The sequence below is a fragment of the Eutrema salsugineum genome, unplaced genomic scaffold, assembly GCF_000478725.1.
Source record: "Eutrema salsugineum unplaced genomic scaffold, Eutsalg1_0 scaffold_5, whole genome shotgun sequence".
In the NCBI taxonomy this organism is placed as follows: domain Eukaryota; kingdom Viridiplantae; phylum Streptophyta; class Magnoliopsida; order Brassicales; family Brassicaceae; genus Eutrema; species Eutrema salsugineum.
The window spans coordinates 12,050,754-12,307,556 of NW_006256612.1; the positions used below are offsets into that span (position 1 = coordinate 12,050,754).

General features: G+C 37.2%; 60 protein-coding genes, 1 long non-coding RNA gene and 3 other non-coding genes across 89 annotated transcripts in view; 35 read left to right on the plus strand and 29 right to left on the minus strand.

The window, feature by feature from the left end:
• The first annotated feature begins 2,991 nt into the window (after nucleotides 1-2,991).
• LOC18993811 (probable BOI-related E3 ubiquitin-protein ligase 2) lies at nucleotides 2,992-5,297 on the plus strand. Its single transcript, XM_006417377.2, has 5 exons — nucleotides 2,992-3,248; nucleotides 3,408-3,475; nucleotides 3,970-4,162; nucleotides 4,261-4,625; nucleotides 4,702-5,297. Exons 3-5 carry the CDS (start codon nucleotides 4,054-4,056, stop codon nucleotides 5,242-5,244), a joined length of 1,017 nt encoding a protein of 338 aa, XP_006417440.1. The 5' UTR covers nucleotides 2,992-3,248; nucleotides 3,408-3,475; nucleotides 3,970-4,053; the 3' UTR covers nucleotides 5,245-5,297.
• A 128-nt stretch (nucleotides 5,298-5,425) lies between these two features.
• LOC18993812 (serine/threonine-protein kinase PBS1) lies at nucleotides 5,426-10,283 on the minus strand. 5 transcript variants are annotated; one of them, XM_024152728.1, is made up of 11 exons: nucleotides 10,045-10,283; nucleotides 9,616-9,740; nucleotides 9,461-9,509; nucleotides 9,157-9,266; nucleotides 8,770-9,053; nucleotides 8,592-8,654; nucleotides 8,332-8,510; nucleotides 7,044-7,183; nucleotides 6,774-6,963; nucleotides 6,220-6,638; nucleotides 5,426-6,122 (listed from the first exon to the last, which is right to left on the minus strand). In XM_024152728.1, the coding sequence occupies exons 9-11, from the start codon at nucleotides 6,898-6,900 to the stop codon at nucleotides 5,838-5,840; spliced, it is 831 nt and encodes a 276-aa protein (XP_024008496.1). In that variant the 5' UTR covers nucleotides 6,901-6,963; nucleotides 7,044-7,183; nucleotides 8,332-8,510; nucleotides 8,592-8,654; nucleotides 8,770-9,053; nucleotides 9,157-9,266; nucleotides 9,461-9,509; nucleotides 9,616-9,740; nucleotides 10,045-10,283; the 3' UTR covers nucleotides 5,426-5,837. The 5 variants fall into 5 exon arrangements, with proteins under 5 accessions (XP_024008496.1, XP_024008498.1, XP_024008500.1 ...); XM_024152730.1 differs by having other exon boundaries at nucleotides 8,770-8,836; nucleotides 8,925-9,053; nucleotides 9,157-9,509; XM_024152732.1 differs by lacking the exon at nucleotides 9,461-9,509.
• A 6,554-nt stretch (nucleotides 10,284-16,837) lies between these two features.
• LOC18993813 (polygalacturonase At1g48100) lies at nucleotides 16,838-19,336 on the plus strand. The gene is made up of 6 exons (XM_024152704.1): nucleotides 16,838-17,331; nucleotides 17,766-17,897; nucleotides 17,988-18,209; nucleotides 18,291-18,335; nucleotides 18,416-18,623; nucleotides 18,721-19,336. Exons 1-6 carry the CDS (start codon nucleotides 16,912-16,914, stop codon nucleotides 19,305-19,307), a joined length of 1,614 nt encoding a protein of 537 aa, XP_024008472.1. The 5' UTR covers nucleotides 16,838-16,911; the 3' UTR covers nucleotides 19,308-19,336.
• Nucleotides 19,337-19,875: 539 nt separating this feature from the next.
• LOC18993814 (ADP-ribosylation factor 2-B) lies at nucleotides 19,876-21,762 on the plus strand. The gene is made up of 7 exons (XM_006417380.2): nucleotides 19,876-19,958; nucleotides 20,347-20,514; nucleotides 20,773-20,843; nucleotides 20,935-21,054; nucleotides 21,142-21,260; nucleotides 21,346-21,427; nucleotides 21,553-21,762. Exons 2-7 carry the CDS (start codon nucleotides 20,367-20,369, stop codon nucleotides 21,556-21,558), a joined length of 546 nt encoding a protein of 181 aa, XP_006417443.1. The 5' UTR covers nucleotides 19,876-19,958; nucleotides 20,347-20,366; the 3' UTR covers nucleotides 21,559-21,762.
• A 960-nt stretch (nucleotides 21,763-22,722) lies between these two features.
• Nucleotides 22,723-26,313, plus strand: LOC18993815 (putative proline-rich receptor-like protein kinase PERK11). Its single transcript, XM_006417381.1, has 8 exons — nucleotides 22,723-23,659; nucleotides 23,996-24,442; nucleotides 24,600-24,686; nucleotides 24,826-24,896; nucleotides 25,004-25,080; nucleotides 25,586-25,733; nucleotides 25,817-25,978; nucleotides 26,080-26,313. Exons 1-8 carry the CDS (start codon nucleotides 22,723-22,725, stop codon nucleotides 26,311-26,313), a joined length of 2,163 nt encoding a protein of 720 aa, XP_006417444.1.
• Nucleotides 26,314-26,399: 86 nt separating this feature from the next.
• Nucleotides 26,400-29,385, minus strand: LOC18993816 (transcription factor bHLH90). The gene is made up of 9 exons (XM_006417382.2): nucleotides 29,115-29,385; nucleotides 28,750-28,874; nucleotides 28,159-28,353; nucleotides 27,992-28,061; nucleotides 27,812-27,880; nucleotides 27,298-27,711; nucleotides 27,014-27,211; nucleotides 26,736-26,912; nucleotides 26,400-26,660 (listed from the first exon to the last, which is right to left on the minus strand). The coding sequence occupies exons 2-9, from the start codon at nucleotides 28,851-28,853 to the stop codon at nucleotides 26,553-26,555; spliced, it is 1,335 nt and encodes a 444-aa protein (XP_006417445.1). The 5' UTR covers nucleotides 28,854-28,874; nucleotides 29,115-29,385; the 3' UTR covers nucleotides 26,400-26,552.
• A 421-nt stretch (nucleotides 29,386-29,806) lies between these two features.
• Nucleotides 29,807-31,644, minus strand: LOC18993817 (AMSH-like ubiquitin thioesterase 2). 2 transcript variants are annotated; one of them, XM_024152625.1, is made up of 7 exons: nucleotides 31,348-31,644; nucleotides 31,155-31,244; nucleotides 30,880-30,942; nucleotides 30,721-30,795; nucleotides 30,561-30,623; nucleotides 30,325-30,377; nucleotides 29,807-30,225 (listed from the first exon to the last, which is right to left on the minus strand). In XM_024152625.1, exons 1-7 carry the CDS (start codon nucleotides 31,495-31,497, stop codon nucleotides 30,054-30,056), a joined length of 666 nt encoding a protein of 221 aa, XP_024008393.1. In that variant the 5' UTR covers nucleotides 31,498-31,644; the 3' UTR covers nucleotides 29,807-30,053. The 2 variants fall into 2 exon arrangements, with proteins under 2 accessions (XP_024008393.1, XP_006417447.1); XM_006417384.2 differs by having other exon boundaries at nucleotides 29,807-30,228.
• A 104-nt stretch (nucleotides 31,645-31,748) lies between these two features.
• On the plus strand, nucleotides 31,749-33,219 carry LOC18993818 (uncharacterized protein At4g28440). The gene is made up of 3 exons (XM_024152626.1): nucleotides 31,749-31,853; nucleotides 32,213-32,451; nucleotides 32,708-33,219. The coding sequence occupies exons 2-3, from the start codon at nucleotides 32,226-32,228 to the stop codon at nucleotides 32,896-32,898; spliced, it is 417 nt and encodes a 138-aa protein (XP_024008394.1). The 5' UTR covers nucleotides 31,749-31,853; nucleotides 32,213-32,225; the 3' UTR covers nucleotides 32,899-33,219.
• Nucleotides 33,220-33,845: 626 nt separating this feature from the next.
• LOC18993819 (gibberellin-regulated protein 8) lies at nucleotides 33,846-34,501 on the minus strand. Its single transcript, XM_006417386.2, has 2 exons — nucleotides 34,318-34,501; nucleotides 33,846-34,199 (listed from the first exon to the last, which is right to left on the minus strand). The coding sequence occupies exons 1-2, from the start codon at nucleotides 34,397-34,399 to the stop codon at nucleotides 34,015-34,017; spliced, it is 267 nt and encodes an 88-aa protein (XP_006417449.1). The 5' UTR covers nucleotides 34,400-34,501; the 3' UTR covers nucleotides 33,846-34,014.
• A 2,584-nt stretch (nucleotides 34,502-37,085) lies between these two features.
• LOC18993820 (transcription factor bHLH167) lies at nucleotides 37,086-38,438 on the plus strand. Its single transcript, XM_024153265.1, is given in 4 exon segments — nucleotides 37,086-37,241; nucleotides 37,923-38,181; nucleotides 38,184-38,236; nucleotides 38,370-38,438. Coding segments are annotated over 4 exon segments (516 nt in total). The 5' UTR covers nucleotides 37,086-37,106.
• A 1,046-nt stretch (nucleotides 38,439-39,484) lies between these two features.
• LOC18993821 (pre-mRNA-processing factor 17) lies at nucleotides 39,485-41,816 on the plus strand. Of its 2 annotated transcripts, XM_006417388.2 has the most exons (2): nucleotides 39,492-41,311; nucleotides 41,555-41,816. In XM_006417388.2, exons 1-2 carry the CDS (start codon nucleotides 39,603-39,605, stop codon nucleotides 41,559-41,561), a joined length of 1,716 nt encoding a protein of 571 aa, XP_006417451.1. In that variant the 5' UTR covers nucleotides 39,492-39,602; the 3' UTR covers nucleotides 41,562-41,816. The 2 variants fall into 2 exon arrangements, with proteins under 2 accessions (XP_024007871.1, XP_006417451.1); XM_024152103.1 differs by lacking the exon at nucleotides 41,555-41,816 and having other exon boundaries at nucleotides 39,485-41,315.
• A 3-nt stretch (nucleotides 41,817-41,819) lies between these two features.
• On the minus strand, nucleotides 41,820-45,323 carry LOC18993822 (ubiquitin-like-specific protease 1C). Of its 2 annotated transcripts, XM_024152102.1 has the most exons (14): nucleotides 44,943-45,323; nucleotides 44,518-44,560; nucleotides 44,313-44,425; nucleotides 43,926-44,233; nucleotides 43,767-43,815; nucleotides 43,597-43,679; nucleotides 43,486-43,515; nucleotides 43,285-43,380; nucleotides 43,099-43,201; nucleotides 42,778-42,875; nucleotides 42,512-42,634; nucleotides 42,299-42,413; nucleotides 42,101-42,208; nucleotides 41,820-42,013 (listed from the first exon to the last, which is right to left on the minus strand). In XM_024152102.1, exons 1-14 carry the CDS (start codon nucleotides 45,276-45,278, stop codon nucleotides 41,912-41,914), a joined length of 1,707 nt encoding a protein of 568 aa, XP_024007870.1. In that variant the 5' UTR covers nucleotides 45,279-45,323; the 3' UTR covers nucleotides 41,820-41,911. The 2 variants fall into 2 exon arrangements, with proteins under 2 accessions (XP_024007870.1, XP_024007869.1); XM_024152101.1 differs by having other exon boundaries at nucleotides 41,845-42,013; nucleotides 42,101-42,413.
• A 2,971-nt stretch (nucleotides 45,324-48,294) lies between these two features.
• LOC18993823 (probable xyloglucan endotransglucosylase/hydrolase protein 33) lies at nucleotides 48,295-50,396 on the plus strand. The gene is made up of 4 exons (XM_006417390.2): nucleotides 48,295-48,636; nucleotides 48,914-49,014; nucleotides 49,108-49,316; nucleotides 49,865-50,396. The coding sequence occupies exons 1-4, from the start codon at nucleotides 48,399-48,401 to the stop codon at nucleotides 50,271-50,273; spliced, it is 957 nt and encodes a 318-aa protein (XP_006417453.1). The 5' UTR covers nucleotides 48,295-48,398; the 3' UTR covers nucleotides 50,274-50,396.
• Nucleotides 50,397-51,584: 1,188 nt separating this feature from the next.
• Nucleotides 51,585-54,768, plus strand: LOC18993824 (nucleobase-ascorbate transporter 8). 2 transcript variants are annotated; one of them, XM_024152738.1, is made up of 15 exons: nucleotides 51,585-51,691; nucleotides 51,878-52,002; nucleotides 52,089-52,186; nucleotides 52,286-52,462; nucleotides 52,547-52,647; nucleotides 52,734-52,809; nucleotides 52,902-52,961; nucleotides 53,044-53,234; nucleotides 53,305-53,401; nucleotides 53,510-53,596; nucleotides 53,681-53,739; nucleotides 53,850-53,941; nucleotides 54,054-54,131; nucleotides 54,206-54,366; nucleotides 54,464-54,682. In XM_024152738.1, the coding sequence occupies exons 2-15, from the start codon at nucleotides 51,882-51,884 to the stop codon at nucleotides 54,680-54,682; spliced, it is 1,617 nt and encodes a 538-aa protein (XP_024008506.1). In that variant the 5' UTR covers nucleotides 51,585-51,691; nucleotides 51,878-51,881. The 2 variants fall into 2 exon arrangements, with proteins under 2 accessions (XP_024008506.1, XP_006417454.1); XM_006417391.2 differs by lacking the exon at nucleotides 51,585-51,691 and having other exon boundaries at nucleotides 51,882-52,002; nucleotides 54,464-54,768.
• Nucleotides 54,769-56,855: 2,087 nt separating this feature from the next.
• Nucleotides 56,856-57,636, plus strand: LOC18993825. 2 transcript variants are annotated; one of them, XM_006417392.2, is made up of 3 exons: nucleotides 56,856-57,256; nucleotides 57,336-57,439; nucleotides 57,529-57,636. In XM_006417392.2, exons 1-3 carry the CDS (start codon nucleotides 56,965-56,967, stop codon nucleotides 57,634-57,636), a joined length of 504 nt encoding a protein of 167 aa, XP_006417455.1. In that variant the 5' UTR covers nucleotides 56,856-56,964. The 2 variants fall into 2 exon arrangements, with proteins under 2 accessions (XP_006417455.1, XP_024009140.1); XM_024153372.1 differs by having other exon boundaries at nucleotides 57,336-57,433; nucleotides 57,481-57,636.
• A 491-nt stretch (nucleotides 57,637-58,127) lies between these two features.
• LOC18993826 (protein PLASTID REDOX INSENSITIVE 2, chloroplastic) lies at nucleotides 58,128-59,582 on the minus strand. Its single transcript, XM_006417393.2, has 3 exons — nucleotides 59,218-59,582; nucleotides 59,044-59,139; nucleotides 58,128-58,449 (listed from the first exon to the last, which is right to left on the minus strand). The coding sequence occupies exons 1-3, from the start codon at nucleotides 59,503-59,505 to the stop codon at nucleotides 58,261-58,263; spliced, it is 573 nt and encodes a 190-aa protein (XP_006417456.1). The 5' UTR covers nucleotides 59,506-59,582; the 3' UTR covers nucleotides 58,128-58,260.
• Nucleotides 59,583-59,720: 138 nt separating this feature from the next.
• Nucleotides 59,721-59,938, minus strand: LOC112084214. The gene has a single exon (XR_002898172.1). It is a non-coding gene; the product is annotated as a small nucleolar RNA U3 (small nucleolar RNA).
• A 234-nt stretch (nucleotides 59,939-60,172) lies between these two features.
• On the minus strand, nucleotides 60,173-64,057 carry LOC18993827 (DNA polymerase lambda). 2 transcript variants are annotated; one of them, XM_024152915.1, is made up of 14 exons: nucleotides 63,947-64,057; nucleotides 63,630-63,770; nucleotides 62,841-63,158; nucleotides 62,613-62,691; nucleotides 62,401-62,531; nucleotides 62,150-62,212; nucleotides 61,771-61,950; nucleotides 61,623-61,676; nucleotides 61,441-61,529; nucleotides 61,231-61,321; nucleotides 60,969-61,049; nucleotides 60,681-60,748; nucleotides 60,504-60,588; nucleotides 60,173-60,406 (listed from the first exon to the last, which is right to left on the minus strand). In XM_024152915.1, exons 1-14 carry the CDS (start codon nucleotides 64,010-64,012, stop codon nucleotides 60,308-60,310), a joined length of 1,545 nt encoding a protein of 514 aa, XP_024008683.1. In that variant the 5' UTR covers nucleotides 64,013-64,057; the 3' UTR covers nucleotides 60,173-60,307. The 2 variants fall into 2 exon arrangements, with proteins under 2 accessions (XP_024008683.1, XP_006417457.1); XM_006417394.2 differs by having other exon boundaries at nucleotides 63,902-64,056.
• A 266-nt stretch (nucleotides 64,058-64,323) lies between these two features.
• LOC18993828 (NLR family CARD domain-containing protein 3) lies at nucleotides 64,324-68,388 on the minus strand. Of its 2 annotated transcripts, none has more exons than XM_006417396.2 (18): nucleotides 68,197-68,388; nucleotides 67,850-68,126; nucleotides 67,519-67,737; nucleotides 67,284-67,342; nucleotides 67,046-67,183; nucleotides 66,771-66,845; nucleotides 66,580-66,663; nucleotides 66,417-66,478; nucleotides 66,255-66,324; nucleotides 66,071-66,146; nucleotides 65,830-65,960; nucleotides 65,649-65,708; nucleotides 65,481-65,555; nucleotides 65,273-65,377; nucleotides 65,068-65,163; nucleotides 64,879-64,959; nucleotides 64,688-64,789; nucleotides 64,324-64,608 (listed from the first exon to the last, which is right to left on the minus strand). In XM_006417396.2, the coding sequence occupies exons 1-18, from the start codon at nucleotides 68,242-68,244 to the stop codon at nucleotides 64,540-64,542; spliced, it is 1,827 nt and encodes a 608-aa protein (XP_006417459.1). In that variant the 5' UTR covers nucleotides 68,245-68,388; the 3' UTR covers nucleotides 64,324-64,539. The 2 variants fall into 2 exon arrangements, with proteins under 2 accessions (XP_006417459.1, XP_024008707.1); XM_024152939.1 differs by having other exon boundaries at nucleotides 67,519-67,744; nucleotides 68,197-68,370.
• Nucleotides 68,389-68,513: 125 nt separating this feature from the next.
• LOC18993829 (iron-sulfur assembly protein IscA, chloroplastic) lies at nucleotides 68,514-70,026 on the plus strand. The gene is made up of 3 exons (XM_024152392.1): nucleotides 68,514-68,799; nucleotides 69,145-69,363; nucleotides 69,737-70,026. The coding sequence occupies exons 1-3, from the start codon at nucleotides 68,628-68,630 to the stop codon at nucleotides 69,877-69,879; spliced, it is 534 nt and encodes a 177-aa protein (XP_024008160.1). The 5' UTR covers nucleotides 68,514-68,627; the 3' UTR covers nucleotides 69,880-70,026.
• On the minus strand, nucleotides 69,931-76,789 carry LOC18993830 (RNA cytidine acetyltransferase 1). 2 transcript variants are annotated; one of them, XM_006417398.2, is made up of 27 exons: nucleotides 76,711-76,789; nucleotides 76,257-76,382; nucleotides 76,055-76,146; nucleotides 75,673-75,844; nucleotides 75,469-75,591; nucleotides 75,220-75,393; nucleotides 75,011-75,121; nucleotides 74,789-74,922; nucleotides 74,606-74,699; nucleotides 74,283-74,381; nucleotides 74,068-74,204; nucleotides 73,847-73,944; nucleotides 73,212-73,335; nucleotides 73,033-73,120; nucleotides 72,850-72,949; nucleotides 72,717-72,769; nucleotides 72,311-72,487; nucleotides 72,192-72,229; nucleotides 72,014-72,107; nucleotides 71,752-71,931; nucleotides 71,555-71,663; nucleotides 71,395-71,464; nucleotides 71,126-71,273; nucleotides 70,869-70,997; nucleotides 70,620-70,745; nucleotides 70,423-70,488; nucleotides 69,931-70,336 (listed from the first exon to the last, which is right to left on the minus strand). In XM_006417398.2, exons 2-27 carry the CDS (start codon nucleotides 76,359-76,361, stop codon nucleotides 70,106-70,108), a joined length of 3,072 nt encoding a protein of 1,023 aa, XP_006417461.1. In that variant the 5' UTR covers nucleotides 76,362-76,382; nucleotides 76,711-76,789; the 3' UTR covers nucleotides 69,931-70,105. The 2 variants fall into 2 exon arrangements, with proteins under 2 accessions (XP_006417461.1, XP_024008158.1); XM_024152390.1 differs by having other exon boundaries at nucleotides 76,257-76,387.
• Nucleotides 76,790-80,392: 3,603 nt separating this feature from the next.
• LOC18993831 (zinc finger protein 5) lies at nucleotides 80,393-81,174 on the minus strand. Its single transcript, XM_006417399.2, has one exon. The coding sequence runs from the start codon at nucleotides 81,133-81,135 to the stop codon at nucleotides 80,503-80,505; it is 633 nt and encodes a 210-aa protein (XP_006417462.1). The 5' UTR covers nucleotides 81,136-81,174; the 3' UTR covers nucleotides 80,393-80,502.
• A 9,806-nt stretch (nucleotides 81,175-90,980) lies between these two features.
• LOC112084042 lies at nucleotides 90,981-91,421 on the plus strand. The gene has a single exon (XM_024152318.1). It carries the CDS (start codon nucleotides 90,981-90,983, stop codon nucleotides 91,419-91,421), a length of 441 nt encoding a protein of 146 aa, XP_024008086.1.
• Nucleotides 91,422-92,248: 827 nt separating this feature from the next.
• Nucleotides 92,249-93,716, plus strand: LOC18993832 (two-component response regulator ARR4). The gene is made up of 5 exons (XM_006417400.2): nucleotides 92,249-92,589; nucleotides 92,677-92,753; nucleotides 92,839-92,916; nucleotides 93,008-93,078; nucleotides 93,153-93,716. Exons 1-5 carry the CDS (start codon nucleotides 92,424-92,426, stop codon nucleotides 93,511-93,513), a joined length of 753 nt encoding a protein of 250 aa, XP_006417463.1. The 5' UTR covers nucleotides 92,249-92,423; the 3' UTR covers nucleotides 93,514-93,716.
• Nucleotides 93,717-96,510: 2,794 nt separating this feature from the next.
• On the minus strand, nucleotides 96,511-103,056 carry LOC18993833 (paired amphipathic helix protein Sin3-like 6). 3 transcript variants are annotated; one of them, XM_024152535.1, is made up of 19 exons: nucleotides 102,779-103,056; nucleotides 102,482-102,579; nucleotides 102,157-102,279; nucleotides 101,844-102,024; nucleotides 101,660-101,758; nucleotides 101,398-101,547; nucleotides 101,082-101,187; nucleotides 100,515-100,753; nucleotides 100,259-100,413; nucleotides 99,944-100,071; nucleotides 99,593-99,847; nucleotides 98,794-99,287; nucleotides 97,998-98,603; nucleotides 97,817-97,905; nucleotides 97,601-97,739; nucleotides 97,356-97,508; nucleotides 97,114-97,274; nucleotides 96,924-97,035; nucleotides 96,511-96,815 (listed from the first exon to the last, which is right to left on the minus strand). In XM_024152535.1, exons 2-19 carry the CDS (start codon nucleotides 102,553-102,555, stop codon nucleotides 96,648-96,650), a joined length of 3,432 nt encoding a protein of 1,143 aa, XP_024008303.1. In that variant the 5' UTR covers nucleotides 102,556-102,579; nucleotides 102,779-103,056; the 3' UTR covers nucleotides 96,511-96,647. The 3 variants fall into 3 exon arrangements, with proteins under 3 accessions (XP_024008303.1, XP_006417464.1, XP_024008302.1); XM_006417401.2 differs by having other exon boundaries at nucleotides 101,097-101,187; nucleotides 102,766-103,056; XM_024152534.1 differs by having other exon boundaries at nucleotides 102,766-103,056.
• Nucleotides 103,057-103,681: 625 nt separating this feature from the next.
• TRNAP-AGG lies at nucleotides 103,682-103,753 on the plus strand. Its single transcript has one exon. It is a non-coding gene; the product is annotated as a tRNA-Pro (tRNA).
• Nucleotides 103,754-104,182: 429 nt separating this feature from the next.
• Nucleotides 104,183-106,582, plus strand: LOC18993834 (serine/threonine-protein phosphatase PP2A-2 catalytic subunit). The gene is made up of 6 exons (XM_006417402.2): nucleotides 104,183-104,632; nucleotides 105,162-105,276; nucleotides 105,411-105,519; nucleotides 105,605-105,682; nucleotides 105,855-106,046; nucleotides 106,172-106,582. The coding sequence occupies exons 1-6, from the start codon at nucleotides 104,380-104,382 to the stop codon at nucleotides 106,343-106,345; spliced, it is 921 nt and encodes a 306-aa protein (XP_006417465.1). The 5' UTR covers nucleotides 104,183-104,379; the 3' UTR covers nucleotides 106,346-106,582.
• Nucleotides 106,583-106,709: 127 nt separating this feature from the next.
• Nucleotides 106,710-114,692, minus strand: LOC18993835 (phospholipid-transporting ATPase 3). Of its 2 annotated transcripts, none has more exons than XM_024152403.1 (27): nucleotides 114,278-114,692; nucleotides 114,045-114,110; nucleotides 113,730-113,786; nucleotides 113,512-113,593; nucleotides 113,220-113,330; nucleotides 112,926-113,003; nucleotides 112,706-112,802; nucleotides 112,410-112,516; nucleotides 112,217-112,282; nucleotides 111,934-112,055; nucleotides 111,755-111,830; nucleotides 111,600-111,677; nucleotides 111,386-111,502; nucleotides 111,088-111,237; nucleotides 110,900-111,004; nucleotides 110,253-110,395; nucleotides 109,946-110,047; nucleotides 109,798-109,861; nucleotides 109,505-109,717; nucleotides 109,154-109,319; nucleotides 108,976-109,055; nucleotides 108,649-108,888; nucleotides 108,199-108,420; nucleotides 107,959-108,126; nucleotides 107,528-107,890; nucleotides 107,316-107,422; nucleotides 106,710-107,218 (listed from the first exon to the last, which is right to left on the minus strand). In XM_024152403.1, exons 1-27 carry the CDS (start codon nucleotides 114,310-114,312, stop codon nucleotides 106,915-106,917), a joined length of 3,519 nt encoding a protein of 1,172 aa, XP_024008171.1. In that variant the 5' UTR covers nucleotides 114,313-114,692; the 3' UTR covers nucleotides 106,710-106,914. The 2 variants fall into 2 exon arrangements, with proteins under 2 accessions (XP_024008171.1, XP_006417466.1); XM_006417403.2 differs by having other exon boundaries at nucleotides 113,730-113,791.
• Nucleotides 114,693-114,959: 267 nt separating this feature from the next.
• LOC18993836 (transcription factor BPE) lies at nucleotides 114,960-117,277 on the minus strand. The gene is made up of 6 exons (XM_006417404.2): nucleotides 116,780-117,277; nucleotides 116,231-116,407; nucleotides 116,050-116,115; nucleotides 115,900-115,968; nucleotides 115,724-115,795; nucleotides 114,960-115,472 (listed from the first exon to the last, which is right to left on the minus strand). The coding sequence occupies exons 1-6, from the start codon at nucleotides 117,071-117,073 to the stop codon at nucleotides 115,344-115,346; spliced, it is 807 nt and encodes a 268-aa protein (XP_006417467.1). The 5' UTR covers nucleotides 117,074-117,277; the 3' UTR covers nucleotides 114,960-115,343.
• A 2,734-nt stretch (nucleotides 117,278-120,011) lies between these two features.
• On the plus strand, nucleotides 120,012-123,076 carry LOC18993837 (protein CROWDED NUCLEI 2). The gene is given in 13 exon segments (XM_024153056.1): nucleotides 120,012-120,106; nucleotides 120,108-120,249; nucleotides 120,328-120,426; nucleotides 120,503-120,613; nucleotides 120,787-120,961; nucleotides 121,079-121,135; nucleotides 121,401-121,537; nucleotides 121,626-121,685; nucleotides 121,770-121,847; nucleotides 121,946-122,013; nucleotides 122,165-122,238; nucleotides 122,565-122,731; nucleotides 123,017-123,076. Coding segments are annotated over 13 exon segments (1,317 nt in total). The 5' UTR covers nucleotides 120,012-120,017.
• Nucleotides 123,077-124,236: 1,160 nt separating this feature from the next.
• LOC112084150 lies at nucleotides 124,237-125,193 on the minus strand. Its single transcript, XR_002898136.1, has 3 exons — nucleotides 125,074-125,193; nucleotides 124,936-124,983; nucleotides 124,237-124,480 (listed from the first exon to the last, which is right to left on the minus strand). It is a non-coding gene; the product is annotated as an uncharacterized LOC112084150 (long non-coding RNA).
• A 4,018-nt stretch (nucleotides 125,194-129,211) lies between these two features.
• On the plus strand, nucleotides 129,212-132,149 carry LOC18993838. The gene is made up of 9 exons (XM_006417406.2): nucleotides 129,212-129,574; nucleotides 130,061-130,141; nucleotides 130,243-130,590; nucleotides 130,680-130,815; nucleotides 130,914-131,076; nucleotides 131,175-131,303; nucleotides 131,406-131,600; nucleotides 131,696-131,818; nucleotides 131,902-132,149. Exons 1-9 carry the CDS (start codon nucleotides 129,394-129,396, stop codon nucleotides 132,001-132,003), a joined length of 1,458 nt encoding a protein of 485 aa, XP_006417469.1. The 5' UTR covers nucleotides 129,212-129,393; the 3' UTR covers nucleotides 132,004-132,149.
• Nucleotides 132,150-132,526: 377 nt separating this feature from the next.
• Nucleotides 132,527-138,886, plus strand: LOC18993840 (nuclear pore complex protein NUP98A). 3 transcript variants are annotated; one of them, XM_024152016.1, is made up of 14 exons: nucleotides 132,527-132,684; nucleotides 132,786-132,908; nucleotides 133,361-133,437; nucleotides 133,560-133,853; nucleotides 134,170-134,823; nucleotides 134,910-135,140; nucleotides 135,239-135,873; nucleotides 136,051-136,138; nucleotides 136,214-136,274; nucleotides 136,408-136,546; nucleotides 137,109-137,225; nucleotides 137,323-137,494; nucleotides 137,844-137,885; nucleotides 137,983-138,886. In XM_024152016.1, exons 3-14 carry the CDS (start codon nucleotides 133,419-133,421, stop codon nucleotides 138,657-138,659), a joined length of 3,129 nt encoding a protein of 1,042 aa, XP_024007784.1. In that variant the 5' UTR covers nucleotides 132,527-132,684; nucleotides 132,786-132,908; nucleotides 133,361-133,418; the 3' UTR covers nucleotides 138,660-138,886. The 3 variants fall into 3 exon arrangements, with proteins under 3 accessions (XP_024007784.1, XP_024007785.1, XP_006417471.1); XM_024152017.1 differs by having other exon boundaries at nucleotides 132,790-132,908; XM_006417408.2 differs by having other exon boundaries at nucleotides 132,527-132,908.
• A 1,773-nt stretch (nucleotides 138,887-140,659) lies between these two features.
• On the minus strand, nucleotides 140,660-143,551 carry LOC18993841 (exocyst complex component EXO84A). Of its 2 annotated transcripts, none has more exons than XM_006417409.2 (6): nucleotides 143,393-143,551; nucleotides 143,096-143,193; nucleotides 141,984-143,022; nucleotides 141,403-141,906; nucleotides 140,986-141,311; nucleotides 140,660-140,912 (listed from the first exon to the last, which is right to left on the minus strand). In XM_006417409.2, exons 1-6 carry the CDS (start codon nucleotides 143,549-143,551, stop codon nucleotides 140,768-140,770), a joined length of 2,271 nt encoding a protein of 756 aa, XP_006417472.1. In that variant the 3' UTR covers nucleotides 140,660-140,767. The 2 variants fall into 2 exon arrangements, with proteins under 2 accessions (XP_006417472.1, XP_024008653.1); XM_024152885.1 differs by having other exon boundaries at nucleotides 143,133-143,193; nucleotides 143,393-143,455.
• An 868-nt stretch (nucleotides 143,552-144,419) lies between these two features.
• On the minus strand, nucleotides 144,420-146,642 carry LOC18993842 (wall-associated receptor kinase-like 15). Its single transcript, XM_006417410.2, has 3 exons — nucleotides 145,870-146,642; nucleotides 144,955-145,319; nucleotides 144,420-144,631 (listed from the first exon to the last, which is right to left on the minus strand). The coding sequence occupies exons 1-3, from the start codon at nucleotides 146,367-146,369 to the stop codon at nucleotides 144,561-144,563; spliced, it is 936 nt and encodes a 311-aa protein (XP_006417473.1). The 5' UTR covers nucleotides 146,370-146,642; the 3' UTR covers nucleotides 144,420-144,560.
• Nucleotides 146,643-147,725: 1,083 nt separating this feature from the next.
• LOC18993843 (glutathione S-transferase U17) lies at nucleotides 147,726-149,008 on the plus strand. The gene is made up of 2 exons (XM_006417411.2): nucleotides 147,726-148,138; nucleotides 148,465-149,008. The coding sequence occupies exons 1-2, from the start codon at nucleotides 147,818-147,820 to the stop codon at nucleotides 148,828-148,830; spliced, it is 687 nt and encodes a 228-aa protein (XP_006417474.1). The 5' UTR covers nucleotides 147,726-147,817; the 3' UTR covers nucleotides 148,831-149,008.
• A 224-nt stretch (nucleotides 149,009-149,232) lies between these two features.
• Nucleotides 149,233-150,680, plus strand: LOC18993844 (glutathione S-transferase U18). Its single transcript, XM_006417412.2, has 2 exons — nucleotides 149,233-149,640; nucleotides 150,067-150,680. Exons 1-2 carry the CDS (start codon nucleotides 149,320-149,322, stop codon nucleotides 150,427-150,429), a joined length of 684 nt encoding a protein of 227 aa, XP_006417475.1. The 5' UTR covers nucleotides 149,233-149,319; the 3' UTR covers nucleotides 150,430-150,680.
• A 419-nt stretch (nucleotides 150,681-151,099) lies between these two features.
• On the plus strand, nucleotides 151,100-152,804 carry LOC18993845 (dnaJ homolog subfamily B member 1). Its single transcript, XM_006417413.2, has 2 exons — nucleotides 151,100-151,952; nucleotides 152,152-152,804. Exons 1-2 carry the CDS (start codon nucleotides 151,330-151,332, stop codon nucleotides 152,582-152,584), a joined length of 1,056 nt encoding a protein of 351 aa, XP_006417476.1. The 5' UTR covers nucleotides 151,100-151,329; the 3' UTR covers nucleotides 152,585-152,804.
• Nucleotides 152,805-153,685: 881 nt separating this feature from the next.
• Nucleotides 153,686-155,807, plus strand: LOC18993846 (ankyrin repeat-containing protein At5g02620). Its single transcript, XM_006417414.2, has 3 exons — nucleotides 153,686-154,076; nucleotides 154,153-154,592; nucleotides 154,802-155,807. Exons 1-3 carry the CDS (start codon nucleotides 153,731-153,733, stop codon nucleotides 155,711-155,713), a joined length of 1,698 nt encoding a protein of 565 aa, XP_006417477.1. The 5' UTR covers nucleotides 153,686-153,730; the 3' UTR covers nucleotides 155,714-155,807.
• A 36-nt stretch (nucleotides 155,808-155,843) lies between these two features.
• Nucleotides 155,844-157,595, minus strand: LOC18993847 (putative pentatricopeptide repeat-containing protein At1g10330). The gene is made up of 2 exons (XM_006417415.2): nucleotides 157,547-157,595; nucleotides 155,844-157,439 (listed from the first exon to the last, which is right to left on the minus strand). The coding sequence occupies exon 2, from the start codon at nucleotides 157,412-157,414 to the stop codon at nucleotides 156,008-156,010; it is 1,407 nt and encodes a 468-aa protein (XP_006417478.1). The 5' UTR covers nucleotides 157,415-157,439; nucleotides 157,547-157,595; the 3' UTR covers nucleotides 155,844-156,007.
• Nucleotides 157,596-157,936: 341 nt separating this feature from the next.
• Nucleotides 157,937-162,564, plus strand: LOC18993848 (zinc finger CCCH domain-containing protein 5). The gene is made up of 9 exons (XM_024152461.1): nucleotides 157,937-158,449; nucleotides 158,731-158,889; nucleotides 158,973-159,104; nucleotides 159,209-159,367; nucleotides 160,135-160,227; nucleotides 160,521-160,637; nucleotides 161,285-161,359; nucleotides 161,447-161,664; nucleotides 161,775-162,564. The coding sequence occupies exons 1-9, from the start codon at nucleotides 158,045-158,047 to the stop codon at nucleotides 162,463-162,465; spliced, it is 2,049 nt and encodes a 682-aa protein (XP_024008229.1). The 5' UTR covers nucleotides 157,937-158,044; the 3' UTR covers nucleotides 162,466-162,564.
• A 112-nt stretch (nucleotides 162,565-162,676) lies between these two features.
• LOC18993849 (NADPH-dependent pterin aldehyde reductase) lies at nucleotides 162,677-165,093 on the plus strand. The gene is made up of 5 exons (XM_006417417.2): nucleotides 162,677-162,967; nucleotides 163,366-163,435; nucleotides 163,975-164,168; nucleotides 164,441-164,613; nucleotides 164,799-165,093. Exons 1-5 carry the CDS (start codon nucleotides 162,746-162,748, stop codon nucleotides 164,866-164,868), a joined length of 729 nt encoding a protein of 242 aa, XP_006417480.1. The 5' UTR covers nucleotides 162,677-162,745; the 3' UTR covers nucleotides 164,869-165,093.
• Nucleotides 165,094-165,504: 411 nt separating this feature from the next.
• Nucleotides 165,505-168,147, minus strand: LOC18993850 (nucleolar GTP-binding protein 1). The gene is given in 3 exon segments (XM_024152884.1): nucleotides 165,505-165,686; nucleotides 165,872-167,416; nucleotides 167,418-168,147. Coding segments are annotated over 2 exon segments (2,001 nt in total). The 5' UTR covers nucleotides 167,888-168,147; the 3' UTR covers nucleotides 165,505-165,686; nucleotides 165,872-165,885.
• Nucleotides 168,148-168,863: 716 nt separating this feature from the next.
• On the minus strand, nucleotides 168,864-176,826 carry LOC18993851 (dynamin-2A). Its single transcript, XM_006417419.2, has 22 exons — nucleotides 176,375-176,826; nucleotides 175,897-175,947; nucleotides 175,667-175,787; nucleotides 175,447-175,539; nucleotides 175,067-175,128; nucleotides 174,779-174,896; nucleotides 174,300-174,636; nucleotides 173,579-173,726; nucleotides 173,261-173,362; nucleotides 173,056-173,175; nucleotides 172,719-172,802; nucleotides 172,525-172,652; nucleotides 171,830-171,914; nucleotides 171,574-171,712; nucleotides 171,284-171,360; nucleotides 171,124-171,180; nucleotides 170,787-170,922; nucleotides 170,559-170,698; nucleotides 170,048-170,161; nucleotides 169,879-169,946; nucleotides 169,620-169,795; nucleotides 168,864-169,371 (listed from the first exon to the last, which is right to left on the minus strand). Exons 1-22 carry the CDS (start codon nucleotides 176,513-176,515, stop codon nucleotides 169,130-169,132), a joined length of 2,739 nt encoding a protein of 912 aa, XP_006417482.1. The 5' UTR covers nucleotides 176,516-176,826; the 3' UTR covers nucleotides 168,864-169,129.
• A 1,228-nt stretch (nucleotides 176,827-178,054) lies between these two features.
• On the plus strand, nucleotides 178,055-180,979 carry LOC18993852. Its single transcript, XM_006417420.2, has 2 exons — nucleotides 178,055-179,051; nucleotides 180,044-180,979. The coding sequence occupies exons 1-2, from the start codon at nucleotides 178,452-178,454 to the stop codon at nucleotides 180,683-180,685; spliced, it is 1,242 nt and encodes a 413-aa protein (XP_006417483.1). The 5' UTR covers nucleotides 178,055-178,451; the 3' UTR covers nucleotides 180,686-180,979.
• A 104-nt stretch (nucleotides 180,980-181,083) lies between these two features.
• LOC18993853 (pentatricopeptide repeat-containing protein At1g10270) lies at nucleotides 181,084-184,053 on the minus strand. The gene has a single exon (XM_006417421.2). The coding sequence runs from the start codon at nucleotides 183,961-183,963 to the stop codon at nucleotides 181,225-181,227; it is 2,739 nt and encodes a 912-aa protein (XP_006417484.1). The 5' UTR covers nucleotides 183,964-184,053; the 3' UTR covers nucleotides 181,084-181,224.
• A 121-nt stretch (nucleotides 184,054-184,174) lies between these two features.
• LOC18993854 (protein FAR1-RELATED SEQUENCE 11) lies at nucleotides 184,175-187,660 on the plus strand. Of its 3 annotated transcripts, none has more exons than XM_024152007.1 (4): nucleotides 184,175-184,282; nucleotides 184,969-185,992; nucleotides 186,165-186,608; nucleotides 186,862-187,479. In XM_024152007.1, exons 2-4 carry the CDS (start codon nucleotides 185,015-185,017, stop codon nucleotides 187,477-187,479), a joined length of 2,040 nt encoding a protein of 679 aa, XP_024007775.1. In that variant the 5' UTR covers nucleotides 184,175-184,282; nucleotides 184,969-185,014. The 3 variants fall into 3 exon arrangements, with proteins under 3 accessions (XP_024007775.1, XP_024007776.1, XP_006417485.1); XM_024152008.1 differs by lacking the exon at nucleotides 184,175-184,282 and adding an exon at nucleotides 184,560-184,654; XM_006417422.2 differs by lacking the exon at nucleotides 184,175-184,282 and having other exon boundaries at nucleotides 185,015-185,992; nucleotides 186,862-187,660.
• Nucleotides 187,661-188,094: 434 nt separating this feature from the next.
• On the minus strand, nucleotides 188,095-188,855 carry LOC18993855. The gene has a single exon (XM_006417423.2). The coding sequence runs from the start codon at nucleotides 188,767-188,769 to the stop codon at nucleotides 188,128-188,130; it is 642 nt and encodes a 213-aa protein (XP_006417486.1). The 5' UTR covers nucleotides 188,770-188,855; the 3' UTR covers nucleotides 188,095-188,127.
• A 2,193-nt stretch (nucleotides 188,856-191,048) lies between these two features.
• On the plus strand, nucleotides 191,049-192,610 carry LOC18993856 (LIM domain-containing protein WLIM1). Its single transcript, XM_006417424.2, has 5 exons — nucleotides 191,049-191,353; nucleotides 191,520-191,616; nucleotides 191,735-191,778; nucleotides 191,872-191,961; nucleotides 192,159-192,610. The coding sequence occupies exons 1-5, from the start codon at nucleotides 191,219-191,221 to the stop codon at nucleotides 192,360-192,362; spliced, it is 570 nt and encodes a 189-aa protein (XP_006417487.1). The 5' UTR covers nucleotides 191,049-191,218; the 3' UTR covers nucleotides 192,363-192,610.
• A 318-nt stretch (nucleotides 192,611-192,928) lies between these two features.
• TRNAS-AGA lies at nucleotides 192,929-193,010 on the plus strand. The gene has a single exon. It is a non-coding gene; the product is annotated as a tRNA-Ser (tRNA).
• A 1,512-nt stretch (nucleotides 193,011-194,522) lies between these two features.
• Nucleotides 194,523-197,894, plus strand: LOC18993857 (exocyst complex component EXO84C). Its single transcript, XM_006417425.2, has 7 exons — nucleotides 194,523-194,693; nucleotides 194,967-195,061; nucleotides 195,250-196,270; nucleotides 196,354-196,860; nucleotides 196,951-197,139; nucleotides 197,286-197,422; nucleotides 197,516-197,894. The coding sequence occupies exons 1-7, from the start codon at nucleotides 194,598-194,600 to the stop codon at nucleotides 197,772-197,774; spliced, it is 2,304 nt and encodes a 767-aa protein (XP_006417488.1). The 5' UTR covers nucleotides 194,523-194,597; the 3' UTR covers nucleotides 197,775-197,894.
• A 245-nt stretch (nucleotides 197,895-198,139) lies between these two features.
• Nucleotides 198,140-202,301, plus strand: LOC18993858 (NF-X1-type zinc finger protein NFXL1). Its single transcript, XM_006417426.2, has 2 exons — nucleotides 198,140-198,350; nucleotides 198,751-202,301. Exon 2 carries the CDS (start codon nucleotides 198,838-198,840, stop codon nucleotides 202,153-202,155), a length of 3,318 nt encoding a protein of 1,105 aa, XP_006417489.2. The 5' UTR covers nucleotides 198,140-198,350; nucleotides 198,751-198,837; the 3' UTR covers nucleotides 202,156-202,301.
• A 1,194-nt stretch (nucleotides 202,302-203,495) lies between these two features.
• Nucleotides 203,496-204,466, plus strand: LOC18993859 (protein PHLOEM PROTEIN 2-LIKE A9). Its single transcript, XM_006417427.2, has 3 exons — nucleotides 203,496-203,723; nucleotides 203,813-203,904; nucleotides 204,034-204,466. The coding sequence occupies exons 1-3, from the start codon at nucleotides 203,661-203,663 to the stop codon at nucleotides 204,431-204,433; spliced, it is 555 nt and encodes a 184-aa protein (XP_006417490.1). The 5' UTR covers nucleotides 203,496-203,660; the 3' UTR covers nucleotides 204,434-204,466.
• Nucleotides 204,467-204,512: 46 nt separating this feature from the next.
• On the minus strand, nucleotides 204,513-206,174 carry LOC18993860 (protein PHLOEM PROTEIN 2-LIKE A10). The gene has a single exon (XM_006417429.2). It carries the CDS (start codon nucleotides 205,935-205,937, stop codon nucleotides 204,696-204,698), a length of 1,242 nt encoding a protein of 413 aa, XP_006417492.1. The 5' UTR covers nucleotides 205,938-206,174; the 3' UTR covers nucleotides 204,513-204,695.
• A 2,592-nt stretch (nucleotides 206,175-208,766) lies between these two features.
• Nucleotides 208,767-209,650, plus strand: LOC112084094. The gene has a single exon (XM_024152919.1). It carries the CDS (start codon nucleotides 208,948-208,950, stop codon nucleotides 209,464-209,466), a length of 519 nt encoding a protein of 172 aa, XP_024008687.1. The 5' UTR covers nucleotides 208,767-208,947; the 3' UTR covers nucleotides 209,467-209,650.
• A 939-nt stretch (nucleotides 209,651-210,589) lies between these two features.
• On the minus strand, nucleotides 210,590-222,022 carry LOC18993861 (calcium-transporting ATPase 3, endoplasmic reticulum-type). Of its 2 annotated transcripts, none has more exons than XM_006417430.2 (34): nucleotides 221,808-222,022; nucleotides 221,610-221,660; nucleotides 221,432-221,465; nucleotides 220,954-220,971; nucleotides 220,429-220,565; nucleotides 219,966-220,040; nucleotides 219,677-219,722; nucleotides 219,229-219,288; nucleotides 219,045-219,125; nucleotides 218,714-218,799; nucleotides 218,389-218,490; nucleotides 218,051-218,104; nucleotides 217,665-217,766; nucleotides 217,174-217,232; nucleotides 216,791-216,935; nucleotides 216,327-216,434; nucleotides 215,640-215,792; nucleotides 215,414-215,518; nucleotides 215,098-215,294; nucleotides 214,831-214,939; nucleotides 214,636-214,734; nucleotides 214,410-214,555; nucleotides 214,212-214,269; nucleotides 213,931-214,023; nucleotides 213,433-213,483; nucleotides 212,851-212,982; nucleotides 212,600-212,701; nucleotides 212,328-212,382; nucleotides 212,156-212,241; nucleotides 211,821-211,969; nucleotides 211,474-211,579; nucleotides 211,341-211,394; nucleotides 211,083-211,128; nucleotides 210,590-210,902 (listed from the first exon to the last, which is right to left on the minus strand). In XM_006417430.2, the coding sequence occupies exons 1-34, from the start codon at nucleotides 221,838-221,840 to the stop codon at nucleotides 210,838-210,840; spliced, it is 2,997 nt and encodes a 998-aa protein (XP_006417493.1). In that variant the 5' UTR covers nucleotides 221,841-222,022; the 3' UTR covers nucleotides 210,590-210,837. The 2 variants fall into 2 exon arrangements, with proteins under 2 accessions (XP_006417493.1, XP_024008124.1); XM_024152356.1 differs by having other exon boundaries at nucleotides 215,586-215,792.
• A 4,635-nt stretch (nucleotides 222,023-226,657) lies between these two features.
• Nucleotides 226,658-229,261, plus strand: LOC18993862 (transcription factor bHLH74). The gene is made up of 8 exons (XM_006417432.2): nucleotides 226,658-227,724; nucleotides 227,864-228,055; nucleotides 228,163-228,228; nucleotides 228,331-228,399; nucleotides 228,501-228,572; nucleotides 228,668-228,787; nucleotides 228,876-228,960; nucleotides 229,046-229,261. The coding sequence occupies exons 1-8, from the start codon at nucleotides 227,260-227,262 to the stop codon at nucleotides 229,066-229,068; spliced, it is 1,092 nt and encodes a 363-aa protein (XP_006417495.1). The 5' UTR covers nucleotides 226,658-227,259; the 3' UTR covers nucleotides 229,069-229,261.
• Nucleotides 229,262-230,063: 802 nt separating this feature from the next.
• LOC18993863 (CSC1-like protein At1g10090) lies at nucleotides 230,064-235,852 on the plus strand. Of its 3 annotated transcripts, none has more exons than XM_006417434.2 (11): nucleotides 230,064-230,272; nucleotides 230,860-231,245; nucleotides 231,424-231,570; nucleotides 231,744-231,807; nucleotides 231,921-232,130; nucleotides 232,802-232,990; nucleotides 233,403-233,701; nucleotides 233,958-234,237; nucleotides 234,636-234,911; nucleotides 235,123-235,356; nucleotides 235,437-235,852. In XM_006417434.2, the coding sequence occupies exons 2-11, from the start codon at nucleotides 230,965-230,967 to the stop codon at nucleotides 235,749-235,751; spliced, it is 2,295 nt and encodes a 764-aa protein (XP_006417497.1). In that variant the 5' UTR covers nucleotides 230,064-230,272; nucleotides 230,860-230,964; the 3' UTR covers nucleotides 235,752-235,852. The 3 variants fall into 3 exon arrangements, with proteins under 3 accessions (XP_006417497.1, XP_024007810.1, XP_024007809.1); XM_024152042.1 differs by having other exon boundaries at nucleotides 230,905-231,245; XM_024152041.1 differs by lacking the exon at nucleotides 230,064-230,272 and adding an exon at nucleotides 230,381-230,564.
• Nucleotides 235,853-235,982: 130 nt separating this feature from the next.
• On the minus strand, nucleotides 235,983-238,397 carry LOC18993865 (branched-chain-amino-acid aminotransferase 2, chloroplastic). Its single transcript, XM_006417433.2, has 10 exons — nucleotides 238,067-238,397; nucleotides 237,870-237,943; nucleotides 237,609-237,780; nucleotides 237,325-237,501; nucleotides 237,106-237,237; nucleotides 236,906-237,004; nucleotides 236,709-236,825; nucleotides 236,534-236,629; nucleotides 236,333-236,445; nucleotides 235,983-236,234 (listed from the first exon to the last, which is right to left on the minus strand). Exons 1-10 carry the CDS (start codon nucleotides 238,130-238,132, stop codon nucleotides 236,120-236,122), a joined length of 1,161 nt encoding a protein of 386 aa, XP_006417496.1. The 5' UTR covers nucleotides 238,133-238,397; the 3' UTR covers nucleotides 235,983-236,119.
• A 1,503-nt stretch (nucleotides 238,398-239,900) lies between these two features.
• LOC18993864 (40S ribosomal protein S2-4) lies at nucleotides 239,901-241,417 on the minus strand. Its single transcript, XM_006417435.2, has 2 exons — nucleotides 240,676-241,417; nucleotides 239,901-240,212 (listed from the first exon to the last, which is right to left on the minus strand). Exons 1-2 carry the CDS (start codon nucleotides 241,345-241,347, stop codon nucleotides 240,051-240,053), a joined length of 834 nt encoding a protein of 277 aa, XP_006417498.1. The 5' UTR covers nucleotides 241,348-241,417; the 3' UTR covers nucleotides 239,901-240,050.
• Nucleotides 241,418-241,658: 241 nt separating this feature from the next.
• LOC18993866 (branched-chain-amino-acid aminotransferase 1, mitochondrial) lies at nucleotides 241,659-244,566 on the minus strand. The gene is made up of 10 exons (XM_006417436.2): nucleotides 244,324-244,566; nucleotides 244,092-244,174; nucleotides 243,422-243,596; nucleotides 243,168-243,344; nucleotides 242,951-243,082; nucleotides 242,761-242,859; nucleotides 242,516-242,632; nucleotides 242,321-242,416; nucleotides 241,950-242,062; nucleotides 241,659-241,853 (listed from the first exon to the last, which is right to left on the minus strand). Exons 1-10 carry the CDS (start codon nucleotides 244,375-244,377, stop codon nucleotides 241,742-241,744), a joined length of 1,158 nt encoding a protein of 385 aa, XP_006417499.1. The 5' UTR covers nucleotides 244,378-244,566; the 3' UTR covers nucleotides 241,659-241,741.
• Nucleotides 244,567-247,218: 2,652 nt separating this feature from the next.
• Nucleotides 247,219-251,576, minus strand: LOC18993867. 2 transcript variants are annotated; one of them, XM_006417437.2, is made up of 9 exons: nucleotides 251,400-251,576; nucleotides 250,923-251,266; nucleotides 250,679-250,838; nucleotides 250,140-250,486; nucleotides 249,897-250,056; nucleotides 249,406-249,752; nucleotides 249,146-249,323; nucleotides 248,526-249,071; nucleotides 247,219-248,442 (listed from the first exon to the last, which is right to left on the minus strand). In XM_006417437.2, exons 2-9 carry the CDS (start codon nucleotides 251,255-251,257, stop codon nucleotides 247,324-247,326), a joined length of 3,192 nt encoding a protein of 1,063 aa, XP_006417500.1. In that variant the 5' UTR covers nucleotides 251,258-251,266; nucleotides 251,400-251,576; the 3' UTR covers nucleotides 247,219-247,323. The 2 variants fall into 2 exon arrangements, with proteins under 2 accessions (XP_006417500.1, XP_024009031.1); XM_024153263.1 differs by having other exon boundaries at nucleotides 250,923-251,271; nucleotides 251,400-251,572.
• A 254-nt stretch (nucleotides 251,577-251,830) lies between these two features.
• LOC18993868 (putative lipase ROG1) lies at nucleotides 251,831-254,536 on the plus strand. Of its 2 annotated transcripts, none has more exons than XM_006417438.2 (10): nucleotides 251,831-252,300; nucleotides 252,402-252,469; nucleotides 252,705-252,775; nucleotides 252,898-253,128; nucleotides 253,258-253,418; nucleotides 253,537-253,592; nucleotides 253,707-253,759; nucleotides 253,840-253,969; nucleotides 254,055-254,152; nucleotides 254,280-254,536. In XM_006417438.2, exons 1-10 carry the CDS (start codon nucleotides 252,041-252,043, stop codon nucleotides 254,349-254,351), a joined length of 1,200 nt encoding a protein of 399 aa, XP_006417501.1. In that variant the 5' UTR covers nucleotides 251,831-252,040; the 3' UTR covers nucleotides 254,352-254,536. The 2 variants fall into 2 exon arrangements, with proteins under 2 accessions (XP_006417501.1, XP_024009032.1); XM_024153264.1 differs by having other exon boundaries at nucleotides 254,055-254,156; nucleotides 254,280-254,335.
• LOC18993869 (ergosterol biosynthetic protein 28) overlaps nucleotides 254,389-256,803 on the minus strand; it is a 2,508-nt gene continuing 93 nt past the window's right edge. Inside the window, exons 1-3 of the mRNA XM_006417439.2 lie at nucleotides 256,689-256,803; nucleotides 254,763-254,969; nucleotides 254,389-254,645 (exon numbers count right to left, since the gene is read on the minus strand). The exon at nucleotides 256,689-256,803 is cut by the window's right edge and continues 93 nt beyond it. Of these exons, the coding sequence (XP_006417502.1) occupies nucleotides 254,578-254,645; nucleotides 254,763-254,969; nucleotides 256,689-256,803 (390 nt within the window). The 3' untranslated portion in view covers nucleotides 254,389-254,577. The remainder of the gene's footprint in view (nucleotides 254,646-254,762; nucleotides 254,970-256,688) is intronic.

Here is a 256,803-nt window from a genome sequence, read left to right on the forward strand (position 1 = left end):
TTTATGTAGTCCTTTTGATCTTCATACATCACATTAGATTAGTAGTTAATTATACTGAGCTAAAACTTGAGAAGCATAGATTCAAACATTTCATAGGCCGCAAAATAGACACTTACTAAAGTTCTAATAATATGGAGATGATATATGCATGAATCTCCATACTGACGGGCACAACGAGAGTTAATATTATTCGGATTTTTGTTTACTTTCATTATGAGAGAATGATACTAGTTCCGGTCTTCAGACCAAAAAAAAAAAAAAGATACTAGTTCCGGTCTGTAGCAAGAAGAAACATCATAGTTTTAGAAAATTTTGCATCGATTTGACTCAAATATGAAATATACGCAAATTATCATCTTTTTTTCTTTTTGTCATTTGCTACCGAAATTTTTATTCAAATTAGTCTCTTAAATTAATTGAAATGTTCAAGGTATCTTACCTTCCGTTAATTTTGGTTGGTTCAAGTTCAGTTTCTTTGTTACAAGACAGGTCAACAAATGAGTTTAAAGAAACAGTCTGAATAGAGAGAATCTCTTTTAACAACTTGAAAGGAAAGCAAAGGTTATGTGCACTGGTAAACATAGTCAAAAGTTAAATCGTATAAACATAACAAATCTTCAACCAAATATTAATTGGATATCGTGTAAACGTTACAAAAGATGGTACACATCATAATAAATTGATTGCGTCGGTGTGGTTGCAACCACTAGAAAAACCTTTTGCTTTTTTCTTTTTCCAAACACACATCTAATTGATATTCCCATTTTACGAAGGTTACTAACTAGTATATCTTCTTCCATAAACGGGTCTTAACTCTCTTAACAGTTTATATATCCATCTACTAACTCCGATGGATTATGAACCTACTGATATTTATAGTAACCAGAAAACCGAAACTGAACCAAATTGAATACGAACCAAACTAAATCATAAACCAAAAATTATTCCTTTACATGTTTGAAGTTATCATCGAAAATTTTTGTATAAAATTCTCGTCAACTAACAAATAAAAACAAGCCTGTCCCACCGTTTGCTTCTTTTCCAACTAGTCTATGCTTTTTCCAGATTATTTTTTATACAAAACTTACGATTGATTATTGCAATATTGTATAGTAAGTACTAAGTAATATTTATTTTCCTCTTCAACGAAAATTCATAAGAAAACAAAAAAAATCGACAGACCTGGCGTGTGACGGTTTGGTCCGGTCCAAATTTCCAGAAAGTCATATCATATAGTAAGTAAACCAAAGAGGGCTCTCGCTTCCTTGTTCGATAATTACTTTTTTATCCCCGCCAAAAATCTACCCGCCATATTTGCCCAACGACCAAGCGCGTGGGTCCCACTTGCAATTAAAACGGCTCCTTCTCCTTCCTCTTCTTCCGTTACCCTCGCGCATGATAACATAAAAGACCAAAATACCCCTAGGGGTTAGTTGACCATCTCTTTTCTCTTCTCTGCTGTCATAATTCTCCCCACTATGGAATCCGTGTCCTGACTTTGAATTTGACGTGTAAACTATTTTTTTTTGTTTTTTTTTCCTGACAAAACGTGAAACGATTATTCATTATTATTAGTCTCTCTCTCTTCGTATACACATACATTTTGCATTATATAACTAAATCCATACAAATATCGTTTCCCATCGAGTATACGAGGGAGACATGATATTGTGAAAAGAGCTTGACAGAGTTTGATTTCTCTAGTCTTTTTTTATTCTTTTCATATTTATCTAGCAATTCGTAGCATTTGATTAATCGGTGGGATTACTTTGAATTATACTTAAATAACGTCTCTCGTGGTGGTATTGACTTCGGGAGAATTAAATTTGAAATTTCCACATGTAACATCGTCGATGCAATATAAATAGTAGAATATTAAAAGGACTCAATTCTCAATGGTACAATAAATTCATATTTTCAAACAATACATTTTTAAAAACGAGCAGTCTCTCATGGTTTTGACTAGATACATGTGAAAACATGAAATGAGGCTTTCTAATCACAAATTTTGTTGCCATATTATCAACCATGTGCACTTATAAACAGTTGTTCCTTCGACGCGATCACACAACTGCTATATGTGCATTCAACTGTATTATCTTATGAAATTAATCACATTCCATATGTTTTGTCAACAATCTTGATTTCAATATATTCCTTATTTACGTTAGTCAACAATTTCACATTTAAATGTATTGTTAAGTGTATTCTATTTAGATGTTTAAAAATGCCTCATTAATGAAGTCAATATATCAGAAAACGCAATTAAGTTAAATAACTTGAGGTAGTAAGTAATCTCATTCGGCCAATTTAATCACAGTACCTATTTATCATACGTTTACTTATCACATTTCACGTTTTGAAATAGTACTACTAACATGCCAAAAAAATATCATCAAGAAAAAGATACATCATAATCTACTAAACTTTTTTTTTTTCACAAAGTGTTATGTTTATTTCACAGAAACTTATTCAAGCTAAAAAGGTATTCGACCATTTCGTTAATTTTCCCATTTGATTTGATCAGTTATTGTAATGAATATGTTTGTTATACCATTCAAACCAATAAGGCAGTGGCGGAGCTAGGAAAAAAATTTCGGGGGCAGTTATAGTTTATAATGTACTATGAATAAATTTTACAGGGGTCATTTAAATGAATTATTATATTTTATTTTTTTTTGGATAAAAATAAGTATATATAAAAAATTTTTTTATTTCACTTGGCTATAATTTTTTCGGATTTAGCAAAAAAGAAGGAAAAGAGAGAAAGGAATAATGAAAAACTGAAAAAGTTGGCGTAACGAGGGAGAGATACACAACTCACGACGTAAGCAAAGACGAGAAAGCAGCACCACCGGTTCTTGTTTGGTGTCTACATTTACTTATCAACCATTTTTTTTTGTTTTTTTTTTTCAATTTTAAAAACTTTTTTTAATAATAATACTGTAATTTTGTTATTCAAGTAATATCGAAATTAGCACCCAACTTCCCCCACTTCTTCATCACTGTCCCGCTCCATCGCACCCGCTCAATTGCTCACATCCATCATCATTCATTTTCTTTCTTTCTTTCTTCTTCCGTTTCTTTTGCCTCTTTTCTTTTGTCTTCTTCCTTTCTTTTTTTTCTTAATATATATTGTTTAAAAGAAGGAAATTTTTTGTGGCTTTTAATTTATTGGGTCTTGTTCTTCTTTAGCCGTTTCATCTCATCAAAGGCATCTTCTTTTCTGTCAAGATCCTGAATCATCGGTTCGTCTCTCTTTATCTCTCTCGATTTCTCAACTTGTTTTTATCAGTTTTGAATAATTCTGGGCTATGTGATAAAAAAGGAAGGGATTTAAGAAAAATCAAACTTATTTTTTTAGAGTCGATGATGATGATGATTATGATTTGTTTCTTTCTTAGCAGGATCTGAAAGGAAAGTAGGGTTTGGTAAATCGGATGAATCTGAATCTGGTGGGAAATTTCTGAAAAAGGTCATTTTTTTTTTCCTCTTCTTCTGGCTCTCATTTTTGGAAAATTACAATTCTTTTATTAGGGTTTCTACTTCTGGGCTATATGAATCGTTCTTTGAACTTTTGTCATCTTTCCATGTTCCCAGAGATTTGCCTTAATTCAATAACTTCAGATATATATTTATATTGGAGCTTTGACTATTGAACATATGAATCAATCAATCAATCTGTCTCTCTTTTGTGTCCCGATTTATCAGGCACAAATTAGTTCATAAAGGTTATATTTTTTTCCTTAGATTCGGTTTAATAGAGAGACTTAACATCATATCTGTTATATGATCCAGCATTGTCCTCTTTACATTTCTCTCCTCTGTAAATCTAGTTGGTATTTGGAGACAAAATGTCAAAGTTATATAGACTGTGTTTGAAAATCTTGTTAGATTGGTAATTGGTTGCTTAAGACAGGTCGAATCTTGATTTGTCTCTGCTAATGTCTTCTTCTTTTTTAATTGCAGGCTTCATACTTGTGTTAGTAACTCTAATTCTACTCAGAGAGTCACCGTCTGTATAGTTAAATACACCATTCATTGAAGAAGAAGATGCTTAGTGGAAACAATGGAAACACTGTACCACCGGTTTTCATGAATGAGAACCAGTTGCAATACCAGACAAACACACAATCCAATCAGCTTCACTTGCTCGGAACCAGTAAGTTTCTGGTTTATCATAATTGTCCTAATCTCAAAGTAAAACATTATTCAACTCGAGAAATTGAGAATCCTGTCTTTTTTTTTGTGTGTGTGCAGTGGGAGGTGGGTGCACTGTTGATCCAGTTAACTATTTTGCTAACGATAATCTCGTTCCAATGATTCGGCCTAACAAAAGAGGAAGGGAAGCCGAAAGCATTAGTAATATACAAAGACAACAGAAGCTTCAGATATCTCTGAACTATAATCAGAACAACATTAGTTTTCCAGAAGAAGTCCCTAAGGAGAACCTAGTCTCCACTGGTCTTAGACTATCTTATGATGACGATGAACGCAACTCTTCGGTGACTTCTGCTAGTGGTAGCATTGTAGCTGCTTCTCCAATCTTTCAGTCACTTGATGATAGTCTTCGGATTGACCTCCATAGACAAAAAGATGAGCTTGACCAGTTCATCAAAATCCAGGTACTGATTAACTCTGCTTTTGCTCTGTTTTGCGCTCTAAGTTTATTCGGATTTGTAATGTATCTGTCTGGTTCAGGCAGCTCAAATGGCGAAAGGAGTGAGGGATATGAAACAGAGACAGATTGCGTCTTTTCTCAGCACAATAGAGGAAGGAGTGAGCAAGAAGCTACGAGACAAAGATCTCGAGATCGATAACATGAACAAGAAGAATAAGGAGCTCGTGGAGCGGATAAAGCAAGTGGCAATGGAAGCTCAGAATTGGCACTACAGAGCAAAGTACAACGAGTCTGTGGTTAATGCCTTGAAGACAAATCTACAACAAGCGATGTCACACAACAACAACAACAACAACAAGGTGATTGCTGCTGCAGATCAAGGCAAAGAAGGGTTTGGAGACAGCGAGATAGATGATGCAGCTTCATTATACATTGATCCAAACAACAATAACAACATGGGGACTCAGAGGATGAGATGCAAAATGTGCAATGCCAAGGAAGTATCGGTGTTACTTGTGCCGTGTAGGCACTTGAGTTTGTGTAAAGAATGTGACGTATTCACTGGCGTTTGTCCTGTATGCAAGTCTTTGAAAACTTCTAGCGTTCAGGTCTTCTTTTCCTGAATCTTGTGACAACAAAAAAATGGCACATAAGAAAAGAAGAATCCATTACATAAGTCTTTCAACTTTTCAAAAGTTGTTCTTGTTGATATTATTTTTAAAATATTTGTATATGTATCCTGCATATGTTTTTGAATTCATGAAGAACCCAGAAAATCATGGGAAATAATCTTAATGAGGAACTTTCACTTTATATAAAGTAAAACAAATTTGCAATTCATAAAATGTGGAAAAGATTAAATAATTTTGCAATTCCATAGATTTATACAAATCACACAATTTGAAAACATGCTTAGTGTATATATATTCAAAGTATTCTTTTTCTGATTCTTTTCTCACCCTCAGCTTCTCTCTTATTTGAAGAAAGTTACATAACAGAGAGAAATGAAAACAAAAGATCTCAACGTTGAGCTATTTTCAGATGGCATTGTTTCAAAAGGCCAAACCCTGATCTCGTCTCAAATCGTAGAAACAGTTGCAAAACCATCCGTTACAAATCCAAGTAGTATATAATATGTTTCTGTAAAACCCCCTAAAAAAAAGAAAGAAAGAAAGAAAGAAAGAAAAGCCTAAATCGAATCTCCTGATCAAACATGTTATATCGAATGCCTCCTCTCAATCACCGGGAGCAGCTCTGTGACTGCGTGACCTATCGAATGCCTCCTCTCGATCACCGGGATCAACTCTGTGACTGGGTAAGATGCAGCTTCACGAATCATGTTTTCCACAAACGCCATGCTAGGCCGTGCAAGTGCCTGTGCGTCTATACACATCCTCGTAGCAAAAAACAGGCTGTGTAAAGCATCCACCGGAAAATTATAACCGAGCGCAGTATCAATTACCAGAGGCAGATACTCCTTTCTTCCCCATATTGGCATCAACTGAACAACATAAGAAGAAAAAAATTAGAAACATTACTTAAGGGACACGAAACATATAAAAAGCGAAACCCTAGATACAAAAAGGTTTGAGTCATACCCAATCAGTGATGTTCATTTTCCCACGAGGTTTCGGTAGATCATAAGCTTCCCTTCCGGTGAAAAGCACAAGCAGAAAAACTCCATAGCTATAGACATCGGACTTGGTCGAAACCAACATGTGCTCCTCTGTTTCCGGTGCGACGTATCCTCGACTTCCCTTGATCAGATTGATCTCGCGCGGCGTCTCATCGCCTTCTTCATTTCTAATGATTTGCATCGCCAATCCAAAATCACTCAGCTTCGGAGCCAAATTCTCATCAAGTAAGATGTTTGCGACTTTGACGTCTCGGTGAATCTCTTTTACCCCCGTGTGTAGATGAACCAGAGCTTCTGCTACACCAACAGCAATTCCCATCCTCGTGCCCCAATCCAAGACCTGAGTTTCCTGCCGTAGACCCGGACTTGGCCTCGCGTTTGCTACCAGAAACAAAAAAAAAAAAACAGAGGAGGAGTGAACAAACTGAGAAATTGATTTACAAGTAAAACAGAGGAGGAGTGAACAAACAGAGAAATTGATTTACAAGTAAAACAGAGTCGATTAGGATATTGTACCAAAGAGGTGGTGGTGAAGAGAGCCGTTGGGCATGAATTCGTAGACTATGGCACTTTTATGTTCGCCGAAACTTTTGCCGATAAGGTTAATCACATTTGGGTGATAAGCTTCACCGAAGACTCTCATCTCTGCCAAGAACTCAATATTACCAGCTCGGTTCGCATGATCGTGAATCTTTGCAGCTCCAACCTAATTAATTTTAAAGTTGCTAAATTTAGCAATTGGGTTTCGTTTTTTAACCATAAAGGACAAGACTTTCGGGTTTATACCTGATTAATTCTTGGGAAGTCGCAGCGAAAGACTTCGCCGAATTTGCCTTTGCCGAGAGAACGTGTTTCCTCGAAGTTTTGGGTTCCGACTACGATTTCGCGCCATGGGAATGTAACTCCAGCACCCACATCCAGTACATCTGTAAATGAATAACTAACAACTAAGAAAGAAAGCTAACGAAGAACAACAATCCTAAATCCATTTCAAAAGATTGAGACTTGTTGCATAACGTGAGTGATTCACTCGCAGGAACGAGACTGTCAAAAACGATCAAAACTACTCGTAATTCAAAACAAAGGCAACTCTAGAAAAACGGATTTGCTTGTGATACAAGAAAGCAGAAACCAAGAAACTCGATTCCAAGAAATCGAAGAAGGGAAAAGAAGAAACGAAAACGGAACATGGAAATTCACGATCGTCAGGGAGTTCGATATTATCTCTATAAGCATTATCCCCTAAGTTCACCTTCGTCCTCATTATTTGCCGGTGGTTCTTCTTCCTCATTATTTGCCGGTGGTTCTTGTTCATTTACTTGACTTGAGCTTCCTCCTCGGAGACAGCAAAAGAAATCTTTCATCGGAGCCATCAACGAAGGTGTAAATCTTTCTTCAGACTTTATTTCCCCCGGGAAAATGTAATTAAGCAGACTCTCTCCGAGAAAAATAGAGCGAGAAAAAGTGGGAGAGAGAGAGAATATGATGTATTCACTGAGAGAGTCGGATGATGAACACTTAAAGATCTCGCCCAAGAAAATATATATATATATATATATATAGTATCATATGTATATACGGGAGCGTAAGCGCTCTATTTTCTCTTGAGAAATAGAAAATTAGATAATACAGAAATTAGTATCATATGAAATATTAAGAACACAGTATCAAGCTATCAAGCCATTTTTGTGTGTTAAAAACCCTAAATTTCCAGTGATATGTACATTGCAAGAATAAACTAAAAAAAACAAATGTGGAGAAAAAGATCCATGCGTTTGCGTTGTAAGAAGAATCAGCTAATCATCAAGTCTTTAACAATGGTCAAAAACTTTTTCAAAGTCACCCAAAGTCTTTGTTCGTTTGTTCATTTTTGTTTGTATCATCCAATTGATGCATTCCTATGCAGAGTAGGACCAAAAAACAACCCACTATAGTGCTCTGCTATAGTGTGTATTTATAAACTAAAATTCCTATAATACGCATACAAGTAACGGAAAGAACATCGCTTAATAACATAATAGCGATTTCTTTCACTATAACCTCGAGTTTTTAAGGTTGCTATTTTGAGGATTACCTGTGACTAGTCTTATTTTCGATGCAGCCGGGACTTCTGGAACATTTCAGGAGATGGATTCCCAGTGCTCAAGAGCGTCAGTAGCACAGTCAAGTTTGTCCGGTTGTGCTGAATTCCTCGACTGAAGAGGAAGAATCAACGACAGGAATCTTTCTGCGGCACGGTGTACACTGATAAACCTGGAGCAGATGGGTTATGTTACCATTGATAGTGATGCAATTGGGGTTTTACGACATTGAACATTAGCAAACATATCTCACTGTTTCAGCGTCACTCCTCTTCCGCTTCATGGAGATTTTTAAGAAGTCGTTGACAACGGGAACCTGGAAATGGGTTCATTTTGTTAGCTTAGAGAGTCAAACTCAAGCTTTTAGCTAATCCAAAAGAGCTCAAATACTTATAAAACTAAGGTACCAGTTTTCCATTTTTAGAACTCACGCTGAAGTTAACGAGCCCAGGTGTTTGAATGAGGTTCCACATAGCTTCCATATAGGCTCGGCAGAGGCTAAAGAAGCAATACGTACGTGTGATGCAAAATAGGACCAGCAGTGTCACAGAGTCTCGAATGTCAAAAACTAGAAAAAGAGATACACCTGCCACAGTTCTCTGTCGGTGCAGGCTCAGATGAAGAGGGAAGAGCAAAGACAACCCCAAATAGTTTGAAATCAGAAAGATAAGTAACTGCTGAAACATGGTCTGTTTCCAGATATCATCAAATCGATCTGCACCAGAGAATCAAGTTGTGTAAAAAATAAAACCTTTAACAGTGAGAGCCTGCCAGAAAAAATCAGTTAAATGCAGCATGTAAGAAGTGAACTTCCTTACTTCGTATCCGATCCGCTCTCTGCAAATCTTTCTTGCAAGAGCTACTTTTAGTTCTTCATCCAGAGTAAAGCCAAACTTTGCACCTCTTAATGGCAACTGTTTAGCCAGGACTGACAAAAGCATAACAACAGAGAGATGAAAACGAAAAACAGAAACACAAATACCGAAGCGAATCGACCGGAGAATAAGCTATCAAACACAAGACATCAGAAAAGATGTCACAATTTGCATTCAGTGATACTCATATCATTGTTACGTTATGCAACTTCTTTCACTGGACAAAGAAGAGAGTAACTATACATACTTTATAGTCCAGTCTCTCCTATAAGCGTCCTCTTCTGGGGTGCAAATTACTATGCAAAACAAGTAGGAAAAAATTAAAGAGAGAGAGTTTGTGTTTATGCATTCGAAGCAAAGTTACATCTCCAAATCACTAAGGGAATGAATAAGGAGCATTACCACTTTTCCAGGAAAACGATTATTTTCGCCGTAATCTTCTTCCTTTCTCAAATGCACAAAATCTATCCACTGGCTATAAAGTTCGCATCTTTCCTGTCTCCAGTTTTTTGGGATTCTCAGGGTTACTGACAAGGACAACAAAAAAAACTAGTCAGTTAACAGCAAGAAAGCTTGTCGGAATCAGACGCAGCAGGAAGCTTCACACTTTCCAAGACCTTTTAATAATATGGATTTCAACTTCTTCTCCCACTTTGGAAGAAAAATATTCCTTGCACGTATCAAGAAATTTGCAAGCAAAAACGAATCAAACATTAACATTCAAATAATCTTTTTCTCCACAAATTAACACTTTTTAAGAGGAATTTCCAAAGGAAAAATCCTCCCAGAGCGCATCAGTCAATGTTCACGCAATCTAGAAAAAGAGAGTACCTTGTCGCGCACCCAATCACTGGCGACGTAAAGCCGGTTATCGAGGTTATTTTCGTGGAGAGCATCGAGAAGCACGTCGAAAATTTGCCGTTCCTTGTCAGTGAGATCGATTCTTTCTCTCAACTCGACGGTCATCATAACCTTCATTGTCGTCGGACCAATAAGTAAGATTCAAAACCTTCTTCATAGTATCGGTTTCGTTTTGGTCAGGCGATAGGTTTGATTTGGTGGCTCGAAGAACGGCGAGCGGCGGAGCTCCGAAAGGTTTGGTCGCGTCGCGTTACACTTTTCTTCCCACCGGTTAATACCGGTTTTTGTAAAACAGATCATTTTCGGTTTATCACTAATACCAAGTCTGGTTTGGGATCTTGGTTAGGCTTTGTAATTTCGATTTTAACCCTTTTAACCAAAACACAAAAAAAGGAACTTTTTATAGGGTTGGGTAAATTTTCCGAATCGAAATTTGGATACATTTATGTTTTGATTCGGTTTAAGCTTTTAGCCGCTGACTGTATCTGTTTTTCAGTAGGCTCAGAACAATTAAGAAAAAAACCCGTGAGTTGAACCACTTTAACCGGAATAACGAAATCAAAACCGAAACTATATATTAAACGAAATTTTGTAAGACCAGAATTGTAGAAAACGTAACCGACATTGTATTCCGGCTTAAGTTCTTGTTCAATCAATGAACATAGTCGAAAGAATATGACATATCATCATTGGCAAGAATCAAGTATGGGGTTGCTTTATACTCGCCAGACATTCGCTGGTGAGCAAGAAGTAAGAACATCACACAAAAATAAAAGTTTCCTAGGAAAGAAGAGCCAAGAGTAGTTTGCAAATAATAATTTTTCATGCATCTGAATTCCGTAAGTGTTCTTTAGTCCTTAGTCTAGACTAATTTGCAAATAGTTCATAGCACAAGTGGTAAGAACTCCTCAACGTTTCCATTGTCCAAATTTGTGAGATTGGATTAGAAGTCTTGCAAGAACCGTTTTGCAATTTTGCTGTTATGTTACATGTTATTTCTAGAGATAGGTACTGTACCTGAGTTTCAAGAAATCTTGTATCCATCTTGCTAATACCGAAAGATCAATCTAAAGAAACTGATTTCGCATATCGAAATCAATTGACAATTAGTTGAGACTCTTATCATTTATAACTTATAATATAATACTCCCTTTCTATTTTTCAGCGTGGGATTCCATAATACGCATTTTTTCAAGATGATGGGTTTTTATCCATTTTATTTTATTTGAATTGTATTTCATTTTCGGTCTATTTGGGCTCTGATATATAAGATTATTAAAACATTCATTAGCTATGTCGGTAAGATAGTGTTTTGGTACAAACGTTTATTTTCCAGGTAATACTCGAAGATCGTCGAGAATCATTGGCTCCTTCTATTAACATAAATAATATACATGTGATCATCACTGACATTTGTATTTAATTTGATATACCGTATAATATATATGCATGTGCACAGATATTCATTTAGCATCCAAATGTTGAACGCTGATTGGATGGTGGTCTAGTGTAATGATAACAAATTGGTTTGGACAAGAGAATGGGAAAAGAGACAAAAAAAAAATCTCTATGAATTTATGAAGCAACATAACAGTAAATACCCATGACCTCTCTATTATTTCACATATATCTAGAGCATATGAATAACTATATGTACACGACGTCATGTTTACATTGCATGCCAAGCTATATTTTTACTTTTGGTTTCTAGTGAACTATACAGGTCATATTAGGATTTTATCGCATGTCAAGCTAGATTTCCCTGGGATCAATTCTAGCTGGTAAGCTTTAGAATATTGGATTAATCACAAATTATTGTTTAGCTTGTTTTTAAAATGTTAAAAGAATTAGATTACTCACCGCATACTTAAATATGTTGGAAAGTGAAAAAGAAATGGAGTATAGTTTTTCTTCAGAAGAAAAGATTAGAAAATGACCATGGAAGGGAAGGACAATTACGTAAATTCTAAGGCCGTTGCATGGAGTTCGGAGTTCACGGGCAAGTCAATAAAAGAATAAATAAAACACAAGAGAAAAAAAGGTTCACGAGCAGATATGCGCTTGGAGACGGCATATATAACTCACCTTTAAATTTCGTAAAGCCAAAAGATAAAACAAAAACAAAAGAAATTAATCCAAAATCAAAGAAACAATAGGCGTCAATAGCCACACCCACATGTAAATAATGTACTCCAACTATATATTCTTACGGTTTAAAAAGAGCTTAGAAGGTTTTCAATATGAACGTGATCTCTCCAATGCAAGAAACTAAAATATATACGATGAATCATTAATATAGAGTATACAACCGTATCAAGTCGTGGATTGACACTGGATAATCTCGCTAGGTTTAAGCGTCTGAGTATAGAGACGATGATTGAGATTAAAAAAATATATATTATAATATTTTCTTATTCAATATCATTTCCGCCTATGAACATATTTTCGTCGATTTCTCCGATTCTTCAGCATACAATATACTATACAACATAATTATTCCCACTTAGTGACTACGTGTATTACCATAATTATACTACACATAATTGTGCTTTTTTGTCAAATCCGTTAATTTAATTAAAAACGTAGAAGACAGGTAAGTTGTGATATAATATACATTTGGCGTATCAGAGAAATGGTACGGTCCACAAAATATAAGTTTCGCTTATTTACAACAAGAAAAGAGATTGGCAGTTGGCACGAGATCATAAAGAGTCGAGCTGTGAAGTCAAAGGGCATACATTTTTGTTATTATTATCCAAAATTTACAAAACTCTCGTGCACCTTACAGATTCGTCCATAAAATTTATCTATATCTAATAGTAATAGATACATAAAATAGTCGCATTGATTCTTGACTTTTTCGATGTATGAGTTGTTTGTTGTATACGTAAAAGTGGAAAATAAAACAAGATTTATAAGCATCCACGTATATAAGATTTCTTGATGATCGATCTCTTTATAGGTTTAATAAATAAAATACGTAATACATACATTAAACTTCCAAACAATTTAGAGTAAAACCAAAAATTTAAATAATTCATATTTTGCGGTATACTGCACGTTATTGAGCGACCATATGGTACTGGAACAGATTAAATTCAATTTTTTGTATAATTCACATACCACCATGACCAGTTTACCATATACTTGACTTTAACTGGTGACACGAAAACGCATTAAAAATTAACTGATTGATCAGTTTAGGATACCGTGTAAATTATTCTTTAAATTGAATTCCAAAATTTATTCTTAAAAGTTGGTAAAAATTAAGTTTAGATAGCCTTGTAATATGATTGTTTTGGTTATAATTTTTTTTTTATAAAAATATATTACAAAAAAAGGTGACAGTAATTTACGCACATACGTCTAAACTCTAAATTCTTAACATTTTATATGAACGACTGGTTAATGTGTAACGAGCTTTTAAACATTATTGTTTTTTACCGCCTGGGTAACTAACAAAGGTAGGCAACATGTTTGGTCCACCTATAAGTCTTGGATTTTATAAATGCAACGTTAGCTTTAGGCTTAGTTTTAATAAATGTTTTGTCTGACACATCTCTTGATTCTTCAGGATCCTTTCCTTAGTTTTAATAAAAGTATTGAAATAAATAAGGGTTATTTTGTACTTATTTGTCGCGTGCAGCAATGGACAGTGGCATCTTCGATAATGTTAATGAAAGAGAGGGTGATTTAGAGGCATCTATTTGGACCTATGTATCTGCTGCGTAAGTAAAACTGAAACTAACTGTAATCTCAGCAAAGAAGCCAGCAGCATTGTCTCTCTGGTTTCTGACTAGCTTCGCATATTATAATTAAAATTAACGAAAACGATTTTAACTTTCAGGCTTTCTTGTGTACCGTGACAGGATAGTAATAACACTATTGCGACTAGTATTATTGACAAATGTTGATTATCGCTAGAACATCATATATTATGATTATTTATTAGGAATCATGTTCACGCAAAATCGCCATTTGAGCAGAAGCAACACAAAGGGGCGTTCCCGTTGCGTCTGAAATGTGAGAATAAACCATAATTAACAATGTTAAAAGATTATAATTCACCAGCAAACTACGTTTAAATTTAAGTTTATAGAAAAAAATATAATGAATATCGGATTATTATTTTACTAACTATATCAAGAACTGAATTAGGACCAACGTTTCATTCATGTGATGATATTCTTGGCACAATGACATTTAAAAAAAATTTTTTTTGAAGAATCAGAAATATTAGATAGCCAACAGCTTTTTGGCTGTCAAGAAGGGGACTGTCGAATCACAAATATGTGTATTCATCTCACATGCTACATTACTATTTGCAGAATAGTAAATCAATATTTAATAAATTATCATATAGAATTATAATTCTGAAAGACTATTACAGAAATACAACATAAAAATAATAGTTGCTTATTCATCTATTTTTTTCTATTAGGACAAAACAACAACATACTTTTTTCCAGCTTGCAACAGTTGAAATGAGCAGCATTCTTTTGTATTTCTTCCTTAATTTTAGTTTTATTTGACAGATATATTGTGTGAAACTATGAGCGCCCAAAACTTTTTCGGAATCCCAAAGATGGTTTATGTCTATCCGTACATCACTGCATAATTGCGTATATTAATTCTGTACTTTTTAAAAAATCTCTACATTTGGTTCATAATATAATTATTTTTATTTGACGTATCGAAGTTCAATGAGTGACAAAGAAATTATTTATTTAAGGGAATAAAAATAAAAGGTAGTGAATAACTAACAATTATTTTTAAGTGAATAACTTAAAGTGCTAACAAAATTCGAGTAAATATATAAAACCAAATTGTTCGTCGTCCCATTTTCTTAGAACGCCAACTCTTGGATTCTTTAATTAATCATCAATATACATTTAATCTTTGTCACTCAATTCCAACAAAATAGATAACAATTACCATGTATAGCTCAATATTGCCTATCGAAGTCTTTAGCTACTTGTTATACTAAATTAATTTTTTTTATCATTCACAAACAATGCCGACAGCTCGTGAAGAAAAACAATGCCGACAGCATTTTGTTTCAAATTTTCATTATATCTAGTGTATATACAGATATGAGAAAAAAAAAAAACAAAGGAAAAGAAAATAGTGAGGACCTAAAGAAACAAGCTTCGGTTACTTTCTGTTTTCTGTTTCTGCCCTTTCCTTTAATAGCAGTCTTTTTTTTTGTTCTTGAATAATAAATGAACTTTAAGCTAGAATGGATTCACATGAAATGTAGATATCTTATTTATAGAAAAGCAATAAAAAGAGGAATAATTAAATAAGTAGTAAATAATAATTGGAGGAGTTGTGAATATAAAAGCAATGTCCGTGAAGTGGTGCATGTGAGTACCAGAAGAGATGTTATAATCAGTGCCCATTGACAACATATAGACCCACTCACGAGTTTCTTTCGTTTTATATATTCTTATCTATACATATATATATATATATATATGTTTTTATATATGGATTTATTAAGAAAACTAATGAGACAAAACAATTTCTCAACAAACTTTTATTTCTGTCCTTTTCTTATTCTTAAATCTAGTTTTGAGATTTTGATTATCCACTTTTTTTTTTGTTGAAGATTTTGATTATCCATTTGGAATCCTAATTGCGAATATGTGATGTTCTAGGTTATATATATATTGGGAGATCGATGAGATCGACCATACTGATAAGGATCCAGAAGATTATGAAAGATCTTAGTTTAGGAAATTTACTTTTATCTCTAAATATATTATTTACATTTATGTTTATTTTAAATTAGGAAAGTTAAGTTTAATTTATCTCTATATAAGAGAATATATCTTGTAATATTATTTTTATGAGAGTCTAATATAATTCTTCCTAAACACTTTTGTGTTCTTATTCTCATCAGTTTATCAACGCAATGAATGATGAATCATTTACATAATGACTAAATAATTATTTCGTAAATTTATATATAAATATCATTAAAAATGTTCATTTGTTTTTTGTTTTTCTACATGCCCTTTCGAATTTCTACACCACACTGAATGGGAAAATTATAGGACACTCTTATCATGTTAATACGACAGATCCTTCCCATGCCTATAGGCCAATGTTACATACACTCATGCTTGTATCGTTCTAATTGTATTTATTTCGAAAAAACAAAAGTAAAAGCTTAAAACTGAATGAATGAATATACATGTGTTTGAATATGTGTTATTATGTGAGGTCTTGGGGCTATCCATGTTCGCAACCAAATTAGATGAGGTCTCAACCAACCTATACTGTCCACGTGGCATACATATTGCCCCTGGCTAATATTTACTCCACAATTCAGGTTTTGGCCGTTTGGAACTTTTACCAACGGTGAAAAATAACAACTACTCCGTTTTTCAAATTCCATTTTATGCCTTTGGAATGTGTCTTTCACTCACAACTTCCAAATACTAATTCACGAGTGATAACTTTATATCACTGTCAATATCATCATTATTTTAAGATAATCCAACAAAACAAAATCGAACATTATGGTCTTATTATCATATACAGGGAACTTAGACTAAATAAGCTTACTTATTTAATTTTTGTAAATAAGATTGTCAATCAACATTCAACAATATGGAAAATAAAGGACATTATTGAGCGAATTTTGTTTTAGATGTTAAAAAAAAAATTCTATTTTGAAACCCGTGAGTCTCTCTACATTCTTGGACTGCTGCTTCCTTATTTAAATCCCTCAGAATCCTTCTCTTTCTTCAACTTAAACCAACCAAAAAAAAAAAAAACAGTGTCTTAGTCTCAACCACCACAAAACACACTTCGTCCACACAGAGAAAAATGACTATGAGAAGAAGTCTAAAGCTGAGAAGCTTCACGATGATGATATTAATGGCGGTCTTGGTCTGGTCTGTAACTCTAGAGACCTGCATTGCAAGAAGAGGGAGACATTGGAGACATAAACACCGAAGCTCCTCTTCATCATCTGACGTGTCTGGTTCCTTGTCAGGCAAGAAACCTAAGAGCCATGGGAACAGTCATCACAGCTCTCACCACAACAACAACAATCATCATCACAAGTCTAAACCGAAACCGAAACCGAAGCTGAAAATGCCGCCAAAATCTCACCACGATAACTCTCCGGTGGTTTCAGGGCCACCAAAAGTCCAACCACCGTCTCTTCCGCCGCAAAAGGGATCTCAAGTTTTCAATGTGATGGATTTTGGCGCAAAGGGTGATGGTAAATGTGATGACACTAAGGTACAAATAAAAATTAAAAGCTCATTTATTTCATTATCCGTAAAGTTCTCAATCCTAGTGGTTGTATTTGATTTAATTAGAACATTTTCTATTTCCTTTTCATGAGATTTTTTTTTTTTTTTTAAAAAAAAGACAAATTACGGTTGAGAGACATTGAGACAGAACACGAGAAAGAATAAGAGAAAAAAAAAACAGAGCTAAGAAAATAGGTTTCTCTGTCTGTAAAGTCACTTGAAAACTTTTTAAATATTTTTTCTGTCACAAATACAAAAATTGCGCCAAGAAAAGACAAACGAATATAAAGTGACAACAGAAATAACAGATTACAAATGGGACCACAATCATTCACATGCCTTAATAACCATAAGTATAATGGTGATTGAGGTTATAACTTTGGTTAATGAAATATTGACCGAGTTTTATAATGCTTGCAGGCGTTTGAAGCGACTTGGGCTGAGGCTTGCAAAATCGAAGCATCGATGATGATCGTACCGTCTGAATACATTTTCCTTGTCGGTCCCATCACATTCTCTGGTCCTTATTGTCAAGCTAACATTGTGTTTCAGGTGAGAGTTGGTCTTTTGAATTAAAAAAAATTGTAACTCTTAATTAGGTGAAAAAAATCTAAACTTTTTGTTGTTTTGTGCGGTTGCAAGCTTGAGGGTACGATTATAGCTCCAACGGATTCAAAATCATGGGGAAAAGGGTTAATGTGGTGGATCGATTTCACAAAGCTGAAAGGGATTAAAGTACAAGGGAAAGGTGTGATTGATGGAAGAGGCTCTGGTTGGTGGCAACAAGATTACCCTTTTATTGATGGTGAAACCAAGCTCATCGTTCCACTCAACAATTCTGTTCACCAAAACCCTCCAATGCCGGTATGTTCATCTTCTTCTTCAGTGTCTCTTTTGCAGCATATTCGTTCCAAGATCAAACCCTTTTTGTTTCACGTTTGACAGATAAGAAGTGAGCTTGATTGGAAAATGCCAAGCATCAAACCAACGGTGAGAGATAAAGAGTTTGGGAATGTGAAATTGTGAGCATTGGTTTGTTTACTGATGATCTGTGCTTCTGGTTAATATAGGCATTGCGATTCTCCGGGAGTACTGGCGTGGAAGTTTCGGGTATAACGATCCAAAACAGTCCACAGTGTCACCTTAAATTCGATAACTGCGTCGACGTTCTGGTACATGACATGTCCGTTTCTTCACCCGGTGACAGTCCAAACACCGATGGGATTCACCTCCAGAACACCAGAGAAGTCCTCATCCACAGCACAACACTCGCTTGCGGTATGAATCTTGATTCTTGATTCTTGAGTTCTTGAATAATCTGAATTTTCGATTAACGGTGTCTCCTCTCGACGTTTGTGTGTGTGTGTGTGTGCAGGAGATGATTGTATCTCGATCCAAACAGGTTGCTCGAATGTATACGTACACAACGTGAACTGTGGACCAGGTCACGGGATAAGCATTGGTAGTCTCGGCAAGGACAGCACAAAAGCTTGCGTCTCGAACATAACAGTGCGAGACGTGACAATGCACAACACGATGACAGGTGTCCGGATAAAGACATGGCAAGGAGGAGTGGGATCAGTGAAAGGGATACTCTTCTCAAACATTCAACTCAACGAAGTCCAGCTTCCAATAGTGATAGACCAATTCTACTGTGACCATAGCAAATGTAAGAACCAGACATCAGCAGTTGCAGTTGAAGGAGTGACTTACGAGAGGATTAAAGGCACTTACACCGTGAAACCTGTGCACCTCGCTTGCAGCGATAACTTCCCTTGTGTAGATGTGCACTTATCTGCAATTGAGCTTAAACCGGTTCAAGAACGGTATCATATGTATGATCCTTTTTGCTGGCAGACATTTGGTGAGCTCAACACTCCTACGCTTCCTCCCATTGATTGTTTACAGATTGGGAAGCCCCCGAGAAACAGAGTTCATGATTCCGATCATGATCAATGTTGATGTATCTTGCAACAACTAAAGAGTGTGAAGAAAAAAAAATGTAGATGAATGTATATCTTTCTTTAGCCTAAAAAAGCCTGCTACTATTACTACTACTTCATACGAGTTACGGTTTAGTTTGATTTGGTTACAAAATGGATGTAAGAAAGTCAAAATCCAACAAACATGTTGATTTCGTGCACATTTTGATGATAGTTATAACAAAAGAACGAGATTCAATTGGCAATAACAAAATCTTTGACTCGGATTCTTGAATGTCCTAGAAGAAAATTGTTCACTGGCAAGAGAAAAATCGAAGATATCAACGGTTGTTACAAGGAATTGGTCTAAGACTTAAAAACATTTTCTGGGCTGGGCTGGGCTGGGCTGGGCCTTTTTATTTATTTAACAGAAAATCATCGGTTGTTAAACTACAAATAAAAGATTGATTGATGGACATGATATGCACTGTGCAAATAAAAGGGGTCTTTATTTAAAGAAAAAAGTTTTCGTTTGGGTGCTTTTTTCGTAATATGCAATAGTAGGAGGGTGTTAGTGAAATTTCACATTCACAAGACCAAGAAAATCACGACGTACGTTTTTCCATCATTTCACAAAAATCGCGTCTTCTGCTAATTTTGAAGCTTCAGATCCCTTGCGATTTTTCGAAAGGTAAGCTGCTAAGCTCTCAGATCGTTCTTGATTCATTCGTTTTTCTGGATCTGCATATTCTAATTTCATGACGATTCCCTTGATGAGCTGCTCCCCAAATATCTGAATTTTGATGTTCCAGAGAAATTGAAAATTTCGTCTTTTAGTTTTCCTTTTTCCTCGTTTTACTTGCATTGGTGATCTGAGGTATAATTTTCGCCATTCCCCGTTGAACGATCGTGTATCTTGGGTATAGATTTTGCTTTGTTTCTCTATCTAATTTGGTGTTAAAAATATCCATAAAGGAATAATTTTTAGGAAGAAAGTAGAAATGTGAGTTTGATAAGATGCAAGGTGATTCAATTTTGTTATGAGTATAAAATCTGTTTTTCATCTTTTGGCATTTCAGGATCAACATTTACAAGGAAAATGGGGCTTTCATTTGCTAAGCTTTTCAGCCGGCTTTTCGCCAAGAAGGAGATGCGAATCCTAATGGTTGGTCTTGATGCTGCTGGTAAGACAACCATTTTGTACAAGCTCAAGCTTGGTGAGATTGTAACCACCATTCCCACCATTGGTAAGTCTTCCAAACAGACGCGTTAGATCGCATTGTATTTGTATTTCTCTCTTCTTGACTTTGATCAGATCAGCTGAATAGCTTAGGCTGTTGGAAAGTTAAAACTTTCCTTTAGACGTCTCTTTGAATTTGTCTTTTTCTATGTCACTTTTAGAGAAGATGTTGTTTATGGTTTTCTGAATCCCAATGTTCTAGCTGACTTAGAATGAAACATTGTTGGAAACTCATTTAACCGGTGGCTGAACCAATGTCTTACAGGGTTTAATGTGGAGACGGTTGAGTACAAAAACATCAGCTTCACTGTCTGGGATGTCGGGGGTCAGGACAAGGTTTGTACTATATTATGGTTCTCACAAAAAATCTCTTTGAAAAGATCAACAAGCAAGAGACAAACACTTATCCACTTATTCTCTCTTACAGATCCGTCCCTTGTGGAGGCACTACTTCCAAAACACTCAAGGTCTGATTTTCGTGGTTGATAGCAATGACAGAGACCGAGTTGTTGAGGCGAGAGATGAACTTCACAGGATGCTGAATGAAGTATGATAAAATTTTGGTGCTACACAAATACGATCATTTTTCGCTTGTTCCAAATGAGTTTGTGCTATTGATGCTTTGTAAATGCAGGATGAGCTTCGGGATGCAGTATTGCTTGTGTTCGCCAACAAACAAGATCTTCCAAACGCAATGAATGCTGCTGAGATAACTGATAAGCTTGGCCTTCACTCTCTCCGACAACGCCACTGGTGAGTTATAAATTTTATCCCAGCCAGGATTCGTTATTTATATTGCATACATGCTTGAAATTACATTGCTTGCTCTCTTTTTCAGGTACATCCAAAGCACATGCGCAACCACTGGTGAAGGGTTGTATGAAGGTCTGGATTGGCTCTCCAACAACATTGCTAACAAAGTAAGAGTTCTGATTTCAATAGTCTTGTTCTGTTCAGGTTGTCAACATTTTGTTACACTGTTGATAAAATGTTATTGATGTTTGTGTGCTGATTTGATTTCGGTTCTCTTTTACTCGATTCGCAGGCTTGAGGTTATCTCGACCAGATATTTTTGTGAGAGAATTGGAAGCTTCTTCTTCGGAGTGAACTTTGTTTCTTGTGTTTTAAGACCTATTATTGGAGTCACATTTGTTTAATTTCTTCAAGGGGTGAAAATGATTTGATTTCTCCTACTTGGTTACTTTTCTCGAATGTTTGGATTCTTTCAGGCTTAAAAAATGTTTTTATTTCTAAATGAGTAGAAATTTCATATCATTTATTTCTTCTGCATTGAATAAACGAAAATGCTGGCGCGAATTAACTATCGTATAGTGACTTTATAGGATTAATTATTCTAAACGCATACACAAAGACGATCTCTAAGACAAAAGAAAGATCAGATATTTTTGGAAAGGAAGAACATATACAAAAGTATATGGATTGCTTGATTGAATGTCTTTTTAGTGAGTTGGATTTTTTTTTTTTTTTTAAGTTAGATGAATAGAAAACTCTTTTAAATATATGACATATAAATTCAACTTATAGTGTATAAATTTGTCTTAATTCTGAATGCATGGAGGTTTATATTTAATGTTTGTGAGTTTTATTTTCAGAAATTTCAAGGAAAGAGCTTAAAATAATCATTTAGATCTGTTGTATATAAAAAAAAAATCATTTCGATAGAATAATTACGCGGCATTCCGACAATGAAGCTGCATGGTGGATCTTCCAGATATTGGTACTCTTATTTTCCTACAATTATTTACTGTAAAAGAAACCATAAAGTGAATTTTTAGCCAATTTTCTGAGTAATTGTTAGAATTCAATTGTTGAGATTTGGGAGACTCTCTATTTTTACACAAAAAAACGCGAAATGAGAAAAAATCATCAACCAACAAAATCCGAATCGACTTTGATCAAAAACTGTCCTCTTCCCATCTTCCTTGAGTATCAAGAAACCCTATAGCCCTGGATTTCTTTCCTCTCTCTTTCGTTAATTACGTACGACGCATCTTGGTAGTCCCATAAACACATGATCTACATTGTTTGATATTTAGATCGTGGGATCTGTGCGGAACATTAAAACTCATTTTGGTCGGATCCCAAAGTACTTAGATCATTTCTTGTATCACAAGGCACCCCTGTAAGAGCAAATTCAAATATGTAAAAAAAAAAAAAAAAAAAAAGAGAGAAGCTGGAAAAGGTGAATACAATAATGGACAAAGTCCAGGAACAAGCAGATTTGATCGGAAAGAAGATATCTCCGTTTGTAGCTTCACAGCCAACAAACGTCGGAGGATTAACTGATCAGAAAAGCACCGGCGGTTCCGAGACGACGCAACCTCCAGCTACCTCACCTCCTTCTCCTCCATCTCCGGCCAGTGGCGGCTCACAATCATCTCCGCCGCCGGTAACGGTTTCTCCTCCACCGCCGAATCAATCAACTGTTACAACTCCACCTCCAACACCTCCTTCTTCGCCTCCACCTTCTATAACTCCACCTCCGTCACCTCCTCAGCCTCAACCTCCGCCTCAACCCACCCCAGCCGCCGGAGATTCTCCGGTGGTGATTCCTTCTCCAAAGCCTCAACTTCCTCTTCCTTCTCTTCCTCCTCCGACCTTAGTTACTCAGCAACCAGAGACAAGACCTAATGAAAACGGCCTCCAACAACCAAACAACCCTGTTTCTCCTCCGTCTCCACCTTCTACTCCTTTCTCTCCGCCGTCCACGAAAGATTCCGGTAGCAAAGGGTCTCCTCCATTGTCATCTCCATCGCTTCCGGTTATTCCACTAAGCCCTAATTCCCCAAGAAACCCTTCACAGCCGTTGGATTCACCTCCTGCAGGAGGATCAAATCGTGTTCCATCGTCTTCTTCGACCTTCCCGTCTCCTCCTTCCATCTCTGGCTCCGATAACAATTCCGGAGGTTCTAACAGAAATAATGCGAATAGTAACGGAAATGGTGGTAATGGACAGCAAAACAATGAATCTAACTACACCGAGAAGACAATGATCGGTGTTGGGATCGCAGGTATCTTGGTCGTTATTTTCATTGCTGCCGTTTTCTTCGTTAGGAGGAAACAAAAGAAATCTGCTTCCCCTCGCTCTAACCAGAAGTATTTGCCATCGGCTAATGTCTCTGTTAATACAGGTAAAAAGCAAATAAAAAAATATTTACTTTCGGTGTGATCTTAAATGGTTCTTGAAATCATGTCTTTTTCTTGATCCTTAATTCCATGTTATTGACAACTGATTTCTTGTTCTTGTTTTTAATGTGATTCTTGAATGTTGGTTCTTGAAGAGGAGTCCCAGTTTTCATTTAGACTCATAAACCTTGTTCTTGATTCTAGATTCTGTGTGTTTAGTTCTTGTTCTAACCTTGTTCTTGATTCTGTGTTCTAACTCTTGTTCTTGTGTTCTTGATTATTGGTTCTTGGTCCTTGTTTTATTTATTTATTTGATAAGCCTAACCTTGATCTTGGCGCAGAGGGATTCATTCAGTACAGGCAAAAACCAGGAAACGGGAACAGCTCGACGACGCAGAACTCATCACCGGATACTAATAAAAGTTTCGGGAATCCGAAACCAGGTAGAGGAACTCCTGACTCCGCAGTAATAGGGACTTCGAAGATCCTTTTCACCTACGAGGAGCTAAGCCAGATAACAGAAGGATTTTGCAAGAAGTTTGTCATAGGAGAAGGCGGGTTCGGGTGCGTCTACAAGGGCATCCTTTGCGAGGGAAAGCCAATTGCTATCAAACAGCTAAAGTCGATCAGCGCAGAAGGATATAGAGAGTTTAAAGCTGAAGTAGAGATCATAAGTAGAGTGCATCATAGGCACTTGGTGTCTCTTGTTGGTTATTGCATATCTGAGCAACATAGATTCCTCATCTATGAGTTTGTCCCAAACAATACTTTGGATTACCACTTGCATGGTAATTGTTTTACAACCACTCCTTTTCTTTTAATCTATTCAGACTCGTTGGTCATGAGAATTGCATTGTTACTGAACTCGGATGCGGGTTGCTTAGTTATTACAATATCGAACCGGAATGAGTTTGTGGTCAAGATAATTTGTTATGTTGTTGTCAGGCAAAGACTTACCGGTTTTGGATTGGACTAGAAGAGTCAAGATTGCAATAGGCGCAGCCAAAGGACTTGCTTATCTACATGAAGATTGTGAGTTGTATTCTCCACTTACATTTTTTATTTATTTTTCTTAAAACTGTGAGTTATGGTAGAAAACTAAATAATTAACGAAGATTTAGATTCAAATGCCTAAGATAGGAGCTGATTTAGCTTTTTATCAATTTCACAGGTCACCCGAAGATTATCCATAGGGACATCAAATCGTCAAATATTCTGTTGGATGATGAATTCGAAGCTCAGGCAAAGTCAATATTTCATTTTTTTTTTTTTTTTGATAACTACATTATTTGTAGTCCCTAGAAATCATTATGATTTTCTTCACCGAGCATTTGATTAGTTCCGTACAGGTTGCAGATTTCGGACTCGCCAGACTCAACGATACTGCCCAGTCCCACATATCGACACGTGTCATGGGCACATTTGGGTACTGTTGTTTATTCCTCCTTTTTTTCATGAAAGCAAAAATAACCAACTAAAGAAAACAAGTTTTCACACTGGAAATTTTGTAGTTTAGTGACTTCCATCTAAAAAAAGTACATTGACATAATGACATATAAAAGTAAAGGATTTTGATCCCCGTTTTCCTTTTGGTGCGATAAAAATATACATACTCTGAATTGTCCAAGAAACAATTTATGATTTTCACATGTTTGTTTTCATTGGATATCTCCAAATGAACACATTCGCGTACAATGTATATCACCATAAAACATTTGAATATGAAATAAAAAATGAGCCAGCATTCCTCATTTTTTCACATACCATTCATTCATTCTTATCATGAGATTTACAATAAAATTATTTTAGTAGCTAAAAACTTGTGATGTCATCATCCATATATTGCAAATTGCTAAGATCTATTTGTGTGAATAGAAAAATCGTTATTATTGTATAAGTTAGTGATATCACATGAGATGATGTATTTGCAGGTATTTAGCGCCAGAATATGCATCAAGCGGAAAATTAACGGATAGATCAGATGTGTTTTCATTTGGAGTTGTGCTTCTCGAACTCATCACCGGTCGCAAACCTGTTGACACCTCTCAACCTCTGGGTGAAGAAAGTCTCGTTGAATGGGTACTTTTCATTCTTTTTCTTTTTTGGTTTTTTTGCGGGGGTTTTAAAAAAAAAAAGTAAATATGAGAAAATGGGCTGGGCAGGCACGTCCGCGGCTAATCGAAGCCATTGAGAAGGGTGACATCAGCGAAGTAGTGGATCCACGGCTGGAAAAACATTACGTTGAAGGCGAAGTCTATAGGATGATCGAAACGGCGGCGTCTTGTGTTCGGCATTCAGCTCTAAAACGACCTCGTATGGTTCAGGTCAGCATTATAAAAAAAACTTTATTAGTTGCTTACTCGACATTACTAAGAGACAACCTCTGACCGATCCAGAGGGTCTATGACTTACAAATATACAACAGGTCGTAAGAGCTCTGGACACGAGAGACGATTTGTCGGATCTGACCAATGGAGTGAAAGTGGGTCAAAGTACGGTCTATAACTCTGGTCAATACAGTAATGAGATTCGTATTTTCAGAAGAGCCTCTGAAGATTCCTCGGATCTCGGTACTAATAATGGCTACTACACAAGCCAAGACTTCACAAGCCATGAATCTGAGAGAGCCTTCAACACTACTCACCGGTCAAATCACTGAATCGATTCACCGGATTGATTAATCATCGGAAGTTGTGTTTTTCTTTTTTTTTTCTGGGTTCATTTTGGAACCTGTAGAATTTTTGTGAAGGTCTTAACGAACTCAAAATTCAATACCCCCCGAAGAATGTATAGTTTCAAACATGTAAAATTTGTCACCAAAAGCTTGTGAGTTTCAAATCCTAACAGTAACTTGTGTCTGAAGCAAACAAAACATTTGACTTTTGTTTTTGTTGTTGGTTATGTACTACTCTGTTTTACGGACTCTGCATTTGGATTGTTTGAAGCTATCATCCTCTTGAGCAGCAAATCTCTTAGATTTCCAGCTGAAATTCCGTCTTTGTTCGCCTAAAATCCAAACTTTTATCAGGTGTTAAGAATCTATGATTAAGTACAGGCCATGAGATGTGATTAAAGTTATACCTTGACATTGAGTACGGTCATGACCGTGAGATCGAGCCTGGTGAAATTAACGTCGATGATCTCAAGTCCACAAGAATCTACAGCTTCTATCAGCCTCTTGAATCCATCTCGTTTATGCTCCTGCGCAACCCGAATCAAGAAGTCTCGCTCACCAATCTCGTGGACTTCAAAATTCACCTGAAGGAAGCCAGAAAACAAAGGAGTTATGTGGGGGTTTTTTTTTACAGGTCAGATATAGGGATATGATCTTGAGAGGCTCTATATTCGATAGTCGATACCTCGTCGTTCACTTTCTTGTTGACCTTAGAGGAAACTTTTTCAGCTTCTGGATTAGCTATTGCAGATTCTTCCTCTGCAGCGATTTCTCTGCATTCTATCTCGTTGATTCCACTCAGCTCATCTTCAAGTTTCTGCTTCTCCACTAGCAGTTCATTGATGTAATCAACCGCATCACTGAAAATTCCAATTTTGTTCATCTGCATCGCACAAATAAAATGGAATCAAAAGGGCTATCGATCACAAGAAGAGTGATCAAGAAACCAAAAATGAGTTTTAAAAGAACCTTTGTAATTCTAGGGACTACAGCTCTTAAAGCATACATCCTCTGATTAATTCTGTCTCTTCTCTTTCTCTCTGAATGAAGATTCTTTGATTTGAAGTTTTCCTTTGGAGGCTTCTTATTATCTTTGAGGTCGATAGTGTCTTGCATCACGACATCTTCTTCCTTGTTCACTACCAAGCAAGGCAGATGTTCCCCACAACGAGCATTCTGATTTCCGAAAAGAGTCTGATTTTCACTTAAGGGATTGGAAACGCTTGATGAGCCGCCTCCCTCAAAGCTGAGATTCACACCGCTACTCATAGACTCTTCTGCTTTAGAAATGATCCTAAATTGCAGTTTTTGTTCAGGGAATGGTTCAAAGCAAGCGTTACAACGCCGTATGATCATATCGACCATGCTTTCATCAACAGGTTTCTGAAACGACCAAAATAGAGAGGACACATTAATTTTACGAAGCTACCACAAAACACTGTCACTGACTTTTATGCTACTAAATGGTAACATATTCTTTTACCATTGTGAAGGAGAAAAGCTCAACTAGACCATCACGCACAGGGATAAGAACCCGTGTGCTGAATATGTCCTGCGGAAAATCATCGAGATCAGATTGTTCTTATGATCAAACCCGAATTTTGCAGTTATGATTTAAATTAGTGAAAAAAAAGGGTGAAGCAAAGAGTTTTGTAGTTTTTACCTTTTTAGATCCTGGACCTGAATTAACCAACCATTTGGGAGATTTTGACATCACTACTTCTCCATGAATCCTGTGATTGAAAGGAAGCTTCATCTCATTTTTTTTTATAAAAAAAAAAAGTGAACTTTCAGTATCTCAAGGTTAATTGAATTGTTGAATAAACAGACCCGGGGTAGAGAGGCATGAAAAGAGGAAAATGAGTTAGAGCTTCACAAGCTAGGCTTCTAATATAATGCTTGTTGTGTTCATCTCTGCATATAGAACCCGTTTGTTTTCTCTCAATTCCTTCTTCCACCTTTTCATGCTTGATGTTCTTATCAATATGACTACCACTGCAACAGCATCCCACCCATTCAATAAACCTGCGGATTATATGGAATTAACGGCTGATTTAGGAACTAGAGAGGCCAAAAACCAAGAACAGAAAGAAAAAATGTAAAGTCGGAACCTTTGGTAGATGTCAACAGATAGATGGCACGAATAAACACCCAGAAACTTCTTTATCAAAAAAAAAAAAAAAAAAAAACACCCAGAAACCAGAAAATTTGACGGTTTTGTCAAATTTGTGTCACTAAGAACACAAAAGATTCGGAAAGCCGACACATTTGGATAAAGACCAGAGGCAGAAACTATTAGGGACTACTCTCAAACTGTAAACTTTAGAGACAAAATGATTCAGGAACCCAAGAGAAAATGAAATCAAACAACAGAGCCAAAACCAAATAAAATCTCAAAGTAAATGTTGAGTGAGTGAGTACCTAGAAGGATCATCGCCGAGTTTCCAGATAACGCAAAGGTCCCAATCCCTGGAATCGACAAAGGGTCGAAGAAACTCCTTCACTCTCTCCCCACTTTTCATCATTTCTCTCGCTCTCTCACTCTTCTGCAAAAACAAGGAAAGCCAAACAAAAAGCCTGAACTTTTGTGATCTCTTTTGTTCTTACTTATATATTTAGTGTCAGGAGAGAGAGGGAGAGATGTTTGGCATATATACACAGCAGTTACTCTGTCAAAACAAATCATAACGCAAATATACGATCGTACAAGACAATATTAACCAACTTCGCTTTTTGAATTTAAACCCAGAGAGAGAAGGAAGAGTGAATCGTCTGCGAGTTTGTACCCAAATCCGTGACAGGGATGACTGACATCTGTAGAACTCTTAGAGAGAGAAGGTTGTACTCTGACTGTACGAAGAAACTTATCATGTGCTCGAAAACGGCCATAAAGGGTTTTTGAAGCAAACAAAAGCAAAAAAAGGACTCTATGGTTTTGATAGCTACCCTTAACAACAAAAAATGATCAAGCTTTTTGATAAGATCACCCTCTGTACTATTTATGAGAAGAAACGAGCTTGAGAGCTTTAATACTTTCAAAAAAAGATTGGATCTTTGATTCTGTTTTTGGTTTTGTACTTTTGTTTCATGTGAACAAGGTATTTACAAGAAAAAAAAAACAGATTTGAAGGAAAATTTTAAAAACTTATTTTCAGGGTAAATTTCGGTATTTAATTAATGAATCAAATCAAGTAAGAACAATAAAAAAATGAAGAATGAAACCGGAATGGATAAAAGTCGTGAAAAATGAACACATTGTTTTCGAAAATGTTGAAGCCGAAGTTTCAAAAATAGTCGTTTTCAGAAGCTCAACTTTTTTTCATCAGTCAGCAATCACTAGCTTGGCAGAAAATAAATGCGAAATTGTGGTACATTATTTACATAGTTACAGTATATGGACAAAGAGAAGCAACGATATTCATTTATACTATTAATTTTTTAATACTATTTAGTTATATAGGTTTTATACACAAGTATATACGCCAGACAATCTCAATGTTTACGTGTATGGAACCAAATGATTCACTTACATTAAATAATTAACATTGCTGTAGCTTAATAGAAGGTGATCTTTGCTTATACCCCGAATCGGACAGCCTTCTCAGACTATGTATACAGTTCCGGTTAGGTTTATGGTTATGATCTGTTACTATTGACATCCTTTGCCCACAGTGGATAAAGCTTGAACCTTTTTTTACTGACAAGGCCATGGAAGGGTCTTTACCTTAGCGCAGATCAAAAATCTCGAACCTAAGGTTCGAGTTCTTGTAAACGTTTGAGCAATGTTCATAAACCGGGTTCCCATCTTCTGGTTCTTCGTGCAGGTGGAACCCAGTCTCCGAGCAGCCTCTCAATACCTCCATTCCTCCCGGGTCCGTTAGCTTAAATATCCCGTAACTCCTACCAAAATAATCAGTTTTAGAGTTCATCAGGAAATAGGTTGACTACTAATTGACTCCACGGTAACACGTGAAGATAGCTTTTGGAAACACATACCTAGAGCTATCGGTTGGAGCCACTACGACTGCAAAAGCCTCTGGCACCATTACCTAAAACGGACAAGATGGAAAACCGAGAACGAAATTGTGTCAAATCTTGTATATATGCAATACAGGGAGAAAAAAGGCATAAAAATTCTTGGATTTGTCTGCCAGATGTTCGAATATAGCACAGATGTGTCATGTGGTGAGTTAGAAAAGTTAAGGAAATTTATTATTCAGAAACTCAAATACCTGATAAGAGTAATGTGTATGCAGATCTACTGATGACATGAAACAACCTTGAGAAGGATGAGTCTGTAAAACACGCATAAACTCGTTCTAGTAAGCCAAGACAAAGCAGATCAAAAGATTAGTAACCATCTCAAAGCATGGAGGGAGAGGAGATATGTACATGAATCCATCCTACAGGATGAAGTTCTCTTTCGTTTTGTATGGAAAACACGTCCACTTCATTCATAGCTTGACACTGCCATTTTTTAGCACTGACTTAGTACCCATTCTTACATTGAACACCACGAAATGATCGAGAAAGTCTTTATAAGATACTCACTGAATTAGCAGTTGATTCTTGCTTAGGTATGATCAGAGTGGTTACATAAAAAATTCCTCTTTCCTAAAGCATGAACAGAAATAGCAAATTAATTAGCATATCAGGTCCTTAAACTCCCCAAAAAAGTAAGAATCTTGAGACAGGAAACCAGTTAAATGAACTTAGAACAATAAAGTCGGTGACTTCCAAGAATTTGTTTCAAGATACTCTTTTTCAGCGAAAATATAACTTCTATTTTTGATATCTCGAATGTGAAGAAAGCAAAATAATCTTACAAGAAAGGCAGCGAGAGTTCCACAAGTCTCGAGGTCCTTCTCAGTGTTTTCTCTCGCAAGCTCAGTGAAATCCTCCATCAACCTTTCTGACTTAGAAGAACAAACACAACAACAGTCACTCAGCTCGAAATCCGAAATCAATCCGAAAAACTACATCAAAAACCGATTTTGAAGAAAGGAGAAAAATACTTACGATATGAACATCTCTCAGTATCTTGGGCTCCGACGATTCGCCGAGATTGTTATCAGGACCAGAGATTAGGACACGAGAAACGTGAGACGATTTACATGTCCCGCTCTCTACACAAGAGATTGAGGGAGATGGAGATGAGAGCGTGACCATGATGGAAGCAGAAGCATCGGCTCTAATGGATGAGCTCGATGAGTGGAAGACGAATCCACCGAAGAACAGAAAATTTACTAACCAGTAAACCGGTTCCTGATAGACCGGTATATCGGGTTTTAATATTAGGGTGTAATTTGTATTGGTCAAAGTTTTGAGGCCAATCTTAAATATGTACAAACATATAAGGCGCTGGTTTTTTATAAAGACTTTCGAAGGACGTGACACGTGTTCAGATCACGGATCGACGGTGAATATTAATACCTGAGTTTTAGACATATAGACCGCCGCGTCTTTGTGTATATCGCCTCAACAGATCTAATCGCTAAGTCGTCTCTCTTCTCCGAAACGAAAACGTAAGTGAGCTCAAGAACCCTAAGCTTCTTGTTCTCAATTCGATCTTCCTTTGTCTTCAATTTTATCTGCTCGATCGGAGATTCCATGATTTTGTTTGATCAAAATATTACATTTTTGTGTGATTAGCTTCGGTCATCGATTTTTCTCATCTGTATATCGACTTGTGTCGATATTGCTGTTTTAATAGCTGTGTTTGGGTTTGACGAATGAAATTTTTTTGATCTCGTGCTTTTGGCTAATGTCGGAGATTGAATTTGATGGTTTGATCATCAGATTTGAAATTGTTGTTGTTGCTTGTGAATTGAATTGCTCTTAGTGCCTGATCTGAGCAAGTGTGTTCTTAATGGCTAATCTCTAGGGTTGCTCTAAAAATGACTGAGGCAACGTCTGCTTTGAGGAAGCCTGTGTTCACCAAGGTTAATGAGCTGAGACCAGGAACCAACGGTCACTCACTGAACGTGAAAGTTGTGAGCACGAAGATGGTGATGCAGAGAGGAGGTCGTCCAAGCGGTCCTCAGGCTCGTCAGATGCGGATCGCAGAATGTCTAGTTGGAGACGAGACTGGAATCATTATCTTTACTGCTAGAAACGATCAAGGTGAGAACTTGTGCTTCTGTGTCTTTACATTTACATATAAGAAAACTCCTTATGTTCTCAGTTAGCATCTTCAATGGCACTTGTCAAATTTGATAGTGTACTGCTAGACTTAAAGCCTATTTCTTGTTGCAAGTATAGAGAGGGAAAACACAGATTGTAGGTTTTGTGGAAATTCGTTAGATCTTGGCAGGTTTTTGGGTATTGATCAGGTGATTTAGAGATTTCTGATTGATGTTTATAACTCATTTTTGATCAGTGGATTTGATGAAAGAGGGAAAGATAGTGACCCTGCGTAATGCGAAGATTGATATGTACAAGGGGTCTATGAGGCTCGCTGTTGATAGATGGGGCCGCGTTGAAGTCGCTGAGGAGCCCACAGACATCACCGTGAAGGAAGATAACAATCTCTCGCTTATCGAGTATGAGCTTGTAAGTGTTGAAGCTTGATTTGCTTCTCCCACCCAAAAGAAAGCAGAGTGACTCAAAAGACCCATTCACTAGTTGGAGAAGCTGTAGCATCTATCTGCTTTGAGTTTTGCTTATCAGAATTTGCAGGTGGGTTTGTTGCTGGTTTGAGTCTTATGTATTATCAGGCTTACCTCTGATTTACCGTTCTCGTTTTGAAAATCAGTTTTTTTTTTTTTTTTTGTAGATTGATTTTCTCTTTAAATATCATTGGATCATTCTCTTGTTTTAGTTTTCGTTTTTTCTCGTTATTGTTCTTCGTTATACATCGAAGAATTATTTCATTGTGTTTCTGTTATTCTATCAATTAAGTTGTAACGTCAGAGGTGCATAGAAACAATCAACCCTTCAATTTGCACAAGACCAGGCTAGTCAGCTCAAGCATGTGATTAGACCAATAGTCGGCTCAAATAGATGATCCATCATATTCGTTGGATATGTTGGGAGTATATATCAACAATTAGATTTGACTAAGGACATTTACAATTGGTTCAAGATATACATAATTTTCTTAAGTTGATGTATATCATGAAATTCTTTAATTTATCCAAGAGTCAGGTAAGAAGAATACAAAAGCAAGGATTAGATTGAGAAGACTTTGCGCAACAGTCCATTCTACATCACCTAAAGTGATTGGTCTCAATGAAAACAAAGCTAAGAAAAAGAAACCTTGACAGGATTTATTCTTGATATATTTAACGATTAGAGATAAGTATACGTACGTAGGGGATGAACTAAAAGTTAGGTATGGTTCTGTTATGGTGAGATTTAATTAAACCTCACTCTTTTGAACGATCATGTCTCTCCTAAGCTTTTGTCGCTCCTTTGAGCGATCTTGTCTCCTCTAAAAGCTATCATAGCTCCTGTGAGCGATACTAGCTTCCATGAGCTACCTTCCCATCATAATATACGTGTGTAATAGATACTAATCAAGATATTAATTAGTTTTATTGCCAAGATCTCTCATATTTTCATATATTTAGCTTACAGCTTTTATTTCATACATCAAAACATAATTGTCATGAATATTTTTCCATACATATAGAGATGTTATATATGTAAGTGATGACGATGATCATCAAAAAATAAATATGTAAATCAAGGGCACTTGGGACCGCCTTTGGAGTTTTTCAAATCGCGGTAGCAAGGACATTCATCCTTGTTTCCAAAAGTGCCAGACGGAACACAACCATTACACTTCTCGCAACATATATTGCAATACTTGAGGCACTCTTCATGTTGTGAAGCTTTTGAGCATCTCACATCGCACTTTCCACCACATGCTGCGATTTCATTCATCATCTCACATTAAATGTTGTATAATATAATTTTGGACAAACCAGAGATCCAAATGATAAATTGTACCTAAAACTAAAACAGTTAATCAAACTATACACTTACACGAATCAGCGGTTGAAAGTTCGCAAAATGAAGATGTGAGGAGAATAAAGATTATGGATAATTGTACAACCACTAGCTTCATCTTCTGTTTTGGCTAAACTTTGAACTTTGAAGTTTGTTACCTATGAAGGATGAGGAAAAAAACAAAAGAAGTGGTGATGACTTGGGGGAAGATGAAACTGTGGGTACAGTGAGAGGATTACTTATATTGAGAAAATTTGGAGTGAAATGTTTGTTATCTGTTTCTCTACTATTAAATTAAAAATCTACAAATAATGATTATTATTTTCAGAATTCTACAGAATCTAACCATATTCATATACTTAATTTTATCAATTGTAAATTTGTTTCTTATTCTTATAGCACATATTTCTCTAACCCATAATTATAACAATATCTTCTAATTATTAAAAAAGTCTATAGATTTTTATAATTATTGGTTTCTTTTTTCAAAAGCTTACATATTTTAAATTAACAAGATATTGAACCAATGGCATATTAATTTATATATTTATAATATAGCTTATAAGTTATAACAAATAATGAAAGGGAGATTATGTAAAATAGTATCCAGTCAGCTTTTGTCACATAAGTTTTATTTTAAATTATTAAATAAATTTGATTTTTTTATATCAATTACTATCTGATAAAAGTTAATTCTTCTATATATCCTAATCTTATGATTTTTTTTTCTATAAACTAATATCTGATAAAAAAAAAGTACTTGCTTTATGATTTTTTTTCTTCAATCGTTTTGTTATAAATTTAAAAAGTAAAAAATCTTTATATGTTGAGTCGCTAAATTTGTAGATATACTATAGATAAGTCACGAAAAAGAATGTTAATTTTTACTAATAATATAGATAATCTTACTATTTATTTCCTGATATTAACTGCGGACGATATAAACTTGTCCAGGCGTACAAGTCAGATTTTCATGATGCCATGATGAAGAACCCAAATTCTTAATCATGACACATATATAGCTTGTTTAGTCGTAGTGGAAGAAGTCAAATATTTGAGGAAATAAAAAATCTTGTGGAAAATGCACCAAGAATCAAATTAAGGGTCACTTTAGCAGTGTCTACGACTACGGGTAGACGATATATATACAGTCGTTTTTCCTGAAGTAAGGTACGATTCTTCTTTGATTTTTCATTTTTTTTTTTAGTTTTGGAAACAGCCTGTTCGGCGGCAAAATGATGACTAAAATCCAGGGATGTGAAAGTGGCTTGAATTATGAAAGTTGATGACGTTGAATTTTTTTTCTTCGACGAGTTGATGACGTTGTATCGTGTATTGTAATTTGGATAATAAATATGTGCGCATTTCTATTAGTGTTATTCATTTATGGGTTTCTTAGGAATAGTTTAGTATTTTTTTTGAGAAAGAAAAAAAAGTTAAAACATTAAAAGCAAAAAAATATCTAACCAATCACAGCCTTCCACCTGGCGTAAAAGACAGTCTCTTTATCTCTTATATAAGGAGCGATCCATTAAAAGTTTGGAGAAATACCTAGGTTTTTTGTCAAAATCTGAATAAAAAACTCTAATGGAAATGCTCTAATTAGTTGAAGAAGGCTGTTTGTAATGCTCGGTCCCTTTTCAATCGGTAATAGAAAATAATTTTTCTTTATTTTTCTCGATTTGGACATTGCACACTTTCCTAAGGCATTCAATTTTCTGCTAACATATGCATTGGTTTATATCTTCTTTTACTAAGTTACGTTTGTATAAATGGTTTTTTAATTGATTTCGAGCAATTCAGTGGACCTAAACCTAGAGTTAAATAGTCCCCAAAAAAGAGAGTTTACTAACATGTAAAATTGAACCTATGAACACTGGATCTTAGCTAGTGCCAGGTAACAGTTACATGATCTTTTATCGTAATATTAGTATCTCTAAATTTACTTGTTAAGAAAAAATAACCATTATTGTACCAATTTACAAGAGTTGGATAATAGTGAACGTTTAGATCGTTCATGCAAACGTTTAAATCATCAAAGTTAAAGAGCATCTCCGGTGAATGATGTCGGCTACGGCCAAAAAGTGTTCGTGTGCTTGATATCTGTAAGGAATGGGTGTTGTCCTTTTTTTTTGTAGACTTGTTGAATATTGTTAGCTTGTTGAATATTATACTTCGTGATAATAAATATGTGCACCTAATAAATTGAACATGGAATTGGTCCCCTTTTTAAAGCGGCAATACAAAACAGTACTTCTTTTATATAACTTGTCGATCGAAAACATATATATATGGAGTAGTACTCTTTTCAGGAATTCATTTCTTTTTGTCTATCATATTATCTGACTATCTCAAGCCATTGAAATGGTCTTGATCAGAATTTCCTACAATCTTTATAGTTAATATACTTAAATGTAGTCCGATTGAAAAATAGTGTGTATATAATTATATTCTCAGGGCTAGAACCTAGAAATGAGTCCAACCATACCAACTAATCCTTTTTGTAATCTTTTGCTTCATCAAGATTTATAGTATCTCTAAGAGTGATTGAAACATAAGAAGTAAATAGAAAAAATTACTTGGTAAGAAAGAATAAACACGTGATTATCTATGAAGTAGTGTGTAAGCTCACGGACGCACACATGACTTTCTTTGAAAAACATCACTTTCCTTTAAATTACGCAGCTCTTTCTCTAAAAATTGAGATTTGTGACTCCCTAGCTGATCTCTACCTCTCTGCCTCTTTATATTTAGAGCGATGAGATGGATTTGAAAAAGATAGAAACATATATAGTAACATCAAAGCTTAAAAGAGAACAAAAATAATGGAGAGGGAGATATCAGGTGAAGGAAGCTCATTATCGTTGAGGAAACAACGTAACCTCAGAGAGAAAGACCGACGAATGCACATGAAACATCTCTTCTATTTACTCTCTTCTCATGTTTCTCCCACTCATAGGGTCCGTTTCTCTCTCTCTTTCGTCTATCTCTCCCCTTTCCTAGTTCTCTTTCTCTCTTTATATATAGTATATTTTACATTGATTTAATGTGTATATACAATAAACGTAACTACACAAGTAACACAACTTTTTGTTAGATGTACGCATTATTCAAAAAAAAAAAAACGCGCTTAGGCGACCAAAACCATTTGAGCATTTCCATTTAGTCAAACCAGTCCAAAAACTGATATCAACGTAAAATCAATGATTCTTTTTGTTTCATTTAATAAAAATATATAATTTTATTCATACAAATTACTAAATATGAAAAAAAATATAATGAATATCAAATTTTTATATTTTACATTAATTAAATGAAAATAAAAATAACGATTATCTTGAATAGTCTCGTACCAAACATCTAGCGTCTATCAAATTTCTGAACATTGAAAATGCGTGATTCAATAGTCAATGCTAGTACACTCTGGTCAGTGCAGTATTTTATTTAGCTTGGGTGTTCAGTGTATATGTATGTGTAAAAATAATGTAGGCTTTATACCAAAAAGTGATTCTTTTTTTTATACCAAAAAGTGATTCATATCGGCTTTTTACGTTTTAGTTATATATTGATCATAACCACATCCATGCAAGAAACATAAAAGTAACTAACTTGGATTTCTCTTTATGTTGGCTCTATAACAGTTACCCGTGCCTCAACTTATAGATCAAGCGACATCATATATGATCCAATTGAAAGAGAAGATCAAGTATTTAAAGGAGAAGAAAAAGGCATTGTTAGGAGAAGTCGAAAATCACTCTGAAGGGTCCTACCTTCTGCCGCAACTCACTTTTAATTCGTGGGATTCGACCATACAAATGAATCTGATTATGGATGCGAACATGAAAAGAGTAATGCTACACGAGCTTGTTAGTGTTTTCCAAGAAGAAGGTGCTCAAGTTATGACGCTAATTTTCAGACCTTTAATGATAGGATCACTTATACAATCATAGCTCAGGCATGTATCATGAACAAATCCACCGCATATGTTTTTTTTTTTAAAATGCCGCATGTGTATGTACACGCACTTGCATGCATGTGTCACTGTCACTGTGTCACGTCTTTGCTTATGTACGATTAATCGTCTGCAGGCTATCATATTTCGGATCGGCATTGATCCATCAAGGATCGAAGAGAGAGTACGGAGTATCATCTTTTGATCAACTTTTTGAGGCATTAGTAAATTCCAAATTATTATCCTGCGCTAGCGTTTAATTTATTTACTATTTTGTGGTTTTTATTAAATAACAAATGTGTTTATTAGTTCTTTAAACATGTGATTAGTATTTTAAATGCTGCCTTTGAGTTTGATATGTAATCGTTTAAGATAAATTCTTGGTTGATGATATATCAAAACCCAATGCATATTTTCATTTGACTAATTGAAAATTTCAGTCTATTTACACGGACGATTAAACAACGATATTTTATCACTATGTTAAAACGTTGATCCATCATATAATAATTTCACAACAGTCTTTAGAACAAATGTACTATCTTATATCATTGAGATATACACAACAACAAATTAATACACATGAAACAATATCTGAAAAAAATAAACACTACTACCGAATTTGAAAATTTTCCAATTTGTAGATGCGTATTATAGCAGCGTATACATACCCCACACACCCAAAAATAACACAATGCTTGACGAAATAATCGATCGGAGCTAATTCTTTTCTTGTTAAAGAGATCGGAGCTAAATCTATAGTGGTTTGTATTTGTACTATATAGTGTGGTCACCCGAAATTAAATTCGACGATGAAGTATGTAATGTAAATTATTGAAAAAAAAAAAATCAATTTTTTGTTTTGAACTTTTGAAAAATCAATGTTAAACGATCATATTGAAATCAGACATTAAAGTGGGCACGCCGCAACGATCTAGAATAAGTAGCTGTCTTAGGAAATATACGACTTTGTGATGTTATGTTTTCAACAGACGCTTTTAAAATACATGAATACGTAAAAATACCGGGTATTTTTCTTTAAGAAAAAATCTTCTCCTTCCGGTGTTATTCGGTTTGACTTGGTATGATTTAGATTGGTTGGTATGTGGAAAGCTTCTCCATGTTATTTTTAATTTAGGAAGATAATAGGATGTAAATGATAAAATAATACACTAGCGGGGGGAATGTGAAAATAAGTCAAACGTTAGGGTTTTAGGTTTTATCTTCCAACTTTTCAAGTTTTGCACAAATTGCAAAGCTTGTTGAATTTAGGAATTTCGAAACCATTCTCGAAGAGGAAAAGAGGCAAAATCTAAGTTTTAAGACTCAGAATCAGAACTCTTTGTGAAGCAAATCTGGCAATTGTGAGATGGATCTGATTCAGTCCTACGACGAGGAAGCCGTATCTTCCTCGCCGGAATCTTCGCCGCCTCGTATTTTGAAGGCGAAGTCATCGGCGCCGGAGGTAGACGATACGGCACTGGCTCTCACAGTGGCTAACGTGAATCAGTCGAAGTCGAATCCAATCAATCCAACCCAGCACGTCGTCGCGTTTAACCCTACTTATGAGCAGCTTTGGGCTCCGATTTGCGGCCCCGCGCATCCGTACGCCAAAGACGGGATCGCACAGGGGATGCGGAACCACAAGCTAGGGTTTGTGGAGGACGCCTCGATTGGCTCCTTCGTGTTCGACGAGCAGTACAACACTTTTCACAAGTACGGTTACGCGGCGGATCCGTCCGGGATGAATTACGTCGGCGACGTGGAGGCCTTGAAGCAGAACGACGGCGTTTCTGTTTATAATATACCGCAGAGCGAGCAGAAGCGGAGGAAGCTTGAGAAGAACAAAGAGGAGAGAGAAGGGGAAGAGAAAAAGGAAGAGCTTGAGCCGGAGGCTGATAATCCTGCGACGGAGGCGTGGCTTTTGAAGAATAGGAAAAGCCCCTGGTCGAGGAAGAAGGAGGTGGTTCAGGGAGAGTTGACGGAGGAGCAGAAGAAATATGCAGAGGACCACGCGAAGAAGAAGGAAGAGAAGGGACAACAAGGCGAAGCCAAAGGAGAGCATTACGCGGACAAGAGCACTTTCCATGGCAAGGAGGAGAAAGATTATCAAGGCAGGTCATGGATTGAGGCTCCTAAAGATGCAAAGGCAAACAACGATCACTGCTACATTCCAAAACGTCTGGTTCATACATGGAGTGGTCACACGAAAGGTGTTTCTGCTATTCGGTTCTTCCCCAAGCACGGGCATTTGCTTCTCTCTGCAGGTATGGATTCTAAGGTTAAGATTTGGGATGTGTACAACTCTGGTAAATGTATGAGGACTTACATGGGTCACGCCAAAGCTGTGAGGGATATTTGCTTCTCTAATGATGGGACTAAGTTCTTAACTGCTGGATATGATAAGAACATTAAGTATTGGGACACGGAAACTGGGCAAGTTATATCGACTTTCTCGACTGGGAAGATTCCGTATGTGGTTAAGCTGAATCCAGATGATGATAAGCAGAACATTTTGTTGGCTGGTATGAGTGATAAGAAGATTGTGCAGTGGGATATTAATACAGGGGAGATTACGCAAGAGTATGACCAGCACTTGGGTGCTGTTAATACAATCACATTTGTGGACAACAACAGAAGATTTGTCACATCCAGCGATGACAAGTCTCTCCGTGTGTGGGAGTTTGGGATACCAGTGGTAATCAAGTATATCAGTGAACCTCATATGCACTCTATGCCATCCATTTCAGTTCATCCGAATGGAAATTGGCTTGCGGCACAGAGTTTGGATAACCAGATTCTGATCTACAGTACCAGAGAAAGGTTTCAGCTAAATAAGAAGAAGAGGTTCGCAGGCCACATTGTTGCCGGTTATGCATGCCAAGTGAATTTCTCGCCAGATGGACGGTTTGTAATGTCAGGAGATGGTGAGGGTAAGTGCTGGTTTTGGGACTGGAAGAGTTGCAAAGTCTTTAGGACTCTTAAATGTCACAATGGAGTATGCATCGGAGCGGAATGGCATCCTTTGGAACAGAGCAAAGTGGCAACATGCGGTTGGGACGGCTTGATTAAGTACTGGTAAGCAATCTTCTCCCAATCTATTTTGTCTAATTTATTCTGCAATTATTTATAACATAACCATTATGCATATGTTAATCAAAACAAGGCACATATCATGACAACGCTAGAGTTGTCGTTTGATTAGCCTTGCATGTAGGATGCGTCTTAGATCTTTTTGAATCAGATAATCTTAGAATTCTCAAAAGGGTTAACGATATGATTTTGCCGGTTCGATGCTGATGTTTTGTTGCATATTTGCAGGGACTAAGACAAGACAGAGCCATCACCAAGAAAGCGAGAGTCGTAGACAGTCACGGCCCTGGGTCCAACGCCCAGTTTTTTTTTTTTCTGTAATGTTTCAAAATCTGATAAAAAAAGCACATGATGTATTATCTTTTTAACTATATCGTTATAAGGATAGTTTTTCAGACTGTTCACAAACTTTTTTTTCAGACTTTCATTATTTGCTTTGTCGACTGACTGTGATTATGTTATGATGGGTGATAAAGAATATTTAGAGCAATGATCAGCCAACATTAAAGAAAATGATATGTGAAAAACCACTAATTAAAACATTTATCAATGAATTGCCTTGATATGAATCTGTTATATACAGCTTTAATTTGTTTGATTACTCTCACGGAATAGCTCAATGAGTTTGTTCCAGATTTTGATCCTCAAAGCGGAGGCTTCATCGGGTTTAAACCACTTCTTATGAATCTGTATGTGGAAACAAGACAACAAATTTTTGTTAACAACATACTCTTTAGAAGATAGAAGGAAACGGAGATAGAAGAGAAAACACACCATTCCCAAATCATGCAATTTCAGCCTCTGAGGAGCGTCTTCGATGAACTGTTTTATGAAGAAGAGCACAAACAGACCACAATCGAAATCATTCTTCTGCTGTGGAACCTGTTGAGAAGGTGATGGAATAATATTCGATGGATTCTTTAATTTATCTTTCAAGTAAAATATGCAACTTAACAAGTGAAAAAGACTAGCCTGCACTTGAGCTTCATTGATCCTATCAGGAAGGTCTCTCCATATTTTTTCTGAGATTGGTAAATCCGATAAAGAAGCATCTTGGTTAAGATAATTCCATTCCTCTCTCAGAAACCTGGAACAATAAGTTGTAAACAAGGGAATCTAATTAAGATGGTCTTTAAACTGAGAAACTGTATGCATATCCTTGGTACATATATCCTCGGGTCTCACCTTTTGACATTGTTGAAGATTACTTTTCTTGGGTGAAGTCCCAATGAATCTAAGTGAAGTAGAGTCAATCCTGATTCGTCTTCCTTGTCTGGGATGCAAATTATTACTAAGCTCCAGTGTAGACTGAAATATACAAGAAAATAAACCCATTAAACAATCTAAACAATTGGTGCTGAGATGCCATAACTTTGATCTTTTTTTTAGCATAGTTTTAACAATGCAATCATTGGGATTCAATACACAACAGTCATGAAAAAATAACTTACTCTTCATGTATTGGTATAAAGATATATGATTTACGGAATATATCAAAACCCTTCCACCACCGTCTCAACTTCACAAAAAATGCATCCTTGTCGTTACCCTAATATATTGAAAGGACAAGACCAAGAGACCAATCAAATCACAAACAGAAAAGAACTAGTCTCAATTCTTGTAACAGTTGCACATGAAATATTTAGATTCAACCTTCTATAATAAAACAATGAAACTTAAAACAAATTTAGGACTTGGATATAGTTTTTTAAACGCAGACCAATGAACCATTGATTCATTTTTTTGCCAAAGGAATAAGGTGGAAAAAGCACCTTGTATGAAACAGCTTCTATGAGCTTCTTGTAGAAAAATGTGTTAAAGAAATGAGAATCAGCAGCTGTCTGATTCGCTGAAAAGACATGGTGCTGCAAGAACCTAGCCAAACAGAAGGGAAAATAATCACATATAAGCCATAACACGAGAAAAGATAAATGTGAAAAACTGTCACTCAAAGCCACCTGATGTAGAAATTTATAACTGGCGATGTAAGATATTCTCGAGGTGAAAGACATTGGAAATCTTTAAGAGACACTTGAACGAAGTCTGGGTCGTCCCTTGATCAGCAGAAAAAGTGAAAGGAAAAATAAACAAGTCATATATCATACTGAGGATCACAGTAACTAAACCTACACCAACTACATGTTAGCTTTTTTACCAACCTTGATGGGTAGCAAATATCTTCCGGTAACCTGCAGATTTCACCAAAATTAAGTTATATCCAGCGAGAGTCAATCACTTGATAAAACTAAACATAGACACTCTTTTGTTACCCTTCAGGAAGTTCAAGAACTTCCTCTACTGTTGGAGATTGAGGTTCATCTTCATCCAAATTTATCACTTTGTTATCTGATTTCTATAGCAAAAGTGTCAGAATAGGTGCTAAGCTCCTTCTATATTAATTATGCGCAACAATACAATTGTATGGCATAAGAGAACATACCTTCCTGCAGCTTGACCTATGTGATGGCGATGCTTTCAAACTCCACTCCCTGTGAGAGAAAAAGTTAATGTCAATACACTGAATGAAGGTTAGCCACGACCAGTAGTCTTGAAATTGAAAAGACAATCTTAAAGCAGTCGCAGAGAGAAAGATATGGACCTTGGATTTTCATAGCCAATGACGGTGTTGTCGTCATCATCATCATCATCATCATCGACAAGTAAGTAAGGAGAAGATTCCTTTGGTTTTCTTTCTACAGAAGCTTTATTGGGTTTTCGATTCCCTTTTGGGTCCTTCAATCCAGAATAAAAGTTATTTTCAATGATCTGACACTTGCCTAATCTTGGCAGCGAGCGCCACCCATTGCTTTGTTTTGGTGTCGTCTCTCTACCAGCCTTGCTTTTCCAGCTTTCACGTCCCAAATATTGTAGTTCTTCATCAAATAATTTCACTGGTTGAGCATCCATCTGTTAAACAATGATTATCAAGTGTGGCATCGTGAAGCAGCAAAGAATTTAAACAACAAGGGGTGTAGAAGCAGCATACTTTGGGTTTCTCACTAAAATGAGCAGCAGGTATTGACCGAGACACGTCTTTTGATCCCGTATACTCTTGTCTAGAGTTGTCTTTTGAAGCTGTCTTCGCTTGCCTAAACACATCTGAACAACTTTCTACATGTTAGAGACTCTGCACATATAAATAATAATCAATTCATAGAGAGATTAGCTGGAACAAACTACAAACTATATACCTGAGCTTTTCGAATGTGCGAGAATCTGACATCTGTCTGCATCCTGCCAAAATCAGGGAAAGTCATCACACGGCATCGTATAAGATAAATTCATTTCATCAGTTTTGAATGTTCTGTTCTACACCACGCAAAAATTGCCTAAGAGAACCTGTGACAAAAGGATTTTACAACTATAAGGAAAAAGATAACCCAAACATAACCAGAAATTATACTAAGCAAGTAACAAATGTAAAAAGAGAAGCTTTAGCAGAATCTTGGACCAATCGAAACACTCGACCACTTATACTCGCAATACTAAATTATCTTCCACACATCAAACTCTAATTCCACTGCAGAGTAAGGATAAATGTGAAAAGCTAAAGACACTTAAATTCCAAAAGCTTTCATTTTTAAGACACAATCAACTAATTCTCTTCTTCACAAACCGTTTTGGTGCGGCGAAGCATCCTTCGCTGCTTCTCGTACTCGATGTTTCCGATTCTGGTGCGGATTCTGTTGCCCTTGTCTGGCAACTTCTCACTGAAAGCAGAAAGAAGAGATCTTTGACGCTTCAGATGATCCTCGAGTTCGCTATCACTGAGGGATTGCACGCAGACGCCGGAATCATCACCGGAGAGAGTAGTCTCACGCGGTGGAGTTTTGTCTGCACTGCCGATGATCTCCAACTCCGGCACTTCTTCATCGACCAAAACATTCTCCCAATCTATGTTGAAGCCTTTCGTCTCCACACAGTCTAACTCGATTACCTTTTGCCTCTTCATCTCTCTTCATCAAATAAAAAAACCCTTTTCGGTTTGGAATCTCCTGCTTATTTATTTTTTACATCACTCTTTCTGCATTGTTATAAAAACTTTTCGTATGGTTTGCTAACTAGAACCATAACAAAAAATATATAATGTTGTAATTAATGGGTTTCCATTTTAAAACCAATTAACAATCAGCAAAAAAGCCCATGATCATTATACTAAACTTTGTTTTAAAATAATATACATTTTCATGTTTTAATTCCAAACTTAACATCATTTATTCACATTTTTAATAATACCACAAATATAAAATGATTCGAAACTATTTTTCAGTGTGGAAAAACTAAACCATATAACCCAAACATAATGGTTTAATGTTAGTTTTAAATTATTTAGGATAAGCAAGTATTTCTGCATAAATATTGTGCTATTTTCAACATTTTAAATTTGGTGTGTGGGTTTTACATAATTGAAATAAAAATTATTTGTTTGTGTGATTTTTGGGGTATTTCTCTTATACTAATGCTAAATGTTTCTATTTTCCATAAAATAAAGAAAAAAACAGTATTCGCCATAATTGATATATTCTAATTAAAAAGCTATCATTTCATAATAATTACATCTTATACCAATAAGGCAATAATATTAGAAAATCTCTTTTTTTGGCACTTTATTCAATATTCAATATTCAATAAATTGTGGAAAATATTCGATATTTTGATAGCTTCCACATCAAAACAACAACGTTTATTTTTGTTATTATAAAACGACGCCAAACTCTACCTAGTTTTATTATACCGCGCGTACATTAATACCTTTCCTATGATCCTATCACGTACATTGTATACAATGTATATGTATCCTTGCCTTTGAAAACTAGTGAATACGCCTCATTGAACTTGGCATCCATTACTAAGTTAACGTAATTTGACAAGTTTCATATGAAAGTCTTTAGAATATGAGGCAATGCTATGCCTCAGCGATTGAGGAAGACAACACTTTCTCTTCCGAGCTGATCCTTCTCTCGGCCCATCACACAAACTTGGCCATCCTCCTTGGCCCATAATCGCACCAGGATCATTTTGTCATGGCAAAGGCAAACCAACTTTTCCGACCTGGGTTTCATAAGATTTCCAATTTGCATGTATATATCCAATTTGCATGTACATAAGATTTGATTCTTCCTCCATAAACATAGTTTATTCTGTTGCAATATGATTGTTTCGGTTCAAACCTGCTTGCTTTAGTACTTATTAGAATCTGTAAGAAATCAGTAATTTAAATGTCAAATAATGAAATAGATCTCGTAATCTTTATATACATATATATTATTTAAAGAATGATTGTGTGTTGTGAAGTTAGTTAGGGTGACATGATCAAGTTGAGAGGATACGTGATGTTGCGCGATGAATTTTATCTTAGCACCAATAATAATAAGAATAAAATCAAGAAAAAAACAAAAATAATAACACACTAATATAAATGAATGCTGAGATTGCAGATTTGATTGGTTGGTTAAGGTTTGATTACGAACCATCTGTATATTGCCAGCTTTAGTGTTGCTGTATTGAATTGCATATCAACTTGTTTATGTTTACATCATACCCTCTCTTGTCTTTTCTCTCCCTCTTCTTTTATCCTGATAATTTTTATATATATTATAACGCTTTATATTCATGTATTTTATTATTTATTATCGAAATGTTTCGCAAAAGTTTTTGTTTAATATACCAGTAGAGACAACAACAACAACAAAAATTCACTTAAGAGAATTCATCATTCGGAAAATGACTAAAAGAGTAAAAATACGTACCAGTTCAGACTTCAGAGAATTAATGTCTGAAATACTAATGTTACTTAATTCAGTTTGAAATGTTTATTGAGATTTATGAAAACAAAAATAGTGGGATTTTAACTATTCATTGATTTATTAATTTATTTTGAAATAGTAACTTACATTTCAATTGTTTGACTTCTTAACACAGTATTTATACTGTTCACTTCTAATTAATGATCATCGACTTATATTTCTTAATTTTATTTATTTTTTTGATAAAAGTTTTCATTCTTTTATAAAATTTCTCAATTTTTGTGGTCGACCTATTTAGTTTCTAGAGATATATACTATTCTTACTTTAGAATACCCTATCAAATAATTCCAAAAATGTATTCGGTGTGTCAAAAATGTTCTAATGCAATTTTCATATTAACAAAGGTAAGAGTGTGAAGAGGAAATAATTATTCTCTATAGAAAAGAGGAAATAAAACCAAAAAGTGGCAAAAGAGGAAAGGAGAAGTCAAAGCATGGTATAGCAGTATCATGCCCATTTCATCTTCATCTTAAAGTCGTTGTACACGTTAATGTGCGTGTATGTATATAATAGTGATGTTTAATCTAATAATAACTCAACCAATTAGCAAAGCTTAATTGTATCAAATCAAACATAACTGCCTTATAATTCAATGAAAGTGGAAACGGAATTGGCCACATGCATATGTTTTAAGCTGTTTAAAAATTTGATAGAAGTCTAGAACCAAATGTGTATTAGTCTGACATGTGCTGTGCATCCATTAATTCGATGTCTTCTTTTTGTTTTTGTCATATGCTCCTATATATAATTTGGATTCTGAATATATGCAATCAGTGATGCGAAATAGGCAAAATTAGTTGATTCATAAGTCGTGATAAAAATATTCGAAATATTTTTGTAATGTATTTCTATTTCTATATATATTAACATTAACATTTCGGACACAAATGTTGAATAGAGATAATCGAAATAAAACACCCAAATTTACTAATCAACTAGGGGACTCTTCAACGGAGCTAACGTCGTCACATAATTTTTTTGTATATACAATTTTTTTTTTACTTATTTTTTAATATGTTAAGAGATTTGTTTACGAACATTCTTCAGTAACAAGACAAGAGATTCCATGATGGTGGATTCTTTACTAATGAAGATCACTGCAGAGGTAAAGAGCCAGCCTATGTACAACTCATTTCACAAATACCTAATTTACCCCTAACACTTTCACACACCAGCTCTCTCTATGTATATATACACACACAGAAGCACATTTTCTACATAACACACACCAAACAGTAATCGTAAGTATCAAAGAGAAGCAGAAATGGCGTCTTTGAAGAAGTATAACAGGCAGTTTTTGTGGGAAACAGGAGTTGTGTTTTGTCTCTGTTCATTGTCTTTGGTTTCTTCACACAGCAGAAAGTTCACGACACCAAACGTGACACGCCTCACGGATCAGTTCAGTAAGATCGCCATTGAAAATGGCTTCTCCAAACGTTTCGGAGCTCCCAATATTCTCGTCAATGGCTCACTTGCCAAGCTCACTCTCGACAAATCATCTGGTACTAAAGCTCTACACACCTCTGTTCTGTTTTTGTTTCCTCTGTTTTTTTTTTTCTTTTAATGTACATTTTTGATAAACTCCTAATAATATAAATGAAACATCATTAATTGTTTGGGTCACAGGACAGGTGAAGTAAATTGCTGTCCCATATACTTTTTAATGCATAGAACAATTTTTGTTACGCAGAAAACAAAAAAGATCATAAATGGTCTAGATTCACAGAGTCATATCCTCCAAAATATAGAATATTGACACCATAAATAAAATATATGCAGGAGCTGGTTTGGTGTCAAAGAACAGGTATCACTATGGTTTCTTCAGTGCAAAACTCAAGCTTCCTGCTGGATTTGCCTCTGGTGTTGTGGTTGCTTTCTATGTAAGTCTATCGTCAACAATTGACGAATGTACAAATGACGAATGTTAGAATATCAAATATAGGATTTCTGAAACGTAAATATTCGAAATGCAGTTGTCAAACGCAGAGAGTTATCCGAAAAACCATGACGAAATAGACATAGAACTGTTGGGGAGAAGTAGAAGAGACGATTGGGTGATCCAAACGAATGTGTACGCAAATGGAAGTTTGAAAACAGGAAGAGAAGAAAAGTTCTATTTTTGGTTTGATCCAACTCAAGCCTTTCACGACTATACCCTCGTTTGGAACTCCCACCATATTGTGTAAGTCACACTCTTCTTGGCTATATTTGATCTTCGTTTTCTTCTTTTTATCTATAAGAATAGTATTTATTTATTTTTATATTCGAAGTAAGAACAATAGTTATTATAGTTAATGAAAGAAAATACAAAGTTATGGGCCAAGAAAAGTCAAGACAACAACATTGTATAGATTCATGAATCCTTAGACGATGCTTCATGGGGTGACAAGAAAATCTAGAATGTCTTTTTCTGTATTATTGTTTGAGTTGTTTTTTTCGTCAATATTGTTTGAATTGTCTTATGACAATATCACTAAGTATCAAAATGAGCTTTTGTCATCTACAAAACATACAAATTAATATTTGTAGATTAATCCAACACATTTAGGTTTTTATTTTATTATTTGTTAATAATATTTCAGTTATAAATTTTGTTAGTGAATCCAGTATTTCTTTTAAATAATAATAGTATTAATTATTTAGGATTCAATAATTCATGTTTTCATAGTACTGTATGTCCACCAATGGTATATTATTTTAACCAAACAGGTGATCAATGGATTTTTACAGATTTTTTGTAGACAACATTCCGGTTAGACAATTTCCAAACCGGGGAGCCTTCATGAGCGCGTATCCGTCTAAACCGATGTCTCTATACGTCACCGTTTGGGACGGTTCAGAGTGGGCCACTCACGGCGGTAAGTACCCCGTCAACTACAAGTACGGCCCTTTCGTGGCTTCCGTTGCTGATGTAAAGTTAAGCGGCTGCTCCGTTAATAACGGTTCTTTTACCGGGTCCGGGGCATGTACCAAGTCGGGCGGGTCGATTTCGAGTCTGGACCCTGTTGACGGTCAGGATTTTGCCACGTTGTCGAAAAATCAGATCACAGCCATGGATTGGGCTAGGAGAAAGCTAATGTTCTATTCTTATTGTAGCGATAAGTCGAGATATAAAGTCATGCCTGCTGAGTGCAGCTAAAATTTTTATTTTTAATTTTGATTAAAACCAACTTTGTTATCTACTTAAGAGAATACTTATATAATAATATCATTTTACTTAGGATAATTAGCGGTTGAATTTGAAAGCAAATTTCATTTCTCTGTTTATTTTCTTCTTTCTAAAATTTCTTAAATGTTATTTATATACAATAAGCTAAATGTTCAATAAATTCAATCTCGTTAACTAAACTGTCACTGCGGTTAAAAGAGGTGTGAAGTGATCAACGAGAAATTGATGAAACTACTAAACTAAAGATTTTGGTATGTTATTTTTTAAATGCCCGTCTAATTTGGATATATAATAGTTAATAGCCTTTGGGTTTAGGGTTGTATTGTCTCCATGCAGTGAAACTTGTTCAATAGGCTAATGTAATTTTGTTTTGGAAAAGGTGACACATACCTTTTGAACAAAATTTCCAAAAAGAAAGAGAGAAAAATAATGTTGAAAGGAGAGTGGTTAACATGTTGTTACATCCAATTTCCAGTTATACTACAACCAAAATGTTTTACTCTATCTCTCACTCGTATGAACTGACTTGGCTTGTTTATTATTCATACGCTTTGACGATTAGTTGACAGAAACATGAATTAAGTAAGAGAAATCACGTGAAACCTTCCTTACTTGGTTTGTGGTTTTTTTATGCCTGTCTAATTTTGGATATAATCTAGTTAACAACATTGGTTTTAGGGTTGTATTGTCTCCATGCATTGTACTTGTTCAATAGGCTAATTCAATTTTGTTTTGATTAGTTAGAAGTGTTGTTAGGAAATTTGGGTTTCTTAGTTCAGTTATGTTCTCCAACATTTAATTAATTCCAAAAGGTTACATTTTACTTGTAACCATTTCCCTAAGAAAATGCTTATATTGCTAATGTACATCAAATTCGAAATAGGCGACCCATCACATTTCCAACAAAAATTACAAAAAAAAAAAAGAGAGAATAAAGAATGTTGGAAGGGGAGTTTTTTTTTCACATGTTGAAAGCAGAGTCGTTAACGTGTCACTTATCCAATATCCACTTAAAGAACCAAAGGTTTTCACTCTATCTCACTCGTCAGAATCGACTTGACGCTTAGTTGACAGAAACGTTAGGTAAGAGAAATAAGGTGAAACCTTTCTAACTTGGTTTTAGGCTTTAGTTATTTAAAAGTTATTCATAGATGGTATTAAAGTTTAATTTAATGTTAACAAACTAGCTTCTTTCTTTTTTCATGTAATAACATCTGTTAGTTGACTAGTGGTTATTTACCTTAGATAATTTTCAATTAGCTTAAAGCCACAAACCACTAGTCTCACGCTCTTCCTATCCCATTTCCGTTAAGCATTAATTTGGTTTTGCCATGGCGTTGGCTTCTTTTGGTTTTCTCAAGTAGATTCTTTCTTCTCCAATTCGTAACGTAAACATACAATACTCTCACTTTTTTGTTGTCTCTAAACGTTTATTACATTTTATTCTCCGTCATCTCTCTCTTTTTGTTTTCCTTACTATCATCATCAGTCATCTTCTCTCACTTTCGATTTCTTGAGCATTTCATTTTTTTTTTTCTTTTTAATCTCAAAACATTTTAATACCATTGTGATAGAAATATGGCAAGTGGTGGCGAAGAAAATGCAGCGGCGCCGCAGAAACAGGACGACCTTCAGCCACATCCGGTAAAGGATCAACTTTCCGGCATCACTTATTGCCTCGCAAGTCCTCCTCCTTGGCGTAAGCTCTTCTCTCATATTCCAGTACTAATCAAAAATCTGTGGTTTAACCACTAAATATTATAACTTTTTTCTCCCTCGGATCAGCGGAGACAATACTTTTAGGGTTTCAACACTACTTGGTGATGCTTGGAACGACTGTTCTCATTCCCACAATGTTAGTTTCAAAGATTGATGGAAGAAACGTAAGTCTTTTGCAGAAAAGACTGTTACAAGTCAAGAAATATAAGACTCACTGGTACCAAGAAAAATGTTGTCTTTTGAAATTTTTAACACAAATGCAGGAAGATAAGGTAAAGATGATTCAGACATTGCTCTTTGTGTCTGGACTCAACACGTTCTTACAAAGCTTCTTTGGAACTCGTCTTCCCGCGGTCATTGGAGCTTCTTACTCCTATGTGCCCACCACAGTTTCAATCTTCTTGGCTGCTCGGTACAGTGACATTATTGATCCTCATGAGGTTGGCAAAGAAAATAAAAATCACATCTTTTTCTGTCTTTTGTGTAAATGTGGTAGTTAATTGAACTCAGGAAAAAAAATGCAGAAATTTGAGAAGATCATGTGTGGAATACAAGGTGCTCTTATCGCTGCCTCGTTACTTCAGATCCTTGTTGGTTTCAGTGGCCTTTGGCGTAATGTAGCAAGGTTAGAAACCCATACATATATAAAACAGAGAGATTCCTCTGTTTCATGATGATGGCGTTTTAGGGTCTAAATTGTGAGTTGTTTAGGTTTTTGAGTCCTTTATCTGCGGTTCCTCTTGTGGCGTTTTCTGGATTTGGACTCTATGAGCAAGGATTCCCTTTGGTGTGTATCTACATATTTCGACCTCTAGAAACCGTTCTCTTGGATGGTTTTTTACTTTAAAAATCCTGAGTTTTGTGTTCTGCTCATTACAGCTAGCCAAATGCATTGAGATTGGACTTCCTGAGATCATACTGCTTGTCATATTCTCTCAGGTTAATGCTCTTCACTTAAATGGAAAAAAAAAAACATAATTTTTGTTACCAAAGCTGGTTTAGACCATTCTGTTGTGTGCAGTACATTCCTCAACTGAGGCAAGGAGAAAGACATTCCATCTTCTTCCACCGGTTTGCAGTGATAATCTCAGTGGTGATTGTATGGAGTTTTGCACACATTCTGACCATTTCTGGGGCATATAGTAACTCACGAACCAATACTCAAAATAGTTGCAGAACTGATCGCACTGGCCTCATTGACGCCTCTCCATGGTATAGACCAAAACTTATAACCTTTTTGTTATCAAGATTGCTTTTTTAATGCTAATTCTTGTTTGTGCAGGATTAGAGTGCCTTACCCTTTTCAATGGGGAACTCCAACTTTTAATGCAGGGGAAGTTTTCGCTATGATGGCTGCTTCTTTCGTTTCTCTTGTCGAGGTCTAACTCTAAACACATCTCGCCTTTAGTTTAAGAAACAATATTGTGAAAAAGAAAACTTGAGACATATACCAATGTGTTTGATTCTTGCTGTGATCAATGGAACAGTCCACAGGGACATACATTACTGTGTCGAGGTACGCAAGTGCAACGCCAATCCCACCTTCTGTGCTTAGCCGTGGAATCGGTTGGCAGGTAAAAATAAAATAGAAGAAACACTATGAAACTGAAAAAAGACTCAAGTCTTGTCAATGCTAAATGTGGTTCTCTGTTTTCTAGGGATTTGGAATTCTTCTCTGTGGATTCTTTGGAGCAGGAAACGCCACATCCGTATCTGTGTAAACACAGTTTTTTATCTCCAAGACTCAAAAAACAGACTAAAACTTTCTTATCCAAAAGCAACAATCTTTTTTTGTCAGATATTGAAAGCCTTTTCTTAAAATTGTAGGGAGAATGCCGGTTTGTTGGCGGTAACAAGAGTTGGTAACAGAAGGGTAGTTCAAATATCAGCAGGATTCATGATCTTCTTCTCCATTCTTGGTCATTCTCTTGCTTCTTCTATAGCTCGTTTTTTTCTTCTTCTTCTCATAATATGTATACTATTCTGAAGCTGTTACTATACTATATGTCACTTTGCTTCACATTACTTCAGGTAAATTCGGGGCCATCTTCGCTTCGATTCCAGCTCCTATCATCGCTGCTCTTCACTGTCTATTCTTTGCATACGTTGGTACGTTTCTTAAAACAGAATATAAGGAATCTTTTTTGGAACCGCAAATGAACACACAGAAAACAAAACTGCAGGTGCTGGTGGTCTTAGTCTACTCCAGTTCTGTAATCTAAACAGTTTCAGAACAAAGTTCATTCTTGGAATCTCCATCTTCATGGGCTTGTCAATACCTCAATACTTCTACCAGTACACAACTTTAGAACATTATGGACCTGTTCACACAAACGCAACATGGGTACAACACTAAAAACCGCATCTTTTTGAACACCAAGATCATTGGAGAAAGTAAACTAATGCTCAATTTGCTCTGTTTTTTCCCTTGGTGGGTGCAGTTCAACGATATTATCAACGTTCCTTTCTCGTCCAAAGCATTTGTTTCCGGAATCTTGGCCTTCTTTCTCGACATGACATTGCCTCCAAAGGACAAAACGACTAAGAAAGATCGAGGAGTAATATGGTGGAAACGATTTAGATCATTCAAATCCGATAATAGAAGCGAGGAGTTCTACTCTCTGCCTTTTAATCTCAGCTATTACTTCCCTTCTCATTGACTTCAAGTAAAAGCGCTTTTTTATCGATTCAGTGTCCTGTTTTCCGTGCTTGTTTTAGTACTGATCTCACATGTTTACTGGTTAAATCTGCACTTATGTTGTCCAAGTATAGGCGATGATCTCGTTTCAAGATGTTAAAATCGTTACTAAGCACTCCATCGGATTCGCTTATCCATGTTTTTCGTTTTTGAAAAAGTGATACTTCTTAATCTCTATCAAATTTACCATCATGCTTCTTCGACCAAGCCTTCTTTGAGTCATCAACTATAAGAACAGCCTCTTTATTTCCCATCATAACATCAAGACTTTTCTTAATTATGTCTTACCGAGTCAGGAGGTATATAAGGCGCCGGTTTCTCTATTTTCTTGCCACACACGGAACAGAGAACCCCAGAGGAAGTTTACGTAAAGTTTATATATAACTACATTCAAGAAAATTTCTAAAAAAAATATCTGATTAATATATGAACGTTGGATTAACTAACAACATACCCACATTTTTCGAAGTATTACAGTTTACAATGATCATCTATTGCTTAAATTCCGATAGTGCTGCGCAATTACGTTTATAATATTAGGACGAAAGCATACTCTGTTTCGCCTTGTTTATTGGATTCATGTTCATGCATGTGAACAAATTAAAATATCTGGGATACGAAATGTTACATATATTCATCGATTAATTATTACTTACTCGTAATTGTTAGCCTACTAACTGGGTTTGTTTGTGTTTAACGAAAAGGTGGAGCCCAGGTTAAACTTACGATGTCGTTTACCATAATCAAAGAAAAATGACGATCGATATTGACCCTAATAGAAAACCAAAGGACAAATATTAATTCACAATCTTAAAACTTGATTTGTTACGTGTTGGTTGCCGCATAACGTGATTTGTTCTGTTGCCGCATAACGTGATTTGTTACGTGTAAACTTGATGTCGTTTACCATAATCAAAGAAAAATGACGATCGATATGGACTTTTTTTTTTTTGCCAAACGTCTCTGTTGTAGACTTCTAGTAAACCAATCATCTCAAATCTATAAATAAATATCATCACGAATGAAATTCTCTATAATATTTTTTATTTGATTTTGTGAATCGACTTTCTGAATAGCATTTCACTAATATTGATGAGCACTACATTATTGGTTTAATTTGCACATTGGTAAATCATAACTATGATCATTAATATATCTAAATATAACTATTACATAATAATTACTTGAAGTTCACTTCTGTCACACCTAAAAACTTTATTATATGACTCCATGCGCAGATTTCAACGATTAAAGTGTTGCCGTTGTAAATTTTCTTCGAAATTATTTGATGTCAAGATAGAAAAAAGAGAAGAGAATAAGAGTTATTTTTTTTTCCCAGCAGAATAAGAGTTATATTCGACAAAGTAAGCAAGTAAATAAAAAAAAATTTTGTCGATCGGCAATAAAATTTGATCCAAAAACTATGGTTATTAATGTTTAAAAAAAACTAGGCTATTTTTGTTGGGTACGAATGAAGGGATTATACATCAATTAAGGGAGAGATGATATATTAACTTTTTCGTATATAAAATCAATTGATCCTCAGTGGAAATGCATCGGATCTTGCAAAAGAGAAAACAAAAGTCTTCATTACGTTTAATTGTATTATTTTATAACCTTCTTATTTTTGCCTATCAGAAGTTACTTGTTAACAAAAAAATGAATAAATTAAAAACAAACTGTATTGTAAATTTGTGTGTTGCGAAAAAGATTGTCTATTGTAAAATTTTCTGTAAAATAATTCATCTTGCTCACATATGTTATATATAATTAAATTCATTTTTTTGTTATAAAAATATGATTATTTTAGTACAATAAAATCAAATATCTATGACAGTATTAGTGATGTAACCAAAAAATTAAAAATACTACAATGACAAACTAAAATAATTGATATCTTAGTCATCTCCCTTATTCCGGTGCTGACACATGTCCATTCTAACCGCTTTTACATTTCGATTTCCGACCATCCCAAAACCAAAAAAAGGACGTTATAATAATAAAGTACCATCTGGTAATCACAAAAGCTCAAATATAAAATTCATACAACTGTATATGCTAATTGGGATTTTACATGTTTATAAGCAAAGCTAAAGTGAGAGTAGAGTGTGTGGACCTACACTCGCCGGAAAATAAACACACTTTTTCCCTCTGTTCCTTTTTCTTTCTTTTTTTGTTCACAGAGTCTCTTTCTACTCTGTTTTTTTTCTGTGTTAACTCATCAGAAAAAATACCTTTTTGGACATGGGAAATTGCCAGGCGGTGAACGCGGCAGCGCTGGTTCTACAGCATCCCGGCGGCAAAATTGACCGGTACTATGGCTCTATCTCCGTCAGCGAGATCATGGGTATGTATCCTGGCCACTACGTCTCTCTCATCATTCCTTTGACGGAGGAAGAAGAGAAAAATATTCCGGCGACGGTGAAGAGAGACGATAAGAAACAGAGGAAGGCTGTGAGGTTTACACGTGTCCAGCTTCTCCGGCCATCGGAGGATCTTGTGCTTGGTCACGCTTACCGGCTCATCACTTCACAAGGTTCGCCTTTTGTGTGTTTTCTTCTGTTTCCATCGCGTGATTTGGATTTTATGAGTAAATGGTAATTATAATTTCACAGAAGTGATGAAGGTCTTACGGGAAAAGAAATGTGCGAAGGCGAAGAGGCACCACACTGAGACGATGACGACGACGGTGAATAAGCCGTCTGAGAAGAAAGTTCCGGTATATTCATTCATAACTCTTTTTCCTCTAAGAAATTAGAGATTTTAGACAAAAGTAAAGTTAATGGCTTTGTGTGTTTTTTTTGGCAGGAGAAGAAACAAGGGAAGCAACTTCGTGTGCTGACAAGTTCGACTTCTTCCTTAAAGTCCAAAACATGGAAGCCTTCTCTTCAGAGCATCTCCGAAGCTACGAGCTGAATGTTTTGTGTTTTTTTTTTCAAGACTTCAAGGGACGAGAAACAGTATCTGGATCTGGAGAAATTGATCAGACACTGTACTGAATAAATTTTGGTTCTGTTCCTTTTTTTTTTCCTGGTTAGAACAGAGGATGAACAGATGAAGCTTAGATCAAGACAAAACAGAGAAATCGCAAGAAAGTCAACAGAACAGAGCTTTTTCTTCTTTCTTTTTCTTCTCTATCGTCGATGTATATATTTTCGCAGATAGAGAAATTGATCGAAGTTTGTAAAACAAAGTGAGGGTTTTGTTGATGTAAACTAGATTTAGAAGAAACAGAGCTTTTAAAACAAAGAACAATAAAAGAGCTTTTAATATCTTTCTGATCAAATATTATTAAGTAATCTTGAATACCTAACATATCTGAAGTACTTTCGTTTCTTACTGGTGCATTGGAAGAATCTATTCAAACATACACAAATCACCAAGAGAACAAATGATGCCAAAAACGATTATTAGAACAGACACTATAACAGACCAATATCTCAAAATTCAGAGTTTTACAACGACACTTCTATCCTCTGATACATCACTACTGAACTAAATGACTCCGACGAATTATATTTTGAGGATTCGAGGTTAATACTAATCAGTACCGGTCCATTCCTTCCAGTCCTTGTCTACATGATCCTGAGCCCATTTAATAGCTGCTCGAGCAGCTTGGGGACCTCCAGGCAATTCCCTTTCATTGAGAGTATCTGCCATGTCGATGAAGGGTATGACCAAGAGTGTTCCGGGTCCTCCATACTCACTGCGCAAGAATGTCCCGAATATCTGTCAAGAACCACAAATGGCGCAAAACAAAAACTGTCAACTACTTAGAGTTTGCCAAGAAATATAACTGACTTGAGAAGCCCAAAACTTAGAAACAAACACAAATTCACATTTCTATCTATCCCCAAGGCTCTTTAGCGGATTATTAGTAAGACCAAAATATCTTGGAAAGGTCTCGATCCGAGCTGCTAATTGGTAAAATGAAAACTCCCCCCTCTCATTCTCTAACCATACTAACTTTTTGCTGAACTTTCTACATAGGTTTAAACCGAAAAACCACCTCATTGCAAAGACCATTTCTTAACCAGGCATATTCATTTTCATACTAAAAAGTTATCAGATTTATAACTATCAACCTCAAATCTGTTAAAAGACTAGATAATGATTCACTGCCATGCCCTTTAATCTCTGTGCATTTGCTAGTCACATTTCAGAAAACAGTTCCACCAAATTTGACTTCCTTAAGTGGGTTTCGACTAGAAGGAGAGATAAAAAAACAAAAACGTGAACAGTATTATAACACCACAATTCAAGATAATCTTACATAAGACATATATAAAATGCAAGTGTGAAAAGTGAGAACATTTCAGATACCTCAGTGCAGACTCCGACGATTTCATCAACGGAGTCTTCAAAAAGATCTCTCTTGGATAGTTTCTTTAGCATATGGTCCCTAAATTTCTCAGTCTCCTGTATCACCCATCAATTAAGTTCAATTATCAATCAAAATTGAGTAAACAGAGGTAGAGGAAGAGAGAATCAGCTCACAGCTTCGGCGAATTCCGGTATGGGATCCGGAAATTTATACTCGGAAGCTCTGCAGACAAACCCTCTCCGAGACAGAGAAGAAAGAGAAAAGTCCGTCAATTTGGCTCTAGAACGCCGCCTAAGAAACTGGGTCGATTTGATTCCGCAAGAGCTCGCGGCTGGTGAAGAGAGATTAGAGAAAACTGGAAGAGCACAACGGAAGGACGAAGATGAAGAAGAAGTAGAGATAATGGAAGACGTATAGAATTGAAGCCGAGAAGAGAAAAGAGCTTCGTGTAAAGAAGCCATTAGTAACGGTTTTGCTTTCACTATCGAACCTTATCTTTATCTCTGCAAGAGCAACGTCTGTTTGGTCATACCAAGTAAGAAAGCCAAGGGTTTTAGCGAGGTTTCAATATTGGTAATGGAAAAAAAAAGTTGAGGGTGATAAGATAACAAATGAAAAGTTTGAGGATGATTTAAGGAAATAAAAAAATGAATCTGTCTGGGTGAAAAAAAAAGGGAACCTGTCAGACAACCGTGCGACCACCCTGGCTAGGTCAAGACCAGACCAGGTAGCGATCCTCTACAGCGCGGAGACTCCGAGGAGAATCGTAGCCGTCAATCACACTCAAGTCGCACGGCTATGATTCATCAACCAGGTTTTGAGGGCCTGTCTCCTTAGAAATCTAGGATACAGAGGTACGAGCCTATAGAACTGATCCTGTTCAAGTAAGGTCGTGACCATTGATGCTTTTTTCTCATATATAAACAACCTATATTTTCTCCGAGTTTCCGATGTGGGACTCTTTACTCTTTCTTTGCCACTTTATACAAGCTTTTAATGACACGTGTAATTATTTTTATCTACAAAAAGGGTTAATTAAATTGAAGTGGTCACAAAAACGTCATTAGAAAAAGCTAAAATTAAATTAAAAATTCTTCTATTTCGTAAGATAGAGAAATATGAGAAGAAGTTTTCAGTAACCTATATTACATTGCATTTATATTACAACTGTCCATAGTTATGCAATTACAAAAAGAACCGATTACTTACAGAACATATTCATAACTAGCCAACTGCAAAAGATCTGTTTTTGTAGCAAGAAGCCTAGAGATTCCTCTCGTGTGGCTCGAGCCAAGGAAACCCCAGGAAGTCGAAAACTTGTTTCTCCGTGGAGAGTTTCAGGCTTGCACTTGCTCTAGCACCCTGACAATGAATCACAGGTTCAAAATGATCACTCATTCACTTTCAAACCAAAGATGATGAAAACAAAAAATATCACTAATTCTATTTTCTCACTTACCCGGTTACCACTTGAGCTGTGAGTAGCAGGGAATAGTCCAGTGTCATCGAGTCGATATCCTTTGGATTCTGCTAGCAATCTCAGCCTGCAGGTTCCATGGTTATATATATCAATACGGTCTGTATGTGTTTTTTTCTTTACACACAATCTATTTAATGACATGCATATGGTTCATACCTTCTGTTCAGGACGTCGTTCCCTGTCCATGCTATGAGGCCGAATGCATAGATATCCCTTGGATAAACCTGTGGAAAGAGAGTAGTTATTGAATGATTTATCAGATGAATGATCCATCATTTGCAATGGTCAATAGAGAATCCATAATTAGAAGAGAGCAGCCTAGACATAGCTGAATCAATCATGATTCAAGGCAACGGATCTAAGTATGTTGTCGCTTTTTGTTTGATTAACCCAAGTTAGAGCTTTTTTTGCATTGAGCGTGAATCCGGGAGTTTTCAGCATTACTTTGAAATCGATACGGCGCCGGAGCTCTTGCCCAGGATAAGTGCAGAGACCAAAATACGTATCAACCCCTGCATCAGTACCCTGCACGATAAGAGCAATCATTGAAGAGAGCTGTAGTTGAACAAAGCATTTTGGTTACACAACATTCTGGGATAAGAGTATTTTCTCTAATACTGAAAAGAGATCAGTTTCTACGATTAATGATGTGCTTTTGATGATTTACCAACCAGATGAAGAAAAAACTTGAAATATTCAAAGTTACCTCTTCACTGTGGGTGCTGAAAATGAGATCTTCTCTCAGAAAATTGATATCCTTCAAACGCTTTACGAACTTTGTCAAGAAACCTTTGTGACTGGTCAGGACAATCAGCAATGTCTGGTGTTAGTACATTTTGCTACTGGAAACCACAAGATGCGAAAAAAGATATTTAACAACTAAAGCAGGAAGAAGAGGAAAGAAGATTGTATATACCTTTGTCCATCAGGATGTGTGACAACGATATCTAGATCTCCACAAGTAGCCTTCCCACGTCTATATGATCCTCCACATACAATATTCACCTGCAGGAAAGGTGTCCAAATGCCATTGTTAAGATTCCATCGAAATTTGCACATCCAAATATGGAGCAAATCGATAAACTGCAAAGTTCATACACCAGGCAAAATTTCCTCGCCAACTCTCTGTAGAAGTTGTTCCATCTCTTGCACCTACAACACAGAAAGTGTGAAAACATGAAGGAGAAAACTACATCAAGGATTAGAAAAGACAAACAAAATTCACGTCCAAGTCTAAGAATCACACCTCCTGTCGTGGGATCCTTGTTCTAATATCATCAAAATATTTCAATCCCAACCTCTGCGCATGCGTTAGTGAATCCTCGTTCTTCAAGTCTTCTAGTGTGCGATGTCCTTTGTCATATAGCTTGAGTGCAGTTGCAGGACCAATACCCCAAACCTCCCCAAACAAACTGATTGTACGTACCTTCAATCAAAGTAAGGCAACATTCCAAGTGGTAAACAATCAACGAAGGAAAAATATCAGACATCGTCATTTCTTATATTTTCTTAAGGAAATATAGAACAAGAAAGAATAGCAAACGGCCTCTACCTGTGAGCTTATGTTTTACTGAAAATGAAAATGGTAGAATAACTTTGAGTTTAACCGAGGACTTCAAAATTACCTTCTCATCTGTTTCAAAGTGTTCCAACTTGGACAACTTCCCTGTTGTCACGATCTCTTGAATCTGTCAAACTCAGGTAGAAGAATATAGTTACGTTCTCACAGAAATGCATAACAAAGGTTGTAGTTAGGTACTTGGAAAAGAGAATGCATCACTCTATGTAGTGCTTGCCAAAAGCTTATCAAACTAATCCACAGTGAAGCCTTCACAAAATATGCAGCGATACAGGATGAACATATTGCTTCACTCACATGATCTTTCATTGCCTTTCCAATTCCAGGGAGGTGTTGGAGCTGATCAACGCTTTCAATCTTAGTGGGGAGCTTTTCAATGACCGGGATAGCTTTGTAATAGCTAAAGGACCGCCTATCATCACCCAAAGCTTTCGATATAAAAAAGAAGTTATGTTACTTAAGATCTTGTCAAGAGCAGTATACCAAAAAAAAAACACCAGAGATCTTACCTCTATATATGTTTATTAGCTTTCCAAATATCTCGGTAATGTTTCTGTTCAAATCGGGTGGTTTGTACACTGATGTGGACTATAAATAGAAAGAAGATAAATCAGAACTTGCAGTAGCAACAACATTCCAGGTGAGAGAGCAGAAATAGCAAATAGCATCTATTCTCATATAATAAACTTCCTAAAAACCAAAAAAAAATCATCATCAAACGACTCAGCCAGGCTAACCTCTGATTGTGGACTAGTGGGAGTCTCTGCAGTGCCTTCTCCAGGATTAGCACTAGTCGATGGAACACTGCAACTTGTAGGTGAATTCGGTGATCCTTGTGTATTGGTTTGGTTTTCGACGCCTACAATATCACCAGCATCAGGGGAGTATCTAGTTCGTTTTTGTGTTGATGGTTGATCCTCACTAACACTATCTTCAGGCAAAGACTTGTTCGGCTCTTCAGTTTCTTCTGAGTCAATTTTGAGAACATACAAGTCTTCATTAGCCTTCTCTCCTGCAGTTAAGCTATCTTCTAACCATTGGTAAAGCAGAAAGTGCTGCAAGAACCAATTTATAAGAAAAAATAACTCTTCTTTTCTCTACAGTCTCTTCCATCTTGCAGATAAATACTATGCACGACCAAATGACAACAGAAATAAAAGGTAACATTAAAGGCTACAAAAGACTAAAGCAAGAAGGAAACTTTTTTATTAGACCCGGATTCAGACTAACTCATCAGAAGAAAAATGGCACAGCACTCAATAAAGAGCAACAAGGGAGAAAGAAACCAAAACCGCACACTTGAACTGTCTCAAGGAAAGATCAGAAATGATTACCAATGTTTAACATAAGCATTGAACTCTTTGCCTATAACCACTCTAATCGTCAAAACATCTCATGAGAAACACACAACAGATATAGTTATCAAACATTTGCATTGTGATGATGAAGTTCATGTTTTAGTAGTGCAAAAAGTGCAGAAAGCTCAGAAAAAAAGAAAAAAGGAGAGAAAAGAAAACCCAACTCACTCCTCTAAATTCCGACAGAGATTCTTTCCCAAATTTTTCAAGAAGGGCTTCGAGATTCAAGGCGAGAACATGAGTGACTTTCTTCGTTAACCGATTTTCCTCGATCACTGCTCCCATTTGAACCAGCTTCTGCTTCCAGATCTTCACCCAAATAGAAAGGAAATAAAAAAAAAGGCATAGCATGTAACAAGCAGAAAAATTTGTCGAAAATGATGAAGCAAAAACAAGACACTGAGCAATTCGTTTTTTTTTCTTTCTTTTCCTAGTAAAACCTCTAATCGACGACGCTGGACTCCAGTTTGCACCATAAAAACTACCATTCCGGCGAACATCCCCGCCGGGTCCGGAGACGGCGACCGGTTTCTCCCTCGCTTTGGCGCCATTTTTCTTGCTCTTTACTCGCAAACTCTCTCGGCAGTATAACCAATGCGCTACAAAACGGAACAGCGAATTTTGTGAACTGCTGTGCCGTTCGAATCAGGAGTAACTCAATTACGCTGGTTCCAACGAACCGAATAACCGGGGAAATCTGTTCTAAACCGGATTTTATTTGTTTGTGACAATGTGCCACGACAACCCGAGAACAAAACCGTAGGCTAATTGCTGGTTTAATAACGTTAATCAACTCAATTTTCTTTATTTCATTTGGGTATTGATAATCTCCAATTCAAAACCCGAGATTAACACTATTTCATGAAATTTCGATACGTAAATACTCCGAACCCTACCAACTTCGTTTCGAGGAGGTGTTCGTCTTGTTAACCTCCCGGTAAATTGGCCCGGACATGATAAAACTTTTCTCTGAAATAATATTTGAATCGTTACCGTAAAACAACAAAAAAGGAAAAAAATTTAGTGCCCCCGATTCCAACAACACATAGAGGGACAAAACTTTCACTTGAATCTCTCTCTAGAAGAAGATTTCTACTTCCTTTTCAGTCATCTCAAGAACATGGTCTCTAGCGTCAGTGAGCGCACTCTGGATAAAAACAAAGAGCAAACTCTCAGCAACCAGAATCTTTTAACAAGGGGCCTGCAAGGAGATATGTTCTTATTACCTGTCCAAACTTGGTGATGAAGTTGTTCCCAAGGTTTATAGATGTAACCGTGACATCTTCGTTGGCCTTTAGAGCTTGAGCAATGGCGAATGCCCCATCATCCTACATATTAGGCAGAGTAATAAGATCGAGCGGTTTACAACGTTTAAAACAAGACACGGTGTTGAAGAACAAAGTAGTATTCTTTTTACCCGTATTTCATTGAATCCTAGATCCACGGATGTTAGAGCTTCATTAACTACTTTTAAACTCCGAGCTAAGCAGGAAGCGCCCTGAAAATAACGTATCATATAGTACATTATGAAAAAGAACATTTGGTAGATATATTGCAAGTACCACATGATTCAAGCTGAATACTGATAAAATCTGTCTCCAGGAACCTCATCTCTAAGCCCATTTGCCCGCAAGTCCAAAACTGAGATTGTGTTGTTATATCTCAACATGTCTGCAACGTATTCAGCACCCTTAGCAGCTATCTGCAGGACATAGGAATGAAAGTGAACAATGTTAAAAACAAAACACGCAATCGTGATGAAATATTTTCTTTTCATTGATATAGAGACTAGAGTTATGGACTGGCTTTACCTGACACCAACCAAGTTTGAGCGTCTTTACATTTCCATGGAACTTGAGAATCTCGGATAATGCTTTAGCTCCGTCGGGTCCTATGGGATTATAACCAACCTCTAACTGAGGAAATAATGAGACTGGCAGTGTCATTATCTTCCAAGTTATAAGTAAACAAGGAAATAAAGATAAAAAAAAAAAGATTTTATGGCAGTATGGTACTGACCGTTGTAATAATTGCATTATCCTTCAGAGCTTGAGCTATAGCATTAACCCCCTCCGCGTGGATGTTATTTCCCCCCTATTTTACAAAACACGTTAGCATCCACAAATAGCTCGATCTGGATGCAACGTAAAACTCACGGAGATGGAGAAAAAGATGGTCACTTCTCACCATGTCAATGGTTGCAATTGAACGGTTTTGCTTAAGAGCATCTGCAACCTTTTCAGCTCCCTAGAACCATTGAAAATCATTAATATAGACAGTAGAGTATAAAGAAACATGGTTTTCCGAGATTGAAGATGCGATGCTCACGATCCAGCTCCATTGTTATGCATTGGATTTGTAATAGTACCTCATCGCCTATATCATTCATGTACAGGTTCAACCAAACCAAGCTCTTGCTTCTCTTGATGTACTCTGCTACATAGAAGGCACCCTTTGCGGTGATGGAGTTGTTACCGAGGTCTAGCAGGGCCAGTTTCCCTGCACAAAAAATTGCATCTCAGCCTAACTACAGAATTTTCCAGTAGAGGTCAGAAAGACTTAATTTTGACATATGAAGAGTGTTCTAGTGAAACTGCTAAAAGAAAAACCTTTATGGGAAGATAGACCAGCCATCAAAGCACGAATCCCTTCATCTCCAATGGAGTTTCCATGCAAATGAAGTTCCTGCACGTAGAATGGCCAAGGGCTTAAACGGATTAACTCTTGAAGACATAAATGCATCGGGATTCACCTTCAATGCATCATAGAAAGTGAAATGAGGAGTATGTGTACCCGTAAAGACTTGTTACCCTCAAGCCCTTTAGCTAAAGCATTGGCCCCCAAAGCACCACCATAGTTTCCACTGAAAGAGATTACCATTTAGAGATATGATATATACAAACCAAAAAATAAGCAACACAAAAGTAAAACATCCATGTATGATCCTAAACTCACTTGAGATGTAAATTTCGAATTGTATTGTTCTCAGCAAGAGCTCCAGCAAGACCTGTGAATCCCTACCTCCATTTCAAAAGAAAAGACACAACAGGTTCAATTCAGAAACCTGGGTGCTTAATCCGCGATATAAAGGTACACCACATGAATAGAAAACACTTACAGAATAGTCAATCATGTTATTATTCAGCTCAATAACCCTCAAGGTTGAATTTCTCTTCAACAACTCTGCAATTTCCTTCGCACCCTGCACAGAAAAATTGGAACTAGTTGAAGCATGGATTTAATTAAAAGCATTGTGGCTAACTAAGGAGATTGAAGATCATGTAAATTACAGCATCTGCTTAGACAAACCTCGTCTCCTAAGTCAGTACTGTTCAGCTGAAGTATCTCGATGCTAGAATTTTCCATCAATGTAGCACATAAAGTCTGTCAATACAAGACAAAACGAAGGGAAACTATATCTCAGAAAGAAACATACACCTCGAAAATAAGCTCCGTGTGATTTTTAGAGCTAAAGATATTGCCAGAAACCGATGTATTCTCCTCTCTTGTTTAGGTTGAGGATACTTTTACCATCAGACATCCGAAAAAGAAGTTTAATGCTAGTACATCATATTTCCACTAACCTTAGCTCCTTCATCACCGATAGGGTTTCCAGAGAGGTTAAGAACCTTCAACATAATATTAGATTGAAGAACACCATCAAAGGCTTTAACTCCTGCAGCTGTAATTCCATTTGCAGAAAAACTGACTTCCTCTACGGTCTGAAACACAATATAGGTATGGTTACTCAATCAACATAAGAAGATCAAGGCTCTTATGAGTTGGCAGATTAGAGATGTGAAAGAGAGGGGGAGATTTAACCTGATTATACCCAAGGCTTTCAGCAAGAAAGAACAGTCCTTCATCTCCAAAGTTGCATCCTGCAACATAATACTCAAAGGTGAGCTACATCCAATGTCATAAACTTCAACCATATCTCTTAATACTAAAAAACCAGTCAAAATTAGATTGCACTCTCGACTACAATTTCTACACCCAGCAAGGGTACGTTCCGTATCGAAAGAACATGATAAGGAATATAAATCACTCAATGCACCTGACATGTCAACACTTCTGAACGACCTGAGTTCTTTTGCGAATTCATTAAGCCTCTGCTTGGCCTCCCTATCAACCTTTGCAGCAAATCCCTGTAACAGATTTGTACCAGCCCCGATTGACCATTTCACTCCCTGTCCCTGAGTAGAAGTTTTGCTTTCTCCAGCAGAAGTCTTTGGAGACTTTGGCGACATGAACTTCTCAACCACTTTCCACAAAACTGTCAGCTGAATACACAAATTAGTATTGACGATTTTGGGAGAATATGATAACATAAGAAGACATTCATTTTCGATGCTCTTGATCACTAGATGCCAACACAGTGTGCGTACCGAAAGTGACGACAACAAATGAGCCCACGGGCAAGACGGAAGACGCAATCTGCTGCACTTTAGCATTGGGAAAACCACTAGCCGCCTGTGACTCCTTGTAAGCCCTACGCCTAGAGCCTCCCTCCGAGCTATTCGCCGCTCTGATCGCCGGAAGTCGCGGACTTCGGTGAAAGAACACCACCGGAGAAAGAAACAACCGGTGGCTAGAAACGGACCCACCTAACGATTCGAACCGTAGCCCACTCCTCCATTGGGGCAACCCGGAAGAAGCCTTCAACTTCAGAGAAAATAAATGGAATAAGGACCCAAAGTAATTGAATTGAAAAACGGATTACTAGTAGAATTACCTTGGGGAGAGAGTGGAGATAGAGAGAGCTGGTGGAAGAGGACGCCATGAAGAGCAGTTAAATATGCATAGAGGCGCGAAAGTCTTACTGTGAGAACCCACCTATGAAGGAGATGAAGAAGAAGAAGAAGAATGAACAGAAGATTGATGCGGCGAATTGGAGAAGACAAGAGAAAGATGAAGAAGATGAAGTTTGTTTCTTCGCGCTATGCGTGTGCCTTTAGGTTCGGGTATAACCCAACTCCCCACCGGGTCAAAAAATCGGGTTTAAAATTTTAGGACCCGATTGAGACTGGGTTCAAATAATCAATCCCTTTTATTGAAACGAATAACATGTGGACTTCAAATTATTAAGCGAAAAGAGATTTTTTTTGTGTTCTTCCTGGTCTTCTTCGAAAGGACGTTTCCTCAGCTCGGCGATTCTATTCCGGGATGATGGCGTTCACTGGAATCACGACCTCAAATCCAACTCTTCTTCAGCTTAGGATCTCCAGTACAAGTTTACGCTCTGTGATTCCTTGTAATTCGATTTCATTTCCTCGTTCATCATACGTGAAACTCAATCGGAGAAACCGCCTCTATGTTCGATCCAGTTCAGTTCCAGGTTCGAACTGATCTCGAAATTTCTCTGCTTTATCTTTCAATAAGAGATCTTTTTTTCTTTTTCATTCTGGGTTGTAATTTTTTTGATTCGCGCGTCATATATAGAAATAATCAGAAATTATCGATTAATTCTTCCTGCAAGTTTTTCGTTATGCCTTTACGATTCTAGTAAATAAAAATAGAGTTTTTTGTTTTCTTTAATCGATAACTTATTTATGTCTGAGAATTTTTCTCGGTGGAGAGGATTTTTATTTGCGTCTTTGTATATTCAGAAGTGTACTGAGCTCTGCTCTAGTTTGGTTTGTGTGTCTCACGAGAACTCAATAAGGCTTTCTGAATTTGTCAGTGGCACCTGCAATGGAGGGACTGAAACCGGCGATATCCCTGACGGATAATGCACTGAAGCATCTGAATAAGATGAGATCAGAACGCGGGGAAGATTTGTGCTTGAGAATTGGTGTCAAACAGGGAGGATGCTCGGGGATGTCTTACACGATGGACTTCGAGAACAGAGCCAACGCACGACCAGATGATTCTACCATTGAATACCAAGGATTTGCTATAGGTAACTCTTTCGGTTTCTTCCCTTGCTTTGTTTTGGATTGTCCTTCCATTCTGATGCAATAAGGTCCAAGAGTTAGCTCAGTTACTTATTTGATGATGTAGACTCGTCATGTTACTGACTTACTTATGAGCTGTTCGGTAACATTCATAAGAGAAAGCTCTTGGCTAATCTCTTTTTGAGCCTATAGTTAGACGGGGTATGGTCGGTAGATTCTTCGGATCTGCAGCTTGAATCCATTAATATATCTGCAAACTTTTCTTTTAAACTGATTCTTGTTCTCAGACTTCAAGTCTCTTTAGTCTATTGTTGTTTGCTGTCAAGTGTTTATATATCTGTAAAATGAAAGCTCGTAACACATTTCTTTTTTTTGCAGTTTGTGATCCGAAGAGCATGCTCTTCCTCTTCGGGATGCAGCTTGATTACAGCGATGCCTTAATCGGTGGAGGCTTCTCTTTCTCGAATCCTAATGCTACGCAGACCTGTGGATGTGGGAAGTCTTTTGCTGCCGAGATGTGAAACATTTTGACATATGGCAGTAATGATATATGTAGTCAGACTTATAATTGATGGAACACTTTGTATTGTGGCTGTAGAATTCCCCAGCAAAATCAGAAACACTGTAAGCAATTTCATCTATGATGATCACACCAAAATTACACTAAATAATTCAAATTTTGGTTACAAATTCAAAAGGAAAAGAATGATCAAAATTTTCTGGTCACTGTTACACATTAGCTCAAGATCAAGCTCTTCTCTTCTTGTTGGATCTGGAGGATTGCTTATCATTGCCTCTCTTTTTGGTAGATTTATCAAAACCACTTGGCTTTACCTTGTCAACAGATTTAGTGGTCTTGATACTGATGACACCACTTGAAGAGATCTTAGACTTTTGCAAAGCCTCAGCTTCTTTGTCCCCAATAGCATATTGTTCAAGCAGCTCAGGATCCAATTCTATCCTTGCCCTCATTTGTTCCTTTAAACCAAATGATCACGTGTGAATGACTATTCGACCTTATATGGAAATGAAAACAAAATATACGCATGAAGAGAAGTGAATACCTCGACTTCTTTTGCTCCTTCCCTGAGATCTTCGTCTACCGATACATTGTGAGGTTCAAGCACTCTCTGCAACCAAAAGTCAACATGAATCATATCAATCAGATATTCGTGTATTTTTTTATGCTCAAAGACAAGGATTATAATTACTGAGCAAAGGAACATAGAAGGATTTTGTTAGTTATGCTATCTGAACTTACTTCTTTCAACCGAGGGAAGGTGACTTCAATCTCCTTTGTTGCGATTCCATTCAAATATTTGTATAACTTCTTTGCAACCTTCAACAGAAGAGAGTGTATTTGCCCCCTCTCTAACTGCATTTGTCTCTGTAAGTGCAACGTAATGATACAATTTAGAACATCCAGATGTGTCTACAAGTTATGTCGGATGAGACATGACGAGAGGAGTCCAAATCATTGAAGTTATCTGAAGAGTAAAAATGTTATCACCTCGATGGTAGAGAAATCCGACTCCTGCAAGCCCAAGCATAGGATCACAGATGCTTGAACATATGAAAGCGAGACCGGGAGTTTCTCTTGGAAATAATGATGTGCTAGAGTTTTGCAGAGGTCATAAACCTTGAAAAGATAAGAAACAAATAATTACTAAACATAAAAGTTTAAAACTCAATCTATTACTTGAGAAAAATGAGTGTCCTCATGTAAATATTTCCCCCAAAAATAGAATCTGACATTTTAATACTAACCAGATTGAAGTCAACAAGATTGTCAGTGTATGCTCTGAGTCTCTCCATATCATAAGGTGAAAAGATTCCACCGAGTTTCTTCAAAAATCCGTTTGCTGAACTCTCGGGAGCATCAACCTCTGGGAAGTTGATCTTAGGGTTTAAGACACTAGACAAAAGAGTGATATGAAAATATGATCAAATCCCCCAGAAAAGGATAATGTCGTCCTAAAATAGTATTACAGATGAAGTCCAAAATGGCATAGGAAGATAAAAGGTTTAGTGCTAACCTCATTGCAAGTTTGTAATCCATTTTCTTGAATTTGTCGCTCAACAGCTTAGAGAACCTTATCCTGAAATCTGAACAGAAGAGAAGAAGTGGCCATAAACCAAGCATGACATATTTGGAAGATACAGAAAAGTTAGATTCTTGTTTAAAAATCAACAAACCTTTATAAAAGGGAGCAAAGAAGCCCAATTCATCTGACTCACTAACTTCGAACTCATTGTTGTTTAACGGTTTCAGAAGCATACATGTGTGCTCACCAGTCACAGCGCTCTGATCCAACCAAATAGAGAAATTGTGTTATTAGCTACTATAAAGCCAAGAATAAGCAAATCAGTAGAAGTATAGAGATATTCTTAACTGGTATCTGACTGATATAGAATGGTGCAAATTTATGTTTCCTCCAGAAACGGAAAAGTTCCAGAGTAAGACCAAAAGAGACACCGAGGTAGTGGAGTCTCTCAGGTCGTCGATCACGAAGAGGAACCAGCAAAGGTGGAAGATTGGCGCGAGGTTTTATTTGTTCCTCAAGCAAAGAAACCTATGGAAAAGAAATCAACTAAGAAGTTGAATGCATAATACAAACAAAATAAGGCACATGGTTAGGTGGAAGACCCACGAACCTTTTCAGCAGCTTCGGTAACTCTAACTGGTGAAGCCTCCACATCAAGTTCATCATCACCTTCTGATATTGAAGCTAGCTGGCCCTCAAAATATCTGCCCATATTAATCAATTAAGTCATAATCATTAGGCATTGATCACAACTTGATGCTTAATTATGTACATTTTCATGCATTTACCTGGTCAATAGTTCAACCGCAGCAGAGCCATATCCCATCTACATAGAATGCTGTCAAGAATTTGTTAATCGCTCACGGAACTTAGGAGATGAAAATATGAAAAGCCAAAGCAAATTCACCTTCATGGCGTTGGGATGGACTGCTATGCGTACTATACGAGCACCCGAAAGGGTTGGAAAGACAAGGTCCCGGAACTGTTCACAGAACTTCCATGGTATTTGATCTCCATGTGGTGAATGACCATCTCTTAAACTTTTGATGGCTGATTTCTCAGATATCTGTCCTTCAAGACAGACCTGCAAAGTACATCCAGAATCAGTCACAATGTTGCTTAAGAGAAGTTACGCCAGAATCAGTTACAAAAGAACGTCAAGATTAAAAAGATTCATGATTTTACCAACCAAGCAAAAAAAAAAAATTTGCTGCAAAACGAACAACTAAAGCAGAAGGATAACTCTTGTTTTATTCTTTAATAGTCCAAGTAGCAGTTTTTCTCCAAACAAAACAGAGAGTATGAGCCTATACCTGGACAACACATAGTATATCAGGAAGCTGGTTTTTGGACTCATCAACAGGACCTGTACCAAATAGAAATTTAAGGCAATTCTCTAAATCTGGTGATTGTGTCTAGCTATGAAAAGGAAGAGCAGTTATATACCGAGCAGCACAAACAAATGATGAGCAGGAGCATCCGCCAGCAATTGAAGATCATTAGGAGAATTCTTGTAGTGAGAAGAGACACAAAGTGCCATCATTCGCTGTAGAATACCGCTTAATGTCAAGTTATTATTATCAAAACAAAGCTAGAAAAAACTTAGATTGTAAAATCAACTATAGTTACCTGTAAAAACAGCTCACTGTCTTTGTGATAAGAAAATAGAGTGTCTCGGTTGACATAGTAGAGATCACACTGACTTGGCAGAGGATGGCTACGAATCACAGAAGAAACAGTCAAACCAAAAAATCGGTTTGCAAGAAAGGGAAGGAAACATTGTATTATTTTCCATGAAATCTCCATACCAGGCAGGATTTGGGAGACAGTTAGCAACATCAAGGCATAGTAACCCATTGAGCCAGGATTCAATGGGATCTCCAGAAGCGTATCTTATAGACTCATTAAGTTCTATCTTCTTGAAAAGGCAACCTGAATCCAAGAAACTTCAGACAGTCAGAATATTCCCCAAGGTAACGATTCACATCAACTAGAAAGCCAAAAACAAAAAACAATTTCTAGTACTAAATACTAAGACAATAAAGTAGGCCCTGCAAGAAAGAAACATTAGCTCTAGTAATCATGAACACCCATCAGATACAGTGATCTAAAATCACAATAGGGGTCTACTGTGCATGAAGTTTTGATAAAAAAATCTGGACACCATTTAGGCCGGACTTGACAACAAAACCTACGTTCTTGGAAAAACACACATATATACCTCAAAACTAGGCGCTGAATGATGGTTTACATGAAACATAAAAGAAAATTATTAAAAAAAATGATAGCAGCACGTTTTCCTTCTTAAACTAGTACGCAAGGGCAATGGAGCGATGCTTAAAAAAGATGAGCTTTATGTTCTTAAGGATAATATTGGGATCTCTACAAAATCTCCTGATTGTGTCACATGCCAAAAGTGGAAGCAATATGTAGCAGTAAGTACCAGAAAGAGAGCCTTCAACAGCAGTAACAGGGGCTCGGCTTTGCTCTTCTAACTGTTGGAGGAGTTTCAGGGACAAGGATCTACCAGTGCCTTCGTAGCTTTAATAAAGGAAGAGAAACGAAACGAAAATCAGTAGCCTGACTGACCCAAATTATGACCACGACACACATAAAAACTTTCGACATTATGGTAGTGTTAGCATAAAATCCTGTTTCACATACCCACTGACAGTAGATGATAAGAAAACTAGGTAAGGGCCAAGTAAAGACTTCACAACTGGCAAAGGTATAGCTGCTGCTTCATCAATAACCAACAGCTCCACTTGTGAGAGCTTCTCGTGTTCATGCGGTTGTATATACTGCATGAAAGAACAAGAAAGCAATTTAGGGAGAGTGAGTGATCGACAAGCTTATTAGAAAAGCAGGAATAAACAAACCTGGATAGTTTGCCTGTGCTGCTTGAAGATATTTATTCGTACGATTGCTTTCTTGAAGTCAGGATTTACACTTCTCACAACATCATATTCAAGATGTTCCTTCAAAAACATATAGTTGAAGATAGTGTTTAGGATATTATATGGATGTCTCAACTAACATGCCAAAAAAAAAAAACGTAACTCTTTCTTCTTGCCTCGAGATAGTGCAGATCTAATTCAAATTTATGACTATCCCAACAAACAGGTAGAACAAATTGGAAGCGCAACATTAAAAATTCCTTGAAAATGCCTTTAATAAATGATGCAGTAGAAGTTCATATTACCTTATATTCAAGACCGTCAAAACCTTTGCAGATAAACTCGAACAATGTTTTCAAGTTATCTGGGCTTGGTGCTGTTACGTAAATATTAGAATACCTAACAGCAAATAAGATCAAGTACCAATAAATTAACAAATCCTATCAGAACATTCATGAATAAAATAGTATATATAACTCCAAGCCTACCCAGCAGCAACAGCCCCGGCAACAGCTAGACCAAGTGCAGCAGATTTTCCACGCCCTCGACTAGCAATCAGAGCAACTATGCTCCGGAGGGTCTTATCCAATATTGCATCAAAAAATGTGACAACAGCTTTACCCTAAAATACAAGAAAAAGCAGGTATTCAGTCCTGATCCTATGTGCAACACTTCTTCATCCAATGTACACAAGTGACAAAACAACATACCTGATCCAATGTACAGCACTTCTTAATTAAAGGACCAACAGGAAAATCATCATTTAGTGCATCTTTCAAACTCTTTAGGTCTTGTTCTGCCTCAGAAAGTCCCTCCGGATCCTTTTATCAGAAACAGATGAAAGTATACGTTAAAGATGCTAACTGGCATGATGGAAAATAGTTTCTCTCAAGAACCTCAAATCTGCTATAAAATTTACCTCCTTTGTTGGAACTCGAGTGATAGATCTGATATGAGACGAAAGCGGCAGTATATTCAACTCATCATCCATGACAACGCATGCTTTGCAAGACGCTAATGATAACAGAAAACGTTCATTGAAACGTCCGGAAGTTTCAGAGTGCGACTCAGTTCGAAATCTATCATGCACATCCTGATATGAACAGAACCAATCATGTAACTCCAAATAAGAAGCAAACAACATAAGTACCAAAATCACGGTTCATACCATAACCATGGTGCATAGACTAGTAAGTGAAGCAAGAGACGGCAATAATAATACAACTAGCCCACCGCCTTCCACCGTCTCTATTGTTCGTGCTAGTAGATTTGGGGTTAGAGCTTCAAAATCCTGAATACACCATATATAAATTTAAAAATGAAAGTATAAGTTAGTTGCATCAATGAAATTTCTTGTATTAACCAGGCCTACCTGTAGAATGCACATGCCATAAGTGTTCCCGAGAATTCGTTCAGAATCTTTGTACAAGCAATGTGTTACTTCCCCAACATCAAGAAAAAGAGAGAAAGCGTCAAGTTTTTCAGGATCTAATTGTCCTCTCTCCTTCATCTTCTTCAATTGCTTCGACCGTTTTTTATTGTGACTGCACACAAAACCAACTTTACTATTTAATATTCAGGACCAAGCTATCGACTGTGTCCAACTTGGTTCACAAAGTAAGGATCCATCATTCTCAACTTGGAAAGACCAATAGAAAATCACGCATAAGCACGTTCTAATAACAGCATTTCAGGTAAAGTTTCTAATTTCACGAAAAAAATTGTTATCTGAACACAAGGATGATAAATCGAACCTGCTAATGTCGAGTCTGTTCTTGTAGCACCATAACACACTTGTGTTAGACTTCACCACCGATTTTGACAAAATGTGATGAAGATTAACTATCTGTTACATAACGAAGGGAAAAAGGTATTATAGTTCATCTCTGAAAACCCAAAAATAAAGCTTCTTACGATAATGCAAAGCAGTACTTCGCTTTAAGAACAAGATTTTACCTGGTCACGAGACTTGTCACCGACGATGACAAACATGGAACGGTGTCTGAGTTTTACACCATTTTCAATCAGAGTCCTAATTCGTTCGTCTACCTTCTTCCTCATTCTCACACCAATTTATGTTTCCTAACCTAAGCCCAAAAACAAAATTCAATTAAGCACAGGTTTGCGAGCTTTTTGTATAAAAATTCAAAGGCATGGTATTTCATTTCTGGAGTTTCAAAATATGACCCCGTTTGAAAACAATATTTGCTATCTAATTGAACGTTTCAATTCGAAGCAAAGTTTCAAGCTTTCTAGGAAAATTACAACTAAAGTCTCAGTTTTCAGAAAAACGGGGAAGAATCAGAGCATAATGAATGCAAAAGGCTTCGGTTCTAAGCTGTAAAAAATAAATACTTCGTCGGCGTAATCATTAGACATTAGTAATCAGGGCGCGTGACGAAGAACAAACCTGAGGATTGAAGATGGTGACGGAAACGAGCAGAGATGATGAAAAAAAAAAACAGGCTTGTGTGTACCAAAGCAGAGAAGCGCGCCCTAAGTCAACCGTGAGTCAAAACCCTAAAACCCAGAGGGTATAATCTACTTGTAACCCGAGATCCGACCGGTTTTCTCCTTTTTCACATTTTCCGGTTTGTGGTTATAGGCGGGTTTCTCCACAATTTCGCACTATTCTTTTGGAATCGCAAAATTAACAAGTTACAAATCTCTCCAAATATTATTGAATTTTCGATCAGGTCGACTTCTAACCAACTACGAATGATGTATAATGTTGTTATCTTCGTTAAACAAATAATGTATTAGGTACAAGAAAAGTACGCATTGCGACAAATATTGTTTTCTTTACTAGCAGTTCTGTAATAACATGGGAATTTATGATTCTAGTGACTTTAAGCATGACTATTGACTATTATCGGAATATACATTTTGACTCGTGGTTTCACCTATGCGGCTTCTCCATCAAATCCAAATTTAAACTTTGGTTTTATAATTAGAAGTTTTTCAGTTATAAGCCCATTGGACCAATAAAAAAACTTAGCTATATATTCTATTAAGTTTAGCTAGCTAGTGACTATGGAAATATTATTTACGTAACCGACGATCGATATTGCGTATTGGGTTCGAACTTAATTTTAAACCATATTTATAAACTTCTTATTGCATCGATCGAGCACTGAACGTAGAGTGTATGTTCTTTTCATAGAAAATTTATTAAATGTTCATATTTTAAGAGACTGATGCTGCCTGCACACGACGTGAGGAATCGAATATTTACTATTTCGGAAATAATGATGCACGCAAATAGCCAACTATATTAATGGTCGACAAAAAAAAAAAGCCAACTATATTAAATTAAGATAAATTATTTTTACTTGTCACTTAGTACACGTCTTCAGCAATCAGGGTTTATTCGATGATAATATCTGATCGATGGGCTACCAAATAATTTTTCTAAATCAACTGATTCATTTAAAACCAGCTTTAAGTTTAAAACTTACGTATAACGCCACTGAAATCATTCAAACTAATAAAGTAATCGATATTTACTCTGTCTTTTTTTGCGTAGATAAATATATTGTCTTTTGAAAGATAATAACTCCGTAAGTATACACATAAGTACATAACGAATCTTTTAAAGTGAAATTCTCCAAACAAAAGATTTATCCTTTTTCTAAAGGGTGTTTGTTGTATAATTTTGCTGCTTTTCTTTTATGTAGTATAGATTAACTTGTTTAAGCTATTCGTTCTAGGTGTAAGACAAAAGTTTTTCTTCTTTGTGCTTTGTTTCTGGCGACAGTGATGTTTGTGTAACGGCTTATGTGTTAATCTTTCCTATTTAACAATAATAAAAATTAGACGATATAAAAACCGAGTCTTTCGAACAATTACACCTCAATAATAATTGAAATATAACAATATACGTATTGCATTGTATACTAATTTTTTTAATGGTCAAATGTAACGATTAGCCACCAAACAAAAGATATCTTAAATAGACTTGCTTTTAAGAAAGTAATAATTAATCTCAATAATAATAAAATTTATAATGGGTGCATATGCCTATATGCCAATTACTTAATTGTAATCCATAATTGAAATTAGAAGGATTGGTGGTACAGATGGCGAAGTCTTGTTGAACAAATGTTTAATCAATTTGGATCAAACAAGCTAACCTTACCTGGCTTGGATCTATCTTTGTCTCCCATAACATTAGATAACATTATCTTTTCTTTCTTTTTTAAAATATAAATTCATTTAAACTTAAATATTAGTTTTTATTTTTTTTAGTAGCTATCATCCTTTATGATTTATGATTACATTTCATATGCCATGATAACATGTTGCATGTTATTATGATCATAAACACATACAACAAAAAAAACTTATTAGGCGGCCACTTTGAGTTTCAAAGGAACCTTCAAGGGCAGCTCGAAAATATGTCCTCTGGATATAAATCTTTAAATTAATTTGCATCTGCGTATATCATCGTTTACCAATATCTCTATAAACTACGCATTCTGATACTATAGTAATTCAATTGTTCAAATTATGCAGACCATAATCTTCTACTGTAGATGATTTTCAATAGATTAATTAATGAAATATATTTCCACTGATGTCGGTAGAAATAGTTAAAACAGTAAAAACATTGTTGAGACAAACAAGATTGATAACCACACTCGCATGGTGGTTTAACTGTTGAAGATTTTTCTACATGAGTTATGCTAGCTAGGGTTTAGATTTTTTTGTTCTTCGCGGTTTAGTTTATCATGATTAATTATTGGTCTGTCGATGTTTTAAATAGCAATTACATTTAGCATCTTTATATGTACAGTATTGATGACTAGTATAGTGTAGGATTCAATCTGGGAATCTTAAGTTACAAATTCCAAGTATTTAGTAACAAAATACAATTAAAAAAACAATATCTAAATTGAAATTAAATTAAAAAATCATAATATTATGTAATTTACAATTGTTTTTAGGTGAATCCCAACTTGAACAAAAAATGTATAGTTTGCTCATATACAAGTAGCGATAATCCCGAAGACCAACGTTAACAAAAACATGTACATATTACCAAAATTAGGAAACATACGAAATGGACAATAAAGGAATTTTTGTTTAAAAGAAATAAAAGATAAAAGTGTTAATGAAATGGGATAAGCATCTAAATATACACATTTAAGCATTAATATGGAGTATTGGAGTTCCGCTGGTGTCGGAAGTGACATGTGTTACACAATTAAAGGGGCCTCCAACATTGGATGTTGGATATATAAGCTTATCATTCAAATCACGCAATTGATTAAATATATAACCTGCCGACTCCATTTAATATATATTATACGCATTTCAAAGTGATAGACATATTTCAATTATTAATTAATAAACATATTTATTTAGAGACTTAATGGGAAATTTCGAATCAATCTTAAACCAAATCTATTTGAAAGAATAAAATCTAAGTCAAGAAATGTCACCACTAAAATTCACTTATTCGGTTCTTGGTAGGAGTATTTTTACAACAATTCACAGATTTCTCTCTGCAGCTCTCTCCAACAATTCACAGATTTCTAACTTCTAAGTATATAAATTCATTAGGTGTGTGTGTGTGTACGGTCTGGAAGTATGTAAACTCATTGTAATATATAAATGTACCAATAAACATATAAGAAGTACGTACGTATATAGAATTTTTTTAAAGTACGTACGTATATGGGGTTAAAAAAAAAGAAGAAGAAGAAGAAGAAGTACGTAAGGTTCCAAACAAAACAATATACGTACATATGACCATATAAATAGACGAATTATATTAATCAACAAGAAAGTGAATGTTTCAACTTGTTTTCTCCACCAATTCAGCAATGCACCATTTATAACACAGCACACAATAACTTTAATGATAAAATATTATAGAAACTTGTCAATTGGTATTCGGTTAACAAACTAAGCAATAAGGAAATGATATTGTGATGAAGTCTTGATCCAATCTCCTTTTTTTTTTAATTGGTTGACGACGATTAAAAATTTTCTATATAAGTAATCTATTTTGAGATCTTTTTCTTTGTTTTCGAATAACTCTACAACATCACTTGCTGAAATTAATATTTTTTAAAAACATACACAAACCTAAATAAATAAAATTCAAATTCCATCAAGATCAGTAATGTGTCTCGTTTGTTTCTTCTCTTTTTTCCAATAAAATATCAGCACTAGTACATATTCTTATCTTTCTTTGTCACACCGTATCTTCGGGAAAACCTAGATGAAGATCCAGCGACTTAATGTTTCTCTTCGAACCAGAATGAGAAGTCAAATCTCTTTGGAACTGAATCATGTTTTGTCGTACACCGAACAGCTTACCCTTCTCACTCTGTTCATTAAGATCTTGACACGTCTCCTTATTACCGAAGCTAATCTGCGACGACATTGGCGACCACTCCTCGTTGAACACACCCATCAGATTATTATTCACATGCATGGAAGAGAACGCGCAGTACGACGGCGTTTTATATTGCCTTTGAAACGACGTCGTGATGGGTTGTTGGTGGCTGGTGAGATAATAGCCGATGCTAGCTCGTCGAGCTTGAAGCTGAAGCCTCTTCTTCTTCAACCTCTCCTTCTTGTGAGCGTTTTGGTGACCTCCCAAGGCTTGAGAATTTGCAAACTCTTTGCCACAATATTGGCACTCGAGTCTTTTCGCTGTAAACGATGCCGTCTTGTTCGTTGAAGAGCTCACGCTATCCGCCGTCGTGACTTCCGGCGAACGATTACCGCTGATGAGATCGAATCCGAACAGTTTTATGGTCTTTTCGGAGGACGAGTCTGAGGAGCTTTCGCCTGTACGAGACATTGTCGGAAATATAGACATATATATTTGTGTATGTATGTGTTTTTTGGTGGGTTTAGTTAGCTTAGGAGATGTGTAAATGATCTTCTTTATATAGCAAAGGTTGTAGAAGGAGGATGTTTAGTTTAATAATTTGTAATTAATGATGCGTTGCATCTGTACTATAATGTATATGTGTTTTGAGGAGTTTTATATTGTTGGAAGGGTTTTAATATTAGTCATGATCAATAGGATCGACTTAATTTTTTAGGGTTTATAATATAATTAGTTGTTTGAATCTAAGGTGTGACGAGAATTGATCTTGGAAAATAATCCTTGAAAGCTTCTATTATATATACTATATAAATCTTACACTAACCACGCCTAAATATATTTCATATTTGCTGTGCTAACACGGAATAGTTTTATACAAATATTTGGATACCACGCGCATATATATATATATATATATGTGTATATATACATATATATATATAGGAACGATAAACAAAAAAATGGGATACAAAAATAGTTATACTATATTAAGACTTAACTTGTCAACTTATTTTATCTTTTGTCTTAAGCATAATGCACAATAAATTATGCACAATCGCTTAAAATTTATAAGATTTACTTTAAATCTTGCGGAAAAATACATAATTTCTGTTTAGTGCGTGAATAAAATAGTTAGATTAAGTTGAGATTTGATGAATTTTTAAATGCATATGAAAAGGCATGCAGCGATCACACCACTTGTGACAATTAATACAAAAGTTATATTCTAAGCTGAAAGGGAAGATTAAGAAGTTAATATCATATTAGAAATAAAACCAAAAGTCAAAGAAAGATAGGAAGAAATAAAGCTAATCAGTTTAACCCAAAAATATATATCATCAACCTGCAAGGTGCAGGATAATACTCTGATCCCTAATATAATATTACACTTTAATTGATATGAATATTTTTTTTTTTTTTAAAATGACATGCCTACGATATCCATCATAATTTTTAAGCGAGTAAATGTTCACTCAAGAACAAACACAAACTGATCGTCGTCCTGTGTTCTCTACTACAAAAAATAATTAGTCCATAAATTTATTAGATTAGAATTAACTATATTTATTTGATATTTTTTATAGATTTTAGAAATTTCCCATCAACTAAAGTTGCTCGTATAGAGATCTGATCACGGATATGGATTGAAGTTTATTTGCAATTTATCACCATGTCTTCCACCTAAACCAAATATTATTTGTCTAATTACCGTGAGAAAAGAAAGAAAAAGCCTATCTTGACCATGTTTAATGAATGCTAATTAATTATTACGGGGAATAGTTAGTTGCTATATGAAGGAATACAAGAAGTGGGCAATGATGCAAGCATCTATACTATACAAAGATAAAAAATCTATTCATAAGTCTAATCTTCAAAACAAAATCTTGGGCAAATCTTCATAAAGCATGAGAATACATTATTTTATACAGAGAAAACTGGCATTAAAAAAAGGCATAGACTATTCTATTTTCAGGTGAATCAAGTCATGAGATAATCTTATTTTAATTAAAATAATTATAAATAAATGGCATTTGGTTTGGACAGTTGTTCCCATTAAGACCCCACTGCTCTTTAACTTAAAAGATAGATCAAGACAATTAATTGAAAAAATAAAAAATAATCTTTATTAGGTGTTATAATAATGTTCATTCATACAACCTAAGATCTCCGATTGGTGGACTTTCTCGCCATGGTGTCGCATGCAATCAAAAGCTCTTTCCTCTCTCTCACAAGGTCCTTTATTTTATTTTAATTTTTTATTAAGAAATTGGAATACTATTAACTGAGTGAAAGAAGAATTCCAAATAAGTATGCTGTCAACAATCATCTTATATTTATCCAATAGAAGGTGGAATAATATTAGCCAATTATAGTTTTTTTGTTCGAAAGGTTCCTTTGTGGTGGCTACTAGGTGGGTGGGTTGGTTTCTATATTATTTGATGTAATAAACTTATATATTATGGTATATAATTTGACACCCCCACCCCCCCCCCCCCCTAAACAAAATAGTTTATATATAAACTATTTCTCCCTCGCTTTCCTAATGGTTTCGTTTATTTGGATTGCCATTGAACAACTTAACGTCAATGCAAAAACTACTGAAAAAGTTATAGTTAGCCTATAATGTCCGTAAAACTTCTATTTTTGCTTTATCTCAACGATTCATATATTTAAATCAGATTTAGCCAGTAAAGATATAATCAAATTTCTATTCTACTATTATTGACTAGGAAAAAAAACTAAGGTTAATTTAAATCTAGTATTAGTTAGTTCAACAAACAAAAAACTCTAGTATTAGCGTTTGTTGACTAGGAAAAGGCTAACTGTAGTATTTGTTTCTTTATAAGAAAAGTTATAATCAAGTATCACAAAATCACAAAATTTGCGTCCAAACATTTAAAGAATACTAACTAATTCTATATAACCGAAATTGTTTAGACATCCCCCATTCATTTCGATAATAAAGTACTTGCTGACAATGTGAACAATGAAACATATATATATATATATGTATACATATTGCTTAATTAGCATGTATTTGAATTTAAGAACAACGACATAAGAATTTTTTTTTTTAAAAAGAATAAAAAATGAAAGACATAACTTCTGTAAGAAAAAAACAATATAAATAACTCCATTTGTTTCTATCAAATACTAAACTATATAAAACTTACTGGCGAAAGATTCTACATATAAGATATACTAGCTAGAGTCTTAAGATCAAAATCCAGGTATAATGAATCAAATTATCATCTATGAATTTTTCACTCTACCTAATTAGGCCTGAATCAAAATTAAATAAAAATAAACGAACATTACCATTGTAGCACATGCACGTATACAAGAGAAAAAAAATTGATAGATTTAAGTTGAATTAGTAAACATTTTCCAAGTATAGGTCGGAAGAAAAATAATTAGAGTACCCTAAGGTGGTCCCCGCAGTTTGCCAATCTGATTAATAAAATCCTTGCTTCTCTTCTAGACGACTCCACGAGCACTTGAACCCCTTTTTAATTATATATCTTTATTCAGTATCTATGGAAAAAGAAATACCACCAAGAATGCCAAGAGCAAAGTTCTAAACTATTCTATATAGCTAATGGAACAATAAATGAGAAAAAACAATGATTATCGATCTAAATGACCAAGGTATCAATTTGACTATTTTGTTTTTTTGGTTTATTTAATTTGACGAAATTTAAAGACATGGTTACGTTTTGTTACTTATAACCACTATTCCAATGGAAATGCTGCTACGTATGACTCTTTTTTTTTGTTGACAGCGTTGTTACTTGCAAGTTGCAAGCATAACAGTTAGCAACTATAGGAGAAAAAAACTTTTTAAAAGCTTACAGGTTTAGAGTGCTAAGTGTGAGAAGATAGCATTATTGGAAATTCCTAGATCATGCATGTAAATAATTATTATTGAACGATGCAGATCTCCAAGCCAGCCGTGTGAATGTGATACACATAGAGACACTTTCTGTAGTTTTTTATATATAGATACATCGCCGTGGGATAGTGGTTTAACTACTAAAGCCTGGTTTCTTTGGTATAAGCAATATAGTTTCCTATAGACAGGGCAAAACATGTAGCCAAAAAAAGATATAAAATAAGGCGGAAGGTTTTGAACTCGATCCCCATCCAAGTTGGTCCCATAAAAAAGCTAGATTTGGGTTGTGATTTAATGGTTGGATAAATTCATTAGCATCATGCGGTCTTGGGGAGTTCGGTGACAAATTCGTTTGATTGATTACCCAGTAACAGTGTATTAGATTTTTGGTCTGTGATCTAGGCAGATATATACAAAACGATTTATGACAACTTTTAATTTCTTTATGTCTTCAAATTTTAGTTAAAGATATAGACATATTCGTATTAATGGTGGACATTTTGATTTCGGTCTTTAATTTGGTCTGGTTTAATATAACAACAAAATTGGTAAAGTTAAACTGAAATGACTAAGGTTTGAACCCGGTTTGACTTCGAATGAAATTTAGTAGGCAGGCTTTGGTTTGGACTATTTGTCCGACCTTAAGTGAATACAGATATGGATCGGATACAGACACTATTGGGCCTTTACTTCAGTTTCGGGCACAAATAAAAGTTTTGTTACTACTCCGATCTGCCAACCTTTTTAAATTATTTGAATTTCTTTATTTCATTCAATATTAAAATACATCAATTGGGGAGGGAAAAAAAAGCAGAAAAAGCCAAAATAGTTTAAGGCCCATGAACTTCACGTAAATTTAGTTATGATGGTGTTTTGATCTCTTTGTCTTCTGCTCTCAGTATTCTAATACAATTAGAAGGCCAAAAATAATAATAATGTCCAACCGTTTTCTTTACCGAATGCCACTACTCACTAGTCTACTGATGACTCTACCTCATGTATTAGAAAGCTCACATGTAAATATAAGGGATGAGGTAAGATAAAAGATATAAACCACTGTATTTATAGTTATCTGGTTAATGATCCAAGTAAAAACATTAATTTAGAGTCCCAACTATTATCCCAAATAGGATGATGATAGTAAAACGGAGAGAATATATAATAGTAGGAGATGTACACTTATATACAGGAGTCTTTGGTCAATCTACTAGACTACTATTTGTTAATTTAAACTAGAAGTTCATTAAAGTCAACATAATATCATAATTTGAATATATGCCGACCCAACCTAAACTAAAATCAATCCATCCATCCGGAGAAGAAATATCAAAACAAAAATATTTAATCTTACATTATTTTGGAATTTAAATAATACTTTGTATATTGTTTAGTTAGGTCAACTAATTAGTTAGTTTTATTGCTAGAATTATATTTTCGCATGCTTCTGTTTTTAGTATAGGAGGGTTTAAAAAAACCGAGAAAATACTTACGCTAACAATCATATTAAAAAGATGCTCCAGACCTCAATCAAGTACCAAAATAAAGTTTATAATGTCAATGTCTTTATTTTTAAAATTGTGATGTTCAGTGTTCCTAGAAAAAGATAAAATTTGATTTTATGTGCGACACGTCGTTCACTACTATTATAGATTTTTTTGTTCAATCCTCGATTTCTTGTTGACATCATGAAGATTTGATCCATCATTCGCTGGCCCATATCGTTTGAAAAATCAATTCACAAATCAATCCTAAATTTCGCGTAACTGTTTTCAAAAATCCATTGGAAAATATTATTTCACGCGTCACTGGGTATTTTTATTTTTAATTTGTTAGATGTTTCTGTGAACATTAGGGTTAATAATAATATACATAATATAATTAGGCAAAGACGATCAATTCCAATTAACTAAACTTTTTTTTTTGCCAATATGGTAAAACCCCGATCATCCCACTATGATCGGTTAACTTCTAAGCAACCGAAACCTGATCTTTTGTGCTGTAACTATAATTAGAAGAATGTCATTATACTGGATTTATAAAAAAGGTCATTATATTGAAATTTGTTTTCCTTTTTAATATTGATGATTTTTGTTTTTACATTCTCTTAACAATAATTTTTGTTCTTCATGTTTTAGCAAGTGAGTATATTGTTGATAATTTCAATAATACAACTCCAAATGACAAAAAATTGAAATTTAAAAGTTTTTTTTTGTTTTGAATAGAAATGTTTACGAGCAAAAGAATGAAAATGTGTTTATATTTTTTGTTCTCATTTGTCCAAAACTAACGTAGTTACCTATTTTTGTAATGGATAAAGGTTTTTAGGTTCCAAAACATTTTAGACTCGTAGTCGTATCTTATGAAAAACAGGTTTGATTAAAAAAATTAGATATTCTATATATTATTGTGAGAAAGAAAAAAAATACATTTACAAATATTTTGTTTAATTTGGGTGGGAAAGACAAAGCAAAAGCAATCTCCAAGATTTGATACGCTGTGGTGTCTAAAGAGTGAAACAGCAAATTATGTTTGGAAAAAAAAGGGAAAAGTCCAATGCCTTAAAAAAGAAATGTTCGAACAAATATTAATGGGTCCCCCCTTTAGATTTCCGTGGGTCCCGCGTATCCTATTTTTAATGTGGACGTCAATGCATTATTATTTGTCCACCTTCCTCTTGTTTCTCTCCCTTTTTTTTTAATTGAAAAATGATATTTTTCATAAATAAATCACTTTTAGTTCTTGGTTGGCTTTTGTATTAGTTTTATTATTGTAGTGGAAGTAAACGTTTGGATAACATAAATTTCTAGAGTCGTATGGATATATATACATATACTAGTAATCCGCGTCTATTAATTTTATCGTCAAACCCTATTCGGACAACAAAAAAAACTTACAGACACTATTTCTTTTGAAAATTTTAATTTTTTGTGTGGAAATTTCGGATTTCGATTCGGCCTAATTAACAATATGTAGCAATAGTATAATGTTTGTATCGTGGCTATTATGATTTATGCATCCATCGGTTTGAAAAAAAACATCATAGCGATCTGCTCTTTCTAAAATTAATGCATCAGTAATCGGCAACCAAAAATAATATAAGTTATTTCTTTATATATATGGAGAGTACAACATAAAAAAGTAATAACGATCACTCTAATTATTTTTTGGTCAACTCGATCATTCTAATTGTCTATATAGTAAAGTAGAAAAGCTAATTAATGTCGAGTTTTTCATGGAAATGTGCGTAGTTTTAACAAAACTACTAAACATACTATTATGAAAAACTGGTTGAGAAAGGGAATGTTTAAGTTTGGTTGTTTATTGGAAACAAGGGTGAAGGAAAATAAAGCGATGAGGATTGTTTCTTCAGTTTTCAAGGATTGGTCGTTTCTATCTAATTACGAGTTCAATAGACTCGGCATAATTTGGGTTATTTGGAGTCCACATGTTCGTGTTACTCCCTGTTTTAAAAACAGTCAGATGATCACGTGTTCTATCTTACTTGAGGGTGCGACGGAGGAATTCTTTTGTTCATTCGTTTATGCCCTTAACACAGCAGAGGAGAGGAAGGAGCTCTGGACTGATATAAAGAACCATCAAGACTCTCCGCTTTTTCGTAATAAACCGTGGCTCATTTTCGGTGATTTCAATGAGATTCTAGAGGAGGAGGAGCACTCAGAATTTCAAAACTCTCCATCTACTTCGCAAAGAATGCGTGATTTTCAAGACACGGTTCGTTATGGCTCTTTAGTTGACATAACTACTCATGGCCCGAGTTTCACCTGGTGTAACAAGCGTGAATAGGGGCTCATCTGCAAAAAGCTTGATCGGGTTCTCATGAGTGACTCATGGTACACCTCTTATCCTCGATCTTACTGCAATTTCGAATCTGTAGGATGCTCGGATCACCTTAGGTGTCGCATTCAAATCGAAGTGGAAAAGCAGAGAATCAGGCGTCCGTTTAAATTTACAAATGCTGTCACTAGTCATCCGGAGTTTTTACCGCTGATAAAGACTTACTGGGAGGAAACAGAGGTTATTTTCAATTCGACGTCTGCCATGTATTGATTCTCCAAAAAACTGAAATTTCTAAAGCCAAAGCTCAGAGAATTCAGTAAGAATCAACTAAGTGATCTTTCCCAGCGAACAAAAAGCGCGTTTGACAAGCTCTGTGAAGCCCAAACACGAACTCTGCAGCACCATACATCAGTAGCGATGGAAGAAGAATCCAAAGCATTTGAAAAGTGGCAGAGGCTATCGGAGCTGGAGGAGAAATTCCTTCGACAGAAGTCAAAAATCCATTGGTTAAAGGTTGGAGATGGAAACAACAGATTTTTTCATCAAGCTGCAAGGAATAGAGAGGTCCGAAACTCTATCAGGGAGATTCAAAGAAGTGATGGAACCCTGGCTGTGACTCAAAACGAAATAAAGGTGGAAGCAGAGGAATTTTTCAGCACCTTTTTATCATCGGAAACGCCTAACAGTACTGCAATGCCGGAAGCCGAGTTACGTGACCTGCTTGGTTTTCAATGCAACAAGACGGAGGTGGAGATACTAAGCAGACGTGTAACAGAAGAAGAAATCAGATTGGTTCTATTTGGGATGCCAGGAAATAAATTTCCAGGTCCTGACGGATACACTAGTGAATTCTTCAGGGAAGCTTGGCCGATTATTGGATCAGATTTTGTCATTGCAGTTCAGTCCTTCTTCGATAAAGGATTCTTGCCAAAAGGTGTCAACTCCACTATTTTAGCACTAATCCCTAAAAAGAAAGAGGCAAAGGTGATGAAAGATTACAGACCGATCTCATGCTGTAATGTTCTTTATAAGGTGGTTTCAAAGATCCTTGCAAACAGACTCAAGAAAGTTCTTCCTCTATTCATTACAAAAAACCAATCGGCGTTTGTCAAAGGTCGTTTGCTCATGGAAAATGTTCTTTTAGCTTCTGAGCTGGTTAAAAACTACCATAAGGAAACAATATCAGCCCGTTGTTCAGTCAAAATTGATATCTCCAAGGCTTTTGATACAGTACATTGGCCTTTCCTGCTTGCTACACTCAAGGCTCTGAACTTCCCACAGGTTTTCATCCATTGGATTACTCTGTGTGTTACATCTGCTTCTTTCTCTGTTCAAGTAAACGGCGAGCTCTCAGGTTATTTCCAGAGCAAGAGGGGTCTTCGTCAAGGTTGCTCCCTCTCACCTTACCTCTTTCTGATCTGTATGAATGTGTTACAAGCTTTTGGACAAGGCGGCTGCAGATAGAAAATTAGGATACCACCCGTCGTGCCAAAACCTTAAGCTCACGCATTTGTGTTTTGCTGATGATATGTTAGTGTTCTCTGATGGGAAAAAGAGTTCTATTGAAGGTGTTTTAGGCGTTTTTCAGGATTTTGCCTCCCTCTCGGGTCTAAACATAAGCCTGGAGAAATCCACTTTGTATGTAGCAGGAGTATCAGGGTCAATGCTGGACTCTATTCTGGATCAGTTCCCTTTTGAATCCGGTTCCTTACCAGTGAGGTACTTGGGTCTTCCTCTCCTCACCAAGCAGATGAAAGCTCACGATTATAGCCCTTTGTTGGAGAAAATCCGCCACCGAATCAGCACTTGGACAGCTCGGTATTTGACCTTTGCAGGTCGCCTTCAGCTTATTGGTTTCGGTTATACATAGCCTAACAAACTTCTGGATATCTGCATATCGACTTCCAAAAGCTGTATCTCGGAGATTGACAAGATGTGCTCTGCCTTCCTCTTGTCGAGTCCCGATTTGAACCCCAAGAAGGCTAAGCTTGCTTGGAAAGATGTCTGCAAGCCTCATAATGAAGGTGGTTTAGGTCTAAGATCAGTCACGGAGGCAAACAAAGTGTGCTGTCTTAAACTAATTTGGCGTCTATTTGCTTCGCAGTCATCGCTCTGGGTTGATTGGGTAAGACGACACCTTATCCGAAAAGGCTCGTTTTGGAATGTCAAGGAATCCACCTCTCTGGGTTCTTGGATGTGGAAGAAACTCCTTAAATTCTGGGAAATAGCTCGAGATTTTGTTCGTATTGACATTCGCAATGGAGAACACACGTCGTTCTGGTACGATGTTTGGTGCCCATTAGGCAGACTGATTGATCTCACAGGTCAGAGGGGATGCATCGATTTAGGGATCCCAAATCACTACACTGTTGCTGTGGTTTTGAATACTCACCGTCGCCGTCGACACCGCGTGGATATTCTTAATGACATAGAAGAGATAATCTACTCGACAAAGCAGAAAGTGAGAATCGCTGAAACTGACGTGGTCTTGTGGAAGCGTCGAAATGACAAATTCACACCAAAGTTCAGCTCTAAGGACACATTGAGCTTAATCAGAACAACATAGCCAATATGTGAGTGGGCAAAGGGGATCTGGTTCTCCCGCGCAACACCAAAGTTCACATTCATAGCTTGGTTAGCGATGCATAACCGCCTTACAACAGGGGATCGGATCGCTCAATGGAACACTGGAGCCGATACATCCTGTGTCTTCTGCAGAGCATCACTAGAAACCCGCAATCATCTCTTCTTCGAATGCAGTTTTACCGAGAGGGTGTGGAGTAACCTAGTAAGGAAGCTTCTTGCACCTGATTACACCAACAGCTGGAACGAGATTCTAAACCAGCTGCAGGAGCACCTGCGGGAGAAAACTCGGCAATGGTTATTTCGTTACACCTTCCAGACATCTCTGTATTGGATATGGAGGGAGAGAAATAACAGAAGGCATGGTGAACCGCCAACAACAGAGGGGCAAATGGCTCAATTCATCGACAAGCAGATCAGAAACAAATTATCTTCTATCAGAGCCATGGGAGATACTCGTTACGACGAAGGGATGGTGATATGGTTTTCAACACGATAACCATTTATTTTGTTTTCTGGTTTAGTTTGTATTTATAGCTTATTCACATACGTTTTCTTTTTTGAATAATTTAACATACTATTTAAAAAAAAAAAGTAAAAAAGTAGAAACTAACCACTCACATGGAACATGCAGTAATATTTTGCATTATTTATCTACATTTTTAAAAACATATATCCACTAATCCACAACATAAATTTGGTAAGCAGAACATATTACATGCAATAAAGATTATCTCGGTGTAATCTTAGATTCCGTAACCTAATGATTACAGTACATTGAAACATGGAGAACAAAAACTAAATCTTAGGTAGTAGCATGCATGCTTAATGTATATTGACCAACAAAATCTACATATATATAAAACCAATCCTAACCGAGCCGGACTACACGCACCGATTTACTTTAACCGTTACTGTGAACTGTAATGGTGACCAAACCAGCTTCTCTTCTTCAATCAATGTTTGTCTCTTAACAGTGATTCCATTTCAGTTTTTTCACTTACAGTCACGACGAGATTTTGACCAATATCTCACGGTCTGTCTATGTGGTAGTTTTTTTTTCAATTCCTTTGTACGGATTTTTCCTCTACTTATTATTTATTCGATTCAGGAATATTTTTCTCTATGATATTCGCATAGGCCCCCCACCGGGATTTTCAGAAATCTCAATGTATTAATACTATTTTTTTTCTTCAATAAAAAAGTTCAATTTTTCAACCCTAAAAGCACGGCATAAAAGAAATAAAATAGTCGTATTTGTTTCACATGAACTAAAGATATTGTTTGATTTTCCTCGCTGGGGATTAAAAAAATAAATTAAAAAAAGACAGTGATGTTAATTTTGAAGAGTGAGAAAGGAAAAAAAAAATCAGAAATATAAAAAACCGTCTTTAAGGAGGAAAAGAAGAAGAAGAGAAGAGAAACAGGTGTGAGCTCTTCCTTCTTCTCTCTTGTGCTATTTTAAACCTTTCCTCCCCTCTCAGTTACTACTAATTCGTCCATGGCCAGAGACGGTGGCGTTTCTTGTCTACGGAGGTCGGAGATGATGAAAGTCGGAATGGAATCCGCGCCGTTGGATTTAGATGAAGTTCATGTCCTGGCCGTCGATGACAGCCTCGTCGATCGTATTGTCATCGAGAGATTGCTTCGTATTACCTCCTGCAAAGGTTCGTTTTTTTAATTTTTTCTTTAAAACAATTTTCTCGCCGGAAAGTTCCTAAAACAGAAATATATCTCCGGCGGTTCTGTTTCAGTCACGGCGGTAGATAGTGGATGGCGTGCGCTGGAGTTTCTAGGGCTAGACAACGAGAAAGCCTCTGCCGAATTTGATGTAAGTCATGGAATGACTCTGCAATCATTTGTTTCTGTGAAAAATCCAGACTTTGATTTTAGCATTTATTTTTCTCGAATCACAGAGATTGAAAGTTGATCTGATCATCACCGATTACTGTATGCCTGGAATGACCGGTTACGAACTCCTCAAGAAGATCAAGGTCTGAACTTTTCCCGCCATTTCAGATGTGTTGCTGTTTTTTCAGCTCTGTCTGAACAATGTGGAATTTTTCGTTAAATTTGAAACAACAGGAATCGTCGAGTTTCCGAGAAGTTCCGGTTGTAATTATGTCATCAGAGAACGTATTGACCAGAATCGACAGGTGATTTTCGCAGATTTTGTTTTTTTTTTTTTTTGAGAAAAATTTGGATTTGATAAATTGAAACTGATTCGCAGGTGCCTTGAGGAAGGTGCGGAGGATTTTTTACTGAAACCGGTGAAACTCGCCGACGTGAAACGCCTGAGAAACTACTTGACCAAAGACGTTAAACTTTCTAACGGAAACAAACGGAAGCTTCCAGAAGATTCCGATTCCGTCCACGCTTCGCTTCCTCCTCCGCCGCCGTCGTTGACTCTCTCGCCTGATTCGTCTGACTCTTCACCGCCGTTATCTCCGGTGGAGATGTTTTCCTCCCCACTTTCATCACCAATAGACGATGAAGATGACGATGTGTTGACATCGTCGCCGGAGTCTTCGCCGTCGCCGGCTGAATCGCCGATTCGACGGCAGGAGATGAGGAGTCCCGGATTAGATTAGTGAAATTTGTTTACTTTTCTGGGATCCGTGTAATATCTATCTCCGTTAACTTTTTTACCTTTGACGGTGTTTTTAATTGCACGTTGACTTGACGCCGTCAATTTATAGATGCCCTTTAATCTCGCTCCACGTGGGCATTTTTCTGTTTCTCAAAAGCTTTTCGAATTTCCTTTTAATTATGGCGCAAAGTTATATGGTTTTGACTTCTTAAGTTTTTAATTAAGGAAAAATTGGAAGGATAATCGTTCTCCTTCGTACTATTACTACTACCTATAGTTGTACAAAAGAACAATTTCAGTTTATTAGTAACAAAAAAGAAACCATTCAGTTAATAAAACCTTTAATATTCACTATTTATTATGAATGTTTTGTAAATGTGCTAATACCTTTAATAAAACGTTTAACTATGCTAATATGTTTGTTGTAGACATCTGTTTCAAAATGACAAAGTTTTGAATTTCGTTATCATAAATTCATGGTTTCAGCATTAATGGTTAGATTGCGGAATTTTGATTAGTTTACGTACAAGTTTTTTTTTTGTTAAAGGGCTTAGTTTACGTACAAGTTTATTGACAAACTTCTTAGACCGAAATTATTCTTGCCAAAAACAGTTTGAATATATCTTCTGATTTTTTCTTTCATTTTTTGTTTTCTTTAGTTTTATGTTTTGAAGAAATGACTATTGTTTATTTTAGATCTCTTATCAACGATATGCACTAATCAGTCAGAATAAATATGGATGATAACATATCAAAAACATAGCACAACCTACTAGCACATCTTCTAAGAGCCAACCACTAGTGAAAGAAGAGGACGCAGACTATGTCATTGATCCTTATTTGTAGACTTGCATACATCTATTGAAGAAATTTTTTCGGCCTTAATAAGACTATATTCAAATAATACGCTATATAGCATTTTTTTGTGTGGATTAAAGAAAACGTTATATTTGGCACGTATTTATTCAAGTTCTGTAAAATGCCATTTCTATTATTAATAACTTAGCTGTTGTCAAAAAAATAAAAAACTTAGCTAGGCCGAAAAATTCAAGAATCAAAGAGCTAATGGTTTGTCTTCCAAAAGTAAAACAACTAATAACATCTGAATCCGATACATAAATATACAGTTGAGACTTGAGAGCTTGATATATCAATTATCAAATTTTCCCCTTAAATAATCGTATAATAGTCACGTATTAATTTACTAACTCACGTATTACACAAGCCGATTCTAATGAAATTCGAAATCTATAACTTAACTGATCAAAAACAAACTATTAAGATATAAAGAAGAGGATGCATCATTCATCATGCATGTGTAGATGTGTAGAGAGTAAGCAAGAAAAAAAAAATATAAACCGTAAAAGGGAAAGTTTGAAGGCTGGAAAAGGGCAATTCTTGTTCCCTTTCTTTAGGGCATATTTCTATGTAATTAGTCTTTATAGATCCGGTGTCTCTGCCACCCGTTTTGATGTTGTTTTCTTTGTTTGTTTTCAAAGTAGAATGTGTTTTTACAAACTCCATATGCATCCGTTCGAGTAGGATATATCTTCACATGGATGTCGATTTGCAAATTGTTATTAAGAACTATATAGAGATTCTGACCCAAAAGAAAAAACTATATACAGTAGAGACAAATTAAATCCAATATAAACAATTAACAAATCTAAGCGTGCTCCTCGATGTAGCGGTCTTTTAATTGAGCACCAATTATTACTTAATAGAGTAACTCGGTTTTGGATGTTTTAATTAACAGTCTGATTTTCACCGACCGCATATTAGTATATTCAGTAGAATTAACGACTGACCACAATAAATTAATCAATTTACTTACGATGTTAATTAGAGGATCCAAAAATAATCCCTAATAATAATTATTATAATAAATTATTTTAGTTTTCTTTTAGCTTGTAATCCAAATTAATTAAAGTCTAGGTGCTCTTTTTCTCTAAATCAAGTAATCAACCACTGATCAACATCCTATTCTTTTTTTTTTCCTTCAAAGTCTATTCACACTCGAAAAATTACTGATTAAAAGTATAAATTATTCAAAGGTTAACTCTAAAATAAAATATCGGATTAGTATAATCTCATGTAGAACTGTTAATGTGAGTGCAGCCAACCACATTAGAAGGACGGATTAAAAAAATTTCCGATGCACTGTATATACCAACAAAATCATTAATTATTGTCGACAACAAAATCATCCCAAAAGGATACTCCTCACGTTTGCCGTACTTAAAAAAAAATTTGCAATAAATTAACAAAATTTTCCTTGGGTTGCGTTTTGTCCCTTCATGTGGGGAATGAGTCTCTCTACCATCATATCTCTTTCTTTCCTTTTTTTTTTTTTGTTTCTTTTGTCATCTTTGCTTTGGGTAATGTACTGTCTTGATCGCTGCTGCATGTGTCTTTCCACGCTTTTGCCTATATTCTTGACATGTAGATTTACCTTTGTTCGATGTCTAGCTTGCTTTATTTATCGCCTAATGCTTGTTATAGAAGAAGAAAATTTGCACCTTCATTCAGAAAAAAAGAATTTGTTCGGACTGGAGGTCGTTTAAACTAGTTTCCTCGTTTTTTTTTGGTTTGCTTAAGTAGTCTTCTCCTTGTTAGTTGTTGCTTATTTGCTAATATTGAATGTCACGATCTTCAATATTCTCACTTTTTGGGTGGCTGACCATTATACATTTATACTGCTTGAGTTATAATCTTGGATTAATTTATTTTCGTTCAAATGTTGCAAGACCATCACCATATTTAATTGTGTTTTTGTCTTTTAAGCATGGACTAAAAAGACATATTTTAAGAAGTCGCTCGTTGAAAATACTATGAGTCAAAGACATCTTGTTTTGTAATTTTAGTTGAATGATTTCAAAATGCCCTTTAATGATATATAACCATATCATTTATTTATTTATTTATTTATTTACTTTTAAATTGACAAGCGCCTTCATTATAGAATCACAAAATATTAGCAATGCAAAGTTGTCTCCTAATGAAATTGAACTTTTTATAAGGTGGGATGGAACCTCCAATAGATAATCATTTTACTCATCGGTTAGAGGAATATCGTTTACTGCTATAGAATCCTATTCTGAATCCATAACATTAGACACGGCACTGGGTAAGTGTTTATAGAGGTGGCAAGGCAATAAGTTTGCAATTCAGCATAATGTGAAACCGTGATATTCTCCTCTGTTTTGAGATTTCGCTGACTCTTTTTAGCCTCTGTCCCGTTGAATTCGGTTTCCTCTGTTTGCTTCTGTACAAAAGATCTGATGTGTTTCCTACATACTTCACCTACATCAGTTAAATCATTCGGACAAAGTAAGTTTGATTCATCCACAAAATATAACATTTCAGAAGTCAAGTCTTTCCCAACACACAGAATTTCATTATATGTTGTACCTTTGAAGTACTGCAATCCATCTTACATTCGATCTCGTTAATAATGATCAATCCTTCCATTGCAGATGGCATCCCTGAAGATTTATCTAAACCAGTGAGTTTCTCCTTGTTCCTGCACAGAAATTTGCTTACACATTACTGCAGAAACCTAAAAAAAAACATATACCATAAGCTCAAATCAGTTTTTCACCTTTTCAGAAACAAACTATGATTCTCTTCATCACTGACTGATGTCAGAAATTTATTTTGCAGATAGTCCGCAAAACCAGTCTCCATCGCTGCACCCGTTGCTTCAAGATGATTGTTCCAGCTGTTCATAAGCTGAATCGAGAGACGGGTCTCTGCCGACGACTGCAATCAGTCACAACGTAATATTAATACACTACGGAATTCGAATGGACAGGACAGATGTGAAGTTCAAGAGAAACCTACATATCTGATCTGGTATATGTTTGCCTCATGGAGGAGGGCATGTGCATTGTCATGATACACAAGATCAAAGAATCTTCCAGGTTTTCTGTAGTTCTCATATGCATATAGTTCCAGAAGTTTGGTGTCTGTCTCATCAGCTGCAACCGCATGGAGCTGAAGCATATCCAAACACCCCCATGAAGAAAACAAAAAAGAGAGTGAGTGGACCCAGAGAGTCAAGAAGACAAGAAATTATTTTCTCTTACATGCTTAACAAACTTCTGAACCAGCTTTTCCAATGTGAAAAGAATATATGACTGTGCTCCAAAAATAGACCGGCATTCATCTTCAAACTTTGTAGTGTCACTAGAGCCGTCGAGTAATTTATAGAGTTCATCCATAAACCTAAAAGTTTTATGCTTCCAAAAGTCAGTAGAGAACCATTGTTCAATACAAAGCCATTAACTTGGAAGATATATCACCTGGAATAAGAATCAGGAGTTGTGTTATCTGGACCCTTCCCTTTCTTTTCTGAAAGTTTTTTTGCTGATCGTATCCTCTCGTACAACATCTGGAAAACCAGCAGAAGTACAAAGAAATTAGCACCAGAGGTGAAGATCATCATATTAAAGATTCGAGAAGCTTGGTTCAAACAGTCCTTACTTGATGAAGCCTGAACAGCACGTAATAGGAATCGTTCCCGAAAAAAACTCGAGAATCATTCTGGGACTCAGTTTCACTGGCTTTCAATGGCCAAAGCACATGCTTGGCAACAGGTTTTGCAGTTTGCAGAAACCGTTCTGAAAATGCAAAAGATCCATCTTCCCCTTCATTTCCATTAGCCACCTCTCCAGCCACACTAACACGCCCATTACAGTTCATAACTCCGTAATGCTGTTCATGGCAACCAAACTTAGCTCCTGAAACAAGCATTTTAGAGGCAGTCTCATTATCCTCTGATAACTTGTGAGAATTTTCTGTTTTGTCATCTTCAGCGCGAGCATTACTCTTTGCTCCCTTTTTATCACAATGTTGTTGGTCTTGATCTTTATCGCTTCTTACATTGTCCATCACCCTTTGTAAAGTCTTGAGGCCATCCTGTCCATTAACCTCAAAATTGCCTAGCTCACAATTGTCGGCGGGAAATAATTCACCCTCTTCTCGCTCAACCTCGTGCTTTCCGACTGATACTTCGTTGACCGTATGATTCTCTACATCCTCCATTATCTGATCGTTTCTGGGTGACATCAGTTTGGAAGACTGGATAACCTGTGGACCATGAACCAAAAATACGATTATACCTGCAAAGTCTCATAAAATATATATAATCATGACTTGTCTCTAGTGATTGCTAATCAAGGCGTCAAACTGGTAAGTAAGGATGGTAACTTTTCATTGAACTTATAAGAACTGAAATGCATTTGATTTAGTTTTAAAACAACTCCACACAAGGAGTTACCTCATTGATCATAGCTGCATCATCTTGCAGTTTATTGAGCTGAACTGTTTTCACTATATTGGAAGAGACATCTTTCCTAGGAGAGCTTCCTGGCACTGTCGGATTATCTTTGTTCAGCGGTTTCGGGGATACTGGATGTTTTGACCCAGAAGCGCTATCCTTCACTGCCACGCATGCATCATGCATTTTTTGGTTGTTGTTTTTCAACTTCGACATATCGTCCATAGCCAGGTTACCCTGAGACCTCGAAAAAATGCCAAACATGGGCTCCAAAAAGGTTGCCCACAGCTTCATTACCTTATCTGATTGTTCGGCCGCACATACTCCTTCACAGTAATACTTGATTAGCACATATAAGTCTTCGTGAATTTGAGTATCACAATAACTGAACTCCAAATCCGGGGTAAAAGAGGGCATAGTTCTGACAGCAATCGCTTGACGCAGATCTTCCTGATGCTTTTTCTCACTAATATCTTTTATCTCTGCCACTAAACCTGCATTTTAGGACACAACGAAAAAATACAATTGATACAAATAACTCGGAAATAAGTACAAAATCTGGGCTCACTCTACTCTAATCATCTGTTACTAAAAAAAATTGCACTTTCTCTCGCTTCACCATAATTCTTCAAAATCACGAGGCAGAGAAAGAAGTTGCTACATTTTTCCACGAAATTTTCAAGTGCAGCAAAAAAAAAAAACATGTGGTTTCATCAGCCTAAAGTAGGAGAAGTTTACATTTTGTGTTCAAGTGGAGATCTTAAAACTTACTAAGAATTTTTTTGAAAAGGAAGCTTACATTTTGTGCTCAAGTTCTTCGAGTCCTGCTGCTTGAAATAGAAACTACGATGATCTAGTGACTTATGGTGATTCTTAGCATAGACTTCCGCCCAAACTTTCTGGAAATCAGAGTGGCACCTTGCCCATTCTTCTTGCTTCTGCTTCAAGCGCGTCAGTATCACCGGTAAAGCGCTGTGCATATTCTTCTTCAAAAGATCCATGATATCAAGCCCATGATCACCGTACAACCGCTCAATGCATCTTAAGTTCATAGCTATTAGATACAGTCACATAGAAAGTTATTAGCACAAATAAGTGAAGAATAGACAAAATATAGCCACATTGGATTGGTTCCACACTAACGAATTACCTGATAAGTGTTTTTCGATACATATTGTAGTGTCTGTTGATATTGTGTTGTTGTTGAACTTTTCCAGAAGAATTTCCACATGTTTGATAGCTGAACTTACAGATCCTAGTAACATGTCCATTTCATACCTGAAGACACATTAGGAATGTTAAACAGGGGAATCTATTACCAACAAAAAGACCAGCATTTCTCCATATGAAAGGAGAGAAGTCCCAAAGTTATAGGAAAGTATCTATATGGATATAGAGAGAGAATACAGAACCTGTATATACCAAGTGGATTAAGGAAATATGTCATCAAACTACCAGATCATACCTGTCATCCTCACACCGAAACAAGCTTTCTTCATACTGGTTTTTGCGCATATGACTGAATGAGTAATCTTCACTCCCTGAGGTGACAGATACCAGGTGGTCATTAAGTGTCTTTTTACCAATTGTATTTCTGTATCTTGGAATTTCAACTGGATACTGCATAGACACAGACCAAACATATGATTATAAGAGAACGGAATGACGCAGTAAATTGCAGTGTAGTAGAACGATGTTATTTAGGAAAAAGAGGCCCTCACATCCTTTGGCAGGAGCCGATAACTTGGCGTACACTGAGTGCATCCAGAAAGATCAAGTTCATTTATAGGTGTTGCCACATATTTGATAGAAGCTAGTGGACATTTGGAACTTTCGATATCTTTACTGCCAGACGCTGCACATTTTTCTTTATCTGTATCTTCTCTATTTTCAAAATCTCGAATTCCCCCGTTCTCCTCTGTCTTCAAATATCCTCGCTGGCCTTCTTTAACAAGGGAGTCTGCAAAAATTAAGTACCTTATAACCAGATATAAACTACAGACCACTTAATCCGAGAACAGACACAAGGTTGGGCATGATCATAATATACAAGATGAAGATACGTAACAAGGGATTCCGCAAAAAAGTTAACATATTTGAACCTCAGAACTAGATACAAACTATTACATTAACAGAGACAAAATTGACCACGGTCACAGTAAATCTCAGACAGATATCATTTGGTTGTTTATATTGAATTCACTAGAATGAAAGACATTTTCACAATCATAAAGCTGAACTATATAGGCAATGTAGATAGAAATGTAACAGGCCATCCAAAGACTCACTTTCCAGAGAATTACCAGCAGAGCAAGCGACAAGGTTATCATCACCATCTTCTCGTTGATCAGTGTGTTCAGAATGAACTTCAAGCTTACATCGTCGTTTTATTTTCTACAGTAAATAAGAGTCAATATCAATATCTCACTATCAAGTTCCCTATACAAAATAACAATGCCAATTTGATCTTGATTTATCAGACTCTTAAAACAGTGGAGGGAAGGAAGTAATACCAAAATGCAGTTCTGCTACGATGAAGATCCATTAAAAACATTACTAACTGCGCAAAAGATACTGTCATTTACAAAGATGAATCAGAGTAACCTTATCCGAATGCATTGGATGCATGGCAGAAATTGCAGTGTCCTTACGAAGCGGTACAGCATTCCTCGCAGAAGCAGTTTTTAAACGTTGAGGTAAGAAATTAACAAACTCCGCGAGCAGATCTTCATGACCCTTGAACAGCATAGTAACCTACACAACAGACGATGATCAGAGAAGCATGATACAACTGTCGGCTGTCGCTCTAACAATAGGAGGCAGAAATTTCAAAAGTTAACCCTCCGGGCAATAACAATAAACATACCTCTTCGTAGACATCAGAGATGGACATTGTTTCCTTTCGAGACATGTCCAAGATATCCAGAAACCTTTGATACGCATATTCATCACCTTTGAGCCTCGCCTGCAAAAGTAGAAATTCAAGTAAACCTTAACTGATAGAAAGTCAATATTACTTCAGTATGTCATTTACCACATCACATACATACCTTAGTCTTGATGACAAAACCGACAGCGTCTTTGAAATCCACCGTGGTCTGAGGTTTCTCTTCCTCTGCCGGAAGGGTTATTGCATGCTCTTTGGGCAAGAAAGTATTAAAACCTAAAAGTAGGTCGTCGTAACCCTTGAACAAAGCTTTTATTCTTTGAACGACACCATCAGTAGTGACTCTGCAACCAACATGAGACAGCATGAGTAGACGCAGTTCACACTGTGACATCCACAGTACACTAGTTCCTTCTGTACCCTCATTAAGAAAGACAAATTGAAACTAAACGGGAAGAGAAGAGAAGTAGGTATACCTCTGACATTTAAAGTCCATCATGATCTCAAGGAATGTCTCATATTTTTCTACATTGTCATGAAAAATGTTCTTGACAGATATGAGATATCGTAGAGCATCACTTGTTCCAGGTTGCCTGTCTCTGCATTGCACAAACACATGTAACTTACTTTCAAACATTGAAATTGTTAGCTACAACGTTGAATAATTATAGGCCTCAAAAAGGAAACTCACAACCTACAAGTAAATAAATTCCAGGTATGAAATATTAACATCCCCAACAAAACAACATTAGCCTAAAGACAAATTAGAAAAGAAACAAATTTGGGGTTCGAGAGAGTTACGTTTCTTGTGGAGATGAAACCTGACGCCTTATTCGCCTTTGGACTTCATCTTCATCTTTTCTAACTCTCTTCATCTTTTCTTCCTCCTAGTCAAATTTCTGGAAAAAAATCAGGCTTTTAGCAAACTAAGAACCCTGAAAATAATTAAAGTCCATAGAAATAGCTCCGAATGACAAAAAAAGATATTTATTTTACCGACTAATAGGATCTCTTATCGGTAAAACGAGCAAGGAATCGGAAAAAAAGGAAAAAAAAAACTGAGCAAGAGATTTTAAATAAAAAACCGGATCACGTTACTCGAACGGTGAATGGAGCTTCTCCGTTCCTTGGTAAGAGAATGGAAGTTTCAACGAAAGCAGGGGATCGGCGAAAATGTTGGCCGCCGGAGTTTCAAAGTAGAAATATTGGACGGAGTATTCACAAGTAAAGAGCAAAACAAGCTTCCTTTTTGAGTTACCGCGAGAAATACATATAATTCATCAGTGGTGAGATTGCTTCTGGTTTCGAGCAATCTATCTCTCTCTCTTCTCTCTTTTCTCTCTCTCTCTCTCTCTCTCTCTCTCTCTCTCTCTCTCTCTCTCTCTGTGGTTTCGGTAGCGGAGGAGGGAAGAGGGTACCGCGACGAAAAGAAGAGGAGGAAGAAGAGAGGGGACTTGTTATATACTGTATACGAAAAAGAGAGGACTTGTTCAATATTGTATATAAATTTTAAGACCTTCTGACTCAACTAGAGGGTCACGAAATTAGACTTTCTAACTCCAAAGGTCGAGTTAGGGCTATAGTCCCGTTTCTTTTTTTTTTTTTTAAAAAACTCTCGCTTGTCTTACGTCATAAATCAACTAAACACAGTTTCCAGAGACTCTCAATACGGTATGTATGGTTTATTCATCGATTGTTGTGTGGTATTTGTTTCCAGATACTAAATATGTACAATGCATGGTTAATGCATCGATTGTTGTGTGGTATTTGTTTAGTAAGTAAAATATAGAATTTCCGACTTTATCTAAAAAAAAACTCGGTTAAGTTTTCTTATAAGTGATATGATACATGCATGTATGTAATGTAAGGAACAAAAAATTGGTCTATGAATTTCTCACTTAGCGGTGATTTGCGCTGCTTCGCTTCGGAAATTAAAGGTAAGAACTAAGAACTAAGAACTTAGTAGTAGTAAGCAATATAGTTTAGGAAACAAACAACAGCGGGCATTTGGTCTAGTGGTATGATTCTCGCTTAGGGTGCGAGAGGTCCCGAGTTCAATTCTCGGAATGCCCCCTTTTAAAATGATTTTAGTTTTAATCTGAACCAGCAAATGCGTTCGATTTGTCCATGATTCTTTAGGCGATGGTTGGTTCGACCATGTCGAGAAAATCTATGCTCTGGTGACATATGCGTAATTGGCGATGGGTCTGAGTTTTGACTAGTCCACAAAAGCCCATTCTCACTTAGTTTATAGGATACTTTATAGACTTAGACAAATTCAAACTAGAACTGCTCGGCTACTAGCCCCACGTGTCCCAAAGCCCAATCCAACTCCTACCCGGTTTAGCCCCAACCAAATTTCTCTCTTTGTGCTAATCTCACTTCTAACCACGATCATAATAAGAGTTGGCCGAACAAGATTTGATCTACAAAACCGAATCTAAACCGGGTTAAAAACATCTTTTGTCCTCTGTCTCTCTCTCTCTCTCGTTAGTGTTCCATTTTATTTATTTTCTCATAGTCAAAAAAATCCAAAATAAATATCCAATTCTCTCAGCCAGAGGGGAGAGAGAGAGAGAGACTGAGCAACGAAGAAGACAAAAGGCACGATTCTCTGATCTTCCGATTTCAATCATCTTAGCCTCGCCGATACAATCCCCGGCGATTCCATCAGCTGGATCGTTTGGCCTTTGGACGAGATGCCGTCGAACGGAGATCTGGACCGTCAGATCGAGCAGCTGATGGAGTGTAAACCGTTATCGGAGGCGGATGTGAGGACGCTATGCGATCAAGCTAGGGCGATCCTTGTCGAGGAATGGAACGTTCAGCCCGTGAAATGTCCTGTTACCGTCTGCGGCGATATTCACGGCCAGTTCTATGACCTCATCGAGCTCTTTCGAATCGGTGGTAACGCACCTGATACCAACTACCTCTTCATGGGTGACTATGTAGGTCTGTCTTTCTCCTTCTTTCATTCGTTTCTGATTTTCTGATTTTCTGATTTTGATTTCTTTTCCGTTTTCTCGTTTTTTTTTGTTCGTTGCCTTTTAGATCTACGTTTTGGGTGGATTCAACGGTGAATCTTGGAAAGTTAGCATTTTTTTTTTTTTTAAAAAAAATAGTATAAAGTGAGTTACTTGTGGGTTCTTTTTTTTTTGAATGAACATCTTATTTCATTCAGTTTCTGCTGTTGGAATGGTAGGTACTGAATTTCCCAATATGTTAGTTTATCCTTAATGATTTCTGGAGAGTTAAAGAACAGACTACGGATTCATCTCACTCCATTAGAGCAGCTAGATTGTAGTAATTCTACTTGTCATTTCATTTAATACATTGACATTGATTTTTTTTTCCCATTATAGCCAACCGAATACTGGTGGAGTGGGTTTTTTGTTGATATCTTTTTGACTTAATAGCCTTTACTTTCAGCTGATAGTGAATGTTTTTTTGGTGCTATTTTTCTTTCTTTCTTTATTTGCAGACCGTGGCTACTATTCAGTAGAAACAGTTTCTTTACTGGTGGCATTGAAAGTCCGATACAGGGATAGAATTACCATCTTGCGAGGGAATCACGAAAGTCGGCAGATTACTCAAGTGTAAGCTATCCTTCATAATAAGCTAACGCTTTTTGTTCCTTCTGAGTCTGATCGAGCATACTTTCTCCTTTGGTTTATTGGCTAATCAGCAAAGTATTTTCCTGTTTGATGTGTGTTCTGCTTCTCTGTTTCAGCTATGGTTTTTATGACGAATGTTTGAGGAAGTACGGAAATGCAAATGTCTGGAAGTATTTCACTGACCTTTTTGATTATCTTCCTCTTACCGCCCTCATAGAGAGTCAGGTTTGAGTTGTTCTTTTCAGTCTGTGTTTTTGAAATCATTTTCAAAAGTACAGCTTTTGACTTCAACAATTCTTATCAATTACAGGTTTTCTGTTTGCATGGAGGGCTTTCACCTTCTCTGGATACCCTTGACAATATTCGAAGCTTGGATCGGATACAGGAGGTATTACCTTCTTTTTCCTGCTAAAGTCGTTAGTTTCCGGGTCTCTTTCTCCTTTCGCTCTCTTAAGATAGAAATGCCAACTTCCAAATTAGTACTATTAGGTTGTTATCTGAAAGAGCAAAAGAAGACCTTATTGGTCATATCTTTGAACAATGTATGTTGTAATCTGTAGGTTCCACACGAAGGACCAATGTGTGATTTACTATGGTCCGATCCCGATGATCGCTGCGGATGGGGAATATCTCCACGAGGCGCTGGCTATACATTTGGACAGGATATTGCCGCTCAATTTAATCACAACAATGGACTCAGTCTCATATCAAGAGCGCATCAGCTTGTCATGGAAGGTTTTAACTGGTGTCAGGTATGTATGTGCATGGGGTCTCAGCTCTATTGCTTAAGGTTTTCAAAGGCACCTAATCAGTTGGTCAGTCTCTCGTGGAATGAATCATTGATCTCTCTTCTGTTGTTTTTTTTTTTTGGTAACAGGAAAAGAATGTGGTAACGGTGTTTAGTGCACCAAACTATTGCTATCGTTGTGGAAACATGGCAGCAATTCTAGAGATAGGAGAGAACATGGAGCAGAACTTCCTCCAGTTTGATCCAGCTCCTCGACAAGTCGAACCAGATACTACCCGTAAGACCCCTGATTATTTTTTGTGATTTGTCTGTTTTTTTTTATTTTTGTTCCCGACCATATATAATTTTTGGAATTCCGGTTTTCTCGCTTATGTATCATTGTAGATGTGCCCTTTTTCTTTCTTTCTTTTAAGTGGAGTTCGAATTTCCCTAAAAAGAAAAGAAAAAAACATCATTTTTTGGTGGTTGTTGATGTGATTGCTGTGAAGAGGTTTGTAGGAGAGGCGTCTATATATATAAAAATATTGTCTTTTCATTTATTACTACGCAGCTTTTGTCAGTTTCGTTTGTAGTAAGTTCTGCAAAACGAAATTTGTCTACTTTCCAAGAATCCTTGTAGAGAGCGAACAACCCAATGCTAATTAGGAATTAGTGAGATCGAATACAATTTGATAAACGGGAAAAATCGCATTGCCACTCCTAATGTCAACAATACCACCAGTAATGGACACTAACAAAAAAAGGCCTAATCGAGGATTTCTATATACTTCAACACAAACTAAAGGCCTAACCAAAACTTCCAGTATATCGCAGAGACTGGAAAAGTGACAGCTTAAATATACAACACAACTCATACATCCATTTTCTCTCTTTCAATTCTTCTTTGGTGCTTTGGGTCGTGACCTCATACTGGCTCTCCTAGCCACGTCCCAAGCCTTCTGTGGCGCGTATATACCCAGTTGAGACGCAAAGAACGACTCATAACCAGGTGAATCAAAGGCAAAACCAGTGTGCTTTGAGATTTCCCTAGGCAATTGGGATATCGCATAGCTTCTCGCCTCTTCTGGAGTGAGCTCGTTCGCTATCTCCAGCTGATCTGCATTGCTACTATCCGGCTCGTGCCTGTGAATCTCTTGAACGATCTGATAATCAAATGGGAAGAACCACCTCTCCGCCCTGCATCCCCAAATTCCCAAATTAGCAATCTTTTGAGATATAATTTAGGCATATTGTTGGGAGTCTTTTGGAGTGTTTATATTCAACTTTTACTTACCCTTGGTAGATGAAATCTGCCAGAAGAGCAACGACAGGAACAAGCAGCAACGTGAAGTAGAAATAAAATGTACTCATTAGGACATATATGACAAAGTAGACATTCTCCTGCATACCCAGAGAAGCAAAAAGAAATTAAAATGATCAGAAACCAGAAGATACATAGTACAAGGGAAAAAAGGAGTTTGACTAAATGGAGGAAACAAAGCTTACATTTCTATCACGTGGCGTCATAATCCCGCAGTACACAAAAGCAAAAACGAGCCATGCTAAAATGCTTCCTCCAACTGTGATATAATGCCATCTGGTAATTGAGTTGCTCATCAAAAGAATCCGGAGGTTCACAGCTATGACCAGACAGGTGAAGACCATTGTGCTCACGTCCCAAAGACCGAACATTTTGCCTGATGAATTTTTGCCATCAAAAGCTGAGGCGGTTACAAAGAGATAGCACACCAAAGATTGATACACAGCAGAAGAAGCCCAAACTGCCACAACTCTCCATTTGAAAAAGGAATTCTGTATTCCCTCTCTATACAGTTCAGGGTATCTCTTTGATAGGGATGCACTCACATCCTAGAAAATGCAAAAGTAAGTATCGAATTATCGATCCAAAAAAATAATTAAGGTTCACCTAATGGTACCTTCTCAAACAGCCCAAGGACAATCACCGGAAGAGCTGTAAAAAAAACGTTGTATAATGACTGGAACCAATCATCATAAAACCTTTGACCCGAAAAACCAGTTCGAAATGTGAACCAAAACTGAGTCAAAGTGAAGGTAAGATTCTTGTAAAAGAAATACATCACCACCTGCCAAAAACAAAAGACCGTTAGTAACAGCAACGTTGTAAAATTAAGCTTGAGGTGAGAGAGAAAATCAACCTTGCAGATCCTAAGATATGACCACCGTCCATGGACCAGAAGCAAATCCGTAAGAAACCTAAACTGAGCGATTGCAAAATCACTAGCCATCACAGCTTGCATTCCCTCCATCCCACTTATTCCTACACCAACATGAGCAGCTTGTATCATGCTAACATCGTTAGCACCATCACCAATGCTGAGTGTTATCTTTTTCGCCCCTTTTCTCACCAAGCTTGTAACCTGAAATTCACATTAGTGTGTCACTGATTACAAATAAGAAGTCGGTCACAAGAACAAATTGAGTATTAAGTATATGTTCCCCCACAAGTATTTCTATCTCGCAACAAAAATCCATAAAAAAGCAATAGTATTAACCGTTATTTCAGAGAAATATATTTCAGGACCCTTTGATTGTCTTGCCAGACTATTATGTAAGTATTAATCAAACAACAAGTCATCTGAAATTACCTGCGCTTTCTGTAAAGGAGATACGCGACAGCACACGACCGAAGTACAGTTCAAGCTCAAGCTAAGCAGAGTTATTCGTAAAGTCGGATCCAATGCATACATCAAACACTTCCCATCGATAACGAGAGCCAATTTTGGGCCAGCTACATGATGCAGATACTGTTGAGCTTCTTCAAGGCTCTTCTTCAGCTCCTTCTTTACTTCTTCCTTAATAACACGCGCAATTTCAACTTGGTCGCCCTAGATTAGATATTTATCAACTATTAGGAGGGACAGTAGTCAGTGATGATCATACACACGAAAATAAGAGGCATCTGTATGACTTACCCTTTCTTCAGCTTCCCTGATTGCATCAGTTTCAGAACTGATTATAAACTGTTTCATATCATTGTTGATCAAGTTGCAAGCTGAAACATTGAAAGAATTAAGGAGCACAAAGTTAAAATGGAAGAAGGAAAAAAAGAAAAAAAAGAAAAAAAAAAGAGAAAAAGTTTATGGCACTTACCATATGCGATATTAATTGCAGTTTCCATCTTGTCCCCTGTTAGCACCCAGATCTTAATCCCAGCTCTTGATAAGGTCTCTATGCAGGTAGGCACCCCTTCCTGAAGCTTGTCTTCAATTGCAGTTGATCCAATCAGGATAAGATCCTTCTCAATGAGTTCAGCAACCTGCACGGACCCAGATTACAACTAAAGCGGATATTGCCTGTCGTCTCAGAAAAACACCAAAGAATTACTGACTGCTATATGGTAAATACCCAGTTCAACAAGTTCTTATTCCCACTGCTAACCATTTCTTTCTTTGCATTGCCATACTCGTTGTAAGCAAAAAATATTACGAAATAGCAGTATACCTCATCTAATTTCTTCTCACGATCTCGTAAAGCAGACTTGGCCTGGATGAATTTTTCATTCCAACTATCATAGGCATCCGGATCTAAATCTTTATAGGCCAGGCAAAGGGTACGCAATCCAGACGATCCAAAATGTTCCAAGTGCTCTCCTGTCACTTTTCTAACATCATCCATACCATAAGCCAATCTTTCGAAAATTACAGTATCTGCACCCTGTAGACATTATTCCAAGTAATGGTCAAATTTGACATGGAAATACACAGGCTCATCCATCTGCCTAGAAAACTGTTTACCTTGCAGTAGAGTACAAGTCTCCCATCTGGAAAACGACACACAACAGACTGGCGCTTCCTTGTACTGTTAATGCATGGTGCAAGATTTCATTAGTATGCTTAACCATGGCAAAGAGATAACAAGCTAACATTCCGCAGCCTTATACACCTGTTGAACTCGAGAACATTAAGAATCTCATAAGACACATCTTGGATCTTTCCCATCTGCTCCGTGTGAGACTCGCGAACATACACCATGGTTGGGGTACGCCTGAAAATACATGAAAGTTTTCTCAAAGAAACTCACAGAGACTTGAGAAACAAAAGCACCTTTTCTCAGCTCATAGTGGAAGTTGATAAAAAAAGGCAGAAAACAAGTAATTATGGGTCTAGCTTACAAACTCAAAATTTATTCTTGTCAGATTGATTTCAGTTACAACTTGTCTATTGGAAAATGAAAAATAAATGAGAGTAACCTGTAAAAGAAGAATCCAAAATTCTTAGCGGCGGTAACTAGAGCAGCTTCATCTGGGGATGCAGCTTGATAAACAATCTTCTCGGGGGACTCATCACCTTCAGGAAGGACCGTGTGGCATATGGCTAGGCATCTAAAAAATTCCTACAAAGATCAAAATACAATACATTGAAGTTAGAGCCTTGGGCATGACCAAGATTAACTTAATTGGAACCTCAAGGTTAACTAAATTCTTTAAGAGGAGGTTTTTCCTCCGTCGACTTTTTTCATTGAAGGCTCTCAGAACAGAGTCCGAAGGTCTTGGTCAAAGCCAAAATACCAACTTATAGAATCATTTGAAGTTGAAATTTTGAGAACATAACAGCTATTAATCAGTTAAAGAAACTATCAGAAGGGACATCATCCATTATCCTGTCTCCACTTCCAGGAGAAGTTAACGCAGGGCAAAAAAAAATGTTCTCCATAGCATTAACAGAACACATGCATAGACATTAGCGAAGTCATATACCACCCGGAAAGGAAATAACACCTATATAATATGATGGAAAGTTGATATCTCATGGTTTCTCCCAGAAAACATAACACATCATCTAGCTATTAAAATTCTTAAACTGATTGCGAGTCAAATCAACAGGATATGAAAGACACCTTGCAAAGATCGGGATTGGGTTCGTTTCTCCAACCTCCACGCATAAGCCTTGGATCATCGAAATTAAATCCCTTTTCTCTTATAGCACCAGTCGACCTTTGTTCCTGAAAAATTTTAAGCATAAAACAATAGGATCAAATGTTCCATAATGCATGACAAAACGTCCTCATATGAGAAGGAATTGTACCTCTTGAATTTTTAGGCCATCGCGCTGAGCAATTCCTCTTTCTATTTCAGTAATACCGCATCCATAACTTATTCCTCCAATTGAACATTTAAAAAACTCCATCAAATTTCTTGTCAGGGTTCCAGTTTTATCAGAAAATATGTATTCCACCTGAAAGATGCCAATAAATTTGCAAATCTGAATGTAAGATGACGAAAAAAAGAAGCATATTCAGAAAACTAAGTTAGCACAATTTAAATGCTGGCAAAAAAAACATAACATCGAACATGTGGCGATTGGGGAGTGGATAGTAGTTTACTTGTCCAAGCTCCTCATTTAAATTTGAAGTCCTGGCGGAGGCAGGAGTATTTGTCTCAGCATGATACATGTGAAGATCTCGGTTGATAAACTGAGTTGACTGAATAAATTTGATCATCTGTGCTCCATTTGTGGAGGAAACAGAGGAAGCACTCAACTACTTAAATTTTTTGTACTGCCGATAAATGAAATTAAAATAAGAAATTGAGACATACCTCGATAGAAACGTATAAGGATATCGGTATAATTGTAGAGAAAAGAGTGACTAGAGTAAAAAAGGTGAAAAATGCTATCTGTGGCACCAAAAAGTACTATAAGCACCAGCAATCCATATATGCAAGAAATCAGTTCAACTATGCCAGGTTATTACCGTCATTCCGTTTCGGTATTCCCAATCTTTCTTATGAAGACCCAAATAATTGTGGTCACGATCTGTCACAATTGCACTGCAAAATATAACAGATTTTGTAAACCAACGCGAGTGGGTAAAAATACAATGATATATCAGCTTAGTACTGGATAAACTACAAATTTGACTAGAATCTATACCAGCCTATAGCTCCAATCAAGCACATTATGATAAGGGCACAGAAGATAGTAATAATAAGTTTGTCGAGTTTCTTTTCCAGCGTACTTCTTTTGGAAGGCGCATTCATGGCATTCATCATCACCTGCATACATTGCATACACCATAAAGTAGATCAAATTGTATACATAGCAACTCTACAAGGATGCAGAAACAGGAGAATGTCACTAAAATGACAATCCTAAATGCTTTACCATAAATTTTGCAAACCTAGTTTCTAATCAATCAAGCTTTACGGTAGCTTACCTTTGTCTCATGACCAGTAAATATCACAGCACCAACAATGTATTCTGTGTTCCTAAGACTGCATCCCTGAGAATTGGAATGCCGAAGATTTACATAACCCAAAAATATAAGGTCTCACTCTCGCATAATGAAATCCTGTAGACATAAGGCAGAAAAGGAACACACAGCTAAAAGCAGAAACAGTCGATCATACACGCAATAAAAGCTGGTCTGGAGAGAGAGGTAAAGTCTGCTTTTCTACTATAAGATTCCCGGTGAAAGTGTACAGAGAATTATTAGGTTGCTCGCACTGAATTTCACCTGCATAGTAAAAGAGAGAAACATTGGATAAAGTTGATGAATACTGCTCAACAGTTAACAGAGCTATTATACTAACAAAGAATTGCTTTTAGATATATTTTCAGAAACAAATGGATGAAAGACGATAGTACAAGCACAGATTCAGCTAATAAAATCTCTGCAAGATAATAACCAACTCCAAAGGCTAACCTTTGAATTCAGAAGCTTTCTCTGATGTCAAGTAATCCCATGTCCTTTCAAGGGCCTTTCGGATTTTTAAATTTGTTTCCCCATCTAGATTTGCAGTCTGCATTTACAAAGGGTACGCACAGTAACACTAGAGTTAAAATGTATATTCAATAATCCTGAATAGCTGCTTCTTTGCCAGACAGAAAAAATAATCAAATAATATAGCCAAAGAGCTAAGCACCTCTACGTAGCAGATACCATCAGGATTTGTGCTGGACAGGAAAAGAAGATCAGCTGGAAAAAATCCATCTTTTTTTATCTGCAAATATCAACAAAGAATGTTGACCAAGCTTATAGAATTGGAGTTTAAAGATAATTACAAGTTCTGGAACCCTCCACAAACGTTACCGTGGTAACAATCTAGAATGATGACTATAATTCGAGCAATGTAAACAACTAAACAGGTGTATCAACAATGTCTTTGAGTTTTCAGAGCAACCTTGTTCGATAACATAGTAATTTTACAAAAATATACCTTGATAATATCTCCGACCTGCAACTTCCGCCAGGGAATAGGTACCCATTGTTGATCTTGCAGGACATCCACTGTACTATTATTTATGGACATATCATTTTGAAAGCGTTTCTGCAACAGATTATTTGCCAAAAGGATTTAGAATTCGAGAAGCAGATGGGTTCTGAAACTCATAAGCATTCACTAACTAAAACCCAATATAGATATTAACTGAAGAACTCTTATTCATAACAAGGAGAGTTAAATATTTCTATAACGTTTAAACAAAAAGAACCAGGAGTCAGGGCCTCACCCAGTCTTCAAAAGCCTCTTTGATAAGAGATACGAGAAGCACCATTGACAGAGGAGCAACATTTGTTATTGGATTTACAGGGCTGCAGGAAAACAGTTTATTTAGTTTACACTTTACCGACTGAAAAACATAATAATAACAAAGGCATTCTAGGGACAACATGGCATCGAAATCTTGGGAAAAGTGAAAATTAGACAGCCGCGACGGAGTTAACATACCTTATTGGTGTCATTGATAGACATGAAATTCCAAGAAAGTAGATATTTGCTATGCGCCTAAACTGTCAGAAAGCACGTTATTTCTCAGATCAGATAAACAACATCAAAGATCTGAATTGCTTTTCATTCCCCTCAAAACCTAAAGGTGCATTCCAAACACTCCCAATATATCACAACCTTAATAAAAATTAATAGCAAGCTTACAAAATATTTTGCATTTAAAGCCAGAAGAATAATGTATTATGATGAATGTAAGAGAACAATCCATCGCTATTAGCTGCACTATTGAAGCTAATTAACAAGAAAAACACTTACTTGTTCAAACAGACCTTTCGGCAAAAAGGTGAAAACATTATACTTTGTTGTGGAAATTGAATTACCCTGCAACATTTCACACGACATTCATTACGAATTAAAAACTCAGAAATTGACTGAACGCAAAACAGCAAATTCTAATAATTCCAATGCTCATTTATGTAATCGATTAAAGAAGAGCATTAGGAGGAGCAGAAATGAACCAACCAAAAGACTAATATTCCGGCAAGTACCTTGAACCGGACGGGGAAATTAGCATCACGGTCATTGCAGTAGACGGTACGGTAAGTCGGAGCCTGAGGCTGTATACGGCCTAGCGTCACCGTCCGAGACGGTGCCCGGAGGTGATTCGTTGACGATTCAACGCTGAATCCTCCCGACCTAACCATTCGGATCCAGCAGGTCTTGAAAAATCGAAATTCAGCTTCACTATTTCCCTCCAATTTTTACCCTCTGTATTTTCCGATTAACCGAGCGCGAGATCTGTACCGACGGTAGAAACTGAGACGACCATCTTTCTCCTTTCTTTTATTTTTTTCCTTTTCCTTTTTCCCTTTTTCCTTTTTTTTCTCTTTTTGCTCTTTTTTGAGGTTCTTATTATTTCTCACTGCTCAGAAAGACGTTCTTCTTCGCGCTTGTCAAAATTTTATCGTGCTGATATTTCTCGTTATGTTTTTCTCCCATTGAGAGAGAAATTATCGATAGAAGAAAAAAGCCCACACGCTTATATACCCAAATATTGAAATTTTAATTTGAATTCCCTCTTTTGTTGTATTTTATCATCCAATGCATTTTGAGGCCGTTTTCAATAAAAATTTGGCGGTACAACTAAAACGCGGTAAAATATGACAATACGATAAAACGATGATTTTGAATGAAGAAAAAATTACTGTTAGAAAAAAAAATAGCATAGGACATCATTTTACAAGAGCTGAGGTTCATTTTCATTCCTCTTTTTTTTTAGGTCTCGCAGCTTTGGAGAACCAAACCTTCCTCAGAGAGATTACAGAATCAAACAAGCATCTGAAATCTAACATTACTAACATAATCTGAGACAAGTAGCAACAGAGGAAATCATCCTCACAGTCGATCTCCCTTTTACTTCATGTCTAAACTAGAAATCCTATAATCTTCTCGCTTCCTCCACAACAATATACTAATGTCGTATATATATATATATATATATTTTTATAAATGTTTATACGTATGCTTCTTTTCGTGACTAACATCATTGGAGATGGGAATTTTGTTTAGTGAATTTTTACTAGCTTTATTAACTAACTTTAAGTGTTTCTGTATTCACGATGTTCTTTCGAAACCACCTCCTACCTGCATATGCAACCACTCCGGTGATGCTCCTCTGCTGTATTCCCTTGTTGGTTGTGAGCCAAACTGCATCCCTGGATTCTCAAACGGCTGCTGCTCGAACTGCGATTTACCAAAATCTTAAAATTAGAAAACGGAAGTACATATCGCTCAGTGAACTATGTTAGCTTTGTGAACATGACGTATTGATGTCTTGAGGTTGGCTATATCAACTGCATTCATAGCTAACGCCTATGATCTGTTGAGTTTCATCAATAGCTTTACCCAAGAATGACATGAGAAACAGAAACAAGAAGTAAAATTTGAGACAATGGATCGTTACATAAGAGTCTGAGCTACCACAACAGGCTAACCTCTTTTGGCGGGAAAACCTCGACTCCAGGATTCATTCTTGAGTTGACCGCTTCAAGTTTCATAGATAGAAACTGAAAATAGAAGCAGTCTTATACTCTTATGAGATGAACAAGAAATAAACAGTTCAAAAAAAAGTTATCCAATAATCAATACACAAGAGGGAGTAAGGTTTCACCTCAACTTGACGCTGCAGCGATTGTATGTAATTGATTATCTCATCTAGAACAAGCGCTTTTCCGATAACCTGAGCATACAAAGATTTTAAGTGTTAGCAGCACTATACCAATTTTGTAATTGTGATAACCATGATCGCTTGATATACTACCTTGTTACAACCCGGGACAAGATCTTGCAAGATTTTCATCCGCTCGCTTATTTTTTCTCTTCTCGCCTGCCAACAAAGAAAACTCTGTTACCGAGTCTGGTCACTCTCGATACCAAGTCTTCTCATTTTTAGCTGAAAAAGCTTTTAAAAGAGTAGTATTTATAAGAAGAGTTATAAGTACTCTTTCGGCAAGACTGTGACTATCTGTCGCTTGTCCTCTTCTTGCTCGCACGTGAATATAATCTTTTGGAGGTTCAGGCAACTGCTTCTTTTGATCCGATGTTCCTGTTTCTGCTTTCCCATCACACACTTCGTCTTCACATCCCAAAGTCTTCTGCTTTTTACTGTCACCATCATTCTGCTCCACACCAAAACCAAAAAGAACTGTTAACATCAGAGTGTGTTCTTGAAAGATCCAGAAAATAATATGAAGACAATCAGTACCAATTATGAAAGATATCAATCGTTTGAACCAAGAAGGCCTAATCTGATACATTTCCTAAACACAGTAACTGAGCTCTTGATTCTGTTTCTTTATTTTCCTAAACACGTCTCTTTTGTTTTCAAACTTCTAGTTGTTTATGAATTCAAGCTTACGTAATGCTAATTAAGCATACCAAAAGAACAATACACATAAAAAAAAAAAAAAAAGGTATATGAAATCTAATGAGATTGTTTAAATAAAAAAATACCAAATTGATATATCACAGATCCGTCAATATAACCGTACCGCGTCATTGCCGTCGCTGCTAGAGACGACTTTGTCCTCCGCTGCGTCCCGTCGCTTCCTAGCACCAGAGATTCCGGCGACCACCGCCTGCGAAAGCGCGTGGCTCATACGAGCCGGATCGCCACAGTTAATCAGATTCGAGTCCGCGAACTGATGAGCCAAGTTAGGCCCACCAAACGAGACACCACTCCTCATCGACGAATGAACCGTCGTCGCGCCTCCGTTAATCGGAAACGGCCAGATCTCCGCCAGGTTATACGTCCCGGCGTCGTTCATCATCCCACCGGGATCCATCACGCAAACTCGTAGCCCGTCCTTATCGCGTACACATACAAATACACTTCTCAGCGAGTTGACTCAGCTGCTACCGATTCGAATCAGTAAGCTCCCAAAGAGAGAGAGAGATTGATGTAACTTGTTGAGAATGCGATCTCTCCTTAGACAGTGGAGTTTGATGCGCACTGTGTTTCTCTTTCGTGATTTTCTTTTTCTATATAAGTTTTTTTCCCACTTTTTCTATATAAGTTTGCATTTAATTTTTGAAACTTTATATGTATTTTATTTTTTCGTCACTGGCTTTTTCTCTTTTCACCTCGGGAGTTGCAGGCAAGTCACTTCATAGCGAGGTTTTCTTTTGTGGGACCAGCTGAAGTAATCCTGTGCGTCGCGACTATACTAGACGCTCTCTATTATCCACACGATTAAAAATACTGTCGGTGATTAGAGCTTCCACGTACGCATTCCTCTGTTAACAAACGGGGAGAAGAAGACTTTTGAAAGTAGGGTCTATATCACTTGATTTGTTTATCTAATTATCGGCTTTGATTGTGTAATCACTGAAACAAAATTATACAAACATCATTGATTATAGTGATGGTCTGATAGACAACGATGGTTCGTGGATTTAATGATGCAAAGTCTAGGTTAACAAATGAAATAATCTCACTTTATATTTGGCTCCTTTCTTTCAACCATGGATCATTACTAGATCATAATGGCTTTAATTGCTAAATTGCAAATAATAATACAATCAAAAGCTATGCTTTGGTGGTCGTGTTCATATATGGGTGTTGATGACTTGTTTTGTTGGTTGGGCCAAGAGATCAAATTCCACGATTAGTAACGATATATAGAACAAAATATTAGTATATACTATGTTATAACATTTTGCAAAATTATACACGAGTCTTATATAACACGGAGATATCAGACATTAACTAACTTTCGGTTTGTTCAAAACTAAAAGTTGTGTTTAATTTGCTAAATCCCTTAGCTGCGATCAGAAGCTCTAACTATATATAAGACCTCGTGATTAAATATGAAGCCTAACATTACGAAATTAGATACAACCACACGCAATAGAAAACTGTAAACAATACACACACAAAAAAACGGAATAGTGATGACAAAGGCATTATGGTTGAGAAAGACTTGTAGAATAGGAATAGCACTTTGTGCCAAACACTTCACTCTCTAGTTACCATTTTTGATTTCTGATGACTAATGTTCGTTAGGCACCTCACTCTCACCTTTAAAAGCTTTCTGTTTCCCTTTCCTCTTTCACATGAAAGAGAGAGAGAGAGGCTCAATCATTCCCTGACACGTGTATCCGTTATATTCCCGACAACGAATGTGAGCAAGCACCACGGAATCATCGACGTACGATGTTCCGCCTAACTCTCTTTTTTCTCGTTAAAGGAAAAAAGAAAATGCGACGGAAGTTATGTCTATACATACTAATATCCATATAGCTTCGGTATTATGGGTGCTAATGAATATCATGTTTTCTTTGTGTTATAATGATTTGTATCGTAAGCTAATTGGATTTGAGACGGAATATAAAAGTGGTTATGTTATTTATACTATTAAGGATGGTGCTTTTTATACAAATATGTTGATTGCTTATTTAGGTTTTAGACTTTATGCTATATATTCTGCATGTGCAAGACTATCATTCCCCACGGGAACCAAAGAGTTATTATCAAGTCACGGTAATTTCTTTGCAGTTATAACAACAATTTCAAATACGTAAAAGGAAATGTAGTCACGTGGAAAATACGTAACTTATTGTGAAAATTGACTCATAAATGTTAACGTCACCATTCACGAGTAGAGAGTAGTACTCCGCGTGCGTAATTTCTGTGAAAGGTAGTGTTCTCAATCCCACATTTAGCACACTTATATGGTGTATATGAAAATGTTTATTAATATTTTTAGGCTTTAGCCTTTTAGGTTAGGTGGTTGATTTAGTTGCCTAAATGCATGTCGTAAGTTCAACAATATCTTGAAATATATAAGGGTAGGTTCGCTATAAGTTAAGTTAAATAAACTATTCAAACATATATTCGAATCTGTTATTACAACAAACATGACCTTGGGTGTGATCATTTGACATTTGACAATGCAAATTTTGGAAATTTCTATGACTTTTTCTTAAAACACTAAAAGCTTTTAACTCTTCATCAAGAAATTGTTTTCAAATTGCAACTAAAAACAACAATATTAACACCAAAGAAAATCACAACAATAACTAATTTGGAAGATTTCCCTTTCCAATAGTAAGAGAAGTGGCCCACATTATAAGAGTACGGTACTCTTGAGTCCCCTTGTTCGTATTTTTTTGTATTGATGTTCATAATCTCGTGTTCTCGTTACGACGTTACCAATCAAAACTCCATAAATATCAAATTAGGAAAACATTAAGAAAACATATCTTAAAACACGTGGTTCTGTTCATTATTTTGTTTTTAAAGGTAATATATAAAATATATCTTTTTCATTAGACCTAAATATATATGTTTTTGGTACAGTGTTCTGAATTCGTATATAGGCCGGGCAAAAATAAAAATGTATGTTGTATAAATTATCATAATTGCTACACGTTCATTTAAAAAAAAAAATTGAAGTAAAAATCAAGATTACGTTTTACAACGAAATTGTCATCTTAAAATATTTTTTCAGGTCACTAATACGAGAAAAACAATTAAGTATTTGTTAAATGTTTAACGGTGATAAGTGAAATGTTAATTACAAAATATAGCGGCTAGAATGGATATAATTACGAATACTATTAAAGTCTTAAAGCCCATTCTGGATTAGGCCCATATAGAACAAAGTAGCTTCTCTGACAATTACATTTTGAGAATTCCGACGACCTAATTTTCTAGTGGACATTTTCTCTCGAATCAAAAACAGATTTTCTGGCGGTCAAAATTCAAAATCCGAGGAGAAAACGAAAATGGAGTTGCTCAAGTTGTCAAAATTCAAATTGCAGCTTCAGTCAATGATCGGAGAAGTGCGAGATCTGCGTGTAAGAAGAAAGAGGTTTATACATCTATGGATTGAGTAGTTTTCGCTCCCCCCTCCCAGTTTCTCTCTTCTTCTTCCACTTTACTACCGGCGATTTTGCAGGAAAGGGAGCGATCAGTCACAGATCACATCAATCTTGTCAATCAGGTTCTTCATTCATTGTTACCGTAAATGGCTCTTGTTTTTGTTGCGTTTATGAGTCGTGAATCGTGATCGTGGCGCTTGGTGCTTCGATACAGAAACATAAGCAAACGGAGGAAGAATACAGCAGGAAAGTGCAGGAGTTACAAGCTGATTTAGCTTCTTCTATAGAAACACAGGAGGCGCTCGAGAGGAAGGTTTGGAAGGTTCTTTTGTTCTTCGAATCTATTATAATAAGATAATGGAATTAGTGAAAGTTTGGTTGATTTGCAGGTGAGTTACCTCCAGAACGACTATAGTTTGCTGGAAATCAAGCAGAACGAATTGAAGACTACTATCCAAAACCTGCTTCAATCACGAGAAAGTTTCTTAAACTCTTACCAGGTGCTTGTCTCATAATCTCATCCTGTCAAAATTTCATACTAGATCTGGGTAATAGAAGTAGCATAGAGAATCATCTCCCTGGTGATTTTCGATAGTATGGATATGGATACTGATACACTTTTGGCTCTAGGAATCTTGTAACTTCAATTACTGAGGTGGTGATGTGTTTGCAGGAGTCTTTTTGTGAAATGAAATGTTCAATTGAAGCCAGGGATAGGAAGATTGCCATCCTACACCAGAAGATCACCTCTCATTTAGCATTGTTTGATTCAATTGAGAAAGAGGCAACGGCAATTAAATATGTCATACACGAAGTTCAGGGCCTTGTGGATCAAAAAGAAGATGTAGGCATGTACATCCCTGATCTCTTGCTAATTCTGCTAATGGATATGCTTCCAGGGTACTAATGCATTCAAGGCTTCCACCCAAGGCATTGATCATGTTTTCGCTGTTTCTTGTATCCAGTGGCTGGCTTGAAAGAGAAAATGGACCACGTCTCTACATATGAAAAAGTGTTTATCGGTGAGTTTCTCATTATATAATCTGCGATCCTGATACTTGAGAGGCTACTTATTTTTTCATGTTCTCTTTTGGTTTCTTGTTTAAAAGGGTGTTTAAATGAATGGAATTCTTGAAATCGTTCCTTTATATTGTTATTGATGGATCCTGTAGAAGTGTGTATGATGTGTGTTTATTTCTTTGGCTTTCATTTTCCATAATTACGCTATGCATTTCGACATGTCATTCTTTACGAAGACAATGATTTTTAACTTCTGTACTTATGCAGAGAAAATCAGCACTTTAGAAAAGAAAATAGAATATCAGGAAACAGAATTGCAGAGCAAGGAGAATAGAATATCAGAGCTTTCCGCTCAGCTTGAAGCAGCAAAGCTTAAAAATGAAGATCAGCTTCAAGTCGAAGAGATATCCTTATCAGAGTTTGCATGTTTTATTGTGAGATCTATCCTCTTAAAAAAGTTGCCATTTTTTTTGTTTACTTGACCAGCCTTACATTCAGAAAACTTTGAAGGTCAAAGATTCAGTTGTAGAGAACTTGATTTCTGAGAAAGAGGTAGGAAAACAGATCATTAGTTATTTAACGAGTTTGGTTCATTCTGCATTCTTACAGTCTCTAAATATTGTTTCCAATGTTTAGGCATTGAATTCTGAAGTGAGGAGTTTAGAAATGATTTTACAGCGGATTCAGGAATCTGTCACTCTTATGACCGAAGAGGTGAGAGAGAAATTCTAAATTTCGACATTCCATCCGTGGAAAATAATCTGGCATTGAAATTCAATTCAAATTTAAATTGTTGTTTGTCTTCAATTCAGGACAGAAGGGTGTTCAAATCAATATTGACATTCGAACAAGGTGCCGATGAAAGAAACAAAAATTTCAGGTCTGTAATATCACTTGAACACCTTTTTTGTTTGTTTCCGTTCTGGTCCAAGGGCGAATAGATTGCTTCAGAAAATTTCTTAATGAACATAACCTTGGGAATGACCTGAATTCCCAGATCAACGTTTAACTCTCTTTGATTGGCTAACTAGGTACAATGATACAGTTGACAAAATGGAGGAACTTGCAAGTGAAGATCCTATGATGGGTTCCCAAGAAAATTCAGGTCTGGTCTCTTCTTTTGTTGCCATTATATTTACTTTGCTTAAAATTAAATATCATCAGAATCAAAGAGAGTTTTGAAACAAGGATTTCGAAACATAAACCATAACTTCTCCTAAACCAGAACCATAACTGCTATACTAGAATCCAGAAACCTAAACAATAACTTCTTCTACAATATTGCAGTGTTTCTATGTATATAATTTTGAAAGAAGGATTTTTTTAGTAATAGAATGCAAAGAGGAGGTTATCTAGCTGACATGCTGCATAGATAGAAGAGAACTACGTTGATCAATTAGAACTTTGCACTAACCAGATTTCCTTTTGCAGTAAACGTTATATCATCAGGGTCTCCCCGGTGTCATGACCAAAACACAGACTGCAGTTTGATACAGGACCCTGATCATAAACTGGATTCTGTTCAATATCTTTATCATAACACTGACAGTGGCCATTGGCAGAGTACTAATAATAACCTCGACCACTCTGAGACCAAGGCAAGTGAAACCGCTTTCCTCTTTCTTTCTTGCTTACAATCGCTGATAGGAGTGAACGTAAACATAGAAATACTCCAGGTTCTATGTCATACCCTAGAATCCACTTCCTCACATCATGAGTCATCAGCTAGTGTACTATGCAGTGTTTCCCCAAAGAATCTTAGATTTTTGTAGTACCTTTTGCACTCAGATTCCTATGAATATCATAGCCTATTCATTTCTGTAGAGACGAAGTAATTCCACACTTTGAACCTTAAGTGATTATAGTCCGTCAGGGTTTTGCAGGACAAGTGCAAAGAGTTGATGAACCAGCCTGATTCAGAGTGCTCAACTAATCGCGTTTAAGAGTAAGAAAAGTCTAATCAGGATTTGTGATTGTTACCACTTATACTCTTATGTCGTTCTTTTGACCTCATTAACAGTTTCGCGAAAATTAATTTTAAAAAACCAAAAAAATCAGCTATTTTAAGCTCTTGCATTTCAAGTAATGTTCCACCGACTTGTATATGTTTATGAGACGTCAAATTTTGGCCAAGATGTTTAAAATAGGTTATATCAGCTGCAAAATAGGTTTCTATCTCTCTATTGGGCGCTGAAATTATTGACCACAAATGTGATTATATACATATATCAATCAATAAGCTTGAAGAAAGTTAGTTTGGTGGGGACTCGGTCATATAAACGACGAGAACACAAGTTTTCTAGTTTCACACGCAATGAATAAGGCGTAGAAAAAAATGTATTTTTCTTTACATTTTCGTAGAAATTATAAAATGGACTATATGTCTCTCAGTTTCTTCTGTTAATGAGCTTATTCCCTTTCAATACGATTTTTTATTGAGTTAATTAATTAGAAAACCATGAAGTTGGCTGATATTAGCTCGGTACTCATCTGAGGAAAGAAACCAACAATCACTGTTTGGGAGGGTGTGAGAAATTACAAAAAGAGCCTTAGATAGAGTGGGAATTAATTTAAACTCAATAATAGGGTAGTAATGATTTATTTAGGGAAGCTTAGGGTACCTAAGTGGGATATAATATCTGCGACATATTCGAAGTGGGCTGATATTTCTTTCTCCATCTTGTTTCTCTCTCTATCTTCATCATCGTGTTTTCTCTTTTTTTTTTTTTCTTTCTTAAGAACCCAGAAAATCAAAAATCAAAGATTCAGTTTCTACTCCTTATGAAAAAAAAACAAAAAAGATCCTTATGAATATCAAAGCTCCAACATAATTTCATGATGGTGTTTGTGTTTAAAGTATTAAAGGTGAAAGGAAACAAATCCAATAAAGTTCAAGTGAATCCCACTAAAGGTTTATCGGAGATACAAATAACATTAGCTAAGCTTGTAAATATTTTACTTAGTAATATAAACTAAATACAATTAATTATTGTTTTTTTTGAGATACGTTGATGGTTTGTTGGATAGGTTAATCTTTGTATTGGAAGACTAACAATTATTTTATCGAAGATATATATAAAATTACATGTCTAACTATGCACATTATTGAATAATAACATCAGAATACATCTATTGTATTCGGCGTGACATGAGATTAAAAGAAATGGGATGGGACAAATAAAATGTAATCAGCTAATTTGTATGTAAAGTTGCTACAATACAATAGTATTTTTCCTTCTTCATGCTTGATGCACTTGCAGCCGTCCCGTCCAACGATAGTATGTACTACAAGCACTACCATAATGCCAGATTCCACAAAGATTACATTATAGGGATTGTATCTGCATCTAGCATACCAAAATGTCATAAACAATAAAATAGTTCAGCTGAAAAATCCCCTGAAGCAATTAAATATGAGATCGGTAACATTATATGAAAATAGTTTAGAAAAATGTTATCGAGTAACAATCATGTTATTTTGTTAACATTGAAGTTATCTATCTATCTTATTTGTTAGTTGTATAACTTATCATTTATATATGTAAAAAATCAATATTGTCAGCAATAAAAATAATAATGTTAGCGGATAACAGTTTTGTTACTTTGTTAACATTAAGATTATCAATCCAACTGATTTGTTATACATATAATGAATTGTAATAATCATAATCAATTTTGTTAACTAATAAACTGAAACTTTATCTACATTATCATAAAATAAAAACCCAGAAAATATAAAAAAGTAGAGAGAGATAAGGCACCACAAAAGTTTCTAGATGGAGAAAATCTGAAAATAAGGTACCTGATTGGAAGAGAGAGATGATTACCTCTTATATGATTCTCGGTACACCTTGATTAAGAGAGAAAAAGAATTAGAGGAAAGAGACTAATGGAAGAAAGATGAAGAAGAGAAAAAAAGAGTAGAGAGAAGATGAGGCACCACAAAGCTTTAACCCTGAGATATGAAGTACTTGATTGGAAGAGAGAAGAGATTTTCTGTTATATGATTCTCGGTTTACTTGATTTAGAGAAAGAAAAAATAATTTGGAAGCAAGAGATTAATGAAAGAAAGATGAAGGAGAGAGAAAAAGTAGTAGACATATGTGGTATGGGTGAGTAGAGTAGGTACAGAAGCCGTAGGGACTTCTCTGTCATTAAAAAAATAGAATAGTGTAAACTACAGTGATTAGTTATTTTTACAAATATAGGTTTATCCCTTGCTATGGAGCCTAATTTCTCTTTTTTATTCTGGATGAAATGTCTAACTTTATTGAACCGCTACAAGTAGTTGTACTAATATTGTCGCCGCGTTCGTAATACGGATTTAAACTAGATATATGTTTGGATGAGTTATAGACGATAACAAAATTAACATTGATTAAAAAACAAAAGAAGCACAAGTGAAATTTAGTTAAAACTGTGTTTATAGTTACAATTTGTGACGATTATTGTAAAATAAGCACTAAACTGTTAATAACCTAGGTTTAGTAGTATAATGGTAATTTGTCAGATGCCGTTAGTAGACTAATAATTACAATCACTACATGTCATCTTTTAGAAAGAAATCCCAATTGGGGCATTAGAAACAAAACAAAAAAACAATTAAAGATTATTGGGAACAGCAAAGATACCACACATGGTCCACCATTCGAATTTCATTTGGATCCAACTATCCAACATTTATCAGTTTATGTAAAGAAATTAAATGCTGAAATAACAAAGTGAGAACAAATAAGTGGTAAGGACGTCTAGGGATTTGCTTTAAAAGGGCATCGATGAAATAGTTTAGAAGGAAACGTTACTTTCCATGTTTGAGTTAGCTTTATTTATACCCTTTTGTAAATGTGTGTATGATGACCCATCACACGTAAGTTTGGTATCGAGGAAGGTTTGAGACCTTAACCACCACCACAAGATTTAAGATCTTTTATACTAATAAGAACTTTCTCTGTTTAAGCCATAAATGAGCCGAGGGCCTTTTAAAGGTCAGCTAAGTGGTACTTCTACATTAACTGTGTTGGTCGGTAGACTTATTTTCGTTGCGGTTCACCTTCTTAACACATTCGATTCCATTAGGAAGCAATAGAGATACTGAAATAATAATCATTAGGCAAATCTTACTATTTTATGTGTTGGCTCTTGGATTGATTAAAGACACTAAAGTATTAGTATCCAATCATTTCACTTGAATTGAGTGTGAAGTTGGTGAAATTGGTGGTTCTTGTTGGGAAAGTTGTTAAGTTTCCACTCCTTTCATTTAATGCTCCGTGTCTATTTTTTCGAAAGCTCCAATTACTAAACATATTTTCTTTATTCGTTTAGTGTAAGTGCTGTAGTTAACACATACTAGTAATTGAAATTTAGCTTTTCTTTTAAAACTAGTTTGACAATCACTGCGTTCTTTTACGTTTTTGAAAGTTTAACTCAATTACGGTCAAACACACAGTGACTGCTGTTATCTGTATGAAGACGAAGCTTTGAATTCGATCGGGAGTGTTCTTTAATGTAGATAGAACGTTTCTTTAAAGCCACAAACCTAGATGGCTACATACAAAACAAACAAGGTGCAATTTTCACCAAAAAAATAAAAAAATTATCCATTGCAACTTTCATAACTTTTTTTTTATGCTTGTAACTTTTGAAATTGTTCGATCAAGTTTTCCAAAACCCTATTAAATACGTATCTCGTTTCTATAGTAAACTCTTAACCCTAGCTATCTCTCTCTTTTACTTTGACACGTGAAAAAGAACATTAATCATGCTCGGGGCAGAAGAATATCTATTGCCTTATTGACGGTAGATAATACTAGTAGTTATTCCAATATGTAATTATCGATCATTTGCAAATGTACTTATCACCAGTCTTAATTATCATATTATTATTTATATTTATATTCTACACTAAATTTGATATATCAGATTGCTATTTAATATTTGGTTGTTTATATATAAGCACAAATGGTGGGCCGTTATATGTAAGTATGTATCATATACGACTATACGTACATGTATAAACTTGTGACATTTGACAATCCCTAAGCAAGAGAAAAGCTATTCAGACTTTAGAATGGCCCCTCGTCTCTATAATGCTTGAGACTGACACGTTGTCGTTTCGCATCATTATTTGCTCGTGACTTTTTTTATAACTTGAGCAACCAGTCTTCTAGTGTAGACTGCCATTTATATTAATATAAACACATTGTTTTTAAAAAAAAATTTCTAACGTAATCAAAGTAATTAACAAAATAGAAGAAAAGCCTAATTAAGACTTATAATTGTGATAAAATTATTGATTTATATATATATATATATTTATTTTGTTTCTTTCTAAATAATCCAAAGGATTGTGGAAGTCTGTGAGGCGTGTTGGAACATGAAAGCGTCAGTTCTGAACAAATCGAAATGACAACGAGATTCTGCCAACAAACAACAACCACACGTGTGCTGTTCTTCATCATATATTCATTACTACTGTTACTTTTCTGTTTTTGTTTTTTTATTACCACATCACAACAATCCAATATTCCAATTACGTAGCTTATTATTGGTTGAAATAAAGCGAATATATATTTGATAAAAAGGTATATATAAAAAAAGGAACATGTTTCTGTCGACATAAAAAAGAAAAGAAACAAGAATGTATGTTTCTTTTTCATTTCTTAATGGACATACCGTGTTTCTAGATTACATACCATTTGTATGGTTGTTATAGAAATGAAGAAATATACGGTGGAAATCTGGAAAATTTACAAAATATATTTATAGTTAATTATTTCGCCAGTTGTTCTTCATATGTAAAACATATATTGGAGAAAATATGAAGAAAAAAAAGGTGAGATGTAGATGGAGTGAGGGTCCATGAAGAAGATGAGATTGTAACTTGTAAGATTGTCAGAGTCAAATGAAATAGGTGGACCAATCCTATTTTTTTTTTTGTTAATTTCCTGCCATTCTACCATGAAATTTCAAACTTCTATATAACCCAAAATTCAAGATTTTCTTCTCTCCCCATATATGATAATATATATAGATATTTCTTGTGTCATATATAGATATATGTATTCAATTTAGTTGTACTTATCCTTTTTTGTGTGGGGGTTTGTAGTTATCCTTCTTAAAATCTATAAATTTGGTTTTAGATTTAGATTAAGAAGTAATCTTTTTTTTTGTTGGTAACACTCTTGCTATATCAAATCAGGACCACGCGCTCCGCCACCCGCGTCGATCCAGCCTCTTAGCAGCTCGACCATTCGAAAGTTGCCACGTAACTTAACTCAGACATGACCCACACTCTCTTGCATGGCTTTCTTTTGCTAAGTAAAGAAAAGATTGTCACATCAAAACCTAACTTATTAGTACCATATTTCATGAGGCATAATTTATATTAAAAAATAGCTGGTAAGAATTCAACAAATATAAGATATTGAATTTTATTTTAATTGGTAAGATAAAATTTGTTTCTTCCAACAATATTTGTTATCTTAATCTTCGGTATTTAGCCCCATGAATAAACCACAGTCCATCAAACTAAACCAACACCTTATAGCCAATTTGAAATGATATCTGAACTTTTCTTACTGCAAGGTTTCACTATATCATTCACAGCAGCAGTGATAACAAACCAAGCACTAGAAGATCAAACTCCATATGATGATTATTAGGGTGAAGGATTAAATTATTGAAATTTAGCAAAGGTTGTGATCGGACCACTAGTCCTACCGACTAAGTTAGATCCGGTTTAAGAAGTCGGTTTACTTCAATGGTTCAAATTAAAAGAGGAAAAAAATAGGCATTTACAAAAATTGCTTGGAGATGCCTGTTAACCCACCGAAGAGATAATTAACTCTTTAACTACTTCTCCTTTGATATTTTTTTCCTTCTCATTTTATTGACTTTCCGAATCTCAAAATATCCACACACAAAAAAAGTTATATTTTTTACCATTTTTCTATTGTGTGCTTGTGCTAATACCTCTGTTTTTGTTTATTCTTCGTAAGAAAAAAAAAGGACCTTTTCTTTACCAAATAATTTGTCTCTTTCTCAAATCTTCATCTACCAAGTGCCTTTCTCCCTCTAAATTTGTGGGTTTTTCATTTATAGTGTATTCGATGATGACAGATTCTATTTAGAAGATATTGATCAGAGAGAGAGAGAGAAACGTAGCTCTCTAGATAAATTCTGGGTTTTTTGTTCCTATATCCCTTCAGAAATATCGGTGATCGTCTATGGAAAATTGGAGCTGATTCTAATTTAGAGAGAGATGGGAGGTTGCGTGTCGACGCCAAAGAGCTGTGTAGGAGCGAAGCTAAGGTCAAGTAAGCGAAGGAAGAGTCGTAAAAGACGAAAGAATCAACGGAAGAGAGCCGCCTCTTCTCGTTTCTCTGACGGATCTCTCGACAATCTCGATCATCCTCGTAACTTCCCCAATCCCAGTTTCCGAGGTCTCACTTCTTCGATCTCTGTTCGCTTCTTAGCTCTGTTTTCTTTTGGGTTTCTGTCTTCTTCCTGCATTCGATTGAGTTGCTCGAATTTGATCCTGATTTTGCGATTTACGGTAGATTCGTTTGCATATCTTAAAAAGTTTTGTTTTTTTTATTTGTTTCAATGGTCAATTGGGCTTCCCTACCTAATGTTTTAATTAATAGCGCAATTTTGTATCCGAATCTATCGGATTAGATTCCGATTATAGAATTCTTAAAAGCTACTTACAGTTGATTTTTAAAAAGTTCACTGTTTGTAGTTAAAATCTTTGTTATTGATCAAACTGTGAAGCTTTTCTCTCTTATCTCTTAAAGACCCTTTTTTAAAAAATCTTTGGTAGCTTATCAAACTTTCTCAGTAAATCTCCTCTGTTTTTATTATTTGATTGATGTTAGAGAGAAGTAACGTGTTACCTGAACCTGATCCCTATGTTTTTTTGTCAACAGCAAATGGAGAAGAATCATGGTTCGAGTCCAATGTCGCATTTGAAACAGATGGTGATGATGATTTCCACAGTGTCAATGAAGGTAAGATATATTCTATATTTCTATATTCATTCTCTAGCAGCTATGCATTTCCTCTTTTTATGGATCTTCATTTCTTGGCTTTTCTCTTTTTACAATTTCAGATACATTATCTTCAAACGGAGGTGAGCGTGTATCAGTCTCGAGTAGTGCGACCACATCATCAACACGAGACTCTGACTCAAACGAAGTGATGTCACAATCGAAATCATCAGAGGGTGACTTAAACGACACAAAGCAGCCTGATCTCATAGATTCATCAGCAGATGAAGGACTCATGGAAAACTGCAGGATCTTACCGAGTAATTGTTTGCCTTGCCTGAATCCAATAACCGTTGTTCCTTCTGCTGAGAAAAGAAGGTCACTTAGCTCTAGCCCTCCTAGTTCGAGGAAAAAATCGTCTCTTAGACTATCTTATAAATGGAGAGAAGGTCATGCTTCAGGGGCCTTGTGTGAGTATTATTACCGCACTTGATTCATTAGATATTACCTGGTTGATCTCAAATCAAGAACTCACACATTGTCTCGAAATTTTTGTCAGTTTTATCAAAATTGCAATTGAAGAGACCAGTAGCGGGTTCTCAGGTTCCATTCTGTCCAGTCGAGAAGAAAATGCTCGATTGTTGGTCAACTATTGATCCAAATAGCTTTCGGGTTCGTGGCAAAACTTATTTCAGGTAAACCATTGGAGAGACCATACTGATTTACTTATGATTTGTAACTTTTAACCATCTTAAACAAGATGCTAATATAATTTTTTTGTTTTTGGTAAAAGGGAAAAGAAGAAAGAGTTTGCACCTAACCATGCTGCGTATAATCCTTTTGGTGTCGATGTTTTCTTGTCGGAACATAAAATAAACCATGTCGCACAATATGTTAAACTCCCCGTTACTACCGCATCCACAAAACTCCCATCTATCCTTGTTGTAAATGTTCAGGTATGATCTAGTTTCTGCTGGTAGTTAAAGTCTTTTGCCTTCTTTCTTCTGGAAATAATCCGGTGATTGTTGTTTCTCTTGGTTTACGGTCGGAACAGATTCCATTGTATCCAACTGCAATCTTTCAAGGTGAATCTGATGGAGAAGGAATGAATATTGTTTTATACTTCAAACTTTCGGATAATTATGCAAAGGAACTTCCCCTCCATTTTCAAGAAAGCATTCGGGTAAATAAGAAAGCTTGAGTCAGTTAGTTTCATCTTTAATGCTCTTTGTATTGAATCAATAATGTTTTTTTTTGTTTTTGTTTTTGTGGTTTATTGGTGCAGAGATTAATAGATGATGAGGTTGAGAAAGTGAAAGGCTTCCCAATGGATACAACCGCGCCTTTCAGAGAACGGCTTAAGATATTGGGACGTGTTGCAAACGTAGATGATCTCCATTTGAGTGCTCCAGAGAAAAAGCTGATGCAGGCTTACAACGAGAAACCAGTTCTTTCGCGTCCGCAGCACGAATTCTACTCGGTGAGACTAAAACTCTTTTAGTTATTGTTTCTTGATTTTAGGATGAATAGGCTGTTTAGTAACTGACGAGCTTGGAAATTTTTGACTCTTTGTAGGGTGAAAATTACTTTGAGATCGACATCGATATGCATAGATTTGGTTATATATCCCGAAAAGGGTTTGAAGCATTCATAGATAGACTCAAGATTTGTGTTCTTGATGTTGGCCTCACAATTCAGGTTGGTTTTATTTGTTTGTTTTCGAACTAGAATATGATATGGGATTTGATCGCTTATGTTGAGGATATGTTGTGTATGAACAGGGAAACAAACCGGAGGAGCTGCCGGAGCAGATTCTGTGTTGCGTCCGGCTAAATGGCATTGATTTCATGAACTATCATCAATTAACTCAAGAACTCCTATGACTTTAACCCATCATTTTTTTCTTCTCCGTCTTTGTTTTACCTTAAACAAAGAAACACAAATGTAAAAGCATCCCTTCAGAACCAAAGAACACATAAAAAGGGTGATGATTTTCAAGTGAATATATAGAAATTTCGAATCTTTAATCCAAAGTATTGTCTTCTAATTAAATGTGGGTCTTTATTTCATATTTCTACCTTTGAGGATCGGTAGCAATGGAAGTCATAGAAAGATTCAAGTATTCTTAATGATAATTTCCTTCTAATTCAACCACAACTTATGTTCATCGAGAAGCTAATAGTGTACTTAGTAAATTAGCAAAAGTCGCTCATTCAAATATGATGTAGACTCATGTACTCTTTCTTTGCTCTCTTGTTCATTACCTTTTTACGTTGACGAAGAAAGAAAAATAATGACATCATAATTTTTTTTTGGTCTCCCTTCGTGTTTTTTTTTTTTTAATACATATCAAAATAATAATACAGTATATGCATTTATCGTATTGCGTTAAAAAAACGCTAATTAGAGTCGGAAGCAGGAAGAGGAGAGTCCTCATACCAACAAAACACAAAAGGCCGATCTTCGGCTGTCGTCGCTCTGGCAAGTTGTAACTATCGTGCTTTCGATTCCGGCGAGATTGTTCCTTCCTTCTTCGGTTTTCAGATCGAGCTCTTCGTTTTCAGGTTCCATTCCCCCTAAATCCACATTTGATTTCACGCCCAACCTATTCAGTTCTCTCCCTTGTCGACGGTTTCACGCCTGAACCCTAATTTCTTCCCTTCAGTCAGGTTAACGATCGGAGCTTTCGCTCTTTACCTCTCCGATTTTCGTTTGATATCTGTGAGGCATATTGGTCTGATCGAAGAACGTGTGACTTTATTCGTGTTTTTTAACGTCGAATTCAAAGGTACTCTTCCTTCTTTCTTTGAATTTACATTTCGATTAGTTCCTGGTTTGATTTCTACTGCTCTATATCTCGATTAGTCGATTAGTCTCTGATGTTTGCTTTGTTCATTGGTTTTGGAGTCATTAATTGCCTAGTTAATAGGTTTAGAAGCTCGTCATCTCTCAGCTATTCCAGTTTTTTTCTTGTTCTCAGCTGATAGGTGTGATGTTTAACTTGTTCCTTTGGGGTATTTGTGAACTCTTTGTAATTTCGGTTTAGTTCATATTCCTTTTCCCGACGCTAGAACCAAGTTCAGTTATTGACTCTATTTCATGGGGATGTTGAATTCTAGTATAAGTATGGATGTTCAATCTTTTGAAACCAGCTTTTACCAATATGGTGTTGCTTATCTGCTTTTAGTTCTGCTGTTATCTTTTCCTAATAGATATTTTTTCTTCTTCTTCTCTTACCAGCTACAAGATAAAATAATTTCTTTTGGCTAGGACCTGCGTTGTGAAACTCCATAGGAAGATGTTTGGCTCATCTAATCGTAAGTGATCCTATCTTATGCTTACTTGTTGGTTTCGGTAGCCTTCTAATAGTTCTATGCTATTTATTTCTCTTTGTAATACTTTGAAAGAAAACTGACCTTCTGAATTATTGTTCTAATAGCTTTTGGACAGTCATCTGGTAGCAGCCCATTTGGGTCCCAGTCTTTGTTTGGTCAGACCAGCAATTCAAGTAGTAATAATCCCTTTGCTCCAGCAACACCGTTTGGCTCGTCTGCACCTTTTGCTGCACAGACAGGGAGTTCAATTTTTGGAGGCACTTCAACCGGTGTGTTTGGTGCACCTCAAACCTCCTCTCCATTCGCCTCCACTACAACTTTTGGAGCTTCTTCATCTCCAGCATTTGGGAATTCCACTCCGGCCTTTGGAGCATCTCCAGCATCTTCACCTTTTGGTGGTAAGTACCTTATTTAATGGTTTTGACCTTTTCAAGCATTTAATTGCGCTGTTTGTTTCAGGAAACAGTATCCAAGTTCTGTGGTTTGTTACAAAATGTCACTACCTGATTTAATATTCTTGAACTTCTTTGAACTGCTACTTGTTTTTTGGATTCTCTTTCTGCTAGTTTTTCTTTCTAGATGTTGGCTCCTGATTTCGTTGTTGTTTCCTTTTCTTTAGTTCAGGTTCTCGTTAGTCCTTGGGTTTTCAGTTTTCAGTTTTCAATTTTACAATTGCTTTTGGGGACTAAGCTAATTTATTTGTTCCTCTTTCAGGGTCTTCTGGTTTTGGGCAGAAACCTTTGGGATTTTCAACGCCTCAGTCGAATCCTTTTGGAAGCACCGCACAGCAATCACAACCTGCATTTGGAAACAGCACTTTTGGTTCATCTACACCTTTTGGTGCCACTAGCACGCCTGCCTTCGGTGCATCAAGCACGCCTTCCTTTGGTGCCACAAGCACACCCTCGTTTGGTGCATCGAGCACGCCTGCCTTTGGTGCCACAAGTACTCCTGCCTTTGGCGCCTCAAACCAACCTTCCTTTGGCGTCACTAGCACACCTGCATTTGGCGCGTCCCCGACTCCAGCATTTGGCAACACTGGCACCACGTTTGGCAACACTGGCTTTGGTTCTGGAGGTGCATTTGGAGCTTCTAGCAGCCCTGCATTTGGTGCATCAGGCACTCCTGCTTTTGGTGCATCAGGCGCTCCTGCCTTTGGGGCATCCAGTACCCCTGCCTTTGGGGCATCCAGTACCCCTGCCTTTGGGGCATCCAGTACTCCTGCCTTTGGGGCATCCAGTACTCCTACTTTTGGTGCATCAAATACCTCCTCCTTCAGTTTTGGCTCCTCCCCAGCGTTTGGCCAGTCCACATCAGCATTTGGCAGCAGCGCATTTGGCTCTACACCATCTCCCTTTGGAGCCCAAGGTTATACATTTGAAATGTCCCTACTACTTGTTGTGTTAGTCATTTGAATAAAGAGTGACGAAATATGTTTGCGCAATTTTTTGTAGGTGCGCAGGCAACAACCCCAACATTTGGGGGTTCTGGTTTTGGTCAATCACCTTTCGGTGGTCAACAGCAAGGGGGCAGTCGAGCCGTGCCTTATGCACCGACAGTTGAGGCAGACACAGGCAGCGGTACTCAGCCTGCTGGAAAGTTGGAATCTATATCTGCCATGCCGGCCTACAAAGATAAAAGCCATGAGGAGCTGAGGTGGGAAGACTACCAGCGAGGAGATAAAGGTACACTTGGTCAAACAAATCTTGTAGTACATTTTCTCAGCTCTACATTCTTGTACTTTGTTGAACAAATATGGATTTTCTACATCTTCAATTTTCAGGTGGACCAAATCCTTCTGGCCAGTCTCCCGGAAATGCCGGATTTGGTGTATCAACTGCTCAGCCAAATCCTTTTTCTTCATCACCGCCGTTTGGTCAGACATCAGCAAATCCAACAAACCCTTTTTCGAGCGCAACATCTACCAACCCTTTTGCCCCTCAAACCCCAACAATTGCCAGTTCGGGTTTTGGAGCAGCTACCTCAAATTTTGGTTCATCGCCCTTTGGTGTAACATCTTCATCCAATCTTTTTGGGTCAACTTCATCAACCGCCACATCAGTTTTCGGTTCATCCTCCGCTTTTGGAACAACGACCTCGTCACCGCTATTTGGTTCATCAAGCACTCCTGGATTCGGCTCTTCTTCATCAATCTTTGGTTCAAATCCTGGTCAGGGTGCAACTCCAGCATTCGGCAACACTCAGTCATCTACTCTATTCAGCTCAAACCCCTCGACCGGGCAGACCGGTTCTGCATTTGGGCAGACTGGTTCTGCTTTTGGACAGTTCGGACAGAGTAGCGCTCCTGCATTTGGCCAAACAAACATTTTCAATAAACCTTCCACTGGATTTGGCAACATGTTTTCAAGTTCTTCAACATTAACTACGTCAAGCAGCTCTCCTTTTGGACAAACAATGGTGATCTTTTTTCTTTTATTACCCAAACACTTAGTTATTTTTTTTCATTTCCTTTGGTGATGCCTGTTCTCTACACAGTTAGTAGTTCTTTTGCTTCTCTTGATTGACACCCGCACCCACACCCACACTTCCCTTCTGATCTAATTTAGGCCTTCTAATCTTGGATTATTTCTGTAGCCTGCTGGTATGACACCCTTTCAATCAGCTCAGCCAGGTCAAGCATCAAATGGTTTTGGTTTCAACAACTTTGGTCAAACGCAAGCAGGTACCTCGGTCGACCTAGTCAATTACGTTATCATCTTACTTCTAGATTCTAACTCTTTTATATTTATGGTCTAAGCTAATGCATCTGGAAATGCTGGTGGACTGGGATTTTTTGGTCAAGGCAACTTCGGGCAAACGTATGGTCTCTCTGACATCAGTGCTTACAAGACTTCTGTTTTCGCTCCTTTTGGATAGTTTATATACCTGCAATGAGTTTCTTTTTGTGGAAGTTGTGCTATTGGAGTTTCATTTTCATTTTTCTTTTGACAGGCCTGCTCCGCTGAGCTCTGTTGTTTTGCAACCGGTTGCTGTTACAAATCCGTTTGGAACACTTCCTGCGATGCCTCAGATTTCAATAAACCAAAGTGGAAACTCACCTTCGATTCAATATGGAATCTCCAGCATGCCTGTAAGCCTACTATTCCTTCTTAACACCCAGATCGTGCATTTTTCCTTTTGACTCTTTCCAGAATGTAACCAGATAGTCTACGTATAGCTGTTTTGATGTTCCCTCTAGTAAAACCCTCGTCTTAGACTTTCAGTTTGTTATTAATCATAAGAAATGGAACTGGTTGATAATTCCTTGGTTCTTCATTTTGGCATCCAACTGGTGACCAAATTTGAGGAAAGGAATGAGGAATATCAATCCTACACAATTCTGAACGGTTCCTCATCAAATTGAGGAGGAATTAAGATGAACAAAAACTTACCTTTTGGGTATTGATAAACAATTTAAAAAACTGTGTTAATGATAAGATTACATTTTGTGTATTTTTGATAAAATACCATATTAAATTAATATTATGATTCTAAAGTTAAATTGATTTTGTATGCTTCCACTATAATAATTGATTTTGTTCATTCTCTGCATATTGTCATTCATTCTTCAAAATTTCTCTATTCAGTTTCTCCTTGTTCATCTCCATTGATTTTACTCTTTGCCCCTATTGTTTTGTTTTTACTCCTGTCAGGTTGTTGACAAGCCTGCTCCTGTCAGAATATCATCTCTCCTTACTTCCCGACACCTTTTACAAAGGCGGGTCAAGTTGCCAGCAAGAAAGTACCGTCCTGGCGACAATGGTCCAAAGGCATGCTTCTGTCTTGTGAATTTTTACTCACGATATATTTTACGCAATCTTTACTTTTGGTGCTGTGCATGTTTAAATCTTAATTTGGTATTTGTAGGTTCCTTTTTTCACTGATGACGAGGAGACCTCAAGTACACCAAAGGCGGATGCTCTTTTCATTCCAAGGGAGAACCCCAGAGCTCTAGTTATACGTCCAATTCAACAGTGGTCCTCTAGGGACAAATCAACAATTCCAAAAGACCGCCCGACTGCTCCACTACATGACAATGGTAACCTTCCTTTTTGGCTGTTTCTTCGCTTATTGCATAGCTTGGAGTCCTCCTTTAAAGTTTTCGATAGAGATAAAGCTTTTTGAGACTCCGCTTCAATTTGTTCCCACAGAGATGGCAGCATTCAAATCTTAGACTAGCACTTTTAAGTTGGAACTTCAATGCCTACCCTTTTGCACTCTCATCATATAGCACGTTTCCTTGTTCATGCGTTGTTATTCTTTTTAAACTTTATTGCTCTGCCTGTGGGGAGAAGTATTACACACAAAAATTACCCTAAAATCTCAACAAAAAGTACTGAGTTGAATGATTCCTGGCTCTTTTTGACAATATTACCCGTAATTTTCAGGTAAGAGTCCAGACATAGCTACTGATGCAGCAAACCATGACAGTGAGTTTATAAAAATATGCATATGTAAAAAAAAAGTTCCATTACGTTTTGCTATTTTTGGACCTTCTCTGACTGACTTGAGGGACATTATTCACAGGAAATGATAACGGAGAATCTGGTTCTGCTGGAGAAAGAACTCATCCATCAGTCGATGCAAATCAGAAATCAAACGGCACAACACGCACAGATCACGCTAAAGACAAAGAGCGCCCCTACAGAACACTAGGAGGACACAGAGCCGGAGAAGCCGCAATTGTTTACGAGCACGGTGCAGATATCGAGGCACTAATGCCGAAGCTACGCCAATCCGATTACTTCACAGAGCCACGAATCCAGGAACTAGCGGCTAAGGAAAGAGCGGATCCTGGTTATTGCAGGCGGGTTAGAGACTTTGTGGTGGGAAGACACGGTTATGGGAGCATAAAGTTCATGGGAGAGACAGATGTTCGTAGGCTAGACTTGGAATCACTGGTTCAGTTCAATAACCGGGAAGTGATTGTATACATGGACGAGAGCAAGAAACCGGCGGTTGGGCAAGGTTTGAATAAACCGGCGGAGGTGACATTGCTGAATATAAAATGTGTGGATAGGAAGACGGGGAAACAGTTTACTGAAGGAGAGAGAGTGGAGAAGTATAAGATGATGCTTAAGAGGAAAGCTGAGGCACAAGGAGCTGAGTTTGTGTCATTTGATCCAGTGAAAGGCGAGTGGAAGTTCCGGGTCGATCATTTTAGTTCATATAAGCTCGGCGATGAAGACGAAGATGAAGGTTAGGGTAGGGTCTCATCTCAGTGTTACACTGTTGGAATTGCTCTGTTTCGTGTAGGGACTGTTGGAACGGTGCATTAGGAAATAGTGCCCAACTCCGTTTGGTGTGTGTTTTCTATACCTTTTGCTTACAATTTTTGTTATTGTTTTTCTTTTTGGGATGGGTTTGTGTTTTGTTATCTGTGTTACTTATATGTGAAATGATTTTGATATTGTTTTCTGTTACATACTCACTGGGATTTAAAAGGTGAAACTTGCCCTAGCTCTGTTACCTGGAATCCAAGTAACTGAATATCCCTAAAGTAAGAAGCTAATATTTTGTTCTATTCAAGTGGCGATAACAACAATAGCTTCCACTTCCGCATTTGATTTGAAAAATGAATTATATAAGATTTCTTTATCGCTCATTTATTGGTTTAGACCTCTACGGTCAAGAGTTTTTTTTTTTTTTTTTTTTTTTTGTTAACGATAGTGTATCGTCTACATTTTATTGGTTTTATGTCTCATTTTCACTAAACTTTTTAGAATCAAAATGTGAACCACTTTAATCTAACAAATTTTTATGATTTTGGAAACATTTACCAACCTAATAAAAAACCTGTAGATACACTACAACCTCATGTTCTAGTTGCACTTTAAATCTTTTGTAGTTGAATTATATTTGCCTAATGAAAATCATCCTAATAATTCCATTCGATGATTATTTTCTAATGAGTTGAAACTTATAACATTGATATAGACCATGATCTTAACTTAGTTAATACTATAAGATGTCATTCTCTCCAGCAAAATTTGGAATTTCAAGATGTTGTGATTGAGTTTTATCTGCTGGTAAATACTTTATATTCTGTTGACAGTGTGTCAATGGGTATTGTAAGGTTAGTTTCCATAATCTTGATTGTTTTTATTTTGAAAGTTGTGTCGTGTAATTTCTCTCATATACATCTATTTTTATTTTTGATTTTTAGAGTTTTTTTAATCGGAAATTGATGCTTGCAAAATTCAGAGTTTCAAGTGTTTTGCAATTTTTGTGCATAATTTTTCTCATATGCTGTTTTTTTTTAACAAGTTTTGTTGATCTGACATTGATAGTGTTGTAAAAGTCATCAAGCAAAAAAAGTGGAAACAGATATCAGATGACCTTTAAAACTCTCCTATCTATGCTAATTGTTATTTTTGGTTGAGGTTAGTTCCAAATTCTAAATCTCTACCTGTTGATTGTCTGGGATAATAAGTGTCTTGCTTTAATCTAGTGTTTTACAACCACTGTAGCACTTTATTATAACCAATTGTCTTGCTCACTCTCGGATATGTTTCTCCGCCGTGGAATAAACATTTGTCGCTCGAGTATGGCCTTATATGTTTCTCCGCTGTGGAATAAGCATTTGTCGCTCGAGTAAGATAATTCGGAGAAAGAGTACATTAAGTGGAAAAGATTGCTTAGGAAAGAATTCTCTCTCACAAGTCGCTGCCATCATCTCACCTTCTGTGGTGAATCTCAAGACATTAGTTAAAGAATTCTCAGTGTTTATGTGACTGGTGGTAAAGTTCTGTTGATCAGACATTGGATAAGGAAGGCCAACGGATGCAATATTTGCACAAATTGTGTTCTTAATGAGGTAGTTAGCTTTCATATATTTTTATATACACTTATCATATATCTCTGTTTGACTTTTTATTCTTTTTAGGTTAACTCTGGAGGGCCAGTGGTGAACCTGAAAGTTGAAGTCATTGGCATCAACTCCATGAAGTGGTATTATGGACCTGGGATTTCTTTTGCAATCCCTAATGATATGGTTGTAAAAGTCATGAAGCAAAGAAGGTGGATATAGAGATTATAAGACCTTTAAACTCTCTTATTGTTATAAAATTTGAGGAGAAGAAGAAGACAGGGAACAGTTTACTGACGGAGAAAGAGTGGAGAAGTATAAGATGATGCTTATGCACAAGGAGCTCTGTTACTTGTGATCCAAGTAACTAAATACCATAACGTAAGAAGCTAATATTTTGTTATTTTGATGTATTTAAGCGGGGATAGGAACAACGACAATACCATCACCTTTTGCTTTTTTTAACGTCAACAACATTGACTAATTGTTGAATAATTAGATAAGTCAATTACTGGTGTAAGATTTAGCAGAGGAAACAGAGGGGCTAGTGACGTCACGCTCTCCGTGGCCACCGAAATTGGCTTTTCCGGTCAACATCTTTATCGCTATCTGAGCTACTTCCGCAAACCACTCTTCCTCCGGCAACGTCCTGTTTCATCATCATCCATTAATCATCAACCAATCATTACATACATGTTTTTTCTGTATGTTGAAACACATACCTATAAGGATCGAGTCCAGTGGCTGAAACTGCTTCGATGGCTCGAGCTATGATGTTCTTGATCACTTGATGAAGGTTTCTCGACAAGTACCTTCCTTGCGAGGCAAAGATCATGACAAACTCCATGTCTAGATAAAACTGTTGAAGACCAAGTGGACCCAATGGTTTAGCTCCTGTCTCCATCTCTTCCCAGAAACTCTGATCATCAGAGATCCAAAGGATCACTGTCTCCGTCAGTCTCATCAGCAATATCGTCGCGAATCTCTCTCTTCCAACAAACATATCGCTCGCAATCGTCGCTATTCTCGTCAACTTCGCAAACAGTTCCTGGAAGAAGCAGAGCATTTTTGGTTTTATCTCATTTCTCAATTCTATGTTTCAGTATTTTCTAGATGATGTTTTGTTTTTTATAGTTAACCTGGAAAATTGGAGAAGGAAACCATTCAGGCTCTTCAGTGGTTTCGTCCATGAGTATATAAATCTCAGAGCTGAGACGAACTTCTCCTTCTTCAGTGAAGATGAGTTCAAGAGCATGTTGTCTACAGAAGCTATCTCTTAACCGGTCAACGGATCTTTGAAGCTTTCTCTTCCACTCTCTTTGCTCTGGCCGGTTCTGTCTATCCGAGGAAACTCCTCTCCTTGGAGTGGCTTGGTTCGTAGCTTGTGGCAAAATCCTCGAAGCAGAACGAGGGATTAGCTCGTCTGCTAACAGAAGTGCATTGACTAACAAAGCCGTTTGTTGAGACTCAGTTTCAGCTACTTTAACTATTCTGTGAACTGGATTCTCTTCGTTTTCAGCTGAACCGGGCAATGCGTTGATCAAGAGGTCAACATACGAGTTAAACACCTGCAAAACACCGTCTAGTGCAACCCCGTCTAACTGTAATGCTTCGTCTAGCGGTCCAGCATCCTCCAGAAACTCCTAATAAAATCCACAAGAAAAATATATAGCCAAAGAGCAAGAAGATTGTGTGTATCTTGAGAAAATGGTTGATTTACCTGAACCATGGAGTTGAATCTTTGAGCGCTAATAGAAAGCTTAAGATGCGGTGCAATGGGAGTAGTCGAGGAGGCGCGTGAGCCTGTCGGTGTGTAAGAGAGAGACCAATCATCCGAAGCAGCTAAAGCGGCGCTGCTCTGTTCAATCCTCTTGAGATTTCCAGTCAATGCTTGTTCCACGCCAGGCCTAAAGTGTTTCAACAAAACAGGAGAAAGAGCTAAACCTCGAGACTCTAGTGAAGAGCAGTGAGATGCACAGAGTTGGATGCATTCTGCTGTTACCCTTAAGCTTCCTGCAGCAGCAGAGGAAGCCAAAGTATGTCTTTTCAGTAACAGAGCAAACGACTCTGCTTGTTTAACCGCCCAGGTCACAAGCTCTGATGAATAAGACGGATCCTTGCCAACCACTGCTTGAGAGTCGCTCGAGGCTTGAGCAATGGTTGAGAAAACAAGCTGAGAGAGAGCAGCAGCGAAGGCTACACCGTAGGAAGTGTTTGAAGCTCTTAGGCTTTGAATGTTGCCTTGTAGCCTCCTCTCGTAAGACCTTAGAAGCAACGTGTGTGCTCGAGAACCGTCACCGAGTTTCTTGAGAGCCAAGACAGCCGATCTAAGCTCGCCGGCTCTTGTAAAAGGCTGGCTTATAGCTTCAGCCAATTGGTCAGCTAGCTCCTGTCTCTTTTCTTTGATCTCATTGTTGAGAGAAAGAAGAGTGTTGGCGCTGAGTGTGCGTTTCTCTTGTGCTTCTATCGCCACACGACGACCTTCTTCAAGTGCAGCCATGGATTCATCAACTCTCTTCTCAGCTAAGAGAACTTCAAGCCTGTCAAAGAACTCGACAACCCAAGTCTCGATTTTGGAAATATGTTTGTTGTTGTCCATATCATAGAGGTCTTGGTCTGTCAAGTCATCGGCGTCATCAGCGCAAAGAGAAGTAATGTGAACGCCATCAGCCAAGCCGTGAACAAGAGCTGCCTGAGCAGAGAGAAGGTTTCTCATGGAAAGTAGCTGTCCTTCAAGTGCTGATATCTCCTTAGATGTCCTGATAATCAAGAACCATACATTAGCAACAAAAATGTAAAATATTATCTAATAATGATGTTGGGATACAAGACCGTATAAAGGCGGCGTAGTTTGCGTAGACGCTCTTACGCATCTCTTCCGCAGAAGCCTTCTTCAGTTCAACGAGGTAAGAAGTCAAATGTCTCGTCTCCTGTAAGAGCAAAAACACACATCATCATCGTCAAATACAGAATTAAGATGAAATCTCCTCTCACCACAATGCCTCTAATTAATCTGGTCTCAATATATATATGAGGAGGATCTTAATTCTTAATCGAATAACAATTACAAAAATATCACAATGAATCTATAACGATCTTGATTGATGATGTTGGAGAGGAAAAGTAAACCTTTTCGTTCATGTGCTGGCATTTGGAGGTGACGTAAGCGTCGGGATCGAAAGTGGAGCCCTTGAAAACCTTAAGACGATCGCCTAGTGTCAGATTCGCTTCCAGTTCTGCGGAATTGCCGATGCTCGACGACATTGATCCTCTTGCTCTGCTTTCCATTTTTGCGACCTAACAGAGAAACAAAACTGAGGAGGAATGTTGTTTTTTTTTTGTCTAAGGAGAAAGAGAGATAGAGAATGATAGATATGTCTTTTGTCAAGGAAAGGGAGGCGGCAAATTTGGGTTCCCTTTGACTCTGTTAAGCGCGTGGGACTCACTCCCACACGTCCTTGGCATTAACTTTCACTACTAATTACTACTTTTGCTTGCTTATTGGAGGGATCCTTCTTTTATGCAAACCTGTTGTAATGGATTTTACTAATTTATGAGAGATATATTTTGCATTATATAGGATCGAGTTTTTGTTTTAATTTTTGAACAAGTAAAGGGGGCTCTGGGCTCATGCCGTTGTGGTATGGTATTCAGCAGATTACAAAAACTAATTACTCCTACATAATAGGGTGAATAGATATAAAAGAATAATAGCATAATTTTTTTTAACAAAAAAAAGAATAGTATACCAATAATATAATGATCGATATCATGGAAGGAATATGAAAATTTTAGAGTTAGAGAATATGGAAATTTTAAAATATGTTAAAACAAAAATGAGTGAGAAATTTCATAGTTAGCTAAGTCAAGATCTCAGTTTGATCAAATTTCACCCAATCTAAAACGGCAAAGCTCTGTTATCGTATCTGTAATCCATATGAAAGTAATTATGATTCTCAGTTTTTTTAAAAAAATATTAAATACTAAAGTATAAGTATAAAATCCCTGCGAGTTGATGACTAATACAATCATATAATCATATATTATCATTCTTTGCAAGTGTTTAGCACTACAGTATGTTGATTCCTTATGAGCTGGAAAGTGGAGAAAAAGCAAATAAGATAAATGGACTTATGGTTATGGCAAAGAGAGAACCAATTAATAGAGAATCTTATACCATGATATATATCACAAAGTTCTAGAAAGAAGAAGCAAATATTCGATCTGTATTAAGCTTTCTCTTCAAACCACTCCATCCATTGATGCTCCCAAATTGAATTGACTAACGCGAGAACCTTTAACTTCTTTGAGGCAGACTCATCACTGTCCAAATAACAACCCATGACAAAGGGTACATCACCCATTCTCCTGCTTAATTTGAAGAAAATTATGTAAGGCAAAAATATTTAGCTTAATATTCCAAATTTTTAAGTGAAATAAAGTTATGGTGAAGCAAAGCTGCTAGCTAGATCAGAATATTTCGCTACCTATGAATGGTCTCACGAGACCCATTTACACAAAACGAATTTTGGTAAAATTAATATTTCCTTAATCTTTGCAATCAAGTTTTTGTTTAATTACTGAAGGAAACATTAATTACCTAGTTTTTGTTATGTAACGAATTTGGTAAATTAACTTGACTAATAACTGATAAGATAAGACTATAAGAAGAGTATGAAAGTGGAGCTTACTTGAGAACCAAGGAAGAAGAATAGAAGCGGAGTTATAAAGAAAGAAGCAATCGGACGTCGTGTTGATCCCGCCGGGACAATTACAAACGAATGAGCTAGTCTGAGTGTTGTAGCCACAAGCACCGTTACTACGCTCGCAGCCACCGCACACGACAGGGTACTCATCGAAGACGTTGAACTTGTATTTGAGTGCGATTCCGTAGTTCCAGTTCTCCGGGTGAGGTTCTTGGCCCGGACCAAGATTGTAGAAACCCGAGTACGACGAGCACCGAAGTTTCCGTAGATCCATTTCGAACGATGGTCCGAGATCTAACGGTACGTAGACGCAACACGTTGACACTTGGAGGTTTATTAGACTTATTGCCCTACAAATTCGGAAAGGTAAACCGGGTTTTCATTAATAAACAAGTTTCAGATGACACTCAAAACCAATAGTAAACCGGGTTCATTACAATTCAAATCGGTGTTGTCATACCATTTTCTGTGGAAAATATCTAATATACCTTTATTCTATCACTAGCTAGTTAATCACAAAAGTTCAGTTATAAGTTAGTTAAAAAAAGTTAGTTTAACTCTAAAAAAAAGAAGTTAGTTTAATTCTTAAGAAAAAAGTTAGTTTAACTCTATATAAACCCTCTAGCCAATGGGGAATCATTTTAAAATAATGTAAAATTTTACCATAGAAGATACAAACAGCAAAAAAAATTGTATATTTTTAACATCCAAAACTTCCTGGTGGGAGTGTAAGTTATTATTTATCAGAATTTAACAAATAAGAAATTTGGGGGTTTCATGACATTTCCTTTGTGATATCTCCAGGGAAAATTGGGAAATTGGTTCGGCTCTTTATTTCGGTTTAGATAGAACTAGTAGTCTTGTTGAATTTATATCGGTTAAAGGGATATCCCGGGTTACCTGCAATTGGAGTACAAGAAGGTGCAAATGGAGGAGCTTTGACGGTCACAGAGGGAGACACGTCCGGTACCGTTACTTAACGGCGTGAAAACAGGGGATTCGTCAACAGAACAGTCAAGGAGCGTGAAAACGGTGTCGTCGTGGAAAGAAAACGGAGCATCCCAATCCAACCCGAATCCGCGACTGGGTCGGGTACATGCACACGTGGACATTGACGGGTCGGTGACGTAGATGACTTGCTTGGCGTAGTCGACCGAAGTGATAGGGTAACAGCCTGTGTGGGTGGTTAGCGTCAAAGTCTGTTGGTCTGGGTCGCACTTGATGTAACGCGTGAAACGTGGGTCACCGCAACCCGACCCGGTTCCAAGCGGGTATTTGATGGGTATTTGGCCGCATGTTTTTTGACAGGCTTGTGAGGAGACATGAGAAGCAAAGAAGAAGAACAAAAATAGAAGGAAAAAGAAGGAAGAAGAAGAAAAAGAAGAAGGCTTGAAACTCATTTTGCTAGACGTTTCAGAGAAAGAGGGAGGGAGAAATGTGAATCAAGCACATATGAATTGAGTGTGTGAATGTAATTAACCTAGTAATATAGATGCATGGGAAGAGGAAAATAGGCAATTGTTTTAACAATCTTGTTTATATTTAAGAAAATATGTTATTTAGAAAAAATATCCCAAGTGTCCCAAACCCACCAGAAAATAAGGCATATATAGAAGACATAAATTTATAATCGCAAAAAACATCATTAGTGTCAAGAGCCCACTCTCACTAAAGCTCCCAACCCAGGCCAACCAAGGAAAAGGGCAGGCATATATAGCGGAATATATTCAAGAGAATATAGTAAAGAAACCTAAAGGCTAAGTTAAAGTTTCTTAAAAAAAAATTCTCAACTTTAGTTTGTTTTAAATTCATTGTACGATAATGTATTTGTAGTTATAACTATAGTGAAGATAGAATGCATCTTGCAAAGGCATTATTCTACTCAAGGATTGTTATGGAAGCCCATCAATTTTTTATTTTATTTTATTTTCTTAAAATTATCTCTAAAATTATCGTCGGTGTAAGCAATCACAAAAAACGGGGAAAAAGAGTTACTAACCTCTAACTTAAATTTGACGATAGTTATTATTCTAGTAGAGTATAATCATTTAGAGCCATTTTTTTTTTTTTTTGAAGTACCTAATTCTTTCTTGAAATATAAACTATTTCGTATAATTTTTTCCGTATAAGTTATAATGTCATATACTCATATGCCATTGGATAATGTATTCAGTATTCAATACAAATGTAGAAAGCATGACTAGCCAAAACAATGAAAAGATATACGCAGTGCACAGAAGAACTAAAAAACAACGATATAATTAGAATGTCGAAAGAATGAAAAATACATGAGAATATGAAATGTTTGTTTTCATAAGTGAATTTACTCGAATGGTAGATTTGTATTTGTAACTATTCAGTAGAATCCTTAATATATAGTTTCAGATGTTATGTTTAATACTTTGAAAGTGTAAACCGTTGAAAGTTGAAACGAAGATATTGACGTATTTTTACCAAAAAAAAGATATTGACGTATTTCTAGCAGCATAAAAAATCTTTAATTGAATAACATTAATGAAAAGCTATCGATACACGAAATACAAATGTGAACACGAGAAGTTGAATTGCCGGAGTTTTCAACGGTTTCAGATGTTGCCACGTACATAAATGGGCGTCTCGGCGTCCCTAATTAAGAGTTTGGACCAAACATTTCAACGTTCTCCCAACCATTTATAACACGTGTCAAACTTTTAATTGGCGTTATTAACTATCTTTCACCTCCATCAGATGTTGAAACCTACCCCGCTCTTCGATTCCATATAATGCCATATATACCGATCTAACATAAAAGCTTCAACGTGTCATACCATTTAAGTCCTCATCTAGTATTTTGGATCTTGAGAAGAAAATGGCGAGTGATGAAGTGAAGCTGATCGGTGCATGGGCGAGTCCCTTTGCGATGAGGCCAAGGATTGCTCTAAACCTCAAATCTGTTCCCTACGAGTTCCTCCAGGAAACGTTTGGTTCCAAGAGCGAGTTGCTTCTTAAATCAAATCCGGTTCACAAGAAGATTCCGGTTCTGCTACACGCTGACAAACCGGTCTGTGAGTCCAATATCATCGTCGAGTATATCGATGAGACTTGGAGCTCATCTGGACCATCCATTCTCCCTTCTCATCCGTATGACAGAGCCATCGCTCGGTTCTGGGCTGCTTACATCGACGAAAAGGTTCCCTTTACTTTTACTTGCTCTACAAGATTTTTATTTAAATATTTTTTAGGGTTTGTTCACAAGAAAGAAAAACTTTATCTACTTGATGCGGAATTGTTGCAATGCAAATATTTGTGTTTACTAGTTAAAATATGATATCTTACATTCAGTCAAAACATAACTTTTTCCTCGAGAACTTGCTAGTTTAAAATGTGAATGTGAACGCAAAGGCAAAAATAAACGAGGAAATACAAAGTATTCATTAATTCAAGGAATTGATATTGAAAGAAGGTATTAAGACATAAGCTGATCTTTAATGTGTTTCCTATATTATATGTCCGAAGTGGTTTGATTCTCTAAGAAGTATCCTAAAAGCTGAAGGAGAAGAGGAGAAGAAAGCGGTGCTAGCTCGAGTGGAAGAAGGGAACGCGATTCTCGAGAAGGCCTTTAAAGATTGCAGCAAAGGAAAATCTTTCTTCAACGGTGACCAAATCGGTTACCTCGACATTGCATTCGGATGCTTCTTGGGTTGGTTGAGAGTCACCGAGTTGGCAGCTGGTCATAAACTTGTTGATGACGTCAAGACTCCTTCTCTGTCCAAATGGGCTGAGCGGTTCTGTAATGATCCCGCTGTGAAACCTGTCATGCCCGACACTGCAAAGCTCGCTGAATTCGCTCAGAAGATCTTTGCCAAGCCTCCACAGGCTTAATTTCATTTGGTTGTGGATTATTTGTAGGCTGAGCCTGAGTTCTCGCGAGAATAAACTAATTAAGAGTGCTACTTTATTTATAGTTGTTTTTATTTTATTTTTTTGGTGTGTGTTTTGGGTATTTTGAACGTTAATTTTGTATCAGGCTTGGTGAATGAAGTTGTTTTGTTTATGGGTATTTTTCCGTGTTTAATTAATACCTTAGGTATTGCATATTTGCATTCTTACTCGTCATTTCCTAGAGGAGTCCATAATAAACACGTGAAAGGAAAAAAGGTCCCAACAAGGGGATTTAATGGTTTCAATGTTGCCACGCATTGCATACATTGTCACACGTCAATTTTTTTCACTCCTTTGTTTTATATGTTCTTCATTATCAATCACCATCACCTAAACCCTGTAAGCTTTTTTATCCGATCTAAACCGTAACCTTCTCTCTCTCTCTCGCACATAGGGTTCTTCTTCTCGGTTCTTAATCTCCGGGATAAAATGACGACCGGCGACGTGAAGCTGATCGGCTCATGGGCGAGTGTCTTCGTCATGAGGGCGAGGATTGCTCTCAACCTCAAATCTATTAGCTACGAATTCCTTCAGGAGACGTTCGGTTCTAAGAGCGAATTGCTTCTCAAATCTAACCCGGTTTACAAGAAGATGCCGGTTCTAATTCACGCTGACAAACCGGTGTGCGAGTCCAACATCATCGTCCAGTACATCGACGAGACTTGGAGCTCATCTGAACCGTCCATTCTCCCGTCCCATCCTTACGACCGTGCCATCGCTCGGCTCTGGGCTGCCTACATTGACGATAAGGTTAGTATTAGCTCTTCAATTGCTCTTGTGGGTTTTAATGTTATAATCATTGGTGTGTTCAGTTAGAAACCCGATATGAATCATATTAACGAATGTGTTGGGAATGAATTTAACTTGATTATTTCTGCTTGTTGTTGGTTTAATCCGGTAAAGATTCTGTAAAGAACACGATTTAACCGATGTAAACCGGGTTGGACTTGGATCAGTCCAGCTTCAACTAACTTCTACGGTTCTACCTATATAGTACAATATCAGGAAGTTAACGTTTAAGTTTTAACAACTTGATAGTTTTTCTTAAAGATTTTTTATATCTTTATTATAACTTAATAAGGGTTTTAAAATTTCAAGAAACGTAGTGCTGAAAAGACATTTGATCCTGTATCTTCTATGTTCTGACTTAATTCAATATGAATGGAACTATGGAAGTGGTTTATTGCTCTGAGAAGTATCCTAACAGCTCAAGGAGAAGAAAAGAAGAAAGCAGGCATAGCTCAAGTGGAAGAAGGGACTGACATTTTGGAGAAAGCATTCAACGATTGCAGCAAAGGAAAACCGTTCTTCAACGGTGACCATATCGGTTACCTCGACATTGCCCTCGGGAGCTTCTTGGGTTGGTGGAGAGTCGTCGAGTTAGACGCCAATCATAAACTCCTTGACGAGACCAAGACTCCTTCTCTGTTCAAATGGGCTGAGCGGTTCTGTAATGATCCCGCTGTGAAGCCTCTCATGCCCGAGACTGCAAAGCTCGCTGAATACGCCAAGAAACTCTTTCCCAATCTGCAGGCTTAGAGCCAAGGATATTGATCGATCCTCTTAAATATATTTTGTTGGAAATGGAAATTGCAACATTATATTAGCTGCATGCAGGAATATCTATTGGTTAATTAGTTTGAAGTTTGATACTGGTTTACTAAGGATGTTGTAAGTTATTGTTCCACTCCAATGTATCCAAATCTAAGATTAAGCAATGATTATATTCGTAATTCTTCAATTCAGCAAATTCTTGTCTGAAATGAATCAGCAAATTGAGTGTTACACTACATTAAACATTATTATCACACGGTCTCTTTTATTTCTCTGAATTCTAATGTTTTTTCTTTTTCTCGTGGTTGAAGTGGTTTGGTCCGGTTTAATTATTGTTGCTTTAGAAATTAGAATAAAGAGAATAATAACTGTTTCTGGTTTAACTAGGATAAACGAAACCATAAATGTCAGTTTCTGTTGAGCTGTTTTATTGATTGTCTCAGTATTTAATTTCCTTTTTCTGTGTAATAAAAAGGGGAAGGACGGAAGTGATCAACTTTTTACCATTTTTGATAATCAATCACCATAATAAGATGAATGAATAAAGATAAGTCAGACTGTAAATGCCACGTGGCTCCATTTAAAATATTTCTCATTCTCCTTTGTCTTGTTCTTCTTCTACTTTACACGCACTCCACTCTTCCTGTTTTTTTTTTTTTTCCTCTATCTCTCACGCCTTCTTCTCTTCCCATTTCAGATTTTACTGTAAACAAAAATCTCGAATCCGATTCCTTTTCTCCTCCTGCAATCTCTTTGAAATCCAAATTTCTCCATACGATTTCGATTTCATCATCTTCCTCTGGTATACTCTCGATTGGCGCATCGTTTATTTTGGGTGGGTTTGACTTTTTTCTTTTTGTTTTTTTGGGTGAGAGAATCGGATCAATGGGGGTCGATTACTACAATGTGCTGAAGGTGAGTCGAAACGCTAACGAAGATGATCTCAAGAAGTCTTATCGGAGAATGGCGATGAAATGGCATCCTGACAAAAACCCCACGAGCAAGAAAGAAGCCGAAGCCAAGTTCAAGCAGATCTCCGAAGCTTATGACGTCCTCAGCGATCCTCAGAGACGCCAGATCTACGATCAGTACGGAGAAGAAGGTCTTAAGTCCGCCGATTTACCTACCGCGGCGGAGACGGCGGCGCAGCAGCAGCGGAGTTACTCGTCTCGTAACTCCGACTTTCGGTATTATCCTCGTGATGCCGAAGATATCTTTGCTGAGTTTTTCGGCGCATCTGGGGATACATTTGGCGGAGGGAGTAGCGGAAGGACATCTGGAGATGGTGTCGGCGGCGGCGGCGGCGGCGGCGGCGGCGGGAGGAGGTTTAAAAGTGCTGAAGCAGGAAGCCATGCGAACAAAAAGACGCCGCCGGCGACTAGGAAGACGCCGTCGGCGAATAGGAAGGCGCCTGATATCGAGAGCAAATTGGCCTGCACATTGGAGGAGCTGTACAAAGGTGGGAAGAAGAAGATGCGAATTTCTCGCGTTGTTCCCGATGAGTTCGGGTTAGTTCTCTCTTAATCTTTTTCCTCCTCGTTTCGTCAAATGCCATTGATTTCTGTGAAATGATTGATCCAATTGATGATGTCTTCATAATAAGATTGCGTTGATACTAAGAACTGATTTTCTCTGTGACTGATGATATTATGGTGAAACACTAAAAGCTTCAATTTTTTGCCATCTGATGATATATCTTTATTACAGAAAGCCAAAGACAGTCCAAGAGATATTGAAGATAGACTTAAAACCAGGTTGGAAGAAAGGCACAAAGATAACATTCCCAGAGAAAGGCAACCAAGAACCAGGAGTCACTCCTGCAGATCTCACATTCGTTGTAGACGAGAAACCGCATCCAGTATACACAAGAGACGGTAACGATCTCATTGTCGAGAAGAAAGTCTCTCTTATAGAAGCTTTAACCGGTCTCACCATTAGCCTAACAACTCTGGACGGGAGGAATCTAACAGTCCCGGTTCTGGATATTGTAAAACCTGGTCAGGAGATTGTGATCCCGAACGAAGGAATGCCTACTAAAGACCCTTTGAAGAGAGGAGACCTCAGGGTCAGCTTTGAGATCTTGTTCCCGTCAAGGCTAACATCGGAACAGAAGAATGACCTCAAGAGAGTTCTTGGTTGAAGCTGATGAGCTGACATTTAGTTTTCGAGTAAGCTCTTGATCTTCTTTAACAACGGATGCTACAAGAAGCTGCTAGTCAATTCAGTGTACATACATTTGAGGTTTTCCTTTTGTAAACTCTTGTTTTATAAGAAAAAAACAAGAAAACCTGAACGAATAAGGGTGTGGATGTTCGAGATCTAATAATGGATGTTCAATGACAGAACAGATTGTTTTTGAAGTAAACTTGGCCTATTTGACTGTTGTTAATGTTGAAAGAGGAACTGAGAGATTAAAGCTGGAAGCTTTCTTGGTGTGGTAGGTAGGGATGCTCCGATCTTAAAATCGATTTGCACAGTTCTGATTTTAGTAAGCTCTGTTTGCATCATTGAAGTATGTCATGTGTTGATCTAGTCTTTTTTTTGGTAATAACGGCGTAGCCTTGTAAGGAGAGACATTAAGATTCCTGTTTTGTTCATAAAATCTACGAGTGGAATGTCTCGCTTGCTTTATCCTATTGTTCAGCTCTTGAGAATGTTGCGAATGGAGACGCAAGAGATACAACACAAGTAAATTAGATCGAAATTTACCGACACAACATTAATGCCCGCACATACCGTGAGCCAATCATTGTTTAGCCTTTGAGCTATGTAACTCTTGGATTTATGATATATCCACTGCTTTGTATTTGCCAAAGCTTTTTTAGTTTTAGTCCTGTCATGTCTTTATGAGTACGTCACCTCTTATCTTAAAATGTATGAAGATGAGTTCACATAATTTTGCTAATGAAATGTAAAGTATCTTGTCGTGGAAAAGCTATGGAAATGCGCGTTAAGAAAGAGAGAGGAACCTGTGTCATGGCCCGGCCAGCATTGACTTTTTGTTTTTAAGTAATTTAACGCGTTTTATATAGTTTGTAACCATATGGCTGGTGATCCAAAAAAAAAAAAAAAATTTGTAAGCTTATGGCTGTTGTCTAAAGTCTTCTGGCGACGAAGTCAAGATAAATAAATAAAATACCCACTACTAGTGATAGTGATAGTGATAGATATGTCAAGATACTAATTGAAAACCTCTTATGGTCTTAAGTCATCATAAATAAATATAACCAGGTGGCTCCAGAGTCGGAACTTTTCATACTTTTAGCTCTAGATTTCTTGAGAGAAGATGCAGCCGATATTCCAAGCGATCCATCAAAATGACCTTCCAGCATTCCTGGGTTTGGTTGAAGAGAGAGAATCATCACTAGAGGAGAGAAACGTGGAAGAAGGCCTGAACAACGTATTCGGAAACACACCTTTGCATCTTGCTGCTATCCTTGGAGACGTGAACATAGTTGTGCAGATGTTAGAGACTGGATTGGATGTGTGTTCTGCAAGAAATGTTATCAGCCACACACCTCTTCACTTAGCTATTCACAGCAATTCCATGGAGGCTGCCAGACTCATTGCAGAAAAGACACAATCATTCGGCCTCGATGAACTCATTCTCGCCACATCAAGTGGATCCACTAGTAAGTTTCTAGTACGTACGCTCAATATTTTTCGTGTATAACTCAGTATATTAATTGTGTTCGGATTCTTGATCAGGTATTGCAAAAATTATACTGGACAGATTCCCAGACCTAGCTAGGGAAGAAGCTTGGGTGGTTGAAGACGGGTTACAATCAACGCTATTGCATTATGCGTGTGATAAAGGAGACTTTGAACTGACAAGAGTCCTGTTAGGGCTCGATCAAAGACTAGAAGAAGCACTTAACACCAGCGGTTTATCACCTCTGCATCTGGCGGTTCTCAGTGGCTCGGTGGTAATCTTGGAAGAGTTCTTGGACAAGGCTCCTTTGTCTTTCAGCTCTCTCACGCCGTCAAAAGAGACAGTCTTTCATCTCGCTGCTCGAAACAAAAATATGGATGCCTTCGTTTTCATGGCAGAGAGTTTGGGAATCAACAGTCAGATTCTTCTACAGCAAACAGATGAAAACGGCAACACTGTCTTACATATTGCTGCCTCCGTCGCTTGTGATGCTCCGGTGAGTAGCTAGTTTTCTTAATCTGTCGCTCTCTCCTTTGACTTGCCATATACTCTTTGTTATCAATACATTAACCTAAGATGGTACATAACCTAATGTATAAGAAATATTGACAGAGCTCGTATGTGATATGATTCAGTTTTGATTTGGGGTTCTTGTGCCAATTTGTGTTTTTCTTCTCTCACAAATTCCTAGTGAATAAATTGCAGCTTATACGTTACATTGTTGGTAAGAAGATAGTAGATCATACGTACAAGAATAAGATGGGTTTTGAAGCTTTTCAACTTCTCCCTCGAGAAGCCCAAGACTTTGAGTTGTTATCAAGGTGGCTGAGATTTGGCACCGTGACTTCAGAGGAGCTGGATTTATCTGAGAAGAATGAAGAACTCGAAAGCCACTCTAATACATCCGATAATAAACAACTTCTTGGACGCCTTGGATCTTCAAACTCTCATGAGGACGAGGTAATACAGTTGCTTAGGCTAATCGGAGTAAACACATCAGAGATGGCAGAGAGAAAGACACGCAAGGAACATCAAGTGGAAAGAGGTCGTGAGAGCTTGGAATACGAGATGCATATAGAAGCATTGCAAAATGCAAGAAACACGATCGCGATAGTGGCAGTCTTAATCGCTTCAGTTGCTTATGCCGGCGGGATAAACCCTCCGGGCGGCGTTTACCAAGACGGACCATGGAGAGGGAAATCGATCGTGGGAAAAACGACAGCGTTTAAGGTCTTTGCCATATGCAACAACATTGCACTCTTCACGTCCCTGTGCATCGTTATTCTCCTCGTTAGCATCATACCTTACAAGAGGAAACCCTTGAAGAGGTTACTTGTGGCCACGCACAGAATGATGTGGGTTTCTGTAGGGTTCATGGCAACGGCTTATGTTGCAGCATCTTGGGTGACCATACCGCATTACCACGGAACACGATGGTTATTTCCGGCCATTATCGCCGTTGCTGGTGGAGCCTTGGCAGTCCTCTTTTCCTATCTCGGAGTTGTGACCATTGGTCATTGGTTTAAGAAGAGGAATCGTGTAGGAGATATGCCTTCCTTTGCAAGAACCTGTTCAGATTTGGCCATCTCCGGAAAATCAGGCTATTTCACCTATTAAGAACAAAATGTTTCTTCAATTTGCGTCTAAATTAATGATCACCACCCACCTGTGTATACCAGTGTATGTCTATGTGTTAGGAGACATTGAGATTCCTGTTTTGTTCTTCAAATTAGCGAGTGAAATGTCTCTCTTGCTTTCTCCAGTTTTTCAACGCATGAGAGAATATTGCAAATCCTAACCAATTTAGATCAATTTTACTGACACAACATGAACTGAAATGAATATAGTAGAAAAGAACAGAGACTACATAGTTACTCTTGCCTGAAACAATCTATTCTCACTTCTCAAGCCTTAAGACAGTATGGTATAAGCAGGGATTTTCCGAATTCCAGCTTCTATCATAGCTTTCCTCATCTGTTCTGCTTCTTCCCAATTGCTATCCAGAGCATTTAACGTTGACAATGCCACGTACTGGCCACAGTGTTGAGGTTGCAATTCAATAAGCGTTTTGCCTACTTTGTTTCCTAATTCAACATCCTCATGAATCTTGCAAGCGCTAAAAAGAGCTCCGAGAACAGAAGCATCGGGCTCGAATGGCAAATTCTTTATAAAGTTAACTGCATCAACCAATAATCCAGCTCTGCCAATGAGATCAACCATGCAACCGTAATGCTCTGGTGTTGGAGTGATCTTGTACTCACTACATACGGAAGTGAACAGCTGGATACCTAAGTCCACAAGTTTAGATCGAGCACAAGCCGTGAGTACTGCAAGTAAAGTGATCCCATTCGGATGCACATTCTTCGATTTCATCATCTCAAACATCTCTAGCGCTTTCTTAGGCTTACCATTGGAAGCAAGAGCTGATATTATCGCATTCCAAGCACAAACCTTTTTATCACGAATTTGATAAAAAGTAGTCAAAGCCATACCCAAATGACCGGCTTTTCCATACATATCGAGCAAAGCAGTACCCAAAGTAGTAGTGAGGATGATCTCTTTCCTCAGAACATATCCATGAATCTGCTTCCCCAATTGAACACCTCCGTGATCCAAATTAGCACACGAAGAAAGTACACAAACGAAGGTAGCCTCATTCGGTGTTATTCGTACCACACGCTCGTTCTCTATCATCTCACCGAAAAGCATTACAGCTTTGGTGTGTAACCCGTTCTTACCAAACCCGCTGATTACGGTCGTCCAAGAGATCACATTAGTTACAGGCATTCTCTGAAACAACTGGAAAGCAGAATCCATCTCTCCGTTTCTTCCACAGGCATCAAGCATACAGTTGCAAGCTGTAACACAAGGGTGTACAATTTCATCAAACATCTTCCTCGAGCTTCTCAAATCACCAACTTCACCATAGAATCGAACAAAAGAAGTCTGAACAAATGGGTCCCATAGAACACCCCGTTTAAGAGCTTGGCCATGTAAGGCAACACCATAGGAAACAGAGAAGGAAGAGCAAGCTGCTTTTATCAGAGAAGGGAAAGTGAGATTGATTGGTTGGACTCGGTTTGCAAGCATATGGTTGAAGAGAGCCAGAGAAGTCTTGTAGTGTTCTGTAGTGAGATAGGATCGAATGAGAGTGTTGTAGACGTGTTTCGTCTTCCATCTTGAAGCGACCAATGCGTTGCTGGTAAAGAGGACGCTGTGAATCTGCTTAACCTGGTTTGAGGATTTTAAGAAACGTTGGAGAAGATGAAGTGCGTCCTCAAGAGACAAACTGAAACTCGAGAAGGAAGCACAACGCATGCGATTTTTACAAAGATGAATCAATCTACAAAGCAAACAAAAAAACGCCGACTTTAGATTGCAAATTCAAAGAGGATATGAAACCCACACATATAAAAAAAAAGAGACGAGCAATTACGCAGTGTTACTCACTAAGGAATGAGCGAAGCACTCGTTGTAGAAGATGGAGATAAATTCGCAATTTTAGTAGAACGATTCAATTCAAAGGTGTGAAATTTTCGATCGGCTTGAGACCAGAGACGACGAAAGTTTTCTAATTTCAATCAGTCTATCCGACCAGCAACGTTGGAGTCTTCGGTTTGGTATGGTTTGATCCAATTTTATGTCGATTTCTATGTATTATAATTTGGTAAACCAACTAGGGTTCTTCGGTTTGGTATGGTTTGGTCCAATTGTATGTCGATTTCGATTCTCGGTTACATTGTTCGGTTTCGGTTCAGTATCACCGAAATTAAAACCCGCTAAAATGTATGTATATATTAAGGACATATATTAAATGAACAAAAAAAAAATGAAGCGAGTTACACGACGAGTCGCGACTCAGAGGGTTTCTTCTTTCTGTTTTCCGTCTATTGGAATTTTCTAGGCGGACAGTGTTAGCCAAGCGAGAGGTTAACGCTTTCGGAAAATATGGAGCAGCAGAACGATAAGGAAGAAGGAGAGCGACCCGAAGAAGCGGCGGGAGGGAAGGAAGGGTTTGAAGAGAATAAAGAGAAAGCGGCGGAGATGAGCCGTAAGGAGAAGCGAAAAGCGATGAAGAAATTGAAGAGGAAGCAGGTGAGGAAGGAGATAGCGGCGAAGGAGAGAGAGGAGGCGGAGGCCAAGTTAAACGATCCGGCGGAACAGGAGAGACTAAAGGCGATTGAGGAAGAGGAGGCACGGATGAGAGAAAAGGAGCTCAAGGAGTTCGAGGAGAGCGAGAGAGCTTGGAGAGAGGCTATGGAGATTAAGAGGAAGAAAGAGGAGGAAGAAGAAGCGAAGCGGGAAGAGGAAGAGAGGCGTTGGAAGGATCTAGACGAGTTGAGAAAGCTCGAGGTAGTGCTTTGTTTGTTGTCAATCTCTTCATTCAAGGTCGTGGTTGTTTACTGTGGAACTGTGAGGGTATGAAGAATGTGGATCGAAATTCTAGATCCCGAAACTAGAATACAAAAAGGGTTGTGAATCGACCAGCATTTATTTATTAGGGTTTTCAGATCATATGGATACTGTACTGAGCTCACTTTGGTTACTGCTGAATTCATGGAAGAGATATTCAGTTTGAATTGGATTTGAATCTGTGACTTTTTATTTACATACCCTTTTGTTTCTTTTGGCAGGCAAGTGGGAATGATGAATGTGGCGAGGATAGGGATGGTGAATCTCAATACATCGAAGAAGGGCCTCCAGAAATTATATTCCAAGGAAATGAAATCATTCTCAAAAAGAACAAAGTGAGGGTTCCTAAGAAATCGATACCTCAGGTGGATGGGAATAAGGTATTTGACCATCATCTAGGTGAACAGACCATCTGCTTTATCAGAAATTTTCCTAGAGTTCCAATGTAGAATTTGTTTTGCAGATTGCTGACAGGCCTACATCAAATCCTCTATTTCCGGGATCAGAAGCTTTTCCCATTGTTCATAATGTTAGTTCTGCTCAACAGATTCTGGATAATGTTGCACAAGAAGTACCTAACTTTGGAACTGAGCAGGTGCTTGTTGTGTCCCTTTGTTGAGATGGTATTACTTTTTACGTATCATTCTTATGTTCCTTTGTGTAAATCTGCTTCGTTTTTCTTGTTCTCGCAATGATCAGGATAAAGCTCATTGTCCTTTCCATTTAAAGACTGGAGCTTGTCGGTTCGGCCCGCGGTGCAGCAGAGTTCATTTTTACCCTGATAAATCGTGCACTCTACTTATGAAGAACATGTATAATGGTCCTGGCACTGCTTGGGAACAGGATGAGGGGCTTGAGGTCTGTAAGCGTTGTCATCTCGAGATGCTTGTATCCTGATAATAATTAGTTCTGCTCTACTGCTCGCGGCTTTCATTTCCTAAATCAAAATTACCACAGTTTCTCTGCCTTTATTTTATTGTTTGTTTTGTTTTACTGTGTGCTCTGGATTTACGAATTATGCTGTTTGTCTCTATATTAGTGTTACCAACTTACCATCTTCTTTAACTTACATCAGACATTGATGGAATCCCTTCAGTGGAGGTGCATGATTATAACCTTGGCCGAGTTGAAGCCACGGTTCACTTCGTTGTATCCTACTTGATTGATAGATTAGCTGTTATGTGCTTGTCATCTTGCTCACACATGCTGTTGTCCTGTATTAGTACCACTCTCTTGCCTAAAAACCAGTACTATAGACAAACTTACTTTAACTAGATGTCTCGTATGTTTGTAGGTACTGATTTTATGATTGTTTTGTTAATCTCCCTATTGTGTTTCATTTCTCGTGCTTTTAGTGTCTTTCTAATTCCACGTGGGAATGAGTGATATCCCTCGGAAATGCTTGGCTATCCTTAATTAAGAACATACAGTGTCCTTCATGCGGGCTGGCTGCTTTGGGCTAGTACTGTCTGAAACTAATGCTGTTATAGTTTTGTACGGCTGTAGATATCCTGGTTTGCTTGATATCAAAACTACTGGACCTCACATGCATTCGCCTGGTTTCCTTGCTATTAGTCGCGTACTATAGTTTACTCTCTCCCTCTTTTTTCCCGTCTTCCTTGCAGTATACAGATGAGGAGGCTGAACGTTGTTACGAAGAATTTTATGAAGATGTTCATACAGAGTTCCTGAAGTATGGAGAACTTATTAATTTCAAGGTCTGTCAATTCTCTTCTGAGCTCTCAGTTTACTTTCCTCTCTTCTTCCCTGCCTATTTCTCTGTATACTTTTCGATATCAGCCTTCATTTTATCTTCATGTTAGTTTCTGAACCTGCAAGCCACATTTGGCTATCCATTGCGAAAACTAGTGGTACATGCATCTCTTATCATTATCAAATGAGCAACTGAAACATCCCATGTTTGAGAATAAAACTTGATGATAGATATGTCCTGTCTTGACCTTTTATCCTATCCTTTCGATTCTCAAAATTAAAATTATGTCCATCTCAGGTGTGTAGAAATGGCTCATTCCACTTGAAGGGCAATGTATATGTGCAGTACAGATCACTGGAATCAGCTATTCTTGCCTACGAGTCCGTAAATGGTCGATACTTTGCTAAAAACCAGGTAAACTGTTTTTCTTGGAGACTTTACCCACTTCCTTCCATTGAATTTTTTTTTGCTCAACCATTTGGTCTAGTGGATCGTTTCCTGTGCAATTTGGTGGCATGTATCTAAGTTTCTTCCTCAGTGTTTGTATATTTGTGGCATAATATCTGAGACCCATATTTAGGTTTTCCAGCCTTTGTGTATGATATTTTGTCAGAGGTCTCATTTGTTCGATCTGTGGCAGTGTTTGTTCGTTCATATCCTCATAAAAAATTTCATACTGTCCTGAAACAAATGAAGGAATATAAGGTCACATAGTATGTCGTCACTGTTCATCTGTTTTAAAGTGGTAATTTTCTGTCATATTTCTCCTTTTAAACGAATTTGCAAGAAAGCTACTGGTTGAATACCGTCGTCGTATAATGTTAAATGCCGGAACGATTGAAGGCTTGTAGCATTTAGTTCTGCTGATTAAATGAGTTAAGATTGGCATCCATTTTGTATCTTTCTTTTCTTTTTTTCTTGTAAGGCTTTTGAATAACGTCGATTAAAAAAATAATTTGGTTGTATGGTAAGAAATAATTAATATGAAACTTTGTTGAGGCGTGATTTCTGATTTCAGCTTGCTGACATTCTTATCCGTAATAATTGCACATCCTCATTAGGTGAAATGCGAGTTTGTCAACATCTCAAGATGGAAAGTCGCCATATGTGGGGAGTACATGAAATCCAGGCTTAAAGTATGACTCTTCGTCTGGCGTATACCCTAGGATTCCATTTTCTGGCTTTATCTCTAGTTCATGATTTTTTTTCTTGTAAATTTGCAGACTTGTTCTCGTGGATCTGCTTGCAATTTTATCCACTGTTTCCGAAACCCGGGTGGAGACTATGAGTGGGCCGACCATGACAAACCACCTCCAGGATTCTGGATTCAGAAAATGACCGCTTTATTTGGTTATTCAGATGAATACTTGAAGCACATGGAGCGTGAATATTCAGGGTCGTTACATGATTTTAGATCAGATCAACCAACAGATTCACATAGGTTGGAGATCTGGCTTTTAAGTATCCTGCTCTTTGAATAACTATCTCACTATATTCCCTGCTTAATATGGTGATGAGGCGTCATACTCATGTGATTCGTTTCCATGTCAGGCAACCTTCAAGAAGATCTAGATCGAGGGATTCTTATAGGAGCCATAAGAATCACGGTGATACTCGGGACAGTACTCGTGGATACAAACTTGGTAGGCATGACGAGAACTGTCATGGTGGAGATTACAGTCCAAGCAGTACCAGAGGCGGTAGTTTAGAGAGGGAGAAGTATAGAGAGCGAAGGTATGCTAAGGAGACATCGCGTCATGAAAGCAAATGGTCTGAATACTCTCCTGGACATCGGGTGATTAGGAAAAGAATCCATGGCAGATATTCCGATGATGATTCTCCTGATGGAGATGATGACTATAGCAGGATGGAGTTTGGTCGAAAACGAAAAGCTAGAAGAGGCACTGATTCAGAAGTTCGAGAAGAGATGGACGATGAAAAGAACATACAGACCCACAGGAGTTCAAGAAAACACAAAAAGGAAGGATCATCAACTGATCCTGATTCTGATCGAAGCAGGAGAGGAAAACGACGTCGAAGAAGCTCGAGAAATGGCATCGGTAATGGAAAGAGAGAGAATGAATCAAGTGATGAGGAGAGTTCAGATAGAGAAGAAACACACAGAGAGAGACGTCATCGCCATGAAAGAAGAAGGTCACGACACTCACACGACCAGACTCCTAAGGTATCAGAGGAAATCGAAGGCTCCGAGTATGAGCGTTGGAGACCAAGTGTGATCTAAACAAGATATCATCATTTCTCCATTGTAAATAGGGAATATAAATATTGTAGTTTAATTTACTTGCGAGTTTTTTGTTAGCGTTTTTTTTTTTGGTCAACAGTTTTTTCTTAGCGTATAATTTGGTTATGTCGCAAAAAGAAGAAAAAATAATATAAAAATTTTCAAGGTAAACAAACATGAATTATGTATAGATCAAAATAATGTGCATATATGTACATTCTTCGCGGCATATTTCGCACCGAAGAAGGAAAGAGAAACAAAATCGGCCACTGGCTGCACGATGACGATAGCGACGCCTTTCAGTGGAGCTGCGAATTCGATTGCTGCGGCGAGGACAGTTCTGATAACGGGAGTGAGCAAAGGTCTGGGAAGAGCCCTAGCTCTCGAGCTTGCGAAGAGAGGTCACACTGTGATAGGATGCGCCCGTTCTCAGGAGAAGCTCACCGCTCTTCGATCGGAGCTCTCCTCCCCGGATAATCATCTCCTCCTCCCCGCCGATGTGGTAATTGCCGCTCTTTGGACTCGCGTATCTAGTTTCTTTCGCGTTTTTGTGTGAATACAGTCGGCGTTTTCGGTCGTAATTGTTGTAGAAATTAGATTGGTAATTACCGGAAACGAAGACGTTTTCTGGATACTGATGGAGACTTGTTCATTGATGCTGATAATTTGTTGCTTCTTGTTTCTCTTTTATCACGTGGCCTTGCAAGATCTTTATCCATAAAGATGTATTTATCCACTAAAATTTGGAATTCCGTGAAGCGTTGTTTTCCTGATGATATTTTTCATCAGCACTGGTTTGATTTTGCGATCGCCCGATGAACTCTTGTGATCTATAATGTGCCTTCTGCTGCTGAGTTAGCGCTTTTGAACTTGGTAAGATTTTATGGTCTATGTTTGCAGAAATCAAACAGCAGCGTCGAAGAGATGGCTCACACAATTGTGGAGAAGAAGGGTGTCCCAGATATCATAGGTTTGTTTAAAACCTTTTTTTTTTGGACACACTGCGTTTACAGACTTCGGTTTTTCTCTGAAGACAAGAGCATCAAAGTTGAAGTCATGGTATTTTTTAGTGGTATTTGAATAGAGAAATAATTAGATTGTCCCTAATGTGTTTAGTAGCCTCTCATAGTAACGATATCATCTTTCCTTTAGGTTAATTTTTTCTTAGGTACATCAATCAACTTGCTTAAAAAGAAGATGGGAAAATAATGGTTATCTTATCGTGAAAACTATGGTCAGATGATGTCTGCTCTTGAGTTCTTCATGTGCTCTTTTTTCCTATGGTTAAATCTGTACTGGCATGTAATTTTGGTTATCTGCGATCGTATTCATTGTTGGCATGCAATAATTCATTCCTTTTTTCTTAAGGGTGATGTCTGTAGAAATGTCGATTTGATGGTTACATGATCATCATTTCCTGCACGTTTTATAATTATTGAGCACAGTGTCTAGCATCATTTTTTACTGTAACTTTTTCTAGTCTTAGATGTTGGTAAATGCGCGTTGCAGTTAACAATGCCGGTACTATCAATAAGAACAGCAAGATTTGGGAAGTCTCTGCAGAAGATTTTGACAATGTTATGGATACAAACGTTAAAGGAGTAGCAAACGTGCTGCGCCATTTTATCCCTTTGATGCTCCCACGGAAGCAAGGCATTATTGTGAATATGTCTTCTGGATGGGGAAGATCTGGTGCTGCCCTGGTGAGTCTCAATCATCACTTGCTTGTATCATGACCTGTTACCGTATGTTTTTCATTTAGCCACAGAAAGAGCAAAGTTTGATAACTTAGATGGTAGGGAGAGACCATAGCTTCACCTGACAGATCTAAGTAAATTACTTGGTTGGTCTCTTTTTCCCAACTGTTATTCTGATATGCTCCTTGTGTACCCTGCAATTCTGCACTAATATGATTTGGGTATATCAAACCTGAACCCAGTGAGGTTAACTTTTGAAACCAAACATGTATCTGCAGGTTGCACCTTACTGTGCATCGAAATGGGCGATTGAGGGTTTAAGCCGAGCAGTGGCAAAGGAAGTAGGTGAAGGAATGGCAGTGGTTGCATTAAATCCAGGCGTGATCAACACAGAATTGCTCACTTCCTGCTTTGGAAATTCAGCTTCCTTGTATCAAGCTCCTGATGCTTGGTAAGCAACACCCCAACCTTCTCAGAACTTTTACGCTTCATTATTAGCTAGAAATCAGTTTATAAGGTTACTCGTAACTCCAAATCATAATCATGCGCTGTATGTCTCTCTGGTGATATTTTGTTTTTTAATGGATTGATTGCCTGAAACATTAAACCATTGCTGTGGGATGGAAAATGTAACAGGGCTGTGAAGGCTGCAACTATGATTCTGAACCTTTCAGCGGGTGATAATGGCGGTTCTCTTACGGTCTAACAACTAAAGCTACAATTTTCTTTTCCAACTTCAGTGATATGGATAAAGGAGCTTCTTCAGCAGAGGGTTATACAAAAATCTTTGATTTGAGGCTTTGATTCATGTAACCAGAAACTTCAGCGTGGTTACTACTTTCTTAAGGTTTAGATATTTTCACAGTTTTAGATAAATAAGTAGTTAGGACGATGTAACTGTCACAAGGTTTGATGTTCACCAAAGTTTCTGAGATTTCCTATAATCCTAACCCTAAACCAACTGTTCCATAAGCTTTAGAAAAAAAAAAAAAAAATTCTCTGCATAAGTTTCTGCTTCTGTCTCTATTTTTATCAAACAAGATTGACTTCCCCATACCGATATCAATTTTTCATTAAATTGTTTACTACTACTCCCGTAATACATACTTTTTTCTTGGCATAACGTAGACGAATTATACTGTACTTCTTCATTTTACAAGCACATTAGTCAATTATGTGACATAAAATGACCGGGTTTATTTTGGATCATTTCTGTTCAAGATTATTTACTCCGTTGATTAATCACACATGACGTTTTAGTTGTCTAGAGTCAAATCTTCCACCAACGATAACATATAACCATTGCAAGTATGAAAAATAAAAAATCATCTAAAACCCTACCAATGATCACTCATAGCTGTCTCAACGAGATCGACTCTCTGCTAAGCATTTCGTCTCGCGTCATCAAACTTGAATCACAAATGTCGAGAAAAGTAACATAATAGTAAACGAAAACGGTATATAAAGCTAAAAAGTCCAAAACTTGATAGATAATCTTCAATCCATTCATCATCTGCGTATTCCCTGCAAGAATCAAATACCATATTATTATTGTCTATTCTTATCCACCTTGCAATCCACAGATCAAATTTTACAATTATGATCCAATTGGCAAGAATATTTACAAAACAGAACAAAGGAAGGACATTTGAGAGAGGTGCATGACTTATATCAATTAGCCATTGTTTACAAAAGAATTAGTAATGTACCTTGATGAATTGTTTCAACGCCTATGGGTTTTACCTATGCCTCTTTTCCCTGAAAACAAGTGTTTCGGTTTAAGAGTTGGTATAACTCTGTCAGCTTCTCCACGACGTGCAGCTTTGTCCCTCTTTCTGTCAGATTTATTACCAATCTTAATTGCCTTTATCTTCTGGGAAAAGTCGTTGAAGCCCTCACCAGGCAAAACCTCATATGGAGGCCGTGACACTGATCTCTCTCTTGACAAAGATCTTGATTTCGATCTCAGACAAAGCTTCTTCTTCATCTGTTGCTCATCATTCATATCCACATCCATTGCATCTTTACCCCAATCATCAAATCTCTCCCTTTTTCTCCCTCTAGACTTGCTTCTTGCACGGTTCATCGCAGAAGAAGGATCAATACCAAGAGATGATAACTCTCTACCCAATCTCTCCCTTGTGAACTTCTTATCCTTGTCAAACTTTCTTGGAACGGTTGCTCTGTTTTGTGCATTGCGCTTCTTGAGTCTATGCTTTTGAATGAGCAAAGATTTCTCCTTACGAATAGCAGCCAACTGATTCTTCTCCTCCTCGGTTAGTTCTTCTCCGTCTATCTCAAAATCATCCTCTTCATCCTCAGCCTGCCTGATGTCTTCTTCTCTTGTCAACTCCTCAAGCCTATTCAAAATGTCTGGATCAACAAAATCAGCAACATTATGACCATCACAAATCTCAGGTATTATGTCATCCTTCCATTTTTCATCAGCCAAGATGTAGTTCTTCTTTAGACTAGCCGAATAAACCCCAGCTCCACCATTCTCATCTTCCAAATCCCTCTCGGTCTTTCGCTTCTCCTTTTCACCAGCTTCCTCAGCTACCTGAGGTATAAAAGGGAGCCTTTCTTTGTCATCACGAGGCTTAGGCATCGCCACATGGAACCTGTTCAAGTGCTCATTAATGTTTCTCGATTTCATCTTTGCCTCTACCCTTTGATCTAATAGCCTCTGACACGCAGCATTTCTCACTGACATCACACCTTCTTCTGTCAGAGTACTCATATTCAAAAACACTGCTTCTTCATTTGCTCCCATTGCAGTCTTCATAGCCTCAGCTTTCATCTCTTCAATCAGTTTCAGATCTTCATCAGAGAGGCTTTCCATGGACACCAAATCAGTCTTGTTGCAGACAATTACCAACGGTTTGTTCACGAACGAAGGCTTTAAGCTGTGGAAAAGAGCAGCCTGCTGAGCAATGCTGTAACCACAAGAACCCGAAATATCCAGGAAGAACAAAACAGCAGCTCGAAGATGAGACAACGCAGTGATACTACACATTTCAATGATGTTACGGTCTTGAATCGGCCTATCCAAAATTCCCGGTGTATCAATAACCTGATACCTCAAACACTTGTAATCAGTATGACCAACAAAGAGCGATTTCGTGGTGAAAGCATATGGCTGAACATCCACATCAGCTCTTGTAACTTTGTTTATAAAAGAACTTTTTCCCACGTTAGGACATCCACAGATCAGCAGAGTTCGAGTGTTAGGATCAATGGAAGGAAGCCTCGCCATGTTGCCTAACCTGCTCAAGATAAGCCAAACTAGGACCGATTCTTTTCATAACAGTACACATACGCCCAAGAGCAGAAACTTTCAAGGACTTGCATCGGTACAGAGAATCACCATACTTGACCAGCTTCACATAATCATTGGAGATTTTGATAATCAGCTTCTTGGCAGTGTTGAGCTGACCAAGAGCGAGCTTGTAGTGATCTTTATCGTAGAGCACATGAAGAAGATCGCCATAAAAGGGATGAATCTGATCTAGGCGAGGAAACTCGTCGATAATGGTAGAGAGCTTCTCAACAAAGTTTGATTGTGTGAACTTAACTTTCCTCATGTAGAAGCTACGGAGATTGCTAATCTTGTTACTCTTGTGGATAACAGTTGGTGTCTGGCGTTGAGTGCGGGAAAGAATGATATCAACGAACTCTTTTCCATTTGGAACAATGGTTATCTTCTTGAAATTATATTTCACCATCGTTTTTGCTTATATCTAATCTGCACAAATTAAGGATTAAAATCAACATGAGAACCATTACATAACAGAGAAATATAAAAGAAGAAAAAAAAGTATAAGAATCATTTATGCACTGAGATTTTCGTGGAAAAAATCCGAAACTTTATGATCGCAATCTCCCAGAACTTTATAAGAGACAAAAATCTCCGTGATAGAACATTTCAAATCCAGATTAAAACAACAATATAGTAGATTATCAATGAAGGAGCACAAAAGGATGCAAAAAGTGTATGATTAGAAACATTAGTTAGAGAATAAGACACCGAAAACAGAGGTTGTAGACTATACTATAAATAAAAAGAAAAAAACTTGAAGACAAACAGAAACAAACGAAAACCTAAAACGAAAAAGATAAAGTGTCATGAGAATATATACCAAAGAGAATTAACTGAGAAATTAAACCCTATATTTTAATACTCTTTTATTCTCTCAAAAGTCCAAACCGGCCAAATGAAATAGGTCAAACATTCTGGGTGATTTGGAAGGCTCCTTTTGTAGCAAGTTAATACCGGGTTTCCCGGGTTTACAGTTAGCGAATTAGCATTCGACCCGGTCCTGGGTCGCCAATTTACTGGTAAGTAACTTAACAAATGTACACCGATATTTGATTATCGAAAAGATCATTCCAATTTCTAACGGTGTCGTTTTATCAACATTGAATTTTGATGACATGGGTCTTTACAAAAGTATTTTATTTGAAATAAACCCATAATTACTTTATTAATTAATATTATCCCCAAACTTTAGTGAATTAGGTGAGTATCCAAAGCAAAACAAAAACACTCCCTTAATCAGTGGCATTGTAACAACAAATTCCAATTATATCAGTTCTGGATTTCACCCAGAAGGTTCTGATTCAGATTCATTGGAATCTCGAAGACAAAATTCATTCAACAACTGCAGTATAAAAGTAGCTAAAAAATAGAAAGGTGCACACTTTCCCCCTTAACAGTAGATGCCAAAAAAAAATAGGAACAAAAAATAGTCAAACAGACATCGACTCATGAAACAAACTCTTTAGCTCTTTGTTTGACATCAATGTGTGAAAAAAAATCTATCTACAAAGGAAGACAAAACAGTAGTACAATCATCGAATCACTTTCTTAAACTAGAAAAAATAAGAGTAACTTAGTCCCAGAAAACGGGACCCAAACCCCAGAAAAAGAATCAGTCTCCAGGCCCTTTTTTTGTATCTTCCAGGTTCTAGTACCTGTAAGATGAACTCGTCTGTGGTGGTGCTGGTGGCAGCCGATTCGGGGTGGTGCGGCGGTTACTACCAGAGCCTGGTGACGCTGCATCTCCGTTCTGAGCAGGATCGCTGTAGCGGCGGCTATGACCACCTGATCCGTACCTTGACAATGAATCTGACTGTCCATTAGCAGCTGCGTTGAAGGCATTCATCCAGTCATCCCCTGAAGAACCTCCATTGGTTCTTGGACTACTTTCTGCGGGTCACGAGATAACAAAATGATATGAATACTTGGTAGATGTAACGTAGCCCACAATAGCTCAATAAGCTTCATTTTTTTTATTCGAACAAATCCTACAAATCTTTTTTATGAAGCTGAATCCAAAACAATATCCTGAATTGTATTTTGGTTTCCAGTCTATTTCATTAAACAAAAAATAATTAAAAAAATTGTGACCCGAAGGGAGACTCTACTACACCAAAGAAAAAGGCGGATGAATTTACCAGTGGCACCATTGTCGGACCAACTTGAAGCAGCAGCAGCAGCTCGGTTGTCATGAATGCTAAGCTGCCTCGTGAGCTTAGAGAGAAGAGAGGATTGTTTCTGGTAACGCTCTCTTCGTCTTTTGACGTTCTGATCCTCTTGAATCAATGACTCAATCCTCTCATTGCCTATTGCACTAGAGATCAAATACAAGATAACGCAGATAAGCAAACCGCAACTGAAATGAAATTCTCCACAGGAGAGGGAAAGATATTGAACCTGATAGAACTGTATAGTTGATTCAGCATGTCTTCTTTTGCTTTCTCCACTTGACAAAGAACAACAGCCTGTTGAATTCACGTCGCTTAGTATCACTACCGAGGAATATTTTTAAAAGAAAAAAGAGATGGGCAAGGAAGCTTGGAGCTATCGACTAAGAATAGTCCACCTTTGGAACATTGGCTGCAAGACTATTAAGGACAGCTTCAACGTAACCCCGTACTTCTTGGGACATCCACCGGAGTTCCTCTTCTGGATCGATGGGTTTCCTAACCATCTTATCCTAAAATACAGACAAGATAACATCATAAGTAACCACTATCAGTTAGGGATATAAAGGATAAAGGCATAGTATGCCAAAAACATAACTTGTAAATAAAGAATTATGTCTACCCATAGACCCTTATATAGCGAAAAGTTCTCACAATAAACAACTCAAAAACTATCTCCATGTTCACTAATACATCATTAACTTACACTCTTCCTAACAATACTTGTTTTAATTCTTTAACATAATTTCATAGTGTTTCAAGCCACATAGAAACCCTTTTTAACATAGACTTGGAAGTTCGTCATACTAAGAATTGGTGTCGCATAGGACCAGTGAACATATCTACCGTATGTAAGGGAAACATGAATGATATAATATTAAGCATAAAAGTTGGCCTTGTGTGACTCACAAGTGAACCTTCTGAAAGACTCTGTCTCATGGAAACATTGCCTACTTGGCCTCCTCGAGCCTGAATAACCTTTTGCAACTTATTAATCCACTCGTTCTTATCGACTACACTCTCAGCCTTAAGCACAAGGGCATTGTGAGCTGTGTGACATAACAGTTTTGAGGAAAAACTCATAAAAGAGCGCATAAAGGATTAATTTTGAAATCTGATAATGATTGGTTCACGTACCTTTTAGTACAGTCTTATAGGGAACCTTGCAGGTTATTTTAAATACAAGACCAGGTCCTTTTGAGTCAGCCTTCTTGTCCTTCGAGCTCTTTGACTTTTCTACTTCTTCCTCAGGAATTTCTTCAATAGTGCATTCCTGCGTGGATTACCAAAGTTTATGAGAAAGTAAAATTAGAAAAACATGGATAGGAAAATGTAACTTGTATAATTGTCATTCTCCATGAAAGAACTAGCGTGGGAGAAAATAACAAGGTGAATATGAAACCATGTTATTAGTCATCTCTAGTTATAGTTCCCTCTTGACAGGAGAAAAGAAAGCATGGTAATAGAATGGTACCTCCAACGTAATAGTGCCCCGGAAGTTTCTTTCTTCTTGTTTTTTGGTATAGCCCAGCTAGAAAAAGGTAAATGGTTCAGTACGTGATTACAGTGCTTCCTCTTTTGCAGATATTTGGACTAACACCGAAAGGATATACACTCTAAAACCTAATACTAACCTTTCCGGTTTTCTCATTCAGAACAAACCATCGCCTACTCCATCCATTAGTTTTGGCACTTTTCTTCATTAAGTACCCTACATGAAAGAGTAATTATTTGTTATCAACCTTGGAAGTTGGTTTTATCAAGGCTCAAGTGATAAAGACGAAAAAGACAAAGAAACCATGCACTTGGACTAAGAGCAAAGCTTTGCAGCAATTAAATCACGCTACACAAGGAAAATAGATAGGGGAAGAATGAATTTTTTTAAGAGAGCAACTGGGTAAACGTATATTAGAAAAACAACAACCTGCTGTTATCTCCCCCTCAGGTCCAGCAGTTTTCAGACCAGAGACTTCCGGCGTCTCTTTATCTTGCGGACTAGGTTTGTCTTTCATTGATTTCATGCTACCACCAGCTATTGGCCCATCTGACTGAGGACTTGAAGCCTGCGAAGGTATGAGAATTTCTAATTAAGTAGTTTCATGTATAATAATGTAAACTCATAAAAAGCATTTTCCACTAATTAAGTAGTGCATCCAAATTGATTAAGAATGAAGACACACCCTGCTTAAAAGGGACTGTTCTGCATCTTGTCCCTTCTTAGAAGATCGTCCTTTCAGCTCTTCCTCGCGACGTTGTCTTTCCATTCTGATGAAGTCAATACAGTCCATCATCAGAAAGGGAGATATATTTTTCAGCCATGAACCATGAAAACAGCATGCATGTAAAATTACAATTTTTAGGACTTTCTCAAAAATGTGCAGCTTCAGAACTATGACGACTTGGATACAAAAGTGCAGCCATAGATCTACATAGAGGTTGTAAAGAAGCATTTTAAGTAACCTGAAATACCCCATCCAGCCAGGTTAACAAGCATATAGAAGCTCTCCATCAGAAAGCATGGTAGCTTTACCGTTAAAGGTATTAGCTCACATGAAAGGATAAACATACAAAGCCATAAAAGATTATTCTGACAAAAGAAGCATAAAAACTTGATGAAAAATATTAATGTCAAAGATGGCCTCAGCAAATAGTTCTACAGAGAGGTACAAAATCTTCTTGTAATAAAAGCATTACAACCGAAATGCTCAATTCACAAAACAAACACGCAAAGAAAAAAAGCTAAAGAAATTATGGGCTTCAACAATGATCGATCCAAAATGTTTTAAAAGAAAAATAGGATGAGGGATCAATAAGTCTGAGTAGACAACCATTACAAATACAAAATAAAAATGCAAAGAAAAGCAAGATATTATACCTCCGTTGCACAAGACGGATAAAATGTTGAGGTGGCACAAAAGCGCGTTCCATATCAACTAGTGCAACCACCATTTTCTTGGCTTCATTTTTGAAACCATCAAGTGCTGCACTTGCTATAGCTACAACCTGGTTGATGTTTAGTTAGGAACAAACAGCTTTATTGAAATGATAAATGCTACAGAACATTATTACCTCTCGCTTAAAAGGAGGATATCTCCCGAGTCCAGGTGTGGCATTTGCAGAGGCTGAAACTATGTCAACAAGAACTCGGTGAACCTAATCAAAAGTGAAGACCATGTTAGCTCAACAGAGAAAGAAGACAAAACAGAACTTGGATGCAAGATTTTTAGAGTAGGAAGATTTATCAAGACTTAAGTAAATCAGATAAGCGCACTAGAACCAGACAAAACTTAACACTCTCAAAAACAGTACGAAGAATTGAAGTCTCAATGTGAGACGAGTCATGACCGCTTCACAATTGCTAAAATTCAATACCACTGCATCTAAAAAAAAAACTAAATAGGCACACCTCATCAACACAAAGACGTGCAGGATCTTTAGCCAACTCAAGAACAATCTTTATCAACGATCTCAACCCTTTCTCTGGAGATATAAGATAAGGTTGATAACCATCTGCCTCCAAAACAACCTGATAAAATCAAAAACAAAAATTGTCAAGTCCAGTCTTAAAACTTGTCTCGTGCAGAAAATTTTAGGAAAAAAGAGACACCCACCCTTTTAATATTGTTCAAGTCAAAATGCCTGTCCAATGGAAGCTGCTTGATACGGTTGGGGAAATTGCCTTCAAAACTTGCAACAACTTTCCAACCACTTCCCTGGACAAAACAAATGACTGTTAGAGGAAAACGTTCACCCAGCTCCAAAAGGACTTCAGCTCATAAACTCAAAACAGACAAGTACAAAATATGTTATTCAACCCGTCAGAGGGCTTACACATACCATTTAGATAAATATTTACACAGTTGCTCTCTTTCACGATATTCTTGAATTTTCTACTAAAATCTAGTTTACTTAAGTAGGAAAGTACTTACTTCACCACCAGCCAAGTGGAGAAGAAATTTGTCTTCAAACTCACGGCAAAGCTCCAAAGCTATAGCCCTTGTACCTTCAGCACTGTTAACTAGTTGTTCACCAAGCCTCGCTAGCTCATCCTGCACTATTTGAGATTTACCCTGGAGCCTGTGCAAAGAATTTGAATAATTAAAACAAAAAGATATTACGGACATTCCACACTGGGAGAGGTAATGAGCATCTACAAGTGAACTTGCAAGATAGACTTATCTTTATCAGAAATTAAGTATTGACCTACAACGAGGTTGGCAATTTATCCAATCAAACTCTCAACTACTTCACGTATCACTTTCTTTTGAGCAATATTATTCCCTGATTTCCTTTCCTTTCCTTTCATATTCAGTATTGTTCCTTCCCATTCACAAATTCTATCTAAGGTCTGATGTACTGATTTCTAGGTACAAGTTAATCTAGCAAGTTCAGTTTATAAAGATCTTTCTTTCTATAATAAATCTAGACTCTCACAAGTTTGCTTTATGCTACCTAAAAGAACACAAGGCTTCTACACCTGATCATAAACAATTTGCTACTGTGAATGAAAGCTCGAGAATCAAGGTTATTGAGGCGAACGAATGAGATTGGTATCTTTGTCAATCTAAGAGACGAGAGCAGCTTGGGAAACTTATTAATTTGCCTGTCTGACATCATGAAGAAAAGTAAATATATGGAGAGATGCAATACCCAGACAAGATATTTGGAAGCCTGAGCTTCATTCTGCTACGAATCTGGCTAGCAAGGGTGTCCACCAAAGCAATTCTGCCAAGCTTGCTTTGTGAAGCCCCAGTCAAAATGGACTTAAGACTTTCACTCTCAGCGCGCCATGCAGTTTCTAAGGAGTTCTCACCACTTCCAGACTGTGCTGATGCAATTGAAACAGATTGGCCAATAAGAGCAACCCATGGAATGTCAGTTGTTTTTGGAGGTCCCTGGTTTGAAAGAAGAGCCTGAACAGCAGCGAGGGCTTTTGAGTTCTCTGCAGCCTGGTCAATTTTGCCGATAATGCCTACGGTCCTAGTGCCTAAACCAGGGAGGAGTGATGATAGCTAATGAGTATTTTAAGCAAACTGATGAGATGATTTGCTAGTAAAACATCAGTTATTAGTAAGTATAAAATATTAACAATATAAGAAAATCCAGGTCAAAAACACTGATGTACTCACTTTCTGGATCATACTCCTTTGCAATCTTCAGGGCTCGGGATGATGAAATTTCAGATGCCTGGCTAGCAGGGACTATAACCAGCAGTATTGCGTCATTGTGTTGCGCATATTCAGCAATCTTGCAAAGACATCCAAGAAATAAAACGAAACATTTCAATAAGGACAAACATGATAATGAATTTATGTTTGCATTTCAGCAGGAAACCCATTTAAAACTGTTGAAATCGTATGTTCATGGTTGTCAGGTGGATGAAGGGCAATGAAAAGACATTGAACAGTAAGGCTCACCATTGAATCGTCCACAATTCGCTGGTCCAGTCCAGGCAAATCAACTAATTTCAATGGTGGAGCTGAGATAGAAAGGGTAAAAGTTATACGTTATGATCATCAAAAATTTAACACTGAGAGAATGCAGGTCATATGTCATTACTCATTACTCATGCTCCATTAGATATAATATTTGATACCCACCACCTTACAGCTTAGGCTCTAAACTAGTGCAGTAGATTATATATGGGATGGGGCCTGGGGGTGCAACATATTACAGTTGACCAGTTCACTTATATCAAAGATATATTTATCCACCAAACTTAAGTTAGCTACGGACGTGCTCTTTGAAGAGTAGATAGGCTTGCCACGTAAGATTGTGCAAGTAATATAGGGCTTACCTGTGCTGGTACGAAGTTTTAAATATATTTCATCACGATTCTTCCCTGACGCTCCTTTGCTAAGTCTGTCTTGAAGAGAATGTCTCAGAGCACCTACAACACACCCATGATGAACACAATGGTAATAATATGAGAAGATTGATCAAATACTATATCATACATGCAGGAAGAGCTCCACGTACCATTGCTAAATTGCATATGTTCATAGAGGGAGACTTACTTGCTGAAACTTGTTGAGACTTATTGTCGATTTGCAAGATAATTGCCTTGCTGCTCAAAGAACCCTCCCTGTTCAAGTCAATTATTATAGGAGCACGTGTAGCACCATTCTCACCCGTTGGCTGTCCATAGTAAGTGTAGCAAAGACACAGACGTCGGTATTATTTTAAGAAAAGGTATGAGCCAATAATAACCAGAATAAACTTCCATAGACTCAATGTTACTACTTACCAAAACTGGATGTCCAATGAGACTGTTTAGAACTGCAGACTTTCCAGCTCCCTGGCACAGTAGGCAAAGAGAGAGAACTTAGGTCTGAACACGGGACAGATTTTCATTTCCAAACTACCTAAATTATTACTACTTCCATGAAGCATTTTCTTCTTCAATCATTCAACAGACAACTAATTCAAGCAAATGTGTGATCATTTGAATAGAAATTAGAGGAGGATCTGACAAGCAGACCTGATCGATTTTGATCTCATGTAACGATATTTACACTAATAAAGAGAACACACTACCAAACAAGCTCCAAACGATGAATGTGTCCTAACCAAATTGATCCACGGCAATTTGAAAAAACTAATCGAGATCCAGAAGATCCACGATAACGCATCCAACACCAACACTCGAACATAGCATGAAACAAACACAAGCCTAAACACAACCAAATCGAGGAGCAGGGAGAGAGAGAGAGCAGGGAACTCACGACATTTCCTAGGGCTACGACGTTTAAGAAAGTGGCTGGGCGTCTAGAAGAAGAGGTCTCGTCGGGATCTTCGTCGGCGAGCAGAGACGCCGCCTGTTTCATCGAATCTGAGAGCTGAGACAACTCATCGATCGCCTCCATCACGACTTGCAAAAGCACTCCGCGAATCAAGATCGAGTAACCGATTCGAAGTAAGAGATCTGGAGGAAGAAGGGAGCCACTACGTTAGATCTGAGCAGAACCGAAACCGACGGCTACCGGCGGCTTTTTTCCCCGGCGAGAAGAGGGCCGGAATTTCGAATCCGGTCGTGATGGTATTAAGCAAAGATTTTTCGTCCGTCTCCGTTGGGGATTTTTCTTAGGGGAAGGCAGAAATGAGCGAAGACGAGGTCATATAAGAGAGAACGTAAGAATCAAAAAGACACGGGACAAGATTCAAATTTCAAAATAGTTACAAAAAATCCATATCTTTCTAATTTCTTTCTCATCGGACTCGAGTGTTTCTTCTTCTTTTTCTTTCCCTTTTTAACCTTTTCTATTTTGGGCACAAAAATAGAATACTATTAAGCTTCATGTTATCACTTAACTACCAAATTATTATTTGTGCAAAATGACTTGATTAGTGCGAACGTAGTTAATTTTTATAAAAATTGTTGATTCTTTGTATCTCTTTTTATAATTGTTGGATAAGATTATCTATGTATCTACATGGAGTGGAAACAAGAACAACATAAAAACTGAAAATGGTCCAACGAAGTTCTCTTTTGAAATAGAAATAGAGCATGAGAAAGAAAAAGACGAACGCTTCAATGTTTTTTTTCTTCTGAAAACTCAATGCTTCGCCTAAGAAGACTCTTGTTAGCAGAACAATGAATACGGATGGAGGAGATCTTGCCGAGGCATGTTTGGAATGGATATATAGAGAGTTTCAATTATCGTAAGTGAAGCGTTGAAATGCTTGGTTTTTGTTTACTTTATTCTAGTGCTATGTTTCTATTTCAAAATAACACATATCTAATCATGATAGGATTCACAATACCATTATATGAAAGTTTATGAAACTATCACAACCCATATGTGTTGTCTTCGTGGGTGACAAGTGTGACACTAAATTGATCCTTTTTGATGGTGGTAAAATCTTAATTTCATCATTAGTATACATACTTTAATTTTTTCGTTCTAAGTAAAGTTTTAATTTTTTTCACTAAGTAAAAATGACCCTCTTCACTCTATTACTAATTAGTTTAGCATCCATCAAACTTTCAGCATTCGTGAGGCTCTCGGACTGTGAAAATTTTTATTATTATAATAGTAATCGATTATTATTTTATTTTTTTGGTCGGAGTAATCGATATTAAAGCCTTTTTTTTTGGTGGCTCCCTTAGATTATTAAGGTTACTCTCAGAATTTTGACTACTAGATATCCAGAAATTTTTAAAAATATGAAATGTCGGACCAAAGAGTTGAGGAGCATAAAACCACGTCACAATCGAATGTGGGCCCCCTGGCCCAATTACTTAGAACCTATAAGTTCTGTCCACCTGGCAAGATCTGCGGAGTTTGAACTCGTTATGTTTTCGACGAGGAGCTTAATAAACTCAATTAATCTTATTAAATTACCCATAAAATCCACTTAATTTTGTTATACATATAAGATCAAATCAACCACACATGGGATTTCAACTAAAAACAAAAGACCAGATTTGTTGATGTTTCTTCCTCTCTGCGGAGAATTCAATTTCTGATCTGTTTCAGTCATTGTTTCTCACTTTCTTATTTTCCTCGAAATTACTACGAAGATTTCCAGAGATCCAATTCTGGTTTCTTTCTTGCAGTTCCCTTTTTTTCGTTTTTTCTCTTCCCAAAATTGTTTGATCCCTGGATTTGATCCTTTTGTTACAGATTAGGAAAACAAAAAAAAAATTGTCGGGGCTTTGATAGAAATGGATTTTTGTCTGATACAATCAGATTCTCTTTGAAGCATATGATGTTTCCCTGAAACTTTATTTTTGGGGAACAGTCGAAATCAACCCGAGAGATCATCACTGTGTTTGAGTTTCTCGAGTTTGGTATAACAATGGCGAGAGGAGGTAGAGTGGGTGAGAAAGAAGAAGGGGAAAAGCACATAGGTTTACTAAAACTGGCTCAAACGCTGTCGTTTCTGCTCATATTCATGGCCGGAATCATCATCGGCCTCGCCGCAAGCTCTCACATCGATCGCTACTTCAATTCTTTGCCGAGGATGTTCTCATCCACCGCTAATCTCCAAACGGCTCCGTTTTCGACACCTGATTACTCTAATTGCAGTGTCATCCACCGGGATTGCACAGGTAACGACGAGAACGACGACGAACGAAAAGCGGAGAAACCAAAGGATCGAGATTGCTGGAGCATAGATGGGTTTGTTCGGCCAGAGAATCTGAGCCATGGAATGAGTGACGACGAGCTGTTCTGGAGAGCGTCGATGGTTCCGGTGAAAGATGAGTATGCGTACGATAGGGTCCCGAAAGTGGCCTTCTTGTTCCTGACGAGAGGGCCGTTGCCGATGCTTCCTCTCTGGGAGAAGTTCTTCAAAGGCAACGAAAAGTACTTATCGGTCTATGTTCATACGCCTCCTGGATACGACATGAATGTCTCTCGTGATTCTCCGTTTTACGACCGGCAGATCCCGAGCCAGGTACGTGTCGATGCAATACAGTGAAATGTTGTGTCTTATGCTCTTCTGTGAGAAAAAAAATCTCATCTTCTGAAACAACTACATAGTTTCACCAGTTATTTTACCTTAGAATACAAGAACAGAGCATTGGATAAGTGAATGAGATTTTGTAGTGTCGTCTTCCATTTGGAATTGGAAACTTGGGAATTTGGTCTATCTAGTTAAAATTTCATGTGCTTTGGTCTGGAAATTCATTGGAAACGCTGGTCTGAGATTTGTGCAGGAAGCTGTACCTATTGACACATACTTTCTACGAATTCTCTTGGATCTTTTAGTTTGCTCATTTACTCAGCGAAATTATCACATCGAAGATGTAGAAATATAGCCATTCTATATCATGGAGATTCTAGATCTTTAGAGGAACCACATGTAGATCTAATCAGAATGAGAGAATTCAAGTTACATTGGGACGTGATTACATATTTCGGAGACTATTTGATATCGTTGATAGGTGCTTAGAATTTAGATATTTCAATTGTTCTTTCATCTTGAGTTGCATTTATTTCAAGGTTGTGTATAGGTGATGCTTTGTTACTCCTGCACATAGTTTGTGTTGCTCATGTGTGTCTTATGCAGCTCCAGTTGGTTACACAGCCTTTAAAGTTCGTGTGTAATTTTGCTTTTGTGTTATGATGTGAATGACTGAGAATTGCTTTATACCTAGTGTTTTGAGCGGAACTGCTTAGCTATGAACCAAGAACGAAACATGCTAGTTCACAATGTCACTTTATGTCTCTTGTGCATTATGTCGCACAAGGGTTCTTTTAGCTAGCTAGACACTGAAGTCAGTTTTGTAACTTTTGTTTGGTTCTTAAACCTGGTCAATCTCATACTCTCAGAAAACCAATGATGGATCATGGACGGTCTGCGTGATTATATGTTAGATCTCGATAATCACAGAACAAAAGAATGTCTTTGGTTTCTGATATTTTTCTGTACTTTGGTTTTTACAGAAAGTTGAATGGGGATCTCCACTATTGACAGACGCAGAGAAGCGTCTTCTGGCCAACGCATTGCTCGACTTTTCAAACGAGCGTTTTATTCTTCTCTCAGAGAGCTGTGTCCCAGTCTACAACTTCTCAACTGTCTACAGTTACCTAATAAACTCTGCTTACAGCTTCGTGGACTCGTACGACGAGCCAACCCGTTATGGCCGTGGCCGTTACAGCCGTAAGATGCTCCCAGATATCAAACTCCATCACTGGCGCAAAGGGTCTCAGTGGTTTGAAGTAAACCGTAAAATCGCCATCTACATCATCTCAGACACAAAATACTACTCACTGTTCAAGCAGTTCTGCAGACCAGCGTGTTACCCAGACGAGCATTACATCCCGACATTCTTGAACATGTTTCACGGTTCAGTGAACGCGAATAGAAGCGTGACATGGGTTGATTGGTCAATAGGCGGTCCGCATCCAGCTACATATGATGCAGCTAATATCACAGAAGGGTTTCTTCAGTCAATAAGGAAAAACGAAACGGATTGTCTTTACAATGAAGAACCAACTTCCTTGTGCTTCCTTTTTGCTCGGAAGTTCTCTCCTAGTGCCTTAGCTCCTCTTATGAACTTGAGCTCTACTGTCATGGGGTTTTGAGAAAATAACTGATTCTTTCTCTTCTTTTTTCTACTTTTATAGGGATGAGATGAGATTCTTCTACGAGAATATATACATAGGACTCTCTTTTTTCTGTTATTAGCTTCCTTTGGTCATGATCTCCTCTTTATTTGAGGTTTCAGAGAGATAAATGTAAAGGTCGAGCCTTTTGTATGTAAGAGTTTTGCTTCTGCCGGCCTGCAGAGCTAATCTAGTTATAGATTACGAACATCTTCCTGCAGAGCTAATCTAATTATAGATTACGAACATCATATTTTTTATCAACTTTGGGAAAACTGAAATTATATTTGATCAAGTTACTGATTTTAAACTCTACAGAAGCGCTACTGGAGAATTCAAAGAGCTATACATACATGTATAAAACGACGAAAGTCGAGAATCAGAAAACCGTATTAGATTATGATGTTAATCAATAAATACCAGAGTTTGCAAATAATTGCGAACCATAAAGCAAAAGGCAAAGTAAGAAAACTTATAAATGGTGATGATGGTGCTGAGGAAATGGCGAGTTTGTCGAACTAGTTGCTCAACTCAACTACCTTTTTTTCTTCTCCATCTTCCCATCCATGGGAGGACACTGGCTCATGTTGTTGAGGACGATGACCGTCCACAGAGTTTGACTGAGGTGCCTGATTAGTCATCTGTCCTGGCAAGGGATTTGACCATGACTGCTGATGGCTAGCTGTCTGATTAGACCACGGTTGCTGCTGCCCTGTCCACGCTGACTGCTGGCCACCTGTCTGATAAGACCATGGTTGCTGCTGGCCGGTTGTCTGATCAGCACACGGTTGCTGCTGGCCGGTTGACTGATTAGCCCATGGTTGCTGCTGGCCAGTGTTCTGATTAGCCCACGGTTGCTGCTGGCCGGTTGACTGATTAGCCCATGGTTGCTGCTGGCTAGTGTTCTGATTAGCCCACGGTTGCTGTTGGCCACTTGACTGGGTAGCCCATGATCGCTGATGATCGGGGTTCTGGTTACCCCACGGTTGCGGCTGGCCACTTGGCTGGTTAGCCCACGATCGCTGATGACCGGTGTTCTGGTTACCCCACGGTTGCTGCTGGCCAGTTGTCTGATTAGCCCAAGATTGCAGCTGACCTGAAGGACTTGACCACCCCTGTTGCTGAGACCAAGATTGCTGCTGCTGATATCCCGGTGCCTGATTCGACCATGATGGTGGCTGTTGCCCTGCTGTCTGATTAGACCATGATTGCTGCTGCGGGTTAATCGAAGTGTTGGACCAAGACGGACTCTGGCCATTATTAGCCTTGTAAGTTCCTCCTGCTGCTTGACCTGCAGTTCCATTGGCCAAACCAGAATCAGGATTCCCCGCCCCTTGTCTCGTCCATGGGGCCCTGTCTCTAGGCTGCTGAGGAGCTGCAAGTGTGATTCCTAACACTGCGGGTACACTAGGTGGAGTTTTACCAGATTGCCCAGGATTTCTAGTTGGACGGCTAACCGAATTCAGGATTTTCTCAATCTCTTCACGACGTCCTGCTTTCTCAAAAGTCTCGATGATAAATTCTCGCAGAACAGGAGCAACCCCGACACCGTATCCAACCATCTCACCAATAATATCCTTGGCTTGGTCAAGTGCACCACCATCACAAAGACCTCTAACCACCACATCATAAATGGAAGGATCTGGTTTGGGTTCTCTCTCTCCCATCTTAGTCAAAACCTCTGCAGATTCGGTGAGCTTACCATTCTTAATCAGCTCGCCAAAGACCCTCGTGCCAAAATCAGCAACCACCCTTAGATTCACATCCACCATCCTGTTCAACATCTTGAGAGCATCGTCGATTCTCTCTGCCTTGAGATAAGCATTGATCATTGCTCTGTGGCTCGGAGCGTCAGGAGGCAGGGATTTGGATACACCTTCCGCAAAGAACCTTTCAGCCTCTGGTAACATCCCTTGTTCACAGAATTTTGTTACTATGTTACAGTAACCTACATAATCCATCACAAATGGTTTCGAGGTCGGCTTACTCCCAACTTTCTTGAATGTATCAATCGCTTCTGTATACTGCCCCATTTTGAAACACTCATTGACCATTATACTGATCGTCTCCGAATTCACGGAAAGGATGTTGGGAGGAGTGTGATTATCCAACATCTCATTGAACAGAGCCCAAGCTTCAGTCTTCTTACCATACTTGAGAAAAACTTCCAAAAGCACATTTCCAGTCGGTGGATGCATTCTGAATTTCTTATCTAACAAAGACCTGTAAGATTCCATGGCTTCCTTATCCTTACCTTGCTCAAACCAGTACTCCATAAAGGTCGCATTCACAATCCCATCATAAACCGTACACCTTGTCTTCAATTCATCAAAGAACTCGTTGGCCTTATCTAAATCGCCAAGGTCCAAATATCCTCTTATCAGATTGTTGAACACCATCGAATCCGCAGCTTGGCCTTTGCTCAGCATCTCCCTTAATAAACTCGCAGCATCTCCGATCCTTCCAGCCTGAACCAAACCTTTTGTCAAATGTCTATAAGTAACTGACGACGGAGCAAAAGGAGCATTTGCCAATATATGACGGTATACTTCAAGGGCTTCCTCCACATGCCCTTCGTCACAATGAGCGTTGATGATCTGATTGTAGGAGACCACATTGGGGACGATGTTAGACTGCTTGAAGAAATAATCGAACAGAGAAATCGATTCAGTGTAACGCTTGGCCCGGTACATGGCGGCGATGATGGCGTTGCAAGTGAATACGGTGGGTCGGGTATTGGAAAACACAGACTGGCGAGCGAGCCGTGACGCAGCGTCGAGATCTGATGCTCTGATCAGTGACTGGACTCTGTTGTGTAGATTAAGCCGTTGGCCGACGAGTGAGGAGGTTGAGTCCGGAAGCCGTGGGGCGTTGGGATCGCGTCTCGGAGGAGGAGCTGAGGGATCTCTACGGAGAGCGTGGAGAGGAGGCTCGATACGGAGCCGGCGTTTGCGGCGGCGACGCTCGGCAGCGGCTTCCTCGGCTGATGAGAAAGCCATGGTTCGCTGCGGGATCGGCGTGGGATAGGGATTTGGAGGGATATGATTCGGAGGAATCTGGGATTGGGAAGGATCACTAGCTGGAAATGAATTAGGGTCTGTGTTCGTCTCCGGATCGTCATTATCCGGGGAAATTGAGATGTTGTAGAAGCGTTGCTGGAGTGGTGAGATCGAAATAGAGCTTCGGCTGGTGGTGGTGGTGGAGGCACAGAGACGGTGCAAGAGGGAGGAACGGCGGAAGAGTTGACAGAGAGACATGGCGGAGGAAAAAGGTTAGGGTTTTAGAGGTAGACGAAGTCGAAGTAAGACAACACTGTGGCTTAAACCCTTGAATTGAAATGAAATGGGATATTTTGACGACATTGAAAAAGAGAGGGGTCGAAGTAATTTAACTTAAAACGACGTAGTATTGTTTAGTGGGATGTTTGGTAATACGTGTAATAGTATTCGAAAGATGAGTAGAGAAGGCGTAAGATAACAAGGTGCGCAGGAGAGACAAAGGATTGTTTTCACCTCCCTGCGCAAATTAGGGCTTCTCCTTCGCAAAGACTCTGTTCGTCACTCTAAGCTTAAATCAGTACGCTCTATCTCTATCTTTGCAGCCTTTGTCTATTTTCTTGTCGCATTTGTATCAATAAAATTAAAGAAATTGGATTTCGGATCATGCGAGTTTTATTTAAAACTTATATTCTTCTGATGAATTCATCTTTTATGGAATCGAGCTTCAAATTTCTTCAGAATTTATTTTAAAAACACATCTCGTTGGTTTTCATTTATGGTGATGGCCATTGATCGGCATCCAAAATGTGCTTGAGAAATTATTCTCTTTTAAAAAATTCGTCGTTTCATAGTGAGAATTTATTGGATTCAGAATCTTATAGCTTCGTGCGCATGAGTTAAAATCAAAACTTGTTTTATCGATGTGGCAGTGGCATCGTGATTTCATATGGTATTGAATTGTGTTTCAAGACGTTCATGTTATGAGTAGACTTTTAGCTGATATGATTCTGCGAACCGATATTAATTGCTGTTCGGTCATGTATCAGCTTCCTGTACCACAAGGGGATAGCTCTATCTTGTTTATGTCAATGCTATATAAATAGATTCTTTTTTCAGTTCTGTGATAAGATAATTGGTTGCACATTGGTCCAAAGAGAGTTTTTTACACATTGCATCTTGGTAAATAGTCAAGCTGGTAGTTTTGCTGAGTCTCATAAGTAAAACGTAAGATAACATTTATCTTGATGTTTATGTGCTTGTCAGGCAATCTTTCTGACCTCGAGTGTGCTGAATATACTTAAAGAGCAATATGTCGGATGATGGTGGACCGTTGTTGCTCATCTATGAAGACCCTTCAGATCATCGATCTCTTTCTTTGGATGATGCTAGTAGCACTGAGGAATCTCCAGACGGGGACAACCTCTCTTTAGAAGCAATTAACGATGTCATTCCATATATAGGACAAAGATTCCTTACACATGATGCGGCTTACGAGTTCTACAGTACATTTGCAAAGCGATGCGGATTCTCAATACGTCGTCACAGGACAGAAGGAAAAGATGGAATTGGCAAAGGACTTACCAGGCGTTACTTTGTTTGCCATCGCGCTGGTAACACACCTGTCAAAACTTTGAGTGAAGGAAAACCACAGAGAAACAGAAGATCTTCTCGGTGTGGATGTCAAGCATACTTAAGGATTAGTAAAATTACTGAGTTAGGTTCAACAGAATGGCGTGTTACTGGTTTTGCTAACCACCACAATCACGACCTCCTAGAACCAAACCAGGTTCGTTTCCTTCCTGCATACAGGTCCATATCAGATGCAGATAAAAGCCGGATTCTGATGTTTTCGAAGACGGGAATTTCAGTTCAGCAGATGATGAGGCTCATGGAGCTTGAGAAGTGTGTCGAGCCTGGCTTTTTACCATTTACTGAAAAGGATGTCAGGAATTTGCTTCAGTCATTCAAGAAACTTGATCCCGAGGATGAGAACATCGATTTCCTCAGGATGTGCCAGAGCATAAAGGAGAAAGACCCTAACTTTAAGTTTGAGTTTACGCTAGATGCAAACGATAAATTAGAAAATATTGCCTGGTCATATGCTTCTTCCATTCAGTCTTATGAAATCTTTGGAGATGCTGTAGTTTTTGATACAACACATCGCTTAAGTGCAGTTGAGATGCCACTTGGAATATGGGTTGGAGTTAATAACTACGGTGTGCCTTGCTTCTTTGGCTGTGTTCTTCTGCGGGATGAAAATTTGAGATCGTGGTCATGGGCACTACAGGTAATAAAATGGCACTTATTTTTCCATGTACTTCTCTTTCGAATTCTTGGTAATTGTCTCTGAGTAGAAATTTGGCTTCTCCATATAATTACTTGAAAAAAGCTTCTATGTTGAAAGAAACAATCCATTTCGCTTCTATCTGATATTTGTTTATATTTGCGTCATACGGAAGGCTTTCATAGGGTTCATGAATGGGAAGGCGCCTCAAACGATACTGACAGACCACAATATGTGTCTCAAAGAAGCCATAGATGGAGAGATGCCTGCCACTAAGCACGCACTCTGCATATGGATGGTTGTTGGGAAGTTTCCATCCTGGTTTAATGCTGGTCTTGGAGAGCGTTACAACGACTGGAAAGCTGAGTTCTATCGCCTCTACCATCTGGAATCCGTCGAGGAGTTTGAGATTGGCTGGAGAGATATGGTGAACTCTTTTGGACTGCACACAAACAGACACATAAATAACTTGTATGCCTCACGTTCTTTGTGGTCTTTACCATACCTGAGAAGCCACTTTTTAGCTGGAATGACTTTGAGTGGCCGATCCAAAGCCATTAATGCCTTTATTCAGAGATTCTTGAGCGCACAAACGAGGCTAGCTCACTTTGTAGAGCAAGTATGTTTTCTTATTCTTCAACAGTGTTAATTCATTGCTGGTATAGATAAAATTTATAACTTTCTGAACTGGCACTGAATAATATGTTACTCACAGTGAGCTATGTGAAGCTCTTAGGCCTTTTCTATTCATAGTTGGTGCAACCATTTATTCCATAGGGTTTATGCATTTTATCTGATGAAATGGTTTTTTTTTTCCGTGTGTTGAGTTTTGCTATTTTGCTTATTTGAGTTAGGGTTGAATATATATGCAGGTGGCTGTTGCTGTGGATTTCAAAGACCAAGCCACAGAACAGCAAACAATGCAACAGAATCTTCAAAACATCAGCCTAAAAACCGGCGCCCCCATGGAATCTCACGCAGCCTCGGTCCTCACTCCTTTCGCATTCTCCAAGCTCCAAGAACAGCTTGTGCTTGCTGCCCACTACGCATCCTTCCAGATGGACGACGGGTATCTCGTGAGGCACCACACAAAACTCGATGGAGGAAGAAAAGTGTATTGGGTTCCTCAAGAAGGCATCATAAGTTGCAGCTGCCAACTGTTTGAGTTCTCTGGGTTTCTCTGCAGGCACGCGCTCCGTGTTCTCTCAACCGGAAACTGTTTTCAGGTCCCGGACAGGTATCTTCCTCTGAGGTGGCGTAGGATCAGTACAACTTTTAGCAAGACGTTCAGAAGTCACGCTGAGGATCATGGGGAAAGAGTTCAGTTTCTGCAGAATCTGGTTTCTACACTAGTCTCTGAATCGTCTAAATCAAAAGAGAGGCTAGAGATTGCAACAGAGCAAACCTCCATCCTCTTATCCCGCATCAGAGAACAGCCTATCTCTTCACTTGCTCTCCGAGACATTTCTTCTGTGCAGAGGAATTTTTGATACCGCAATGCGGATGCGTGTCTAACGATTGTTAGATAGGATTAGTTGCGTCTTGATTGACTGCAACTGTGCATGTAAATAAGAAATGGCTTGAGAGAAGCTTAGCTGATGTTATGAGCCAAATGTATGTTGTTTTAATTATCATCATATTAGGATCCTCAAGATTTTATCTTACAGGAAAATTATGTCTTGAATTATTATAAAATAGATGAAAAATCAACCTTCCATCTCTGTTAATGCGCAGGATAAAACCACAAGAAGGAGATTGTGTTTGTTATAACGATTTCAACAAGTGAGAGTTTGATTCATCTACTAATAACAAATAAACCCCTAAGATATAGAAAGATTAATTCTTCTTCAAAACTTGGACGCCTCTATGCGTTCCATGTGGCTCTCGTGAACAATGTTGCAGAACAAAGTTGTAGTATACGGATATAGCGCTAACGAGCATGGTAATGAACCATCCGTTACATAAATACATATCATTAGCATTAGAAAGTTAGGGAACAAAAAGAAGAAGAAGAGGTTACAGATTTTTCTGTTTCAAAATTAAACAACTATATAAGAAAAAGACCAAGGAAAATGTCAAATGAAACGAATAAAAGAACTTTCACACACACACACACACACAAAAAGTTTTAATTATCGTCACCGGGTTTTCACATGAGCAGTCAGATGCGGAAATGTATCCTTAAGAACAGTTTGGTCACGAGCCGTTCTCCGGTTAAACGATGCTCTGTTTTCGATATTCAATTCCTTCTTCTTATTATTAATCTCGTATGTTGATCCTCCGTTTCTGCTCTGTTCCTTAATCATTGGAACCAAATACCAAACGATACAAGTGCACATGATCGAGACGATTCGTCCGAAGAACACCAAGAAGATTAAGACCAATATCGCTGTCACGGGCAAGAAATGGTTCGGTCTTGAAATCTTCTTCAGATTCTCGTTCAATATACAACTCTGATTTTGCTCTGTTTCTGACTCTGTTTTCTTTGTTTCTTTTTCCTCCTCTGTTTTTGTTTCGGGTTTGACCTTGAAATCATCTTGAGCATCCTTCTTCTTACCCGCCTTCTTTGTCTTGATAATGACAGGGACGCACTCTCCGGAGCTTTTGAACACAAACCGAACAAGATGCGGCCCATCTGAGTCGAGCCTCTTTGAGTAAATGCTCTGTCTCTTCTCGTCAAGCTCAGAGAGAAGTGCTGAGAACTTGTCAAGTCCGCGATTTGAATAAGGGTTCTTGCTTTCTTTCCTTGATCTCTTCGGTGACGAAAAGGGACTCACCATTTCAATTCGATAAATGAGATCCTCTTGTTTTTTCTTTACTGGTTCTTTGTGTGTGGAGAGGTTGTGAGAATTGGAGAGATTGAATGATTTCGGATATGGAGGAGTTGTTAGGATTTTAATATTCGGACAAGAGAGACGGTTTATTGTTATCATAATGAGACTTGTGATGTCATTATAAACAAATAGATTGGATATTTGACCAGATCTCATTAAATGTGATATATTGATCAGATCACGTATTTTAGACATTTTTCTTTAATTTTCCACCCAAAGAAAACGTCATCGCAGATGTATTTTGGCTGATCTTACTGATTGACTTTCTTGCAGGAGAAGCAACAAAATTTTCCATGATGGTGTAATCGTTTTTTCTGGGTTTTTCTGGTTTTTTCTTATGTCAAACTAATAGTTTTTTTTCTTCTGTTTATCACTCATGATTGCTAATTTTGACTGAAGAAAATGATATGAATTTCATCCATAGGCATCTAGTTGGCTGTTATTTTCTTATTCAAAATTGTTTTGGGTTAAACAAATGGATTTAAATAAAATTGTAGCGAGAAAGTGGATTAACAAAGAATAAAAAAAATGAACCAATAAAAACAACAACCCATGTGTTGACAAAAAAAAAAGAAGAAGAAAGCAACTCATGTGATATATATGATGGTAGTTAATTGGTCTAGGACTTAGAAGTTTGAAGATAACATAAACTGATCAACCGTATATTAAACCCCAAAAAAAGTTCGGTAAGTTAGGTTGGGTGCAAAGGCCTAGTCCAGTAATCCTATTTGATCATATGACTGTGTATGGAGATCATATAGAGCGTTCATCAAATATTCACATAGTCTAACAAAATGAACAGATCAAAGCATATTTGTCGAAAAAATGGGCCATCTTTAAAGCATTACTAAATGTCTAAATTGAAAACAACTTGAAGGGCTTTTGAATTTTTGAGCTAGGTTTAAGTAATGAAGACTTTTGTAATACGCAAAATATCTCATATCTCAAATGAATGTACACTTTCAAATACACACAAACTCCGAGTTAAGAAGGAAGCCAACAAAGACCAGTCACAAAGAGAGGAGGCCCATGCAGGCAGAAAGGGAAGGCCCATAAAAATTTTAGCGGTGGGCAAAAATCTAAAAACTGTATGATGAAGACTTGGTTTTAGTTGCAGTATATTTAACAAATAAAATAACGTTAGGTTATTTGATTAAATAAAGATGTTAGGTATCATTATGATCACTCATTCCCTTCAACCAATTATGTCAATATTACAGCTCATCGAAAGCCTTTATGGTAAAGCATGTTTCAGATATTTTTGATACATAAACATACACACCTTATTTATATAGAAAAAGTATACTTAGAGATTTCACCCTAATTCACAATAACCAATACAGCTTTTAATCATTAACTAAAACCAGACAAAGATTCTTTCTAGTTGTTTTCCCTTTTATATTTTCTTGCTCCTCAGTAAGTAATATTCATTCCGTTTTTTATTAGTTGTCGTTTTAAAAAATTTTATTTGTTTTAAATTAATTGTCGTTTTCAATTTTCAATGTAACATTTATTAGTCTTTTATTTTTTATAATTATTTTTATTATACAATTTGTTTTATTATTGATTGAATTATATTTAAATAAATAATTAATAATATTTTTATATTGAAAAGCTAATACAATTAATATTTTCTTAATTTGTGTGCATAACTTTAAAACGACAACTAAATAAATCAGGAGGAAGTATTAATTTTACAGCGGCTTGAACAGTTATTGAGAGCATTGCTGTAAATGTTAAAGCATTGCTGCATTATTGTCAAGCCACTGCATGATGTATTTTATTTTCTAACTACCTGCTATAGAATGAAAATACTGAGTTAATATTGGAAATATCTAGGAGACAGATATTGACCGGTGCTTACTTCAAGAGTGTACAAAAATCATTAAAAGAGAAAAAATGCCGTTGAACCTTTTTTTTTAACGTAATTCATTTTATTTATTTATACATCGTTTATCTTGTTTTTGGAGACAATGACAAAAACAATGCTAGAGCTGTCAAGAAAACCCATATATTCGAATTTGAATTAGAAAACTTCCAAATTTTTGAAGTTAGTATATTTGCAGGTTGAGTTGTTATATAATTTTTGTTTAATTTGAATACAAACACTTTCTTCCAGAATTAATATTTATTCTTTTAAAAAAATGATTATTAGGTTTCAAATTATCCAACTATTTTGTTATTGTGAAATTACTTTAAAAATGAAAAAGAAGAGAGACATGTTCGTTTTCAATATATCTGGTCCCCATATTGAAAACCAAGCAACAATAATTGACAATCTCTTTCTTTCATCATCATCTTATTCCACCTCTTTATCTCTCTCAGCAACGATTGAGTTTTCTTCTTCTTCTTCTTCCGACTCTTGGTCTGATCTCTTACAAGAAACAACACACAAATGGCGTTCGCAGGGACAACCCAGAAATGCATGGCCTGTGAAAAAACCGTTTATCTCGTGGACAAGTTAACCGCAGATAACCGGGTCTACCACAAAGCCTGCTTCCGATGTCACCATTGCAAAGGAACTCTCAAGGTTTGATTTTTGTTTCTGGGTTCTCCCTCTTCTTAGTCTTTTTGTGATAATTTCTGATAAACCCCAAGAGGTAGATCTAGTAATACATAGATGTTGGAGATGATCAATCAATAAGTAGAAATCTTGAATCTGATTGGTTTTTGCTTTTTTTGATGATGAAAAACAGCTTAGCAACTACAACTCATTTGAAGGAGTTCTCTATTGCAGACCACATTTCGATCAAAATTTCAAGAGAACTGGAAGTCTTGAGAAGAGCTTCGAAGGTAATAATAAGCAAAAAAAAAAAAAAAAAAACAGATCAAAATGTGAAAGCTTTGGGGGATTCTAAAATTGTAAATATGAATCCAAAGTCTGATTCTTTTCTATTATTCGTATATATAGGGACACCAAAGATCGGAAAACCCGATAGGCCTTTGGAGGGAGAGGTACTTTCAGACAGCAAAAACAAATTCTGATCTGTTCTTGATTGTGTTTTGAGGTTCTTGAACTTTAACATTTGCTCTGAGAGATCTTAACAGAGACCTGCTGGGACCAAAGTGTCGAATATGTTTGGTGGAACACGAGAAAAATGCGTTGGCTGCGACAAAACCGTGTATCCAATTGAGAAGGTATCTAATCCAAAATCTTTCCAAATCAGAACCAACTTTTTGTCAAAGGACATTCTTAAGCTGTTTCCACAACAAGTCTGATCTGTCTCTAGCGTAAAACAGAGCTAAAACATTCTAAAATATTGTCGAACATCATATTCTTGGATATAGCTACATCGTTACATATATTGACTGCTTATGATGTGGACTTTGTGAAGGTGTCGGTGAATGGGACATTGTACCACAAGAGCTGCTTCAAGTGTACACATGGAGGCTGCACAATAAGTCCTTCGAATTACATAGCTCACGAGGGGAAGCTTTATTGCAAGCATCATCATATTCAGCTGATCAAGGAGAAAGGAAATTTAAGCCAGCTCGAAGGAGGAGATAATGCCGCTAGGGAAAAAGTCGTCGCTGCTTAAAAGAAACAGTTCAATCTCCCTGGATGATTTTGACCACCTAAGAGAACCAATAGTGTCACTACTTCTCGATCGATAACATTTATTGGTTTCGTTTCTCTTAAGTTTGTGTTCTTTCTTTTTTTTTGTTGTCTTTGATGTTGTTTCTTTTGGTAACTTTGTTGTCTCCTACGGTGATATGTTCACTCTTTGTTGCGTTTCTTGAGATGATTCAAAAAATAGAGAAATAATGGATGTTTGCTTATGGTATATATCATATATGTATCAAGTTTAAAATACCATTTTATATAATTTATTTTTCATGAAAAGCATTCTTCAGGAGAGTGATCTATTCAATTTTTGGTATAATGCAGTGACTTTTCATATGATCCCATTTACCTAAGCTACTGTTCTTTATTTCTATGATTCTAGTTTCTCTAGGACTTCATAAACAGTTGCTAAACATAACTATTTTAAAGACTTTGTTTAAAGATTAATGGAGCTTGTGTAACTGTTGGCATAATTTCGGCCAAGATCTCAAAGTTTACAAATGTGAATATAAATTACTTTTACTGACAAATAACAAAAATGTGGACGTGCCGGAGTGGTTATCGGGCATGACTAGAAATCATGTGGGCTTTGCCCGCGCAGGTTCGAATCCTGCCGTCCACGGTTTTTTATGTTCGGTTATAATTTTTAGTGATTTTTGAACTGTACTATTGGCACATCTAAATTGAGTAAAAATGTACACCTTTGATACTTGTAAACTTTACCTGTCATATTTTTTTCTTCTTTTGTTCATCAGTTGTTTATTTTTCTTTTTAATTATTTTCTGCCAACTAGTTATGAAATTGTACACAATCGTTACGCCTATTTAAAAGAATAAATAAGACGCTTACATATGCATCAAATTATAGATGTCTGATGTCATAGAAGAGTAAACTTGTAATATTCATTCAATAAATTGCTTAAACTGTGCAAAACATAATGCTTAATTTCGGTTAAATTGTACTGCTTTAGATATGTACAAGACAAAATGATATTAATATATATTCATAAAATAGGAGGTTATATATATAGCCAAGCGATTCCTAATGATGTTATCATTCCAATACTAATCAACAACTTAGGTGAATATACATACATCAAATCAAATTTTATTTCATAAAATGATATATATATATAATATACACCACCACCATATCTCTAATGAATATACACTTTCAAATAACACATTTTCCGTTTAAACGGAGCCAACAAAGACCACACGCAAAGAGTCTTTATACTTGGACTTATGCTTAGTCCAAAAAATCATGAGTTCGATCAAACTTGTAAAGCCAGAGTTCCCTTCTCATGGGAGCTAAAGCCTGGAGTTTCAAGAAAGAAGGACAAAAGTGGCCGTGATCAGCTACAATGGAAGCTTACACCGCCTCCATGCCCTCATGTCGATTATGGCGAGGAAGTGTTGCATAGTCCTCTTGTTGTCTGTCCTTTCACGCCTTCCAATGTGGTAAAGACATCGAGGTCCAATTTATCAAGTTTCAGGAAGAAAGACGTTGACCCTTTTCTTGAAGCTTACAGGAAATGTTTAGAGCATAGCCCGATTCACATCTCTTCGATGGGAAGAAACGTTCTAGCTGATCAAGATTGTTACGCCAAGGGCAAAAAAAAGTCTTTGCTTTTATGGATATGGAGTAAGTACTCTTGCAAATTTGGTACTGATGGTTGGGGTGCAATCTCTCGATTCCGTAGACCCAATTCTAATAAGAGAATTGATTCCACCAAAGTAAACATATATTGAATCTTCTAGTTACAGATGTTTCATAAATATGATTTATAATTGAAAGCAACCATATAAGTCAAATGTTCATCAGTGTTCAACAAAAACACTACGTGCTCATCGTATATATACCTTGTATCTATCAATGAAATATATGTTTCATTCAAATAAATCCTTATCCTTCAAAGGTTTTTTTTCTTCCAAGTATTTATTTGTCCATCATCATAGTTTCTTTCTTTGATATTTTTGTATATTTAATCACTCTATTAAGACAACCGAAAAAAAGAAGGAATTTCTCAACCATCGTGCCGTCTTTTGCTTTTAATGTACGATATTACACTACATGTCGTTTTATATACGAAAAAGCAGTAAACAGTAAAAATCTCGAATCTTTCTGTCTGGAGAGTCCAATCCATCACTATCGTGCTTCTTCGGCAACACTGTCTGAGACTCCGAGGAAGACTGAGAGAGCGATAGACATGGAGAGCAGCGAGGAAGAAGACGACTTCCCATCTATTGAAAGCATAACTCCTCAGTCCAAGATCGATTCCGTTCACCAGTCTCTCACCGAAAAGGTTCTTTCTTTTTTTGTTCTCTCTTCCTCTCCCTCTCTCTTTCTCTTTGTTTCGCTACATTTTTGAAGTTGTTTCTTTCCCCGAAACGTATTCACTACACTCTGAGATAGTTATCTCCATTGGGTCCTTTCGGATTTCACCGATTGATCTAGATTAGAACTCTGAAGCCCTCGATTTCAATTGAATTTGAAAGTACTTGAACATGAGATTTTTAATGAGTATGTATCCATGAGATTTCTTTGTTGGTTGATTTGGTAACTTTAAACAATGCAGGGAATTAGAAAGCTGTGCTGTGAGCTTTTGGATTTAAAGGATGCCGTTGAAAATATGTGCGGTGATATGCGTACCAAGTACCTCGCTTTCTTGAGGTAATATAACGCTACTAACTTCTCTTTGTTTTTGGTTGGCAAGTTCATCTGAAATTCCGGATTCAAAGATATGGGTTCGGAAATATCTTGTATTGTACAAGTAATGTTTGGTGTAAGATTGAGTCATGTTCCTTTGTTTCTGTTGTGCTAGTTTCTGAGATTCAAATCTGTATGTTTTGTTTGTGTAGAATATCTGAAGAAGCGGTGGAGATGGAGCACGAGTTGGTTGAGCTACGGAAACATATTTCTTCCCAGGGGATTCTTGTGCAGGATCTGATGGCTGGACTTGGCCGTGAGATGGATGAATGGAAGCGATCTGCTGGTGATGCAGATGTCTCAGATAACTCTGAAGTCGTTGATCCCTTGCCTAATGAGCTAATCGATCCAAAGTCCGAGTTCCTGGAGAATATTGACCTTCTTTTGGCTGAACATAAGGTGGATGAAGCACTTGAGGTAATGGATACCGAGGAAAGAAACAACCCGGAACTTAAAGGATCAGTTGAGATGTCCTCTTACAAGTCTGCTTTTATGGAAAGAAAAGCGGTTCTTGAGGATCAGCTCCTTAGGATCGCTAAACAACCTTCAATAAGTGTAGCTGAACTGAAGCATGCGTTAACTGGGTTGATCAGACTTGGCAAAGGGCCTTCAGCTCACCAATTGCTTCTGAAGTTTTACGCCACAAGCCTCCACAGAAGAATCGAGTCCTTTCTTCCCTCATGTTCGACCTGCCCAAACACATTTCCCGCTACACTGTCTAAGCTTGTTTTCTCTAACATCTCAGTGGCCGCCAAAGAATCGGCAGCTATGTTTGGTGATGATAATCCCGCGTATTCCAACAAAGTTGTTCAATGGGCAGAGAGGGAAGTTGAGTATCTGATGCGGTTGGTTAAAGAAAACGCAGCTCCTTCCGAAACAGTTTCTGCATTGCGTGCAGCCAGTGTATGTCTTCAAGACTGTCTTAACTATTGCAAAGTGTTGGAACCACAGGGCTTAATTTTGTCTAAGCTGTTTTTGGTGTTGTTCCGGCCTTATGTTGAAGAAGTGTTAGAGCTAAATTTTAGACGGGCTCGAAGGGTTATCTTTGACTTGACCGAAACTGACGAGGGCTTGGAATCGTCTTCTGAGTTTGTGGCGGTATTATCCGAATTTGCAATCGCTTCAGATACGACAATGACTGATTGTAGCATTCGATTCATGCAAATTGTGCAAGTAAGTTGCTTTTTGACACTGTTATTGCCATCTTCGTTGATTCTTGAAACATAAATTTATGGAAGCTTTATTTGTTCTTTCAGGACATACTTGAGCAGTTAACGCATCTAGTTGTCTTACACTTTGGCGAAAGCGTATTAACGAGGATTTTGCAACTGTATGATAAATACATCGACTTTCTGATCAAAGCCTTGCCTGGCCATGCAGACGAAGACGGTCTTCCAGAGCTTCAAGATAACACCATACTCGCTAGAGCCGAGACAGATTCAGAGCAGCTTGCTCTTCTTGGAGCGGCGTTTACAATACTCGACGAACTTTTACCAAAATCACTTGTTAAAGTTTGGAATCTCCAGATTGAAAACAGCGGAGGGGAAGGTGATAGTAGTGCTGCTCTATTCAGTAGCTCTGCACCGGAGTTGAAAGAATGGAAACGCCACATGGTTCAAGCATTCGACAAACTCAGAAACTACTTCTGTCTGCAGTTTGTCTTGAGCTTCATCTACTCTAGGGAAGGACTAACACGATTAGACGCACTCATTTATTTAACTGAAATACCAGATGACTTGCATCTGCCCTCTCTACCGTTTCAGGTCTCATCCTCATCCTTGATCTGGTTTTATAGCTTCTGGTTGATAAATTTTAAGCAAACAGAAACATCATCGGTGTCTCTTCTTATACAGGCATTGTTTTCTAAGCTACAACAGTTGGCCATAATTGCGGGGGATGTTCTGCTTGGAAAAGAGAAGCTGCAAAAGATTTTACTAGCCAGATTAACCGAGACGGTTATAATTTGGCTATCAAACGAGCAGGAGTTTTGGAGTGCATTTGAGGACGAGTCAACTCCTCTTCAGCCATTTGGGTTGCAACAGGTAACACACTCTTTTCTACTATTCTTTTGTACACCAGCTTTTCGGTCGAAGATTGAAACTTTGGAATTTAAAACTGTGGAAAATTGGAAACTTTATTTTGACAGATGATTTGGTTCAAAAGTTGAAGTTTTTGTTATGTTTTGCAGTTGATCCTCGACATGAACTTCACAGTTGAAATAGCTCGGTTCGCTGGTTATCCATTTAAAGTGGTTCAGAACCATGCTTCAGTCGTGATCAATCGAGCCATCAGCATTTTCTCCTCAAGAGGCATCAACCCACAAAGGTAAGTACAACAAAAAAAAACACTTGAAAATCTCTCTACTCTATTCTCAAATCGAATTAACTAAAAAAAAGTATCTCGTTTTTTATCTTAAAGCTCGCTCCCGAAAACCGAATGGTTCACGGAAGCTGCCAAGTCAGCTATTAACAGGCTACTAATGGGCTCTGAGGACGCATCAGAACCAGAGGAATATGACTGCGAAGAAGACGATCACATTGTCTTACCTGAGATTGGCGATGAGCACTCAGATTCCCTAGAAACTTCATCACTCTCTACAATGGATTCGTTTGAGTCATTTGCCTCTGCGAGCATGGCCGATCTCGAGAGTCCCTCCTTCACCGATTCTGAGTCCTGATCTCTTGGCTTATGATATTATTGTATTGTATCTTGTAGTTAGGGCCGTGCAAACATTCCCCTACGTCACTCAATTTGTATGTAAAAGTTAAAAATCTAATTAAAAAAAAAAATATTATTTTATATGGTCTTATGCTAAGTTTTTATTCATAAGCTTTGATCACCAATATATCTTGAAATTTCATATCTTGATTGCTAATTAGAATGTACCCGTTTGAAAGATCCAAATAGAATGTATCAGGCCCATTTTTGGCCCATTGATTTGAGACGGTTCTCGAGTGTTCGTCAAGCATAATTCAGACAGACAATCGTTGAAAAGAGAGATAAAATAGATAAAAAGAAAAGTCGTGGCCGACTCTTTCTCTCTCTCTCTATTTTCCTTTGGCTCCAAGGCGGTCGGTCTTTCACTTGCAGTCTCTCTATATATATATCTTCTTCGTCCTCGCTCTATCTCTCTCCTACAGTCGCGCTCTCTCTCTCTCTCCCTGAGAAATCGAGGGACTAATCGAAATCACCTGTAATTGATTCCGGAGATTGTTCCTTGTTTTTCCCTTCCGTATTTATTATTTTTTATCAGGTACCAATTTTTTCCCCCTTTGTTGAATATGCTTCAGTCATTTGTTTGCGTTGCCACTTGTTTTATCCTTCTTTGATGCATCGATTTTGAAGCTATATTAATATGTGTTGGTAGCTGTGTGTGGGTTCTGAAATTTCTTAGATATGATAAAAGTATAGGGCCTTCTGATTTTGCCACCCTTTCTGAGATCCCCAAGAACGATGAATAGTTTGTAACCCGATGTTGGGATTAATCGCAAGGCGTATCACTTTGGGTTTCAATTTTGGATTCGTTTAATTTCAAGTCGTTATAGATGATTGAGATTTAATCGTTACATACATTAGTTTTTTGATCGTATTCCGCTTTTGGTGAATTATCAATTGCTAGATATATTCCTCATTTGGCTTCTCTCTCTGCTCAGGAGCACTTTGTGAATAGGTCTATACCCATTGCTCCAACAGTGACGGGTACAGGGTCTGGTTCTGTATTTGTGGAGTCAGAGACGAATATGAGCTCTCAAGTCAGGAGAAATAGGCCTCGGTTCAATCCTCAGCAAACTTGGGTTCCTAGAGGTGCATCTACCTCGCCTGTGGTTGTAAATGAGCCTTCCCTTCCTCCTACGAATACAGAGAGAATTTCAGAAAGACTTGATGCTGCTCCTCCTCCTTGCCGTCCTGTTAATCTGCAAAGGCAACATAACAGCTCTGTTCGTCAGCCTTATAACCAGCACCAAAGGAGTAATGTCGTTGGTCCGCCTCCACCTAATCGACAAAGAAGGAATAATGCTCCGGGAATTCTGCCTGATAATCACCAACGAGTTGCATCTAGGACCCGGCCAGTGAATCAGGGGAAAAGGGTCGCTAAGGAGGAGAATATTGTGTTGAAAGATCCAAACTTGCCTCAACTTGTTCAAGAGTTACAGGAGAAGCTGGTGAAGAGCTCTGTTGAGTGTATGATTTGCTATGACAAGGTTGGGCGGTCTGCGAATATATGGTCCTGCTCCAGCTGTTTCTCCATTTTCCATATGCACTGTATCAAGAAATGGGCTCGAGCACCAACATCGATTGATTTGTTGGCTGAGAAAAATCAAGGTGATAATTGGAGATGTCCAGGTTGCCAGTCTGTACAGTTGACGTCGTCTAACGAGATTTGCTATCGGTGTTTCTGTGGGAAGAGAAAAGATCCACCTTCTGATCCATATCTGACACCACACTCATGCGGGGAGCCATGTGGGAAGCCGTTGGAGAAAGAGTTTGCAGCAGCTGAGACGACTAAAGAGGATCTTTGTCCTCATGTCTGTGTTTTGCAGTGTCATCCCGGTCCATGTCCTCCTTGTAAGGCGTTTGCTCCACCTCGTGGTTGTCCATGTGGTAAGAAGATGATTACTACTAGATGCTCTGAGCGGAGATCTGTTCTTGTTTGTGGTCAGCCTTGTGATAAGCTTCTCAACTGTGCGCGTCATCGATGTGAAAGGGCATGTCACGTTGGTCCTTGTGATCCTTGTCATGTACTGGTAAATGCCACATGTTTCTGCAAGAAGAAAGTGGAGACTGTCATTTGCGGAGATATGAATTTGAAGGGAGAGTTGAAAGCAGAAGATGGTGTGTATTCGTGTAGTTTTAACTGTGGGAAGCCGCTTGGATGTGGTAATCATTTCTGTTCTGAGGTTTGCCATCCTGGACCTTGCGGGGACTGTGACTTACTTCCCAGTAGAGTTAAGACGTGCTATTGTGGGAAAACGCGATTAGAAGAACAGATCAGGCGGAGTTGCTTGGACCCAATTCCTTCTTGTTCAAATATGTGCAGGAAGCTTCTTCCTTGTGGGTTACATACTTGCAACGAGGTGTGCCATGCGGGAGATTGTCCTCCTTGTTTGGTCCAAGTCAACCAGAAATGCCGGTGTGGGTCAACATCAAGGACTGTGGAATGCTACGTAACAACTTCTCTAAAGACGGACGAGTTTGTGTGCGCAAAGCCATGTGGGCGTAAGAAGAACTGTGGAAGGCATAGATGCAGCGAGCGTTGCTGCCCTCATTTGAACGCTAAGAAGAATGATCTGTCTGGCGATTGGGACCCGCACGTTTGCCAGTTACCTTGCGAGAAGAAGCTAAGGTGCGGGCAGCATTCCTGTGAATCTTTATGTCACAGTGGCCATTGCCCTCCTTGTCTCGAGATGATTTTCACTGATCTTACATGCGCATGTGGAAGAACCTCGATTCCTCCACCACTACCATGTGGAACACCTGTACCTAGCTGCCAGCTTACATGCTCGATTCCTCAGCCTTGTGGCCATTCTGCTACTCATGGATGTCATTTTGGGGATTGCCCTCCTTGTTCTGCACCCGTGGAAAAGAAATGCGTCGGTGATCATGTGGTTCTCAGAAACATACCTTGTGGGTTGAAAGACATTAGATGTAACAAGGTTTGTGGAAAGACAAGGCGTTGTGGCATGCATGCTTGTGCCAGAACTTGTCACTCGGAGCCCTGTGACAGTTACAATGAATCTGAAGCAGGTCTGCGTGCTACATGTGGACAGACGTGCGGTGCTCCTAGAAGAGATTGCAGGCACACATGTGCAGCACTCTGCCATCCTTCCGAGCCTTGCCCAGACTCAAGATGTGAATTTCCAGTCACAATTACATGTTCGTGTGGTCGCATTACCTCTACAGTCCCTTGTGATGCTGGAGGAAAGAGCGCCTACGATCTTCGTGTTGATTCTATCTATGAAGCCTCTGTTTTGCAGAAGCTTCCTACGCCTCTTCAGCCTGTTGAGCCGAGTGAAAACCGAATCCCTCTCGGGCAGAGAAAGCTTTCGTGTGATGATGAGTGTGCTAAGTTGGAGCGTAAGCGGGTTCTTCAGGATGCGTTTGATATCACTCCCCCAAATCTGGACTCTTTACATTTCAGCGAGAATTCTGCTATGACAGAGATTATTTCAGACATCTATAGGCGTGATCCGAAGTGGGTACTGGCTGTTGAAGAGCGCTTCAAGTTCCTGGTACTTGGGAAAGCTAGAGGAAACACAAGTGCCCTCAAGCTCCACGTTTTCTGTCCGATGCAGAAGGAGAAACGAGACACAGTTCGGCTTCTAGCTGAGAGGTGGAAACTTGCGGTTAGCAACGCCGGGTGGGAGCCAAAACGGTTCACAGTGGTCCACGTAACATCAAAGTCGAAACCGCCAACACGGATCATTGGAGCTAGGGCTGGTGCTGTCTCTGTAGGCGGGCCCCATCCACCGTCCTATGATCCGCTGGTGGATATGGATCCTGGTCTTGTGGTTTCTTTACTGGATCTCCCGAGGGAGGCGAATATCAGCGCCTTGGTGCTGAGATTTGGGGGTGAATGTGAGCTTGTTTGGCTGAATGACAAGAACGCTTTAGCCGTGTTCCATGACCATGCCCGAGCCGCCACTGCCATGAGGAGGCTGGACCACGGTTCTGTCTACCATGGAGCCGTGGTTATCCAAAACAGCACGTCTCCATCACTCAGTAATGCATGGGGAAAATTACCCAGCAGCTCATCAGGGAATCCATGGAAGAAAGCAGTGATCCAGGAGAGTGATGAGTCCTGGGGAGCTGAAGATTCTCCTATTGGAGGATCATCTACAGATATTAAAGCCTCTGCGTGGAGATCAGCAACGAGCAACACTCCGATCGCTACCTCGGTTAACCGCTGGAGTGTGCTGGAACCGGAGAAGCCCAACACGTCCGCTTTGGAGCCATTGACTCAGATAGAAGAGAGCAGCAGCTCAAAAGCTGCCTGTAAACAACCGGTGGAAGGCTCCAGCGAAGAAGTGGTGGATGATTGGGAGGAGGTATGCGACTGAGAATATCCCAATAACTGTGACAGTGATTTTCTACTTCTTTCCTAGTATAAAAACGGCAGGCTGTGCCAGAGGCGGACCCACTAAGAGATATAGTGGTTTATAATATTGATTCTTTTTTTTAATGTTATTGGATTTGTTGTCCCTCAGGAGTTGAAATTTATAATTAAATTGTTTTTCCAACCTAATTCGTTTATTTTGATGCCACATAACGAATTATAAATCTTAGCCCATATTGTAGTTAGGTCTTTTGTATGTCAATTAAAGTTATATAACCCAATGTTATTTATTTTCTCGATAAAGAATCTCATTAATATCAAAATAGGATTACAAAGCTAATATACAAAATTTTTGGAAAAAAAAATTATTATATACGCCATAAATTAAAAAATACAAAACATAAATAATGAATTTTATGTTTTTTAAAAATAAAATTTTATTCGCTAACAAATAACAAAATTTATTTTGGTTAACAAATCTTTGTTAAGCCTAGTAATTAAATACATCACATCATGATATAACTTAATTTTATTTATTAATTTTTTATCGTAAATTGTACAATTATCTATTAGTGAACTCTTATATCCGTGATCTTGACGTTTTAACTCTCTGTTCTTTTCTTAGAGATTATATGACGAATAGAAAAAAAAAAGAGTTTATCCTCATTTATTTTCCATAAATTTTTAAAACTAAAAATATATAGATTTTCTTTTAATATATAGATTTTCTTTTAATTTTATTCTTTATTTTATTTTTTTATTTGGGTTGCTGATTGTTATTATATAATTTATTATTGTTAATTTACTTTTTTGTTTTGGTTATTTTTATTTAATGTATAATAAAAAGAGATAAACTTTTTATAAATAAAATATATGTTTCATGAAAAATATATGTTATATGATCATGTAAACTACCGTTTCTAAATCAAAGAAATATTTTCAAAAATCGTGCACAAACAATTTTTTCTCTTACTTCTATTTTTTCAAGAAATATGTGTGTTTCTGTAAATAAATAAATTATAGATTTTTGGTATAATATTAAAATGTCCCAAATTAGCATTGGAGTTGAATACAGATCCGATAACACAAAAAACGATAGCATCTAGCCTGCTAAACTAATTTAATCGCGGTTAAGATAACCAATAAAAAATTAGTAATTATGTGATCAGTTTGATTCTGATATAAAAAGTTGAGATATAGCAAGAGAAAAAACGAGATGAACCACAAACTGAGAATATTTGCTTTAACTTTTGCGGTCCAACTGAATTATGCCTTTTACATGGCTGTTATTATCATATATGCAAAGTTTATAAGTATTCCACTAAAGTAGTAAAACTTACAACGAGAATATTGAGAAGAACATGAACAATTAGGTCCAACTTAATGAATTCTTCTTCGGTCACACTCCTTTTTGTTTCCACCCAAAATTTCCAAATCTCTATATAAAAAGCTCACCGAAGAGAAGTGTTCTTTTATAAAACAAACAAGAAAGAAAAAAGAAAGAACGAAATGTCTGCCCAAAAAGCTGTCAAGAGTTCTCATTACGAGGCAGAATCCAACATGGAACAAGATGTAATAAGTCAAATTCTTATTTTGGTTATTTTATATTTCTTGGAATATTTTATTGCAACTAATTGATAAGATCGAACTTTGATTAATAGATCGTTAGAAAAGCATGGATTTTTAAGCCAAGTGGTCTTAGTTTCATATGGGGAGGTGACTCTCGGTATTGGGTCATCCCCAACGAAGACAGGTAGGTAACCTCCTTCAGCTCTCTCTTCATATTCATAATAACCGAATTAAAACCGGTTTGATTCTGAATAAACCGGTTTTTGGGTCTTGCTGTTTAAAACTGGAGTGTCTTTCTTTGGTTGTTTACAAGGACGCCTGCTGAACTGAAGATGGTGAGTTGGTTAGAAGTAACCGGTTCTTTCGACAAGGTCGAGCCAGGCAAAACGTACCGGATCGGTTTTAAAATCTCGTTCACAGCTGATGCAACCGGATGGGAGCAAGCTCCGGTTTTTATGTCAGCAAAAATTGGGAAGAAAGGGAGGACAGTTTGGAAGAGGATCAAATCGGTGAACAATAACATTAAGAAACTCAAAGGCGGTACAGAACCGGTTAACATACCAGATGAGACGGATGGAAGATTCGAGATCTTCGTCAGTCCCACGGTTGCAATAAACCAAGAGACCAAGCTTCAATTTGGTTTGTATGAAGTGTGGACCGGTAAATGGAAGAAAGGTTTGTTAATCTATGAAGCTTTTGTTCAAGAAGTGTAAAGAGACTATGAATCACTTCTCAAGATTGCATCTCAAAACTTCAATGTCCCAAAGAACCTTCTTAATGTATGTATATATATATATATATATATATGTATTTCATCAATAAGAATCAAGTTGTGCACATATACAGACACAATCTCAACACTAATCCTCAGCTCCAACTATAACAAATATAACTAGAAGGAAGCTGATTAATATTTGCGTACCTAACCAATAGAGTTTTATATCCAACAAATCGAAATGTTCTTCATCTGAAGAACTAAAAATGCTGGCTTACGCCTATAGGAGAACTCCGAACACAGCCGCTTAAGATATGCAAGTAAAGCGCGAGGAACACAGTGGTTATAACAGAAGATTTGGCTCCAACGTATCCAACTACTTGACGTCCTTTGTCTGTAACTTCTTCATGAACCACGTTGAAACTTTTCCTGAACCCTTGAAATGTCTTCAACATTAGAAAACCGATGATTGATCTTGCCGTTTCTAGTGTTACTCTTCCTGTTACATCGAACATAAACTTCCGATTGCTAGGAACTGCCAATGTAGTCGAGATAGCCTCGGCCCACCCGCTACTCTTGTTACCGTCTACTGATTCCGACTTGCTTCTCGAGGAACCATTAGTCTTGAAATCGTCTTCTTCTTCAATCTCTTCTATAACATTATTAGACCTTGTGGAAGATGTAGTGAAGACATGGTGAGATGTTTTAACGAGAGTTTCGAGAGCACCGTTACAAACCGAAACAAGAACGTCTTTGACGCTATCCTGATGTTTCGGATTCGTCAAGCCCTCAAAGATCTGATCATAAGTGTTGATCTCCATCGTCTTGTCGAGATACACAGCGACTGCTGTGCTAGTGAATCTCTCGATGCAATCAGATAAAAGCTCTCTACTTTTGTCATCACAAAGCAAACTCACCCATTGAGGTGTCTCTGAAGAATCAGAATCACATTTCACACCATTCTCGAGCTCCTTGGAGTAAAATCCAAGAACAAGATTCTTAGCGAAGCTACCAACGATAACCGAAACGAATCCAGATCCAGCCTTTGAGAAAACCTTATCAATCACTCTATCAACAACACTTGGCTCCGATCCAATTCCTGAATCGCCAACGTTACCAGACTCGAAGTTGTAACCACGAAAGACCCCAATCGTGACAGCCTGAGAAACCCTAGAGAGCGAATCCGTGAACTCATTGGACCTGGTGATCTTGGCGATCTGCTTCAAGCTGTTAGGGATTTCATCGGAATCGGAATTGAGAAATCCCTTCAAGTCTCGCGACACGATACTCATGGTCTCCGCCGATTCAGAGATCAATTCGGCTACAGAGACGATAGCTCCGAAAATCTTCAAAAGACGTTTCCTTTTCCTCGCGACAGATGGCAAATGGTAAACCTTGTAAGCTCCATAACCAGAAACTCCGGAAATCGCCATCAAAATCAGCCATTTCCTTCTTCTCTGAGGCGAAAAGAGACCCTTTTCTCCCAGTCGAAGAAGGTCCATTCAAACAACAGAATACTGAATTGAGTCTCACAACAAGAATCCAATCACGGAAAACACGGATTTCAAGAGAAACCCAGAAATTCTAGGGTTTGAAATTCTGATCAGAAAATCAGTTTATAGGATTCAGATTCTGTTATTGACCAGCTCAACAAGAATGGAGACGAGACAGATAATTTAATTAGCAGATAAAGAAGAAGATAAGGGTATAGCGATGCATGAAAATGAAATTGGCGTGGAGGTGAGAGATAGAGAATCAATAAAGTAGGGAACTTGGAAGTTGGAAGAGAGAGAAAATCGAGGACAAGTTGGATAACAAAAACATTATGTCGGTTCGGTTTCATTGGATAATGAAACATCTACAGTAACGAACTTATGGAATCTCTCGGTCTGGTTGAAAATTGAAAATAAAAACAAACATTTTTTTTCTTTTATTTTTTTATCAAAGCTTTTTTTGACACCAGTCGGTGGTTTTAGTCACACTTTTGTATTCCTCATGTTCGAAGTTCGAATTGTTCAAACCACAATTACAGTCTTTTTTTTTATTTCTGTTTATTGCAAAAATAAAATTACTATCAACCCCATTCCGATATTAATAGGATTCGAACAAGGAAATACATAATTTTATCTCACGAAACTTTTTACTATAATTTATTATTCTTAGGAGATTTTTTAAATATTTTTTCTTTCTGTTTATTATGGCCAAAATTTTTTTATAGATAGTTTTTCAACTAGATAGAAATGAACGGATTATTGTTTTCTACGAACATTGAAACATAATTCATCATCAATACCAAGTGAAGTAATTTGATAATCTCAATTCTGTGATATTAGAAAAGTTGAATATGGTTAGAGCATGTTCAATGCAGATGCTTAGGAAGAGTGTTTAGATAATTTTTTTAAAAAATTAAATCATAAAAATAGAATAATTTGAGCATTGATGCTTAAATAAGAGTTGTAAGCAGCGATGCTTAACAGATATTAGCAGACATATGTTATAAAATGAAGATAATTTTAAATTTAATAATTAAATAATATTTAAGCACCCTTTTTAGAGTTGTTATCATTGAACATGGTCTTAGAAGAGAGTTTCTTGACGAACTATGGTGGCTTTTTTGCTAATGGTGGGTTTTACTATTACCGAAAATAAGATAAGAATAACTTTAAGAGATAAAAGAGTTGAGGGGTTCATTACTTCATTTTCCAAATTCTGGTTTGACCATGTGGGTAAATATTTTGTATCGATGAGCCATGAGGAATTAGCATAAGTTATATTGACATATGTTATATTTTGGAGGCTAAAGGAACCCCCACTTGTTACTTTGCAACGAACTGAGGAGGTAGAGTAATACATTTGTGAGAGCTTCGATGAATACCACTTGTTGACAAGAAAAGAAAAAAGAGTGAAAATAATTTTTATATTATATTAAAATATGTAGCAAATTTTATTATCTTGAGAACTTATACAGAGAAACATACGGAATCCGTCTTTTTGACATCATAAATTTACAAGAAAAAAATTACCACAAATACCTTTAGTTTTTAACATTCGCCTCTCTTGTAGTAAAATACTACATCAAATTATATATGTAAGGCCAATCAACTCGACATGACGAATCTACATGATATGCAGGTATGTTTTAGTATAATAGTTGTTTCTAGAAGGATAAATAGTTTTACATCCGACATGGCTCCACATATTTGTTCTTATCTAATTTTTATAAGAGAGCACTTTTCTAATTCGATGTGCCCATACGGCCATACCTACCTACAAAAGTCCAAACCATTCAGTGTTTCTTTGCCACGCTTCCATATTGTGTGTCCGCTCCAAGTTTCCAATTAAAATATATAAGAACTAATATAAAAATAGTGTGTATATTATTATGGAAAACCAGAAGGGTTTTTGAAGTTGGATGTTAATAATACTAACTACTAAGACCATTAGTGAACTTTTCTTAAAGGGATTCATTCTGAACTAAATTCAAAAATTAAAAAAAAATTTTTGCCCAATTACGCTTTACCATCTAAATAAAAGTTAAAATCTTCAAGTTTGTCCGGACGAATCAACTTTATTTATATTTTCTTAAATCCAAAATGCATATGAATTCGAGCATGAATCCCTACTAAACATGCTCTAAAACGTCAAAAGTTTCAGCCATAAAATATTCCTAAATGTGGCTCAGTAAGTGGTTGGGAAAATGTAAAAACAGAAACTAAAACTCCTTGATCCCCAATCAAATCTAAAGTAAAATCAATTTTCAGTAATTTTTACTGGTTTAAGGAAACTTCTAAACTGAATAAAAAAATATAGTTTACAGTTTACTCTATTTGATATAAACTGAAAAAGAAAAATTAGAAGAGATGAAATTATTTTATATTTCGACGACTTGACGACAAATCTACAACCTTTGACTAATCCGTACATTCAGGCTGTGACATTCGTATTTTTTTGACATTTTAAGTTGAACAAAGAAAAACAAAACGCGAAAGAATGAAGATAAACTGAAGCCGGCGTCATTTCTTCATACAGTCTTATGACTAATCCAATATTATGCACTTAAATTAAAAACTATCCTTTATTTTATGCAAATTTCAATATGAAATCTTGATTCATTTCTCAAATGTATTCACGTTAGTACAATAATCTATTCATTTCTATCTATAAATAATTCATATAACGTAATAGTGAAAATTAAAAACTACTATACTAGAAACTGTGATCTAAAATAGTTAATGATAGAATTTTCGATCAATGGGACGTTGTGACTCCAACACTATTTCGACAATTATTTTCCTAAACCAACTTTTTTAAATAAAAATCTAAACAAATCCTCAAAGTCACGTTTGATTCTCTCAATTATTTCTCCTTTAACACTCGTTTTAATTTAATACTTAAAAAAAAAATCAACAAATAAGACCCTTAAAAACCAGATCAGACTCCAAAAAACCAAACCTATCTTTCAACCAAACACAAAAACAAAACCATCTTTTGGAAAAAAAACCAAAACAGAGCATGAGAAACAGAGGACAAAACCAGAACAAGTTCTTGAGAATAATCTTAACCCCTCTTAGAGCTTTAGGAAAGGCACGTGATCTCTACGTGAGAAGCATCACCGGCTGCGCAGCTCGGACTCATTATTCCTCCACCGCCTCCGTCTCCGGTCCTTTTCCGAGAAGCCGGAGCTCCTCTTCCGCCGCCTTTTCCTCCTCCGCATCTTCCCGGAGAACCACCGATTTCGGGATTGACGACGATTACAGCGAGCTAGTGAGAGCCGCGTCGGTTAGGAGTTTAGGGCACAAGAATGAGATCGACATGTTCATACAAGAGAAGCTGCAACAGGAGAAGGAGCAGAAGCAGAAGAAGCAAGGAAGGTTGCCGAAGAGCTCGAGCGTGGGGATGGGGAGGATAGAGGAAGAGGAAGAAACAGAGGAAGGATCTGTGAATCCGAAGATGAAGAAGACGAAGAAAGTCTCTGATCTCTTGTATCCTCGTAGCAAATCATATGCTGTTACTGGTAGCCCCAAATTTTAGTTTTTAGTTTCTTTTTTTTTGGGTTTGATTTTAGTAAATTGTGGATTGTTTGTGATATTTTTTCAGCTCGATTTTGTGCAACATGAATAATAATAGTAGTCGATAAACTACTCTCGTTTCCAATGCAAACTTGGTTTATATTGCGAATCCAAGTTTCGGTTATATTGGAAGTTTAGCCTAATTACATATGAATTTGGGTTTCTAAGTTTAAGTTCTGACCCAAAAAAAGGTTTAAGTTCTGAGGTTTGAATATTCGTTTTAATTTTCAAGTCTTGTTTTTTTTTAATACTTTGTTTAGAGAGATTTTCAAAGAATCAATATGCATTATGTATGTCACTATCTCATCGCTACTAAAAAAAAAAACTTATAGTTTTAACTTTGAATCGAATTTATTAGTCAAGTGTATTTCTCAGAAGTTTTAGTTTTACTAATTTTCTTGCCATAATTATGACTGTTCACATTTAAATATTTATGTGGGAATTAACAGTTCTCGTACCATAATGGTTAACCCCATAAAGTGATATTTTCTGATATAAAATTTCTACTGATATTAAAGAAGTTTGTTCTACTATAAACATATCATTTTTTTTTTTTATGTATCATGTGATTGATTGAGTTCTTTTTTATTTGATATGATGATTATTGATTACTAAAGCAAGGAAAGCATTGTGCTTACCACTAATTCACGGAAAGCTTGTGAGTTGTGAGTTATCTTATTTTATAAACTTTTCCTTTGTTTTTTTTATAGTTATAATATTGTTGTTTTGTCTCCAGTGGCCACAGTATTATATGCTGTCATAGGGCTGCTCGATGATTAACAAAAGAAAAAAGAAAAGAGGGCTGCTCGATGATTAAAACAATATTTTTCTAATGAATTACGTCTTGTTCGATGATCGACATTACGAAACAGTGAAATGCCTAATCAAAATTTTTTACGTTTATTCGACTTAAAAAATAGACTATCTCCTTTTTCATTTTCATGTGAAATGACTTAATACTATCCTCTTACTTTATAGTATGCAAATTCCTTTATTTGCCCCTAGCTGGAGCTTTAATGAATGAGACTTGGACAACTCTGAAACTGAGTATTTAAGATGTAAATGTTGGAATGCTAATGATAATCTGAAACTCTGCTAACCACAATGCATATATAACTTGATAAAAAGCAGTAGAGACTGTTTGATGTAAGAATACAGTGTAATTTGGTACAAAAAAAAAGGAAATCAAAAGCCAAAAAAGTTTTATGGTTTATGGTATTAGAGCTTTTTTGGATTGCATTAGAATCTCCCAAGAGTCTTTCCTGTGTGTTGATGTATCTATAAAAGCCAAAACTCTGTATGAAAAAAAGAAGCCATCTCTTGTTTTCTTCTCCTACTTGTCACGCCGGTCCTTGGGGAGTAAATCAATCTTCCTGAATCTGAATCTGAATCTCATGCCTACATTGACACCACAGTAGAACAACACATCAGAATCAGGACCAATGATTATCAGTTCCTCTGTTAAGTTCAGAATCTCATGGTCGATGGACCAAGATTCATGGCCTCTGTATTAACTTTTAGTTCGGTTGAAACGATTAACGGTATGAAAAGCCACAAAATGACCGTAGTAAGCATTACCAGTATTTCTAGAGAGGAACTTCAGAATCTCATCGATGATAATAACCTGCAGTATTTACAAAAAGATTCAATTTAATTATCTTTTTCGAGGATTTCATCTCATATCTTTTGATCTGCCTATTGTCATGCTTTTCCTTAACAAATTTCCATCCATATGAGAACTATGGTGGTGTATGGCAAGGTAAAGTTCCACTGTGAAAGTTTCCATGAGAGTTCTAGTTGACTATGCAGAAGAAGCTAAAAGTGAGAATTACTTACTGGAAACGAAAGATACAGAACCGCCGTCCACTCGGCCCAGGACAATGGAGTGACCTATAAAACAGTTAACTTGAGAGAGACTGAAAAGAAGAAAACGGATACATACAAGATTTGCGGAAGCGAGTAAACTTACAGAAAATAAGACTGCCAGTGGATGAACATATAATATTAGCATGTGCAGAACCATTGTCAGGATAATGGAACCAACAAGCCATAAATTACTCCGTGGGGTTATAACCCTGCAATCGCATAACCATCTTTAGTAAAGCTAAATATAAATGATCACGTAGCAAACTCGTCAAGTTGCATTATCCAATGTTTGTTCGTGGATGAGACTCCACCGCTTATAGTGTATACAGTAGCATTATGTTGTTTGAAATAGTTAAGAATAACTAACGCAGTACACTATGATGCTGTAGCGAATCGTAACAGAAATAAGCCGATAACAAGGAAAGAAAGAAAGGAAGAAGCTACACTTACAGAAGGGATTGATTTTCGCTGAGGTTATTGAGAGCATTAAACATTTCTACAACAACAAGAACTGTCATAGCCACAGTTGATGGATGCCGATCCTCAAATATGCTGCATGGATAAGTTGTCTCTCTAAGTGCGCATGTTTCAAAGTTCATCTGAAATAATACAATGAAACAGATTCCATTAGAGATAATAACGCTTGATTTGAATTGAATGATCAGGAACTTGGGCAATAACTTCGAAAATGCGGAGGTTGACACACATGGGTAGTGAAAAATGTACAAAAAATGAGATTCATCGATGAAATAATATGTACGATTTAGCTGGAGATAAAACCTAACCAGTTCACTGTAAGTAAGTTTAGGACCACCATCAGAGTAAACAAACCACCATATAAAGCCAGCAACAGTTGCCAGACCGACATAAACTGCAAAGAGAGATAAACAAGTCAAGCAAATAGGTATTTTTGATGTCTAAATGCTCGAAGTTACAGAGCCATCATTTTTCTTATACCTCCGATAACCAAATACCGGAAAAATAACCACCCAGTGACTACTGCTTCACCAACCTGGAGTTCAACAATAAAAAGAAAAAAATTGAGGATACGAGGTCCGAGTAGTATGAAAAGAAATTAGCACACTACAGGAAATCGTTAATTGAGAATTCCCAAGTCCCTTCTTCAAGTTACAGCCTAGGCACTATCATCATTGGAAACCCATAAAGTTTGGAAGGGGACATAAAACATGCGACAGCAATTATTATTACTGTACAGTTACAGCTGCTACCTTTCGGGGTTTTGCCTTCATCACATCGGAATCTTGTTTATTAAATCCAATGGCAGTGGCAGGCAATCCATCCGTTACCAAATTGACCCATAAAAGTTGAACCTACAATGTTTTTTAACCATAACAATCATAGATTTAGACAAGCTTTATAAAAGGAAAATTTGCAGAAAAAGACTATCACAAAAATTGGTGCGAATGGACTGGAGAATTCATTGAGATGAGAAAGTTAGTTTCAGACTAAACAAACTCACAGGCGCCAGGGTATCAGGGATTCCCAGTACAGCTGCCACAAATATACAGACCACTTCCCCTATATTTGAAGAGATCATGTATCTAATGAATTGCTTCGTGTTATTATAAATAGCCCTTCCTTCTGCAACAGCCTGTCAAGAAGAGAAACACTTTAGGAGGTGCTTCAACGAAGATACTGCAGTGTGATTTGTAGCCTTATATTAGACATGGGGACTGGGGACAATGATTGGTTAAGATTTTAGTTTGATGCAAGTAGTATATGAATATATAATGTTTTCATATATACAGACCACAATTTCGTTCTTCACTTTATGAAGAGTACAATTTCTTATATATAAAGTATCATAACTAAAAAAAAAACAAGCTACATCCCAAATTTACCAATTAGTGCCTGAATCCAATTATAAAGGCACCCAATCTTTTATATTACCTAGACTGATATTCTTAGCAATCTTATCTAGTTCGTCTAAAAGAGCTACGCAGCTCAAACATATTGAAAACCACGCTGAACAACTATGCAAAGTGTATGCCAGAATCAAGCATAGAGGAATGACCATAAAAATGAAAGAAAACCAACATACCGCAACTATTGAAGCGAAATTATCATCCGCCAAAACCATATCTGAAGCACTCTGGAATGCAGGTACAATTAGAGAAAAATAGGTTAAACGGAGAAGAGAATAGAGCTATGAACCCTCGGCAACCAGATTACTGAAGAAATGACGAGTCCAGTGTCAGTAGCTTTAAGTAGTTTGCGAGGTCAGAATAATTGTCTATAGTAAATGGTATCACTACTATGACAACAGCAAAAACCGGAAACATTTTTCAAAATATTTTTCGTTTTGATTGCAAAAATTAAAAAAAAAAAAAAAATTAACGACTGTGCAAGGACACAAAGATGGAGGACAAAATTCCCATGTCAATGGATTACTGTGTTCTGGACGAGAGGAAGAGATCAAGATAGAAGCACATGGACAACATATAATGAGTATGATTCTAAAGATGATAATAAGTTTTAGAGTACAAAGAAATATCAAGTCACACAGGATGATAATCGAAAACTAACACAAGGTAGATACCTTGGCTACAGCTGTTCCAGAACCCATGGCAATCCCAATGTCAGCTTTCTTTAATGCAGGGGCATCATTAACGCCGTCACCAGTCATTGCCACCTAGGAGAACAAGATTCATGGGTTCGACTGTTAGAAGCATGAAGTTTTTTTCTTTAATAAGTACAAATGTTAACAAACATAAAAACTTCAAACAAAGCCACTAACGCAAAATGTGAAGGAATGTATTTAAACGCAGACAAAAAAAGAAGAAATGTAATGAATGACACTTAGTGAACAGGGGGAATTACCACTTCATTTTGGTTCTGTAGGGCTTCAACAAGCATCCTTTTGTGGGAAGGTTCAACCCTACACGCAGAAACTTACGGTTTCTAATAAACGAGTATAACTCGAACTTTAGAAAATAAACAAAAATGCGCATGATAATTCAAAATGCCAGTTCCTTGCTTCTAAAAACACCTTCAATAAAGAAACTGATGAACAAATACCTGGAAAAAAGTGTCATCCGTCGCAATGCTAGAGTTTGTTGCACCGCTGGAAGCCGTTCAAATTCAGAAGCGGTGTAAGACAGACCAGAAAAGTCGACCAGATTGTCGAATGCCCCTATTTTTCTACATAGTGACTCCGCTGTAGACTGAAGTTTCATGCTAATCAGAATAAGCACCAAAAGGATGTAAATAATCAACAAACCACATTTGCTCGGTTTTCTAGTACCTTGTTATCCCCGGTTACAACTATAACACGTATCCCAGCAGTCATACACGCAAGCATAGCATCTCTCACTTCTTCCCTTGGTGGATCAACTATTCCCACCTTCAAAGGAAGCACAAGATGAGCAAGTCTTAACAGTACAATAAAAATGACGAAGTAAACACATTTGAATCCATCATATTTGAAAGAAAGGCCTACCAACCCAATAAACGTCAGGTCGTTCTCATTATCATAGGAAATAGTTTGTTGACCATGGGGCACGGTTTTAAATGCTAATGCTAAGCATCTCAATGTTTCATCTCCAAAACTGTTACAGAGAGACATGGTTAAAGTTGGAATAACTACTTCATTCAAATCTTTAACAGAATGAACATAAGACGTGACAATACAAGCATCAATAGAAAACCATTATGAAGTAATTAGAAAATTTAATAAAAATTCTCATTAAACGAGCAGATGTCTAACCTGTGGAACCTCGAATCAAGTTCTGCACGGACAGCAGCAGTTAGAGGAACAACAGAACCATCAACGTTGCAGAGAAGTTTAGTACACCTAGCAATTATACTCTCTGGAGCACCCTTTGAAAACATTACATCCATTTGCTTATGGCTACATAGAACGCTCATCATTTTGCGGTCACGTGTAAACTCTAAAACATAAACCTGAAAAGTTTTATGATAAAGGTGACCATCAATTACTCATTTCGAAATACAAACGTTTTTTTCCATGTAAAACGACAGTCAGCACATCCCATAATAGGTTCGTTCTACTAGAGCCACACCTTTTTAAATTGGTTTTCCCAATAATGGTTACAGTATGATGCACGTTCATGATTGCTCAACATGTTTAGAGCAGAAGGCATTGAATCAAAACCAGGGAGGCCAACCTGAAAACAAGCAACAGAAAGCAAGTTGGATGGTACTTCACATATACTAGACTTAGTTAAGTTCAACCTCTGTGCAGGGTCTATTGTAAGATGACAAGAAACAGTCTGTTATGTTCCATGCCTTTTCTGCAAGAACTCGAAGAGCAACTTCAGTTGACTCTCCAATTTTTTCATAAGAATCCTTGTCTGGATTGTATTGCAAAATGGAATCATTGCAGAGTGATGAACACATTGCTAAATGATGAAGGCAAGGTGATTGAGCAGGGAAGTCAAGCTGCAAAAGAAAAGAGCATCTTATCTTAACAATGTTGTGTGTTGTTACAAGGCATGTTCGTGTAGTTTGTTATAGGGTTTTCGTCTTTTATCTTTCACGATGACAAATCATTGACATTTGTGGGATAATCAAGATGATAAAAGAACTCCGTGAAATTTCAAAAAAACAAAAGATAAATGAGGAATATCAAATACGAGAAAATGCATAAAAAGATTAAAAGACGAAAGAAAACATGATTCTTTTACAAGTATGATTCAAAAGGGAAGGAAGAAAACCGTAAGTTTATTAATTTTCCCTCTCTTCCTCCCTCAATTATCGGGCACGGTAGATTGTCAATTTTTGGTTCTATTGTCATCAAGTATCCAGATAACATTATTAATCAATCCTGAGACGAAATTTTCCGTTCAAGCTGTCCTTGTGTGGGTGCAGTAGTTTGTGAGCATGTAGGTAAAGCAAAACTACCAGTAATCTTCACAAGTGTCATGTATGAAATAGTAGGTTACTTATATAGTCCATAGGAGAAGTAATATTTACCTGCTGCCCATTGCTGTCAAAGACAGTGCCTTCTGGTGCATAAGTTGTCCCACTAACATTGAATTCATTAATCATAGGACCACGGTCTACAGATTGGACGACACATATCTGACATACAAGCACAAGATCAAGACTATTCAAATCTTCTATTTGAGACACCACAAAGAGAAAGTTTATATACAGAAATGTAATTATAGTTGTGATTAGTTATTCGCAAAAGCACAAGATCTACAAGCAATATTGTTAATCCTTCTTAACTAGACCTGAAATATCTATTTGGCTACTTCCCAGACATGCAAAATTGCAGACATATACGGGTATGTGTATTTTACACATGAACTACATTGCCAAGATTTGCCTACCCAAGATATTTCCTAGAAAAAATCCAGTTAGAAAATCGCAAGTGGCGGAGATACCATGAATAAGAGTTAACAGGCTCGAGCACTGAGGGATAACATGCTAACCTTAGACACCGACATCATATTGGTTGTCAATGTTCCAGTCTTGTCACTGCATATTACAGTAGTGCAACCAAGTGTCTCGACAGATGGCAATGACCGTACAATGGCATTCAAACGAGCCATTTTCTTTGTTCCAAGAGCTAAACACCTAGATACCGAAAGCATCATAACCAGTATTATAACCAGGGTAAACTCCCAACGTGGAAGATGACTAGTTTCAAAGCATTTCAGACTCAATCAACATTAAAGGGAACTGAAACTTGAAACAAAACGGTCATTTGATGATCACAAGAGCCCGCTACTTCTCTGGGAAACGCTGTCTCCAAGATATCACTAGTTTCTGCTAATATTGCTATCTTCTAATAATGGAATTAGTGAACACTTACGTTGTAACAACAGCAGGAAGTCCTTCAGGAATAGCTGCAACAGCAAGGGCAACTGCAATCTGGTAAAATAAAGGTAAAGCAACTAACCTGTCACCAAAGATACATATATGGCATAATTTAAGTTGGTAAAAGGACCTGGTTACAAGCTTCCGGGTTTACATCACCATAATTTGTGACTTAACCTTTAACTTGATATTCAACAAAGTTTGATAGGATGGATACAAAAGGATATACTCCACTCAGTGCAGCACAATTATTTCTTATCTTTGTGACTTGCGCTATGTAAATGTTGAAAGTCTATTTAGTGGGTTGATAATTCTCAGGTTATTATTTTGAACCTGCCTGCCTTCTTGTCTAGGGACGTCAGCGAATGAAAAGAGAAGCGACATATATCTTTTGATATCACAGTAAGAGTGGAACAGACGTAACTGATTATGTACTCCCTAACTAAGAATTCAAAACTGACATAAGAGAGCAACAAATTTCTTTACCTTAAAATAGTGAATTGCGCCTTTGAAAAATCCACCGTGAGAAGGGTCACTGAAGTGACCAATGTTGACAACCCACACAAGGACACAAATCCCCGCAATAACCTATACATACAGAATAGGATAATACATTCTGAGAACTTCAAATTATGTTGAAAAACATATTTATCAATGAAATTAACTAACTATAATCTCAGCAAGAGATCTCTGTCACGCCAGTCCTTTGACAAATCTTTTATTTTTAACTCATTCACACTTCTCAGACACAATTAAGAAATGCTGACAACTGAGAGAATTAGACATCCAACGGAAAGACAACTCCACCCAGTCTTGTAATTAAAGTACCTCAACACTTGAAAAATCTAAACTTTCAAAAAAAAAAAAATCACCTTAGCCAAAAAGCTGCCAAACTCGTCCAGCTTTTTTTTCAACGGAGTTGCCTCCTGTGAAAGTGACATTTACAAGTAAGAAAGAAAAGCCTTGTTATGACGCACTCCAAAATAGAAGGAAAAGAACTTCCAAATAGGATGCCGAAACTATACTTTACAGCAGGAAATAAGTCTACCATGCCAAAAGCGCAAACAATTCACTGGAAGCAATTTGATGCAATCGTACAATAAAAGTTATATAACCTTCTTTTATTAGAGAGTTCTGGCCGGTCAGAAAGCATATGAAAAATGCACATAGTGCATTTCCAGATAGAAATGAAAGAATATTGATAGCTTACATCATCTGTGTGCAACATAGAATCGTGTATACTGCCCATCGCGGTGTTAGAACCAACTCCAATGACAACAGCCCTCCCCCTACCAGCGACCACATCAGTTCCCTGGCAGACATTACATATTCTAATTAAACACACAAAAAAGGGGATAAAGAGCTAGCTGGAACCAGAAATAAGTGACTACAACAGGTTGTAGAGCGTAAATTCTAATAATGAGAGAAAAATAAGAATAATACAGCTAGTTATGGTGTAAGCATGAAGTAGCACTAGGTCTCTAGGTCATTAAATGAAAAGACAATAAGCTAATGCGGGTATGAGTAACTCCTACCGAAAATAAAATATTCTTCTTGTCTTGGTAGACAGCATTTGTTGTTAACGTACAGTCAACATCTTTCTCCACAGAACAGCTTTCACCTGCAATTTCCGGGGAAAATAATTGTTAGTGAGAGTATGAATATACTGCACTGCAAGTGATCACTTGAACTTTAATCAACATGAAAAGAGCCACTATTATTGTTGAAACTATAATGTTTTTAGAAAATGCATGTTCACAAATTGATCGAGAATAGGGTTGACATGAAGCTGTACTAATCACCAACTGGCATATATAGTTCTTGTGGCTACGCAAATAAAATTTTATCAGTAGCACAATGACATACCAGTCAGAATTGCTTGATCCACTCGTAACTCATTGCTAGACATCTCGATCATCCTCAGGTCAGCTGGAATCTTACATCCAACTGTTTAGCATGCAAGCGTCAAGAAAATCAGCCTTATATGAATTTAGCAAAAGTCTAAGCCATTGCTACAAAACTGCATTTGAGTGAGATAGAGCACACATACCAGTTACTTCAACAATGTCGCCTGGCACCAGCTCTGTTGCCGGTAGTATAGAGAAGCACCCTGCCGTTATATACGTGTTAATATGGAATGCCTTCAACCTAGACAACTTGCAGATATCCAAAAACTGGAACAACGTCCCAAGCCAAAAAGGAAAAAAAAAAAAAAAAAAAAACAGGAAGTGCGAATTTTTAAATACCTAAATCATAATTTCATTAATTGTCATTTTAGACACAACCTAGAGGATTGGGAGCATAATGCAATAAGCTATTGACTAATAGGCCACACAAGATACAAAGAGTTTCTAGAGGAGATAACAACAGCAAAACAAGTCAGGATGATAAGCACTTTAAATTATAATCTGATATAAGAATAAAAAAAAAACTGAAAGGACATACACTCAGCGTAATTTTTGCAGTAAAAGTAATCACTCGACTTATTATCTAAGTACCATTTCGCAACACTGTCGCTATATTTGCTTGGTAGGCACGTAGCTCCTACAACAGGACAAAGAAAACACATCTGTGTTACAACTTACAAACAAAATAAGATCTAAACTTAACATGATCTTCTAGCAAATTAGTGTCTGTTGTACCCCTGACAAAAACATTGGGGACAGAGAGAAAAACATGATCTTGTACTGTCCAGTATATATAAAAGTAACTGATTTTAACGGATATCTGATACAGTGATATGTATCTGCAAATATGTCATCACTTAAACCGTAGCATAAAAACTACCTCGAGAGCCTTCTCAGCATTAGTCTCTGTAATCACCCCCACCGCTGCATTTGCAGCCAATATCAGCAGAATTACCTGCGAGGAATAGTAAATCCAGAAAAGAATGTGATACTCAAAGAAAGCTTCAATTTCAAAATCTAGTTTATGGAAGTCTTGGTGAGGGTACAATCATATTGTAAATTTCATGAAATCATATAACAAGACTGAAACCTAGTAATGCTGAACCCTAATTCTAGTCTGGCTTATAGATATTTTATTTAGGGCATAAGAATAGTCAGTCTAAAGAAAAACATAATTAATTAAATTTCACAAAGACCACGGAGAGAAAAGAAAAACAAGATTAAAACATTAAACTCCGCCAGAAAGAACCACTAGCCGGTCCAGTTGACCAAATAAAAGAAGTTAACTATTTGGTCAACGATTATATGAAGGCTGAGTGACAAAAAAAGATATCGTAACTTACAAAAGGCTCCAGAAATGCTGTTAAACCAGTCTCTCCATTGGCCAAAGCCAATACGAAAGAGACAACTGCAGCCACAATCAATATCTTAACAAGTAAATCATCAAACTGTTTCAGAACCAGTTTCCAGAATGGAGTTCCTGCGTTCAGTTAAGAAGAAGAGCGTAAGAAAATTGGCACATGTCAGGGGAGTACTAAATACTCCTCCGAGATAACATCATTAGAAAAGGCTAGGTCGATGTGTTAAGAGGAACTGAGGAAGTATAAGGAAGATCTAACAGAATCAGCTAAGTGAGTCTCAAAAGGAGCTAAGGATACCTAAAAATGCTTTTGTAACAGAACAGCTTCTATTCTAGACAAATGAACCAGATAAACACGTGAAAACAAAAATGAAATACAATGCCAAAATTGGAATAATCATCACAGCGCTAGAACAATTTAGGAGCTCACATCTTTTTCAGTGAACCTCTAAGCACATATGATTATGGAAGTAAGGATGAATTTCTAAGACAGTTTTTGACAACTTACTTTTCTCTTCGGGCAGAACTGCAGGTCATGTGAAAAGACATGCAAAAAAAAAATAAAAGATACGATCAGAGCTAAGAAGACAATGAATAAATGAAAAAAGGTATGCTCTTTCCACTTAAAGCAGACTAATTTCCGAAGTTTCATCGCTCAGACAATCACATGCAGGATTTTTTACTGACGAACACTCAGACTGTGCATCAGTATTAGAATTCATACGGACTGTACAAGCAAAGGTAACAACAAATTTGTAATCTGTGTACTTAACAGTTAATTTACAATGCTAGGAATTTAAATTACATGCCAACACTATAATCTACAGCTCGCTTAAATTCAATATGCTTCACTGGAAAGAAGAAAAAACACCAAGACACCCTATTATCACCATCTGCAGTGAACCTCCCTGTGTCCTTAGGTGATCCTATACATATATGAAGACCAAATTAACAAGTGCAAGTGAAATGGAAGTAATAATACATACCATTCCTTCCAAAAAGCCTAGAGTGATGATCAACCTACAAATAAACCAATAATAAATTTTGGGCCATCCAAAAATTCAACATCAAGGGCTAATCAAAATTGTAGCTTCATAGTGACTGTAACTAGTTTAAGTTTCAAATTCCAAGTTTTCCAAGCTCAATTCGGTGACAGCATCATACCTGAGAATCAGAAAGACCCTTTGTTGGGTCTACCCCAAAGAAATCAAGCACCTGCACAGTGAAAGAGTTCGCGGGAACGACATCACCGGGTTAGTTGTCATTATAAGGGATCTCAATCATATCGCATTTCGAATCCGATAACAAGTGTCAAAGAGAAAAAAAAAAAAAAAAAGATTGAGAAGTGAAATGGCAGAGCACCTCTGTGACAGATCTGGCGTAGGCGTCTTCCATGTTAGGAGGGAAAACTAAAGATTTTGGTTTTCGGGAGTGAAAATTCCGAAAAGTCGATAGCCCAATCGACGAAGAAAGTGAGCTGAAATCTAAAGACTAGAGAAGATGAGAAGTTGTAACGCACAGCTTCCGTTCCGTTCCATGAGCTTCTTCTCCGTCCGATCGCTGCGAGTGAAAGTCAAGTGCCCAGAAGACACTTTTCATTAATTTGCGGCTTAGGCTTCCTCACGTGAGGCCCATTTAGATTTATTCATTATACTTGGAAAATATATTAACATTATGTCTTCAGATTCAAAAAAATACATACATTTGTGTATTTTCTATGTACGTCCTCTACAGATTTTTATACTAATGTGAGAGTTGTAAAGCTTTCATTTGTAAGTTACGAGAACGTCATTAATATCTTTATATTGTATGGTATTTGAGCTCTTAATAATTTTTAGTACATTGTGATCACTACCTTTTTTTTTGCCGGAATCTGAATCAAACGTCGTTGCCAACCTTCATGATCCAAAAGTCGTCTTGTTACCGTTAACATGCTAAATCGTCTTTCTTTCTTTTTATGACCGAATCAATCTTTGATATTTTCTTTAGTTTACAGTATCTGACTTGGAGCATTCAAATCAAATCCTTTCGACCTAAAGGATACAATCTCCTCAAATTTATTTGACAAAATGGAAACACCAGGCGCATTCGTGGGTTAAACTTTGTTTGTCGAATTTAGACGTCTATACTCAAACTCTGTTTGTCAAGAATCGAACAGATCTAGACTCGAGTTTGGTTTCAATCCACATGTCTACGCTCTTGGTTTGGTTATACTTTATTTCCAAACCATGCAATTTATAGGTACAGCGGTTTGTTTGTTATATTTAGATAAAGAAACAAAGATATGTGTTTAAAAAAAAAAAAACAACAACAACAACAAAGATATGTGTTTATCATCTGCGATCATATTAAAGATACTAGGAATCTTAGCATCATTGCAAATAAAAGAGTATGGACCACTCCCCACTTCTTGTGGGCCATTGTAGTTTTAGTTAAAAGAGGGTCCACATAAGTAGTTCTCGCGCGTGGTCGGAGGATCTTCTCGCTTTAGTTGGCTTCACTCCAATCAAAGTTTACATATCCTGATTAAAATGGAGTTTAAAAAGGAATTTAATTAACTATACATACCTTTAACTTAACCAACTCCATTAAGGTTTCTTAATCATTCCTTTACTCACTTTCTACGTGTGTCATTGTTCTTTTACAGCACATGAAACGGAGATTAGATAGTACTATATTAATATATAGGTTTGTTGAATTGTTGGTAATTTAGTAATATACAACTAGACACATATAAGATGTGATGTTTGCAGCCTGAAACTCGAAGTCTGGTGATAAAACTTGATGCGAGGAATTTTTTTTTATTCGAGACTTAACTGAACACTGATTGGTTTTTCTTACTGCTTGAGATTGATAATGACAAATTAATACAAATATAATTATATGACTATATCCCCTGACTGAATTTATTAACATATTTATAACTAAAAGTTGGTAAACTTTTTAATAAAAATCCTCATATATGTATATATTAACATTTATGCTTCTACTATATATATGTAGATGTGTGTTCGAAAAAGAAAAAAATATGTATATGTGTGTTTCGTGATTCACTAATCTAGTGTGGTCCCATGTAATTATTTTCGTAATGTAGAATGAGTTGTGTGCAAGTCTCACTTATCATAATTTGTTTGGATCTTAATTCTGCTCCTTGTTTGCAATGATGAGAAGCATTTGCAAGTTGAATAAATAATTTAATTTCCCCAACCTAACTACATAAATACATTCCTATTACATGGGTACATATTTGGTTGATTTATTACAAGAGTACATTTCTATATTGTTTTGCACTTGTAAATATATAATATGAATTAAACGTTGACCAAAAAAAGATTATTAGACAATACTTCACAAAAATGTCGCTGTGACAAACAGATTCAAAAAAACATTTCATTGTACAAGTGTATACCTTTATTTAATATATTATTAATTAGATAATAATAATTTAAGTTCAGAGAAATGGGAGCTTTTGGTGAAATATAAAATATGAAACTATTATAAAAATTAAATTGAAATAGAAAACGGTAGTTTTCTAGATAAAAAAGTAAAATCTTAAAATGATATTTCCGTGCAAATAATATAGTATTTTATAATACACTAAATGTTTAGAGAAGTTTGGAAGTTTATTCGAAATCAAATAGAGAAATCTATAAAGTGGTTTGAAATTGACTGAGTTCGTTGCACGCTGTTGGAGATTTCCGATACAGCGACGGTCTGGAGCTATGGTTCGGCTCAAGAAGATAGGGAAATATCACAGAAACCAGACATCTTTGCTCATACTTTGTTTTCGAATTGTAGATTTATTTCTTTTCAATTTCTCCTTCTTGATTTGATTTTGTAAAGAAAACAGCATTTTTTTGAAATAAATTTAACATTTTTTCAAAAAAAAAGAAGTTTGGAAGTTTATAACATGAATATCATCAAAATGCCGTTATTTATTATTCAACTAGTTATTTATCTAAATAGATAAACTATTTAATTAATTATGTTTTGATTAATATGTTATATGTAGATCGTATCAAATTAAAATAAAAATATATAGAGTCATACTATATAGACTAATAGACAACCGCGTTTATACGCGAGAGGTCTCACCTTGTGTATGAGTTACAGCTAATTACAACTATGATTGTGGGTTTGACCAAATAATTAAAAGTTTGACCATGATTTATTGGTTGTTGGGGGTTAGTTATCCCATGACTATAAGAACTAGTACGAAACACTAGTGTCTCCAAATCTCATAAACAGCTGTAGCTCGACTATATACATATTTTAAAACTATGCTGATTGAATTCTTTTTATTTAAAATGAAGTAGATTAGATTCCCTTTTATTTTCTCCTTATGTTTCCTCCTGTGACACTGATGTATAATAGTATTGATCTTTTTTTCTTTCAATTTCTATTATTTTGTTGACCAAAAATATGTTACTTTCGCACAAATAAGTGTTACTACTCCTAGATTTTGTTTCAGCGAGTATTAATTTGTTTCTACTAATCTAGAGTGTTATTTTGTTTCAGCGAGTCTGAGTGATTTTGTTTCAGTAAATTTAATTCTAAAAAAAAAGTATATATTTCGAGAAAAAAGAAGACAAGTAAAATTGTCAAAAGTCTTGCCAGTTAAACTTCGGGGGAAAAAAAAAACTTCGGAAAATGACAACACAACCAAATAGTATCACCTAGATTTTAGGGTCCTCATAAACTTTACGCACTGTATAATTCATAACTGCAATTTCAACAAAGCACGACGTTTTTTTCCTATTCAAGTTTCAATATTGGTAATACATACAAAAAACAAATGATATGTGTCTCGTGCCGTATTCCACTCATTTTAGAAGTTTTCAAATTACATTTTAATTCTGAGAAATGAAGAAAGTATTCTGTGATCACAACCTTATTCAAATGAGGTTTAACACACTTAAAAAAGACATCCTTATTAGAAATAAGACTAAAATATACAATATTTTTAGGAGTATAGAAAGGAAGATAGTAAAAAAAACGAATAAAAATATGTTGCTTGGATCCAACGGCGTAGAGATGAGATCTTAATGTAGTGGTTTAATCACACGGCTGTTAGAAAAGCTGAGCGGAAAATTATTCCAAAAGAGGGTTAGTTGGCACTCAGAACAAAAATATGAGTGTGTCACAGCAAAGAGTCTTCTGTTAGAATATATAGTTGGCAATTTCTGTCAGTAAAAAATAATATCATCTACACATATATAATTATATAGTCATATACACATACACATAATTATTCCTGCTATATACATGCATGTATGTGTACTTGTATATGTTATAATATTCTAAAGCACATGTCAGAGTAGAAGCTAGAAAGCAAAGCTTGAGCATGAAGAGAAGAACCTCTTGCTTGTACAGTGAGACTTTGTGGTAATAATATGAGACATTTTAATATTGTTTGAGAAGTTGATTGACAAAACTTGGTAAATTTACAAAACTAAAATGTCTTTAGGGTTAATTACTTAACAGAATTCAACAGTAAATATACATTTGATTACAACGTGGTGTATGTTTTTCTCGTGTAAAATAGTGAAAAACCCCAGAGGGTAAATTACTGTAATTTTACAAGGTGTTAAAGTTAAGACATGTATTTATTAAAAAGGGAAAAAAAAAGTTAGACATGCTAAAGAGGTAGATTAGGTTGTGTAATAATGAGAAAGAGAAGAGCAAATAAAGCAGTTGGCAGTAGTTGTTCTGTCTTTGTTTTAATAATCATATTATGTCTCCTCTGTTTAGTGTTAATTTCAACAGCTCTATCTCTCTCTTTCTCTAGGTCTTTCATTGTCATTAAACACAATTATTATTACTGTTTCTTTGATTCTATAAAGGTTGGAACTTGATGCTTGCTTTCTTGTTTGTTCAAGTACCAAACTTGTGAATCTCTCGTTTTGTTTATTTCATTTTTTTTTTGTTTTTCCTTTAAATTCTTCATTCTCCCCAATTTAAGCAAAAACAGCATTTGATACTCTTTCAATCGAGTGTACTATCTCTTCCCTTATTTATCTGATTTAGGGTTTACTGTAAAATGTAAATTCTCCACCTAAGAATTTGATTCTTCTTTTGTACTCTTTCGAAGGGCACCACAATCTTGGAGTATCTCAAACAGGGTTTGTCTCAATCAACTTCCTTCCATTTATTAATTCCCAAATTATTGCTTCTCTGATCCTATTAACAACTTGATGCTATCCAAAGGGGTTGTGTCAATTTCCTTCATTTTAAATTCCAAATTCTTGCTTCTCTGATCTCTCAAGCTTACATAATTCATCTTGGTTTTTGTCTGTGAAAGGCCAAATCTTATATTTTCTCTCCCTCTTCAAGCTGAAGAGACAGTGACTTTGCTCTCTCACACTCTTAAAAGCGAATCTACTTTTCCTTTTTTTTTTCTTCTTCTTTTCTTTTGTTAAGCTCCTGTGAGCTGTAACTTAGCTAAATCCATTGCTTGTTACCACTTTATGCTCTGAAAGTTCTCAGCTTTCGTTGTCTATGATAAGTCTATTGTTCTCTTTAATTAATTTTTTTTTTCTTCGCTTGACTTGAGTACGAATAAGCATTTATCCTAGGGTTCTCTTTCTCTTCTCTTTCCTAAAAGAAATTGTGACTTGCTTCTGCTACATTAGATTTGATGCTCTGTTGATTTGTTTTTCTTTTCTTTTTATCTTTTAATTTTTTTTTATTTCTTCTCTCTTTCTCCACTGTATAAAACCTGCAAACTGGTTCAAGTTCCTTTGTCAAGGCTTGCAAACTAGCAAACCAAGTTTTGAAATTGGAAATTTTCTTTTGGGTGTGTTGAATCAGAGGAATGGGTGGAGAGAGTAATGAAGATGAGATGAGGTTTAAGCATGGAGATGATGAGAGTGGGATCTCAAGAGTTGGAATTACATCAGTGCCCTTGTATGCAAAGGCAGATCCTTTCTTCTCTTCTGCAGATTGGGATCCAGTTGTCAATGGTGGTGGCTTCTCAAGCTCCCATTACCCTTCAATGGCGATGGACAATCCAGGGATGAGTTGCTTCTCTCATTACCCACCCAGTTCGGGTTCGGGTTATCCGGACATGCCTGCGAGTCTTGTTCCGTTTGGTGATTGTGGTGGTGGTGGTCAAATCGGTCATTTTCTTGGTTCAGACAAGAAAGGGGAAAATGTTGGAAGATTGATCAGAGCTGGAGAGTCTCATGAGGATCATCATCAGGTTTCAGATGATGGTGTTCTTGGTGCTTCCCCAACCAGAAAAAGAAGGCAACCCGAAGCCGAATCACAACGGAACAAGGTAAACTTGGTTTTGGTAGCATTAGGTGTTTCTATGGTTTGATCATCTCATCAAATGAGAGCAATTAGAAAGAGAGAGAGACACTACTGAAGGAAGCGTTTTGATGCTGAGACAAGTTAGCGTTTTTTTAAATTGGCAGAAAGCTGTGGAGGAATTTCAAGAAGACCCTCAAAGGGGAAGTGATCAGAGCCAGAAGAAACACAAAAATGATCAGAGTAAAGAGACGATGAACAAGGAGAGCTCACAGAGCGAAGAAGCACCAAAAGAAAACTACATTCATATGAGGGCAAGAAGAGGCCAAGCCACTAATAGCCACAGTCTCGCAGAAAGGGTAAATGACTCTTTTGCCGATATATATTATTGTTTGTTGGAATTTGCTCTTTGTTTTCTGCCAGTCACTGGTTTTGAGAAGTTTGCTGTTTCGTTTGTTGTTTGAAGGTTAGAAGAGAAAAGATCAGCGAAAGGATGAGATTGCTTCAAGAGCTTGTTCCGGGATGCAACAAGGTACTGGACTCAAAAGGTGGCTTTTACCAGTTTAACTTGCTTTGATTTCCGAGTAAAATTTTGCTGAAGGTCTTTTTTCGTTGCTGATAATTGTTCAACTAGATCACCGGGAAAGCAGTTATGCTCGATGAAATCATCAACTATGTTCAGTCATTGCAACAACAAGTTGAGGTAAGAATGAATATCCCCAATAATGTGAGATTCTTGAAACGCTTAAGTTAGTATGGTCTGAATTTTCATTCTGATGTTTCTGTGTCACGATGCTTCTCCAGTTTTTGTCTATGAAACTTGCGACGGTGAATCCGGAACTGAACGTTGATATAGACAGGATTCTCGCCAAAGATGTAAGAGATCGAACTAAAACTTCACAATGAAAATGATAGCCTGCAAGTTATGATTGAGTAGTGTACTAACTAAACCTGCCATTATCTCCTTTCAGCTTCTTCAATCAAGAGACAGAAACACTCCTACGCTCGGGCTGAATCCTTTCACCGGTTTTCAAGGGACGATACCAAACATTTCTACCACCGCAAATCCACAATACCACCCATTACCTCAGGCAAGCAACAGCAGAAACAATATTTCATGCTTTTGGCATCAACTTGTAAAATTTTCTTAACACATTTCTTTATATCTCAAACGTGCAGACAACGCTAGAGAGTGAACTACAAAGCCTCTATCAAATGGGGTTCGTCTCAAATCCATCGACTATGTCCAGTTTCTCACCTAATGGTAACTAAAGCTACACAAACTTGCTTCTCTCATCTCTCTGTCTTTTCTTTTTACTTTTGTCATCGATATTTCCTTCTTACCGTAGGTCGATTGAAACCAGAGCTCTAGTACTTCAAGGAGGAAAATCTACAGAGAGTTTGTATAGAAGATGGCTTTGGTCCTAAGTATCATATCTGTTCTTCCATGTTATTATTATTATTATTTTATATATAAAAAAAAAACAGAATGATTTGGATTCTCAGTTGTTGTTGTTTTTTAATTTATCAACGAAGAATGCATTTATTAAATATGGTTTCAGAAATTCAGAATACATACTTTTACGTTATCCAAGTGAATGTAACAAACGATGGGTTCAAAATGAAGCTTGTTTCTTGTTTTGCTTTTGTTGGAGAATGGAGACTGGTGAGATAGATATAATTCAGTAAAAAGGATGAAGAATGAAGCCTAAATTAAATTTTGGCTAATTTTTTTAATAAAAAATATCATAAGAGTTCCATCTTCCTAGTTAGAGAATTCTACTGTAGTATCATAAAAAGAAAAAGGATAAATATATCAATCTGAGCATACCGGGTATAGATTTTCATCTAAGCCAACCGGTTTTCATCTAAAGCCAACCGGTTATATGAATATGGTATGAAGCATGTGGTATATATGCATAATGCATTCCGCGGAAAGCATGTCTAATCAATAGTCTGTTAATGGAATATTTAATATGCTAAAACTGGTCTTTGTCATGGGTCTCACACAGCACACTCTCACCACGCGGATTAATACATGCTACCTTTTATTTTTCCCGGGCAAAACCGTTTTAACTGCTGGTGTGAAATTCCACGTGTCATAATCTTATCAGATAGAGAAGATCGAACGGTTATCAAATCGCCGACATGGTAGTCGTTATCACCCGCTCGTAAGACTTTGGCGAGGTGAGATTTAGTCTCGACCAGTCTGGTTTTGCCACGTCACACAACGTGGAATTCATCGTATAAATATATATTTTTTTTTTGGGTTTTATGATTTTTTTCTGTTATCTTTCCGTTTAAATGATTATTATCTCCCTCACCGAATAAATAATATCTTTCACCTAATAATTATCTCTCTTTTTGCTTTTTTTTTTTTTAATTCTTTGAATTTGTCGATTTTATTTGCATATTGCAAAGTTTTCGAACCTCAAGGCGAACTCTCCGCGGGATTCGGTTATAAGGAACATCGGGATTTCTCTTCTTCACCGAGCGAATACTTGAAGGGGGTTTCTCTGATTCTTCGGGTTTTGGCTTTCTTTCAAGTCAAAGCAAAGTGTTGGCTCTTTTTCCATGTAAGTCAGGGTCTTTTTCGTTTTAACTTTCTGGGTAAATTTCCTCCGAATTATTTGCAATTTTGTTTTGATCGAATCTCATAATCTGGGCTTTGGTTCCGCTCGGGTTTCATATTTCGATTGTTGTTCTCCGCGGGAATCAAATACTGTGTGTTTTCTCTGGCTTTAGTCTAATTGGATTCTCCTTTTCATAGTATTTTCTGTTTCTATGGAAATTTTGGGTCTTGATAGTTCATCATAGAGGAAGATTGGGTTAAAATCGTATCTTATCTACTTAACATCTACCGCAACTGTAAGAGTGGATTTATTTTGATTCCATCTTGGGTTGCTCCAACTTGGGAGGATTTTAGTCTATTTTCCATCCCTTGTTCACGTTACTTGTGCAGCTTTTTTTGAGATTATTCCTTGATCATAACTTATATGTTGGAGTAAAAAAATGGGATCATGCCTCTGGTTGCTAGTTTTCTATGTTTCAGCATTACCACTTGCTTCATGCCTGTTTAAGCATCCAAGATATTTCGAGTTTTGAATTGCAAGACTTGGAAAACTTTTTCTTATCTCTTTCACACTCGTGCTTTTCCTTACAGATTTTTTGACGACCTAAGTTCTTGTTGCCCTTGGAATTTGAACAGCTATTATGTTCTTCTCTGCCTTCATTATTTAGCGAAGACAGGGTTTGAGCTAAAAGTGACATGGATATCTCAGCACTTTTAACGTCTGCTGGGATAAACATAGCGATATGCGTAGTGCTTGTATCGCTTTATTCCATACTAAGAAAACAGCCAGCCAACTATTGTGTTTACTTTGGCCGAATGCTTTCTGGTGGAAGAGTTAAGCGTCATGATCCTCTTTGGTATGAGAGGTTTGCACCTTCTCCAAGTTGGCTCGTAAAAGCTTGGGAAACTACTGAGGACGAGATGTTGGCTTCTGCTGGTCTTGATGCTGTGGTTTTCATCAGGATGGTCATTTGCAGGTTAATGATACTTCACCAAAAACATGCTTTTCTTTTTCTTTACTCTAATGGAATAGATTAGCATTGTGTTTTCTTCTGCTTCTATGTTTCAGCACTTTTTTTATTTCTCTGCGGTGTTTGCGAATGTGTCCTTCTCTCACAGTTAGTTTAACTTCTTTTTTCTTTGTTAACTCTGCAGCATTCGTATTTTCTCAATCGTTGCTGTCGTTGGCATTGCCTTTGTTCTGCCCGTTAACTATTATGGACAAAAGATGGCGCACAAGGATGTCCATCTGGAGTCATTGGGAATTTTCACAATTGAGAACCTTCATCAACGCTCAAGATGGTAATGTTGACATAGCTCCACTTATATTGCCAGATAATATGCGTAGCCTATATTTCTCTTTGCAGGAAATTATTGGTGGCATTTCACACTAGCTTTCTTAAAGTGATATGTTGCTAGAAATCTGTACAAAAGAAAGCAAAGGGCTGATTCTAGATTGCTCTTTTTGTTTCCAGGCTGTGGGTTCATTGTCTCTCATTGTACATCATATCCTCTGCGGCATGTGCTCTTCTTTACTTTGTAAGGATCTCATACCCTGGTCCATGCCACGCATACTGTTTCTCTTTGTTCCATCGTCTCCTCATCGTTTTTTTCACACTCTCACTCTGTTTACACGTATTTCGCCGATGTAGGAGTATAAGTCCATAGCCAAAAAGAGGCTTGCATTTATTACTGGATCTGCCTCAAAGCCAAGTCATTTTACCGTACTTATGCGTGCTGTTCCTCAGTCTCCTGACCAATCGTACAGTGAAACAGTGACCAAATACTTCACAAATTACTATGGACCAAGCTATTTGTCGCACCTAATGGTCTACCGTGATGGCATCATTCAAAGATTGCTGGTATGCGTTTTTTTTAGTTATTCTTGCAACATATTGACTTATTATCAGTCACTTGTCTTTTTATTTTGTTTACTGTCGGATTAGGAATATATCATTCAGCAAATACCACTTCGTGATTGACCTTAGCAGAATAGAACTCTCATAGAATAGAAAAAGAAAGCTGTTATTGCTCTCTGTCCCAGAAAGTGATTTAACCTTTTTGAAGCTTTCAAGTCGACATGTTTCTTTTTCTTTTGAAAATTTTCACTATAACACTAGTTCCTTTTTTGGGGGTCAGATAACACTACTTACACTGTTTTTTGGATGTCACGAATGTTTCTTCTTTTGAAAATGTCATCAAAGATTGATGAATTAACAGAACGAATTATCGTTAAAAAGATTTAATTTGTTTTTCCTGTATCTGTTAAAATCATAGTAAGTTCTAGGGAATTATAATTTTGATAATGCACATTGTTGGAGTACAAATTTTGCTTTTGGCTTATCGTAAGATTTTTATAAGTAGCTCATGATATTGAGGTTATTTTGATATTACATCAGTTTCTTGTTGGTTCTCTATCTGCATTTCGAATGACAGAAATTTCGTAAACGATATGTGGATGGTGTGTGCATTTTGGAGCACAATTGAGTTCCTTTTTGATTCTAATATTAACTGTGTCAATTTTCTATATCAGCATGATGCGGAGAGGATGTGTCAGGCTATAAAACATGTTTCTCCTGATGTAAGATGTAATCCGAGTTTGAAGTCATGCAACTTTTGTGGAGGACCTGCACCCACAAATTCTTTTCAAATCATCTCCACCGAGGCAGACAGTGTAAAAAAACTGGAGCTTGGTGAGTTGACTTTGACTACGACGGAGGAAGTAAGGAATTCTTTTGTCTTTGATAGGTGAACTTTGTACTTTACATTATCTACGCATGTGTGGTTTCTAGCTGTTGCATGTTTTACACCTGAACCTGAAAGATTCAGAAAAAGCAAATTGAGAAGTTGAATGGACCTTGGTTAAGTGATACAAAGAGTTTCATACTTTTAAAAGCCAAAACCAAAGGAAAAATATCTGCATTCGAGACCTAAGCTTCAGGTGATACAGTGATTTTAAAATCTAGATTTTTTTCACTAGAAGCATGACTGCCTTTGTAAACCATGTTTAATGATTAACCATATAGCTTGATAATCTTGACACATATTCTGGTTTCCTAGTCTTGTGTGAGAGCTTTAAAGTATCAGTGCTTGAAATATGTATGTAAGACTTAAACTTTTCTGCTCATCTGCAGGAACGTCCCGTTGCTTTTGTGTTTTTCAAGACTCGTTATGATGCTCTTGTTGTTTCGGAGGTTCTTCAAACATCAAATCCTATGTTATGGGTGGCAGATTTAGCTCCAGAGCCTCATGATGTTTACTGGAAGAATCTCAAAGTACCTTATCGCCAACTTTGGATGCGAAAAATAGCAACCCTTGTTGGTGCTGTTGCCTTCATGTTTGTGTTTCTTCTTCCTGTTACCGGCATTCAGGGGCTGACTCAATTAAAAACGCTATCTAAGAACTTTCCTTTTCTACGAGACCTCTTGAATAAGTGAGTATCCAGCAGTTTCCTTACTCGTGTACTCAGTAATACAAGGTTCTTGTTCATATTCTACTTAACATGACTTAGATTTGGCACCGAAAAGTAGGTGTATCTACATTGCTTTTAGAAGAATGCAAGATGCTTAGCGAGATTTTTTCTAAATTTAAAAGCCCGGAAAAAAAACTGCGAGGCATTTAAAGTCGGTGTAATGGATTTGTTTTAATTATCTTCTAATCTAATCATCCCATTTATAAACCATTTGCAGAAGGAGCTTTCTGAACCAGGTCATCACAGGGTACTTACCAAGTGTGATATTAGTTCTATTCTTTTATGCCGTTCCACCATTGATGATGTACTTTTCAACCTTGGAGGGATGTATTTCTCGGAGTATTAGAAAGAAAAGTGCATGTATCAAAATTTTATACTTCACCATCTGGAATGTGTTCTTCGTCAATATCCTTTCCGGCTCTGTTATCAGGCAGTTAAGCGTCTTCTCTAGTGTGAAGGAGTTACCTGCACAACTTGCCACAGCAGTTCCAACACAGGTAACTTTCACTTCGTTTTACACTTATGGGTGTATTCAATTTTTTTTTCCTTTCTATATGTTAGAAGTTTCTACCGTCACGTGTACATTCCCTGGTTTCATTTGTGCATTAGCAGTGAGCTCTCTCTCTCTCTCTCTCTCTCTCTCTCTCTCTCTCTCTCTGCATCTTTTACCTTGACTTTTGTTCCCATTCACAGTTTATTTAAGATTTTTGTTACTCCCCATCCGATTGTAAACGATGTATCTCAATATTGGCTATTGAGATTGCACACACTGTATTATTCTCATACTGGAATTGAGATTTTCTTGTTGCTTTGTTATTTTCCATATTTACAATGCACACGGCTCTTCATATAGCATTTTCGATTCTGAACATGGCCAATCATTGACTGTGTGCAGGCTGGCTTCTTCATGACCTACTGTTTCACGTCTGGTTGGGCTGGTTTGGCATGTGAAATCATGCAACCTGTGGGTCTTATATGGAATCTGATTGCAAGATTTATTGTTAAGAACAAGGAGGACTCATATGAAACACTTAGGTTTCCTTACCATAGGGAAATTCCACGACTACTTTTGTTCGGGCTCCTCGGTTTCACCAATTCAGTCATAGCGCCTCTAATACTGCCGTTCCTGCTGATCTACTTTTTTCTCGCATATCTTATATACAAAAATCAGGTACGTTCCTCCTGTGTTATCAGCTGTCCTCGTTGTCTTTCTGAAGCTTTAACTTTTCGTTACTCTGAGATCTGCATAAGCTGCTTTTTTTTACGTTCTTCGCCTTTGAGATGTCAATTTCTTTTTAGTACTTGGCTCCTGTAAATGTGATCAATGTGTTTGTGTTATTAGGACAGACTTTTAACCTGACGAAGTTTTTTTTTTTTTGCAGATAATCAACGTCTATATTACAAAATATGAAAGTGGTGGACAATATTGGCCTGTTTTTCACAATACGACAATCTTTTCACTGATCTTGTCGCAAGTTATAGCTCTGGGATTTTTCGGTTTAAAGCTGTCAACGGTTGCTTCAGGTTTCACCATTCCATTAATTCTTCTCACTCTTCTATTTAGTGAGTATTGCCGGCAGAGGTTTGCTCCCATATTTCAGAAATATCCAGCCGAGGTGTATAAAATCACTCATTTTTGTTCATAACCTTAAATTTGCATCTTCTTGGGATCTTGACGGGTGAGTTTATTTTTCAGGTTCTTATCGCTATGGACAGAGAAGATGAGATCACAGGAAAGATGGAAGAGTTACATAGCAACTTGAAAGCTGCATACTCTCAGATACCATCGTGTTCTCAGGAGTCGAGCAAAGATGGATGCAGCCCCCCTTGCTCAGATCAGGAGTTACCAGTTTCTGAACAACTGAAACCAGAGAAAGAGAATCTCAAAGCAGAAGCAATATGGTCGTTTCGGAGAAGTAAATCTAGTCAAGAACTTCAGGTGAAATCCTGTCCCAGTGCTTCACCAAATCGTTATTCCCCGGGATTTGCTGAAATATACAAACGAACATAGATACTTGAAGAAGCCATTTCATTCCAGCTCCAAAAGAGCATGTGGTGAAATAGGATTTGTGAGACTCCGGAAGAAAGAGTGTTTGTAATTAGAGTTACAATTTTTAAAGTGGAAACATATACAGTTCTACCTGCTAATTTGAAATGTGAATTTTATAGTGTCTGCAGGCGGAAATGATACGATGCTCGGTTATTGTGTACAAAGTAGGGAATTTGTTGTTTTTTTCCATAGTTTTGTGAGAAAGGAGCAAAAGAGCTTTCTGTTTCTGTCTTATATATAGATTTTTACACAAGTGTTCTTCATTGTTGTGTTGTGTATGCACATCTTAAAATGCAGAGTTATCTCTGTCGTGGCAAAAGGTTGATTTCTCAGTTGACACATGTGACCCATCCCTTGGTATCTTTAATTAATCCTGTCTGGATACCGACGAGTACCGAACGTAGTCTCTGGCAGACAGATTCATCCCCTGTTTTATACTCTGCTCTGAATGTTTCCATAAATATTACATCAGAGCCCAAATCTTTGCTTAAGGTTGTTAGTAAAACTTGATCCAGGGCATTGTGAGTTTTTTTTCTTTTTACCTTTTGTCCTGATATGTTATAGTGCCCACAGGAGCAACTCCTACAGCAGTTCCAGTGCAGAAAACTTCATCTGCATCCATTACTTCATCCACATGAACTGCCTTCTCTTCTACCTAATCATAGCTCAGGTGTGAAACTTATCTGAGTATATTTGTTGTTTTTTTTTTTGTAGGTAAACAGTTAGTTTTGATTTGTCATTACCTGATAACCTTGATCACTCGCGATCTCCATCACACTTTTCCGAGTAATCCCCTCGAGAATTGTTCCATTAGTTGCAGGAGTTGAGATTGTCCGACCCTGAAGTAGTTATATCAATATACAGCAAAGAGAATTTACAGTCCTTACTGGAAACACCACAAAACATATATATATGTACCTTTACAACAAAGACGTTGCAAGAAGAAGCCTCCTCAAGATACTTCTTCTTGACAGAGTCGAGATAGAGAACGTCTGAAAACCCCTTACTCTTGGCTCTGCTCAGTGCTTTCAAAACCTGTATACACACATGAATTTATTAAACAAAACTCTTTTAATTGCCTCTCATCTTTGAAACCAGGTGGGTTCAACACTTACTGGGGCATAATTTGTGATGCTTTTGACGCCTCCAGCTCCACCAGGAGCTGCCCGGACGTACTCTTCCTCGACATGGAGGTTAAGAGCAGCGATACCTTCCTATAAACCAGTAGAGAAAGATTTTTTGCCGATCGTTCAATTGCCACTGAGGAAAAAATCTCAAAACAAGAAGAGAAACAGAGGATTGTACATATATTAACCTTGAAGTAGTTACCAACTGGAGATGCATAGACAATAAATGTATATTCAGGTGCAGGTGCTAACCCAAGAATTGGACCACTTCCCATCAAAAGAGGCCTTATGTATAAAGATCCTTTCCCTGAAGGAGGAACCTGAACAAAAACACACCATGGATCATATCCCAAAAGAAACCTTATTCAGAAGATTATAATATTTGTTACATGAAAGCAGTTTTTTACCCAACGTTTGTTTGCAAAAGCGATTTGTTTAACTGCATGAACAAACTGATCAACCGAAGGAGAAGGCATGAGCATTCTTTCAGCGCCAAGTTTCATTCGGATAGCGTTGTGTTCCGGACGAAAAAGAAGAAGCTCTCCATTTTCTTTCCTGTATGCTTTTGTACCTTCATATATCGCCTGTGAATATCCCCAAAACCTCCATTGATCAAGATAATTCAGAGACAAATCAAGAAACATTTTTTTTTTCAGTAAAAAATTAACTTGAGGGTTTACAAGAAGCTTGCCTGTCCATAGTTTAAAACTCCAGCAGAAGGACTTAGCTGAATATTCCCATAGGGACTAAGTTCTCCTTCAGTGAATTCGCAGTCTTTTGAGCATTTCATGACGTACATGTAATCAGCTGGTGTTAGACCAAACCCGAGATTATCCCAATCTATATCCGCATACTCATCATCTCTATATATAATACGAAACAACAATTGTGAAAACAGAGCTTTCTAAATGTAAAAGATGTTATTTTTAATATGACTTGGAACCGAAATTACCGATAAACAGGTTTCTTACGCTCTTCCCGCAAGGCTGATGCAGCTTGTGCGTTGTGCTTAGAGAAAGTTTGTAGCTGTTCATTAGAGAAAAGAAAAAAATAAAAACATTCTCATTCTCACAAATGTTTTGCATCTGAGATTTGAGTTTTGTCTAGATAGAATCATTAGATTGTAAGAACAATATTTCCAGTTTATACCGTACGAATATGCGAGTGAAGAGGTAGAACCAGACTTTTGCGCAGAGATGAGATTGCTTTGATCATCTTCTTCACAACTGCAGAGCCTTTTGTTTTTGATTGTGAGATATGATCTTATTGATATAATACAAAGAGAGAAATTTCTTGAGTGAATAATGATGTACACAGAAGAGAAAAGGTGAAGAAAAACACAAAGTACAGTGTCAAATTAAGTATCCATCCAACACGTAAGTGATTGCGAAGCTTATGTGAAGTGGCTGCTTTTATCTTGGCAAATCGTTGTGTTTGGTTTTGTTTCCATTTTTATTTTCTTTCTTTCTTTCTTTTTTTTTCAAAGTGGGGAAATTGCTAAGAGTTCTTATCTTGTTTTCTTGTGTTATTATTATAATTTTCCTTTGCTTCGTCACTTGTGTCTATCTATCTGATCAGATCTAGACGTGTCTTTCTGGGACTAGAATTTAACGAAATCAACGGAGCTTTGTTCTTGTTTCGTTTTAATGGGGGTAAGTAACGAAAGTGATAGAAATTTTTTTTGTGGTGTATAATATCTTCAAACGAAAATTCCTATTTTTGAATCGTAAATTATTTTAGGGGATTATTTTATAGTAAGCACTACTTTTTCTTTCTTTCTTTTTTTTTTTTCTTTTTTTTTGTTTTGGGACTCCAGCACTATTTTCCTTCTGCACAGAATTACATAAATATGTGGTGTATCTTCAAACATTAGCCAAGACCCTAAATAACTTATGATACAAGTTAACGATGAATGTCGTTTCAATCTGTTTTTTTTTTATTAACTGGTTCTCCATGAAAAAAGGTGCTATTTAAGGAGATAGTAAAAAAAAAAAGTATGACCCTTAGACCCCAAATTTTGTAGTTAGACAAAAAGAACATAGCAACTGTTATTTATTTAAGTGAAAATTTATTGGTTTGGCCATTTACCAATGATATTAATCTTGTTGTTTAGTGTATACACATTATAGTTTATGGATGGCAAATTTCAGTAAAAGAAAATAAAAAATAGTCAAAATTCTCATCAACTGCGTTGTCTGGGGATTATCAAGCCCCTTTTCTTTGTGCCATACAGTAAGATGGGTTATTTTCAAGATAAATTTCCTTTTAAGGATGGCTCCAGAGATTGAGGGGATAAACTCGACAAGTGATAACCACGTCAGATGCAGAGGTTTTTGTCGGATAACAACTTTCTTTCCATGTCCTTCTCCATATCGTCTTTTCAACGTCTTCTTCGTCTATTACTATTTACTACTTTGTTCAATACTCTTCTTGCAGAATATTGTATATGTAAAGATCTTAAGCTTTGAATTTACAATCACATTCACTCTCTTTTTTTCTTTCAAATTATGGAATTGGGAGATAAATATTAAATACGAGAGGTAGTGGGGATTGACAGCGACGTCAGAGTTTGAGCATCATTTATCTGATAACAACTGTTTTTCTCCGATGCTGACTATTAACATGTCTCTTTCCATATCGTCGAATCAAAAGTCTATTCGTTTCCTTATAATAATAATTTATTTTCCAATTCAATATTTAACAACCAAACCTAGTTCAATACTAGTACTATCTACGAACCTCATTTCTTTGATAAATTTCCACTAAGATTTGTCGTATCTAACCATAGAATCTTAGCTACTTTTATGCTCGAATCTAATTAGCCAAGAAAAAAAAGATTCTACAATGTTGATTTTATTCTTTTTTTGTTCAAACACAATATTGATTTTCTAAAAGCGAATATGCAACCGTAATTCGACCAAACAAAAAGTGAGGACGTTGAGTGGTATGATTCAAAGGGATTAGGCGTCTCCAAAAAAAAAAGTAAAAAAACGATTAAGAAAGATTCACCGGAAAATTTCCAAAGAAAACCGGCAACTTATACTACTAGTAAAATCATGGTTTCGAACAACAACAACAAAAAAAAGATCTTAATTCGTGAAGGAGAAACAAGAAGAGAGTTATTATTGTTAGTCTAAACTTGGTCTTCAACCTCGGTGATAACCTTGTTGCTCGGCTCAGGCTTTGCTGCCAAGAGATCAGTGTATTCTTGGAACGGTGATTTAGCAAATCTAGTCTCTTTCCAGAATTCAGGTGTCAGGAACCCGTATGTCTTCTGAAGGCAATCGAAAGTAGCCTGCGTGCATCAACAAATATTAATCAGAACTGGCAAGAAATTCTGGTTCTAGTTAAGTGAAATAAGTTGAAGACAATCAACATCTCTGCCCATCTTGCAAAACACTCAGTTCGATATACGTGTTCAAAATGCAATTAGATAATTCGAGCCTACATCTCAAAGTCATAGAACAGGGTCAACAAAACGAAAAACCTGAGAGTGAGAGCTAGACATGGAAGAATTTTCACAATTTATGCTCACGGATCACTAAAGCTTAAAACTCGCAAAGCTAGACACTTTGTAAACTACAACAGACATTAACAATGTTGCAGAGTAAACTCTAATCACAACACATGCTTAGCAAAGAGGAACATTTGCAAGCAAGTTAACTAATGATTGAGTGCCATACTAAAAGGAAGTCCTAGAACGATTCTCAATTCATTAAGCTAATTTGATTTCTCCTAAAAAGGGATAAAGGTGAGACCTTGACAAAGTTCCCTAGGGTTTTGGTGGATCCCCTTGAGGAGGTAAAGACGTCATCAATTCCAGCGAACTGTAAAACCTTCTTCGGAACCCTAGCCGCCACAATACCAGCACCTCTCGGAGCTGGAACCATCCTCACAGTGACGGATCCACATTTCCCAGTCACCTTGCACGGCACCGTGTGTGGCTTCCCGATCTTATTACCCCAATACCCTCTTCTCACTGGAATCACAGACAGCTTAGCGAGAATGATCCCTCCTCTAATAGCTGTAGCCACTTCCTTGGAGCATTTCACTCCCAATCCAACATGACCATTACCATCTCCAACGACAACAAAGGCCTTGAACCTTGTTCTCTGACCGGCTCTCGTTTGTTTCTGAACAGGCATTATCTTCATCACTTCGTCCTTCAACGATGGTCCCACGAGGAGATCGATGATCTGGTACTCCTTAACAGGAAGAGAATGGAGGTAGATTTGTTCTAGCTGCTTGATTTTACCGCACTGCACGAGACGACCAAGCTTGGTCACTGGAATCCATTTCTCCTCTTCCTTGGCCCGTCCTCCACGTCGTCCACGGCCTCCTCTTGGACCGCCTCTTCCGCCACCGCGACCACCGAATCCACGATCGAAGCCACCGCGTTCGCCGCCGCGTTCACCACCACGTTCTGCCATTGTCGATAAAGTTTAGTTCCCTCGAAAATCGCTTCTTTAATATGCTCTCGAGAATGAAGAGAACACACTAGTAGCGGCGTTTTGACTGAAGCCATGAATAGGGTTTTCTAAACCTTCTTCGATAACGTAATTTTGGGCCTTATGGGCCTATTTTAATATTTCAGTTACATACTTTTGGGCCATGCTTAGTCGATTTTGTTTTTTTTTTTTTTTTTGTTAATATGCTTGATATGACGATCAAGGATCATCATTAATCCGATACTACTACTGTATAGAAATGAATGGATTCAAACTATGTTAACATAAATTGTGAAAGTCGTAATAGGTATAACTTATAATGTTCTAAATCTTTTGATACATCAAACATAACCAAATTGTTTTTCTCTCAAATTAGTCAAATCTGCAAAACCCAATCCTTAGTGTCTTGGATAGAACCAGTTTGTATTCCGACAAGCATCGATCGAAGTTGCTGCGTAACAATCCCATCTCCCACGTTGTACTCAATCCTGAAAAATTTATCAAAAGATATTTATAATTCTAGTCAGATACATATGTATGTTTGAATGTGAATAAGAAGAAGAAGATGATGAAGAAGAAGAGACCTTGAGTTGTGAAATGTGATGCTTCCAACAGAAGCAACTCCAGTGGCAGTTCCAGTGCAGAAAACCTCTTCTGCTTCCTTCAGTTCTTCTACCGGAACGTTTCTTTCTTCCACCTGTCCGTTACACACTTTTTAAAACTCGTATATATGCAGAAGAATTGCTACAGAGTCGGAAAATGCAGAAACAGAGCAGAAGACACTCTGTTTCTTAGATATCAAGTGAAGTTTTCTGTGATTTAGTTTTATTTAAACTGTATTCGTCTGATTTGTTATGTTATAAAGCTATCCAGAAACTGAGTGTGTGTGTATGCTCTGTTTTGCTTCCAGAATGGAAACAGAGTTGTAGGAACGAGGATGTGCAGTGAAACAAACCTTGTAACCAAGATCAAGGGCGATTTCGATAACGCTCTTTCGTGTGATCCCTCCAAGAATTGTTCCGTTTGTAGCTGGAGTCACTATTGTATTCCCCTGCAAAGACTCAAGAAAACTTCAATTTTTACACTAGAAAAAGAAAAAAAATGAAGCATTCAACTTTTTTATTAAAAAAAAAAAGAATATCCTTTTTACCTTCACAAGAAATATATTAGAAGCAGAAACTTCTTCTATGTTCTTCTTAGTTTCTGCATCAAGATACAAAACATCCGAAAACCCTCTCGCTTTCGCTCTTCTCATCGCTTCAAGCACCTTTCACAGTTCATTACCAAAATAACACTCAAGTTTGAAAACGAAAAAGGAAAAAACACCCAAATTTGAACAAACCACCTTAGTAGCACTTGAAACCATATTCGAAATGAGGAGTGTTTTTAACTTACTGGACCGTAATTGGAAATTGCCTTTACGGCACCAGTTCCTCCACGATAGGCACGTGGAATCACCTCCTCAACGTAGAGGTTCAATGCCCCTGTACCTTCCTGTACAAGAAACCACATCCAAGGCCAAAGATCAAGATTGAGATCGATCTCCATGGTTAAAAAGAAGGGAGAAGAATAGGCACTGCTAGACCTTAAAATAGTTTTGAACAGGAGAACCAAACACAAGAAAGGTGTACTCAAGTGCTGCGGACACACCTAAGCTTGGTCCACTTCCAAACAACAACGGTCTAAGATACAGCGAGCCTTTGCCCGGAGGAGGAACCTAATGGGAAAGAGCTTTTAAGACAAAACTAAAAACAAAAGATCACTTCGAGGAGCTAATTAAAAAGATATCGAAATGTGTTTACCCAACGTCTGTTTGCAAGAACGGTCTGCTTAACACCTTCCATAAACTGTTGAACAGAAGGAGAATGCATACACATTCTCTCGGCTCCTTCCTTCATACGCATCGCATTTAGCTCTGGACGAAACAGAAGAATCCTACCGTCTTCTCCTCTGTACGCTTTCATACCCTCGATTAGTCCCTGCAAAATCTTCCACAAAAAAATCTTTTAGCATATGAGAAATATGTGTGAATTTGGACGAGATTTTGAAGCTTTGCCTGGCCATAGTTGAGAATTCCGGCTGCAGGGTTGAGTTCGATGTTGCCGTAACGGCTAAGGCAACCCTCTTGGAAGTTTCCTTCTCTGTAACTTTTGGTGGCGAACATGTAATCTGTCCGTACAAGACCGAATCCTAGGTTGTCCCAATCCACATCAGCATACTCCTCATACTCACTGCAACACAAGAAACGGTGACTTTTGTGGTTAAATAATGCAAATAGTATATTCTCCGTTTATTTGCATTAGCATTTCGACTTTTGAATTTCAATAATATAAAGATTTCTTTTATATTCAACACAAAAATTTATTGCAACTATTTTTTTCTTTTAGATAAACCTCTTAAAGAATTAGAAGGCCTAGTATACTGCGATGTGTATTTACTGAAATAAACTACTAACACAAAAATTTGATTACCTATTTATTACAACATATTTTGAACCTCAATATTGAAAGAGAATGGGAACCCATGATACTGATGGACCATTGACCGGGTAGATTGAAGTCACACAAAATTATTATACTAGAAGTACACTTTCAGCATCTGCTCTTTGTTTTTTTTTTTACTTTCTTTTCTTCTTTTTTCCCCCATTTTGTTTTTCTTGTAAATTTATGTGGTGGGAATGAAAATCAAAGGACAAATGTTGTATTCGACATTGAAAGTAATATTACCGTTCTGTCCCCACCATCTCCGAGACATGTTCTTCTACAACAGAAGCTGCTGCCTTGGTCCCATGCATACGAAATCCACAGATCTGTATTATTCATGAACAAATACACGCCAAGTGAGCTTCAAACCAACCCAAATATTTTATAAAAAATAAGGTAAATTGTTGTTGTTTCCTTACTGTATAGAAACAAGCAAAAAGAAGAGTAGAATATTATATAGGAAGAAAGTACAAACCTTAGAGAGATAAGAAGAAGGTGTTGAAGATTGAAATAAGCAGCGAAGAGCCATGAAGAATGTTGTACGATATATACGAGCTTTGTGTGTGCACCAAACTGAATCTCTTGGATGAGATCTTGTTACTTATGATTCTCTTTTTGAGAGGTTAGAGAAAATGAATAATGAGCTCGTTCAAACTCTTAAAGATAATATTCGATAACTACAAAGAGGGAGAGGGCGATATGAAAGAGAGAAGAACGATATATATATATATATATATATAGAGAGAGAGAGAGAGGGAGGAGAGATGAGATGAACAGTTATGTTTTTACGTTTTACATTTTTCGGTATTTATATTACTACCCTTGTGAACCAAAACTTTTGTTTGCCTTTACCTCAAAATAAATACGTTGAAAAGATATCAGTACTCTATGAAGAAAAAAATGGTAAACCTTGCGAAAGAAATTAAAGAATAGTACTAGAACGAAACAGTTTGAGTATTTGAGAAAATAGTTAACACAAAAAGTATTATTTACATATATAAATATAGTATACTGATCTATGTGAGATTGTGAGGTTGACAAGGATACTAAATTTCACGAAGACTAACAATATTTTAATTACTCGCTGTTTGATAAGCAATTATTTAGCTGAACTCTTTCTTTGCGATGAGGTGAATATAAACCTTTGATTCATCTAATTTTCTTTTTTCTGATTATAATTTATAAAATAAGTATATATTATATATATATATATGCGAAACAATTTGTACTGTATAGGTTGTTAATCCATATGAAAGTGAGCTTAGAGCGAAGGAAAAAAAAGTAAAAGAAGATGAGCAAAAAAAGAAAAGAAAAAATTCTTGTGAACTCGTGCTTTGTTTTAGATGGCATTGATCAATTTGTTGTCCTGGTAGTAAGAAAGGTACAGTTATGTATTGGCTCCATCATGTCACATAAAATATCAATGGGGAACTAAATGCATACCAACTTTATTTCCTTAGTTTACTATTAAATGAGCCCTTTTCTTATACTAAATGCTTTTAAGGCCATCCCATTTGTATTCTTGTCTCATCAATTTCGATACAATGTTGATTGTGGAAAGTATATGTATATATTAATGGGTGGTTGTGAGAATCCCAATTTGAATATCTACATTTGTCAACTATATTAAGGATGGTAGATGCAAGGGAAGTTGGACAAGTATGAGATTGTAGGTGGTGTGGATCATTCGTGATTGCTCTTATTAGTAACATTGACTCAACTAACGGATGATATTTTTTCGATCCTGCCTGCAGTGATGACTTAGAGAGATTTCTCTGAAAATTAAAGCTGGATATTTAGAGTTCTAGCCTTGGATAGTTGGATATTATACCGATCTTTTGGTATACTATCCATATAAAAACAAATTTCAATTATATAATCTAGTGATTGATGATGAAACTACCGTTCGATTTTTTTTTTTATTTGATAATATCCACAACACAAGTTATTCACTTAATACGAAATATTAGTATATGACGGACCTAATTAGCATACTAAAATCTAAACTTGCAAAGTTTGGTGAGATGTCTGAAAATGATGTGAGCTAGATTTGAATATGAAGATTTTGATTATATAAAAACTTGTCAACTTGTGTAAACCATCGAAATCAGTTATCCATCTTTTAAGACTAGCTGATTTTGTAATAATGTTTCAGTTATTTCGGTAAGAGTGAGAGTGTTATTTTTTCATGGTAAATGTAAAACATTACAAATTAATCTTTTAATTATAGTCTTTACAAAACTTATTTTTTTCTAATGTACCAAGAGTCTTGCTTGGTTGTGAAAAAAAAGAAAAATTTATACACTTCACAAAATCCACATAGAATCCAATCGTTAATTCGTTACAAATATTGGTTCATAATTTGGTAAGATTGTCAGTTTGCCGAATTATGTTCTAGTTTGATTTAGGCAATTCAGAGGTGTCAATTATCATTGACAAAGTTGGGGAATGTATGCAAGAATTAAAGAAGTGATGGAAAAAATACAAATCTTCTCCAGCCTCGCAAAATTTGCGAAAGATTTACTCAAAGCCGAATAGCCAAACATATAACATATTCAGGGCGACCGACCCAGAACTAAAGCCCGTGAAGCAGACTTCAGAGCAGCCAAAAGATATTGTTTTTGAAGCATTCAAAAAAGCCCAAATTTTTTTTTATAAATGTGTGTAAAGAAGGTTGTCCCACAACCAAATAGAAAAAATGGGAAGAAAAAATTGCCTATAAATAAGAATCATTATCCCATCAAATATTTTTTTAAAAAATCGATTCTAACTTATAATAATTGATTTTGGGCTTTAAAAAATCGGTTTTGGCTTATAAAAATCGATTTTGGGCTTTAAAAAATCGATTTTGGTTTTCAAAAATCGTTTTGGCTTTAAAAAATCGATTATGGGCTTCAGAAAATCGATTCTAACGTTAAAAAAAATCGATCTAAAGTTTAAAAAAATAATTTGAGCTTGAAAAATCGATTTTAAGTTTTAGGTGTCAAATCAATTTGGGCTGGCCCTGAACATACTCATGAACATACGCAGAGTAGCAGAGATGATCATGTTACGAACAATAGATATCGCAGATATTTCCACACAGGATGACAGGATTCGATCCCTAAATTTCAAACAAAGTAATCTGAGTAGGTTTTGTACGCTTCCGTAGACATCATTCGATAATCATTCTTCGCCAATAGGTTTTGGTCTTGTTAACTCTAATTACACTTGTTTTAGTGACTACATTCTTTACATAATGATTGAGAATATACAAGCTTAACTCTTTATCCACGCCAATATAGAATGTGTTTCCTGTAAAAGGGCTTTGGAGTTAAGGTTTAGGAATTTTTTTAAGTTCTTCTGTTGCAAGTAACGAGAGCTAAGAAAAATAAATTTCAGTAAAGCCATCTGCACATGAAAAACCAAGACAATGGCTCGTATGTTCCCAATGTATGTAAACATCTTTACTTATATCAAGTATTATAAACAAATTTCAAAGATCTATGATTATGTCAATCGGAGAATTTCCTTTGTCAACAACAAAGTTCTTCACATACTTACCCTCCGAAGTAACAACTTCCACTGTGTAACTCCCATGATAACCTCTAAACTCCAGTCCTCCTTCTTCATCCTTAATCACTCCATCCACAAAAGTCAACCATTCGCGTTTGATCTCAAGAAACCTCTTCCCAGCCTCGTTAACCTCTCCATCCGCATTCACCAAATGCGAATGCTCTCTGCTCATAAACAGCTCCCAGAACCCCCAAAGCATCACTCCTTCAACTGCTGGATGAGCAAACGCTTCCCATAGCATCACCTCAAGATCATCTCCTCTTATATGTTCGTTAATCGAGGACACATCAAGTTCAGTGAACCAGATCGGTAACCCTAGTGTGCTTAGCTTGTCTAAAGCTGAACGAACGATGTGACCAACGGGACTGGTTATATGTCCTTGGATCCCAATTCCTCCAACGGGGGCACCTCTTTTTTGCAACTTGTGAACGAGTTTTATGTACTTCTCTGGCGATGACCTTGAATCAAACCCGTCTTCTATGTGGTATTCATTAAGGAACAGAGTCGCTAACGGGTCCAGCTCGTGTGCTGTCTTGAACATTTTTGCTCTTGCATCAAAGCCTAAGCGGTCTCGATAGAATGATCCGTGGAGCATTTCGTTGTTCACATCGTAGTGTCTGAATTTGCCGTTGTAACGTGTAAGAAGATCCGTTACGCGGTTCTCAACCGCTTCTTCTAGCTCAGAACCGCTCAGCTGTTGGACCCATGGTTGAATAGCTGACTCGACCTCCCAGAATATGCAATGACCTCTGGTTTCTATGTTGTACCTCTCGCAGAATCCGAGCATCTCGTCTGCGTCCCGGTAGTTGAAGCTTCCTTGCTCTGGCTCTGTCCAATACCATTTCAGCTCGTTACCAAACACTGCCCACTTGAAATTGTTGAGAAAGAAATCGACAAAGTCTTCGTTATCGATATTGCTCCGGCTAATGCATGACCCGAGCGGGAAACTATTTTGCGTCTGTTTGATCTTCACCGTTGCACCAGACAATTCGCTAGGATCTAGACCTGAGAATTTGAGACGAACATTGCGTTTACGAACCTGCATAACAGAGAGAGAGAGAGAGCATTGGTGCAAAGTGAACTTTTGAAACTGTAAACAGAGTAAAAAGTTTCTCAAGTTACCACATCAGCTTGACCTCTGAGATAACTCAACCGTGCCTTATGATCAACAGCGAAGATCTGGAGACCTGCAACCATAAGATCAACACCAGGAGATGGGCCCTGGACATGAAGCATAACTTCTTTCGCTTGCTTCTCAATCCTAAACGAACCCGTAACTTCATGCCAATCACCATCATCGACCTCGACTTTTCCTCCATTGACCCATGTACCATCAACACTGAGTGCGATATTCACGTCCTGTGGACATGTTGGTCCTCCTGAGCCAATTTTAACCCAAGCTGAGACCTGATATGTTAAAAAGAGCTTCACTTTATCAGTTATCATCTGAGCAGGACCCATCCATGTTCCACTTCGGTTTGTCGCAAGCACGTATCGTCCGGATAGATACCCATGTGTTGTTCTGAGTGAGTCTCTCGCCAGCGGAGGTAGTATCCTAGGAGAGCCTTCTCCGACTCTTAAATGGCAGTTTCCAAGAGGGAACCAACCTTCGATTGTTCCATCGCTTAGGTGGCTATTAGAAACTATGTTCATTCCAAAAGCATGACTCTGTACAAAAATGGAAACAATTTAGACATACAAAGAAGTCCATGCTAAAGAGCAATAAATTTTGTATGTCTAACCTCAATATTTGGTCGTTTTGAAGGAGGGGATTTTTCTGCAGGCTTTACATCGAAATGGTCGACCAAAACATCTATCCCTGGTGGGGGACCTTCGATGTAAACAACTGCTCTTGCTGGAGATCCATTTAAGAGGAACTTCCCTTCCAACTTCACCCAATCCTCGTGGTTCGCCTCAACACTTGAAAAAGGAACAAACTTTCTTCAACAGATGATACTTGTAAAAGAAAAAAAAAACATCAAAAGAAATAGTTGCAACTCACCTGGAAATGCCTATGTACTCTTCACGTTGGTCAAGGTACTGAACATACAAACTGGCCTGCACGGTGTGATGGCTATGCGATAGCCGAACAACGGAAGATGCTTCATAGATAAGTTTTCGCTGGACTCTTTCTGTTATATCCTGCTCAATTCCGCTCCACTTATGTGTTCGCTCTGTTGCAGAGGCAAAACATGTTCCAGAATGTGGTAGTATCTTCCCATCAGCTAGAGACTCATGTAACATTAGATTGCATCCTCTTCCAGACCAATGATTGAGGCCATCGGAAAAGCTTGTATTTAGGAAGATGTGATGGTCAGCTTCAGGAGCTGAGCAGAATTCTCGGCTTCTCTGTATAAGGCAAGTGAAGAAACACATTAAGTTACTGAACACGGCTTCTTAAGATCTCAACTAGGAAAAGAAAAAGTCAAGATACAAATTATAGTTATTAGTAAAAAAAATCTCTATGTAAACAGTCCGCAATATGTCAGTTACCTCAGTCTGATTATCGCTTTCGCAATGGATGGTTACGGACTTTATAAGAAGGTCAATCCCAGGAGGTGGCCCTTCCAAGAAGAATACAACACGGTCAGACCTTCCTGACAATACGAAAGTGCCTTCCAGAGTTTTCCAAATATCTTTCGAAGCATAAGTTCTGCATATAAAAACATCAACAATGTTAACATTTCTGGGTCTTCTTGACTACATATCGACAGAGAAGTCATGTGATTCCATTACTTTCCGATTAGTTGAAATTCGGTTGCTGAGCTTTGGTGCTCTAACTTCAAAGTAGCCAAGACCTGCGCCGACTTTTGAACTGGTCCCGATACGCTAACACTAGCAGAGACTTTATATGAATAACCAGGGGAAACTCTGTCTGTGATATCTTGCTCTAGTCCTTGCCAGGTTTCATTCCGGTTATTAACAACCGCATATGATTCCAAATCACAGTCATTGCTACTAACAACAAATGAATCACAACTGTTGGAATTCCAAGAATACAACCCGTCAGAGAAGTCATGGTTCTTAATGATATTCAAAGCAGGAGGAAAACCACTGGAAGCTGCTGTGTTTTCTTCGGCTTCCTGCAGTGAAATAGTAAGCCTTGAAATGTTAAAACAAGAATTGCTAAGCTCGTGGTTTCCTGTGGATTGTACAGTTTAGAATCAGATAATCCGAGTGAGCTATACAATGCTTTAATGAACGCAAAACGAAACGAATTGTTAAGTAATAGATCATAATGGTTTTTGGCTGGTACAGAAAGAGATGACCTTTACCTGGAAGTCACGAGTAGCGGAAGATCTAACGGTAACTGAGCGTATAAGGAGATCTTTCCCTGGAGCTGGACCTTCTAAATAGAGAACAACACGGTCAGGCATATTTGGTATCGAAAACGTTCCTTTTAGATCAACCCACTTGTCTCTTGAGGCATAGGTTCTGCAGGCAAATTCCAATCCATCAGCAAAACCGTATGTACAATACTTCAGTCAAATTCCAAAGATAATAGCTATCAAACCGTACTTTCCGATGAACAAATACTCGGTAGGCGAATCTTCGTGCTCGAGCCTCACAGTGGCAAGAACCTCGGCTGATTCATGGAAAGGACCAGACACACCAACACAAGCTGATACAGCATAGGTAATACAAGGAGAAACCTGAGTTGTGATGTCTTGTTCAAGGCCTTGCCAAGTTTCTTTCCTGTTAGTTACAACGGCATAGCCACAGCTCGAGGATTCAGGGATTGAATCTGAGCTAAATGGGTCAGAGGAAACAACAAAGGCTTCGCATCCGTTGGGGTACCAAGGCTCCATCCCATCAGAGAAGTCACCGTTCATAACGATGTTAGAATCCGCCATGAGCGTAGACTGTACTGAAAACAAGCAAATGGGAAATTAATCTAAATTCGTATACCATCAAATCAAATCGAAGACCCGGGAAATGAAGCTTGATGATGAAATGGGTCAACCGAAAAACAAAAAGTCAATATAAAAATCTCACCTTTGAGTGACAACGAAGAGAAGGGAAGAGCTAGGAGAAAGAGGAAGGTGATCAGTTGAAGGTGAAGTCCAACAGACATCAATCAGCTAGATTTCGGAGTAGAATGGTAAGAAATCTCATCGGACTTTTGTCTTTGCTTCCCATTTCGAGTTGATTTTGTTCTCTGTTTCAATCAAAATTCCTGTCTTGTTTCCGACGGTTTGGGTTGCTGATGAAATAAACAAACAAAAAAAAGTCAAAATTGTGGGTTGACTCATCTAAACGAAACAACAGAGAATCTAATCAACTCATTAAACTTAGTTGGGCCGGGCTTGTCTTAAACTCAATAGTATCATTTTTCATCTCTATATTGTGTTTAAATATCTTGTCTTTTTTTTGTCTCATTTCCATTTAATTATTACATGTGTTCTGGAAAAAGTAACAGTGGCAAATCTCAGATGAGTTAATGTGCTAAGAAAGAAAATGTCAATGGCGTTTCAACGACGACAACAGTGCTGGGGGGACCGTCCCAACGACTGAAACCTTTCTCTCTCTCTCTCTGAGTCTTTGACCTCGAATTTTCCCAAAGTGGCGTCCTTGAATTAAGAGCCGCATAAAGTTTCCATTTTTTCTTGCAACTTTTCCCTCTTCGTTTCCTGATCATGGAGGTTGAAGATAGTAAGATTCCGAAGAAAATAAAAGAAGATGTGCATGGTGAAAGTGATCTCGAAGGAATCGATAGTACGAGGACTAGGAAGAGTGTTGATACAGAGACGAAGAAGAAGAAAAAGAAGAAGTATTGGATGGGTTGTCTGAGAGCTGAATCGGACGAGAGTGGAAACGTCGATTTGACTGTGAATTTCCCTGGCGAACGAGCCGAGCCAACTCACTTAGTCGTCATGGTCAACGGTCTCATCGGCAGGTGCTTAGGGTTCTATGCTTCGTTTGTGCTGTGCTTTGATTATGTTCGATTCCAAGCTGATTCTTAGAAACAATTGTGGGTTTTTGTTTTTGTGGTTACAGTGCTCAGAACTGGAGATTCGCTGCTAAGCAGATGCTGAAGAAGTATCCTCAGGATCTCGTCGTTCACTGTAAGTTATGATTTTTCAGATTTTCATGGAAGTCTCACGTGAAACAGATTGATATAATGATCTTGTACCGAAATAAACTTTAGATTTTGGAGTTTCAGTTCTTGTTTCTCTCAGATCGTTTGATCTCACTTTACTGATTTCGATCATGACGCTCCGATTCTAGATCTTGTTGCCACGATGGATCGTAGAATTTGCAGAGAATGGTCGAGTTTGTGATAATTTAAAACCATTGCAGGCAGTAAAAGCAACCATTCTACACAGACATTTGATGGTGTTGATGTTATGGGAGAAAGATTAGCAGAAGAGGTATGTGTTCCTGTCTCAAAGCTTGCTTATCTTCAATCCCATGTTTTCAAAGCTTGCGTCCTTTGTCTCTGCTTGAGTTTTTTTCAGCTGAAGTAAAATTCTTTTTTGTCACTTTGGTTTAGGTTAGGTCGGTGATCAAACGTCACCCAAGCCTCCAGAAGATTTCCTTTGTAGGACATTCTTTAGGTGGCTTGATTGCTAGGTATGCTGTTGCCCGTCTTTATGAACAAGAATGCCCTGAAGAGCTTTCACAAAACAGTGACGACATCGGGCAAGAGAGAATTGCTGGATTGGAGCCTGTGTATTTCATAACATTTGCAACGCCACACCTTGGTTCAAGAGGACATAAGCAGGTGATTAATTTGGGAACTGTTTAGTTTTTGGTTTCTTGCACTTGAACTTGCTATCAACATAAAGGCAAAGTGTATTTTGCAACATTTAACTTGCATTTGGTTGATGGTGTGGCGTTTTGACTGTAATAGGTCCCATTGTTTTCTGGATCTCACACTTTGGAGAGGTTAGCTACGCATATGTCGTGGTGTCTTGGTAAAACGGGGAAACATCTTTTTCTAGCTGATGGTGATGATGGAAAGCCTCCGTTACTCCTCCGAATGGTTAGTGATCGTAGAAACCTTAAATTCATGTGAGTTCCTTCACTAATTTAGTTCACTTCCTTATACATAGCTTTTTTTTGGGCTTTGCATGGTTCAAACGATTTCTAATAACAATATTATTACATCTCCTCTACCTTTTGTGAACAGTTCTGCTTTGCGATGCTTCAAGCGGCGTATTGCTTATGCAAATACAAGTTTTGACCGTATCCTTTCTTTCTCAGGCCTCTATAAACTATTTTCACTTCTTCTTCACTGGTCTATATAACTGTATATGGATATTGCAATATATTTGAGACCTTAACCGTCGTTGTTCATAGACCTTGTCGGGTGGAGCACATCGTCTATAAGACATCACAACGAGCTTCCTAAGGTATTAACCTTTCAGTGTTTAATATATCAGACTTAATCTTTTGTATTATGCTGAATCAGTCTAACATCTGACCACCTCAGCTTCAACGCGGTCCAATAAACGAGAAGTACCCGCATATTGTGAACGTTGAAGCACCAGATACATCTAGTAACCTTGAGGATGCTCGATCAGGGACCAATTCAAACGGGTTCAAGAACTTCGATATGGAAGGTTGGTTCGGTGGAAACTCAGACGTCTCGATCTTAAATTTCGTATCTTGATTTCTAATCAAACATAATACAACAATCTTTTGCAGAGGAGATGATAAGAGAACTAACAAAAATGAGCTGGGAACGAGTTGATGTTTGTTTCAGAGGAACCCTGCAAAGATTTCTCGCTCACAATACCATTCAGGCGAGTGTTCATTATCGTCATCACCATATCGTGATCATCATCATTTATTTTCTTCTGGCGATTTCATTATCTTCATCATTGCTCTCAATATGAAGTCGTTTAAACTCAAATTTGAAAAACATTACAGGTGAAAACAAAGATGATCAATTCAGCTGGAGCAGATGTTATACAACACATGATTGACAATTTTGAGCCATAGTTGTTGAAATAATTAACGGAGTGAGGACTAGAGATTGTCTTATTATAATCTACTAAATGTAGTCTTACATGAAACTCGGTCTCGTAAAGAATGTCAAATTTTATAGTTGAAACATGAATCAACGGCTTTAGGAATCGAGCAAAAAGTCGGACATGATTCCAACGTTTTAAAAATGTTTTAAAGAAGAAAGACTCAATTACATGTCATCAGAAAAAAAAAAAAAACATCAAGAAAGTTTGGAGTGCGGTTGTTCAAGGGAATTCCACTCCCAGAGCATCCACACAATCGATGTGCCTGTTAAAAGAAAGAACCGCAGTATTGGGATCATTCACACAATGAATGCAACATACATTAATTGATTGAATTCAAGAGTGAGTGATGTAATATATGGTGATTGCCACAAGCCCATACCTGCAAAGAAGGCCACGGTTGAGAGATTCGCGATGGTCATTGTATGGTAGAAGAGGTATTCGGTCAGAAAATGGCCTAAGGCGTAGATAAATGAGAGAAAGGTAGCCAAGTATAACGGTTTGTTTTCGGGGTTGAATGCACAAAGAAAGCAGAGAGTGCAGGTCAAGAGTGTCCATACTCCGAATGTACGTCCATGAACTTCACTCACTGCAAAACAGTTAGAACATACTGAGTCATGAGGACGGGACTCTTTATCAACCAAATGGAGCCATCACCTAAGGAAACCAAAGTTAGAGACTTCAACTATGTGTATTAGTCTTTTCTGGATAAACCCCTTTTGTTTCCTATTCTCCAGTTGCTCATATGATGCAAAATTATAACTACTTTTTGTCTACCTATCAACAAACTAAACACTTCGGGGACCTTACAATCACAGGGGGAAAACAAATAACAATGTTGCATTAACACTCCCTTTGTCGAAATAATGCACCACAAATTACTAAGCAAAAGAAAAACATCAAGTTGCTTCTGTTCTCATACATCTACAGCCTCTAATACACTTCACCTGGTCATTGATTTACCTCAACAGTAATTTAAGAAAAAATGCATATAGATCCCACAAAAAAGGGGGTTATGCATTGGACTCTGTAAACTGTAAGCAAAAGCAATGAATTCTAGATCCAAATATTTTCCCCTTTCATGATATTTAGGGCATGGTGGTCCACTTCTTACAAAAGTTCCTTCCCCGAGGAATTGTACAAGCATTCAAGATTGCATATCTTTCTTAGATATGTTGCTTCGGTTTGCTATTCTTATCGTACTAATCTCCTTTTCTATATATTCACAAAGCATGTGTCTTATGGAACCGAACCTTTTTTCGGATCTTTTACGGAAATCATGAACAAGAACCACTGAAAAATATGTCAGACCCTAAACAAAGATTGTTCTCTAAGAAGTTACTGCCTAGGTTGAACTTAGGGAAATCATGCACAATAGCTACAAGCTCTTTGATTTATTAACAATCCTGTACTATAGCGATCAAAACGATTTAAACGGCTATCATGCTCAACCATTCACAGCCATATAGCTTCCTGAAAGCTTGAACAAGCTCTCGGGACCAAACAAAGATAATCTGAAAATTTATAATCTCAACTTGCAAGGAAGACCAATCCTAGTTGGAGAGATAAACAAAGAAGCTATGATGATCAAGAAAAAGGAAAGAAATAATAAACACACATGACAAAGCCTTTTAGTCTAAAGAGTAACATGAACTCTTTGCTCGAGCCCCAACGCAACAGTGCATCAATTCTTGAGCATAAGTTGCTGTCAATTCCAGCTACCTCAACTTTGCAATCAAAGGAACATGAAGAATTCACAAAAAAAAAAAGCAGCTAGAAAGAGCATGAATATGTTCAACGAATCAAGAATCAGGCTTTCCTTCTTAAACTGTCAACTTGACTTGTAATATACAAATCATTGACCTTACAGATTCAAAGTACTAGCAAACATTCAAGATCAAATCCAGAAAAACCCATGTTCTCATTCCTTATTATCTTTTGAAATCTCAAAGGTTAGTGATCCCAAGTTCGATCCGTATTGGGAGACTCAATGCCCGTGCAAGTCACAGATTACGAAGAACCTAAATTTCCGCACAAATTCTATCGACGATTTGTTCAACCTGATATTATCATTTCTCTTCGAAACACTGACCAGTTATATCTCACTGATGCTATTCCTTATGACTAGAATCTCAGAGACTAAGCAAGTCAATAGATAGAAAAAATTGAAGTATCTATAGATTCTATGTGAACATTACCCATTAAGCCAAAAGATATGGACCCTTTAACGAAAATAACGAAATCCGAACACAAAATCGATTAAAAGCTATTCAAAATGGAGATTGAAGGGAAAAAAAAGGAACTGAACTGGTGGTCTGAGAGAAGACGGCGAGACGAAGAGCCCAAATGTTGAAGAAACCAAACCAAACAGAAGCTAATCTCAGTGAACCAACCACCATTAACCAATACCCTAACGCCTTCAT

Excerpts from the sequence above, each read along its gene's own strand:
- LOC18993811 (XM_006417377.2), top strand. The coding sequence starts at position 4,054 with ATGCTTAGTGGAAACAATGGAAACACTGTACCACCGGTTTTCATGAAT. Across the intron at positions 4,163-4,260 it reads GCTTCACTTGCTCGGAACCA|TGGGAGGTGGGTGCACTGTT; the intron begins GTAAGTTTCTGG and ends GTGTGTGTGCAG. Across the intron at positions 4,626-4,701 it reads ACCAGTTCATCAAAATCCAG|GCAGCTCAAATGGCGAAAGG; the intron begins GTACTGATTAAC and ends TGTCTGGTTCAG.
- LOC18993812 (XM_024152732.1), bottom strand. The coding sequence starts at position 6,900 with ATGAGAGTCTTCGGTGAAGCTTATCACCCAAATGTGATTAACCTTATC. Across the intron at positions 6,639-6,773 it reads TCTTCACCACCACCTCTTTG|CAAACGCGAGGCCAAGTCCG; the intron begins GTACAATATCCT and ends TGTTTCTGGTAG. Across the intron at positions 6,123-6,219 it reads AAATGAACATCACTGATTGG|TTGATGCCAATATGGGGAAG; the intron begins GTATGACTCAAA and ends TATGTTGTTCAG.
- LOC18993813 (XM_024152704.1), top strand. The coding sequence starts at position 16,912 with ATGACTATGAGAAGAAGTCTAAAGCTGAGAAGCTTCACGATGATGATA. Across the intron at positions 17,898-17,987 it reads AAGCTAACATTGTGTTTCAG|CTTGAGGGTACGATTATAGC; the intron begins GTGAGAGTTGGT and ends TGCGGTTGCAAG. Across the intron at positions 18,210-18,290 it reads ACCAAAACCCTCCAATGCCG|ATAAGAAGTGAGCTTGATTG; the intron begins GTATGTTCATCT and ends CACGTTTGACAG.
- LOC18993814 (XM_006417380.2), top strand. The coding sequence starts at position 20,367 with ATGGGGCTTTCATTTGCTAAGCTTTTCAGCCGGCTTTTCGCCAAGAAG. Across the intron at positions 20,515-20,772 it reads AACCACCATTCCCACCATTG|GGTTTAATGTGGAGACGGTT; the intron begins GTAAGTCTTCCA and ends AATGTCTTACAG. Across the intron at positions 20,844-20,934 it reads ATGTCGGGGGTCAGGACAAG|ATCCGTCCCTTGTGGAGGCA; the intron begins GTTTGTACTATA and ends TCTCTCTTACAG.
- LOC18993815 (XM_006417381.1), top strand. The coding sequence starts at position 22,723 with ATGGACAAAGTCCAGGAACAAGCAGATTTGATCGGAAAGAAGATATCT. Across the intron at positions 23,660-23,995 it reads TAATGTCTCTGTTAATACAG|AGGGATTCATTCAGTACAGG; the intron begins GTAAAAAGCAAA and ends ATCTTGGCGCAG. Across the intron at positions 25,979-26,079 it reads AACGACCTCGTATGGTTCAG|GTCGTAAGAGCTCTGGACAC; the intron begins GTCAGCATTATA and ends AATATACAACAG.
- LOC18993816 (XM_006417382.2), bottom strand. The coding sequence starts at position 28,853 with ATGATGAAAAGTGGGGAGAGAGTGAAGGAGTTTCTTCGACCCTTTGTC. Across the intron at positions 28,062-28,158 it reads TTCATGCCTCTCTACCCCGG|GATTCATGGAGAAGTAGTGA; the intron begins GTCTGTTTATTC and ends TTTCAATCACAG. Across the intron at positions 27,712-27,811 it reads AGCTTTTCTCCTTCACAATG|AAACCTGTTGATGAAAGCAT; the intron begins GTAAAAGAATAT and ends TGGTCGTTTCAG.
- LOC18993817 (XM_006417384.2), bottom strand. The coding sequence starts at position 31,497 with ATGGTCACGCTCTCATCTCCATCTCCCTCAATCTCTTGTGTAGAGAGC. Across the intron at positions 30,943-31,154 it reads GAACTCTCGCTGCCTTTCTT|GAAAGAGGAATTTTTTATGT; the intron begins GTAAGATTATTT and ends TTCATGCTTTAG. Across the intron at positions 30,378-30,560 it reads ATACACATTACTCTTATCAG|GTAATGGTGCCAGAGGCTTT; the intron begins GTATTTGAGTTT and ends TGTCCGTTTTAG.
- LOC18993818 (XM_024152626.1), top strand. The coding sequence starts at position 32,226 with ATGACTGAGGCAACGTCTGCTTTGAGGAAGCCTGTGTTCACCAAGGTT. Across the intron at positions 32,452-32,707 it reads TACTGCTAGAAACGATCAAG|TGGATTTGATGAAAGAGGGA; the intron begins GTGAGAACTTGT and ends ATTTTTGATCAG.
- LOC18993819 (XM_006417386.2), bottom strand. The coding sequence starts at position 34,399 with ATGAAGCTAGTGGTTGTACAATTATCCATAATCTTTATTCTCCTCACA. Across the intron at positions 34,200-34,317 it reads ACTTTCAACCGCTGATTCGT|CATGTGGTGGAAAGTGCGAT; the intron begins GTAAGTGTATAG and ends ATGAAATCGCAG.
- LOC18993821 (XM_006417388.2), top strand. The coding sequence starts at position 39,603 with ATGGATCTGATTCAGTCCTACGACGAGGAAGCCGTATCTTCCTCGCCG.
- LOC18993822 (XM_024152101.1), bottom strand. The coding sequence starts at position 45,278 with ATGAAGAGGCAAAAGGTAATCGAGTTAGACTGTGTGGAGACGAAAGGC. Across the intron at positions 44,561-44,942 it reads TGCTTCGCCGCACCAAAACG|GATGCAGACAGATGTCAGAT; the intron begins GTTTGTGAAGAA and ends TGATTTTGGCAG. Across the intron at positions 42,635-42,777 it reads TTTATACCAATACATGAAGA|TCTACACTGGAGCTTAGTAA; the intron begins GTAAGTTATTTT and ends TGTATATTTCAG.
- LOC18993823 (XM_006417390.2), top strand. The coding sequence starts at position 48,399 with ATGGCGTCTTTGAAGAAGTATAACAGGCAGTTTTTGTGGGAAACAGGA. Across the intron at positions 49,015-49,107 it reads GTGTTGTGGTTGCTTTCTAT|TTGTCAAACGCAGAGAGTTA; the intron begins GTAAGTCTATCG and ends TTCGAAATGCAG. Across the intron at positions 49,317-49,864 it reads TGGAACTCCCACCATATTGT|ATTTTTTGTAGACAACATTC; the intron begins GTAAGTCACACT and ends GGATTTTTACAG.
- LOC18993824 (XM_024152738.1), top strand. The coding sequence starts at position 51,882 with ATGGCAAGTGGTGGCGAAGAAAATGCAGCGGCGCCGCAGAAACAGGAC. Across the intron at positions 52,810-52,901 it reads ATGAGCAAGGATTCCCTTTG|CTAGCCAAATGCATTGAGAT; the intron begins GTGTGTATCTAC and ends TGCTCATTACAG. Across the intron at positions 54,367-54,463 it reads TTCACACAAACGCAACATGG|TTCAACGATATTATCAACGT; the intron begins GTACAACACTAA and ends TGGTGGGTGCAG.
- LOC18993825 (XM_024153372.1), top strand. The coding sequence starts at position 56,965 with ATGGGAAATTGCCAGGCGGTGAACGCGGCAGCGCTGGTTCTACAGCAT. Across the intron at positions 57,257-57,335 it reads CCGGCTCATCACTTCACAAG|AAGTGATGAAGGTCTTACGG; the intron begins GTTCGCCTTTTG and ends ATAATTTCACAG. Across the intron at positions 57,434-57,480 it reads ATAAGCCGTCTGAGAAGAAA|ATTTTAGACAAAAGTAAAGT; the intron begins GTTCCGGTATAT and ends AAGAAATTAGAG.
- LOC18993826 (XM_006417393.2), bottom strand. The coding sequence starts at position 59,505 with ATGGCTTCTTTACACGAAGCTCTTTTCTCTTCTCGGCTTCAATTCTAT. Across the intron at positions 59,140-59,217 it reads TACCGGAATTCGCCGAAGCT|GAGACTGAGAAATTTAGGGA; the intron begins GTGAGCTGATTC and ends TGGGTGATACAG. Across the intron at positions 58,450-59,043 it reads TCGTCGGAGTCTGCACTGAG|ATATTCGGGACATTCTTGCG; the intron begins GTATCTGAAATG and ends GGTTCTTGACAG.
- LOC18993827 (XM_006417394.2), bottom strand. The coding sequence starts at position 64,012 with ATGGCGCCAAAGCGAGGGAGAAACCGGTCGCCGTCTCCGGACCCGGCG. Across the intron at positions 62,692-62,840 it reads CCACTAGTCCACAATCAGAG|TCCACATCAGTGTACAAACC; the intron begins GTTAGCCTGGCT and ends TTCTATTTATAG. Across the intron at positions 60,407-60,503 it reads ACAGCTCAAGTGGTAACCGG|GGTGCTAGAGCAAGTGCAAG; the intron begins GTAAGTGAGAAA and ends ATTCATTGTCAG.
- LOC18993828 (XM_006417396.2), bottom strand. The coding sequence starts at position 68,244 with ATGGCGTCCTCTTCCACCAGCTCTCTCTATCTCCACTCTCTCCCCAAG. Across the intron at positions 67,343-67,518 it reads CAGAAGTGTTGACATGTCAG|GATGCAACTTTGGAGATGAA; the intron begins GTGCATTGAGTG and ends ATTATGTTGCAG. Across the intron at positions 65,709-65,829 it reads TGAATGATATAGGCGATGAG|GGAGCTGAAAAGGTTGCAGA; the intron begins GTACTATTACAA and ends CAATGGTTCTAG.
- LOC18993829 (XM_024152392.1), top strand. The coding sequence starts at position 68,628 with ATGATGGCGTTCACTGGAATCACGACCTCAAATCCAACTCTTCTTCAG. Across the intron at positions 68,800-69,144 it reads TCGATCCAGTTCAGTTCCAG|TGGCACCTGCAATGGAGGGA; the intron begins GTTCGAACTGAT and ends TGAATTTGTCAG. Across the intron at positions 69,364-69,736 it reads ATACCAAGGATTTGCTATAG|TTTGTGATCCGAAGAGCATG; the intron begins GTAACTCTTTCG and ends TTTTTTTTGCAG.
- LOC18993830 (XM_006417398.2), bottom strand. The coding sequence starts at position 76,361 with ATGAGGAAGAAGGTAGACGAACGAATTAGGACTCTGATTGAAAATGGT. Across the intron at positions 72,950-73,032 it reads ACAGTGAGCTGTTTTTACAG|CGAATGATGGCACTTTGTGT; the intron begins GTAACTATAGTT and ends GGTATTCTACAG. Across the intron at positions 72,770-72,849 it reads TCATTTGTTTGTGCTGCTCG|GTCCTGTTGATGAGTCCAAA; the intron begins GTATATAACTGC and ends TATTTGGTACAG.
- LOC18993831 (XM_006417399.2), bottom strand. The coding sequence starts at position 81,135 with ATGTCTATATTTCCGACAATGTCTCGTACAGGCGAAAGCTCCTCAGAC.
- LOC112084042 (XM_024152318.1), top strand. The coding sequence starts at position 90,981 with ATGCATAACCGCCTTACAACAGGGGATCGGATCGCTCAATGGAACACT.
- LOC18993832 (XM_006417400.2), top strand. The coding sequence starts at position 92,424 with ATGGCCAGAGACGGTGGCGTTTCTTGTCTACGGAGGTCGGAGATGATG. Across the intron at positions 92,590-92,676 it reads TCGTATTACCTCCTGCAAAG|TCACGGCGGTAGATAGTGGA; the intron begins GTTCGTTTTTTT and ends GTTCTGTTTCAG. Across the intron at positions 93,079-93,152 it reads GTATTGACCAGAATCGACAG|GTGCCTTGAGGAAGGTGCGG; the intron begins GTGATTTTCGCA and ends ACTGATTCGCAG.
- LOC18993833 (XM_024152535.1), bottom strand. The coding sequence starts at position 102,555 with ATGAAGAGAGTTAGAAAAGATGAAGATGAAGTCCAAAGGCGAATAAGG. Across the intron at positions 102,025-102,156 it reads ATGGACTTTAAATGTCAGAG|AGTCACTACTGATGGTGTCG; the intron begins GTATACCTACTT and ends TGTTGGTTGCAG. Across the intron at positions 97,906-97,997 it reads TGCTGTTCAGGCTTCATCAA|ATGTTGTACGAGAGGATACG; the intron begins GTAAGGACTGTT and ends CTGGTTTTCCAG.
- LOC18993834 (XM_006417402.2), top strand. The coding sequence starts at position 104,380 with ATGCCGTCGAACGGAGATCTGGACCGTCAGATCGAGCAGCTGATGGAG. Across the intron at positions 105,277-105,410 it reads AGTCGGCAGATTACTCAAGT|CTATGGTTTTTATGACGAAT; the intron begins GTAAGCTATCCT and ends TCTCTGTTTCAG. Across the intron at positions 106,047-106,171 it reads AAGGTTTTAACTGGTGTCAG|GAAAAGAATGTGGTAACGGT; the intron begins GTATGTATGTGC and ends TTTTGGTAACAG.
- LOC18993835 (XM_006417403.2), bottom strand. The coding sequence starts at position 114,433 with ATGGTTAGGTCGGGAGGATTCAGCGTTGAATCGTCAACGAATCACCTC. Across the intron at positions 111,238-111,385 it reads TAAATGAGGAGCTTGGACAA|GTGGAATACATATTTTCTGA; the intron begins GTAAACTACTAT and ends GGCATCTTTCAG. Across the intron at positions 107,219-107,315 it reads GCAGATTTCATCTACCAAGG|GGCGGAGAGGTGGTTCTTCC; the intron begins GTAAGTAAAAGT and ends TTGGGGATGCAG.
- LOC18993836 (XM_006417404.2), bottom strand. The coding sequence starts at position 117,073 with ATGGATCCCGGTGGGATGATGAACGACGCCGGGACGTATAACCTGGCG. Across the intron at positions 115,969-116,049 it reads TTGTCCCGGGTTGTAACAAG|GTTATCGGAAAAGCGCTTGT; the intron begins GTAGTATATCAA and ends TTGTATGCTCAG. Across the intron at positions 115,796-115,899 it reads CGCTGCAGCGTCAAGTTGAG|TTTCTATCTATGAAACTTGA; the intron begins GTGAAACCTTAC and ends TTCTATTTTCAG.
- LOC18993838 (XM_006417406.2), top strand. The coding sequence starts at position 129,394 with ATGGGAGGTTGCGTGTCGACGCCAAAGAGCTGTGTAGGAGCGAAGCTA. Across the intron at positions 131,077-131,174 it reads TCCTTGTTGTAAATGTTCAG|ATTCCATTGTATCCAACTGC; the intron begins GTATGATCTAGT and ends CGGTCGGAACAG. Across the intron at positions 131,819-131,901 it reads ATGTTGGCCTCACAATTCAG|GGAAACAAACCGGAGGAGCT; the intron begins GTTGGTTTTATT and ends GTGTATGAACAG.
- LOC18993840 (XM_006417408.2), top strand. Across the intron at positions 135,141-135,238 it reads CTACCAGCGAGGAGATAAAG|GTGGACCAAATCCTTCTGGC; the intron begins GTACACTTGGTC and ends TTCAATTTTCAG. Across the intron at positions 136,275-136,407 it reads CAAGGCAACTTCGGGCAAAC|GCCTGCTCCGCTGAGCTCTG; the intron begins GTATGGTCTCTC and ends TTCTTTTGACAG.
- LOC18993841 (XM_006417409.2), bottom strand. The coding sequence starts at position 143,551 with ATGGAAAGCAGAGCAAGAGGATCAATGTCGTCGAGCATCGGCAATTCC. Across the intron at positions 141,312-141,402 it reads TTCCTTCTCCAATTTTCCAG|GAACTGTTTGCGAAGTTGAC; the intron begins GTTAACTATAAA and ends TGCTTCTTCCAG. Across the intron at positions 140,913-140,985 it reads ACTGGACTCGATCCTTATAG|GACGTTGCCGGAGGAAGAGT; the intron begins GTATGTGTTTCA and ends ATGATGAAACAG.
- LOC18993842 (XM_006417410.2), bottom strand. The coding sequence starts at position 146,369 with ATGAGTTTCAAGCCTTCTTCTTTTTCTTCTTCTTCCTTCTTTTTCCTT. Across the intron at positions 145,320-145,869 it reads TTCTTGTACTCCAATTGCAG|GGCAATAAGTCTAATAAACC; the intron begins GTAACCCGGGAT and ends CCGAATTTGTAG. Across the intron at positions 144,632-144,954 it reads TCTTCTTCCTTGGTTCTCAA|GAGAATGGGTGATGTACCCT; the intron begins GTAAGCTCCACT and ends CAAATTAAGCAG.
- LOC18993843 (XM_006417411.2), top strand. The coding sequence starts at position 147,818 with ATGGCGAGTGATGAAGTGAAGCTGATCGGTGCATGGGCGAGTCCCTTT. Across the intron at positions 148,139-148,464 it reads CTGCTTACATCGACGAAAAG|TGGTTTGATTCTCTAAGAAG; the intron begins GTTCCCTTTACT and ends ATATGTCCGAAG.
- LOC18993844 (XM_006417412.2), top strand. The coding sequence starts at position 149,320 with ATGACGACCGGCGACGTGAAGCTGATCGGCTCATGGGCGAGTGTCTTC. Across the intron at positions 149,641-150,066 it reads CTGCCTACATTGACGATAAG|TGGTTTATTGCTCTGAGAAG; the intron begins GTTAGTATTAGC and ends GAACTATGGAAG.
- LOC18993845 (XM_006417413.2), top strand. The coding sequence starts at position 151,330 with ATGGGGGTCGATTACTACAATGTGCTGAAGGTGAGTCGAAACGCTAAC. Across the intron at positions 151,953-152,151 it reads GTTGTTCCCGATGAGTTCGG|AAAGCCAAAGACAGTCCAAG; the intron begins GTTAGTTCTCTC and ends TCTTTATTACAG.
- LOC18993846 (XM_006417414.2), top strand. The coding sequence starts at position 153,731 with ATGCAGCCGATATTCCAAGCGATCCATCAAAATGACCTTCCAGCATTC. Across the intron at positions 154,077-154,152 it reads CACATCAAGTGGATCCACTA|GTATTGCAAAAATTATACTG; the intron begins GTAAGTTTCTAG and ends ATTCTTGATCAG. Across the intron at positions 154,593-154,801 it reads CCGTCGCTTGTGATGCTCCG|CTTATACGTTACATTGTTGG; the intron begins GTGAGTAGCTAG and ends AATAAATTGCAG.
- LOC18993847 (XM_006417415.2), bottom strand. The coding sequence starts at position 157,414 with ATGCGTTGTGCTTCCTTCTCGAGTTTCAGTTTGTCTCTTGAGGACGCA.
- LOC18993848 (XM_024152461.1), top strand. The coding sequence starts at position 158,045 with ATGGAGCAGCAGAACGATAAGGAAGAAGGAGAGCGACCCGAAGAAGCG. Across the intron at positions 158,890-158,972 it reads CTCAGGTGGATGGGAATAAG|ATTGCTGACAGGCCTACATC; the intron begins GTATTTGACCAT and ends TTTGTTTTGCAG. Across the intron at positions 161,360-161,446 it reads ACATGAAATCCAGGCTTAAA|ACTTGTTCTCGTGGATCTGC; the intron begins GTATGACTCTTC and ends GTAAATTTGCAG.
- LOC18993849 (XM_006417417.2), top strand. The coding sequence starts at position 162,746 with ATGACGATAGCGACGCCTTTCAGTGGAGCTGCGAATTCGATTGCTGCG. Across the intron at positions 163,436-163,974 it reads GGGTGTCCCAGATATCATAG|TTAACAATGCCGGTACTATC; the intron begins GTTTGTTTAAAA and ends TGCGCGTTGCAG. Across the intron at positions 164,169-164,440 it reads GAAGATCTGGTGCTGCCCTG|GTTGCACCTTACTGTGCATC; the intron begins GTGAGTCTCAAT and ends ATGTATCTGCAG.
- LOC18993851 (XM_006417419.2), bottom strand. The coding sequence starts at position 176,515 with ATGGAGGCGATCGATGAGTTGTCTCAGCTCTCAGATTCGATGAAACAG. Across the intron at positions 172,653-172,718 it reads ATCCTCCTTTTAAGCGAGAG|GTTGTAGCTATAGCAAGTGC; the intron begins GTAATAATGTTC and ends AACATCAACCAG. Across the intron at positions 171,361-171,573 it reads TGAGGGGGAGATAACAGCAG|GGTACTTAATGAAGAAAAGT; the intron begins GTTGTTGTTTTT and ends TCTTTCATGTAG.
- LOC18993852 (XM_006417420.2), top strand. The coding sequence starts at position 178,452 with ATGGCGAGAGGAGGTAGAGTGGGTGAGAAAGAAGAAGGGGAAAAGCAC. Across the intron at positions 179,052-180,043 it reads ACCGGCAGATCCCGAGCCAG|AAAGTTGAATGGGGATCTCC; the intron begins GTACGTGTCGAT and ends TGGTTTTTACAG.
- LOC18993853 (XM_006417421.2), bottom strand. The coding sequence starts at position 183,963 with ATGTCTCTCTGTCAACTCTTCCGCCGTTCCTCCCTCTTGCACCGTCTC.
- LOC18993854 (XM_024152007.1), top strand. The coding sequence starts at position 185,015 with ATGTCGGATGATGGTGGACCGTTGTTGCTCATCTATGAAGACCCTTCA. Across the intron at positions 185,993-186,164 it reads CGTGGTCATGGGCACTACAG|GCTTTCATAGGGTTCATGAA; the intron begins GTAATAAAATGG and ends GTCATACGGAAG. Across the intron at positions 186,609-186,861 it reads TAGCTCACTTTGTAGAGCAA|GTGGCTGTTGCTGTGGATTT; the intron begins GTATGTTTTCTT and ends ATATATATGCAG.
- LOC18993855 (XM_006417423.2), bottom strand. The coding sequence starts at position 188,769 with ATGGTGAGTCCCTTTTCGTCACCGAAGAGATCAAGGAAAGAAAGCAAG.
- LOC18993856 (XM_006417424.2), top strand. The coding sequence starts at position 191,219 with ATGGCGTTCGCAGGGACAACCCAGAAATGCATGGCCTGTGAAAAAACC. Across the intron at positions 191,354-191,519 it reads ATTGCAAAGGAACTCTCAAG|CTTAGCAACTACAACTCATT; the intron begins GTTTGATTTTTG and ends GATGAAAAACAG. Across the intron at positions 191,962-192,158 it reads CCGTGTATCCAATTGAGAAG|GTGTCGGTGAATGGGACATT; the intron begins GTATCTAATCCA and ends GACTTTGTGAAG.
- LOC18993857 (XM_006417425.2), top strand. The coding sequence starts at position 194,598 with ATGGAGAGCAGCGAGGAAGAAGACGACTTCCCATCTATTGAAAGCATA. Across the intron at positions 194,694-194,966 it reads ACCAGTCTCTCACCGAAAAG|GGAATTAGAAAGCTGTGCTG; the intron begins GTTCTTTCTTTT and ends TAAACAATGCAG. Across the intron at positions 196,861-196,950 it reads TGCCCTCTCTACCGTTTCAG|GCATTGTTTTCTAAGCTACA; the intron begins GTCTCATCCTCA and ends CTTCTTATACAG.
- LOC18993858 (XM_006417426.2), top strand. The coding sequence starts at position 198,838 with ATGAGCTCTCAAGTCAGGAGAAATAGGCCTCGGTTCAATCCTCAGCAA.
- LOC18993859 (XM_006417427.2), top strand. The coding sequence starts at position 203,661 with ATGTCTGCCCAAAAAGCTGTCAAGAGTTCTCATTACGAGGCAGAATCC. Across the intron at positions 203,724-203,812 it reads AATCCAACATGGAACAAGAT|ATCGTTAGAAAAGCATGGAT; the intron begins GTAATAAGTCAA and ends TTTGATTAATAG. Across the intron at positions 203,905-204,033 it reads GTCATCCCCAACGAAGACAG|GACGCCTGCTGAACTGAAGA; the intron begins GTAGGTAACCTC and ends GTTGTTTACAAG.
- LOC18993860 (XM_006417429.2), bottom strand. The coding sequence starts at position 205,937 with ATGGACCTTCTTCGACTGGGAGAAAAGGGTCTCTTTTCGCCTCAGAGA.
- LOC112084094 (XM_024152919.1), top strand. The coding sequence starts at position 208,948 with ATGAGAAACAGAGGACAAAACCAGAACAAGTTCTTGAGAATAATCTTA.
- LOC18993861 (XM_024152356.1), bottom strand. The coding sequence starts at position 221,840 with ATGGAAGACGCCTACGCCAGATCTGTCACAGAG. Across the intron at positions 221,466-221,609 it reads AGGGTCTTTCTGATTCTCAG|GTTGATCATCACTCTAGGCT; the intron begins GTATGATGCTGT and ends GTTTATTTGTAG. Across the intron at positions 212,702-212,850 it reads TCCCTGATACCCTGGCGCCT|GTTCAACTTTTATGGGTCAA; the intron begins GTGAGTTTGTTT and ends AAAACATTGTAG.
- LOC18993862 (XM_006417432.2), top strand. The coding sequence starts at position 227,260 with ATGGGTGGAGAGAGTAATGAAGATGAGATGAGGTTTAAGCATGGAGAT. Across the intron at positions 227,725-227,863 it reads CCGAATCACAACGGAACAAG|AAAGCTGTGGAGGAATTTCA; the intron begins GTAAACTTGGTT and ends TTAAATTGGCAG. Across the intron at positions 228,229-228,330 it reads TTGTTCCGGGATGCAACAAG|ATCACCGGGAAAGCAGTTAT; the intron begins GTACTGGACTCA and ends TTGTTCAACTAG.
- LOC18993863 (XM_006417434.2), top strand. The coding sequence starts at position 230,965 with ATGGATATCTCAGCACTTTTAACGTCTGCTGGGATAAACATAGCGATA. Across the intron at positions 231,246-231,423 it reads ATCAGGATGGTCATTTGCAG|CATTCGTATTTTCTCAATCG; the intron begins GTTAATGATACT and ends TTAACTCTGCAG. Across the intron at positions 232,991-233,402 it reads CTTTGACTACGACGGAGGAA|GAACGTCCCGTTGCTTTTGT; the intron begins GTAAGGAATTCT and ends GCTCATCTGCAG.
- LOC18993865 (XM_006417433.2), bottom strand. The coding sequence starts at position 238,132 with ATGATCAAAGCAATCTCATCTCTGCGCAAAAGTCTGGTTCTACCTCTT. Across the intron at positions 237,502-237,608 it reads GAGTTTTAAACTATGGACAG|GCGATATATGAAGGTACAAA; the intron begins GCAAGCTTCTTG and ends GGATATTCACAG. Across the intron at positions 237,238-237,324 it reads CTTTTGCAAACAAACGTTGG|GTTCCTCCTTCAGGGAAAGG; the intron begins GTAAAAAACTGC and ends GTTTTTGTTCAG.
- LOC18993864 (XM_006417435.2), bottom strand. The coding sequence starts at position 241,347 with ATGGCAGAACGTGGTGGTGAACGCGGCGGCGAACGCGGTGGCTTCGAT. Across the intron at positions 240,213-240,675 it reads CCCTAGGGAACTTTGTCAAG|GCTACTTTCGATTGCCTTCA; the intron begins GTCTCACCTTTA and ends TGATGCACGCAG.
- LOC18993866 (XM_006417436.2), bottom strand. The coding sequence starts at position 244,377 with ATGGCTCTTCGCTGCTTATTTCAATCTTCAACACCTTCTTCTTATCTC. Across the intron at positions 244,175-244,323 it reads CTTCTTCTTATCTCTCTAAG|ATCTGTGGATTTCGTATGCA; the intron begins GTTTGTACTTTC and ends TGAATAATACAG. Across the intron at positions 242,417-242,515 it reads CTAATATATTTCTTGTGAAG|GGGAATACAATAGTGACTCC; the intron begins GTAAAAAGGATA and ends GAGTCTTTGCAG.
- LOC18993867 (XM_024153263.1), bottom strand. The coding sequence starts at position 251,478 with ATGTCTGTTGGACTTCACCTTCAACTGATCACCTTCCTCTTTCTCCTA. Across the intron at positions 250,057-250,139 it reads GAATTTCAACTAATCGGAAA|AACTTATGCTTCGAAAGATA; the intron begins GTAATGGAATCA and ends TTTTATATGCAG. Across the intron at positions 248,443-248,525 it reads TCAGAGGTCAAGCTGATGTG|GTTCGTAAACGCAATGTTCG; the intron begins GTAACTTGAGAA and ends TCTGTTATGCAG.
- LOC18993868 (XM_006417438.2), top strand. The coding sequence starts at position 252,041 with ATGGAGGTTGAAGATAGTAAGATTCCGAAGAAAATAAAAGAAGATGTG. Across the intron at positions 252,301-252,401 it reads GTCAACGGTCTCATCGGCAG|TGCTCAGAACTGGAGATTCG; the intron begins GTGCTTAGGGTT and ends TTGTGGTTACAG. Across the intron at positions 253,419-253,536 it reads CGTAGAAACCTTAAATTCAT|TTCTGCTTTGCGATGCTTCA; the intron begins GTGAGTTCCTTC and ends TTTTGTGAACAG.